Raw genomic sequence first — 284,818 nt, 5'->3', positions numbered from 1 at the left:
AAACAAGAACAATAAATGCTATTAAAAAATTAAGTCAGCAACCCAAGCTTGTATTTCTCAAAGTATGGACAACACCTGTGCCCAAAGAACCTTTTCTTCGGTAACATACAGATTCTTGGGCCCCAAGCCAGGCCCACCGAATCTCAACCCCCAGAGGCTGGCCTGGAAATCTGCATTTTAAACACAAGCCCTCACCTCCTCCTCCTCCTGGTCGTTCTCCTGGCCCTGCAGCTCCTCTTGAACCCCGTAGGACACAGTCTGGATGCTGATATCCTCTTCTACTTGACCAGGTTCTGTGGACCGCTCCGTGGGCCCAGCCTGGAGCTCCCTGTTCTCCGTGAAGCTGGTCTCACAGCTGCTTGCCCTGGCTTCCTTGACCTTGTCCCTCCCCAGGAGGCAGCTGGGCCTGTACCAGGCCTCCACGGCCAGCTGCAGGGACCCCGGGTCCAGGAGCTGGTGGGTGCGAGTAGAGCCAGCCCCACCCAGGAGGTAGGAGTAGAGCTTGTCTTGGCATGACCAGCTGTGCGAAGCCTCAGCGTAGGGGTAGGGGCCGTGCAGGGGGGCGGGGCTCCGAGGCAGCAGAGGGTTCTGCAGTTCACTCAGACTCTCCATGGTTCTGGGGGCAGCTCTGGGGAGGGGAGCCTGGGCCAGCGGAGCCGTCCTCAGGGAGCCTGCTGGGCGAGCAAGACACACAGACAGACGCTGAGTCTCGGGTGTTGGGTGCAGGACTGGAAGTGTTTAAGAATGCGGGCCCTCGGACCTGGCCTTTGCCACCGGCCAGCTGCGGGGCCTCGAGCCGGCTACTTCTCTTCTCAGACTGTCCTTGGTCTACATAGTGGGCACAGCCGCAGGACTTACCTCATAGAGTTGGCTCCTTCCTCTCTCCCGGGAACACATAACGGCTGAGCGTCAGCTCCCTGCCAGGCACTGTGCAGGTGATGGGGACACAACGGCGAGAAAGGCAGGGAGCAGGGAGAGGGAGGGGAGGCTGCACACTGTCTTCACGGAGTTCACAGTGCTGAAGACACCTGCCCTGAAGGAGAAGGACAGCAAGGGTTGTAAGAACGAGCGAGGGACACAACTGACCCAAGGTACAGGGAAGGCTTTGGCGCCAAGAGCTGAAGCAAGAGGATGGGTTGGCAAGACGAGGAGACGGGGAACACGTTTCATGCAGAGGCCGAATCAAGGATGGTCGCTCTGAGAGACTGGGAGAAGGCTGGTGCCTCTCAGGGTAGAGAGGGAGAGGTGGGCTCGGCGTGGGGCCAGAGCATGCAGCCCTGTTTAGGTCTAAGAGGACTGCAGGGGTCTTGGCAGGAGTGATAGGATGCGACTTGGGTCCGGAAGTCTTCCCGTGGCTGTGTGTGGGGAATAGCTTGGAGAGGGCTGGGCTCACGGTGACACCCGGAGGGGGCTTTGCCGTGGCTTCAGGTCAGCTGAGGACAACGGGAACTTAGTAGTGGGGAGATATTGACAGGACTTGGTAGCAGGGGTGATATTGGGTTGAGGGAGGATTTGTTCAGGGTTGGATGGGACTGTGCTTGGCTCAGAGCTCAGCACAGGCCACGGGCTCACAGCTGTCCCTTCTTCCGAGGAGAGGAGGCTTCTCCCCAGTTATGGTCTTAGGGGCATGCACCTTAGAATAATCTCCCCTCTAAGGCAAATTGTGGCTTTGGGACGTCCTGTGGGAACCAAAGCAGGGCCTCCTGGTCACTAAAGGCTTGACTGGTACCTCCCAGCTGGAAGCGTCGATACACTCATAGCCCAGTGTGTGGACCCCTGTTGGGCTACCGCTTCCTCCTTCGGCCAGCCGTGAGCACCTGGGAAGGGCGCATAGTGGGTGCTCACGGCTGGCTGAAGGAGGGAAAGGCAGCCTGTGAACGTGTCTACCACAAGCCTACACACACTCTGGGGTATGGCAGGTAGAAATGGGATACGGAAAGAGGAGAGGGGCAGGCCAGGTGGCCCCAGGGACCCTGTGCTCTCCCTCCCAGGCCCATAGTAGTTGAAGGATGACAGGGTCATGTCTTGCCCTGGATTGATAATCTGAAGATCGGAGAGTTGGTCCTGCCCTTGATACTTTGGGCAAATAATCACGCCCTTCTGGGTTTCCTCAGCTGTAAAGTGCAGACGCTAATCCCAGCCCAATCCCCAAGGTCGTTCTGAGGATCCAGAGATGGCCGAGATGCCATTACGGATCATAAGTATGGGGGACTGCTCTGCTTACTTCCGGGCTTCAGTCTTCACCCATGTAGGGTCATTTCTGGCCTGATGGTAAAGGGAAAAGTGTGGGGAGGGATTTCTGCCCCCAGGGATGGGTTTGTCTAGACCCCCTCTCCAGTTCCACTCCCCATCAAGAATCCACAGCCAGAGGCTGACCATTTCTCTTTCTGCCCCAAGAGAAGTGGCTGGATTCCAGAAAGCTGATTTTTGGGAAACTTGCAGACTAAGCAGGGCTCAAGGGATAATGGGGAGTGGGACAGAGTGAGGGGCGGGGGAGGGCCAGGCAAGACTGGAGGGGGGCACTGAGGGTGAGTTCCCTGGCTGGTGGCTAGGAGGGAGGAGGGAGGAGGGAGGCTGGTGATGCCTGGAGGCAAAGGAGCAAGAGGAGGCTGCCCGTGCCTCAGAGGCTCCGAGCCCTGACAAGTGTGGCCTCTGGGGCTGGGGCTCCGAGAATGTCTAACAGATTCATGGAGGGACCCAAAGTGCCCAGCTTTTCACCCAGGGAGGGCACAGATGGTGCTGGAGACGCTGGGCTGCCCTGCACCTGGGGGCTCTGTGGGCACATGAAGCCATTACAAGTCCTACCTGGGCTGTCTCCCAGCTGTGGCAGAAGTTTCTCCACGTGCAGAGATGGGACATGGGTCCTCAGGAGGGGTGGAGCTCACACATGCAGGGGCTTCACTACTTCTCCCTCCTCCTTCCTCTCTGGGAGTTACACATGCAGGGAGCCCTGGGGACTATAGTGATGTGCCTGGGCTTCTCTGGGCAGATTTCCAGTGGGCCTGCCCCTTCGGATCCCCCCCATCTCTCTGACCCCCTGGTCTCTTCTGAGTCCCTGTCACAGCCTCTCCCCACCCCCAGTGGATGTGACTCACAGATGTGCAGTTGAGGCGCATGTGACCCTAAGGCTCATGGGTTTGGGAGTCAGGTTCACGGGGTTCCGTCCCTGACCCATCCCGCATTAGCTCTCTGATCTGGCACCTCGGTTTCCCTATCAGTAGTAAGAGGATTAAATGGTCACTGATGTCGATGGTGGCACCAGCACTCCATGATCCCACAGCCTCAAGGAGCCCCTCAGAAGTGAACTCCCCCACCGCCTGCCCCCGTCAAGACTCAGGGATACGTGAGCACGCTCAGAACCCAGTGAGGTGCCACCTTCCCCCATCATGGCCCCTCGAGCACCCTGCGGGAGGCAAAGGGAAGGCAGGGCATCTCCCTGTCCAGTGACAGCCGGGCCATAGCATCATCCCCTGGCTTCCCAACTCCCCCTGGGCTGCCACAGTCCATGCCCTGCCCTCCATCTTGCCCACCCTATGGGATTCTAGGACATGGCTTCCAAAGGCCCCCTAGCCTCTCCTCCAACTGGTCTTAATGCCCCCTCTGCTTACAGCCCCAAGGGTCCCTACTGTCATCTGTGTGGGCAGAGGTAGGTAGCGGCCTTTCGGCGGGGTGGGTGGGAAGGACCAGCCCCAGGGCCCTCCAAGCAGACTCATGCCTCAGAGTCACCCCTGCCCTATGCCCTGAAGGAGGGATAGGAGGCCCTGGCCAGTCAGCTGTCCAGTTCCCCAGAAGGAAAGGAAGGATACTTGTGGCCACGAGTCAGGCCCCGGAGCTCTGGAGACTTGCAGGCACATTTGCACAGCGCACTTGTCCAGGGCAGGCGGGGGCAGCGGGGTCCCCGTTCAGCCCCCTGCTCTTGCCAGCCATCCTCTCTTGGTCAAAGCATACCCAGCCGAGCTACTGAAACCCAGGGCACAGCCTTTCCTGGATTACACTCCCCTCCACCGCACTCCGATTGCGCCGTGGGGCAGGGCTCCTCTGCTTCGTAGACAAAGACGCATGATCCCAGGTTTCCATAACAGGGACATACCGAAAGCCACCCGAACGCCCAACAATGAGGGACAAGTGAAATAAATTACGGTACAACAATCCGGTGGTACAAGGCCTCGGAACAGGTTTACAAAAAGGAATGACAGGAGAAAAATGCTCACTGCAGCTCGAGTGAGAAGGAAGAAAAGAAAGTGGTTCGCGCCTGGAATCCAACCCCACCAAAGCGTCCATGGCGATTACCTCCGGCCGTGGCTGCACAGGTGCTCTCCATTCTCCCCTTTCCACCGCGCCGTTTTGCGTTTCCCGTATTTATTTTTACATTGAGCATGTACTTCTTTTAAACCAGAAAAAAATTAAGTGCATAGATTTCTTCTGAGCCAAATTATCTAAAATTGGTTTTAAGCCTTTCCAGGCTTGGGGGTTCCTTCTGGGTTTAAAGGCTGAGAACAACATCAAAGCCCGCCCTGACACAGACAGATGGACAGACACACACATGCATACACGTCCCTCCACTTCCATATGTCCACCAAGCTATGGGATACAGCCCTTCCTCACAGTCCAGTCAAGGGTCAAATTCCAGAGCAGGTCATGTTCTCCCCATAACCTGCTGAGGCCACATGAGCGTTCACCAAGCTGATCCTGGGGACCCCACACTGAGTCCTGGCCAGAAGGAGGGGGTGGCAGATCCCCAGGCCCAGGCTTCTCTGCCCTTAGCCTGGCCTGACATTTTCACCTGTTGCTTAGGGCTGCCTCTCCCTGTTCCCTGGAGTAAGAGACCAGTGCTCAAAGCAGAGTCGTTTTCATCTCCATGTCTGCCCGGTCTCACACACACCTGTGTGTGCCTGCTGTCCGTGCTGACCCGGAAGCCTGCCTACTTGCTAGTGAGCATGTCTGTGTGTGTGTGTGCCCCCACACTCGTGCACACGTGTGCACGCTGCTCCAGATTGTGCAGTTGGGGCTAGAGGCCCGGACCCCACAAAAGGAGAGGGAGAGGTGGATCTGGGAGGCCACAGCCCCTGGCTTGTTTCCTTTTGAGCTGAGGACCGAGCTGGGCCCTAAGGTTTTCCACTCCCTGATTTAGAGATGGAGAGCACACTGCCGCCTCCAGAGCAGGGACAGGAAGCCCTCCAGGAACCCACTGGGGTCCAAAGATAGCCTCCCACTGGGGTCTGACTGTTCTGGAGTCCAATCGTACAGTGTAGTATCAGTTTGCTTATCTATAAAATGTATGGAAGGGTAGCAGGGGTTGATTTTTAACAGCTCAGCTCTGTATGACCCTGGGATTCTACTGGGAGAAGAAGAACAATAACTTAACATTTATTGAGCTTTTTACCACGTGCCAAGAGCTGAACTGCTCTAAATGTCCATCTGACCCTGTAGTTTCTCGTGGGAGAGTCACAGGAGGATAGGGGCTTCCTCTTCTGGCTGTGGCCGACTAGCCTGTGTCGCACCAAACTGCCTAGAACAGCTAGAAAAGCTAGGGAACGATAGGAAGGCAGCGAAGAATCACCACGGAAGCAAAATCCCAGAAGAAAGAGAAACACCAAGAGGTGAGTCCCACCAGTGGCATCACTTTGCCCTCCCAGCAGTTTTTTTCAGAGGCTGGGGAGAAAAATGGGAGTTCAGGGCCTATTAAGGAGGGGCCCCAGGAAACACCCTTGATTTTCAACTGGGGCCTCTTTAGGGGTATCCCCGAGGACCAGCAGCAAACCAGAAACAGCCCAGTCCTCACAGGCACAGAAGCCAGGCTTTGAATCAGCTCCAACCTAATCAGATTAAGGTGATCTGCACACAGCCACACTGCCGGCCAGAAGCAGAAGTTGTCCGGGGCCGCGGTTCTCGGTCATTATTGTGCGCTAACATCACCTGCATCATTGGCCCGGACTGCTGGGTTCCCTCCTCACAGCCGATGGCTCCGAAATGACCCTGAGAATTTACATCTCTAACAAGTTCCCGGGTGGTGTTGACGCTGCTGGTCTAGGGACCACACTTTGAGAACCCTGCTCTAATAATTACTGAAAGAATAGTTAAAAAAAAAAGTAACCAATAAGCTAATAGATCCAGATATGAAATAATAAGAATACTTGATTTATCCAAAATGGGGCAAGATTAAAAAAAACATAGAACAGGCGAGGCAAAAAACAACTAGTAGGATGTTAGACTTAAACCCAACTGTATCAGTCATCACATTGAATGTAAATGGAATAAAAAACCAAAGATAGTCCGCTGTGTATTATTCTATTTATATGAAATTCTAGAAGACTCAGTAGCTGCTAAGGGCCAGGAGTAGGGGTAGGGGGGGATTGACTGCTAAGGGCCCTGAGGACTTTTTGGAGAGACGAAGTGATTCTGTATCTTGATTGTGGTAGTGGTGACATGACTGCGTGTATTTCACAAAACTCACTGAATCACGTATTTAAATTAATGACTTTCATTATATGTCAAAGCTGATCTTTTAAAAAACGACTGGATCTTGGGGCGCCTGGGTGGCTCCATTGGTTAAGCAGCTGCCTTCAGGTCAGGTCATGATCCTGGAGTCCTCAGCAGGGAGTCTGCTTCTCTCTCTGACCCTCTCCCCTCTCATGCTCTCTCTCTCATTCTCTCTCTAATTAAAAACAACAAAAAACAAAAACAAAAAAAAATGACTGGGTCTTTAAAACAACAAAAGCCAATTACAAGCTGCTTAGAAGCAGTGCACCTTAATTATAAAAACACACAAAAGTCTCAAAATAAATGAACGAGGGGCGCCTAGCTGGCTCAGTCGGTAAAGCCTGCAATTCTCGATCTTAGGGTTGTGAGTTGGAGCCCCACATTGGGTATAGAGATAACTTAAAAATAAAATCTTTAAAAAAATCCAAACAAAGTAAAAGAGTGAAATAATAATAGCATCTCCCACGAATTAAGTTCTTACTGTGCTCCAGGCATGATTCTACATGCGACGAGTTCTCTCATTTGATTCTTACAGTAGCCTCTGGTAACGCTATGAAGTATGCTGTCATTGTCCCCATTGTACAGATAAGGACACTGGGGCGTGAGAAAGTAATAAGTGACCAAAGGCACCCAGCTGGTGAGTGGTGAGCTGGACACGCACCTGGAGGCCTGACTCCAGAGTCGCTGAGAGCTAGTGCCCCTCTGTGTTCGCTCCCATTTATTGAGTGCTTGATTTGTCCTGAACGCCGTGCCACGTGCTTCAAACGCAGTATCTCACTCAAGCCATCCTCTTTCACATGGGGGGGGGGGGACTGCAGCTGAGAGAGGTTAACCAGGTTTCCTGAGATCACACAGCTGGAGAGTGGCAGAGCCCCATTTGACCCAGGTCGGTCTGATGGGAGCTCCTCCTGGCCCGAAGGGCACCAGGTTCTCAGGTTGGCTGCAGGGGTGAGGGCCCGGCATCGCTCTGTTGCGTGTGCTACCAGTGGGCTCTGAAGTGTTTGGGAAGACGCCTTGTAAACCCTTAGAAGGAGGCCAAAGGGACAGTGTGATGTGTGCCCCCAAGTTGGAGCACATCCTTGGGATGGGACCCTGTGGAGTAATGACAGCTGCGACTTACTGCAGCCCCACCTGCAGGAGCCGGGGGTTTCATACGCGTCACCTCGAAACTGTGCGATGACCAGTGGAGCTGGCTATTCTTATTTCCTATTTTTCAGATGAAGAAACTGAGGCTCAGAAAGGTCAGGTAGTTTGCTCAAGATTGAACAGTGGGGACTGGAATTGAACCCAAGGTTAATTGAACCCAAAGCCTGGGCTCACACTACACATTTCAGAGCCTACTGTGGGCAGAGGGGCATGAGAAGCGGTGTGGGTGTGATAGTGCTGAGGACCTGGCCTTGAATAGGTTAAAATCCAAGGCCTCAGTGAAGGGCATGGGAAATGGGAGCTTTATGAAAAGATAGGAGATGTGGGGTGACTTAGCAGCCCGGGGGTGGCTGCCTAGATGACCTCAAGGTCTGGACTCATACAAATACAGAGCCATTGCAAGGACGCTCAGCTCCTGACCACTATCTCTTAGTGAACAAGAATGATGCTTCTAAAGCAAAAAGATAAAAGCGAGATCTTCTTGGTAAGACAGAGGATGACATATAAATGATTAAAAGCCAGGGAAAAGGTGAAATCTTTAAGACTAGGTGCTAGGTCCTCCTCTCATCAGATAATATGTAAACCATTCTGCAAACTGTGGAGTGCTGTGACTACAGTGGTTGTTTGTAGATGGCTTGAGGATGGATTTGATGATCTCTGGACTAGCCTTATGGCTGCGGCTTACTGCATCTGACAGTAAAGAGAGAAAGCCGGGGGTCGGGGAAGGGGGGGGGAGGCTGGCAGAGTCAGAGTTGAGGGAAAAATGAGAACTTAGCTTTCTTTGCTTCAGTTTGCCTCTTCAGGAAGCTGACACCATTGATTATCCTTTCTCCTCTGCCTTCGACTGCTCCTAACTCCCAATCCTTCCTAATGGCACTTAAACATACTGTATTCTTTCTCGCTTAAAAAAGAAATCAATTGTGATGATTGTAAAATCCAGCTATAAATACTTTGATACTCCTCCCTTCGAGAGGTGGGGGGGGGTGTCTATGTCCCTCCTCTCTAATCTGAGTGGGCTTGTGACAGTCGCTTCAACCACAGAGCACAGCAGAAGTGATGCTGAGTGACTTCAGAGGCCAGCGTATAAAAGGCCATGCATCTTTCACCTTGTTCGCTGAAACGTGCTCTCTCCGAACCCCAACCCACCCTGTACGTAGCTGACTACTCTGAGGCTGTCACGCTGGAGAGGCCACGTGCGTAGGAGATCTGGGTGATGGGACCTCTGGAGCCCAGCCTTCCAGTCATGCCAAGATGTCAGACGTGAGAGGGAAGCCATCTTGGACTCTTCAAACCACCCCATCTGTCAGCTGAATACCACCGGGGGACCTCTGTCCGTGCCGCACGGAGTGGAAAAATCACACCGTTCAACCCTGCGTGAATTTCTGACCCTCAAGGTCATGAGGTATAATAAAATGTCTTTAGTTAAAGAGTGTCCTTAGTTTTAGCCACTAAGTTTTGGGGGTAGATAGGCAGCGACAGATACCTGGAACCTCTTTCCTCAGCTCCATTTCCCTCTTAGAGCTCCTGTCCTCTCTCTCCTTCACCTCACAGCTGCGTTTCTCAGAAGCTTCCACTCTACTCACATCAGAATCCTTTGGCTCTCAGCTCAAAAGTCACTTCCTCAGGGAGTTGGCCCTACATCCTCAGGCTGCATTTAGGCTCCTTGGCGATCCGCTCTCCAGGCTCCAGCTCCTTCTCTCAAAGAGCTTATGACAGTCTCTGTTTCTATATGTGTGATTTGTTGAATTAGTGTCTTTCTCCCTCACCAGACTGTGAGCTTCAAGAGCGTGGGGACTATGTCTTCCTCATCCCTGAAGCCCTCTACCTAGCATATAGCAGGCACTCAGCAAACAGTTGATCTCATGAATAAATGAGTGAATTAGTGAAGGAGGGGGCTCAGTATGCTAAGGCTCCCCCATAAGAAAGTACTTTCCAGGATCTGGGATGGATGGAGCACATCTGCATAATTTCTTGAGCAGTCACTTCAGACCAGTTCCCGGGATTCAAGAATAAACAAGAAATGCTACCCGCTTTGAGGAGGAATACAGACTAGCAAATAGGAAATTTCAGTAAAATGGGGTAAGGTGCGCTAGCTGCACCACGGACTGCTAGGGGCGCACTGATAAGGGACTCCTATCCTGGGACTGGAGTGGAGGCAATGGTGGGAACTAAGAAGAGGCTTTCAGAGCAGGTGACATCTGAACTGAGTCTTGAAGGAAGAATCTGAGCCATCCAGGTGAGGAAACAGCATGGAAGCATGGGGTGGTGGAATGGAGGGGAAGACAGGATGGTCTGGTATTGATGGAATGAGGCAGGAAAGGTGGGAAGGCTTCTGTTCCATGCAGAGAAGCTTTCTCCTGTGGGAAGTGAGGAGCCAATGAGAGTGGTAGCAAGGAAGTGATATGGTCATACCTGGGTTTTAGAGCGCTCTGGCTGCCCGCAGTGGAGAGAAAAGATTTGAGGTGAGTGAGAATGGAGGCTAGGAGTCCCTTGCAGAGACTACTATAAAAATGCAGGCAGGAGAGGATGAGGACCTGACCCTGATCTGTGGCAAAATGGATGGAGAGCAAGAGTTATATCCGAGGAGGAGTCAAGAGGCTGAATGAATGGGACTTTGTAGCTAACTAGAAGTGAGGGAGAGAGAGGAGCCAAGAATGACTTCCGGGCTTCTGGCTTTGTCAACGAAGTAGAGGTGATGCCACTAGTTGAGACAGAAAATCCAGGGGGAAGGCTGCTGGTTCAAGAATGCAACCTGAGCACAAATGACCACCTCCTCTCCTTTTTAAGGTTCTATTAAAACGATGGGCATATATTTTCTAAAGAGCGAAATCATAACAAAATTGGAAAACAACAAAGAATGATATCAGTGGACCAGAAACATTGAGGCATTTCTGGGAGATAAAGAACAAATGAAATTCCTTGGTGAAGAAATCAGTGCAGAGGCACCTGTGGCCCCAAACAGAATTAGAAGAAAAAGCCTCATGCAAGGGAGAGTTCTGTTAGGGACACAAACTCACCCAGCTTCAGAGAAGTCCACACCAGCTGCCTATGCTAGTCAATACCTTCCTTTATTTGTAAGTCTGACTGGACCTCAAAGGATAGTGAAGAACAACTCCGTGAAAATAAAAGAGAAGGATTAAATACACAAATAGAGCAATTGACTCAATAAGATCTAAATCATTCAAGTTTCAGAAAAGATCTTTAAAATTTTTTCATTTATATCCTCTGAGAGAAAAAAAGAGGACCTTGCATCCATCAAGCGAGAGCAGGCTGCTATGAAAAAGGAGCAAAGAACATGACGGTGTTTCAGAAAATGAAAACAACTGTCTAAATTTTCGAAAATTTAATGGAGTGGGGTGTCTGGTAGCTCAGTCAGAAGAGTATGTGACTCTTGATCTTGGGGCTGTGAGTTTGAGCCCCACGTTGAGTGTAGAGATTACTTGAATAAATATAACTTAAAAAAATTTAATGGAGAGACTGGATAACAGAATGGACACAGTTAAAGACTAACATTTTGATGTGAAAGAAAAAGTTTATGAAATTCCCCAAAACAGAGAGCAAGAAGATACAAAGATGGAGCATACGAAAGAAAGGTGAGAGACAGGAGGAGAGTCCCAGAGGTCCAACATCCGTCTAATAGGAATTTCAGAAAGACACAACAGAGAGACTGGACAGGAATAACAATGAAAGGAATAGGAACAGGAAACATTTACTGAGCTGGGAAAAAAAAAGAATATTTAGATTAAAAAGGCCCACCACGTACCAACCTAGTAAAATGAAACACACACACACACACCCTCCACAAGGAAGAGCAGGATGGGAAAGAGAAGTGGATGAGTTGGGTCTTAAAGTGCCTTTGGGATGTGAGGGCAGAAACTCCACCTGGCAATTAGATGTATGCAGTTGAAACCCTGGGTCATGGTCATAGCTGGAGGGAGACTTGATAATTGTCAAAGGACCCATGGAGAAGAACGAGAGGAGAGGAGCGGATGGAGGAAGGAGAGATAAAACAGCTGGACCACTTCTCAGCTCCTAGGGGAGGCTTCCTAGACACTTCCAGGGAGCATCAGTCTGCCTTTTTTAGAATCTGCTGCCACCCTGGGCCCATGGGCTGAACCAGCTTCTCCCTCAGAGCGCAATCCATTGGCCTGGGGATGGATTTGTAGCCGACAAAGGTGAAAATTGCTGGGAGGATTGGGACAGTGGCACCACTCCTCAAATTAGTCCATTTTCAGGCAGAAATCAAACCTTTATTCTTGCTGAAGCAGCCTGTCTCTTCACTGAAGCAGCTCGTTCCCAACCACTTAGAAGCAAACAGTGTGTCTAATGGCAGAAGATAACACACCTAATGGAGAGGCAGAGCATCGGAGCCTCACTCCCTGCTCGGCTTGCTTGGGGGAGGGGGTGGTGGGTGCTGATGGCAGCTGCAGGCAGGAGGGAGAGGAGAGAATAAAGGAGGAGTAAAGAGAAGAGAGAAGCTGAGTACAAAGAGCGGGGATGAGATTAGTCTTTATTGTCCCCCATCTTGTAGCAGAGGGGACCTTGCTCCAGGCAGGATGCCCACCAAGCCCCTGAGAAGAAAAGGGTGTTAGAAAATGCCAACGGTTTAGAGAACTGGGATGTTTCTTCTACTTTCTCCCTGGAACGGTGTTACTTTGGGACTGCAAGTGCCTCTAGGATACAAAGATGAATGGGCCTTTGAACTTGAAGGTAATTAAGACTGTGCAGATGTCTCTAGATATTATCTTATTCTCTGCCTCTGTCATTTTGTGTGTGAAGGGGAAGAGACTTGCATGTGTGTATTTCAATGTTTCCATCTCGCGCCTGCACACACACACACGTCATTTCTTAATGACCATGTGACAGTTATCTCTTCCTCTTCCTTAAATCCCCCCCTTGCCCCTAGTCCCAGATAACCGAGATCACCTAATCACAGGCCAGGGTTGACTCTCTTCTTTCCTTTGAGGCATTGCAGAGGGGGTCAGAGTAGGAGCCTCAGCAGGGAGCTGGCAGGAGGGGAACACAAGGACTAGCTAGTGGATAGTTTTGCCTGGTTGAGAGAGGAGCCAGAAGTGTCTGCCTGGGTTACCAGAGAGGTCTTGCACTCTGACAACTCAGGGGGTGGGGTATCTACCCGAATAGCTACGGAAGGTGGGGTGGTGCATTGTTCTAGCCCCAGCAGGAGGCCAGCACCCCCACAGACCAATGTTGCAGAAAATAAAGCCCCTTTCTATGCTTGCTGTATTGCGGCTGCCATCACATTGTTATGAGGGTTAGTGATTGTCCATTAACTCTGGAGAGCTGATTTTTGCCAGTGCTGCACCAACAGCTGGGAGCCAGAATGTGCTGACATGGGGGGAGCACATAGCGGTTGATCCCCCACCCTCGTTGGGCGCTTGCAGGGTAAGTCAGGGAGGTCACTGACATGGCTTACTCAGCTCTAACCAAGTGCCAATTAGCTAAGGTTTTCCTGAACATTGGCCGGGCCTGCCACAGTTGAGGAAAATTATTGTCAGGGAAGCTCATTTTGTTTTTCTATAAAAAAAGCTCTCCCCAGAGATGGATCTCTCCCGACTGTCCCCTCCTCCAGTTTTCTTAGGAGAGGGGATCCAGCCAGGCAGGGTCCTTGGGAGAAGATGGCCAAGAGTTGGGTTCCTGGTCTTTGGCTACTCACAAGGGATGTTAGGGGGGAGTGATTTCCTGGCCTCTTGGCCTGGAGGCACGGGCCCTCTGGCTCAGCAACTCTATACACACTCATGGCTCTCCCAAGAAAATAAGAGAGAGAGGGGGATCTTAAGGAAACATCAGAAATAGAAATGGCTTTTTCAGATTCCTATTGCTCGCTTCCACTCCATTCATAAAATCCAGTTCCTTGCTGAAAGGACATTAACTTACTCTGAAAACCAGGTTAATGAAATTGGTATGCTGTGTTCAAGGACTGAGGGATTCGTGGTCTCAGGATGGCCCTCAGAGCGCCTCACGGAACATCAGGAATGTTAGAACTCGTCTAGTCCAACCCTCTTTTACAGATGAGAAAACTGAAGCCTATGGAGGGGAAGAGGCCTGCCTGAGTCAGTGGAGAGGATCTGGGGCCAGAATATGGGGCTCCCAACTTCCAGTCAAATGCTTTTATTTGGAGATATTTTAACACTCTATTCTCTTATTTTATACCCATTTACTGAGTCCTTACTATTTTCCAGGTGCTGTGGGGGAGGGGAGGTGTGCAGGGTGGCAAAGAGATGAAAACAACACAATCCTTGCCTTCAAGGAGCTGCTTCCATAGATCTGTGATTCTTGGGGGGAAAAAAACACCAAAACTGTGAGTCAGACTCTCACCCTATGTTATCCTCTATAGGTGATAATGAAAGAGAAGCGGGGAGAGAACCCTTTGGCTCCTCAAGATTTATAAGTTGGGCTTCACTGACTGTGACCCCAGGGAGGCCAAGGACAAAGGAAGCCATGGTTTTGCTGGGAGAAAAGGGGGTAGGGGTAACACTGATCAGGTCACTGCCAGCAGGCCTGGCTGGTGATGGGAGCAGTGACAGCAGCTCACACAGGCATGGCGACCTACAGATGACAAGCCTTCAATCAGGTGCATTGTTTCATTGAGTGCCAAGGCAGTTCCCTGAGATGAGCGCAGCACTATCTTAACCCCACTTTATGGATGAGGAAACTGAGGCTCAGAAGCTTTGAGAGTTCAGGTAACTGGCTTCAAACGGATACATGCCAGCACCCAGCCAAGAACTCCTAGTCCAGTGCTCTTTCTATCACCGGGGGTGGGGGTGGGGAAGTTGTGCTGGGTTGAAAAGACCAGTGGTCAGCCACAGTGATAGGCCGATCTTCTGCGCAGTTTTATTTTGATCACTACATTCTGCCACTCAGAGAACTCTGCTCTGAAGAATTGGAAGCACTTTGCAGGCCTGAATGAGCTCATTCAGCACACTCTTGCCAGAAAGAGGGAGGACTCCAAATGGAGGCTCTGTCTAGGGTGACCAGCATTTAGCTACATAATAGAAAACAAGGCTCAGGTTCCCCCACTCTTTGCCCTCATGCACCGAGCAGTATAAAGCAAAACCAGCCTCCTTCCATTAGAGTCAAGAAGGCCACGGGGAAAAAAGGAAGGTATTTTCTGGTACCTTCTTCCTTCCCTGGAGAAATGGGTTAATCGGTCCTAAGGGGCCTGGCTCATCCTTGGCCCAAGGGCCATTTCCAGGACAAAGAAATCTTGAGGGTGGAGCAGGGGTGAGAGCAGCCACTCCAGTCACCCTGATGAGCAGGCTTGGGGAAGAGAAGGATGCTTAGTGAAGCTGGCTCTGATTTCCCTAGTGAGCAACACCATGGTGGGGACTGGGGCACAGGAGTCCAGATACTCTCTTTATCTTTCTTGGTGGGTAGAGTGTCTAAGAGCTGCCTCAGGTTGGGGTCAAGGCCTGGTGGTGTGGGGTCAGGGTGCCCAGGTGCCTACCTGGGCCCTAGTTCCCCAGGCCCCTCCCAGCATCCTCAGAGTGTAGGGTGAGGGTAGGGATAGACTTGGCGCGATCTCTGGCGGGGCGCAAGGTGCAGTCAGCAGGGAGGCTGAACCCCCTTCCCTGAGAGGGGTCCCACTACCTTCCCCAGCTCGATACAGCCTCGGCGCCTAGCTATGGGTTCCCGATGCGCCCCCAGACGGCCCCTTACCTGTCCCGCCGAGGACGGTCCCGCCTCCTCCGCGGGGTTCGGGGGCCCAGCATGGGCCGGTGAACGACGGCGCCCCCGCCTTGTGGCCGCGGTGGAGATCCCAGGAGAGCGCCTCTGCTCCCGGCCCGGGGTCCCTGCCGCCGCCGCCGCCGCCGCCGCCGCTTCAGCACCGCGGACAGCTCCCGCCCGCCGCCCGCCGCCGCCGCCCGCCCCGCCCGGCGCGGTCCCGGGAGCCCCGCATCCTGGCCCGGCCCCGCCGCCGCCACGCAGCCCTCAGCCCGGCCCGAGGCGGCTCCGTGCCGACTTGGGAGAGCAGCGAGGAGGATCCCCCTCCTCCCTGCCTCCTGCCGCCGCCGCCTCTCTCTCCCCTCCGTGCTCCCTTCCACGCTCCGGAATCAGCCCACCAGGCACTCCGGACCCAGCTCCGGGGCGGGGCGGGGCGGGGCGGGAAGTCAGGGGAGCCCAGAGGAGGCGGCGGAGCGAGGGGCGCGCAGCTGGAAAGGGCTCTCTGGTTCCTGGAGCCGAGCTCCCTTTTCCAGCCCTTTTCCTTACCCTACTTCCCCATTCCCCCAGAAGCGATGGGCGGCCCTCAGGCTTCTTGAAGTATTCTGAAGCCCCTAGGTGCCCAAGCCCTGAGTTTTAATATTAAGCTAAAAAGAAAAAAACAAGCAAACAAAAAGCATTTATTGAGCGCCTACTATATACCAGACCCCATGCCAGGTTTTTTGTTTTCAACCAATATAATCTCGTTTAATTTTCTTAACTGTTCTATGAGGCAATATAATCCGCCCCCTCACCCCGTCAGCCCCCCTCCATTTTACACATAAAGACTCTTGGCTCACAGAGATTAAATCTCTTGATTTGGAGACAACAGTGCTCTGCTGGCAAGTGCACAGGCTTTAAAGACCATGGGACTAAGATTTGGTCCTAGTGTCCCACTTACTAACTGTATAACCTTGAGCAAGTGAACCTCTGGAAGCCCTGGGTTTTTCTCATCTGCAAAATGGGGGAGCTGTATCCACTTCATAGGGGTCATATGAGGACAAAGTGAGATGACATATGTGACACATTGGTCCCAAATAGACCCTCAGTTGGTGTGCATTCTCCTCAGTTCTCCCAAAGGGAGATCTGAGATCTGAGCCCAGGGCTTCTGTCTGCTTTGTCTCCCCCACTGTGCTGCTTTTTATCTGCTCCCCCCCATTCTGGTTTCCTTTCTTTTCTTTCTTTCTTTATTAATTATGAGGATACCCTCATCTTGAGTGTTATGAGTGGATGAAGCTATTTTCGAAGCCCCTTATCAGGTCTTGAGTCTCACCATAGTACCAGGAGCTTGGGAGGGGAGAGTATTTTAATTTTCTGAAGGCAAATAGGGACAAAGTAAACCCCAGAGCAGACTGAAGCTGGGGCTGGGGGTGGAAGGAGGCACTGGGGTCCAGGGTTTGGCAGTGGGTGTTGTCTCTCCCTCCATCCAAGGATGTCATAGCACACTGAATGGTGAGCTCCAGGACCCCCTCGCTCCTACATGACATGGGGCGTCTGGAGCAGCTCCCTTTAGTGCCCAGCATGCACCGTAGGAGACAGGAGCCCCAATCGTGGAGTTTGGGTCTCCCTCTCTCCGCTGGACAGAGAACCCCCTGAGCCTTGTGCTGGGTCTCAGGGCTAGGCTGATACTGGTGTTTAACCTCTAGGCTACTAAATGTGTTCTTGCTCTTCTTGCCCCTGCCAAATTAGAGTGGAGGCCCTGAGGCTAGGAAGGCCCTTGGACCACGCATCTTGGGCCCATAAAGCATCTGCACAGACATTCCCCTGCTTCCCCCCAACCAAGACCTTGTTCCTTGAATCTATGCACCCTCTTTCACCTTTGCCCCCCACCCCCCGCCTTCCTCTCACAGGGTTTCATGGCCCCCTACTTGGCCTTGGCTTCCCTCTGCCCCTCCCTCCCTACCCTGGCTTTGCTCCATGCCTGGGCTGCATACCGAATTACTAATCAAAAGGATAATAAAAAAGCCAGTGAAAGCAAAAGCTGCATATAAATTCCAAATACTAATGTTGATAATTATATGCTGTTGCCTGGAGGGAAAACTTGCAGAGCGGCCATTGGTGTCATGTCAAGGACCTTGGCTTGGGCACCAAAAGACCTAGGTTCTAGTCTGGTTTTTGTCATGAATTGGCACAGCCCAATCTCCATGGACTTTTGTTTCCTCAGGATTCTGAGCCTCCTCAGCAGCTTTGAAGACACTCTAGGGGCAATCAGCACCGCGTGAAATTTGTGACAGAGAACACGGGCTCATGCAGCTGTTAAGTGTTTCTTTTAGTGAGATTACCCTCACAAGATATAGGGGGTGGTTCAGGAACTGAAGAATCTACAATTATGCAAAGTTCCCATTTCATGTTCTGCTTCCTTCTTTTCTCCCTCCCTCTTTTCTCCATCAGGCATGTCCTGCTATGTCATGAAGATCTGCTCACCTGCTAGACCCCGAGAATACAAAGTATAAGCCACAGTCTGGGTCCTTGAAGAAGCTGCCATGAAGGGCAGCGAGGTAGTTGAACGTGTTAACCAGCAATGCCAGCACAGTGAAATAAACGCTATTGTAGGGTGAGTGAAAAGTATACAGAGAAGGAAACAATTAACTTTGCCCGGGGAAGTCCCAGCAGGCTTCCTGGAAGAGGTGACATTTGAGCTGAGTTTTATTAAACAATGAAATATTCACCAGGAGGGCCAGGAGAGGAGGAAATTCTGGGTGGAAAGTCTGGAGAGAAGAGATGAGGCTGGAGGACTGGCGAGGAAACTACAGCAGAGTTCAGGAAAGAGATGGAGGAACTTGAACAAGGCAGAGTCAGTAGGATGGGGAACAGGGGATGGGTTTGAGACAGTTTTGGGGGAGAACAGAGACGAGACATTGGTTGTGAAGAAGAGGGTGAGGCATCAAGGGTAATACTGGGGCCTCCTGCTTCTGGGTATCTGATGCTACTACCTAATTGGGCATTGGGAGAGGGGCAAACTCTGCTTACCCTGGGTAATGCTGCTGAGTGCCATAAACTCCTCAGTTTCTAGGCTTTTATTTTTACTTTTTATTTAAAAAATTTTTTTTTTAAGATTTTATTTATTTATTTCACAGAGAGAGAGACAGCCAGCGAGAGAGGGAACACAAGCAGGGGGAGCGGGAGAGGAAGAAGCAGGCTCCCAGTGTAGGAGCCTGATGTGGAGCTCGATCCCAGAACTCCGGGATTACGCCCTGAGCCAAAGGCAGACGCTTAACGACAGAGCCACCCAGGCGCCCCGGGAGCCACCCAGGCGCCCCTAAAAAAAATTTTTTTTTAGTTTTTTTTTTTAAAGAATTTATTTATTTATTTGACAGAGAGAGAGACAGCCAGCGAGAGAGGGAACACAAGCAGGGGGAGTGGGAGAGGAAGAGGCAGGCTCCCAGCAGAGGAGCCTGATGTGGGGCTCGATCCCATAACACCAGGATCATGCCCTGAGTCGAAGGCAGACGCCCAACAACTGAGCCACCCAGGCTCCCCTAAAAATTTTTTTTAAAAAAGATTTTATTTATTTATTTGACGGAGCAAGAGAGAGAGAGAGAGCACGAGCAGGTGGAGCAGCAGGCAGAGGGAGAGGAAGAAACAGGCTCCCCAAGGAGCAGAGAGTCTGACGCTGGGCTTGATCCCAGGACCCTGGGATCATGACCTGAGCTGAACACAGACGCTTAACTGACTGAGCCACCCAGGCACCCCTGTAATCTCTCTCTTAAACTTCTTTGGGGGGCTTTGGAAATACCCCAACTACCCCCTTCTCTCCACAGGAGATCGCAGAACTTAAGCTGGGGCAATGTTCTTAGCAGCACACCAGTTCATTCAGGGAAAGAAGAGAGTTTTCAGCACCAGTCCTGCGCAACTTCTTGCTCTCCTACCGAGCACAGGCTCACTCAAGCCTGGGAAGGAGAATGGGGGTTTCTGCAGCTTTGAGAGGCAAAGCCAGAGCATAAGGTGGAGGAATGCAGCAACCACAGACCGCTCAGCTCAGAACTCCATCAGCATCAACTCTGGCATCCACAGGCTGCCTCGGGGGCATGTGAGCATTTGCTCACTGGCAGAAGAAGCCGCACTGTTGGCACTTTCCCACTCTGCCAGGCAGGATGTGTGACTGTGTCTGTGTGTGGGGGGAGCGGTGTTGGGGGTGAGGTTTATCAAATGGATCAGGTCTTTCCTCTGACGCAGGAATGAAAATGAAAATGAATGGAAGAGTAAGAATGGTTTATATCTGCCCTTCCTTTGCAGTTTTTGAAGCATCTGCTCAGCCATTATCTCATTTGACTCTCATAAATGCGTGTCATTCCCAGGCGACAGATAAGGAAAATGAGTCCCAGAGAAGTTAAGTAACTTTCAACTTGGAAGGAAAAGGCAGAGATCAGTCCTGAGTTGAAGGAAGAGGAAATGAAACTGATATGTGATTCTGCTTTTTCCCTGCCCTCAAAGCCACAGCCAGCCAGGTGAGGTCTGCATGGGGAGGTCTTCTTTGCCTTGACCGTGAACTGAGACAGTGCAGAGTGGGTCCCAAACTCTTGCAAGGCCCTGCCCAGGAGCCTTCTGAAGAACTACGGTCCCAGACTCAGGACAGCTCCCATCTGGGAGCAAGTGTGTGTGTGTGTGTGTGTGTGTGTGTGTGTGTGTGTGTGTGTGTAGGTTGCTGTGTGCTTGTCCCAGGTAACTTTCTTTTCTTTTCTTTTTTTTTTAAGTTTATTTATTTATTTAAGTAATGGCTGTGCAACATGATTCTTAGAATCACGACCCCAGGATCCAGAGTCTCGTGCTCCTCCCACGGAGCCAGCCGGGTGCCCTGACCCCAGGGGTAACTTTCTGAGCTAGGAAAGGAGGGACTTTTCTGCCTTTGTGTTAGGAAGACATTTTCTTCACAGCTCCCTGCCACATGTGTCTGTATGTCCAATGTATGGATGAGAGAAATGACCCTTCACTCCTTCCCAGACCAGGGTCTAGGGAGGCAGGGAACTGGAAGGCAAGAATGTTCCCTGAGAAGCTGGAGTCCTTTTTATATTCTTCAGCTCAGGATAAGTAGGAGAGACCCATTCTGGATGCCTTCTCTGTGTCAACCACTTACCGTTTAATCCTCAAAACAATTCAATTAGGTTGTTTTTCATCAAGGCTCATGGAGGTTAAGTTAATGTGCCAGATGCATACATCCGACAAATACAGATCTGAAGCCAGGTCTGTCTGATGCCAAAGCTGAGTCTTCTCCACTCTCTTCCCCAGCAACTCCATCCTTGTCCAAGGGATTGGGACATTTCATGAGGGAGCAAAAAAGAAACCCGAGGAAACAACCTCAAAATGTAAAAAGAGCCCCTCTGGATGCCCATTTCCCCTCAGGTGGAATGGAATAGTGTAAGGCCCACAGTTCTCTGCTGGGTCAGGAACATGTATTTGCCAAGCTCTAAGGCTGAGGATTTTCATGTGTTTTCATTCTTTATTTCCCTTTTGTTTTTCCCTAATTTTTCTGATGTTCCTTTTGAAGGTCCTGGACAGACTCAGCGGGGCTAAGTGGACCCAAGAGTGAGTGGGTGGGGGAGGAAGGACCAGTGGTCATGCAGCCTTGGGGGCTAGCAGCGTGTGTCAGCAGAGAGGAAAATGATAAATTCCAGGGGGAGGTGAAACACTCAGTCTGCTGATTCTTCTCTAACAGAACACGCCTCCCAAGAGCCCTTCTTTTCTCCTGCCTTGGAAGGGGCGTGTGTGTGTGTGTGTGTGTGTGTGTGTGTGTGTGTGAGAGAGAGAGAGAGAGAGAGAGAGAGAGAATGAGAGGGAGAGAGAAAGGGACAAGAGATAAGTCCTCAGAGGCCGGGTTACTTGCAGTTATCAGCTCCTTGATCCCTGGCCTCCATGGTCCCAGTAGCACTTGGGGCACCCACATAAGGCCCTGGCCCACAGCGAGGACACATTTGGTTTCACTGTAGCCTGTGTCCCATCTGTCATCCATATCCCGATATTCAGTCCTCTCCCTTCAGCTCCCAAGCCTGTTATTCCAAGCACTAACCTTGGATCCTGACTTCATCAAAATGGCAGGGTTCTGCTGTGTCAACGAGAAGGTTCACAATGAAGGTGGTGGAGGAGGCACCCTGTGCCAGTTGGGCACTAGGGAGCTAGCAAGAGAGAAACACAGTAGATGACAGGAAGAGAGCTGGACAGTTGGATGGATGGATGGATGGATACACAGATAATAGACTATCTGAGTGCCTGTCATGTGCCAGGAACTGGGCTAAGAGCTTTATATGCATTGTCTCAATGATCGTCTATTAAATATATGAAAGAGGCATTCACTCTACAATATAATTTGTATCTGTTCTCAAATAATAGGTGCCAGGCATTATGCTAGATGCTTTCTATGGTCTTAATGGTAATCCATTTCTTTTGCATTGAGAGAACAGTTACTGCAGGGATTCCTAGTACTTGCCTGAAGAGGTATTGTGGAGGGGCTAGTAGAAAGAGCATGAGTTTTGGCATCAGTCAGGCCAGAGTTCAAATCATGGTAGGTTTGTCAATACAGGTTTGTTGTTGTTGTTGTTGTTGTTGTTTTGGAAAGCAACGTGGCACTATATATCAAGAGCCAAAGTAAATCCACTACTGGTGATCCATCTTAAGGTAATACTAATAGCTAATATTTATTGAGGAACTACCACACGCGAACTGTTCTAACTGCTTTAGATGAATCGTCTTATTTCATCTAACAGCAACCCCAGGAGGAAGGCACCATCGTCGTCCCTATTGTATGGATGTGAAAACCAAGGTATAACCTACCCAGCACTTGCAAGGGTGGAGCCCAGATTCCAATCAGGGCAGCCAGGCTCCAAAGCCTCCCTCATCAACCCTCCACCATATTGACTGTATAAACTTTGCACATAAAACTGCCCATCACAGTATAATTATCATTACAGAAAATTTGGAACCCCTATAAATGTCCAAAACACAGGGCAGAGAGTAAGCAAATTTAAATAATGTTTTTAAAGGGTTTACAATACCATGAGGGAAACACTTCTGTTATAATATGGAGTAGAAAAAAGCAGGTTACAAAACTGTACATACAGTAAAACCATAAGTATGCAGAAAAGCCCAGAAAAATATCCTAGGATGAATTAAAGTAAAATACTATTAAGGGTTATCTCTGGATAGAGGCAACTATGGTTCATTTAAATATTTCTCTTTTTTTTTTCCTTTCTAAATTCTCTGCAATTTACATGTATTACCTTAAAATTATTTTAAAACTTACATAAAAACAAGTATTTACTGACTAAATGATTGGTCTGTTGGGTGCCTTGCGAAGACCCCTCTCCTCTTTTAATCCCATTGCTCACAGTAGGAATAACCGTGGGGTTGGGGGGGGGTGACCTCTACCCCTGGCCTGCGCAGTGGGAGAATTATAGTAAATGAGCTCACATTTCTAAAGGGTTATGTTCCCCTTGCAGCTGGGTGGACTGAAGCCCTAGTGATCCTCATAGAAAAAGGGAAGGCAAAGAAGAGAACAGTGGGGAGGATGCAGAAAGCAGGAGACACAATGGCAGGAGAGAAGGAGGAGGTGGGGGAGACAGCTTGCGGGCCAAAGGGGAAGAGATAAAAGACAGCTGGAGCCCAGAGAAGGGTTGGGGAGCTGGGAGGGGTGAAAGAGCCTGGGGGGAGGGGGGGACAGAGAGAGAAAGACCTGCGTGCACACACACACACACACACACACACACACACACGACATAGCAACCAGATAAGAGACTTAAATTCTTTTCACCCGCCAATGTTGGCAGTTGACTTCCCCAGTGTTATAGAAACCATATTCCGCAGTTAAATGATGCTTGCATCTCGGGGAAGCTTTTCCCTGGGCTTGCGGCTTGCACCTCTTCCAGCTGCCTGGCTTCTCCCCAGTCCTCAAGGCTCTAGCCAAGAAGGACCTCTCTGCATCTTAGCCACTGCAATTTGCCAGGGACAACTAGACCTCTCCCTGCTGCAACCATCCAATCAATGTTGGCACCAATGTAGCAATGGACATGAATCATGACATAAACACGGGATTAACACCCAGGGGGCTGTCTAAGGCTTCTAGTTTATCCACTGAGGTACTAAGCAAACAAACAAACAAAACCACCAAACCAAAAAACACCGACAAAACAAACCCATGGAACAATGTGAGATCCGCGGTGGTCCTCTGCAGAATATACACAAGGAAAGAAATGAGGCTCAGAGAGAGAAATTGAGCTGGCCAACACCAACAACTGCAGGGGAGTCCAGGCTTCCTGATTCCTTACTCAGCAGACCCAGCACTTGTGAGCGGTATTTTCTGTCTGTTTTCAAAGGGTTTGCTGTGACTCCTCCCTTCTTTTACCCTCATACTATGCCCCTGAGGTAGGTAAGGGGAATCAGCTCTTGTTTCGTGGGTAAAAAATCTGCAGCTCAGAGAGGCCATGGAATTCTCCCAGAATCAGGGGGCTGATTGATGATGTGCTGGGGCTCAAACTAAATCTTCTCAAGAACATGAGTGCCAGGGGCGCCTGGGTGGCGCAGCGGTTAAGCGTCTGCCTTCGGCTCAGGGCGTGATCCCGGCGTTCTGGGATCGAGCCCCACATCAGGCTTCTCTGCTGGAAGCCTGCTTCTTCCTCTCCCACTCCCCCTGCTTGTGTTCCCTCTCTCGCTGGCTGTCTCTATCTCTGTCGAATAAATAAATAAAATCTTTAAAAAAAAAAAAAAAAAGAACATGAGTGCCAGGCCACACACTTTCCCGAGGAACTTTCCGCCATGCGAAGTAAGGAGCAACTTCCATTTCTCCAGTTTGCTGGAGTCCTTGGGCCAAAATTCCTCCTTGGGGCAGCCCAGAAAGTATTAGAGGCGGAGCAAGTGTGTCCCAGTTTCTGCTGGAGCATTCTGGTTTCTACAGTGAAATCCTCTGCGTGGCTACAGTTCTGATGTGAGCCCTTAAACCCATTCTCACTGATAACCATTGATTGGGCACTAATTGTGTACAGGGAACAGCGTAGGTTCTGGAGATACACAGAAATATAAGACATGGCCCTGGTCATCAGAGACAAGATTATTTTAGCTTTGGAATACGGCCAAATACATACAAATACAACAAGATGCCAAGTCTGAAGGCTCTCACAGTGGCCTGCCTTGGCGTACACTGTTCTGCTTCTTTGAAATTCCCTACTGCCCCCACCTGCCCAGCTCAGGTGTTTTCTTAGACTCCTCAGCCAGGATTGGATTCCCCTCTGCTGGCTTCCTATAATATCCTGTACTTCCCTCTACCATAGCACCAGCACACGGACCATACTTTTAAATCTTACTTGTCTCTCTGTCCCACCTGACTCTAAGCTTTGGGGAAGAGAATGGGACTTCATTTTCCATCCCTGTACCTAGTTTGTGCCTGACATGAGCAGACACTTAATAGATATTTGTTGAATAAAGAAAAGTAGGGGTGCCTGAGTGGCTTAGTCAGTTAAGTGGCTGCCTTTGGCTCAGGTTACGATCTCAGGGTCCTAGGCTCCCTGCTCAGTGCGGGGTCTGCTTCTCCCTCAGTCTGCACCCCCACCCCTGCTCATGCTCTCTCTCTCTAATAAGTAAATAAAATCTTAAAAAAAAATTAAAGCAGCCATTTGGCTTCGCTGCCTCCAGCATATAAGCTCTAAGGTCCCTTATGCTTGCAGCCTGAAGCACTGTTTTCAGTGACAGTAGTCTCAATTTCATTGAGGCTGGATATGACCCCACTTAGTAGTGAAGGAAACCACCTCACTGTCCCCCTCTTCTCCTAAAGGACATAATGATAATTGGGGCATGAACAACAGTGGAAGCCTGTGGCTTATTTACTTCCCTTTTATTAGAATGATGGGGCCTGGCAAAGTCCACCGGGAACTTTGTGTCCACTCCTAGCAAAGTCTCTGCCTCGTTACCTGGTTGCTGGGCAGGTGAGGCTGGGAAAATCCAGTGGCTAGGCAACACAGAACACTCAGGAAAGGAAACCAGCCAGAAATATTTGCAGATTAGAAAGGCAAGGAAAACTTGATGGAAACAAACATTCAAAGTACCTGCCAGGCTTTTAATAATGTCAAAGGAGAAGAGCCTGGAACCAGCTGGAAGAAAAAGATAAGAAACACATTTATTTTCTGTGCCCAGACCACATCAACTGCCAACCCTCCCCCGCCCCCATACCTTGTGTTTTACTGTTAGAAAACAATGGTTGCGTTTCTCAGGCAAGCTGCATTGTGCCAATCTCTCTCTATACAGAAGAAAACTGAGTCTAAGATGTTAATAAATTTGTTTGGCAGCAAACTTGGGATGTGCTGCTGTCCATGGTTCTGAGTTCCCACTGGGGCCCTGAGGCATCTGAGTCTCGGGGCAGGTTTTTCTGCCCCCACAGATGACCCAGCTGATGAATGACAACAAGAGGTTTGGCTGGGACAAAAAGACTTTAGAGCTTGTCTGGATATTCAGGTCCACAACGTATTATCTGAAATCTCTGGGGTCAGACGTTTTTCAGAATTCTGAATTTTTCAGATTTTTAACAAGGTAATATGATGTGTCCACTGTATATTATGTAAACTCCTTAGTGAGGTCTAGGGCAGCATCACATAATCAAACACATCGATATTTTCTCAGAAAAATGTGTGACTAGTCATCCCAAATGTAATCAATAAAGACATTAAATAGCCTCATAGCAATTCAGGGTCTTCCTCCAAATGAGTTCATTTGCATTAGACTTGTGAAAAAGCTTTGGGTCCTAGACTGTTTTGGATTCAGAATTTTGGTTAAGGGATTATGGTCCCACAGTGGTACCAGCCCTTGGATTCCACCTTGGGTCAAACTGACCTGCAGAAATTCTTATGGTTGATCAAACTTTCTAAGCTTGTAAATTTCCAGATGAAGAGTGAAACTAAGCCAAGGAAAAGCAGCTTGAACCATCTAGTCCTTAAACCTCCCCACCCCAAAGAATCCCAAGCACAATTTTCTGTTCAGGAGAAATAGCTAATAACTCTTAAAGTGTGTAGCTGGAGATCCTGGAAGCCTCATAGATGGCATGCAGACTGGAGGTGAGGGGGAGGCCATTAGCTCTTTTTTTCTACCCGCAAGCCTGAATACCCCTTGATTCCGGGCAAGCTCACATCTCCTATCACATAAGCATAAACGTAGTTGGCATGCCTGTGATGGGGGAAGAAGGTTTTGTTATCAGTACATAATAATGGTTACCAGCCCTATGGACTGCCTACTACCTGCTGGCTCTGTACCAACTGCTTTACAAGCATTATCTCTCTTATCCTTACCACTATCCTGTGAGGCAGGATTGTCCCCATTTCACAGATGAGGAAACCGAGGTTCATAAAGGTTAAATAACCCACCTGAAATCATAAGCTGGAATGGTGGAATCAAGGATTTGAATCCTGACCAGATTCTCACGTGCCTGCATTGCTTTACCTCTCTTCCTTTGCCTTCATTGTCATGGGCATTGACTTGAGTGTGAATAAGGGGCTTACACTGCGGCTAGTACTGAATCAGTTTAGCTTGTGGTAGGGTTTTAGTTAACTATGCTGTAAAACGACATATATTTACATTTACAGTATACGTTTCAAGTTAAAAAAATTGTACAAATAATAATTGCTTGGGGCTCCTGGGTGGCTTGGTTGGTTGAGCATTCAACTCTTGATTTCAGCTTGGGTCATAATCTTAGGGTTGTAGGATCGAGACCCACGTCGGGCTCATGTGCTGAGTGTGGAGCCTGCTGAAGGTTTTCTCCCTCTTCCTCTGCCTCTCCCCCTCGCCTCTCCCTCTCAAAAAAAAATAAGTAATAATTATTCGTGAAGTGGAGGAGTGAAGTATAAAAGGCTGCTTTCTGCTTATGGTCTCCCCAGACCCACTCCCAACAAATATGGTTTACTGTGTATCCTTCCAGAAGTGTGTTTGTCCTTTTTCGTACATATAGGAGATCATACATAGTCTACCAAGGCATTTTTTTGCCTTAATAATATAACTTTCCATATCTGAACATACAGAATACCCGATATTTTTATTATTAAACTAGTTTATTTCCCCAGAGCGTTCTCCTCATGCCTGCTGTTTCTCTCTTTCTTAAAAGATATTTCATTTTTTTTTAAGATTTTATTTATTTATTTGACAGAGATAGGGACAGCCAGCGAGAGAGGGAACACAAGCAGGGGGAGTGGGAGTGGAAGAAGCAGGTTCATAGTGGAGGAGCCTGACGTGGGGCTCGATCCCATAACACCGGGATCACGCCCTGAGCCGAAGGCAGATGCTTAACCGCTATGCCACCCAGGCGCCCCGATATTTCATTTTTTAAAAGTAATCTCTATACTCAACATGGGGCTTGAACTTATGACCCTAAGGTCAAGAGTTGCACGCTTTACTAACTGAGCCAGCCAGGCGCCCCTTATTAAACTAGTTTTTAAAATGAAATGATAAATGTATTAGGCAAACAGTAGTGGAAGGAATTAATTTCTTTCTTTTTTAAAAAGACTTTATTTATTTTTTTGAAAGACAGAGGGAGAGTAGGCATGAGCACCAGTGGGAGGAGAGGCAGCAGGAGAGGGAGATACAGACTCCCCACTGAGCAGGGACCCAGACATGAGACTCGATCTCAGGACCCTGAGATCATGACCTGAGCCGAAGACACTTAACCGACTAAGCTACCCAGGCACCCCTAAGCTTCAATTTCTTTATCTGTAGAGTGGGCTTAGTCATGGTACCTCTTTCGTGGAGCTGTATATGCTAGAAGAGAAATACAGTTAATGGGTTTAGTGTTTTAGTACAGCCCTGCGGCAGAACGAGTTATGTATATAGTTCAAATCTGAAGCAGCCACATTCTTACTGCTAGAGTAGATGTACAGGGGCCTCCTTATATTTGCTTGCAGGATAGCCCCTAATTGATGGCTCTTAATTCTTTTATCCTGAAAAGTGAGAATAGGTAGGTCCAGGGATCTTTTGCTCTCCACTCGCCTTTCTCCTATCACAAATTGTCCATAGTAAAAAAGTTTGAAGGTCTCTGCTCTTAGCAGATTGAACCTTGGACCTTGGAAGCTAAGCTCTTGCCTGGGGAAAGAAGGCAGGGTGGGTATGTGGAATTCAGCATATAAAGCACTGAGGTTGAAGTTTGAACTTCTAACCCTAAATCTGCGGCCACCTTGCTGTGTGACTTTGGACAGATGGCTTCTCCTCACCAGAGGATTTCTTTTTTTTCTTTTTAAAGACTTTCTTTCTTTCTTTCTTTCTTTCTTTCTTTCTTTCTTTCTTTCAGAAAAAGAGAGTGTGTGAGAGAGAGCATGTGAGCAGGGGGAGGGGCAGAGGGAGAGGGAGAGAATCTAAAGCAGACTCCTCGCAGAGCCCCACTTGGGGCATGGCACTCCACAGGGGGCACGGGGCTCCATCTCATGACCCCGAGATCATGACCTGAGCCAAAGCCAAGAGTCGGACACTCAACCAACTGAGCCACCCAGGCGCCCCTCACCAGAGGATTTCTAAATCTCATGCAGCTTTAGGATTCTAGGATCCTGTTCTGATTCCAGGATTAAACAGATATGGCTACAGGAAACTGATGTCCTTAGCAAGCTGCTGGTCAGTCTGGTTTGGTGCTTGATCTGCTTGGGAAAGCACAGTGCTGTTTAATCATCGTAGGTTCTGGAATCAGAAAAGCAGGCTCAGATTTTGACTCAGCCACTTCTTAACTGGGCATTTTACTTAACCTATCTGAGCCTCGATTTCCTTATTATGTAAATATGGGGTTAATAATAGTACCTATCTTAAAAATAATACTTATGCTTTTTGATCCTTTATCCTGCAAATATTTCTTGAGTGTTCACTGTGAGCCAGACGCTGTGCTAGGCACTAGAATACAATTAGGAGAAGTAACAGATGGAACTTACAGTCTAGCACAGAACACAGACAAGGACACAATAACTACACTGGGAAATATAAAATCACAGCTGTGACAGTGTGGCTAAGATTTGCAAAATGGTGTTGTAAGAACCTATAACAGAGGGATCTGTTGTGATAATGAATTTCAGGTAAGGTTTTCCTGGGAAGGCGATGTTTGCATTGAGCACTTAAGAGTGAAGACAGATAACTAGATAAGAGGGGAAACAGGGTGTGCAAATGTCCTGTAGTGGCAGATAATAAGGAAGAAGGCCAGTGAGGCTGGAGGGAAGAGAATAAAAGAGGTCTAAGGATGGAGTGAGGGTGGAAAGATAAGTGTCTCACAAAGTTTTGGTTTTATCCTTAAATTAGTGGGAGGCCATTGAGGGTTTAAGCAGAGTGTGACTATTATCATGTTCGCTTTTAGAGGAGATCTCTAGCTGAGAATAGATTTGCGGGAAGGTGGTAAGATGAGTTTAGGCACACTAGCTATGAGGCCACTACTGTGATCTAGGTGGAGTAAGATGGTAGCTTAAAATGGGTGGGATAGAGGGAGTTAGAGAGAAGTGAACTGATTAGAGAGCTACTTAGGAGAGAAAATAAACAGGATTTCAAAATAGATTAGATGGGGTTGAGTGGGGGCTAGTGAGGGAGAGGACTTAGTCATGAATGACACCCAGGTTTCTCATTCGAGCAATTGGACAGGTGATGGTGCCACTCTCCAGGAGAATGAAGCAGCTGTAGGGGAAAAAGCCTGAGTGACTTTGGGCCTGTTGGCTTGTGGTGCCCTGGAGACATTCAAGTTGAGTTGTCCTTCAGGGAGCTGGATATGTGGGTCTGAATTGGAAATAAAAATTTGGGGAAAATTAGCAGAGACTACAATTGAAGCTGTGCACATGAACGAGGTGTCCCAGGAATCAAGTATAGTATTAGGAGAGCAGAGGGCCTGGGTCTCAAACCCAAGGAAACCCAACATTTAATTGTTGGTTAAGAAGAATGAACCTGACAAGGTAACAAAGGAGCAGGGGAAGCAAAACAAAGCCTAGAAATTGTGGGTCACAGAAGTGAAGAGAAGAATGATTCATGAAAAGAGAGTGCTCAGCTGTGTGGAAAGACAATGGAAGGTAAAGTAAAACGAGGACTGAAAGATGCTCACTGCATTTAACAACACAGAAATCACTGGTGACCTTAGCCAGAGCTGTAGATGTGGAGTGAAAACCAAGGGTGAGAAGAGAGTGGGAAGCGAGGAAATGATCATAGTGAGTATAGAATAGTGTTTCACAACTGTGGAGGGGAATAGAGAGATTGGGTAGTAAGTAACCTGATTCTTGGAAGGTGTAAATTATATGATGGGTATAAAATGCTTAGGGCAGTGCTTCACCCAGGGTAAACTGGGACTGAGGGTGTGTGCCTTGGAGAAAAATATGTGACTTCTTTGAAAGACCCAGGTATTTGACTTTAATGCTTCCACAGGACACCAGTGAAGCTTACATTCTAGAACTACAAACTGGACTCAATTTTCTTGAAAGGGAGACCTGGAGGACAGCTGTAAAGGGAAGAGATTAAAGCTACTTTCTTTAGGAGTCACATGGTCCCAGGGTCAAGGGCAGGCAGAATCAGTAACTGTGGTTAGGGGTGAGGGGTGGGGAGGGATGATTTCCCTATGAAGGTCCAAACCTTCAGGCGTCTCTCCTTCAGTATATATCAGTCAAAATCCATGAAGCTTTCATCAGCTACTTTAATTCACTGACTTCTCTGAACTTCTATAGCACTTAGGGCCCTATATTATTTATCAATTGCTTATTGAGACTCTAATAAATCAGATTAAATAGAATTTATTAGAAGGAATTTATTTTATAAATTTGATTTTTACTTATTTTAAGATCAGTAAATGAGAAAAATGAGGCTGTTCTAATAACGGAAAGGCAAAGAAAGAAAGAAAGAAAGAAAGAAAGAGAAAGAAAAAAAGAAAGGAGGGAAGGAGGGACAGGGAGGGAGGAAGGAAGGAAATCAGGATTTCTTTTGGCCTCAGAAACCAACTTGTCTCTTTATTTTGTTTTGACTATAAAAGAACTCCCAAGTCCTAATTCATTCAGTAGTTGCAAATAATAAACAGTTTTACCTTGCAATGTCAGGATATTCTTTAATTAATCAAAGAGGAAAGAAGGGGTGTCTGGGTGGCTCAGTCGGTTGGGCGTCTGACTCTTGATCTCAGCTCATGTCTTGATCTCAGGGTTGTGAGTTCAGGCCCTCATTGGGCTCCACACTGGGTGTGGAGCCTGCTTAAAAAGGAAAAAAAAAAAAAAAAGAGGAAAGAAGAACATTTACTCTAAGGTCTGCACAAAAATGAACTAGTCCAGAAAACAAGTTGGCTTCCAGTGTGTGTGTGTGTGTGTGTGTGTGTGTGTGTGTATGTGCAAATACTGACTTAAACTATTTTATGAATACTGTTTTATCTGCTTAAATATATTTATTTATTCCTTAAAACAATCCTATAAAGTAATTATTATTATTATCCCCATTTAACGTACAAGAAAATTAAGGCACAGAGAGATTTCATTTCTGGAAACATAAAAAGTCTAGATACACTAAAAAACCCTTTTACTGAGAACAACTAAACTTTTTGGGTAAAATAATTTTAAGGCATCAATGATCTGGCAAGAAAGTAAGGAATCTACAGAGTAAAAGAAGGAATTCAAGTAATTAAGCAGACTATTGAAGCTGGCTATCACCCCGAGGATGTCTTCTCATCTTAGTAAACTTAAATTTGAGATTTTACAGACTTCCAGGGCTCAGGAGACAAAGCCTAAGTGTTCCAAGCTTCTCATATGGTTTGAGAAGAGGATAAAAATATTAATTTAATTTAAATTTCAATCATTTTAGCATTTGGAATTTTTTAAAGATATCATTAAAAGAATAATGATAGAGAATATATCTGCCAAACTAGTACCAGAAACAAATGGAGTGCAAAAATTCAAATAATGCAAAAGAAGTCAAGAAAATGGGGGGGGGGGGCAGATAGAAAGGATAAGACAAATGGAGTGTACAAAATACAATGCAGAAATTAATCCAAATATTGTTTACTACAATTGTAATAAATAGAAATGGATTAAAAGCTACAATAAAGGATTCTCAAACTAGATTAAAAAACAAACCCCGCTATATGCTATTTATTTATAAAGATTTTATTTGTAAGTAATCACTACACCCAACACAGGACTCAAACTCACAGCCTTGAGATCAAGAGTCACACGTTCCACTGACTGAGACAGCCCGGAACCCTGCAGCTGTATGCTATTTAAAAGAAACACACCCAGGAACACTTGGGTGGCTCAGTTGGTTAAGTGTCTGCCTTCAGCTCAGGTCATGATCCCAGAGTCCTGGGATCAAGTCCCATATCCAGCTCCGTGATCTGCAGGGAGCCTGCTTCTCCCTCTCCCTCTGCCTGCTGCTCCCCCTGCTTATGCTCTCTCTCTCTGCCAAATAAAAAAATAAAAATAAAATAAAAGAGACACACACAAAACATAAAAATATAAAAACAAATGGAAAATAATATGCTAGACAAGCACTAACTAAAAGACTGTTGTAGCTGTATTAATAACAGTCAAAACAAAATTTAAGGCAAAAAGAAAAAACCCAGCATGATCACAGATAAAGGGAGTCACTGCATAATGGTTAAAAGTTTAATTCATTAGTCAAACAATAACAGCAAAAATTCCAAACTTATATGCTCCTAATAACATAGCCTCAAAAAAATTGCAAAGTTACAAGGAAAAATTAGACAAATACACTATTATAGTGGGAGGTCTTAACACTTACAACAATTGCTAAATTAAACAGATGAAAAGATCAGGAGAGTATAGGAAATTTGAAAAACACAGTAACAAGCTTCATCTAATGGTAAAATATAGAAGATTCCACCTAAAAGTAGAGAATACAACCATAATAAAAATATTTTGTGTGAGGGACGCCTGGGTGGCTCAGTCTGTTAAGCATCTGCCTTTGGCTCAGGTCACGATCCCAGGATCCTGGGATGGAGTCTCAGGTCAGACTCCTTGCTCAGCAGGGAGCCCACTTCTCACTTTGCCTGCTGCTCCCCCTGCTTATGCTTTCTCTCTGATAAATAAATAAATAAATAAATAAATAAATAAATAAATAAAATCTAAAAAAAAGTAAAAGCAAAAGGATATACTAAGCTACCATTAGTCAAGGGAAAGTGGGAGTGACCATATTAGATTGCAGAACAAAGAATATTAACAGAGATGAAGGTTATATCATAATAATAAAGGGGTTAATTCATCAGGAGGACATAAAAATCCTAGACATTTATACACCTACGAACAGAGCTTCAAAACACATGAAGTAAAAACAGACACAATTTAAGATCTATTTATTTATTTGAGAGAGAGAGAGAGTGGTGGGAGGGGCAGAGGGAGAGGGAAAGAATCTCAAGCAGACTCCTTGCTAAGTGTGGAGACTGACGTGGGTCTTGTTCTCACAGGACCCTTAGATCATGACCTGAGCTGAAATCAAGAGTCAGATGCTCAACTGACTGAGCCACCCAGGCACCGCCCCATATCCATTCTTTTTAAGTGCACACAGACCATTTACTATGAAAGACCAAATTCTGGGCCATAAAATGACTTTAATAAGTGTAAAAGGATTCAAATCATACAAGGTATGTCTTCTGGCCACAATAGAAGTATTATTATGAAGTACAATATTGGAAATGAACAACAGAAATATCTCTAGAAAGTTACCAAATATTTGAAAACGTAACAACACACTTCTAAATAATCCATGGGTCAACAACAATACACTTCTAAATAATCCAAGATTAGGGGGCGCCTGGGTGGCACAGTGGTTAAGCGTTTGCCTTCGGCTCAGGGCGTGATCCCGGCGTTATGGGATCGAGCCCCACATCAGGCTCCTCCGCTATGAGCCTGCTTCTTCCTCTCCCACTCCCCTGTTTGTGTTCCCTCTCTCACTGGCTGTCTCTATCTCTGTTAAATAAATAAATAAAATCTTTAAATAAATAAATAAATAAATAAATAAATAAATAAATAATCCAAGATTAAAAATTATTTTGAATTGAATAAAAATGACAACATAACATGTCAAAACTTGTGGAATGCCACTAAAGCAATACTTAGAAAAAAATTTATAGCACTAAACACCTATGTTAGAAATGAACAAAGTTCTCAAAATGATGACCTCAGCTTCCCCCTAGAAAAAGAAGACAAATTAAATCCTAAATAAGCAGATGAAAGGAAATAATAAAGATTAGAACAAAAACCACTGAAATAGAAAACAGAAAAACAAAAGAGAAAATCAATGAAACCAAACACTGGTTTTTTGAGAACATCAATAAAATTGATAAACCTCTGGCTAGACTGGGAAAAAAAGAGGGAAGACACAAATTACCAACATTAGAAATGTAAAAGGTAACATCACTACAAATTCTACAGATATCAAAAGAATAGCAAGGAAATATTATGAATAATGTTATGACATTAAATTTGACAACTTATATGAAATGTTGTGTCCTTAAAAGACACAATTACCAAAGCTAACATGAGAAAAATAGTATGACATGAATATTCTTATATCTATTAGAAGAATTGAATTTGTAGTTAAAAGTCTTCCCACAAAGAAAACTCCAGGCCCAGAAGTCTTCACTGGTGAATTTTTATCAAACATTTAATTAAGAAACAATACTTACTCTACACAGACTATTCCAGAACATGGAAGAGAAGGAAACACTTACCTATTCGTTTTATAAGGCCAGCATTACCCTGATAACAAACTCAAAGACATTATAAGAAAAGAGAACCAAAGACCAACATCCCACATGAAAATAGATGAAAACATTCTAAATAAAATTTTAGCAAGTCAAATCCAACGGTACATAAACAAGATGATAGATGATGACCCAGTAGAATTTATCCTAGGAATGCAAAGTTAATTTAACTTTCAAGAATCAATCAGTGCAATTCATCATATTAATCATATTAATAAGCTAATAAAGAAAACCCATAAGATTTTCTTAATAGATGTAGAAAAAACATTGAACAAAATCTAATTCTCATTCCTAAGGAAAACTCTCAACAAACTAGGAATAGAAGGGAACTCCCTCAATCTGGAAAAAAAAAAAAAAAAAAAAAAAAGCATCTATGAAAAATCTATAGAAACATCACACTGAATAGTAAAAAGACTGAATGTATTCCCCAAAGATCAGGAATAAAAAAGAGTTTCTGCTGTTATCACCCCTATGCAACATTGTATTAAGGTTTTAGTGCAATAAGACAAGAAAAAGAAATAAAAAGATGTTTATATTGGAAAAGAAGACATAAAAATGTCTTTATTTACAGGCAACATGACTGAGGAAAATCTAATGGAAACTACAAAAAGGTAAATTCTAGTTATCTTAGCAAGATACTGATACAAGATCAGTATACAAAAATCAATTGTATTTTTATATACCACCAATGAATAATCAGAAACTGAAAAAAAAAAGTGCTTTACAATAGCATCATAAATACGAAATTCTGACGGGTAAATCTGACAGAAGATGTGAAAGACCTGTACACTGTAAAATACAGTATGTTACTGAGGGAAATTAAAGAAGACCTAAATAAATGGAAAGTTATGCTTTCTTCATGGGTCAGAAGACTCATTGTTTAGATGTTAATTCTCGCCCAATAGGTCTATAGGTTTACTGGGATTCTTTTTTTTTTTTTTTAAGATTTTATTTTTATTTATTTGACAGAGAGAGAGCACAAGCAGGGGGAGAGGCAGAGAGAGAAGCAGGCTCCCTGTGGAGCCTGCCACGTGGCTCAATCCCAGGATCCTGGGATCATGACCTGAGCTGAAGGCAGTTGCTTAATCAACTCAGCCACCCAGGCACCCCAGTTAACTGGGATTCTAAGGAAAATCCAGCCTGCTCCTTTGGTAAAAACTGGCAAGCTGATTCTAAAATTCATATAGAAATACAAAAGGCCTAGAAGAGCCAAAACAACTTTGAAAAAGAAGAACAAAGCTGGAAGGCTAACATTATCTGATTTCAAGACTTACAATGCTACAGTAATCAAGATGGTATAGTATTGACATCAAGAAAAACAGATTACTAGAATACAGGGTTAGAAATTTTACCCATACATATACAGACAGCTGATTTTTTAAAAAGATTTTATTTATTTATTTGACAGAGAGAGAAACAGCGAGACAGGGAACACAAGCAGGGGGAGAGGAAGAGGGAGAGGGAGAAGCAGGCTTCCCGCTGAGCGGGGAGCCCAATGTGGGGCTTGATCCCAGGATTCCGGGATCATGACCTGAGCTGAAGGCAGACGCTTAATGACTGAGCCACCCAGGTGCCCCTGGACAGCTGATTTTTAGCATAAATGTAAAAGCAATTAAGTGGAGAAAGAATAGCCTTTTAAAAACAAATAGTGCTGGGACAACTGGATATCTATATACAAAATAAATAAAATTTCAACATATACCTGTATATTACACACAAATTGGTGCAAAGTGATCACATGCCTAATTTGTAAAACCTAAAACTATAAAACTTCTAGATGAAAAAGGAAAAAACTTTGTGATATTGTGCCAAACATTTCTCAAACACAACCAAAATATGATCTATAGAATAAAAAGTGATAAATTTACTTCATCAGAATGAAAATTTAAGCTCTTTAAATTTAGGCACTTTGCAAAAGAATGAAAATATAAGTCACAGAATGGGAGAAAATATTTTCAAGTCCTATATCTAAGAAAGTTATTTATAATACATGGAATATAGGGGTGCCTGGGTGGTTCAGTCAGTTAAGTGTCTGCCTTCAGCTCAGGTCATGATCCCAGCGTCCTGGGATCGAGCCCCATGTTGGGCTCCCTGCTCAGTGGGGAGCCTGCTTCTCCCTCTCCCTGCTGCTTCCCCTGCTTGTGCTCTCTCTCTCTGTCAAATAAATAAATAAAATCTTTAAAAAAAATACATGGAATATAAAGAACTGTACTCAATAATAAGAAAACAAAGAACTCAAAAAATGGGCAAATTATTTTAGTAGATACTTTATCAAGAAGGTATAGAGATGGCAAGTAAGTACATTAAAAGATACTCAACATCATTAGACATTAGGGAAATACAAATTATTACTACAGTGAGTTACCATTATACTCCCATTAGAATGGCTAAGAATGACTATAATAAATGTTGATGATGTGGGTGAACTGGAACTTTATACACTGTTGGTGGTTTCTAAAATGGTACAACCACTTTGGAAAACAGTTTGGCAGTTTCTCAAAACTTAAATATACACCTATCATATAATACTAGCTATTTCACTCCTAGGTATTTACCCATGAGAGAAGAAAGCGTAAGTCTACACAAAGACTTGTACATTAATGTTCAAATCAGCTTTATTTGTAATAGCCTCCAACCAGAAACAACCCCAAATCTATCAACTGATAAATGGATGGATAAAATGTGGCATATCCATACCATGGAATACTAGCCAGCAATAACATGTGGAATGAAGTATTGATACACATAACACGGATGAATTTCAAACTAATTACTGCTAAGTGGAAGAGCCAGCCCCACCCCCCACAAAAAGTGTATACTGTATTATTCCCTTTATATAAAACTCTAGAGAATGCAAGCTTATCTATTGTGACAGAAAATAGATCAGTTGCTGCCTGAGGGGGGACAGAAGGAAAGAGGGAAGAACAGAAAGGAAGGTTTATAAGGGAATAGGAAGAAACTTTCAGGAGTAGTATGTCCACTATTTTGAATATGGTGATAATTTCAGGGGGTACATATAAAATATATTTATAATATGTATAAAATCAAATTGTACACTTTAAATACACAGTTTATTTTATGTTAATTATATCTCAATAAAGCTGTTTTAAAAAGAAGTTAAAGGGGTGCCTGGGTGGCTCAGTTAATCGTCTGACTCTTGACTTTGGTTCAAGTCATGAGCTCAGGGTTGTGAGATCAAGCCCTGTGTAGGGTTCACGCTGGGTGTGGTGCCTGCTTAAGATTCTCTCTCCCTCTGCCCCTGTTCTCTCTCTCTCTCCATCTGGGGGGGGGGGTCAAAACAAAACAAAACAAACAATTGAATAAAAACACAAAGAAAGAAGGAAATAGCAAATAAGTTAATGAAATAAGTAACTTATCCAAGGTCACACAGAGAACTGGTTCAAATTCAGATTTGTCTGACTCCAAAATCTGGGTTCTAAACATAAGTTAAACATCATCGTTTTCTAAATTTCAATCATGAGGTACCACTTACTGCTGTTTACTTAATATTTTTAAGTTGACTCACTTTTTTAGTTACATGAATATTCCCAGAAGCTTTATTCATAACAGACAGAAAGAAAAAAATAGACCCCTCCCCCCAAAACCAAATGTTCATCTATTAGTGATTGAGCAAACTAATTGCGGCACATCCATACAATCGGTAATAAAACGGAAAGAACTACTTCAAGGATGAATCTTAATAGCAATATGTTGTGTTTAAGGCTATATACGCTGTATGATTCCATTATGATAATGTGGAAAAGCAAAACTATACTGACAAAAAGCAGGGGGGGAGGGCAGGGGGCGGGGGCGCTGGCTGGAGAGGAAGGGTCGCGTCCAAAAGAGCACAAGGGAACCTTATGGGGTGACAGAGGTGTTCTATAGGTTGATTGTGGTGGTGGTTACACGACTGAACATATTTGTTAAAATCTATCCAATCACGTACCTAAAAAGGGTGGATTTTCCTGAACACAAATCTCCCAGGCCTGAGACTAACACCTTGAAAATGCAGACTCCTCTTCCTCCCACAAGCCCCCTCGGTAGAATCAGTCGCCACGCCCTTCCTGGGGCTGTTTCCGGTTTCCAGTGCACCTGCGCACTATACACGTCACAGCCCCCACCTCTGTGCCTTTTCTTCGTGATCACTCTTCTCCCTATTCATCGCCTGGAGAGCTCTTATTTATCCTTCAGGCTTACAGCTCTTATGTCCCAAAGGGGCCTTTTTTCCCCTCTCCAATTCAAATTTGGTATCCTGTTTTACTTGCTCTTCCTTCCTCTGTAGAAAGTAAGCTCCATGAGGACAAAGGCAATGTTTTATTCATCTCTACATAATTAGCACTTGGTTTGTTTCATTAATAAATAAACATGGGGAGGATGTCCACATCTTCTTCTATAGTACTGTGTTGCATGAATTTGTTTTTTCACAAGCATGTACCACTTTTTTCATTTTCGTGTATTTTATTTTATTTATTTAAGATTTTATTTATTCATTTGACAGAGATAGAGACAGCCAGCGAGAGAGGGAACACAAGCAGGGGGAGTGGGAGAGGAAGCAGCAGGCTTCCAGCCGAGGAGCCTGATGTGGGTCTCGATCCCAGAACACCGGGATCACGCCCTGAGCCGAAGGCAGACGCTTAACGACTGAGCCACCCAGGCGCCCCCTGATTTTCGTGTATTTTAAACCACTTGCTAAGAATTGAAATGATTCGAAGGTACGTACAGTACGAGGTAAAAGTCATACACACACAGATTTTAAAAGTAAAAATAAGGTTCTGCCTTTCCCTGTTGGTACATAGAAATTCACTCATTCTTTTTAATAGTTATATACTATTCTAGAGTGTCGTTATACCATTTTATTTTATTATTTTCTTTTAGTTAACATACTGGGTAATATTAGTTTCAGGTGTACAATATAATGATTCAACACTTTCATACATTACCTGGTCCTCATCACAAGTGCACTCCTTAATCCCCATCACCTACGTCACCCATCCCCCACCCACCTGCCTCCCTTCTGGTAATCATCAGTTTGGTCTCTATAGTTCAGAGTCTCTTTGTTCACCTTGCTTTTCCCCTTTGCTCATTTGTTTTGTTTCCTAAATTCCACATATGAATGAAATCATACGGTATTTGTCTTTCTCTGACTTACTTCGTTTAACATAATACTCTCTAGCTCCATCTGTGTTGTTGCAAATGGCAAGATTTCATTCCTTTTTGTGGCCGAATAATATTCCATTGTATATATACACACCACATCTTCTTTATCCGTTCATCTGTCCATGGACACTTGGGCTGTTTACATCATTTGGCTATTGTTGAAGCTGACTCTATAAACATCGGATGAGTGTATCCCTCTGAATTAATACTTTTGTATTCTTTGAATAGATACCTAGTGGTGCAATTGCTGGATAGCAGGGTAGTTTTATTTTTAACTTTTTGAGGGAACTCCATACTGTTTTCCAGAGTGGCTGCACCAGTTTGCCTTCCCATCAACGGTGCAAAAGGGTTCTCCTTTCTCCACATCCTCCCCAACACCTGTTGTTTCTTGTGTTGTTGATTTTAGTTATTCTGACAGGTGCGAGGCAATATTTCCTTGTAGTTTTGTAAATCGATTCACTTTTAAAACTTAGACTTATCCTAGGCAATAATAGCTGGGAAATTCAGGTTTTGATAAGCATTTAGAATTTTCCAAGTAGACATTAAAATAAATACATAGCAATTTAAAGGGAGAAAAATTCACTTCTTGTGATAGTTTTATGTGTCAACATGGCTAGGCTCTAGTACTCATTTACTTAATCAAATACTAAACTACGTGTAGCTGGGAAGGCATTTTATAGATGTGGTTAACATCTACAGTCAGCTGACTTTAAATAAAGATTATCCTTGGTAATGTGGGTGGGCCTCATTCAATCAGCAGAAAGGCCTTAAATGCAAAACTGAGGTTCCTCTGAGGAAGAAGAAATTCTGTCTCAAAACTGTACCATCAGCTCCTGCCTGAGACTTTCCAGCTTGCTAATCTTTCCTACAGATTTCGGACTTGCCAGCTCCCACAACTGCATGAGCCAATTTTTAAAAATAAGCATTAGTATATACGTATCCTCCTTGTCTTTCTCTAGAAGACTCTTACCATGACACCCGTGTAGTAGCCATTTCTTCCCCTCTTCTTCTTAAAGCAGGGTGAGAAGGAATATAGTGTTTGGGGAGGAGGGGAAGGAGAGGTGGTGGGTGAAGTGGGGCCAAAGGAAGAACCTCCCCCGGTGATATGAGGAACGGAAATGCAGGAAGCAGAATAGGCAAGGCTCTCCATCTCCCTGAGACCCAGCTATCAACTTGGAGGGTGGGTACGAGAAAGGGAAGCAAAGCAGTCCCCATAAGAGAGATCGTTTCTTGAATCAGAGCCCAAGAGTGGTTCAAGGCCATCGGAAATCATTCGTCCCCCAGTTCACTCCCTCTTCCAGTGCATGAAGCCTAACAGGTGGTTGCCAGAGGGGAGGGAGATGGGGGGATGGATGAGATAGGCGACGGGGATGAAGAGGTACAATCTTCCAGTTACAAAATAAATAAGACATGGGGACGTAAAGCACAGAATAGGGAATACAGTCAATACTGTAACAGCTAACCGTTACAGATAGTAACTAGACTTGTCGTGGTGGCAGTTTTGTAATATATATAGATGTAAAATCACTATGTCGTATATCTGAAACTAATACAATATGGTATGCTAATTATCCTTCAGTAAAAATCAAGATAAATAGGTGAAGCCTGAGCAATGAAGTCACCTGCCCAAGGACCCACACAGCAAGTGAGAGGCAGAGCCACGTGAAGCCCAGTCTAGCTGCAAATCAATCTCCCCTGCTCTCCAGGTAGGAATATTGGAGCTGTCCAAGGTGACACACTCTCACCCAACCTCGTGGTCCCTAGGGATGGCCCAGCCAGGGAATGAGAGACACAAAGGATCCATTGGCCCCCCACATCCTCTCTTAGGCCCAGCTGCACATTAGAATCCCCTGGGGAGCTTTTTCAAAATTCCAATATCTGAGGCCTACCCCAGACCAGTTGGGTCAGGATCTCTGGGGGACGGGGCCTGAGCATCAGCATTGGCTGAAAGCTCCCCCAGGGGATTCTAATGTGCAGCTGGGCTGAGAGCTCCTGGCTAGACTGAGCACAGGGACTGCCCAACCGCAGCTTCACGTCCGTCACATAGTCACTTCACATTTTACTCCCCGCACCCCTATTCCCCCTTCTTTGTGCTTTGCCTAGGATGAAAGAACCAGGGGGGAGGCTAGCCTGGCCCAGAACACCTGCTCTGTCCCTGCACTCGCCCTGGAGTCTGGCACACCTCGCCTTGCTCGACACCTTCCCATCTACTGAAGAAGAAAATGCTAGTACCTCCCTTTCCTCCAGTCTGACCTGGCCTCTGAGACTTCCTGCCCCTTCAGCCTCTCATTCCTTCCCTACACCTCCAACCCCCAGCCCCCTTCCTTTCTCCATCTTTCTTTACCAGAATTTCGGAGCTCTTTTCTTGCTTCCCTTCCCTGCGTGCAGTCTTCCCTCCTGCATCAGTGGCTGAACTGAGTCTCTCTAGGGTGCTTTTCTTCAGGAGGGGGACGGGACTCCTTTCAGCAGGTGACCTGACTGCCCCGACCCCACCCCAGCAGGGAGTAGCTCCCCAGATGTCCGTCACTCTCAGTGTCATTGACTTCAGATGGCAGGCGGGAGGCGTGACCACCTCTCACCCTACCCTACAGCCCGAGTCCCCTTTTCTCTTCCTTTTCTGCCCTGCCTGAGAAAATTCCTGAAGAGAAAACTGCAGGAAGAGCCACACAGACAAAGGACTGCTTGCAGTGTTTTCACAGTATTTCAGAATCTTCTCCTGAGGCCCTACTATGTGCCAGGCACTAGGATTACAAAGATGAATAAAGCAGTCCTTTCGCTCAAGGGATTTATAATCAAGTAAAAGGTAGAATGTTTTATGGAACAGGGGAGAAAGGAGGGTGAGAGTGTGCCATGGGAAAAGAAAATGTGCCAGGCAAATGCCATCTTCTTCTTCTTTTTTTAAAAGTAGGCTCTGGGGGCATCTGGGTGGCTCAGTCATTAAGTGTCTGCCTTCGGCTCAGGGCGTGATCCCAGCGTTCTGGGATCGAGCCCCACATCAGGCTCCCTGCCCCACTGGGAAGCCTGCTTCTTCCTCTCCCATTCCCCCTGCTTGTGTTCCCTCTCTCGCTGGCTGTCTCTCTCTGTCAAATAAATAAATAAAATCTTTAAAAAAAATAAAAAATAAATAAAGTAGGCTCCGGGGGCACCTGGGTGGCTCAGGTGGTTAAGTGTCTGCCTTTGGCTCAGGTCCTGATCCCCGCCCCCCCTCGAGCCCTGCATCAGGCTCCCTGCTCAGTGGGGAGCCTGCTTTCTCCTTCTCCCTCTGCAGTTTCCCCTGCTTGTGCTCTCTCCTCTCTCAAATAAATAAATAAATAAATAAATAAATAAATAAATAACATCTTAAAAAAATAAAAATAAAAAAATAAAGTAGGCTCCATGCCCATCGTGAGGCCTGAACTCACAACCCTGAGATCAACAGTCAGTTGCAAGCTCTACCGACTGAGCCAGTAGGTGCCCTGCAAATGCTGTCTTCTTATATGATCACAAAATTCCATGCAGAAGATACCATTTCCTCCATTATATAGATGAGGAAATTGCAGCAGACAAGGTTAAATACCTTGCCAAGGTTATACAGCTACGAAGGGAGAAGATCAGGATTTGGACCCACATTAGCAGACTTCAGGTCCAGTGCCTTCTAGAAGTCTGATGCTTATGCCCTATCTGACCCAGCACTCTTCACTGACTGAGCCATGGGGACAGCAGAAACCCCAGAGTTGGAGGCCTGGCTTCTTGTCCTGGCTCTGCTGCTAACTAGCTGTGTGACACTGGGCAGTCACATCCCCTCTCTGGGCCTTGGGTTTCTTACGTGTAAAGTGGGGGAGGAAGACTAGGTAATTTAGGGGATCCTTTTCAATGCTATGCTTTTCTTGATTCCATCTCCTTTCCCCAGTCAGTTATATATTCGTTTTGCTTCCATCTTATAAGAAGGGTCACTGGAGCTCGGGGGGGTGGGGGCTTGGGTCATGCCATGCATTTCCTGCCAAGTTGGAGCTGGAACCCACAGTCCAGCAGCCTGGTACACTGCAGTGTTCATCAGTCAGGGCTGGGTGAGTGCAATTAGACTTCTCCGGGAGGCACCGAGAGTCCTGGCCGCAGGATTCCAGGAGCCAAGCCTCTGCCCCTGCGTGGGCCGCCACCAGCGACCACTCAGTCCATGAGATCAGGCTGAGGGGAGGAGAGGATGGCTCAGGACGAGTCACTGTGAAGCCTCCCAGGCGTTTCACGCTTTTGAAAATGGCCCGGAGAGAGATGCTATCAGGAGGCGTATTTAATGGGTTTGGAAATTGGCTAATTTTGTTGCAATCGTCTGGGTGTGGCCCGATGCATGCTAAGTATCCAGGGCCGGCGTGGGCTCGTGAGTAGGGCCAAGGTGTCCAAGGCCTTCAGAAACATGGGGCACAGGGAGGTCAGCGCAGAGTGGCTGGTTGTTCCTAGTCGCCCAAAACATCCCAGGTGACCTCGGGTCACCAAGCGGGGTGTTGGGTCCGTGCCCTCTGCTGCTCCACAAGGAGCCATCCTGATGCCTTCTGCCTCCACCCCTCCCCCTTTCCCAGCGGCTCTCCCTCCCTTCCCTCCCCAGGGCCTCCTCTCCCACCCCTGTCTGGAGCCCCTGTCTCCCCCACTGGCCCCAGCCAGCCCCCAGTGGAGTCCTCCCTAGCCGCCCCTCCCGTGCCTCGGGTCAATAAACCATCAATACCCTGCACGGAGAAGGAACACACAGCTCTTTGCATGCCTGATTCACCAAGAACTGCTTTCCAGCCCCTCTCTGGGCCTCTGGCACGCTCTCTCCCTCCTCTGGGCCCGGCTTTTCCTCCTCCAGAGACATTGCCATCCATCAGCTCTCTGCCTCACTGGTCACAGTTTCTTCTCTGGCTGTCTTCAGCTGCCTGGTTTATTTTCTTCCTTTCCCATCTTCCTACTCCCTCTTCCTCCCCACATGCCTGGATTTGGTTTTCTGTAGGCTCCTTATTAGGGCTGTCCTGCAGAATGGGGCAGAAAAGAGGGGCAAAGCAATGCATTCATTTTCCCTCCCCGGTGACTCTTGCCCCTCTCCAAAGTTTAGGGTCATTGAGGAAAGAGGGCTCCAGCCTCCTGCAGAGATGCTGTTTAAAGGGTCCAAGATTGGGAACCAGAAGCCTCAGGGTCAGAACTAGTTCTGGGAGAGTTTTGGATGGGTTCATTACCCTCTCTACACCTTGGTCCTCCCTTTCTTTTTCTTTCCTTTTTTTTTTTTTAAAGATTTTATTTATTTATTCGACAGAGATAGAGACAGCCAGCGAGAGAGGGAACACAAGCAGGGGGAGTGGGAGAGGAAGAAGCAGGCTCATAGCGGAGGAGCCTGATGTGGGGCTCGATCCCAGAACGCCGGGATCACACCCTGAGCCGAAGGCAGACGCTTAACCGCTGTGCCACCCAGGCGCCCCGTGGTCCTCGCTTTCTAACATGGAGCTGTGATGGCCAAGCAAGAAAGGAATAGCTGTCATTGACTGAGAATGTTCTGTATGTCAGGCTCCGTGCTAGGCACTTTTGAATATGATTGCATTTCAACGTGTTTGTGAAAGTGCTTTGTACATGAGAAAGTGCTGTGTGGATGCCAGTTATTATAGGGAAACCAGAAAACCACAATGGTAGCTCTCCTTTGTTCCTAGAAAACGCTTAACTGGGCACTTTTGAACAGTTCTGTTAACAAAAAATAAAGTTATACATACATCATCTCATTGATCTTCACATGACTGCTCTGAAGTAGGTAAGCAGATCTGATTAGCCCCATTCTATGGCTAAGGAACCCAAGACTAGAACTCGGAGCCTGGAGAGTTCTGCCTGTTTTCTCCACTTCCCCTGCACTGGGCAGCATCCCCGTTTCCTCTTACCTGATGGGGAGGGGTTGGCAGTGTGGGAGTGTGCACGTGGCATTGGCAGCACCGTGAAAGCTGGAATGGAATGCCAGGTGGAGAAGTTATCTGGAACAGTCAGAGTGGAGCCCTGAGGGCAGCAGAGTTTTCCCAGCTGGCCAGGGTGTCTCCATAGGGAAGCGGGCTTGGGGGGACTGCTCTCGGGGTCAGGGTGTTGGCAAGTAGGCTGATGGCCAGAAACCAGCAGGAGATGGGGCCACCTAAGAAAAGACATAGCGTGTCACATGTGTGACACATGACTGAGCTTCCAAACATGGGCTCTAAGCCCAAGAGCCTAGCAGGGACGTTTTCTTACTCTCTGTTAACCTCAGGCCAAGCAGATCACCTCCCAAACCCAAGTGCACTTGGCATCCTCAGGCCACAGGGCCAGACTCTGTCCAGAAGGCTGTGTGGGACCCTGCAGCCCTTTCAGGGAGCTAGTATAATTATCCAGCCATCAAAGGCCACTGCTCATCCCTACAGGGGCTGAGTCATGGTGCCGGCCTGTGCCCAGGGACCAGGGCTCCCTCAGAAGTATGAAGAACAATCCGGGCTGTTGCTGACCCTTTCAGAGAGGCCCCCGTTCCCCCAGCCCCAATAAGTCACTGCATGGGCAGATTCCTTTAAAATCTGCAGCCAGGAAACCCACCTGGCCCCAGAATATAGCCCCTTCTGCCTGCTAGACTCTTGGTTACTCTTAGTCCCATTGCACTGAGCTTCTGCTCTGACCTCCCACGGCCCCCCTCCCTCCAAAATTTCCGCTGGGCCATGGGGTTCTCCCTCCCCCCTCATCTGCATGGCCTGATGCCCTGTGGCTCTCCCCTGAGGGGCACGGCTTCCCTTTGGGCCCTCTTAGGTGGAAACTGCCCTTCTCTCTCAGCCCTTGGGGTCAGGAATTGGGATGGTGGCCTGAGTTGAACAAACCATTACACCCTGCCCCCTCTCGTGAAAACCAGCTCCAGGGGGCTTCTGCCACCTGCTTGGCTCCAGGGGGCTCCTGCCACCTGCTTGGCTCTTTGATGCTGTCACGCTTCTACCTCTTTCATGGAGGACACTGCTCTCCCTCTTCCGAGAACATCTGGGATGATATCACATTTCCATGGACCACCTTCTCAACAGCTTGGTCTCGCCATTGTAGCCCCCCTACTCCCGAGTCCCTCCACCACAAGCCCAGTCATCTTGGAACTGCCCCCAACTCTGTGATGTTAAATCCCAATGTCCTGTGGGCTGGCCACAATCCACAGCCTCTCCTGCCACTGTCATGTGATATCACTGCTCCTCTGACTTCTTGGCTTTTTATTTTCTCCCTGTATCAGCTCCTTCTGCTTATCCCTCCAGCCAGGAGTCTGTTTTCTATTTCTTCAAACAGCCTCACCTCCATTGCCCTCTTATCTTTTCCTGGCACCCTTTTGGCCGAACCCCGCCCAAAGTTAATTCAATTATTCCCCTTCTCTGTACTTTTATCTAGGATACTGGGGGTTGTGGGGAAAAAAAATCACACAACTGCAGACTCAGGGGACTCTACAATCATAGCCTCCATCACAAGTGTGCCTTCAAAGTGGCCCAGAATTTTCTTCCCTGCCTTTGTCAGCTCTCTCCCTAGGGCTGGTCATCAGCTATTTCAGACCTTCTGTGTTCTCAAGACACCACCTTCCCCAACATCTCCTTCCACACTCTCCACAGATAACCTTAGGAGAGAGTAAGAGTCATTTGGCAGAAATCCTGTCAACATCCTGCCATCAAAGAGATTTTATCCTTTCCTTTTTCGCTCTCTGGTCACGATAGAAGAGATAGGGGCCCAGACATCTCTCCGAAGAACTTAGGCTAATCCCTTCAAGTATTTTGGACCCTCTCCCTTTCCACTTCCTTGAAAAATCTCATTTGATTGATTTTCCATGCATTTCTCCCTTAGCTGACATTTCCTTCTCTCTCCTGGCTTCTCATTAGCATTTAAACATGTTTGAGATTCACTCTTTAAAAACAAAACAGAACAAAAAAAATCCTCTCCCCTAACCCCCACATCCTTATTTCAATCCCTGAATTCTTTACCTATTGCTCATGCAGCACATTTCCGCCAATATTCTGAAGCTTGAAACAAACATAAAGTCATAAACATTTATTTTCTCACACAGTTTCTGAGGGTCAGGAATGGGATCTGCTAGACAAGATGGCTCCTGTCTCTCACCAGGCTGTAGTCAAGACCCGGCAGCAAGTATCTGAAGGTCTGACCTCGGGCTAGAGGGCCGGCTTCCACCATAGTTCAGTCATATGGCTTGTGGCAAGTCATTGGCAAGTGGCCTCCACTCCTCATCGGGTGGCCTCAGGACGTGGCAGCTAGCTTCCCTAAAGGGAGTGCTCTGAGAGGAAGTGGCTCCACGCAATGTCTTTTGTACTTGACTCTTGGAAGTGACATTCTATCCCTTCTGCTGTATTCTGTTGGTTCCAAGGACCGCCCTGGTACAATGTGGGAGGGGATGGACAAGGGTGAAAATACCAGGAGGTGGGGTCATTGGGGGCCATCCTGGCGGTTGGCTACCACACCTCACTTCACAACCAGACCAATTCAAAGAGTTGTGCACGCTGGCTGTCTCCACATTGTGCTCGCACCTCTTCACTCAGACCGTTCTCCCAGGAGTCCTCAGTGACTTCTGTATTTTGAAATCTAATGGATTCTTCTCAGCCCTCACCTTGGAACGTTGCACCACATCAAGCCCTCCCCCCTTCACACTTTCTTGGCTCCTGCGATATCACGAGCCCCTGATTCCCTTTACCTTTTGGCCCCTCCTTGGTTGTGTTCACATGCTTCTCTTCACCCATTTGTCCATCCATTAGGCTTACTGCATCTTAGGGCTCTGCTGGGGTTCCCTGCTTTGAATAGCATTTGGTCTCTGCTAACCTCATCTCCCATACTCCCTGCACCCCTGCACCCTCCAGAAAGTCCCGTGGTCCATGCCCTCTTCCCACTGCCATCTGTACACAGCAGCACCTCTGGACTACTCTTTGTCCAGTCTTGGATTCCTCAACCAAAGGAGGTGGGGAGAGGCCTGTGGGAAGTAAGGATCAGGCCATAAATTAATGTGGGGAGTAAGTGAAATTCATCGACCCCAGATGGAGAAGCCTGAGGGGTGATTTCACTACTGCTTTTAAGTCTACAGAGGCCCCTTGCTACATGACCAACTGTCCTGTCTTCTCCAAAGACCAAATAAGAACAGGTGAAGTTTTAGTAATAACAGGAATGACAGATCCAGGTTAGAGATGGAGAGGCGTTAAATGCCAGGAATTAGCTTTAGCAATGTGGAGTCTCATCAGCAGATTTTCAAAAGTAGGTTAGGATTTTGCACATCCGAGATGATTCCTGTGTCGACTGAGCTGTGGGTGGGCAGGTGGCGGATTGGGTCACCTGCTACATCCCAGGATCTACACGTTCCATGGCTGTATGAGGGGCAAGTCTGAGGAGGAGATGAGCTCAGAACCCGAATCCTGCCCATTTCCAGCAGTGGAGTGTGACTGTGGCAACCCCTGGGCTGCAGGATGGGTTCGTTCTGGCCCGCGGCATCAGGGCAGTCTAGCTACTGCTGCTTGGTCGTACCAGTCTTTGAAAGAGGCCAGAAGCTGGCATTATAGGAAGGGTGGAGTGGAGTGAGAATGGGTATGGGTTGGTATTTAGAAGAGGGTCACAATCAGAGAGGGTAACCTTGGCTAAGGAGCTGGTTAGAGCGTCACCTCCTTCAGGAAGCCCTCTCTGCTACCCCAGGTTGGCTTAGGGCTCCTCTTCTCTGCTCCCACAATGCCCTGTGCTGCCTTGGTCCTTAAATGAACCCTGTGGTACTGAGATGGCCTAAGGGTTTGTCTCTCTTTTCATCAAACTGTGAGCTCCTTAATGGCAAGACTGTTTTGTTGACGGCTGTCTCTGGGACCTGGCACAGAGCAGAGACAGAGAAGTGCTGGGTAAATCAGTCTGGACTAATTGACCTGGGGGTCAAAGCCCTTCGAGGACCTTGTACTGCATCCACATGTACCTCAAAAGTGACTTCAATATAGCCCAGGAGAAAACCTGCCTTTTTTGGAACCCCATTCCAATGGGACATTGGAATTGAAGAGATGACTCAAGGAGATCTGGGTTCTGGTTTCTGCCCAGCCCCTTATTAGCAGTGTGACTGATTACCACATGACAGTCCCCTCCCCATGCCTCAGTCCCCTCGTCTATCAGATGGGGGTAATGACCCCACAGATGCACAGAGTTGACTCGAAAATCAAATGAGATCATGGGTGTGCAGGCAGTAAAAACATCTAGAGAAAGGTCTTTAAGCCTTATACAGAGGTAAGAAGTTATTAATAGCCTCATTATTATTCTTACCCAGAATGCCCATGGAAAAGCAGCATGTGGCAGTCCCAGCCCCCGCACCCCACCCTCCCATCCTATTTCTGTCCCTGGAAAGCAGGTTCTTGGAGTGGTAGTCCCCGCTTTGCTACTGTGGGTAGAAGGGGGTGAAAGTCGGGCAGAGCTGTCCCCCAGCTCTCCAGCCTGTCCCTCCTCAGGGGCTGTCCCCAAACCCTTTGATGTAGAAAGCATGGCCGACACCGGCACACCAGCCAACCGCAGGGCTGCAGGCAGTGTCTCGTCTCTGACCCTTCATTTGATGCTGCGGTGGTGCTGGTGAGGTGCTGAGGTGACCCCCTAACGGACTCAGGTTCAAGGGGAGGCAGCTTTCATTCCCCTTCTGCATTTGTGGGGAAGGGTGAGCAGCTCTGGGTGGCTCACCCTCTCTCTCTTCCTGCTCTTCCCCGCATGGCTCCTCACTGCCTACAACTCACCATGCCTGGAGAATGGAGAGCTTTGGCTGGGAGCGGGAATACATGCAGGTTTCTTTCCTCCCCTACACCCCTCACTTCCCTGCCATGCAAGTGCGAGGCTTGTGAACTTCAGGGGGCCTATTGCTAGGGAGCAGCAGAGAAGCAGGTGGCTTGAAGACCGGAAGAGGAAATCTGGATGGGTGGGATCTGCTGGTGACCTCATCCTCCACCAAGTTCTGGAGCCAATATCCAGGTTCTGCCAGCCAGCATCCTTCAGTATGTAAGCCCTGGGGGCTCTCGGCGACGGGCCTGACCTCCCCCATCCTGGGCCTCATCTTTCAGTTTCCTGTGGCCCTAATGCTAACCTGTGAACATTAGCAGGAGGGCAGAGCAGAGCTGTGGAAGTGGGGTCTTCACCAGCTTTGGCAATAACCAAAGCCCTGGGGTCAGCAAGGCAGTGGGTGCAGAGGAGAGAAAGCCAGGAGGATACAGCCGAGGTCCAGGGAAGGCTGGCGTCCGGAGTGAGGTATCAGACAGAGTCAGGCTCTGCCTGCCCTGTCCAGGGTTCAGTCCATAGGAAGAGAAAGACCAGCAACAGTTCTTACCAGTCTCGTGAGCAGGGGCCACCGTCGGGGAAATGCAGCCCGGCTGCTCTGACGAGGTCTCCTAACTCGGCTTAGCTACCCCTCCCCACTTGGCCAGCCAGGTCTGCTCACTGCTGACTTAAAACGCTGCCCTCAATTCTATCTTTAGCTCTGGCTGCTGGGAGCCTGAGTGACAGGCAGGGTGGGGGCTTGTGCTGGGGTGGGAAAAATGTGCAGCTACCAGGTGTGCTGAGAAGGTGGCGCCACGGCAAAGAGCAGGGCCCAGGTCATACTCATGCTGCACCTATGGCCAGTGCCGTGGGGACACAGAGTTCCACTGGTGCTGGCTGAATGCGCGGGGCGGGGAGGAAGCATCCAAGCACGGCTGGAGCAGAGGCCCCCTGGATGCGAGCAGGTCCGGTGGGTCCATGGTTCAAGTCAGGGACCCTGATGGAATGCTGCATGATCTTGGGAAATAGCACTTCCCCTTCTGGCCTCAGTTTCTTCATTTGTAAAAGGGGACTAGATAAGCAGTTTCCAGCTACCTCCAGGGATCCGCACTATGACCTCCACCACCACTTTGCATCCCTCCACCCAACCCCCACTGGGCTTGACTGGGAAGGAAGAGAAGTGACGGTTGACCAGGCTCTCCTGCACCTTCCATCAGGGTTGAGTCGGGTTGTTTTTTTTTTTTTTTTTTTTTTTAATCAATTCTGGATATTGAACTTCCTGGAAAGAAGGGCAGCTCTGTTCCCCAAGCGCAGTCAGACTTGAGAAGCCAGAATGAAATTGCTTCTTGCAGCAGGTGGCAAGAATAGCCCCTCCACCGCCTCTCATCAGGACTGATACGAAAATCCCTTTTCCGAGCAACGGAACACCGGCGAGCTCCCATCCAGCCAATTGTCTTTTCCATTAAGAGAAAGTGCAGTGAAGGATGAGGAGGGGCTGCGGGGGGGCCCTTGCAGGGCAGGAGAGGGGACTGGAAGGGGAGATGATCCACGCCCGCAGCTGGACCTCGGGGAGGAAGCAAGCTGCTGTGCAGCCGTCAGGAGCCTTGAGGCCGGCAGATCGGAGGAAAATACAGGACAGGGAAGCGGAGTCACGGTCCCTCTCCCCTTGTCCGTCCTACGGTAGGAGGGGATGGCAGGCCTCTGCGTGAGGTCATAATGGAGCTCTAGCAGCCCGGCGTCCTGGGACCTAGATGCCAGCGTGGGGTGCTCACCCAGTGGAGCCCAGGGAGCAAGGTCATTGGCAAGGCAGGAAGGCCCTCTGTGGAGAGGGAAGCCTGGCCTGCTGGACTTCCCATTCTCCCTCTTGGCCTGCCTTGTGAGAGGAATGTTGGACAAATTACTTTCACCATTCTGTGCCTCCATTCCCTCCCTTAAATGGAGATAGCCTTTGACGCTGCCTATATCAGAGATGTTCCGGTCAAATCAGATTACAGATGTGAAAGTTTTTTCTTTCAATTATAAAAACCACTTTAGAGATATTCTGCGATGGCCAGAGGGCTGGGGTCTAGCAAACAGGTTCCTGCTTCTTCTGGGCTCTTCTTCTTCCTGCTCTTGCAGACTTACTCCAGTGAAGCCTCCCTTCAGCTTTCTTCTGCCTTCTTTCCCAAAGGCCTCCTCCCACCCCCTATCTCTCCCAGCCTTCACCCTGGTCTGGCCTCTGGTGCTGAACTCCCAATAAAGTCAAGTTCCTGACTGGACCACCCGCTCCAACCTCCGAGCTCAAGCTCGTCCCACACACTTAGGCTGGAATCCTCATCCTCCCTGCTCGGAAGCCTGCTTCGTGTTCAGGTGTGCACCCATGTTAAGCCCGGGTTACTCATCGGGGACTGGCAGAGGCTCACTGGCTTCTCAATGACCCGACCACCCCAGCCACCAACCCTGACAGGGCCCCTCTGTAAGCGATCAGCTTTCTACTTCCTCCTGCCTCCAAACTATCCCTTTGCCCCCACCCCCCAGCCTGAGATGTGCTCTCCTTTCTCTCTGCTAAATCAAGAGAATACTTTTTTTTTTTTTTAAAGAAAATACCTTTTGAATAATTGGTCAAACCTTTCCCTCCAGTGAACCTTCCCCAAATAACTTCACTGAAATCTTGATCTCCCTTCACTTTGAACCCCTTCTAGAATAGAACAGGATTGGAATCTCTCTGTAGTACATATGTATGTGAGGTGTGTGTCTGTGGGTTCTGGTAAGTCCCAGGAGGGGCATCCTTCCCAAAGGGACCACAGCCACTGGTTCCTGGTGGGACGGGTACAGGTCACTGACTGGCTGGCAGACTCGTTACGTGGGAACATGACCGGTCAGCCTCGCTGTTGTGGAAGGTGGCATATCGGGTGCAGAGGCCGCAGGGACTGGTATGACAGTGAGACTCCCAGAGCCTTTTCACTGTGTGGCCACAGGGTATTCTCCTCTAATGCCACTCCGCAGCACTCGTCGCCTGCAGCCCTGGCAGGGACTGGGGTTGGGGCGCAGACATCGCTGGCCGTTGCCCGCACGGCAGGCTGGTTGGTTTGGGCCTCCCGCACGTGGCTAAGGGATGAAGGCTCGGGGGCCACAGATGCACCCAGATTCAGCTCAGCACGCAGTCCCGGCCTGTTCCGTGCTCTTTAGTTCAGAGATGCCGAGCGCAGTGCCTTTTTGCTGCTAGGTCTGGCAATTTCACCCAGAGTCACCTTTAGGTGCTTCCCAACCCTGCAATTTCTTTTCAAGCCTGCAATTGTTCTGGTTGGAAAATGAAAAGCCCTCTGTGCCAGCAATTAATTTACCCAAATAAACAAGAATTCTGCTTTTCGTGACAAAGACAGTCCCTGAATGCCAATCTTCGGGCTGGCAGATTGCAATTTCAAGTGGGTACAGCCAGCGCGGTTACAGTTTGCTGGTGATTTATCGCGGAGGTTATGAGAAAAGGAGAAAATGCAGTCAAGAGGGAGTGGAGGAGTGTTGCCCAGTTCTTGTCCTCATCTCTAACTTCTCTGGCAACAAGTCTCATGCCCTTGACTCCCCCACACCCCACTTTTTTTTTTTTTTTAAACCGCAGATGATTCTTGTTTTTCCATTCTGTTCCATTTGGCTTATTTCCAGCCCTTTCCTGACAAGGTTGCAGTGTGGCCTGCTGCTTTCAAGCCACATCGCTGCCCACTGGCACCCCCGAGCATTTGTCATTCAGGACTCTTGTCTTGCTACTTTTTGCCAGTGGGTCTGGTCCCTTCATCAGATTGCTGCTTTGGGGGCAGTTGATTGAATACCAGTATCCAGAGGGCAGAGATGCAACGTCACCCTTTCCCCTTCCCTGAACACCGAAGGAATAGGCTCGGAGGCATCGGAAAGGGTGGGGGCAGGCATGGATCTAAGCTTCAGACCTGCTGAGCAGCTGGGAGAGGAGTTTGCTCAGGTAGGCAGAGTCGGGGGCGGGGGGTCTGGGGGTGGAGGCTCTGAGTGGCACCAGCCAGGGACCATTAGGGATGACATGGGGGAGTTAAAAAGCAGCTATTAAGTCTGAGAACATTGTCTCCTTCATCTCAGCCCCTGCTGAGAATCAACCCCAGTAATCACGCTTGGATCACCACCGCCTGCTCCGAGGTTGGCTCACTCCTTTGTTACGTAGATTAGGAGGGAAGAGGAAGAACCTACAAGCCTTCTTCAGACACCTACTCTGAACGAACTTCCTGCTTCCCACCGCAGCCTGCCTCTGAGAATTCTTCTCTTCCAGGCTTTGCAATTTGGTTGGTTATCTTCGCCAAGATTTAATCTACTCGATCCCGGGGACTCCTGGGCTGGACAGTGGGCAAGTATTGGCTGTGTATGGTTTCAAGGTGCCTAGTGTTGAAAACAGACACAGCCCTGTCTACAAGGTGCTCCCAGTTTCTCCTGGAGTCGAAGCAAACACAGATGATAATGGAAACCCGCAGGGAGTCTAGAGCCTAATTTCCTTATAGGCACCGTGGGAAGTTAAAGTCTCTTCTCTGTGCTTCCTGCTTTCAACTCAGTCTTGCTACCTCCCTATTGTCTCCGCACAATTCCATCCTGGAAGAGCTTGGACGCAGAACCCCATGGAGCTTCTTTACTTAGATTTTCTCCAGAGAGATACAGAAATGGCCCCAACTCTCTCTGGAGGAGTGGGCGGGCGGAGCAATATTGATAAGAAGATCCAATGAACAATTTACAGACTGGACTGAGAGTGAGTTGCTTGCTATGGATTCAGTTCGACACTTAATGTGCAACTACAGGACACTGTATGTGGTCTTCGAGCCTTTCAGACACTGGAAATACAGTGATGAGCAAACTAGAAATGTTCTCTACCCCAGAGGGACAGAATTTAATCAAAGAATCAAAGAATTATAGTATGTAATTCTGAATTGTGCCATGAGGGGAGAGAGCAGGGGGCTCTGAGGACGTAGAGCAAAGCACTGAGCTGGGGGAGGTGGTCAGGGAAGGTTTCCCTTCGGTGGAAATGTAGAGGATGAGCAGGGGTTAACTACACGAATGCTAACCCAGGGAGAGGAGCACTGGGGCAGAGGGACCGGCACGTGTAAGAGTCCTGTGGCGGAGGGAAGGGAGCACAGCTGGTGTGAGGAACTGAAAGGAGACCAGTGTGGCTGCAGTGTGTACAGAAAAGGGAAGTGGGTCAGATGGGTTGAGGAGTGATGACCAGAATTCTAAAATACTGGGTGCATGGTCAGGACATAACCAACTGTGCTTACTTAGTTCCAGGGTCAATAAAGTAAGAGGAACTTTAAATAAAAACAAATGAACTAGCCCTTTGGGAGGAGATCAATTCACTACAATAAATATTCCCCCAAATCTCAGAAGATGAAGGTCCGGGACACGTTCGTTGAATGAATGAGAGAAGGTTAGCTGAGGGATGACCAAAGATGGAGAGTACAGGGTTAGGCATCTCCATGTCCGGCCTGGCTCCCAACAGACGCCTGACCTGGCTCTGCCTCTTCCAGACTGAAGCACCCCCACTCTTCTTCCTTCTGGTTGCCATGGCATTCCGTACCTGTGCCGGGCACTGTGCCACCGTATCTCAATGATGGTTTGCTGCTTGCCTTTCCCATCGACTCTGAGCTTCTTGAAGGCAGGGACCCTGTCTTACTCATTCTTTCATCCGCAGGGCCCATCACCATGCCAGGCACAAAACAGGGGCTCAGGAAGTGTTGGCTGAAGGACAGCACGCTGTCTTGCCCATATAAACTCAACGAGACTGTGGGGTGATCTGGATGACGGAGTGAGAGGCTGCCTAAGCCTTGCATGCCCTCAGGACTAAGCAAACATTATGGGAGAGCCAGCTGCATTAAACATCTGTTTGGTGGTCAGATCTTAAACTTGTTCTTATAGTGATCAAATCCAGGACCTCGTGTTTCTTGTGTTTTTTTCCGTGGGTGTGTCCAGCTCATCAAGTCGGTAAGAACGAGGAAGGAAAATCAGAAGGATGAATTGCTAGCCCTCCCCACTAGCCTATGATATTATTCTGAGTATGAGTAACTTTTGTATTTCCAAGCTACCGCGTGCACACCCATCATTTCCTTTTGTTCCTGCACCACTGCTATGAGATATCCAACTAAAAAAGGCTAAATGATTCACCCAAGGTCACATGGCAAAGAGGCTTTTCTCCTGCATTCATTCCGCTGCCTTATTCCCCACCCCAGCACTTTGCTTTACCCACCTTGTGAGGAGATAGCTCTCAGCAGCCGCAGTCTGGGAGATGCTCCGACAGCTCTTTGGGCCTTGTTCCTGCTGAGCGAGCATGGGCAAGCTCTGGTGGGAAGCCAAGGGTGGGGGTGGGGGGTCCTGCCAGAGCTGCAGGGATTTAGCCTCTACCAGAGAAGGGAGAGAGTTGGATAAGCCAGATCCGCTTTCCCTCACCCTTCCAGAGGCAAGCTGATACAAGACACAGCTACAGAGCCATCATCGTGACCCAGACAGGAGGAGCCAGGAGCAGTCAGCAGGCTTGCTGCACTGAACTGCAGACAGACAGAAGCCGGATGGGCAGGGGGAGCCACTTCCTCCTGAGCCCAGGGCCAGGGAGCCAGCAGGCTGGAGACAAGCTAGCGTCCTCAGTGAGTCTTGGACGCACGTGACAACTGGCTTCTACAAGACGTGAGCCCGAGGCCGGCTCTAGAGCGACCTACCTAGGATAGGGCACTACTGTGCCTTCTTCAGGAGAATGCAACCCCATCAACCCTTGCTCTTCCCGCCCCTTTGGAGACCAAAGCTACAATAGCAGTAAAGGGTCAGATTCAAAACCGGAAGAATCATGACATTTTCCTTTCTTAAAAAAAATCACTAAGTAACTGCTGAGTGCTGAGTTTGGGGCATTTACTTAAATGTGAAAGGGCAGTCTCTGTTCTCAAGATGTTTACAGTCTAGTTAGGAAGGTGAGCTGACAGATGAAAATTATACATAAAAAAGAATGTGGTTAAGTGTCCTAAAGCGAGAGGATTAGAATCTGCCCTTAACGAAAGCAAACCACAGGGAGGACCAGCGGAGGGAACATTAGTCTTGAATGGCACCTGGGATTAAATTTGGAAGACAAATCCATGGCAAATGCCTATGATTCTAGGCCATTGAGCAGTTTCCATGGCTGCAACCTTCTTTTCTTATCTGGGAGGATAATAATAATCAGGTACTTATTAGAGATGGGCTCTGCACGGCGCCCTTCGCAGACACCACCTCAGGTCATCGGCAGGACCGCCCCGAGGGGGGTGTTCTTATCCTATTTTACAGCTGTGGAAATGGAGGCCGTCAGAGGTTAAATAACTTACCACAGTCAATGGGGGGGGGGCGGGGGTTGGGGAGGAAGACTTGGAGGTGGGCTATAACTCAGCTTACATTTACAATTTTAAATGTTACAGAAATCTATAGACAGCTATGTTCCCAAAGTGAAAATCTCCTCATGGATCCTGGGGAAAACCCTCAGGTGTCCCGTGGAGCAGTGCACCTGCTGGGCGGCCTCTCTCTCTCTCTCCCCCTGGTGCCAGGCTCCTAGACTCTAAAACTCCCTGGGAGGGACCGAGACCAACTACTCCAGGCAGAAGGCAAGATTAGGAGAAGAAAATAAGCAAACCCACGCATCTCAGGATTCTGGAGAAGCAGGTGAAAGTCCCCTGGGCCAAACATGTCTGCGACGGCTTCTAAAATCAAATGTCTCGGTCTTAGTCTCGGTCCTGAGCCTCTCTGGACTCCAGGAACGTTCCTCGCTCTCACGGGTCTGATCAGGCTGTGTTCGCTTGCCCGCAGTGCCAAAACTTCCCTTCAGTGTCTCAGTGGAGCATAAACTGCTGGTCTGACAGAGGCTCGAGAGAGTAAGGAGCCCAATCCCTTCCATTTCTACACCCCCCGTTACCGGTAGTTACCGGCAGAGCCTCTCGGGTGTTTTCTGTCTCAGAACGGGTCATCTCAGCGCCAAACACCAACGTCAGTCATTCCCCTCGATTGCAAAACTCAAAAAGGACTCTTAGGACCGTTGTGCGCATCCCCCGAGACTCTGCCAGACCTCGTCTTCCCTATTGTGTTGCATCTGCAGTACCTTCTGTGATAGAGGCTTGCGGGGGGCAGAGAGCAGAGCGGTGCATTTCTCTAGTGCTGACAACAGACACAGCTCTTGCTGGCCAGCCTTCTGCTTCCTCCTGGAACCCCCAGCCCCTCTGCCACATTCAAGGCCAGCAGCCATCCATTTTGTCTGCCAGGCTCCTTATCGGCCTGACCCACCGGCAGCCAGAGCTAAGCTCCTTTCACCCGCTGGCTGCTTCTCGGGGACCTAGATGCATGGAGAACGGCCTGCGTGTGGAGAGGAGCCGAGACTTTCCCTCGCAGAGCCCCTGCAGAGGAGGGTCAGGGCACTGGCATGCTGGGTCTGCCCCACGATCTCATGCCCTTCCTCTCCACTCGGGATAGCGAGTGCCCGTGCTCTGTGGCTACCAGGGGGTGGCGCACAGATGACAGGTGGGGGATGCCTGCAGGAAGCCCACGGAGTCACTGCCTTTCTGCCCCAGTGGTCAGGCTAGCCAGCCCCGCCCTGCTCATTCTCTTCCCGGCCCCTCAAGGGCTTCGGCAGCCCATTTCCTAGGCTCCACCCTCCACCCTGCGCTCCGCCCCTTTTTAGGAACCAAACCCCTGGTTTGGAGAGCATGGTAGGTTCCCATAGCAATGGGCCTTTTAGCTGTTTCCATGGCAACCAACACCCAGACCATTTAGTTGCTAGTCAACTGACAGCTGTAAGTGAATAGGCTTCAGTTTGGAATCTGAGGGATGGGCCAGGGGATTCTCTTCATAGAAAAAGACACAATCACCCAAAACGACTCAACTCTTCTAAGGACGCTACTAGGCCATACCTGTGGAGAGCCAGTGCCACCTTCTACCTACAACAAGGCCCCTCCCATTCTCAACACACACACACACACACACACACACACACACGCGCGCGCGCGCGTGCTCTCTCTCTCAACTGACTACCCTAGGCTTTTAAATCTTCCAAGCTCTGTTTCCAGTTCTGTCTCCTTTCCAAAGGCCTTTGGGAGAAACACTTGCTCAAGATGGCTATCATCTCAGTGACGTATCTCACACATACCCCTTTGCTCTGTGTTGGCGCTCTTCCTATGTACCATGACCTTGTCCATTTCTCTCCCCAGACCTCCTACTGTACTATTTATTAAATAGTTATCCTCAGTAGGCAACCCAGCAATATTTGCTTTTTGGGTTATCTGCCGTGACCATCTTCCCTCGGCCTGGACCTCACCTATGTCAAGACACTTTTCCTACATCCGTGGGTTTTCTGAGAACAGACTTTTATCAACCTTTGCAAAGCATAATTAAGATTAGTCGTCATTGTTTCTTTTACAAAATCAACTAAGATTTCAAAACCAAATGTATAGGGTTGGAAATTACTCCATGCTTATTGCTCTTCATGAACCTGAAGATCTGACTAAATTTAGTCAAGCCTCCCACCTAACCCTCGCCCAAACTGGAGATACTGGATATTGGGTCCCTTTTATTCTGTAAGCGGGGGTGCTCCTCATGCTTTTTTAATGACCAGAGTCTGGGATTGTTCTGCCCTTGAATTCATGCAAGAGAGGAGCTGTGTCTAAGCCTCCACGGCTTGCTCAGTGGACTAGAAAAGTATAAGACCGTCATTGGAAAGAGCGTGACCTTTTTATGTAGCCTAAGGTTCAGTGCTTCTCAATGCTTTAATGACTCAGGGGGCGCCTATGAACCACCTGTACAGAAGACGACCTTTCAAACTAATTCCCCCACGGGAGCGCTACCCAGCTCGCACGGCAGGCTCCATGCAGCCCCGCAGCGGCTGGTAAACAGTTGTAAGCTGTTGCATTACCTTTCCGCTCTGACTGAAGGGTAGGCGCTAGCTGCACTGCTTTGCTTCTGTCTCCACATACGAGGGCACAAGTACAGAACTCAGGGCAGGCTGCTGTGAGCATCGAATGTCCTTAGTGACAGGAGCAGTTTTCTGGGAGTAGGGAGAGAGCGGGCACACAGGAGAACTGAGTGTTTCCAGGGATCCCAGAAAGTTCCATGCAGAGGATGGGCTCATTTTTCTGAGGTGACATATCATCACACATCCGACTGAAACTTCTGATTTTCCTGCTATTTCTAGAGGAGGAACAATGTCTACCTCCTAGAACAACAACTAACGTCTACCAAGGGTGTACCACGGGCCGGGGGCATTCTAGGTGTTTTACGTGCATCTTCCCGTTTAGGCCCTGCAGCCCTGCTGTTATTATCCCATTTAACAGGTAAGGAAACAGAAGCACAGAGAGGTTAAGGGATTTGCAGATGGCACTGGTAGTCCTACGAACTGGTGAATCCAGGAACCACAGCAGTTAACCACCTCTGGAGTCGTCCAAATCTGATAGACCTAGGGCCCCATCCTGGCCAGACCCATGAATGGGCTGACCCTCTGGACACAACGTGAGAGGATACAGAAAGGATCTTAGCTAAAGAGGACAGTGGTTGAATGGCTCTGGGAATTAGCTAGTAAGTCTGGGCGGCTGCTCACTTTATTCCTGATCTATGGCTGTCCCCTGGTGGTTTTCCTGGGAAACTCACAAGCCATGGAAGTCCAAGGCTCTAGTGAAGTTAGTGGGATGAAATATGAACTGGACCAAATGACTCACTTGCTGCATAAGCACCCAGTCTAAAAGGGATGGCCTTTCAAGGTCCACATTTCCTCACTCACTTAGGAATAGGGCTGTAATACCTGTGACCGCTAAAAGCTGATTGACAGTACACGGATTCAAATAGGCAGCAAAATACTTGCCCCATGTTTATACTTGAACTTCAAAAGCAGTGAACTCCAAGCCTGAATGAACTGGGCCAGTCCTCATTTGCTACACCTTCACATTTCGTGTGTAAGCTTCTAGGCTTTCCTCACGGATAAGGCTCCCAAAAGACGACTACTATGCTTCGTGCCAACTTGCAAGCTCTTATTCCCTGCCCCCCTTGCTCCCCCGCCCCCAATTTAGTTCCCTTGAGCTTTCAGAGGTTATCATTCAGCTAGGTGGTGTTTGCTTTCTCTGCTTCTCTCAAGCACATCTGCTGGTGTTAAGAGTGTGCAAAATAAAGCAAAACGATAATGTCATTTTGTATAAAATAGATAGGTAAAGTCTAATTGGGTGAAGAAGGGAGAAAGGGCGGTGTCTGAAAGAGTCATGTCTTTACTGCACTCCGGGAACCTGGGACTGGGTATCTGCCTTCCACAGATCTGGGGGAAAACACTCTGAAAGAAGTAGGAGACCACCACCAATGTGCAGAAGACAAGACTGCCAAGTTTTATTTATTCAAAAGGACATTTCCAGGTGCATAAAGAGGCCACAAGTTAGTGTTGTTAAAAAAAAAAAAATCAAACGTCTGCTAATGAAGTGCTGCATTTAATGAAAACCACCTAAGACAGAAAAGGAGACGGGAGACCACCATAGAGGACGGGCTGCTCAGAGGCGCGTTTCTGTGGCAGAGCACCTCCCCTCCACCGAGATGCTGGGCACCACTGGACAGCAAGTCACTGTCGTCGAAGCAGCGGAGCTGGAGGTGCTGGCCGGACGCACTGAACTCAAGGAGGCACTTGGACATGAGGAACTTGCAGATGTAATATCCCAGGAGGTGGGGGAGGTTTGGAACCCGTCCTCTGCTACAAGGGCTGATAACCCGAGGGCAAGTTACCCAATAGCCCTACGCAGCCTCATTCGGGTCCTGAGCAGCTGGACCCTCCTTCTTCCAACAGCAAAAAACCACTGAAGACAATTCAATCCATGCCTATCGCTCCCTCTCTCTTCTTTCCTCCAACCCTTCACAAAAGATATTACAAGGGCAATAGTTCCGAGCTCTCAGGAAACAGGGTCTGGAACTGGCTGGAGGCTGACAGGCATAAAACAGTGGTGTAGAAATTTCTTTCATCTTATGGCACTGATTTAGGTTAGACTGGATTTCTCCTGTGCTCGCTCACCCCGACGGACATACTGGCAGTGAAAGATCTAGCCTTCAATCTGCACTGGGATTTCCCAGCAGAACAGACGCTGGTCATTGTCGCCCTGAAGCTCCCACTGCACCACCAGTTTTATCTGGAGAAGGAGAAAAAGAATTGGGAAAAATGAAAGTAGGACCTTGCCTCAATTCAGAACTGGTTTAACTATGAATCCTAACAACCAGCTGCCTAATTCCTCAGATCTTTCTTCTTAAATCAGGCCATCACGAAGGCTGCTAGGGATGTGGGCACAGCCCGTGGCCTTCAAGTCAGAAGAGCAAACCAAGTCACACCTGTGATTCGGTGTTAGCGGTACCACATACTCACCTCATTAACTCATCAGATAGAATTTCTAAAGCATTCTTTTCCCTCTTAGATCAATGGCACATAATGAAGCCTTGCACGGGAGATAATTTCACATTTAAATAATTTCTTATGTATTTGGCAATCTGATCCAGCTTTTTCCAAGCATAACCAATTAAGAGCAGAGAGTAGAATGTTAGATTGGTAGGCGTAACAAAATACCTTGTTACTTGTACTGAAGATGTCAACACACAAAGGGTGTCCGAAGAAGTTTATGATTGTATGAATAATTTCTGGAACAATAACACTTGGTAGCAATATAGCTTCGGTTATACCTTCCTTGAACTGTTTTTTTTCTTTTTTTAATGATACACCTCATTAGATATCTCTGCTTTGACTTGTTATACTATGAACTGCCCCTTCTAATTCTTAAGAAGTCACCGATAATTTTCTAGTCCTTTCTTAAGTAGATAATTGCTTACTTGTTATTAGTTACTACCTCTAATTTGTACTCAAATATTTCTTTACAACACAACATTTAAGTGACCAGGATACCTGGCTTCTCGAAACTTAAGTTTTTCAAGACTAGTACACATTAACTACAGTTTCACTTAGTGCTTAAATTAACATAGTTTAATCCATTTTTGAAATGAAACGTGATTCACTTAACAATGGCTACCATACACTCAGTGCCTACTATGGGGCAGGCCCTCATTAGACACTCCACGTAAGTGACCAGAGACTCAGAAACGCCAGTGATTTTATGGGTACTCTACAAATTTATCTACAAACCTGTTCCTGACCTGCAGGGTCTCCAACATCCCTTCAACACAGATACCCTCTATTAGAATCTCCTTGCAACGTTCTTTAATGACTTGCCATTTCTAGAAAATAAATGGCCAGATTGCTCATGGGTTCTACTTGATCTCCTTTCAAAAAAAAACCAAAAAAAACCAAATACAGCTTTTTTTCCTTTATGGAAAACAGGAATCCCTTTACTTCCTCCATTCTTATCAGGGTTCCTATCTAGAATACAGGCCCATTGAGGTTCTGCCTCACAAGGGTCCAGCAGTGAAAGAAGTAGGTATGGCAGGGTAAGTCACAGGGGACGGTAGGAGCTGGAGACGGAGGCAGGGGAGAAAGAAGTGTGTGGAAAAAGTGACCTCTCTGCTATGGAGCTGGGAAACTACTGCTCCCTTAAGAGATTAATGGAGAAACCAGGATTTTTTTGATAGCAACTTGACATCTTGAACTATTTGATACCTGCCTACAATCTTTTAACAGTGCACAGGTTTTAAGGGTCACAAGGCCCGGCTCTAGGTCGAGATGTAGTATTTCTGAGCGGAGTGGACTCTCTTCTTATTGCTTAACATCGGAGGCTCAAATTTCTTCATTCATAAACCAGACATAACATTGCCTCAGCAAAGGGTGGTCATGAGGATCCAGGGAAACACTGTATATATCAAAATGGCATCAAGAGGTGACAAAGAACGGAGGGGCATGGTGAAAACTATCTGCCCTACCTCAGGATTCTTAACACTCCAACTCATCTCCTTGCCCCCCAAGCTTCTGCTTCTTCACCACCAAGAGATGAACGACTCTGACCCCAATCTTTTCTTCCTGCCCTCTCTCCTCGGATTTCTCATCTAGTCACAGGCCTTCAGCGTCCCGAACGACAAGGTCACTTACAGAGGGGTATTCATTCTTCACAGGTAGTTTATTCAGGTAGCTGTAGGTCTTGCCTTTTTGGATGGGGCAGTTGATTCCACTTTTACAACCATCGGCCTCAGGAATGGGAAAGGGAATTGGGACGCCCAGCAAGATGCCATGCACCACGGCTTTGCTACTTTGAGATGGAATATCTGAGAGGAACAAAAGAGAATCAGATAGTGAAGGAACAGCCTATTTCTAAAGCCTAAGTAAAAAATTCCGATATGTTCCCAAGCAACGGCATTGCTAGGATAGCAAATCATAAAGTCTGTACTTAATTCCTAAAGTCTGTTTCTCTTTGTAGTTATGCTTAATACCTCTGTGAATGCTACAGAGTGAGTATTCACTCCAAAAAAAAAAAAGCAACCGAGAGGGTTGTTTTCTTTGCTGTCACCCCTACCTTGCTCTTTACCATCTTTCAGTTTCTCAGGAGAACCAGAGCTCCATAAATAACCTTATCCAACAAAGTAACTGAGTTTTTCGGTAGTGAACTTTCCATTTATTAATTATACCAGCTTCTGTCAAAATGTACAGGGTATCTCACAGAGTGTTCGAAGACTGGTCTCTGAGTTCTCAAATGCCCTGCCCATGGGATTCCATTAAAAATTAAGGACAAAATGGAAAGGAATCGCCACAGAAATGCCATGGGCTATAACAGAGATAACCCTTTAGAAACTGGGTAAGATTAGAAAGAGGAGATATATTTCTTGCTCTCTCTCTCCCCTCTATATCACAAGATGGGCAGGGGGAATAAATACAATAAAGTTAGGGCAACTAGGGATTATGAGCTGGAGATCCAGAGTAGTGGCTCTGTTTGTTTGTTTGTTTGTTTGTTTGTTTGTTTGTTTCTTTCTTTCTTTCTTTCTTTCTTTCTTTCTTTCTGGGTTGGGGACTACTTTTGTTTAGAAGGCACATTTTTGGTTTGGGACAATAGAGGGGGCAGGGTATCATCCAGGAAAGAAAATAACCCTAGTATTTAGAGCTGTCTTTAGGCTTAAGAACAGAAGATGACAGGAAGTTTGAGATTTCTTATTAGACTGCCCCGTCTAGTTCCATAGGCTAGAAAGTGAGGAAAGGATTCAAGGTAGATGCCCTTTCTAGAAATGAAGCTCAGATTTTTTTTCTTGGGGCCCAAATGAACTCCCTAAACCTTACAGAAGTCTGAGCTTTGCACAGGTTGGAAGGGAGGTCACAGATGTCCTGGCTGCGGTGCCCCTCCCCGACATTCCCACCCTCATTCCAATACTTGAGACTGTTGTTAGGCTTTAAGACAAACTTGAAGGCTAGAGCCACTTTTACTCACTACTGGTGAAGGTGACATTGACACTGTAAGACTGGCCTTTGTGCAGTTTGCAGGGCTGGGTGGGGCATGGGTTCACATTCAGTTCCTTTATAACTCCAAGCCCAGAACCTGTTAAAAAAAAAGAAAAAAGAAAAGAAACAATGAATTGGAATAGGAGAGAAAACAAACCACCTATGCTGTCCCCTACTTAACGCAAAGGTGCTCGGCTCTCCAGGAAACTCTTCATATTTGATGGCTGAAGGGGAATGAAGAAAATCAGTTAAGTATAAAAAGCCAGCTCTCCTGCTCTATATCCTGGGAGGGCTACACCAGGGAAAGTCAGCCCCACGCAGGATTTAAAGCAGCATACATATGGCACAAATGATAGCTCAAGCCTCAGTGCCATTTCCACCTGCACTCTCGACACTGGCTGCTCCTGAACTGCCCCTCCCCCCTTCCAGTCCTCTCCTGGTTTTGTTCCAAATTGGTGGCGGCCGAGCTTTGTATGCCCTACCAGTGAAAACAATTTTAAGAATGTATCTGCAGTATACAGGTGTACGCTCCACTCTGGAAACATGTGTTCTTCAAACTAAGTGTCTCTGGGACAGGGTATGTGTCTTTGCAGTCTAAACAAAGACAAAAGTGCCGTTTGTTCCCAATAAATGCTTGACCTAAACAGGTTAAGTAAAATCTTTAAACATCCCACTGCCTCATCTAGGCCCCTAAAACTGCACAGTTGAATGGAGAGAATGCAAACTGTCTGTTACCACCCACACCAAGGAAAGCTTTTTTTTTTTTTTAATATTTTATTTATTTATTTGACAGAGAGAGAGTACAAGCAAGGGGAACGGCAGGCAGAGGGACAGGGAGAAGCAGGCTCCCTGCTCAGCAGGGAGCCCGATGTAAGGCTCCACCCCAGGACTCTGGGATCATGACCCAAGCCGAAGGCAGATGCCCAACCAACTGAGCCAGACAGTCATCCCCCTCCACCCCCCACCCCCCCAAAGCTTAAGCTCTGCCATTCGGCCATCATGGCTAAGAGGTAGGCTCTGGGATCTGACACCTGGGTTTGCAATCTCACGGGCTCCATGGCTTACTGTGAAACCTCAGAACAAGATATTTCACCCCTCTGGGGAAAGTAACAGTGACTGCCTCATAGGGTAAGCGAGCTAACACACTCATAGCTCTTAGGTAGTGTTTGCAACATAGGAGTGCTACGTAGTGTTCATTTTATTACCATCACACTGGGATTCAGTCCTTGAATTTAATCTGAAAGAGTTGCTCCTGGGTGGGTTAGCAAGTTTCTTTTTGACACAAAAGGCAGGCCTCTCCTTTGCAGTCACCAGGTTAGCTTAGCCCAAAGCATATGAAAAGAGCGACTCATGTAGATGCACTTGGCTTTCTCGGCCTGTGCCTGCTCTTGGGTGGGACAGTTTCATCATACTGAGCAATGGTGTTCCAGCAAGGTCTGTAAATAATACTTGCCGTCCCTCATCCCCAGCTTGCTTCTCCATCATGGGCAAAGTTCTCAAAATACACCTGCAAGAATTCTCTTCTTCAAGCACTGTCTTCCACTCTGTCCTCCTATCTTCTACAGATAGGAAAAAACTATTCAGAACTTGAATCAACAACCTATGGAAAATCAGTGCTTATGCTAAGAGCTTTCAACGTCCACTTCTGCTTCTTTCCAGCCTGGGTCACGCGATCTAGTAGGCATTGAGGAAAGGGTAGTGCTTGTAACTCCTTCATCCAGTTTTACTGACAAGAGGTTCTTGGACTTTCAATGTCAACGGAACAAAACCCTCAGTCCTAACCGGCAAAAATAGCAAAACCAGTTTGCTTGGCCCCATTGCTTACTTGAGGAAATACCACTCCAGGGGAAAGGGGTCGGTGGTCAAGTGGAACTCAAAAGCCCTTTGATGTGGGCGCTGAAGTTTTTATATTGTTATTTCCCAATTCAGAAGTTTTTACATTGTTATTTCCCAATTCAGAAGTTTTTACATTGTTATTTCCCAATTTGGAAGTGAACTGAAAATCTGTAATGAAACCATCCTTCCCTTAAATTCTTGCCATAGGTGTACATCTGCTTTTTTCAAATCAGAACAAAATCTGAATTTGGTTTCCATAGTTGTTGTTTTTAATGTTAATGTTACCACTGAAACCCAAAGTGGTTCACGAACACCCACTAATTTCCTACTGCTTACTAGCTGGAAGAACTTCGTAAGTTACTCCATGTGCCTGATTCCTCATCTGTAAAACAGATCCTGAGGGTTGAACGAGTTAATAAAGTTAATATAATATCTTCATCCAAATTTGGCCACTAAGTTTAATGGAGGGAAAGGCAGTAATTTGAGGTGATAATAGCGTCTTTCAAGTACTAGTAGTTCAGTGGAATAGCATTTGTTAAGTATTAAGAGGCCAGCGGTCTTCACTCCTTCATCAATCCTGTCCCCCAGCCTAACTCTGCTTTTGCCTCAACATGAATTTTGATGATATAGTGGGAAATATTTATTCCCTCCTTTACTTTTTCAACAAATATTTATTGAGCAGTTACTATTACCCGGGCACTAGACATAAAGGATCAAACTTATTCTCTATCCCATTTTGCTGGGTCACTTTGTGTAAGTTATCGAACATCTGTGGAATTCCATGATTGACTCCAGGATCTCCAAGTTTCCTTCCAGCTCACAGATTCTATAAAATGTCTCCTTTCATTTATCATTACACCTTTTCACTTCAGGGAAGTTCTGCTCGAACAAAAAATTCCATAGACTTGACTCACTCTTTCGTACCTGCCCCTCACTCCTTGTATTTCCCAACAAAGATCCCCACTACAGCGGCAAGAGCGGATTATGTGTCACAAGCCGTGACCAGCAACACGAGTTTTAAGTGATTAAGAATCACAAAATTATACAGCCCAAAGGAAGCGGTAATGGAGCAAATCATGAAAAGGAGAATTGCCTTCTAACTTGTCAGCAAAAGGGAAATTAAAAATAAAAGCAAACGGCGTGGGGGAGGGAGAGGTTATCCAAGATACAAGGCATACATAAAGTTCTGCGCCCCACCGCTCACGCCCCGCGCAGCATTGACACCTTCAGTTGTCTGCCCTACAAACTTTAGGAAACTTCAGCAAAAGGCCCAGCTCCAGGAAATGTCCAGGGACCCTAATCACGCGACTCAGGAAAGAGACAAAGCTGTGTGCCTTCGGGTTTCGCCGCCCGCACCTTCTCCCCGACCCCAGCCCACTCCAGCCCACTCCACGTAGGGTCCGCGGCTGAGCCTGGCCGCCCGCGGGACCCGCCCAACCTAGCCGGGGGTCTCGGCGCAGGGCTCCGGACGGGTCTCCTGCAGAGGGCGCGGGAATCTCGGACAAGTTCTGGCTCACCGCAGTCCTTGAAATGCACCGGCTCCGCCAGCGCGGAGGCGCCGAGCGCCAGGAGCAGGGACGCGGCGACCAAGACACGCATCGCAGCTAAACAGGTTCCAAGCGCGAGGAAGGAAGAAGAGACCGCCTCAGTCACAAGATAAACCTGCCGGGGCGGGCCGGGGGAGGAGCCCGGTCAGGCCACTCGTCAGCAGCAACCAGGGATGGGCCTGCCCGCGCCCCGCCCCCCCAGTCCCGAGAGCCAAGCTTGGCTCGGTCCCGCCCAGACGCCGGCTATCTCCGCCCATCTTGTCCGCTCCGCCGCCCCACAGACTAGGATCCATCTCCGCCCCGCCCCCTCCTCGCTCGGGCGCTCCGGCGCTCCGCCGGATTTTGTCGGTGAGCCCTCGCTTCCGCAAATGGGAGCATTTCTAGCCAATGAAATCCCTTCTCGTCCAGCACCACCCAATAGGTGTGCTCGGAGGCGGTGGTCTCTGTGGGTCCCGCCTCCGAAGGGCCAGGTGGAGAAAGGGATTGGGGCGGTGCGAGGGGCGGAGTTTGTGGAGGAAGATGGCGGCGGTCCGCGGGTTATCTCTAACAGCCGCGGCGCTGAGGGCGGTCACTCCCTGGGCAAGGGGCAGGTACCAAGCCTTCGATAGCACCTGGGATGGGTGTTAGGTTCTGCGCCTCCAGAACAAAGGGGGGAAACGAAGGCCTGCGGGGGAGGCGAGGGTTTGGCGTGAAGCTGTCCAGGTGGAGGTCAGGTTTGCCGAGAGGCTGTCCAGGTGGAAGTCACCAGGTGCTTCTCTTCTCCCGGGCTCATCCTCCTCCCTTTGCAGCAGGCTCCTCGCGTCCTCTCGCGGACCTCAGGCTCGTCGGGTCGCGTCGTCCTCCAGCCCCGAGGCCGGCGAGGGGCAAATCCACCTCACCGCCAGCTGCGTCCAGGTAGGAGGCCGGAGGCGGGGCGGCAGTGGCCGGGGCGAGGGCCAGGAGTGCGGAGGCTTCCCCTTGGCCCACCCTTCTACCTCCTCTTGCCTGGCATTCTTGATCCCCCTTTTTGCATTTCAGAGACTTCTGGAAATCACCGAAGGGTCAGAATTCCTCAGGCTGGAGGTGGAGGGAGGTGGATGCTCCGGATTCCAATACAAATTTTCACTGGATACGGTTATCAACCCCGACGACAGGCAAGAAGGAAGGGGTGGGTCCTCAGCGAATGTGTGGGAGGGATAAAAGTGCAAGTTTATTTCAAACTTAAAAGGTTTGCTAAGAACGCCTAACATCCTTCTTTTTTTTTTTTTTTTAAAGATTTTTATTTATTTATTTGACAGAGATAGAGACAGCCAGCGAGAGAGGGAACACAAGCAGGGGGAGTGGGAGAGGAAGAAGCAGGCTCATAGCGGAGGAGCCTGACGTGGGGCTCGATCCCATAATGCTGGGATCACGCCCTGAGCCGAAGGCAGACGCTTAACTGCTGTGCCACCTAGGCGCCCCTAACATCATCCTTCTTACACAGTGGGAATACAGTGAAGATTTGTTGTCATGATTCAGAATACCTATGCTATAGGAGGAAAAGTTGGCCTGCCTAGGTCTGTAGTGTGGAGAGTTAGGGTGGACTGGATTCCACGCCCAAATCCCTAAATATTTACCAGTATTCATTCCATTGACTCTTTTTGCCTCAGAGAAAAGCAGCACCTGTTAGAGGTAATAAGGAATGCTTCTCCTGTATTTTGAAAACAGGATGTGCGTCCCAGGGCTTAGAGGGTGTTATGGTTTTGGTGTTTATGATAGTCATTAATGTCTTCGTCCTGTCTTTTTCAGGGTATTTGAACAGGGTGGGGCAAGAGTGGTGGTTGACTCTGATAGCTTGGCCTTCGTGAAAGGGGCCCAGGTGGACTTCAGCCAAGAACTGATCCGAAGCTCATTTCAGGTGTTGAACAATCCTCAAGCACAGCAAGGCTGCTCCTGTGGATCCTCCTTCTCTATCAAACTTTGATGTGCTGACAGGTGACCCAGAGATTGCTACCACTTGTACCGATATGAGGAACCTGAGATTAGTAGAATTCTAGAGGTTTCCTTCCAATCATGTCCTCCTCTCAATTTTATTTCCCTCAGTCCAGGAGTGTTGCGTTTTGCCACTATTATTTTCAGAATATGAAGCTTTTACTCTTGATTTATTTTCACTCACACATTTCTAAGGCCAAGCCTCTAGGTGCTGCGATTGAAGATCTAACTAGTTGAAACTCAGTATAATCTGTAGAGCCTCCAAGGTTCCAAAATTTTGAGTTACTGCTCAGGCCTTCAGAGTTACTTGTACATAGGTGTATAGCTTTGTATAAAAGCTTCATTTTGAAGAAAGTCTTTATTGTGTTCTGGATCAGGGTCACAGATTGGGTAGCTTGAACACTGGTTACTAGGCTAGAGAGGATGAGAAAGGCAAAGGGAAGGTTCTCTTTTTCATCTCACTCTTTCTGAATGTTCTGGTTGACACCCTTCTTTTTCTTTTTTTTCTTTTCCCCCACATCCTTATTTTCTGTGCTGCCCATTCTCCACTTTCGTTAGGGTAGATACATTTTCCTCTCTTACTCACCAGTCTGCTAGATTCACAAAACCAGTAGCCCATCACCCAGGAAACTTGGATCTAACCCCCATTGGTAACCTGAATCATTTGAAAAATAGGCCCCATATTCCATACTCCTGCAGATATTTCAAGATTCTGTGACTGTTCAGTGACTGAGTCTTTTTAGGATATGTTGCTTCACTTACCTTATGATGTAAAATGTTTTTGGTCTCATGCATAGCAGGAAGTGGTTCTTTTGTTGGTATAGATAATGGATAGTTAGGGATTTTCGTTCAGGTTGGATTATCAGATAAAATGAAGGATACCCAGTTAAATTTGAATTTCAAATAAATAATTTTTAGTATAAGTGTGTCCCAAATATTTCATGAGACATATACTAAAAATTATTTGTTGTTTATCTGAAATTCGGATTTAACTGGGCATTGTGCATTTTTATTTGTTAAACCTGGCAACTTTATGTTAGGGTCACTGAAAGAAAAGCTTTTTAAGCCAAAAATTCCAGGGGATTTTAAAGTACTTTTTGGGTATGACAGTTAGGCTACAGAGCTACCAATAGTTGTGGCAAGTGTGCAACATGCTGGGGGAGCTGGGACTGCGTCGACAGACAACTAAAAAAAAGAAACACCACCACCATGACAAATGATTTATTAATGCTCATGTGGGGAAACCACAACCAAATTGATTCTGGAAAAATTATTGGTTAAACCCTTGTTTTCTTCAATAGCCTAAAAGTTCATTACAGCAAAAATGTGCATTTCTGGGCTAGATTGGAATTAAGGTTATTCAGTAAAAAATTTACCATTAAAAAGGGAAATGCAGGGGTGCCTGGGTGGCGCAGACGTTAAGCGGCGTGATCCCGGCGTTATGGGATCAAGCCCCACATCAGGCTCCTCCGCTATGAGCCTGCTTCTTCCTCTCCCACTCCCCCTGCTTGTGTCCCCTCTCTCGCTGGCTGTCTCTGTCAAATAAATAAAATCTTTAAAAAAAAAAAAAAAAAGGAAATGCAGAGTTCAGAGACAAGATATCTGAGACAGTAGCTTAGGTACTTATATTTTCAATATGGGAAAACCTAGGATTTAGAGAAAGCAAACCTGTTGTGTGTACAATGTGTACAAAGAGGAAGGAGGGGACACTCAGAAACCTGAACTTTCTTAGCAGATTTCCATGGGAAGAGGCAGAAAATAGCATATCATGGGAGTGTCTGTTTAACTTTACTAAGACATTTCAAGTTGCTGCTGATACCTGGGCCTAATAAGATTTTCAGCTCAGACTAAGTCTTTTTATCTTCTTTAAAAAGAGATTTTGCTACATTTTAAGTGTTAGAACCTATTGTTTTAAAGAGTGCACTTTATTTTTATTTATTTTTTAAAATAAGCTCAACACCCAGCATGGGTCTTGAACTCATGACCCTGAGATCAAGAGTCACATGCTCTACTGACTGAGCCAGCCAGGTGCCCCATGATTTTGTGGTTTTAAAAGTCATGCAGAGCACAAGCTTAATAGCTTTAGTTGCTAAATAAACCATTAAATTGCAGTAGTCGCGTAGGAACACAGTCTCTTTGAATACCTATATGTAAGTACCTGTTAACGGGAGAATTGGAGTTCTGTGCTTTAAAAAGGGTGGGTTTGGGAGAAATCACCGTACTTTATCACACTGAGAAAGCCTCATGGGAAAATCCGTAGTAGTAATAAGTTTCCATTGGAGTAGGATGATGTAGAAATTTTAAGAGCACAGAGCATAGAGAAATAATAGCATCAAGGGAACAGTGGGCAATTTGCTTGGGATAAATAGTAAGCATAGTAAAATAGGTTTAGTGTCTTTTGCAGGTCCTTTATGACCAGCTGCCCTCTTTCTGGTAAAGACCAGTAGGTGTTCTCACACATTTTGCTCACTGTGCAAATTCATTTAAGAAAACTTTATACTCTTCTGGTATCCGTTGGAAGATTTTTTTGCTTCCTCATTACTTTCAAGGGAAATGGCCTTATTGTTGCAGAATTGGTTTTATTTATGCAAGTTAGAGAGTGTTTGGGGCAGCGTACCCTGCCTTTGCCCTAGCAAGATATAATGCAAGAACCAAAGGCAAGGGAGCCCTCCATCTGCTTTATGTTGTGAATCTGCTTTGTTGTTGTTGTTGTTGTTGTTATTTATTTGAGAGAGAGAGTGAGAAGGAGCAGGGGGAGGGGCAGAAGCAGACTCCCCACTGAGCAGGGAGCCCAGTGTGGGGCTGGATCCTGGGATTCCAGGATCATGACCTGAGCTGAAGGTAGATGCTTAACTGACTGAGTCACCCAGGTGCCCCAGCTTTTTTTTTTTTTAAGATTTTTATTTATTTGAGAGACAGCACGAGTGGAGAGCAGGGCAGAGGGAAAGGGAGAAGCAGATTCCCCACCGAGTAGAGAGCCTGAAGTGGGGCTCGATTCTAGGACCCTGAGATCATGACCTGAGCCAAAGGCAGACGCTTAATCAACTGAGCCACCCAGGCATCCCTGTTGTGAATCTCCTTTATGTTGTTGGCGCAAATGAAGGGGCCTCTTAGTCAACGTCCAGATCTTGCCTTGTTGTGGAATCCTACTCTTCAGTTACGTGATTGATAGTGACTAGTAGTATGTGAACTGTAGGTGTCCCACCCACCCTTAGTTTGTGTGGGAATGTTGACAGATTATAAGGGATTAGGAGAAAACAGGCTTACAAGTAAGGTGTTAGGAAGGGCTACTAAAGTAGGTGTCCAAGAAGAACTTTCTAACTTTTCTAACTTCTAATAATTGAAACCCGTTATTTTAGTCTCCTGTTCCAAAGCATCGAGCGGAGGGTTGACGTTTGGCAGGAGCCTCCTATATAGAGCAGTGGGCAGCACTGACTGTATGGCGTAGCCCTCCCTTCAACGCTGGCTGAGAGTGGATAGTCTGCCCCTGGTAGTGCTCAGGACCTAACATTATCCACTGCAACGTAATTATGGTCTTGCATGTTTGTCTCAAAGGCAGGAAACTCCTCTGCTTTTCTAGGTATCTGGCAGTGGTGTTTATGATTGCTCTTTTAGAATCCCTGTTTGCCATTTCTCCACAGAAATGCTACAGGGCTGTTTAAAGGAGGTTTGCTTTATGAAGTTTTGAAATAATTATGTGGCTGTAATTGTCAGATAATTATATAAAGAAGGGAGCATTTAAGCAGTCAGTGGTCAAAGCTGTATTTAAAAATATTTTATTTTTTTGAAAAGGTAATACACATGGTACAAAATTCCAAAAGACACAAAAGGGGATACAGTGAAAAGTCTCCCAGTCCTGTACCCATCCACCCTGTCACCCTCCCCACAAACCACTGTTGTTTCTAAGAATTTACCCAATAGGTATAATCCCATAGATATATAATGTGAAATAACATATACACAAGAATATTCATTATAGCATTACTTATAATAGCAAGAGATAGGAAACAATGGAAATGTCCATCAATAGGGGACTGATTAAATAAATTACGATTTATCCATTCAGTGGAATAGTGTACAAGTATAAAATAGGATGAGACAGTTCTTTATGTGCAAGTATGGAGTAAGTGAAAAAAGCAAAGTGCAGAAGAGCGTGCATAGGATGCTACTTGTGTTTTTGATACAGAGAAATATGTGTAGGTGCATGAAGTTTTTCTGGAAGGGTGAGCAGGAAGGTGAGGGTTGGGAGGAGGCGCAGCGCCCGCGGGTATGTAGAAGAGTGGGAGGTTCTCTGAACCGTGGGGTGTAAGGCAGAGGGGCAAGGATGAGGTCAGCAGATACCCAGTTGTCTTTCCCCTTTCTTTAGACAGACAGCAGCACATGGTCCACTTCGTTACGCAGTCTTCTTTCCCCGCTTAGTCTGTTTCGGACTTCTTATCAAGGCATTTAAAGCCATTTTTTCCCCTTCTTTTTTAGGCCTCCGTAGCAACTAATTGCTTCTAATCTTTTGCTGTTACAGGTAATGCTACAATAAATAACCTCTTACATGTGTCATTTCACATTTGGTGAGAATATATCTGAAGGTTAAATTCCTAGAAGAGTCAAAGAGTACGTGCTTTTGTAATTTCGAAAGACATTGCCATATTATCCTCTTCAGAAGTTGTGTCCGTTTAAGCCCGTCAGCTGCGTATGTTAGTCCCTCTTGCACCAAATGCTTGCCAACTAGGAGGCTTAACAAACGTTTGATCTTTGCCGATCTGACAGTATCGAAAAAGTGTCTCAAGTGTGGTTTTAACTTGTATTTCTTTTGTTACAAATATTTTCATATGTGTAAGAACTACATATTTTTGTCTGCTGAAAACATCTCAACTAGTATAGTGACGTAGAGCAAATTGTTTAAACTCTGTGTGTCTCAATTTCCTCATCTGTAAATTGGGAATAAAAATAGTAAGTAGGATTGCTGGATGATTAAATGAAATTTGTGTTCAGCCCTCAATATACTGCCTAGCACATAACAAGCATTTAATAAGTTATTATGGGATGGCTGACAATTAGAGCAGCAGGTAGGACAGGACAGATTAAATTAAGAAAATAGCATTCATCTCCATGTCTTCAGGCACATGGAGTCTTGTTCATTTACCATTGCCTTTCATCAGATGAAGGCAAAGGCAGAACTTTCCTTGTCTTAGAAGAGTAAAGAACCTTTTCCCATTGGATCCCAATCATAGGCTTTTGGCAGAGCTGGCAAAAGGATAGGCACAGCCTCGTGTCTAACATTTAGACTTAGCCAACATGGTAAAGAAATTTGGTTTAATATGAAATAAAAACAGAAGCCCAGATGTACATTTCTTTATTCCACCATGGTTCTAAACTCCTAGTTAGCCAAGGATGGAGTGGGTCTCTACTTGTAAACTGAGAGGGCTGCTAGCCATCCCATTTTTGAAAGAAAGACAGCAAGGGCTTCTGAGTAGAGAGAAGAAACAACATGGGAAATCGGGCTTCCCTTAAACAAGACTACACTGTATTTCACAAGCTAGAAAATAGACCCCTTTATTTTTAGTACCTCAAACTGGTAACCACAAAAGGAGAGCCCAGGAGAGATCTGTGTCCTGTAAGAAGCAGGGTGTATTTAGTACAGGTCTTCAGAGATGGGCACCCTGTCCTGTGGCAGCCCTTGCTGTGGTGCACAGGAGCTGTTGTGGGTAGATGGTGAATGTTGACCCAAAGCTACTGAACATTTTCTTTAGCCTTGTTGAAAGCCTTGGCTCCCCCTTTCTTACCAACTTCCCATATTTTTCATATTGCCCTCTTGTTGCTTTCTCAGTCTCCGTGTTCCCCTTCATTTGTGTGTCTTACTCAGCAAGCTAGTATCAGTCTTGCTTCTCTGAGATGAGGGGATCTTCCGCCCTTCCCTGGGGCCACAGAACCGCTACAGGATGGAGATGTGGCAAAATCTGTCCCAGACGAGATTGGCCGAGGTGATGGTTCTTGGGAGGAGGCCTTGGAGTCACTCCCCAAACTTCCCCCAATCCTTTTTTGCTCAGGAAATACTGAAGGACCATACCTGGGCAGATGTAACCTCTGACCCAGGTGTGGAATCATCAGGATGTTATGTGGATCGTGGCTGGGAAAGGGTGTCTGCAGTGTGAGGCCGAATGACCTTGCATGTTTGCACAGCTTGCAGGGGTGGATGAGGGCCATTCTTGGGTAAGCATCCCACAGCAAGGCCAGGACAGATGGCAGACTGATCCTCACGGCCAGTGGCTGAAGCATTAGCATTTGGTGGTGTTTGAGCCAAGCAAGGGCATGGCGGCATGAAGGCAGTGATAGAAGCTCACAGCCAGGGCCTAAGCTGGGAGAGCTGAGAAGCAGGCAGGGCTGGCTGGGAGCTGGGCTGCAGGGCCTTCTGCCTGCTTCTTCATGGTGTCTTCCCTGCTAGGAAAGCCTCCTCAAGGCCCCTGCCTGTGGCTGGGGCCCATTTCCAGGTAGCTGTCCACACTGACCCCTCACTGCTACTCCTTGGCAGTGCAGTGTGGGGGGCCTGCCTCAGCCACATAACCTGGGGAGCAGTGGCAGCGGTAGGAGCCCTCGGTGTTCTCGCAGTGACCGTGGGCACAGAGGGCAGCAGGCCCGTTCAAGTCATCACACTCGTTCACATCTAAGAGGGAGGGAGGAGAGCGCTGTAGGGAGCCTGGGTGCCTCTGCTGCTGTGGGCACTAAGCTCTGGCCCTGCCCTGTGGTGGAATCCTACATGTGGCAGCCAGAAGCCGAAGTCACTGCCCAAAACGAAGCTTCTCAGAGACACAGAGCGGGTAGTAGTGGACCCATCCTGTGCCCCTGAGAGTGATGATGCTCTCCTGTCCCTTTCCTCTGCCTAGGAATCTCCATGGAAAGGGTTTTCTACACACAGCAGGAGACCTTCCTTTGGCACGCTCTCACCACTTGGCCTGGCTCCAGGACGCCCCACTAGGGGGCAGCAGTGGATTTTCTGGCTACCCTAAGTTCCGTCCTGTATTCCTAAGTGAGCAGTGGGGCTGGTCTGACCTTTCCACCTGGAGCCATCAGGGCCCTCCTGCTCCCTGGGCATTGCCACTCAGATCGACACTTACCCACACAGGCCATGTGGGCCATGTCCAGCTGGAAGCCCTCAAAGCAGTCACAGGTGTAGCCCTCCCTCACGCGCACGCAGCGGCCATTCTCACAGCCGTTCAGGACGCCGCATTCCTCTGCCTGAAGCCCTTCGAAGCCGGCCTGGTGCTCTGGTCAGAGAAGGAAACTGAGGCCTTGCACCCGACTCTGGGGGCCCTCACCCTCTACCACAAAGGGTTGCTCCTGTTACTAAGGTCGGTGTTGGGAGGTCTAAAAGCCTCACAGAAAGCTATTGAAACAAAAGGCTGTACCCTTAAGAAATACTATGTGTCATCATTTACGGTGGCAGAGACATGCTGTGCTTTAAATGTCAGCTCTGAGAAGGTTGAGACTCACTACTTTCAGTGCCAGGGTTCCTGAGCAAGTGGGTGTCTACAGTTTTGGTTTTGTTGTGGTTGGTGGTGGTTAAAAATCTTTGCATAGTTTATTTGTGGGGAGGAGATTGGCAGCAAGAGGGGGTTACCCTCACTCAACACAAAGCAAAACTTATCCTTATGCACATTTCAGGCCACAAGTGTGAGCTCGTGGAGCGGGGTATTCCGCTCACTGTGAGTGCCGTGGAGGGCGAAGCAGACTGGAGTGTTCCTGCTTTCTCTCTCTCAGCTCCCTCAGGGAAGCTTTTGAGGTTGAGGTGGTGCCCTCTTTGTGTCCCCTGTGCCAGTTATCAGAGTCGTTAGGGTCTGACCCGGGCATTTGGAGCTGTCCCTTGAGTGAGCTGTGGGAGGGCCTGGTGGGTCGTCCCCCCCCCCCCCCCCACGGCCTCACCCTGCGGGTAGGTAGAGGAGGTGGAAGCGAAACAGCTGCGGGGCCCACCGCTTCCCCATCAGGGCAGCAACACAGACCTGGCTGGCTGGCCACGTAGTGGGGCTGGAGTTCCGCGGGCTGCAGGGGTGACTCTAGAACTGGTGTGTGGTCCCCTGCGCGGCTGGCTGTGTTGGGGAAGGGTGGCTCTGGGATGGTGTCCTCGGGGCCCAGGTAGTTGTAGAAGGGCGCCCCCTCGGGGCCATAGAGGCCGTAGTGCAGGTCCTCGGGCCCAGGGCCGTACTCATAGCCTGGCCGGAAGTGGACCCCCGCCTCCCGCTCTGCTTCAATCCGGGCCACATTGCACAGCTGAGCGTAGACCTCTGTCAGGGAGGAGGGAGAGAGGAAGCTGCCAAGTTCCTGGTAGCTAAAGCCTGGTGTGCTGTTCCCCGGCTCACTGCCCCGGGAGAGGGAACATGCTGGGACTGGTCCCCTCCGGGAGTTCCAGGCAGTGCTCTTCTCCCCATCCCACCCGCTGCCCCCCTTTGTCCCCAACAATAGGGATGAAAGACAGGGCCACATTCTGACTGTTCTCTACTTCTAAATCCCTCCCTCCAAGGTGAGGGCATTCCCTTCCGTAGGGCCCCTCCCTCTGTGCAGGCATGGGTCGCCCTTCTCACCAGAGCTCCTGGGGGGGCAGAGGGCACACTGCTGGCTCCAGGCCTCGCCATCCTGGCAGCAGCATTCCGTGTAGGTGGTGCGGCGCCCATGCAGGGGTTGGCTGCACACATAATTGGTGACTCTTTTCCAACAGATGTCCGTGTGGATGTCATGGTCAGGCAGGTCCTCTGGTGGCACAGGCCCCAGAGCCACGTGAGCCCTCCCAGCCCAGATCCAGCCTCCCTGCTGCCCCACCACTCTAGGCCTACTGACCCATGCTACCAGTGCTGTTCACGCAGCGCTGCTGGCTGAGGTCCAGGGTGAGAGGTGGGCTGCAGAAGCAGTGGAAAGAGCCTTCAGTGTTCACACATTCACCATTCTCACAGGCCATGTCCTGGCACTCGTCGTGATCTGTGGTGGCAGAAAGACAGAAGGAACGTGTGGGGCAGTACCAAGGCAGCTTGCCCCTGGACCATCTTCGTGGAAGGTTTGCTTGTAACTGATAACGAAGAGGTAGCACCCTGCTTCCCCCTCCTCCCCTGATCCAGCCCAGCTTGGGAGGCCCCTCCCCAGGGGTGCCTTTCCCACAGGTGCTCGCATACAAGCCCTGACAGCCCCACAGCTCCCCTCACCTCCGGCCCACCCGCTGCAGTGGGAACTCCCAGCCAGGATGGGGCTGGCTGGCAGGGGCTGGGTGAGTGGACGGGGGTGGGGTGGGGAGGGCGGGGACGCATCCTCACCCTCACACTTCCTGTGGACGGCATTGTAGTGGTAGCCAGGGTTGCACAGGCAGGTGTAGCCGGGCACCGTGTTGAGGCAGCGGCCGTTCCGGCAGAGACTGGGCCCGAACATCACACACTCGTCTGCATCTGTGGGAGGGCAGAGACGAGGTGAGAAGCCGGGAGGTAACAGAGCTTAAGCCTAGGGGCTCCAAAGCCAGGCTCGCTGGGTGGGAATCCTGGTGCTGCCACTTGCTGGTCAGGTGACTGGGCAGCTTGCTTGCGTTCTCCTTGCCCCAGCTTCCTACCTAAAAAATGTGGCTACTACTACTTAACCTCTTATCGTTGTTACGAAGATTAAAAGGTTAACACATGTAGGTGCTTACACAGTGCCTGGCACGTAGCAAGCACTTAAGGAAAGCCACTTCTGTTTCTATTCTATTTCCGTCTCCAGTTTCAGGATTAGGGCACTGAAGGGCTCATACCTGAATTACCCACTTTGAGTGTGGGTTCCCCGAAGTTTCTGGCTTTGTAAGTGGGGCCAGGGGGATGAGCCGCTGTCTCTGTACAGCTGTACTCCCCACCCTGACTCTGTGCCCCATGACTGGGTTAGTCATGGTGTCATAGTTTGTTCTGGAGGGTTCAGCCTCGGGGGAGCAGAGAAACCGAGGTCGGGTTGTAGGGACACCTCCAGGAGGGGCTCAGGTCAGACTTTCCTGCTGCAAATCCGCGGGTAGTCAGCCCGCCCTGGGACAGGAACGAGGGGAGCGACCTGGGAGGCTGGGGCCGCATGTGGAACTTCCCCCAGGGGCCTCCTGGAGGACCAGGTTGTGCCCCCTCAGGTGAGTGGGGTTTGGGGATGAGGGTGTCTAGGGAGGTTACCTGTGTACGTGGTCTGTCCAAACATCCAGGCTCCGTCCACGGGGATGTAGCCTTTACCACTAGGGCAGATCTCGCTGAATTCAACTGTGCAGGGAGGCATCCAAGCTTAGAGACTGAAGGGCTCTGCCCCCTTCCTCTCTCCCCTTCTTTCAGTGTCACCCTACAGAGCTGACATTGAGGATTTGGGACCCTTGGGGGCCTTACCCGAGTCCTCAGCTGGGCAGAGGTCACAGGCATCTCCCCAGCTGGCGCCCTGGGTGCAGCAGCACTCGGCTTGTGTGGTGTTCTGGCCCAGAAGGCTGGAGCAGGGGAGCTGGCCTTCCTGCCCAGAGTAGCATTCCATGCGAATGGGGCCTGGGGGGTGGTCCCCTGGTGGGGTCTCAGGAATACTCTGACCTGTGTGTGATAGATGCCCTTTCTTATTGTCTGTCCTTGGCCCTCTGGGCACCCTAGCTTTAGAATTTATTTTCAAGGTTTTACGTTTATATAGCACTTCACGGTGTACAACATGCTTTTACCTGTATTGTCTCACTTGATGCTCTCGACGGCATTATATTCTCAGCTCCCTTGTACACATGAGGCAGTGGAGGCTTAGAGATGCTACGTGACTTGCCACGGCCACCAGCTATTAAGTGGCACTGACCCCAGTTCTTCTGGCACCCAAATCCCCGCTCTTTCTGGTATATCTCCCTGCTGCCCCCAGTATAGGAGGTACCCCCAGTCTGTGGGGGCACATGGTATGCCATATGGGCAGCCCCTCCATTCCTCAGCTCACACTGTACCCCAGCCCCTCCCACCTTTCCTTGTTCCTGGTCCTACTTTCTATTCCCCAAGTCAGAGGAGGCCAGCTGAGTCCAGGTCCAGCCTGGGGTGAGAGGCTGAACCCAAAGCTCTGGGGTGGAGTGGGCAGGGGAGAGTGAGGCTCAGCTCAGCTTCAAGGCCTCCCTCACCGAAGGGCTCCCTGGGGTCCCTCTGAGGCTCAGTCTGAGCTCCCTAGGCACCTTAAGTTGGCATCAGTTCTTCCTGAGCCCCTGTAGGGTTGTCACAGCCCCAAGCCTCCTGGATATTCCCTGGCCTGGGACAGATGTCCTCTCGTCTTGACATTTGCCATACTCTGACTCCTCACTCCGTTCTACTCCAGTCCTAAGTGGCACCCTTGCCCACAAAGCCCAGCCCAGGCTCCCTCTCAGCAGCTGGAGAGCGGAAGTGCTTTGTAAGCCGCAGAGCGATCATGCATAATGACGGTAGAGTATGGGGTGTACTCACCTCCAGTCACCCGCGGGCGACAGTGCCCCTCCTGAGTGTCGTACTCCTCCAGGTCACTGGCACAGAGGCACAGGAAAGAGCCCTCCACGTTCTCACAGAGTGCTGCCCCACACACCGCCAGCATGAGCTCACACTCATTCACGTCTGCCAGGCACAAGGACAGGCTTGTGGGTGGAGAAGACCTAGCCCTGCCCCCTGGCCCTCTGTCTCCAGCCCTGTGGGCAGATCCTCCTCTCATCCCCTCAAAAGAAACCGGCTAGGTCTCAGGGCAAGAGCGGAAGGGAGTTAGCGGGAAAGAGGAACAGATGAGCAGAGAGCATGAGAAGGGAGAGAGGAGAAAGGGGACAGAAAAGGGGCAGAAAAGGGTCACTAAAGGGACCAAGAGGATGGGATTCCTTCCTCTGCACATTCTCCAGACGTGCCTCTGGAGACCGAGGTCTCTGGAAGGGCAGTGCGCCTTCACTACTGTGCTCGCTCCCCCTGCTGGTAGAACGTGGCCACGCTTCTACCGAGCTGGGGAGGGTGCGAGCTGTGGGGTAGAGCCGAAATTACCTTTCCTTGCCCACTTTATGACAACCTATTATGGAGCCGTGTGACCTTAAACATTTCAGGAGGAGGGCCCAGGGGCTCTCTCGAGGACAGCCAAGATCTGTGGAGATGGGCCCAAGGGCCCACGGGCCTTCCCTTCCCTGACCCCTAGCCTGGCTAGCTGCAGGCTTCTTACCAACACAGTCCCAGCCGGAGGACGAAGTCTCAAAGCCCTGGTCACAGAGGCAGCGGAAGGAGCCGTCGGTGTTGTCGCAGAAGCCGTGGCTCCCACACATGGTGTCATTGGCACACTCGTCTATGTCTGTGGGACAATGGGGACTAGAGGGTAGGGTGCATTCTTGCTCTATTTGCTGGGAACACTTGGTCTGTTGACACCAAGGTCTGTGAAAAGGGACTTCTAAACACAGGACAAGAACACTCCAACATTACCATTCCTCTTCAATTTCTGTGCAAGCCCTGCTGTATGGCAAACATGCAAACTTCAAACAGCTACAACGAAGGGGTCCTCAGGACAAAGTCGTTTCTAGCTGAATACGTGAAAAGCAGGTGTCCTCAGCCCTCCCCGTTCCTACTCACCAATGCAGTCTCCAGTTGGAGCCATGTGGAAACCAGGCTGGCAGCCCAGGACACAGCGGTAGGAGCCGGGGCTGTTCTCACACCTCCAGGCCCCACATACCGGGTCCCCGTAGTCCTCACACTCGTCAATATCTGGCCCCAGAGCCAAGAGAGGGGACAGAAATGGGCAGGTCACAGCTCTGGCCCCACCTCTTCGGCATTACAGGGTCATGCCCCACAACCTTCGGGGTCCTTGATCTGTTAAAAATCACTGTACTCATCTCAGCTCCAACACATCAAGTTCAGGATCATGTCTCCTGACCCAGCAGGGATGATTGTCTAGGTAGAGAACTACGTGCTATTTAGGAAAGCACTGAGCTCCTAGCTGCCTGTGCCACTCCTTTCCCCCACCCCCTTCTCCCAAAGCAGAGTCCTTGATGATTCTCTTTATATAAAACCTTCACCAAAGTGTGTTGCAGAAAATTGTCTTCGTATCTGTCTCCCTTGCTCAATTTCAACATTGTCCATAATTGTCTATTTGTCCTAACGAGAGACATTGAAACTAGCAGGGGTTTAATAAGTGTCTGTTGGATCCATTTGGCTTTAAAAACTAGATTGTGTGCTCTGCTAGCACAAGGTTATGATTATCTTCATTTTGTCATCTTTGGATAGGCCCTGAGCCAGCAGACCCTCAATGAATGCCTTGCCCATTGGATGATTAATCTGGAAAGTGCTCTGCCTCCTGCAAGCTGTAGTGCCTGGTCCCGGGGAGCGGAGGACCAGGCAGGGGTGGAGGTGGGCAGACGCGGGGCATCAACCTGTCCACTCCCCCTGGAGCCCTTACCCACACACTCCCCGTTCTCTGGTGAGGGCTGGAAGCCGGCCTCACACAAACAGCTGAAGGAGCCCTCGGTGTTGACACAGTGTCCTCCCAGACACCGGTCTGTGGCCGCACATTCGTCCACATCTAGAATAAAGACGTCTGTCAGCAGACTCAGCCATGGAGCCTGGAGGCCCGAAGCAGCCCAGAGGAGAGCCAGAGAGCAGCTCAGGGCCAGAAGAGCTGGAAGCCAGAGGCCAGGCTGCGGGGAGGAGCCCTGGCACTGGGGCACTATCAAGGGCAGAAGGGTGACACCCAAAGGGTTCAGAGGGCACCTGTCTGTCGTAGACATCGTGGAGAGGCCCTGTTGAAAGACTCTGAGTGCCTTCTTGGCACCTGGCACCCTGTCATCGCTCAGCCTCCCATCTCCCATCCCGGGGTGGGGCCGGGAGCACTTTATTTCAGTCCAGACATAGCCTCTGGCGCCCCCTGCTGCTGACAAGTGGACACGGCCAAGCTCGCTTCTCACCCTGGCAGCTGGTGCCCCCCTCTGCGCTGGCGAAGCCTGGTGCGCAGAGACAGAAGAAGGACCCGTGGCTGTTGAGGCACTCGCCACGGGGTGCACAGTACTCCTCTCCCACACACTCGTCCATGTCTGCAAGGAGAAGGTAGGCATGGCGTCTCGCAGGCGTGCTGCCACCTCCCCCTACACTCCGTGCCCGCAGGCCCCGACGGGGATGCGGAGCCACTCACCCTCACACACGGTGCCATTGGCCAGCTGGAAGCCTGGGGGGCAGAGGCACTGGTAGGAGCCAGCCGTGTTCTTGCACTCGCCTCCCCGGCAGCTGCTCTGGAAGTCTTCACACTCATCCACGTCTGCAGGGTCACACAGGGAGGAAGGTGGCGCTTGGCGGCACCTCCCAAGGCCAGGAACCAACGGGGAGGCCTCCAGAGGGTCTGCCCCCTGCCTGGGGAGTCTGGACCCAGAGGGGCATCATCCCCTTGTAAAGCAGCACCGCTGGCGAGGGAGCCTCTGGAAAGCAGCGTGGCTGCGGCTCCTTCCACTTCTGCCTCTGGCTGCTGGGCTTCTCCCGCTGCCCACATGGTGCCCTGGGGACACGCAGCCTCTCCCAGCACCCCTGGCCTGGGGGGGCCGAACCCACTGCCCTTACCATGGCTGAGCCAGCTCAGATTTTACTGAGAAGCAATGGGAAAACAAATGAGAAATCAATGAAGGCAACAGATCCCGAGAACCTGAGAAGGGCCCAGAAACTAGGTTCTGAAGTTGGCCTGCAGACTGCCTGGCACAGGCCGACGTGTTCCAAAATACGGTCCCAGCATCCACCCTCACACGGAACCCAGGAGGCTGCGTGTGGAACCAGCTCCCCTGGAGCTTGCGACCCAGTGGCGCACCGGCCCGTAGACCCAGATCTGCAGTGGTCTTTCCAACCGCTGTGGAGGCAGGGGTGAGGATGGGTGTCCCCAGCTAGCCCATTCAAGGTGGACAGAGGGGCCCCTGGCCCGGAAGCAGCCCCTGCGGTGTCTGGTCACTCCCTTCTCTACGGGGGGCGGGGTAGTCTCGGGCACCCCGTCGGGGGGAAGGGGGCTCTCACCTTCACAGGTGCGGCCCAGGGCGCTGGGCCGGTAGCCCGCTTCACAGTCCCTGCAGGAGAAGGAGCCGGCAGTGTTGGTGCAGACTCCCGAGGGGCAGACTCCAGGGAAGGCGCATTCGTCCAGGTCTGGGGCAGACAGCCGGCCGGTCACCCTGGGGGCCTGGGAGGGCTCCCTCTACCTGGCAGGTTGGGAAGCTCCCCACACCTCTGGCCTCCCTCTCTGAGCTTGACTCTCTCCGGGCCCCTGGGGAGGAGCAGGCGCCTGCTGTGGGCCTTCTGTGGGGGCAACCCTGGTCCCCCTCATCCCAGAATGCTCTGGGGGCAGTTCTACCACCAGCTTCCCTCTTGTCTCTGTGACTTCCTTTTTTCCCTCCTGTCCTCACCTCCAAACTCGGGGATGATGACAATAGACGCTCCTCTAGTCTAGCCTGGAGACCCTCAGCATCAGCCCAAAGCTGGGGGACAAATGGAGTGTTCTTTGGGAGGTAAGAAGGCCTATATTCTTGGTCCCCCTCTGCCAGCCCCTCCCCAGGGCTACCTTCGCAGGCAGTGCCGTCTTCGTTCACCCAGTAGCCACTCTCGCAGGCTGAGCAGGTGAAGGAGCCCTCGGTGTTGAGGCAGAGGCCCGTGGGGCACGCGGCCCGGCTGGCACACTCATCGACATCTGAAACAGGCCATTGAGTTCTGTGTGGGGCTCTGCAGGACGGACATGGCAGGACAGCCAGAGACTGACAGGTGGGCGGGGGAGGGCGAAGGACGGGACATGGCAGGACAGCCAGAGACTGACAGGTGGGCGGGGGAGGGCGAAGGATGTGTGGCTGGGTCAGCACGGTTAGGGATGTGGGGCCAGGGTGGGATTAGGAGTGAGTGTGCAGAGGGAAGGAGCTGCAGGCTGACCGGCCTCTAGAGGAAGGTGCTTTAGCATCTTTGTACCTTGGCAGCCCTTCTCATCTGAGGTGACCTCGTAGCCCTGCTCACAAGAGCATCTAAAGGAACCCTCCAGGTTGATGCACTTTCCATGGGCGCAGACCCCGGGGGTCAGACACTCGTTTACATCTGTGGGTGAGAGGTCCAAGATGGCGAGCTGGCCCCTGTCCTTCACGCAGTCCCCATTGTCAGGCTTAGGGCATCTTAATGATGAGGCCGGGCAATCAGCATTCAGAGGGGGCATAGGCCACCCTGGGAAGGCGGTGAGGTTGTTCCTGCTCCCGGCCCCACCCACAGAGGCAGGGCAGGGTCCCTTCCCGCCTGAGCCCACTGAGGCTCTAGTAACACGCAGCACTCTGCGTATGTCCTAGAAAAGGGAGCCAGGTCCCCCAGCCCTGAGGCTGGCTTGGCCCTTCTGAGGATACCCGGAATGACCTGTCCAAGACCCTTGACTCACCTTACAGTAGGTCTAAACCTTTCTGGCCGCCTACTTGCCAACCAAACTGGTATGATTCCACGTTCCCAGCCCAACAGCCAGCTTCAGTAGGCGAGTGGGCAATGCAGAGACAGGCCAGTCTATCCCTGGGTGGCTGAGTGGCAGTCTCAAGGGCCTGGGAAATGCCTGTCCTCCCCAGAGCCTCAAAGCATCTATTCACAATTCAGACCCTCCTGGCACTCGGAACCCTGGGCCCTTCTTCCTGCAGGGACTGAGGGGGAAAGAACATTCCTTCTACAGCTGACATGCAGCCCCCTCTGGGGGGAGAAGAGCACCCCCGTTCAGTTAGGTGTTGCTGTTTAGACTTTGCTGTGCGATGCCGATGAGCCGAAGGCCCCTCCTGCCCGGGAAGCACAGCGGGACTTGGCTGCCAGCTCACACCAGCAGAGTCAGCCTCTTCCTAAGATTCTTGGCAACTCACTCTACCCAGCAGGATCCGGCCACAAAAGCTGCTGGGACCTTAGGCTGTAGCTCCCGGATGGACATGGCCAAGGAGCCAGAGGGGCCCCCACCCAAGCTGATTCAGAGGGCAGAGCGGCAGTCACTGAAGCACACCCATCTCATGGCCAGCGTCATGTGGGGACCCAGCCAGGTCAGGGAGGACAATAGCCTCCAAGCCACTCCCCTCTGCCCGTCTCTTTCGCTCCCTGTGTGTGGGCTCAACCAGAGGTCCCAAGGCCAAACAGCCCTCTCACTGCTTGGCGAACAGCCCTCACCTACACAGCTCCCGCTCTGGCCCCTGTAGCCCTCCTCGCAGGCATGACAAGTGTAGGAGCCGGGGGAGTTGACGCATCTCCCGTCGGGGCAGGTGCCAGGGTGACGGCATTCGTCGATATCTGCAAAATAACATCCCCTCCCTTGGTCATCCCTGGGAGCCGCAGCGCATGGGCAGTTCTGTGAGGAAGCCAATCCCTGACCCTGCCCTCGGTGAGGGAGAGGGAGGGATGCCAGGTTCTGTAAGATGGAAACTAGGAAAAAGTGAGCACTGTTCAGTGTTCCCAGCTGCACCTCCCACCCACTGTCCCAGACAAAAGAAAGAGATAGAAGAACTTTAGAAAGGGAGACTCCCTGGGTGGGGCAAGAGGCCGGGTCACCACCAGCTCTGGGAGGGTGGGAGAGCTGTGCTTTGTGAGCTGGACCGCTGGGAAGGGCCTTCCTTTCTGCCTGGGTGAATCCCGTTCCTCTACATAACTGGGATCGTGCGTGCTTGGCACACCAGGTCCCAGAGGCCCCGGAACAGATCGCCAGCTGAACAATGGAGGCCAGATAGGCTTTCCTGCACCAGGAGAAGAGGACTGAGGATGACCCCTCATCTCGGAGGTGGCCCAAACCAGCCCTGAGACTGATGCAGAGTCACGGGTGGAGGCTGGCAAGGCTTCTTGGCTGGAGAGACTTTTGCTCCAATGAGAACCACGTAGGGCTCCCAGCACCCACTCAGGTGAGATCCAGGAGAGAGTCAGAAAAGATGAGCCTGGGCACCAATCACACAAACAAGGGGAAGAGGGGACCCAAGGAGGGAGAGGAGCAGCCAGTCCTGGGAGAATGACAGCAAGGAGGAGGACAGAGATGTCGCTCCTGGGGGCTGCATGCAGGCAGTGTTCTTCCCGATGTGACCTGGCATATCTGGAAGTCCATCACTCAAGGCACACAGGGGACGTGTGCCGAGTTAGGGAGGTCATGACACAGGGCTTGAACTCTGGGTTGGGACGGCAGGAGGATGTGGTGTGCCCCTGGCTCAGTGCTGAGGCTCCCAGTCCCTATTAGTGACAGATAGGTTGACTGAGCTCCAGGGGAAACAAGAAGATTTACTCTTCCTAAACGGGTAATGGTCATTCCCCTGGAGGAAGTCCACCAGCTTAGGCAGATTCGGAAGCCCTCCTGCCCAAGAGGAAGAGCTACTCAGCACCCGGGGAGGAAATGTAGGAGGCAGGGCCAAGGGTCAGAGCACAGACTTTCTGCAATGCGAGGAAAGCCAGCAGCTGTTGTTACGCAACAGGACACGGGCCTTGAAGTGAAGAGTGAAATGAGTCTCCCTCGAGGTGGCTTGGTCTGCAGAAGTCAGGCCACAGCAAAGCCCTCTGTCCCAGGGAACCGGGACCCTCTCAAGGCCAAAGTTTCACCCCGAGGGTCCACAAGAGGAAGATATACACGGGGCAGGTGGTGATTCAGGTAGGGATCTGCAAGGAGATACCCAGAACCCCCAGGCAATCTTGGGGACACGGAGAGAAGGCTCATCTCCAAAGAGGGTAGCCAAGAGCCCTTGGTTGGGCTGTGGTGGCACTGGGCTAACCTATTCTAAGTGTTCCTGTAAAGACAGGGATGGAGAGAATGAGACAGAGGAGGGGGCTGGACGGGTCTAGGACCGCTGACTCGGCCTGACCAGGAGAGAGCGGCGAGCACCGTGGCCCCGGGGCCTTGGCTGAGGTGCAGGAGGAGGACGGGCGAAGCCACTGGGAATGATAGGCAGTCGCTGCTTCAGGAGATAAAGAGGCAGAGGTGAGGACCCTTTTCTAAGACCACGCCGAGCAAAATGAAGTCTTCGGATCTCTCCTGCAGGGAGCAGGCAGTGTAGGAAGGAGATTGGATTTGGCAGGAGCGAAGAGCCCTGATGTCTGCCCTGCCCCAAATGTTCTGGGCACGTTCGTGGAGGTGGTGCACAAGGTGTCTTCGGCTGGGCATTAGGCGACTCGTGGCACTGATGCACTAAGGACACCAGCTCTCCCCTTGCTGGCCAGGGTGGGCTTGTGCCCCCCGGTTCTTCGTGGTTGGGTGGGACCAGGGCACTAGGGCTGGCTGATGAGCTATGAAGTGCGTCACTTATGGATCAAAGCATAATCGTGAGCCACTCTGGAGAGTGCTCTTCCTTTCTTCCATGGAGACCGGCCACGTTCAACATACCAGCTCTTCCTTTCGGCAAGTTCTAGAGTCAGGAAACATGGGGCACGACCCCCCGCTGACCCATGATGGACACGTGGCGCTGGTCAGATATAAACTTTGCTGTGTTCGAAGTCACGAAGGCTGCGGTGGCTTGTTCATGCAGCATAACCTGGTCTATCCCCGCAATGCCGGCTTCCTTCCCCAGATCAGAGCCCCCAGTGAGTGTAAGTGAGAGGTCTGTCACCGAGCGGGGAGGGAAGGCAGAAGATCACAGCAGCCCTCAGTCACCCCCTGAGCCAGGGAAAGGCTCTCCCAAATGGAAGTGGTTGTCACAGAGCCACCCAGGCCCATCGAAAGGAGCCAGATAAAGACTCCAGATGAAGCACATCCTACTTCTGACTGGTCTGTGTTAAGGGTACAGATGCTAATGTCACCAGGAGTCCTGAGGCTGTTCCAACAACCGCTTGGTATGTGGACTGGAGCCAGGCTGTTCTGCCTAGTCTAGGGTTTGAATTTTAATCTAAGATTACCATATATTTTGGTAGGTTCTAATAGCTTGGTCTTGGGGGGGCAGGAGCTGTCCGCCTTACTTATCGCTCTGTTCCTAGCCCATGGCTGGGACACGGCTGGCGCTCAACACATGTTTGCTCACCAAAGACTGAGACCACGTGACTAAAACTTCACACCCTCTTGCTATGAGGCTGCTGAAGGGACCTCAGGAGACCCAGGGACACAGGCGCCCCAGGCCCAGCTTGCCAACCTGTCTGAACCCTGGGAAGGTCCTGGAGCTTCTCTAAGCTGGGCTTCAGCCTTTGCCTGGGGAAATGTAAGGGTGCCCATCCCTGCTCCTTGTGAGAGCACAGGGCGGCAGCGGGAGGCTGCTCCGGGGCCAGAAGTTCGCGAGAACTTGGATGCGGTTGGGGCGCAGGAAAGGCCTGGCAGTCTGCTAGGGGGTCTAACCCCTTTTCGTGGGAACCCAGAGTCTTGGTATGACAGAAATGCCGCTGAGACTTTGGATGGGCCACTGTCCAGAGCACTCGGGCCCTCCACCAGAGACTTTGAGTTGAAGTGGAGAGAGTGGTTTCTCAGTTGGAGCGAGAAGAAAGAGGGAGAGGAAATTGACCGGGCTCCCAGGGTGACGGCTGGGTCTGTGGTTCCTGACGGAAACCTGGAGAAGTTTGCTGGCTACATCAGGCTGTCTTGCCGCAGCCTGAGTGTCTTCCCCAGGGCCAGGAACCCACCCTGAGCTCCCAGCCTAGGTATGTGTCTGGAACTTTTCCTCCCGGAGGGAAGGGGACAATCCAGAGGTGTGACCTGGAGCGCGGGGGGAGTCTAGAGGTGAGAAAGAATGGGGCCCTCACATAGAAATGCTACCCCCTGTGCTCTGCAGGTCTTGTTATTATTTGGTCCTCAGAAGGGCCTCTGAGATGGGCATTATGGTTTGTACTTTCAGATGTCAAGAGCCAAACCCAGGCCCGTCTCCAGCAGAGCCTATGCCTGTAAAGTGGACTGGTGAGTATAAATCTGATCTTTTTAATGTCCTGGTATTTTCTTGGTTCATCTCCTTTAGTTTTACTTTTTTTTTTTTTTTAAATAAAGTCTGATGTCAAATTTGTCATGTTGTCATGCTAAAATGAGGTAATCAAGTCCTCGCACAGCTCCTGGCGCATAGAAGGCACCCATCAAAAGCTAACTCCCTTCACTCTCCGTTCTTCTGGAAGATGCCAGGCTTTCCGACTCCATCATGCTCACGAGAACAAAGAGAGTGCATTCTGGTTTTGACTGTGTGTAGGCCAGGGTATTAAAGGGAGAGCACCGAGAGGGAGGCATTGAGAGGAGAAGGTGGCCCTTGGGGGGTGCAGATAGAGAGCCGTCTGTCCACCCCCAGCCACCTCTCTCCTTTGCTAAGACCTTCTAGGACTCCGGACTGGGCTTCCCTGGTAATGGCATTGGGAAGGGGCACTCTCCCTTCGCAAGGTATTCACCTCCAGGACCCTGTGAAACCAGGCAAGTCCTGGCCAGGAAAAACCTGGAGGCTGGCAGGTGGTTAGTCCTAAATTCGGGTCAAGGGCAAGATTTCTTCCCAGAAAGAACCTTGCTTTACCCCCCTTCATTCCTGTCTCAGCCAGTCTTAGCACATAACCCAGGCCTCTTGCAAGCGTTTGACGCCCCAGCCTGGCAGGGAGGGGGTGGCGGCAGAGCTGCCAGGAGCTGGCATGATAGTAGCAGCTTCAAGCCAGCCTGCGAGGAGATCACTTGGCAATGTCACGGCCGCCTTTTGGCAGGGCCCGGGAAACGGAGCAAGGATGGGGCTCGCGCATTCATTCTTCCCTCATTCACTCATTCAGCTTATATTTGCTAACATTTGTCCAATGCATGACGTTTCTCAGGTGTCTGCACATGAGTCCTCTAAGAATAGGGTCCAGCCCCGAGGAGCTCATAGCCTAACAAACTTTAGCAAGTAGGTCAGGGCTGTAGCCACAAGCTCCTCCCAGAGACACCAACTGCTCCTCTGTCCTATAGGAGAGCCGTGTGACTCAAGGCAAGGGGAAGGGGTGTACGGAGGGATGTTCCCGGGGTCTCATGTACATAACGTTGCTTGTGCTCCCCTGCATTGGGGGGCAGACAGGCCAAAATGTCACTGAGGGGACGGAAAGACTCATGAATTCCCAGACAGGTCCCTGTCCCTAGGAGCGGGCTCAGCATCAAGGGGCCCAGTGGGAGACAAGCTGGAAGGTGAGGTGGGGGCAGACAGCCCCCGGGGAGGGACCAAGAGGTGGTGGGGAGGCCGGCTGCCCTCTCTTATCCCATTTCTTACCTTGACAGTGTCCCTTCCTGACCATGATGTAGCCCTGGTCGCACTGGCAGTGATACGAGCCCTCCGTGTTGGTGCACCGGCCCCCGTGGCACACTCCTGGCTGCTCACACTCGTCCACGTCTGTGAACACACAGAAAAGTCCTGAGGTGGCCAGCCCTGCAGGGAGTCCTGGGGCATCTCTTCAGAGGACAAGGACGCTCGTGCCGAGGCCCATGCAGGAAAGGCGTCCTTGCTGCAGCCGTGGCTGGTGGGGGCTCCTACGCCCCTCTGCTCCCAGGCCCCCACATACTCCTGAGTTCCTTTCTCCCAGCAGACACTACTTTGGCGGCCCTTGGGGACCCTCAAAGCTGTCTCCTCACCCTGAGGCAAGGGCTGGTCTTGAGGTCAGATGGCAGTCCAGATGGCATGATCTGAGGAGGCCAATAAAGTCCCCTTCCTGACCCCAGTCCCTCCTCCAGAGGTCTGCTCCTCGAGTTCTTGACGGCCTTCCTAAAAGTTAGCGATTGAGCAGCCAGAGAGCGAGCGTCTCAGGCAGCTGGGATCTCCTGAGGTGGTTTATTCCATTGTCCCAGAGCACCTGGTGCCCCACAGTGGCTCAAAAGCCCCACCTGGGTCATGCCACTCCCCTGCCTAAATCCCTGCTAGGGTTCCCTGCTGTTTCAACCTGGCTTGCAAGACCTCTGCCACCGGCCCCAGCCTTGCTGTTTGCTGATCCCCCCGGTCTAGCCACCAAGCCTTTGTTCACAGAGATGTCTCCACGTGGAGTACCTTTCTTTGCCTCAGTGGTCAGCAGAGTCCTACCCCCATTTCAAGGACTGGTTCAATTGATCAATTCAAGGCTGCTCTGGCCACTCCCCATCTCTTGCCCTCACATCATACCAGTAGAGCATTTATCTTTGCCCCACACCCCCTCGGCACTGGTTCAAACTCTTCTCTGGGTCCCTGTGCAGATTAAATGAGATAACCCAAGTGAAGGGCCTAGCACAGTGCCTGCCTGGCACAAGGGAAGCACTGAACAAATGTTAGCTATTATTACTCTAGCATTAATACCTGCAAATCTGATCTCCGAGGCCTGGCATGTGAGATCTTTCACGATCTGGCCCCTGTCTGCTTCTCCCACCTTGGTCCCACCGCCTAACCTCAGCCACACAGGACCTGCTTCTGAGCTTGGCCATGTGCTGCTCGTTTGCCCAGAGTGGCTTCCTGCCCTCAGCTTGGCTCTCTCCCACTCAGCTCTTAGGAGAGGCGGACCTCTCCCCTCCAACCCATGTGCCCCTTCCCAGGGTTCCCTTAGGACCCAGCCATTACAGTAACTATTTATTTACTCGCTTTTTTCTCCCCGACTGCTGAGAATGTCCTTTATTAACCTAACGTCCCCAGTACAGAACCCCCAAAAGTGCTTGTTGAATGAATGGAATACTGACCATTTGTTCATGGACAATGTTTGTACTTTGTAACGCTGTAGTGCCCAGCGGCGTCACTGGCAGAAGGGGTAAAACGCACCCCCCAGGCCCACATCCGGAGATTCCGCCTAAGCAGCACTGGAACCTACATTTTAATAACTCTCTAGGCATTTCTGAAATAACTGGTCCTCTCTTTGAGAAGCTGTGATGCCAGTGGACAAGGCGAGGGAACTCAGAGGCAGAGCTGCGTGTGGGCCGTTGATAAAGAACCCATGGACTGGCAGGGCTGGGGATGAGGCTGAGAAAACGGACTTGTTTGTGGAGAAAAATGGGCAGGGGAATGGAAAAAAACAGAGGTTAAGGCCCATGCAGAGATGGGCTCCGGATGGATTCAAGCGTGCTGTAAAAGGTGAAACTCTAACTTCAGTGAAAGCAAGTGTAGAAGGATATCTTTGTAGGTTAGGGGTGGAGAAGGACTCCTTAAGCCACAAAAGCATAAAATACAAGGCAAAAAGGTGATTTTCAATATGTCAGAATTAAGGATTTCTGTTAAAAGACAGACATGTGGTTAAGGTTAGTGAACAGAGGATGAGATGAGAGAGTTGCACTATCTAAACCCAGGCAAGTCTCTGGAACCATCAAGTGGCAGCCGAGCCCCACGGGGAGAGGCACTGGCAGCTGACCTGGGGCTCCCTCCCCAGCTGCTGGGGCCGGCAGAGACATCCTGGCCTGGTGACACCACTCCCTGCAGCAGCCACGGCTCATCCCTGGCCGGTGCCCCAGGCTGGGCCTGCAGACAGCAGGGCCTCTGACCTACAATGCCTGCCGATGCAACGAAGCCCAGAGAAGCCCCCTGCCCCCAGTCTCTCCCCTCACAACCTCCAGGCTGTTCTGAGCAGCGCTGAGTCACGACCCTGAGTGCCACGGCCACCTGGCCGCTCCCTGCCTGCAGGATGGTGTCCAAACCCTTCAGCCTGGCACTCAAGATGTCACGAACTGGCCTCGGCTCCTGCCACTTCCTCCACAGAGCCCCCGCTCCAGTCACACTGGGTTTAGCGTTATTCCCAGAGCTGGCCAGGCTTGTTCACCATCCTGCTCTCCGGAGGGATGGTTCCCTTTCCCTGGAACATTCTCTACTTCCTCCATTCCTTCACTGCGCATAAGGGAGCGTGTTGGAAGCAAACCATGCTTTGGGGCCAGAACGACTTTGACTCTGTTTCTAGCTCTGCCATAACTAGGTATGCGTGTACTTCCATTCACCTCTGGAATGGTGTATTTCCATTCACCTCTCCGAGCCTCAGTTTACTTAACCATAAAATAGGGTAAGGCTTTCTACCACCTGGGGGTGGGATGATGAGCTTCATATGACCGAGGGCTTGGGACGGTGCCAGCACATGGAAGTGCTCATGAAATGGTGCCCGGGCCTCTTCCGCCCCAGCTCTAACACTCCCTCAGCAAAACCTGCCTGCATCCTTCCGTGGGGAACCAGCTGCTTCCTCACCAGATCCCACAGCACCACACGCACACGCCGGACTCACTGCAGGGGCCCAGAGCTCACGTGGTACCTGGCACGTAGGTGCTTAACACTTGGCGTGAACGAAGGACGTGTAATTCCCCCACTCTGCTCCAGTTAGCTGGTCGTTCTCTACTCCCCTTTCCCGATATCAGGTGAGGGGACCTGCATGGCCTTGGTCTCTGCGGACCAGATCTGTGGGGAGTTAGGTCATGAGAGGACGCACAGCTTCCTGGCCTCCAGAAGGGGACTGTGAATGAGTGCTGGGCTGCCCAGGCCAGAACCAGCCACGTGAGCCTCGAGAACAGCCATGCCATCCTCAGGTGAGTGTGCCGGCTGGTTATGCATCGTAAGGCACTGCCTGGAAAGTGCTGTGTCATATCCTCTGTGAGCTCATTCATAAAAATGTATGCAGACGCTTTGTATCTCAGTGCAAATGCTGGGCATTAAAGGGTTTGTGGGGGAAGCTGCTTTGCCCAGGGCCCTGTGCGGGGGCCACGCCGTCCCAGGGAAGCGGAGAGACGTGCAGGCTCTCCGAGCTGCTGAGGACCTTCTTGCAAAGGTGGTCCTGCTCCCCTGTCTGCCAGGAGTCCCAGCCGGTGTCCTCACGCACCGCCCTCCTTACCCAAGATGAAAGCAGCTCCTAGTCACTGAGAACTTGGGGACTTTTAGTTCTTGTCTCCAGCCATGCCCCCTGACCCCCTCACACTCTCAGCTCCAGCCACACCTCCTTGGAGCCTTGGAGAATGTTGCTATCTTTCAGATGTGAACCTCTCCTTCCGGTCTGGTCTCAGCGTAGGGGTTGGCTTCCACTCAGGTCCAGGTCAGAGCCCTGAGTCTCTGTTCTCATAGGCCCTGTGGTCCACACACTGCAGTGCAGTGACTGGGTGCTGTGAATGCCTGGGTCCTCTTCCACATCAACACTCTCTGTGGGGTCCTGGGCCTATCCCAGGGATGCAGACAGGCTCGCTTACCTTGGCATTCCTGTGTGGTCCCCGAGGTGGCCAGCGTGTAGCCAGGGTAGCAGAAGCAAGAGTAGGAACCCACTCGGTTGACACAGCGTCCTCTTCCCGCACAGGGGTCCCTCAGACACTCATTGTCATCTGAGCAGAGGAAGGTGGGGAGGGAGGTCAGGGAGATCTTTCTTTGGGCACTGGCCAGCAACCTGCCCATGCTAGGAGCTGGAGAGGAAATGGTGCTGTGGGTCAAGGAGGGAATGAGGGAGTAGAGGAGGCCAGGAGATGAAAAATCTCTAAGGCTGAGGTCCACAATAGCCAAACTGTGGAAGGAGCCAAGATGCCCTTCAACAGACGAGTGGATAAAGAAGATGTGGTCCATATATACAATGGCATATTACTCAGCCATCAGAAAGGACGGGACTGGAGGGGATTGTGCTAAGTGAAATAAGTCAAGCAGAGAAAGACAATTATCACAGGGTATCGCTCCGATGTGGAACATAAGGACTAGATGGAGAAGGGAGGGAAAACTGAAGGGGGGGAGATCAGAGAAGGAGATGAACCATGAGAGATTATGGACTCTGGAAACAACCCGAGGGTTTAAGAGGGGAGGGGGTGGGGGATGGGGTGGCCGGGTGATGGGTAGTAAGGAGGGCACGTGTTATGATGTGCGCTGGGTGTTATACGCAACTAATGAATCATTGAACACTACATCAAAAACTAATGATGTACTATATGCTGGCTACCTGACACAATAAAACAAATTTCTAAGGCTGGGGTCACGAAGTCTGCTCATTGGGCCCACTGAGGCACCAAGGGCCTGGGGCAGTGGCCCAGCACTTCCTCCCTGTCCCATGTCCCCCTCCCCCAGTGGCCCCCTGATCACTTCCTTTCCTTCAAGGCACAGTGGATGTTTCTCTCTTGTGTCAAACTCTTGAGGGGGGGACTAGTGGAGACATTTCCAACTACGGTAGGCCTTGGTCTGCTCTGGAGGCAGCAAGATGGCTAATTGGAGGGGTGGACTGATCTCAGAGCTGAGGGCTCCAGGCACTGGTCAGGGGGCCCTGGGGTGGCTTCGCACTCTCCTGGAGCCTGGAGACTCATCAGATGGTGCTCCCAGAGACTTGTCTCCCCAGGGTTAAGGTTGGCTTTGTCTGCAGGGCTAGTACTCTTCAATTCATCGACCACACGGCACTGCTTGGACCTTCTGCTGCCTGGACACTGGACTCTGTCCCCAGCCACTGAGTGAGCCCAGGACACCGCCGTGCATACCCGTGCAGTAGGCCTGGCTGGGGTGCAGCTGGTAGCCGGGGCTGCAGATGCATCTGTACCCATCTGGGAGGTTCACGCAGGTTCCTGGGCCACAGATGTTGGCGGCTCCAGTGGCACATCTGTCAATGCCTGTGGGAGACAGAGGAAATCAGAGGTTATGGTGGGGCGAGGATAGATGAAGGCAGTGGAGCGGGGCAGTGGAGTAGGCTGGGGAGAGGGTGGGGGCAGGGCACAGGGGCCCCAGAAGACCCACAGAAGCCTCACTCCATTCTTGGCTGGACCCTCCCATGTCCATGTGTAGCATGGCCTTGTATAAAACCCCATGGCACCCCTCCCAGGACCCCAAGTCCCAGGATGGAGCTCACAGTAGTGCATACCTTCAGCTAAGACCCAGTGGGTGCCACTGGCCCGTGTCCCAGCAAAGGGTTCTCCCTGCTGAGGCCTCCAGCCTGCCCTCTCCCTGAATAAGGGCATGGCTCTCACCCACAGTCCCCAGAGCTTCCCTTCCCCTTCCCCCAGGCAGACAGAGCTGGCAAGTAGGGTGTTGAGGGAGCCCTGACAGAGGGAGAGAGGAGAGGTGGGCTGGGGCCAACTGAGCAGGGCCTTGAATGCCATGTTGAGACAGGCCTATGAGAAAGGGGGTCATGCAAGGTGGGGTATGATCAGAGCAATCTCAGGAAGACCACCCATCTTGCCACACCATCTTGCTCAGAAAGGCAGCACATGGCTGATGGATGGACTGAGGGGGGGGGGGAGGCACAGGGGGCTCTTAGAAACCTGTTGAAATAATTCAAACAGGGACTTCCCTGGGGGTGGTTATGGGGTAAAAGGTGGGGAGACATGCTGAATTCAGGAACAGTTTGCTGACTTGGCCAGACTTGGCACTGAGGCTGCATAGAGGCTAGCTTTTTCGAACTGCATCCTTAACTCTAGAAAAGTACCTGGCACTTAGAGCGTGCTGAATGAACACGGATTGAACACGTGCGTGAAAGGCGCTTGCAGCCTTGTGTCTGCCCTGAGGTCTTTGGCATAAGCCCAGCCACCAGGGCTCCCCTGCCCTGTCCCACAGCACTGAGGGAACCCCGGAGACCCAAGGGAGCGGATGAGGCCCGCGTTGGTCCACAGCAGGGCCTCACGGTGTTCGCTAAATTAGACTGAGTTGAATGTGCACTGGCCTGTTTGCAAGGCTATCCTGTCCCTGGCCTGGCTCCAAGTCTGTGTCAGCCCCGGGGGCTTGTGGGGACCCCCTGCCTGGTTCTAAATATCCTCCCAGAGGAGCGAGGTTGGGGGAAGGCAGGGGAGAAGAGGGATTAAGCCGTGGGTGGTGACTGAGGGGGGATTCTGTCCCCCTACATAGCTGAGAGCTGCTGCTGAGCCTCGCCTGGGCTCTTCTTCCGGCCCCTCACCCCCCGTCCCTGCCTCCAGACCCATTTTTCTTGTCAGAGAGTTCCCAACAGAGCCCCTCAACCCAGCGCCTCTTGCCTGCCCAGCAGAGGGGGCCGCCCTGGAGCAGTGCACTGAGCACAGAGAGAGGGCCGGGGAAAGGGCAGCAGGAAACCCTGGTTCAGGCCTGGGAGGGCCAACCCCTCCTCCACCGCACACCCTCTGGACGGTTCCATCGGGCTGCACGGGCTCTCTCTTTGCCGGAAGAAATCCAGGACTACCCCTCTCCCCTGAGGTGAGCTGGGTCTGTGAGGTGAAGAGGTCAGCCAGCCCCCTTGCGAGGGTGCGCGTGAGGGCACGCACACGTGAGCACGCATGTGCACAGGGAGAAGCTGCGGCATCACCAGCTTTGCTTCTCCTGAACCAAGTCCCCAAACAATGAGGCTTTGAGGAGGGCACATTCCAGAGCAAGGTGGATTTGCCAGCGGTCTCCCCCACACCGCACCCCCTCACCATTGTAGCCGGCCAGAGAGGGGGAACGCAGGCTCCCAGACAGTTAAACAACCTTGAGAACAGAACCACTTTCCTTCCCGAAAGCTGGCCGTCCCTGTGGGCAGGAGGCTGCCCGCTGCCAGGGCACTCAGCTGACTCAGGGTCAACAGCCCGGAGGAGCCAGGCTCCTGGAGGCTCCTTGCGCTGCCCTTCCTCCAGAGGGCCCCTGGATGTTTCTAGAAAGCCTCTGAATAAGAGGCGCCCCCAAGACCTCCCTTCTCTTTCTCTTCCCCTGCTCGACTTGTGCTCCTGACAGGACTCCTGGGTTCACGAGGGGCACCCTAGGAGATGAAGCCAGGGGCGTTGAGCCTGAGTGGGAGTTCGCTGGAGACTGTGCCTCTGTGGGAGAGACCAGCCACACCTCCCCAGGCCAACGGCGGGTACCTGAGGGGCCCAGGGCCGCCAGCCCCTCCACGGAGGTTGTCACGTGCTCTTCTTCCTTGTCTGGAATCCCCTGTCCAGGAAGTGGTGGTGTTGGTCTTTCTACGGCATCTCCTGGGGGGCGGGGGTAGGGGGATGGAGAGAGGAGAGCAGCTGGGCCACGGCCCCTTGGCCACCTGCCTTCCCACCCCCAGACAGCATTCCTTCCAGAGATACTGACAGTGGCCCTTCCCTCTCCTGCGGTTCCGACTGGAGAACCAGAGGTGGCGCCTAGGGTGGGTCGGCCCTTCTGCCTCCCAGGCTCCCGAAATTTAGCCTGGTTCCAGATAGTCAGAGAATCTGACAGCTCTAAATGGGTCCTTGAGCACAGCCAGTCTCAGCTTCCACTTCACAGGTGAGGAGACCGGTTTGTGGAAATGACCACTTGTTCAAAGCCAACTGGCTTGGTGGAGACGGAGCCCCTGGACAGTGCCCTGTCCCCAACTCCAGGGACCCTCAGAAAGCTGGGCTCTGCAGAGCTCCATCCGCTTCCCATAGGAAGACAGGCTGTGGGGGAAGGGCTCTGGGGACCTGACCGGCCCCTGCTTCCGCCAGCGCTTCTGCTTTGGTCTCGTTTATACGTTGAGTGGCCCCATGAAATGCAGAAAGGGTGCTGAGGCTAGGGAAATATTTGCAAAACAGCTCAGTGTCTTTCACTAACCTTACAGCACCTTAGGTGGATAGAGCGCCCCAAGAAAAGCATTCACGTGTCACGCCATCCACGACCTCACATGATCTGAGCCCCATGTATCTGCCCATGGTACAAACCATGGTGTCTCCTGCCCTCCCTTCTGTTTTCTGGGAGCCGCTAGGAGCAGAGACTCACCTGGGACCCAGGCGGGTACTTGGGTAGCACTGGTCGTGACCTGCGCAGACATAGGAGAAGGTCATTGTGGGTTCCTTGGTCACCCCCGTGGTGTGCTTTCTTCCGCCACACTCACCCCTGACTCCAGGCTTCCCGGCCACCTCACTTATTCACCTTCTCGTTCGTTCCAGCTCCTGATGAGTTCTTCCTATGTGCCGGGCACTCTGCCAGCACTTTATGTCCGCTGTCTTAACTAATCTGCTCAACTAGCCTGTGACAGTCGGTTGTAATGAGTAAGTGAGCTGGTGTATGTGCTGTGCCTGCTTGGTGTCACATCGGCGCCGCTTGACGACAAAAGCTCAAGGTTCACTAGCCTCCCTAGGGTCACAGGACATGTGTGGTGAGGCCGAGACCCTAGGCCATACCTGGTGTCCCTCACCACAGCTCGCAGTCAGTGGCGGTGACCCAGGAGGAGAGAAGGGACAGAGGATGACAGAGGGTCAGGGGCATGCCGGGAGCTGTGAGGACACAGACAGAGAACTCTGGTCTGGGAGGACAACACATGATTCTCCAGGGAGAGAAGGAGCTCCCTGGAAAAACCGTGTTTGGGGACAGTCAGGTCTGTGGGTGGGAGTTGCAGGGGACAGGGAAGGGATTGGCAGACGGGTGAGGGAAGAAGCAGGTGCACTCTTCTGGAATGTTTTTCTAAGAGGACATTCGGTTCTTTACAGGGGAGTCCTGGGCTCAGGGAAGGGTGTGAAGTGGTTTGAGGCCATCCACAGCTCTGTTTCCACTTCCCCACAAACCACCCGCCGAGGAGATCTTGCGGTGTGAGCAAGTCAGGCTCAGAAAGTGCCGAATCCAGAATTAATCCGGAACCAGTTCTAGACCTTATTTGCAGAGCCGGGACTAACAGGACATGTTCCTACCTGCTTTCTGAAGGGGGCCCCAGAGCACCCCACATGAGAGAACACTTGTACAAGAACCGTTCTCATTTCCCCCGGGGCAAAACCAGGTCTTTGGATGGACCCTCCCATGCCAGCATCTCTCCAGGGAACACCCTATACCTCACCCATCTGTCTCCCTTTCCTCCTTCAGGGGACACTGCCCTGCAGCGTCAGTGGCTGCCCTGTCCCACTCTCTGCCACGCTTGCCCAGCCCCTGCTGGGAGGATGCACTCACCTGGCCAGCCTGAGAGTCTCCTGGGAAGGAAAGGCGAGAGCATGAGCTCAGGGAGGAGAGCCTGTCTACCTTCTCCCCTCCACCCACGGCCAGGGTTGGTTCAGTCTCTGACCTCCCGACCTGTCCCCCTGGAGGTCAGCCATGGAGAGAGTGCAGAATCTTTTTACCTACTTCTGCCCCTCCCGCCCTGCTGGACTGGCCGCCACAGATCCCAGAATGCCAGGTCTGGAGGGCCTACAAGGTGGGCTTCCTTGGTGAGAGGAAATCTCCTGCCTTCCTCTAAGGCCCCAGGGATGAGTCCCACCCCTTCCCGGGCCAGTCCACCTGTCAGTCCTGGATGTAACCCTCCTCTTTGCTCTGCCACCTCCTCCCTCTCAAGCCTCCTAGCTGCGCCAGGTCACTCGCCCCCTGCCCTGGGCTATAGAACCGGGCAACAGTTCTAGAAAGAGAGGAGCTGCTCCTGGCCCGGCCAGGGTCCAGTTCCCATGACGACTGGGGCTCTGTCCTGACTTCCCTGTCTGTCTGTTACAGATTCCCAGAGCAATTCTGGCCATCACATAGCTCTCCTGGTCTTAATACTTGCTTGGCTGCCTGCACTGTGGGCTACCGGGAACCTGGGTGCGCTTTCAACGTGGCTTCCCCAAGGACCCTCCCCGCCCCGGGGGGTGCCTCAGCCAGCTCTTTCCAGTCCGTGCCTCCTGGGCCCAAGGAGACTGAGCTGGAGTTAGTGCTCTGACTCTAAGGCCAGGGAGGGGATCTGTAGCACCCGGACGCCCCAGGATCTCCCCGCCAGCTCTCAGGCCTTGTAGCAAGCACCAGCCCAGAAGCTGTCCGGCCAGGGGCAGGGGACAGAAAGGCTTGATCAGCTGGGGTGGGGGCTGCCGCTGACCTCTCACCTCCACCCGCAACCCTTGGGACGTGGGCACCTTTGACCCCACATGGGAGGGGAAGGAGGTGAGGCCTTCTCAGCACACCAGGCGAGTAGTTTCTCGGGGCTGGGTGCTGCTGCTCTGAACTCCGTCTCCTAATGCTCCAGAGTTGGGAAGCTGTGCATCCAGGATAAATACCCAGTGGCTCTTCAGGGAGGGGCAGGGGAACCCCTCAGGCACCTCCCGCAGCCCAGATACCCTTGTCAGGAACAGTCTCGGCCTCCAGCCAGGTGTCGGTGACGGCCCGGAGCGGCTGCCTCTCCGCTGGCCCGGACGGGGTCCCGTAGCTCTTCTGCGCTTGCTCCCTGGAGGGCCTGGCCAGTTCCTCCTCCTCGGCCTTCCTCATGGCCAGGCGGATGTGTGAACTCGAGTAGGTGTAGCCGTGGCCAGCGGGGCAGATCTCCCTGAAGGCCTCTGCAAGGTCACCGGTCAGAGGACAAGCTGAGAGGCACCGTTCCTGAGGGAACCCGGGGCCCTCCCTTCCCTCCCTCCGGGGGACAAGCAATTGTGGCAGCAAGGGAAGAGGGACCCAGGTTGGGGTGAGGAGTTGAGCAGGAAGGAAGGAAGACTAAGGGTCTTCTGGCTTGAGGTGAGGTCCAGGTGGGGGCAAATGGTTACTGGCTTGGAGGAAGCCCCGCCTTGGTGGCCGGAGCCGAGACTGGGACAGATGCTTACCTGTGCCAGGCAGGGGGCATCTCTCACACTTGCTGCCCCAAGCTTTGCCCACTCGGCTGCAGCAGCAGATTTGCTTGGTGATGCTTTGGGCCAAAGGCAGGGCGCAGGCGCCAGGCCCCAGCGACCGGTAGCACAGCCCCTGCTGCATGGAGATGGCCTTGTCGGCTGCAACAGACACAGCAGGTGTCGTGGGCAGGTGGCCAGCCTTGGGGAAGTGCGGGGAGGAGCGGGGCAGTGGGTAGGAGGGGCTGCTGGCAGTGCACACCCAGCAGGCCTGGCCAGAGTCTCAATCGGGTTCGGGCCCTGGAAATGCTCAAAAGAATGTTGGGAGGAATGGCCGTAGGGGGAAGGCTTTGGCATCTCCTTTGTGTTACCTGTTGGAGGGGCCCCTTGACTCCCACCCTGCGGGGGACAGCCTGAGGGAAGGAAGTGGGGATGTACGTGCTATCTCCAGGTGCTGAGTTTACAAGTGTTTACAAAAGCCCACCACCCACCTGGGGTTGGGTGGGGAGCAGTGTGCTCTAGGGCCACGGTCTCCCTGGGGAGACAAGACAAGGTGAGAGCCAAAGGCCTGATGGGGAGCTTTGAGGACAGGGACCCTATCTTGGCCATCTTTGTAGCCCAGCACCCAGCGCAGTGTCCGGTGCACGCGGACGCTCAGTAAATGCTCGCTGGACCCGTGTGCATGGATGGCCATCTCCACGAACCAAATGCCATGGACCACTGTGCGTGTGAGCTATGCTGAGTTTAGATGGTCACAATACCACCACCATTGTCCCCTTTCTTGTCCTTTGATAGTGAATATCGAAGACTACCCTCCAGTCTTAGGCTCGCCTACCCTTGGACTTCCTAGTTGTGTAGACCAATGAATTATTTTTGCTTACAGTGGTTTGAGCTGGGTTTCTGTCACTTGTAACCCAAAGGCTCCTAATATACTTTTTATAAAAAGTTTATTGATTGTTTGATTGAAGTAATCTCTATACCCAGTGTGGGGTTCAAACTCATGACCCCAAGATCAAGAGTCACACACTCCACCAGCTCAGCCAGCCAGACATGGCCTGACTAAGACACTTTCTTCACAATGATATAGGTGAAAGTGCCTTGTCAAAGGGCTTGTGCTGCGTACACAGATCAATTATTGGTCAGTCCATGAGCCTGGGTCTCCAGGTATAATCTCTGCTTGCAGCAGCCACTTCCCGTGAGTTAGTGCAGGAAATGGCTCAGTCCTTTTGAGCCCCAGGGTGGAGGTGACCTGGCTGAGAGTATCAGGGGGCTGCCCCAGCTCAGAGGGGCCCTTGTAGCCCAGCCCTGGTCAGGTGGCAGGGAAGAGGGAAAGCTCAGAAATGAAGGAAAGAGAAACTTCGTGTCTGCCCCTTTCCACCTACACGGAGGTAAATCCTCAGAAGTTGCTGGAGCAGGTAACAGTAGGGAGGGAGAAAAAAAATAAAGACCCCCCAAGGGCCATCTCTGCCTCCCTGTATTAAGTAAGGGTCTCTTTCTGGTGCTAATAAGTAAAAGTCACTTCAGGTGTTAAAAATGTCTGCCTATGAAAGCAATCTTGAGTGGGGGGTGGGATGAGGAGAAGGAAGGGCTGTATGCCCCTGGAGGCATGGGCCACATGTCCCTGTCACCATGAAGTCTCCCGGAGGCCCTCTGCCATGTTCTCCGCACTCTGGCCTCCTCCTGTCTCCCCTCCCTGGAGACTTGGGCCGGGTCCCCTCATCCGTCCCTTCACATGGGAGTCTCCCTCTGGGCGGCACTGGAGTCTTGCTCATCCCGTGGCCCCCCCAGACCCAGCACCTGGTGGTTTGTGGACTGAGGGCCGCGGGGAGCTCTGCAGAGCTGGGCGGGGGGGCAACCCGACCTGGGCTGCCGCTTCACAGATGCCAGTCGGGACTGGTTTTATTCAGTTCTGGTCAGGCCTCCCTGCCCCAGGAAAGCCCTGTCTGGGCCGTGGCGTCAGCTCTGCTATCTGGGGGTGCTGCCAGCCTGGGCCTCTTCCAGAGGGAAACCACAGAGGCCGCTGGAAACAGCTGCCTGGGGGTACACACATGCACACACACGGTGTGCGCACACACAGACACGGTGCTCCTGTGACCAGCGACACACATGTATTCGTGCATGCAGACACGTTCTGAGCCATGAGGGACCCCGGCTTTACGGGAAGGCCTGGGGGCCAGGCAGCAGCGCCATTCATGCTACAGACGGGCCCTTTAAGGAAGGCCTATCTGCAGTTCAGTGACCAGGTTGCCAAACTCAGGCCTGGAAGAGGCAGCCACGGCTCAGCCAGACATCAGAGCAAAGGCAACACGCATCTCCCCAAAGTAAATGAGGCAACAAATGGGACAGCACGGATTAGAGAAAAAAACAGAAGTAGAAAATCCCAAACTGCAAAGCCCCCAAAGACATGCCAAAAACCCAAACTGAAGTCATAACTGTCTCCGCTCCAGCAGGGAGGGGCAGATCCGTTTGTGTACCCTGGGCCTGGCTCCGGGTTGAGACACAGACCCTGGGCCCGGGCATGGGGCCTGGGGGAAGTTATGGCTCTGGGCCTGGCCGGCGGACCCCAAGGATCCCATCTTGCCTCCCAGTGTCCCCCATCCCTGGTCCCCACCGGCACTTACACACACAGCGACTCCTGGATGGGTCCAGCATGAGGCCAGGCCCGCAGGTGCACAAGTAGCTGCCCTTGGTGTTCACACACTCCGAGTCCTTGCACAGATCCAGGCTCAGGCACTCGTTGATATCTGTGGGGTTGGAGGAGGTGAGGGAGCGCCTGCCCCAGCAAGGCCTGATGGAAGGGAGGGGCCGGGGCAGAGATCTTCCAAAACTGTCTCCCCAAAAAAGGGACAACAATAAGAGAGCTGCCATCTATTAAGTGTGGTCCCTCTCTCTATGCCTCAGTTTCCTCATTCATAAAATGGGGACATTATTCGTAACTACCCGATAGTCTTGTTAGGAGAATAAAAAAGATAAAAATTGCAAATCACTTAATTGCACTAACTGGCAATAACGATCACAGTATGAAGAGCTAATGTTTCTTGAGTGCCTATCATGGGCCAGGTACCATGCCAGGTGGCTCACACATGATACCTCATCGGATTCTTACCAACAATTTTATCAAGTAGGTCCATGTGGCTTCCTTTTCTAGGTGAGGAAACAGGGTCCCGGAGTAACTTGCCCAGTCACTCGGCTAGTGAGTGGCGTGCTGGTATGCAAATGAAGGGAGCAGACAAGGGGACAGTTTGGGTTGGAGGGCGGAGAGCCATCAGCCCAGTGCCTCCTATTCAGCCTTCCTTGAGGGACTCTGAAGCGTCTCCACAGGCCCCCAGATCTAGGGACCATGTCCACAGGGAGCTGCAGGCTGGAGGGACCCCAGCAAGGACAGGAGGCAGGAGGATGGAGGCAAGCGCTGAGAGGCAGAGGGCTTGGAGGGCATGCTTCCAGGAGGCTAAAGGCCTCGGGCAAGCCACACACATATCCCAAGACCAGTGGATGCTCACGCTGTTCTTCAAACAAGGGAACGACATTAGCTTCCATTGTGATCTCAAAAACATTCCATGTTGGAAACTTCTTCCTGCCAAGGGGAAATCCCAACCCTCACACTCTAAGCTCCAAGAAGTCTTGGTGATGGTGCCTTTGTTGATGATGGCGAGTGTGGAAGATTTGCGAGCGGCACCTCCACCTCCAGGGCCAAGGGATTAAACATGGCGACCCCATCACCAGAGTCACCTGCTCGCCTGTAGGCTTCAGGGAAAGTGGCACCGAGAACGGGAATGAAGGGGCTAGAAGATGGCTCAGCTATTCTGTGGCAGGACACCCTATGGGGAGGGAGGTGCCTTGGGAAATGCAATGGAGATCTAGGAAAAGAAACAGACCCCATTTGCCTCTGGACTGTGGCCAGAGTGATATCTCTACTGACATGTGCCTGGAGTCCCCATTCACCTCCTAGAGGGAGCTCCTAAACCCTCCCACGGTATCCAGTGACCTCCACCATATTTCCCCAAAGCCTGGCTCTGATGAGGCCCTGGGATGCCTGTGTTGTCTCCTGTGGACACACGGGCAGTGCTCCAGCCAGCCCAACTCTTCCTTTGCTTGTGCCATTCCCTCAGCCTGGAGCGCCTGCATCCCCTTTAGCTGGTCACCTCTACTTATTCTTTAAGTCCAGGTCGGCCATCACCTGAAGCCCTTCTCCTACCCTCCCAGTCTGGGAAGGGGCCCCTACCATGCGATCCCGTGGCACCCAGAGCTGCTTTCTAGCAAGAGCACTTCTCCCATGGTGTATAATTGTTTAAGTATCTGTATTCCTTGGGGGCAGCTGCCATGTTTATCTGTCACCATGTGCTAACACCTAGCACAATGCATGCAGCTCCTAACAACGCCAGAAAATTGCCTCGTGGCAGGAGAGAAGGATGCAGAGAGAGAGAGGACGGTGATGCACAGGGGAGTAGAGGTGAGCAGTCCCCTCCCAGATATGGAGATCAAGGCCACAGACATAGGAAGGGTGGAGGTTTAACGGGCGGGGCCTCCTGAGGGAGGGCCCCTTGGCTTCCTGTATCCTTGGGGCTCAATGGAGGGAGGGCCAAGAGCTCATTTGAGATCCTGGGAAGAACTTTAACCCTGAGCACTGGGAAACCTGCCAGGAGGAGAGGGCCCTCAGGACAGTTCAGATATGAATGGCCCTACTGTACGCTCCAAGGGCAAAACTAAAGACTTCTCCCCACACCCACCATCCAGTCTACTAGTCCTCATTGCCCCCAGGGGAGTCTGACCTTGGGCTGGGTCAGAGGCCTGCCCTTTTGCCTGGTCTAAGCACTTTATCCATGGGCCAGAAATCCTCTTTGGGCCTGACACCTCCCAGGCAGAGAGCCTAGCCACCCCAGGACTTCCTCAGATCCCTCTCTCCTGAAGAAGCCTCCAGGGGGAGGGTACTTAGGAGACCATGAGGGTCAATCCCCTGTCTCTAACCCAGCTTCATTTAAAATAAGCCATACAGAGAGCAGTGTATCCAGTTCTCCAAAGGGGGAGCTGCCTCAGCTCCCCACTGACCTCTGCCAGCCCCAGGAGCCTCCCAGCTCGAAGGCCCTGCTTGTATCTCCCATTGCCAGGCCCACAGCCAACAGGGGCTCCCTGCTCAGAGCCTGAGCTGCTCAGTGGCAGCAGCTGCCCCTCCGTGAAGGCTTCTGGACCCCTCAGTCATCCTGGTCCTACGCACCATACCCACTGGAATTCCCTGTAGAGACAAAGCCATAGCTGAGCTGGCAGCCCACCCCTCTGTCCCAAGGCACCTCTGGGCCTTGCCCCTCTGTAATGCAGAATGCCCCGGACCTCAACTGGCCTTAGAGAGCCTGTAAGCCAGGCCAGCAAGGCCAGGGTCTGTGATTGATGGTTCCCTCTTTCCTCTACCTGTGCCTTCCCTCGTCCCCCTCCTGGCTGTGGGAGGGAGGTCCGAGCAGTGGAAGGTGATTTGTTGGGGGAAGTCCACAGAGGTCCCCATCAACTCAGGCTGACTGGATCCTGAAGTCAAAAGTCCTCCCATTCCAAGGAGATTGGCCGAGGAGGTGAGGGGATGTGTGGGGACTGGCACCATACCTTCACACACAGACCCCACAGCTCTAGAGGCACCTGGCCCAGGTCTGGTGGGGGCAGGTGGAGAAGGGAAGAGGGACAGGCTCAGCTCTCAGGCCCTTTCTAGGCTTCTCTCATTATCTTCCCAACTTCCTTAGTACCCTGGAACCAGCAGCCCCCACAACTCCCCGAAGCTGGGGCTTAGCGGTGCCCAGTAAAGAGCACTCAGTGACACCACTCCTTCTGTCTGGGGACGTGGGGTTGGGGGGAGTGCCCTGGCATCCTCAAACCTTCATCATCCCCCCGCCCCAAGCCCAGCCCCGGTCCGGGGTCACCCTTACCTTGGCAGTGAGTGAGGTTCAGTCTCTTGTACCCCTGGGGACACTCCAGTTGGCCATTTTCAATCACTGGGGAGGCTGAGGAGTAAAGATATAGACAGGTCACACTGGAGGGCCCTTGGGCTCCTCTGTCACCCATGCTGAAAAGTGGGGTGCAACCGACTCAACAGCTGTGAGGCCCTGTCCCCCAAGTCATCACTGTGGAGAGCTGTGCCTCCTTGGCTACTGTCCCTTTCCTGGCTCTCACTAGATTACTCTTGACGCACCCTGCTCTTTCTAGAAATGACACTCAGTGACCGTATGTCTTATATAGAGTTATAACATTACATACGGTGCATATCAATGTTATACACTCTAATGTGATGAAACAAATTTTATGTATTTAATTTTTGGGGTTTGAAGTAATTATAGATTTGCAGGAAGTTACAAAAAAATAGTCACAGAGAGGTCCTGTGTGTTCATCACCCAGTTTTGGCTAACGGTTCCACCTTCCATAACTATAGCTGTATTATTAGTTTTTAAACACATAGATGAAACAATTCACAGTTTAATTTTAAGTTCAGTTTATCTGAATCCTGGGTTTCAATGCTGCTATAACTGACAAGGTATCTCGGCTCACGATGGAAGAAGCTCCCCGTCGATGGCACGGAGAAAACCACGCTGTTCAGTGTTCACGCGCTCGCACCAACTGTGTGATGCTGGTGTTGAAATCTGGTCAGTAACTTTCCATCTCCCCTGAGGTTGTCTCCTCCGTTTTTACAAATGTAAAATACATTCGAAAATGCCAGTTTTCAAGCTTTTTAAATGTGCAAATAGAGTTGGTTTACAGCAGCAAATCCCAGAATGACGGAACTGCTTCCAAACATCCATTTTCAAAAGGCTCTTTCTGTGGCTGAGATCTCTCGCCCCGAGCTAGTGGCAGACCAAACCGGGCAGATGTTTGACTCCAGGCTGACCAACGAGGAAATAAATCTCAGATTCTGGGGCCGATACCCATCCTACCTTGATTTCATGACACTCTCCCTTACTTAAAAGAGAAAAAAAAAGTGCTTTGAAAAAGAAAAACCTATGGACTTAAAAACAGGGAAATATCTCTATTACTTTGGAGACAGACTAGCCTATCAGCTTCCAGAGGAAAGCTTTGAAGGGTTTTTTTGTTTGTTTTTCCTTTCCTTGAAAAGCTCCAGCAGGTAACAGAGTCCTGACAGCCATCTGCCATCACAGGACAGAGCAGCAGATGTGGACATCCAACTTTTTGATTTTTTAAAAAAGAATAGCTCATCTATAAGTCTGACCATTTCCTGGCCAAGACATAGCCAGCAATTCTCAAGGGGTACAGGGATTTTCACGGACACTATTCGGACACAGTGTTCCATAGAGATCCCATTCTACTTTAAAGGTCTTGTTTCATGAAGTGAACCGCATGATGACTTCCTCTAGCAATTTGTCTTCTTTTTTTTTTTTATAATAATTTTTTATTATGTTATGTTAGTCACCATACAGTACATCCCTAGTTTTTGATGTAATGTCCCATGATTCATTACTTGCATATAACACCCAGTGCACCATGCAATACGTACCCTCCTTAATACCCATCACCGGCCTATCCCAATCCCCCACTCCCCTCCCCTCTGAAGCCCTCAGTTTGTTTCCCAGAGTCCGCAGTCTATGGACCATGAGAGACTATGGGCTCTGGGAAGCAATTTGCCTATGATCACACGCTACGGTGAGGGGACTTTGCACGGAGTGCCCTCCTCCCCTATGTCCTCACCTGGATTCCTTTTCATTCCCATCAGAGCGTCAGCAATTACCCTTATAGAGTTGTTGGAAAACTTATTTTTATTGAAGAAGTCATTTACTGTTGAGAATATATGCCTTGTGGTTCAGACTTTCTTTGGTAGTATCTTTACAAAAGGCTAGTTCTTCATATACTCTATTGTTGAAATGGACTCTTGCAAATACCAAGAGGCACGTTGGAGGCATCTATACTTTCACCCGGTTGCAAAGTTTGAGCGTCTTGGTGTTTTTGAATGTTTTTCTGAACCAGATAACTTTCGCTCTATCACTAGCTGCTAGTTCCCAGCACATTATAGGCTTGGGGCAAAGTCCGTTGTTCGTGATTGTAGATCGGAACCATATTTCACACAGCCTTCTTGATCATTTGGAACCTGGGGTCCATTTTGGGTCACATCTGAGAGGTCCTCATTATTTTTACTTTGGAATACGGTTGATTACAGGTCAGGGGAGACGTGGCATTGCATTTTAAAAGTGATTACTTGTGATTATGTAATTAGTATTATTTCGAATCCTATTTCTTTGCAGGAATTTTTTTAGAGTCACTTTTCCACTTGGTGAGGGTTGTTTTCGTTAAAACTTGACAACATAATTGAAACACCCCATAAACCGAGCATTGTTGTAGGTTACGCGTTGTGATATGCCAAAGACAAACATGAGGAGGTGCCATGTTTTCTTGGAACCCCGCTCTTCCCCGAGGACACTCCACATACCAAACATGACATCTGACAGTCTGACACACAGACCAAGTGAGGATGTGAATTAGTAAAGCTTCATTTTTTTTTAACATTAAAAAAATGTCGGTTGAATTTGTAATATCTTTTCCCACTGTGGACGACAGTCTTGCTCGGACTTTGCCTGTCGTCCCACTGTGGGGGGACTAGGCTCCGGCCTGGTGGGGATAAATGAGGATTCTGAACATGCTTGAGACAGAAGGATGGGAGTGAGCCTGGGAAATGTGAGCGCTCCTGGCCTGGGGCCTGGGGCCTGGGGGGTATCAGCTGAGGACAGGGAGGAGGCAAGAGAGGGGGGAAGTTGTTTGGAGAAACTCAGAAAACAAGCTGATTCAATGCCTGCAAACATTATGAGGAGCAGAAGGTGGGAAAGAATAACACGAGGCTGATGCCAGAGGGCCAAGGAACTGTAACAAGGGGACGTTTGGATGGAGCCACGAGGCCATTGGCACACACTCTCCTGCTTGTTTCCCACACAACCATCCTGCAAGGCAGGGAGCATTCTCCCCATTGTATGGATTAGGAAAGTGAAGCTCCGAGGGGACCCAGTAGTGGTGGAACCCAAACCTCTGGCTGCGGAGCCCACATCCCTTGCATGTCACTCTGCTGAAAGCGGGAGGGAGAGAAGGGGCCAGGAGGCCAGGGCAGCACCATGATGTCAGGAGGGAGACATGAGGCAGAAGGACCCCGCTTTTGGAGTGAGCAGGAGAGGAGCGGTGGGAGCTGGGGTTCGAGCTGGGAACAAGGGTGGAACGGTGCTGGCGCCTGCGGGGCACCGTGAGAACCTGGGAACGTGCAGACTGAGATGCGCTGTGTTCATTCACTCATCTAGATTCACGGACTTTTCCTACAAAGGGATTTCTTCCCCAGACGCCTCTGCCCTCGCTGGCCTTAAGAGAAACTTGGACGGGCCACCGTTGGTGAAGGCAGACTTCTCTGGAGAGGAACAAATTTCAAAGCCACTGTCCCAGGTAAAATTCCCATTTTGCCGCAACCCCAACCTGATCCCAAAGAGGGCCCTCAGACCCTGCCTCGCACCTCCCGAAGGCCACCTACGAGCTTCTCTGAGACCAAGTGCAGCATCCAATAGCTTCGGTCTCATCGGGGATAGAAGGCTCCCGACACACTCGGGCCTTCCCTTGCCGCGGCACTTTCAATGCTGTGTTATGATGGCCTGTTGGCTTGTCCGTTCCCCCACTAAAGTGTAAGCTCCATGAAGATAGGAGCCTTGTCTTCATTGTTGCTGCATCTCCAGAGCCCAGCACAGCATATGGCACACGGCAGGCACGCCATCATCTTTTTTTTTTCTTTTTTTTGTAAGCTCAATGTGAGGCTTTAACTCACGACCCTAAGATCAAAACTTGAGCTGAGATCAAGAGTCGAATGCTCAATTGACTGAGCCACCCAGAAGCCCCTAGAGTCACTCAATCAAAATGGAATGAATAATAAGAGCAAACACTAAAACAGCACTTACTATGGGCTAGGCCCTATTATAAAGTCCTTACATGTATTAACTTATTTAATCCTCATAATAGCCCTTGAGGGGACTTACTAATATTTTCCCCATTTTATGGAGGCACAAACTGAGGCACAGAGAGGTTAGGAATCATGCCCCGGGTCTCCCAGCTGGTGGATGGAGCAAGGATGATGAACCCAGGCAGTCTGCCTCCAGAGATAGATTCTGAACCACTCCTTTCTCCTGCTGCCAAATAAATAAATGAATATAGTCATGCCAAGCCTCAGGAGTTGTCTAGGCAGGAATCCTGGGGTCTGTGGGCTACGGGGAAACCCATGCCCATCAGGAAGTATATTACCCTTTTTGGGAACTTCACTTCCCTTTTTTTTTTTTTTTTAAAGATTTTATTTATTTATTTGACAGAGAGAGACAGCCAGTGAGAGAGGGAACACAAGCAGGGGGAGTGGGAGAGGAAGAAGCAGGCTCCTAGCGGAGGAGCCTGATGTGGGGCTCGATCCCAGAACGCCGGGATCACGCCCTGAGCCGAAGGCAGACGCTTACCGACTGCGCCACCCAGGCGCCCCTTCACTTCCCTTTTTTAAACAGGGGATCAGGAGAGCAAATGGGAAAAACAAAGGCAGGGACACCCAGGAGGAGGTCAGGAGATGGGCCAGAGGACTGGTGGTCCTAGATGGCCAGAGCACTCATCAGATGTTCGGTAAATGCCCCGCAAGGTCTACCACTGGAGTGCCAAGCAGAATGAATAAAGGCAATGGGGCAGAACCCGCACCACCCCTCACGGCCCCTCAGCTAACACAAGGAGAACACGGAGGTTGGGAAGCAGAGAGAAGCGAATCTGGAAAGAGTGGCTAAGCTGTGTTTCCCATGGGTGCTTCAAAGAGACATGTGGAGAGCTGCCAGTGACCTTGCAGTTGGGCCTCTGAGGCCTGAGAAAGTCCAAGCAGCTGGGGTCAGCTGGGATCAACCCAACTCCAAGGAGTCTGAGCATCACAGAACGCCCTGGAAGCCTGCAGGGCAGTCGTGTGTGTACCTTTCCTGGTATGGAAACGTGGGTCATGTGGGCCAGAACCTCAGGTCTTCTGGCCTCTGACCCCAGTCCTGTCCCCTCACCGCTGCACCTGGGCCAGCTCACACACTGGGGAAGGAAGCAGAGGGGCCGCCCCTGTTCTGCTGACTCTCCCCCTTGGCTGCTGGGACTCCCAAGGAAGCCTCAACCAGAACAGACTAATTCCTGGAGACAGTTTTGGCCCTGACTCTACAACAGAGTTTAGGGAAGAGATGGTGGAGACATATGTCTGGCCACGGGGCTGTTTACAAGCCATGCTGATCTCAGCCTGTGATGACAGATGGCCCCAGCAGGGAGTTCTGGAGGGTACCCTGCCACACACCACTCTGCCAAAAGACAGACAGACAGATACACACACACACACCGGAGGAGGCTACGCTCGATGCACCGGGGCATGTGAGCGTACTGGAGCCGAATCCTCGATTTGTAAACCTCGGGTGCGTAAGCTGGAAAGAATCTTCTAGTCCCCCAGAGCAGTGGAAGGAGTGTGGGTTCTGGGGCAACCAGACCCCATCAAATTCCTGGCTCTACTCTGACTAGCTGTGTGACCCAAAGCACGTTTCTTAACCTCTGTCGGTCTTAATTTTTTCATCTGTAGAAGTGGGGACAGAAACTCAGTTTCATGGGTTGTGAAGGTCCACTTCACTGAGAAAAAAATCAATGTCAGACTGAAGCTAGCATCGTGCCCGGCACAGTCCCTGTAGGTTCTCCCTGAGACTTAGTCCCTCCCTCTTCCTTTCCTTTCTCCCTTCTTCCTTCCTTCTCTCCTTCCCTCCTTTTCCCCTTCCCTCCCTCCCGTCCTCCCTCCATCCCTTCCTTTCTCCCTTTCTTTCTCCCTTCCTTCCTTCCTTCTCTCCTTTCCCCTTCCTTCCTTCCTTCCTTCCTTCCTTCCTTCCTTCCTTCCTTCCTTCCTTCCTTCCTTCCTTTCCTTCCAGCAACACAGTCTCAAGGACTGCACAGGCTGCTGCCCCTCACTGGCTGGAGACACCAGTGCAGGTTACTCAACCTCTCTGAGTTTTCTTATCAGTAAAATGTAGGGGACAATGCCTTCCTGGCGGCTATTGTGAACAGTAAAAAAGCAGGCAAAACTCTGAGCACGATCCTTGTCACATATTGGTGATTATTATAAGGTTCATTATTCCAGATTTTACTGCTTGGCGAAGTCCTCATGGATCCCCCCAGGGATTGTGGACATCCCACCCAAAGGCTCTGACAGCTTCCTTGGGCCAGCACAAAAGCCAAAGTGGGTGTCTTGGTCACCACAAGCAGTGAGGTGGAGAGGGGTCTGGTCAGACCCTTGGCTCAGACAGGTGCCACGCCAGCCACCCCCACCTCCACCTTCCCTGGACCTCTCCAGGCCAGAGATGCCGTGTGTGGGTGACCCCCACTCTGGGGTAAGCAGGGCACTAACTTGACCTGAGGCACAATTCCCTGGAGACCTTGAGTCCCTTGGAAGAAGCTCTCAGAACATCCCTGAGCCAAAGAGACACTGATTTTTTTTCAGCCCAACAACTGGAATTCTGAAAAATCCCATTTCTTGAGGGCAGGAGACTGGGCGTCTCAGCCAGAGTCCCAGAGAACAGGGGCCCCACCCCAGCACAGCTGGTCTCTAAGCCGGGGTCCTCTAGTTGAGCAAATTCCCCAAGCCCGGTGCACAAGAAGCAGCCCAGAAGGCAGATCACAGGCCGGTTAGAGGCAGGGGCCTCAGGTCACATAGACACAACTTCCTCACCCGTAAAATGAAGATGGTCATGCCCAGCTCCCAGGGACGTGGTCAGGACGCAGGGGAACGAGGAAGCACTTAGCATAGTGCCTGGTGTGTACGCTCTCTGAAGACACGGTTGCTAACAGCGATGGTGACGATAACAATGTTGTTGCTGTGACTTGCCCTGGGGCTCCCCGCTCCACATCCTGCCAGCTGCCTGCATCCTCTAGCAAGCGCCCCCCTCTGCAGGGGCTGGCCTCGCCTGAAACGGTCCCACGGGCAAAGGCCCTGGCAAAACCAAGGCAAACCAAAGCTTGCTTTCTACTGAGGATTTCCAACACATTTTCAGACACATACAAATGAACTTCCATTCCCTCAAAGATCAATATCCTTTCCAGCTCCTCCTATGACCAGTTCTTAGGAGGCTTCCTCTCCATGATGGGGAGAGAAGTACTTCCGGACACACCCCATTATACCACTGGGTTTTGATAAGCTGCAGTTTTTAAAAATAAACCATTCCTTGTGCTCAGTTTCAAATTGAGCTCTGCTCACCAGAAACATTCACACTGGCTTTAGTCCTCCAGAACCACATGGAACAAGCCTACCAGCTTCGCTCCGGGACAATCCGTCCAGCACATCTCCGGGAACTCTCAGGCCTGAGCTGCAGGTTGCTGCCGTGTCTACCCAATCCCAGGCTTCTGGAGGGATGTTGTCTTTCACGCGCACATTACTCATGAAACACGACCCTGGGCGGCCCCCTCCTGGCTGTGAACTCCCAGTCTAACAGCTTGGATTTTGTTGTCTACGGGCAGGCTCAAGTCCCCCCAGAATGATTCGGGAGATCCTGGTCAGCTGAGAGTCAGACACACTGTGGCTTGAAGCCTTGCTCCCCTGTCCTGCTGTGTGACCGTAGACAAGTTGCTCAGCCCTCTCTGAGCTTCATCTTCCTCATTTGTCAAGTCGGGACAAAGACCCTTAGCTTGCACGTGGTTGCAACAATTTCATGAGCTAAAGCAGGTGAAGAGCCCAGCGTAGCATGAAAGTTCCCCAAGAGGTGGCCATCATTGCCTTTAAGAGGGAAAGATGCAGAACTCCTTGAAGGGGCGGAGCGAGAGAATCCGCAGTCCGTGGAGGGACAGGGAGGGGCATGGGTTTTGAGGTGACCTCATCCCATGCCAGGCAGACGGACAGATGATCTCGTGGCGAACAGCTGGAGCCCACCACTGCGGACTGAGAGCAGGGTGCCAGCCCCGCCTGCCCCAGCGAAGGGGCCTGGGGGTTGACACAGCCAGTGCCAAGCCAGATGGGGCGGCAGCCAACTTTCCAGTCAGCCCAGATGTCTGTCTTTCTCAGACAAAAACTCAAAAATGTGGCCTCAATCAAAATGGCTTTTGAGAGCTGTGCGTTCTTTGGACCCTGACAGGGGAACTGCAGAGGCTCTGAAAACTCCCAAGGGTCAGGAAGATGGGGCTCAGGCCGAGTCCTGGAAGGTCAGCAGCATCCGTCACCCAGAGTGAAGGGATAAAGAAGGGAGGGGATCAGAGGCTGACCTAAATTGACTCCCTGAGCCATCTCCCTAAGAAAGAGAGCACTGGAGAATTTTTTTTCCGGAAGAAAAGGGATTTATCTGTGCCATGTAAATGAGACTTCAAGGCAGTCCCTTTCCTCATCAGAAATAGCATCATTCTGCAGGGGCCTTCTTTGACATCCAGCATGGAGCCTCAGAAGCCAAAAGGTGATTTAGGGGAGGCCATGAAGTCGCATAGCTCCCCGGCTGCTGGTTTTATTACTCCCTTCACCCCCTTATTCTGCTAGATGAACTTGTTGGGGATAACAAAGCCCTTCCCTGAAGGACACAGCCTTATTTCATCAGAGGAGACTTAGATGCTCAGAGGGGCAAAGCCACCAGACCCGGGAAAGTTCTAGAATCCAGAAGTCCTGCCTGCCTTGCCAACCATTCCCAAACCCACCCCAGCAGCTCACCTTTTCTTCCTCTGACTCTTGCACGGTAGCTTGCTTGTCATGCCTACTTAGAGAAACATCCCCAATCCCCAGCCCCAGGCTCAGGCATGGAGCTGGGTGTCTGGCACCCTGTCAACACAAACAAGGTTCCTCAGCGTCTTGCCCCTTCCCTATACAATGCCCAGCTGCACTCTAATGTGTTATAAGTGTTTACGTTCCCTGGTCTTTGTTATTTCTTGCTCCGTGTGCTGGAATGCTTGACATTCCAGGGTTTGAACCCTGGTGCCCGGCTTGCTGAGATGTGCTGAACACAGTAGGGGAGGGGGGGTGGGAGGCACTAACTGGGACAGGGAGGAGGTGAGGGCACAGCCGTGGGTGTGCTGTGCTCCAGGAAAAGTTTCTCACTCTCTTGGTCTCTCCTGCATCTGCAATTTCCTTGGGGTGTTGAGCTCTTCCCCATCTCTTTGGCTTACTCTAATAATTCTTCAGATCTCATCCTGGATGTCACCCCCTATAAGAAGCTTTCCCTGATCCACAAATTTGGATCCCCTACTCCACAGTGAACAGATGTGCAGGTTGTCCACTGCACAAAAGCACCAGAGAATCTCAAAGAATCGCTGGCATCTTAGATTTGTATTTGTAAAGACTGTTTTGAACAAAGGAAGTGGCACCTTTCTCTAATTTGTACAAAGGTGCTATAGGACCTATCCGTGGTCCCAGTTCCGCTGTGTTCCCACAGCATTTGGCGTTTGTCTAGTTAGTGCTACCTGTATACCCCCCCACCCCCACCCCCATACCCCAGACTTCACTGTCTTTCCTGGGCCTGCACCCTAGGAGCACTTCAAATGGGTGCTTCATTAATGTAAATATCCATTGACTGATTGGAACGTGGGATGTGGAAGCCTAACCAGGAGGAAGGGAAAGAGGGAAAGAGGGGAAGAAGAAAAGTGGTGAGACATCTCTGGCCTGCAGGGGGAGACACTGAGCAGATCAAGGCCCTCTTCCCCCCCACGGGGCAGTGGGTCCACTCCCTTTTCCCTTTGTGGAGGGATACTTTGGGGCAATAATAGTAACAGCTACTGTTTCCTGACCTAAGGCTAAGCACATGCCTCATCTACTCTCCAGAGCAGCCCCACTGGCGCCATTACTGTCTCCATTCTGCAGACCAGAGATGGTGCGGGGAAGAAGTCAGCCAGCAGAGCTGGGCCTGGTACCTGCTCCGTGTTGCATGCTCAAGCCTGGAAGCTCACTGCTAGCCTTTGCTGCTTCACCGAAAGCTCCATCACACTGCTAAACCGTCCACACTTATTTTTAATTTGGAAAATATGGTCACTGCTCCACAACCAAGTCTGAAGTTAGGAACAGCCCTGTCCCTCCCACCTTTGGGCTCCAGCCCAAGCCCCCTACAAAGCCAACTCACCAAGTCGACTGTTGACAGGAAAAAGAAATCCATGCCAGGCCCAGGCCAGGCCCAGGCCCTAGGAGTGGGGCCAGGTGGGAGAAGAGAGGCCAAGCGGGCAGAAGCCATACTCGGGCACAGGGACCTCATCACCCACCTCCCAACCGTAACATCGACACCTAGGAGAGCAGCATGAACAGGCATTTTGCTGACTCCCAAATCCTCAGTGCTTGGCACACACAAGGCACCTGGTTAGTATTTGGCGAATAAATGAACGAACGAGTGAATGAATGAATGAATACATGTTAGGCTTTTCCTACCCTCCAAAAGAGGGCAGGGAACTGGGTTTCCCATATCCTAAGGCAGAGGGCCCTCTGGGACAGACACCCAACCCTGACAGGGTTAGGAAACAGGAGGTGAGGAGGTGAGGAGGAGGCCTGGAGGCCCCTCCAGGGGGAGAATGAGGGAAACGCTGAGTCACTAAATAAAGACCCCTGGGCCCCTGATGCCTGGGCGGGGGTGTGTGTAGAAGGGGCCCAGCATGGGATGGGCCTAAATCTGAGCAAGAACAATGAGAGGGAGGAACCCCTCCCAGGCAATCAGATAGAGCAGAGAGTCCAGGCTGCACCTGGGCCCAAGCCATCTGAGCCGTCAGGAACCTCGGCCACCAGCTGGGAGCACCCTCAAAGCAGATCTGGAAAGCCTGCCCAGTTCACCAGCCTGTTCTCCCTGCCTGGCCTCTGAGACCCTGGTGGGAGAGGAAGCGGAGGCCAGGCCTTGGGAAAGCTTCGCCCCAAACCCTACGCCCTGGCGCCTGGCACTCACCTGGTCTTGGGGGGCATGGGGCACATGAGGTCACCCCCCAGAAGGCTCCCACACTGCCACAGCAATCCTCTTGGGCAGTCAGCTCCAGCAAGGGGTTGGCACACTGGAAAAGAGGCCACAGACACCCATCATACCCTCTTCCCTTCCCTGCTGTGCACAGAGCTATCCCAGGAAAACCTGAGGCAAGAGCTGAACCCCAACGTCTTGCTACAGGGATGTCTCAGCCAAGGGAGGAGAGGAGAGAGTCAGGGGGTGCCTGGGAAGGAAGCAGAGAAACTTGTAGTCCATCCCACCAAACCCTAAACCTGGGGCCACGGCACACCCAGATAAGAAAAGATCTGTTCTGTGCAGGTCTGCAAACTGGCCCCTTCCATGTCCCCAGCCCACCAAGGGTCCCAAAGGATGGGCTTTCTTCCGTCAAACTCCAGAGAACTATAGGGTCACGCATGATGCAAGCCTTCCCCATGAACAGGGTCTAGGCTCAGGGACACTGCAAGCTGAGAGGCCAAGGAGGATCTGGGGACTTAGAGTCCCTACCCCTTGGCTACTCTCTACCTCCTCCAGTTCCCTTACCTCGGGAGGGGTTTCTGGAAACACCAAAATGCAACTCCAACAAAAACCATCCTGGTTCTGGCTTAGCCCATATTTTTAGGTACCTAGACTCAGGAAATCTCCCCTGATTTCCCGTCACTGACTACAGACGTTATGGAGTATCTCTCATCTTTTACCCCCAAGGCTTTAGGATTTAACCTGCCTTTTCTAATTCCACATCTCTCTGATCCCCAGTCGCCATGGAATACCATACTCTTTCTTGTCGGATCCAACAGCCCGAGTCCTAGGCTCGGCTCCAGGACAGGCCAGGGTTTACTGGGACCAGAGGATGCTGGTGCCCTTCCAGAGGGGGACTCTTTCGGGGCCTCTTCGGCATGCCTGGCCCTGACAAGTATCCAGCGGAGCCTGGGTAGTAAGGAGGCCTGTCCTTGCTCGGGCAGTTTAATGCCCTGCGTTTTCCCATACGGGAAATAGGAGCCTCTGCAGACATTCATTCCATAAGGATGAGGAGCAGAGAGAAGGGGTAGAGTGAGGGGCAGTCACTATTCTGGAAGCCCTAGGGCTGAGGCAGGGGCCTTCTCACCTGTCCGTTCACAGAGCTCAGATAACAGCGGCCCAGCTGTCCTGGAGGCCTGGGTGCTGCTGGGGGTGCTGGCTGAGGGGCCTCTCCAGACCGCGCGGGGATGCTGTTGCTGTCCCAGTGGCTGTGGCGGGGGCTGGCGGGGAGCCGGGGCGAGGGTCTGGTCTCCACGCTGTTCTCCTCCGGGGCCTCGCCCCGCACCCGAGCCACCTGATGGACCTGCACGGAGGCCTCCGGCGGGTGGTGGATATGCACCTTCACCAGGGAGGGGTTCACGGAGGCTGGGCACAGGGGCTGGGTCAGAGCCGGGCAACAGGGCCCCACCTTCTGAAGAGGGCCCACCACCCCCGGGCCAGGCAGGCCACTGGCTCTGTGTTTCTCCTAAACTCTCCCTCCATTTCTCCACTCTCTGCTCAAACCCAGAACAACTCCCCAGTGAGGACGGGGTGGGGCACAAACTCCTTCACTCTGCATCATCCAATGAAGGACCTTCATTCTCAACCTCCAAACTACCTTCCTGATTCTACCTCCCCCCACCATCCTGCACAACCCCTGAACTCTGGCCCGAGGGACCCTGCAGGGCCCCACCTCCACACCGTGGCCCCCGCTGGTCCCTGCACAGGGGAACCCATCCCCCCTTCTCTGCTTAGTCAAAGGCTATCCACCCTTTAAGGCCAACTGAAGTCCACCTCCCTCACGCAGCCTTCCTGAGCACAATTAGGGGGCTCTCCACCCCCTGACCTTCTATGGAGGTCTGTATTTTTGGTGCCTTTTACGTGGCACCTGATAATGGAAGGCAGGGAAATGACATGTTTTATATGATGTTCTCCTTCCTATCCAGCCCTCCTCTCTTGTCCAGGGCTGAGGGTTCCCTGGAGGCAGGACCGCGCCTTTACACTTTTTTGTCTCATCTATAGCACCCACTGGGGGCAAGGACAAAAAAAAAATATTGATGAGTTTGGAGGAAGGGCAAAGAGAAGTTTAGGAAATGAAATTGAGCCCCGGGGGCAGAGAAGGAGGGAGGTCTGAACAGAGGCCGCTTCCGTGCCCTCTCCACGATGCCAGCACCCCCATGCCCGTGACCCAGTGTACCCCCCAGCCCCACACTCACCCAGCTGGTTGGAGAGAGGCAAAGTGAATGTGGACTGCCTCAAGGGGCCTTCCCGCAGGGCCCCGTGGCGGGAGCCTCTCTCTGGAGGCCCCGTGTCCAGCTTCGGGGAGGGCAGGTGGCAGAACTTGCCGGTGGAGTTGGTGGGGCACCAGCACTCGTCCCGGCCGATGCAGCGGCCTCCGTTCAGGCAGGGGATCTGGCAGAAATCTGCAACATCGATCTCAAGGTGACTGATGGTAGGAGAACATAGCAGTGCCCACCACGGGGCTGGGGGGTGACCACCAGGAAGCAGGGGGAGCAGGAACTCCAATCTGGATGGCCTGAGGAGCCCAGCACACCCTGAAATGCAGGGACTTTCCAGGAGGCCGGGAGTGAGGAAGCGTAGATAATAGCCAGCCCTTGCCTTTCTAAAGAGCCCTTTCATGCTTTCCCAGGACCCCACAATAACCTGGGGGACAGGAGGGCCGCAGCGCTAACTCCCTCACTTCTCTGTGGAGGAACCATGGACTCAGGCAGGTTATGGGACTTGCCTAGAGTCACACAGCTAGGCTGTCACAGAGCTGGTGAGGACTCAGCATTCTGTGTGACTGAAGACAACTCACAGGAGCCATACTGTGAGAGCAGTCGGCTTCCTTCCTGCAGAAGGTCTGGGCTCCTGCCCAAGGCAGGCCTGTCCTTCTGGCCACCCTGCCCCCCCCCCCAGGGCCTGGGAACCCCCTGAGGGGGGAAGGGACTCACAGATGCGGAAGCCAGACTTGGGGTCATGCCCATGACCACCCTGGCTATACAGGGTGGTGGTGTCGCCACGCTCACAGCTGTTGGAACAGTGTCCGTGGGCACAAGTCTGCTTGCAGATGGTGGGAGTGAAGACGACCTTGATCTTCTTGATTTTCTCCGTGAGGTTCAGCCCTGCAGAGAGAGGGCTTGGGTCCAGGGGGCAGGGCTGAGAGGCACAGCTGTGACCTCCAGAGGCTGGTTAGAAAGGCCCATGGGGTCAGGGGTGAATCCATCCCAAGGGCATTTGCTAAGTACGTACTGGAAGCAAGGTCCCATAGTGGGGGCAGGGTACTACCTTTGAGAAGCTCATAGTCCAACGTGCATTGAGGGCTGCCAACGTGTCAACCCTGAAGCTCGTGCTTTATGCACATGAACTCTTGTCCTTCTTGGGGGAGTACTCTTTTAGGTTAAACCATTAGAAATTGCCATTTTTGTAGGTTACAATGGCTGAATATTGACCATGTTCCTACATCCCATCTGACACTTCTATTTTACAGTTAAGGAAACTGAGGCCCAGAGAAGGTTGGGTTGCCCCACTTCACACAGCTTGCAAGTGTCGCAGCTGGGCTTGGAACCCGCGGGCAGAGAACTGACCGTAGCTGTGACTTGCCAGAGAGGAGTTTTCTAAGAGAAGGGGAGGAAGACAGAGCCTGCGAGAACGACTAGAGTCAGGCTGTGGAGTGCCCTGATTCCCGGAACAAGGATGGGCACTTTATTTGGTTGGTAGTGGGAAGCCTTTGAAAGTTTTCAGTGAGAGATCAAAGAGAATGCGTGGGGGACTGGTGCCCTCCCAGCTGGACTGTGCAGGGGGACGGGGAAGCAGGGGGACCAGCTGGGAGGTCACTGCAGCCATGCAAGCTCGTTCCGCAACACAGGTGGTGGCAGTGGAAATACAAAGGAGGGGTATTCATTCAGCGTGTGGAGCCCAGGGAGGGAAGCCAGGGGAGAGGGCTCGAGGAGGGAAGTATAAAAAGTCTGTATAGACCGTGTGTTTAAGAAATTAGTCTGGGAAGAGAGGAGGGACAGGGAGGAAGCCCAAGGGAAGCAGAGAAAGATCTCTGTGGACTGTGTGAGTGTGCAAGCGTGTGTGTGAGAATGGGCACCAGAACCAAGGGTATCTGCTGATGGGAAGGGGCCGGAAGGGGGGACAGGCTGAAGAGGGAAGAGAGAGGTGTGGGGGGGAGGACAAGGGATGGTCTAGCGTTCTAGAGGAATGAAGAAGGGGAACACCCCCTTTTCAAGATGGCAAGAAAGGAGTCACGGACTCTAAAAAAGAATGAGTACTGAGAGGGATAAACCTTGAAGACATGATACTAAGTTACAGCAGACATGAAAAGCCACATATTATACAGGCTCTGTTAGGACATGTCCGAGGTAAGCAAATCCCTAGAGACAAAGTAGACCAGTGGGGCCCGGAGCTTGCGGGAGAGGCTTAATGGGTATGGGGTTTCTTTTGGGAGTGATGACAATGTTCTAGAATTAGATAGTGATGGCAGTTGCACAAAATTATGAATACACTAAAAACCACTGATGTGCACACTTTAAAATGGTTAATTTTATGTGAATTTCACTTCAACTTTCAACATGGGAAAAAAAGAAAGGAGGTGAGCTTAGGCCCTGGTTTAGCTATGGGAGTGGTGTGCACGGTGGGGCAGATGGGCAGGAAGGTGAGGAGCTCTGCAAGAGGTGGCAGGTGTGATGGAATGGGACTTGGGAAAGTGGGGGCAGCTTGGAGTAGCTGCTCTGAGGGATGAGAGAGTGAAAGAGACAGACACAGAGAGACAGACAGAGACAGAGACAGAGATAGAGACAGAGAGGGAGCAGGCACAAAGGAAAGGACTGTTGGGAAATGACCAGAATGTGCCAAGGTGGGAGCCCACAGGGATGTGGGTTCAGTTGTCTCCTCTAGAAAGCAGAGGCCCAGCTGTGGGTACTACGGAAGCAACTGGTCAGGTTGGTCCAGGAAGGCTGCGGTTTGCAGGAAGGATGAGGTGGAAGGACCCAGGCCAGGGAGATGAGGTTCATGGCTGGATACGAAGGAAGCAAAGGCAGAATGTGTGACAGCAGCAAAGTCCCTGATGAGCTGGTTTGGGATCCTTGGAGCCTGGCACAAAGCAGGCACTTGGCAACTGCTGGTTGATTGGCTGAGGATGAGGGACAGGTGAAACTCGGCCTGTCCGGGCGAGTGGAGGGAGAGCAAAGGTGGGGATAAGAAGGTTAGAGATTTAGATGCCCTGCTCTTCTAGGACCCTGAGACAGGGCATCCTTACCCCAGGGGGATGACGGGTGGTCCAGATACGCTGCCTGATGGGTGCCATCCCTTCGCTCAAGGCCTGGCCCTGCGGGCAGGGCATTGGAGGTGAGCTGACCACTGGCTGCGGTGGTTGGGTAAAGCCGGACAGTCCGGGACAACCCCACGTGCTGCTGGGAGGGCTGGGTCTGGCTGAGCCCACTCAGGGTCCTGTGAAGATAATGGTGGAACAGGAGTTTACCTCCCAGAAGCAACATCGCTGTGCCCTCTGTCCCCGCTCAGGCCCTCTGTCCCCGCTCAGGCCGCCCACCCCCTGTCTCAGCACTAGAAGAGTGCCCTGTGTTTGGCTGCCTTCTCTCCACTGTGTGCAGTGACTCAGGGATGCGGAGGTGCTCTGGCCTGCCAGTTGGTTCTGTGAGAGTGTCTACCCCTATGTGGAATAGCCAGGTGTTTGCTGGGTTATTCTGGGCAAGTCACAGCTTCTCTGGGCCTCAGGGCCCTCGACTATAAAATGAAGGTGTTAGACTGGTCCCATGTGGCTCTGACATTCTGAGAGTCTTTGAGACTCTTAGGGACCAACCTCTGTCCCCAAACCTAAGTCTGCCTCAAACCTACACCCTGCCGCTTTTTTTTTTTTTTTTTTTTTTAGACTTTATGTATTTATTTGAAATGGAGCGAGAGTGAGAGAGCTTGAGCTGGGGCAGGGGGGAGGGGCAGAGGGAGAGGGAGAAGCAGGCTCCTCCCCGCTGAGCAGGGAACCAGACGAGGTAGTCAATCCCAGGACTCAGAGATCCTGACCTGAGCCTAAGGCAGATCCTTCACCGCTTAACGGACTGAGCCACCTAGGTGTCCCCTGCCCCCGGCCACTTTTTTTTTTTTAAAGATTTTATTTATTCAACAGAGATAGAGACAGCCAGTGAGAGAGAGAGAGAGAGAGAGAGAGAGAGAGGGAACACAAGCAGGGGGAGTGGGACAAGCAGGGGGAGTGGGACAAGCAGGGGGAGTGGGAGAGGAAGAAGCAGGCTCATAGCTGAGGAGCCTGATGTGGGGCTCGATCCCAGAACGCCAGGATCACGCCCTGAGCCGAAGGCAGACGCTTAACCGCTGTGCCACCCAGGCGCCCCCGCCCCGGGGCATTTCTTAATTCAACCCTTAACACAAATTACCTGTGGAACAGGTGCCCAACAAATGCTTATTCACAGATTGATTTGGGGGCGGAGCCTAGACAATCCCACTCATTTCTTTTCATTGTAAAAATAATATAACAATATTCAAGGAGAAAAAAACCTAATGCATCATCCCCCCGCCCCCATGCAGCAAATACTTTGCACATTTCCTTTCAACCTTTGCTCAAATATACGTTTTACCCTATTGTCATCACCTGTAGACACAACTTAAATTCTGATTTTTCACTTAACATTAGATCATACTTTATACAATCCCAGTTTTCATATTTATCATCTCAGTTACTACACGATAGTCTATCTGAAGACAAATCACAATTTATTCAGACATTTGCCTGCTACATAGATGGATTTTAATTTTTAACTGTGGACATACTTACTCGTATGGCTTTTTTCCTTCTGTTAAAATATTCCTTTAGTAAAGGGGGATTCGTTATACCATCCTATTTTATTTTGTATGTTTGAAAAATACTTAAAATAGACATTAAAAAAGGGTTTTCTTTAGGATTAATTCTATAGACTAGAATGACCATATTGAAGGGTATAAGAAAGAGGTTATAAACATTTATGGCTCTAGGTACACACTGGTGGGTTGTTTTTTGAAAGGGTGTATCAAAATGTATAAATGTACCACTCAAAGCGCAACCTCAAATTCCTAATGTGTTATTATTTTTTTATACTTTGCTAATTGAAAAAGTATAAAATGGTATTTCATTGTTGCTTTTTCTCTTTTATTACTTCTGAGTTGAAATGTTCTTCATGTATCTATTTTCCACTTGTGAAAACTTTCTGCTCTGTGTCCTTTGATATCTTAACTATTTGAGCTGTCTCAGATTTGAACACATTATTCATGTAGTTTATTAGGCTAGTCTACAAGGCAGCCTCCACGGGATATATTCTGTCACTTCACAGTGTATATGAACCACTGTGTATCATGGTGTTTGCACTGTGGCGAGTGTGAGCGCGCTGTGGACACTGAAGCTGAGGGAGCAAGTCCTGGTCCAAGGTTAGACAGCCAGTAAATCACGGCCCTGGGATTCCAAGCCCGAGCATCTTGACTCCTGCGCCACCTAAGAGACCAGCCCAGGCCATGATGGAAGCTCAGCCTAGGAGCATCCACTTAGGCCTGGAGGGTGCTCCTTCCCCCAGTAGGCTCTTCCTTCCCCCAGTAGGTCCCTCCTTCCCCCAGTAGGCCCCAACCCTAGCCTCTCCACTGGATTCCTTGCTCAAGTGGGATAAGGTGTGGGACCCTCTCCTTCTGCTGTCTCTACTCCAATTCTGAGGACTGTGGGTGCCTAGGCCATGAATAAGCTTCCTCTTTCCTTTCCTGGCAGAAGCCAAATCAGGAGAGATGTCAGACGTGGGTACCCCAGTACTTCCCTTGGCAATGTTTAGCCCCCCGACCCCAGGCCCTTTTGCTCAGAGTTTGGCTCCCATAGGCTTTAATGGTGGTCCTCCTTCCAGGGCCACCGGCAGCAAACCCTTACCCTGACAGGCCCCAACCATGCCTCACCCTGCTTCCCGAGTTTGGGGTCTGGAGTGGGAGAGAGGTTCTGTTATCCATTCGAGAAGTTCTGGGCTGTAACGGGCCAGAACTGGGAGCCCAAACTTCAGGCTCCTGCTCCTCATTCCCACGAAAAGATCTGCACAATCAGCTGCAGCAGAAAACACAGCCCTTTCAAAAGCTTCCCAGAGTGTGCCCGAGAGAGAGTGGGGGGGGGGGAGAACGAGCTGGTGGGTTGGTGGGCGTCTCCTCCTGGTGGCACCAGGCTGCTTCGTGCCAGCACCACAAAGCACCCTAGAAAGATGAAGGGAGTAGCTCATGTTCTGCCCAGTTCTGCACTTTTTTGAACTTGACCGACGAAGAGCTCCCCAATCTGGTCAAGATCAAAACTCCAAGGGTTCTTTCTTGGTAGTTTGTTGTCACTGTTATCATTGCTGTCACTTGTTTCTCCAATGGAACTCAATGCTGATGGCCCCAAGATTCCCGAGTTCAAATCCTAAGGCCAGTGGTTAATGTTGCAGAGAAGAAAAATACCACCGTCAACAAAGACACTCCCACGTTCCCTAGTTGTAGGTAGGACCTGGCTGTACCGAGGGGAGAGAACAGGATGAGGCCAGGCAAATGTCCGTTCTTCCTCTTCTAGCAGAATGGCCTGAGCAAGTCACAGAGCTCCTCTGAGCCTCAGATTCCTCATTAGTAAAGTAGGAATAGCAACGCCACATCGTGGGACTGGAGTGGGGACTAAGAGAAACAGCGAGGCCATGTGATTACTCAGCAAATAGAAGTAAACAGTCATAAGTTGAAAAATATGCCAGAATTTTAAAATCACATGAATGACAACAGAAGAAGTACTAGATACAGTTCAGACAAGCCACTGAAAATTCTTCTTCATCTAAGGGGAATGAAAGGCTCCCCAGAACACTTTGTTATACTGTCCAAGCACCCTTATATGTCAAGGGCTGTGGAGTCTGTAAGCCCCATAGTCTGGCTTCGTGTTATCTTCACGCTCATTCTCTCAAGTGATTCAAAAGCCTTTAGCAAAAGCCCCGTTGCATGCCCCATCCTAGTCTCAGTTAGGTCGTGGGACACCAAGGAAAGGGTGTGGCACCATGTTGGGCCCAGAGTGGCATAAAGAAGCAATGCCCCTTTAAGGACAAGAGTGGTGGCCACAGAGGCAAGCAAGAGCTTCACCGAGAAGATGACTTTCTTGGACCACAGCCCCGCACAGGAGAGGGTCCGTTTACTCAGCCTGGGAAGAGCTGCTTTGATTTCATCAAAGGATAACGGTTCTTGAACTTTCCTGGCACAAGAAGAGAATTTGCTATCTCTCTGGGATTGTCCCAGGAAGTCCTGGCAAAGCAGCCACAATGGACCAGAACAGCTATCTCTAAGACTTTAGGGTCTTGTGAATCAGTAACATTTTGAAACAAATGTAGGGGAACCACATAGAGTTGCCAATTTTTTGTTTAGGTAAATAAGAAATTCACACACACACCTACCAATGATGACCACCATAGTTCCATGAAAGATAAGACATTGCAATGCCAAAAAGAAATATTTGAATAAGCTTAACTTCATGGAAACCTCACCACATTGACTTTATTTTCTTCATTTCTTCATGGCCCAATGACACATTCATGACAGGTTAGCACCAAGCCAAGAGGAAGCCACAGAGCTACTCTAGTCTGAGGACTTTGGGGCTCTTTCAACCAATTTGGGAGGAAAAACAACTTCCTGCCCCTGCTGGCTGGGATCTTCAGACCCAAGTGAAAAGTGCCCGGACGGTGCATACCCACAAAGATGCCACTTAGTTCAATGTGGTGTGCCCACATTCTGCCATCCTGAAAAGATATTTAACACTGAGGTTTTCAAAGGCAATTGGGGAGACAGGTGGGTGAGGGGCTCCATGCCCTCCACCCCACCCAAGTGACCCTGAGCCTGCAGGCTCCACTCCATCTACTTTATAAATTGGGCTTCCGAATACTGTTTTGTTTGCAAAGGCTTTTGCTGCTAAAAGAAAGTTTAAAAGCATCATACAAGGTGCATAGAGTAATTAGAGCTACCATCTATTGAGGACTGAGACAGATGCTTTATTTATTTGGGTGTTTTTAGGTTTTATTTATTTGAGAGAGAGAATGAGCGACTGTGATCAGGTCATGATCTCAGGGTCCTGGGATTGTTTTGTAATAAAAATAAATCTCTATTTTCCACAGCAGCTCCGTTGTATAGATAAGGAAACCGAGGTTCAGGAAAAGCATGGTAAACGTGTGCAAATAACTTGGATTCAAGGAGGACCGTGATGGCAGCAGCAGCACCAGAACTCAGATGTAAGAAAGACCACGGCATCCAAGCTGGGCCTGAAGACAAGGGTAGGATTTTCACAGTCCAAAATGAAGCAGAAGACATTGCAGATTAGAAAAATAACACAAGACAATGCGTGGCGGGGGGGAGTGGGGAGCATGGGCCAGCGTGGGTAGATAAAGCATGGAATGGAGGGGCGGGGACGACAAGGAAATAACAGCCAGGCAATGTCTCCCAGGTAGCAGGCATCGTGCCAGGCGTGCTACACAGTTACCACTTACTTGTCCAAACAGCCCTATGATCCCAACCCCTGCTTGGCCAAAACCCTTCAACAAAGTAAAAAGACAAATGACAAATAGAAAAATGGGTGCCACTCTTATCAGAGACAAAGGACCAATCTCCATGATATAGAAAGAGCTCCTGGAAATGGAAAAGGCTGACTGGTAGCCCTAAAAGAAAAATCAGCCAAGGGGTATGAACAGTTCACAGGAAAAAATACAAATGTTTCCTAAACACATGAAAATATGCTCATTCTCTCTCTCTCTTTTAAAAGATTTTATTTATTTATTTATTTATTTATTTATTTATTTATTTATTTAAGAGAGAGAGCGAGAGACCAAAAGAGAGTGTAGGGGAGGGGAGGAGCGGAAGAGGAGGGGAAGGAGGGGGAGAGAATCTCAAGCAGGCTCCCTGCTGATCACGGAGCCTGCTGGGGGGCTCAATCTCAGGACCCTGAGATCATGACCTGAGTAGAAACCAAGGGTCGAATGCTTAACCGACTGAGCCACCCAGGTGCCCTGAAGATATGCTCATTCTAAGAGATGTGCAAATGAAACGTACTCTGAGATAGCATTTTTAATCCATTAGGTTAGCAAAAATTCAGAAGTTCAATAGTAGACTAATTTGGTGAGACTGTGCTGAAACGAGCATTCTTTTTTTTTTTTTTTTAAGATTTTATTTATTTATGTGACAGAGAGACAGCCAGTGAGAGAGGGAACACAGCAGGGGAGTGGGAGAGGAAGAAGCAGGCTCCCAGCGGAGGAGCCCGATGTGGGACTCGATCCCGGAAAGCCGGGATCACGCCCTGAGCCGAAAGCAGACGCTTAACGACTGCACCACCCAGGCGCCCCCTGAAACGAGCATTCTTGAATGTTGCTGTAGGAACGTGAATCGATACAGGCCTTAGGAGAGCAATCTGGCAATGTAACTGAGGGCATCTATGCTTTGCTCCTGCAGTTCTAGCTCCAAGATGATGCCACAGGTAAAGCTGCCATGTAGGCACTGAGCCCACCCTGCCTGGGTCTCCTTTGCAGCTGGTGCACCTCCCACTGGCTGCATCTGAGTCTTGCTCTAGGCGGATGGCAACCACCTGACCAGCCCCTCCCACCACCAGTGGCTGCCCGAACAAGACATTCAAAAGCCCTGCCCCTTGCCTCAAGGGGGGACAATTCTGCAAGCTCCACCCTCAGTCAGGCCTTGGCTTGATTTTCTTGGGACCAATCCTTGCTAGGCTCTTTCCACCTTCCCATTCTGCTTCCCTCCCTTGGCAATCCCCCAATAAATCACACACCGGAAGCCATGTCCCAGCTCCACCTCTAGGGGAGTCTGACCTAAGACACTTGGGAATGTCCAAAATGATGGATGAACCAGATTATTCATAGCAGCCCTATTTCGTAATAGCAAAATATTTTGTAAAGAATAGAAACAACGTAAGTGTCCTTCCATAGGAGATTGGTTAAACAAACTGGGATATATCCACAGGATGGGGTCATATGCCCTCGAAACAGAAAGAAGCAGCTTCTTTACGTCTATTGGAAAGCTCTCCAAGACATACTGAAAAGTGGAAAAACAGCCTAGATCTGGTCCACCGACCATTTTTATACGGACGGTGAACTAACAGCATTTTTTAATATATTTAAATCATTGAAAAAGGTCAAAAGAAGAATATATTTCATGACATGAGAAAGTGATATGAAAGTCAAGTTTAAGTTTCCATAAATAAAGTTGAGCTGGGACAGAGTCACGGTCATTGTCTGTGGCTGCTTTTGCTCTCACTGGCAGAGCTGAGTAGTTGTAGAACCATATGTCACACAAAGCCTAAAATATTGACTGTCTGGCTTTTTATGGAAAAGTTTGCCGACTCCTGGTGTGGGGCATGTAAACTTGCATGTAAACAGAGAAAATAAGCATATGTGTTACATTTATTTGCATCTTTATAAAGCAACCTAGGAAGGCTACCTTGGAAATTAATAACAGGGGTTACCTATGTACGTGGGGTGGCAGGGAGTGGGAAGGGGGTAGATGGTGAATAAACTCGTGCCACAATTTAACAAATGCTCGTTCTGTGCCAGGCTCCATGCCAATAATCCACATTGCCCACATCATCTCACGTAGGTCTCTCCATAACTCCAAGAGTTACTCATTACCCCATCTTACAGTCAAGAAAACAGAGTAGTGGGGCATCTGAGTGGCTCAGCTGGTTAAGCGTCTGCCTTTGACTTAGGTCATGATCTTGGGGTCCTGGGATCAAGACCCATGTCGGGCTCCCTGCTCAGTGGGGAGTCTGCTTCTCCCTTTCCCTCTGCCTGCCACTCCTCCTGCTCGTGCTCGCTCTCTCTCTCACCCTCTCTCTCTCCCTCTCAAGTACATAAATAAAATCTTCAAAACAAAAAAAAAAGAGGAAGAAAGAAAGAAAGAAAGAAAGAAAGAAAGAAAGAAAGAAAGAAAGAAAGGAAATACAGTAGCAAGTTTCTATCCGTTCCTGAATGTTACAGAACTCCCAAGGGCAGAAGCCAGGTTACCAAACCAGGTAAGTTCATCCTAGAGCTACCCCACCATTTGTTATTGCTATATCACCATTTTACAGATGAGGACACTGAGATTTGAGGGGACTGAAGAAGAATAGGTTCTGTCCATGCGGTAGATAGTGTGAAATATCAGAGAGGTGTCTGCGCTGTATTGAATGAGTGAGAAAGAGTCTCTAGAGAAGCCCACCTTCTTTCACTCCTTCAAGAAGCACTTCCTGAATGTCTGCCACATGCAGGTACTGAGGTCCAAGGATGGCAAAGACCCTCTGACCCTCTCTGCTCCAGTGGAGCCTGGGCAAAGGGTCCAGCACCCCAGCAAAGATGTGAGGGCACGGGGGGGCTGCATATTAGCCTTGAGATGTTCATAGTCTTCAAGCAGGTCTAGGACATGATGAGATAGGCCTTTTCAAATGATTATTACTCTGGTGAAAGATGACCCGAGTGTAGACGGACCAGAGAGGGGAGGGCTGGAGGCCACCTGGCAGGCTTTGGCTGTGGTCTAGGCCAGCAGGGACCAAGGATGGGACCAAGAAGAAAGTCTGGATTCAAGGGATAGTTAAGTCATGGAGAAATTCCAGTTGTGGCTTAGACCAATGGGTGGGGGGAGTTCCAGGGGCCAAGATCTCAAGTGGGAGATCCAAGAGGTGGTTCCGTTTTGGACACGACGAGTGTTGGGTGCCTCAAGATGGCTCTGCACATGGAGACACCCAGGAGGTAGGCCTCAGGAGAGAGACAGGGCCCAGTCAGGAGCGCTGTGAGGCTAGAGGTGGCGGTCAGGGGTTGAGAGGGAGGGATGACAGCGCTCAGGGAGGGCATGCAGAATAAACCATGTTTTAGAATTCCCTGCCGGACTGAGGCGTTAGTGCTGCTATCACTTCCCAATCAGGAGGGAAAATGTGTTAATGAACAGACTGGTCTCCGTTCTAACTTTCGTTCCCATAAGTTCGTCTCCAGCCTTTGGCACCTGCTGCCACTTGTCTGCTAGCACACGATAAAGCAAATGAACAAGCGGTAAATGGGTATGAACGGAAAACGTGGCAGTGGCCCATCGCGCTTCACTTGACAGCACGTTCTTCTCACGGATACGTGCGTGAGCCTATAGCTGGGCTTTATTTTGAGCACACAGATGACCGTCGTAGTTTCTGCTAATAAAACTGTTCTTAGCTCTAATCGGGGAATTAATTACATCGATGGCATTCCTTATGACTTCCAGGCACCCTGACACCTAAACACTTGGAGAAAACAGAGGAGGAAAGAGAGAATAAGCAAGGGTGGAGGAGGGGTCTGGGAGCACCAGGCCTGCCAGCAGACAGAAGATGAAGCTGTGAAGGTGTCAGAGAGGGAGCAGCCAGACAGGTAGGAGGGGGACAGGGAGAGAGCCCTTACAGCCGGCAGGGCGTCCCCAGAATGCCGTCTCCACTTCTGGCCCTCCCGTGACTGCAGGCCTCGCTAATGACAGGTGCCTAGGCCCTAGTGCCTCCCAGGGGGCTCAGTCTCCCCTGAGGATCTGGCTGCTGGCAAGGCGAGGGAAGCCCTCCCAGAGCTCTCTCTCTGCTCCTTCTCTCCTCAGGCCAGGCAGGCCTCCCGCTCAGGCCAGGGTCAGCCGGCCCTTGTGCCAAACCTTCAGGGATGCAATGTAGTGTTGCCAGACCTCCTGCTCCGGGCCCTGCCACAAACCTGCCCTGCCTCAGCAGAGGGCAAGGGGGCACCCGGCCAGGGTGGATCAGGACGAGGGGCCACTGTGGCTGCGGGACAGGAGCCAGGAGCCCACTGATCTAGGCGATGCACAGCTCGGGGGCTGAGCAGGGGAGACGCAGGCTGGTTACAACTTAGCAGCTATCACTCTCCAGCGTCCGGGTACCAGCTGTGCCAGGTTGGTGGGTTCTCTGATGACACTGCAGGAGGGGAGGGCTTGGGCATTAACGATGAATATGTATGGAGCACTAATTCTGTGCTGTGTATTTTTTTTTAAAAGATTTTATTTATTTATTAGAGAGAGAGACAGCCAGCGCGAGAGGGAACACAAGCGGGGGGAGTGGGAGAGGAAGAAGCAGGCTCCCAGTGGAGGAGCCCGATGTGGGGCTCGATCCCATAGCTGGGATCACGCCCTGAGCCGAAGGCAGACGCTTAACGACTGAGCCACCCAGGCGCCCCAGTGCTGTGTATTTTTTTTAATTTTTATAGATTTTTATTTATCTGAGAGAGAGAGAGAGAACATGAGCAGGGGGGAGGGGCAGAGGGAGAGGGAGATGCAAGCTCCCCGCCGAGCAGGGAGCCCGATGTGGGGCTCGATCCCAGAACCCTGAGATCATGACCTGAGCCGAAGGCAGACGCTTCACGGACTGAGCCAGCCAGGCGCCCTATGCCGTGTATTCATCGTTACATTTGCGTTATGTTATCTGATCTTTACAACCACCTTAGGGGCTGAGTACTGTTATGAGCCCCATGTTTCAGAAAAAGAAACTGAGGTACAGAGAGGTTAAGGAGCTTGTCCAAGATCATTTGTCTAGAATCACTCTGTCCAACAGAACTTTCTGTGTGATGGAAGTGCTCTATTGTCTGAGCTATTCAAGACGCTAACTACCAGCCACCTGTGGCTTTTGAACACTTGGAAACGTGGCTAGCGCAGCTGAGCTCTACATCAAATTTAAACAGCCCCATATGGCTGGTGATGACCATATTGGACAGTGCAGTACAAAAAATGGAGGCATCTGCTCTGGAACACCGAAAGTCTATCTTGGCCTGTAACTATGTGGGTAGAGGTCCCCCTGGCTACCTTCCCTGTGTTCTCTGGCCCTTGAAGCTTCCCTCTTATCCCAGGCACTAGGCTCCCCTGACTGTCCTTGCCTGGGGGAATCAGCACCCTCCTAAACCCTGCCCTCCTGGCCCCAGACTGTAGGATCTGTCATCAGACGTGAGGAGGGCTGTGGCAGGAAAGAGACTGGACTGGCAGAGGGCAGACCCAAGACCATGCCGCGGGGAGGGCAGGTTTCAGCACAGTGTGAGGAAGGATGTTTAGAGAGCCAGAGTTGACCGGCGGCATGGTGACCCCTCAAGAGGCAGGATGTGCCTGGGATAGTGGAGCTGTGTTCCTGGGTGCCCGAGAGGGAGCTGTAGGCCTCTGGGCTCATGGCAAGCTTGGTGGGTGGTGCCCGGGGGGACCCCAACCCTGCCCCCCCAACCCGTGCCTGGCACACTGATGTGGCGTCATCAGCACCGGCACCCTCACTCCCTGGTACCCTCCTGAAATGTCTGAGAGCTGGCTGTCCTGAGACCTCTTCTGTCACTCACCCTGCTGTGCCCCATCCCTGGGACCTCAGTGGTCAGCCAGAGTCCCCAACCCAGCCCCACCTCAGCCACCTGTGAGTCACATCCTCCTGCTCCGAGGTCGGAGTCTCTAGCTCTTTCTGTGCCCACACCCAGGTCTGAAACTTGGAGATCTGGGACACAGACCCTAGGGGATGCCTCTGCCAGGCTTGGGTGGGGGTGGGAAGGGGGCAGAATCCTGGGGGTGGGGCAGTGTCTGCCTGCTCTGCTCTCCGAGCCGGCTCAGGAGGAAACAAAGCACCCATGGATCCTTGCAGGTAAATAAGAGACAGAGGTTGGCAGGAGTTGTGCACGTCCAGGAGAATGTCTGTGGGCACAAGCCTGGCCTGAGGCCTAACCCCCGCCTCTAGAGCAGCCCTCAAGTTGTAGTTGCTGCCTCAGTTTCCCAAGGGCCCAGAGAACCCACTAGGCCTCATCACTCTCCTCCATCCTCTGGACCCCCTCATGACCTCATGTTGACAAACCCTTTTCCACTGAGCAGCCTGCCTTGTAGGCTCTCAGGTTGCCAAGCCCTGACCCCTTAAGACTCTGTGCTGCCTTTTTTTCTCTCCTGGCTGGGCAAGGGAGCAGGACAGGAGGGCCGGAGCGGGCTGCTCAGGGCCCCAGAAATGCCCCTCCTTTTCCACCTAGCTTGCCCAAGTGTCAGACTGCTGGGATCGTCACCCTCTCCTTCCCAGCAGAGGAAAGGACCCCTCCAAGAGCTCCTCCGTCTCCCTTTGGGCCCAGCAGACCATCCAAAGTGCTACAGCTTGGCCAGGAACACAGATCACCCCCCAGAGAGGAAGGCAAGGGATCGAGTCTTATACTCTCTTTATATTTTTTATGGAGTCATCACTGTGCTGGGCACACACTGTCCCCAAATAGTTATCACAATGAACTTTCAACTTCTCAGTGGCCTCTTCCAGCCCTCTCTCCTCACTGGAGCTATCTCTCCTGCCCTGGCTGGGCCCCGTCTCGCAGGAGCTGGTGCCAGCAGGCAGTGGGAAACCTTTGGCTCCAACATCCCCTAGGAAGACTTGTCAGCTCATGGGGAACCTGGATGTCACGAATTCATCATTCACCTACTTCCAAGGGGCATTAATGAGCATTTTACAAGGTGCATAGTCCCACATGGGCACTGTAGGAAAGACATCTGGCTCCCTCCAAGCAAGGAGGCAGAGGGTGGGGAAGGGCCCGTATTTGGTGTCTTTGTGGGGACAAGAAAAGGGGCCCCTCTGGGTGGCCAGTTTACAGAAGCAGCTGCGTTTCCTTCACAGTGCCAGAGCTGGCTGAGAACACGGGCTAGATTTTAGCGCCATTCGCACCCTGACCATCTTTGCGCAGGGCACAACAGTCACACCCATACCCAGCAGCCCTGGGACAAGACGCTGCACGTGGGTGATTCAGAACCATCCAAGAGCTTCTCCAGTGGCAGGTGCCAGGAGTCTCACAGCTGGATGCATGGGGAAGGCTTTCTAGTGCCCCAGGAGATGAGAAGAGGAGGAGGAGGGGCTGGAGGTGAAGCAGGGAAAGGAAGAGCTTTAGGCTGAGAGGACTGAGTGAGGACCCTCTCCCAGAGCAGCGAAGAGCCTGGTGTATGGGCATTTCACCACCATCAAACTGGCATGAGATGCCCACCTCCTGACCTCCTGAGCTCCCAGTTTATGGCCTTTGGGAAACCTTTATGCTCCATAACACACGCCCAATCACAGAGCTTAGCAGGCCTGCCTTTCTCAGACAGCAACCACAGGCCTCTGATGTCAGATGAGATTATCTCCCTTTTGGACCTGCCCAGAGAGGCCCACTTGGGGGATGTAGGCGCTGGGTCAAGGATATACTCCTTAGGGGCAGGCCAAAGTCCTGGCAGCCTGCAGCCAGCCTACTTTTCCAGGGGCTGAAACTCGACCCCGGGACCGTAAACAAAAGGAAATTTCTATGAGAACGAGGACCCCAACCTGAAGAGTCTTCATTCAGCATCGTAGCAGCCCAAACCTACCAACTGATTATGTGCCAGACATCTACTATAGGCATTTCATTTTTAAAAAGTTTTTTGCTAGACTCTTTCTGTTTAGCACAACAACCCTGTGATATAGGAACGACCACCCCCCCATTTTAGAGAAAACTGAAGCCCAGAGAGATTATCACCCTGGCCAGGATCAGTGCCAGCAGGGGAGTGCTGGGGTGGGGTCTCATGGCCTGAGCTCCGCCTGCCTTCCATGGATGATATCCCCCACGCTGCTGCTCACCCTCGTGCATTACCAAGAAACTTCACTAGGGCCAGAAACACCTTCACACGGTCAGGGCAACCTCTCAGAGTTCCTGCGTACTGCTGCTGCTTTTCTGTTGTAAACAAAAGGCCCAGGTAACCCCAGAGTCTAGGGACAAAGAACAGTGGGTGCCATTCATAGAACACGTCAAAGGCGCCAGATGCATTTAGATATAGTAGTAAATCCGCCTGACAACTCTATAAGGTAGGAATGGACATTCCCATCTTACAGATGAGAACACTGAGGCTTGTCGGGTTAAATCACTTGCTCAAGGCAGACACAGTTGTTAAGTGGTAGGGCTGAGGTTCAGACCCAGACTTATCTAATTGTAAGACATCAATAGTTTCACAATCCCTCCCTCACACCCCACTGCCTGCTCCAGGGGCTCTGACCTTGACCCCACAAAAGAAAGAAATGTGGGATGAATGGTTCTCCAAGAGTGTGGCCTGTCTGAGGTCCCCCTGCAGTACCAGATTCCCTTGAGAGGGCAGCCCCTCCCTGCTCTGGGTGCACCCGTGGGTGGACATGCTAGGTAGTCAGGGGCTGAGGCTCCAGCAGGGTTAGACGCAGAACTGTGGTAGCCCCAGAGGGTTTGATCTGCAGTCTTCATTTTGCAAGGAATGGGGATTTTTCTTTTCAAAAAGCACTGGACTTCCTTGAATTTTAGAACTTTCACAAATATTTTTTTAGGAGAAAAAAAGAACAAAAACCCCCCACAAAATGCCTGTTGCAGCTACTCACTTCCACAATGAATCACAGACACAAAACCACAGCTATGTGGCTAACAAAGCAACTATGTGTTTTCACATTTTGTTATTGGAAATCATCGAGCGATCCTCACAATGTCATCTGCAGACAGACAAATGCGCACACACCGCCCTCTGGGTCCTAAGCAGCCAGGCTTACAACTATGGTTATCAGATGACTTTGCATTTAATTCATTTTTCCTTTCTGATCTTTTTCTGGGAAATTATCTGGCAAGCCTTAAACCTTCCTCCGTAGCTCTCTCCAGAGGTGGGGAGTGTGTGTGTGTGTGTGTGCACACGCATGCGTGCACGGGCTTGTGTGTGCACACATGCACACATACACGCCAGTGATCAGGAGAGCAGTGCTGCGACACTGACTCAGTGAGCTCCATGAGTGGAAACAAGTATACATCTGAGCCCCTTTTTTACTAGTGTTATCATAGTACCACTTTACTTTGGTAAAGCGATTTTCACCTGGGAAGCTTACAGTGCCTTTTCTGACAGTGGCAAATTCATTAACTGATGGCAGATTTAAAGATCGCGTAACTGGAGAAACTACCGGACCCATAAATCAGAAACTTCCTCTGCGTCCCGGACAAGGGGTGAAACCTGATATATGTATATTTAAAAACCTTGCACTCAAAAGGAGAATTCACAAAGCCTGAAAAAAATCTCCATTATGATTTCTTAGGCATGTTCTTTCATACAGCTTTCCCACCCATGCCGCACGCGTGCGCACACACACACACACACACACACACACCCTACCCGGAGGGTGACATTCACTGAGAAGCCACAGTTCTGTACAAAGCAACCAGATGGGACAAACCATCCCTTGGGGCATCTGAAAAAGAGGACTGACTGTCTTTCCAGTCCCTTCTTGCTTCATCATTCCCTACCCTTTTCCTTTCAAACAAAAATCCTAGAGGACTTTGGTCAGTTAAATGCTATGAGTTCAGCCACAAGCTTGAAATGTTTGTTGTTACTATTTTTTAAGCTGGATGCTGGGAACTGCATACGTTATGTTTGAATGATCCCAACAAGCTGCCTCTGTTCCCCACACATGGCTGTGGAGAATCTACTCCAGGCTCTTGCTGGGTTTCTGGAGTTTTCTGCAAAGACACTGGATGCCTTGCCTGACCCCGTCCCTGTGGCTCCCTCACCAGGCTTGCTGCTCTGCACTGGCCTGAGCTCACCTGCCCTCTAGCCATTTAGCAAAATGGCTTCTGGCAAGGTTCTAGAGTCTTGAGTAGAGCTGGACTGGAATGGCCCTTCCCCTCAGTTTCGTCACTGTGCAGTGGGGTTAACAGGAATGTCCTCAGAGTGCCACTGTGAGGACTCGTAAATGTGCTGGAGATCTTCCACTTGCTCCTCTAGACCTTTCTCCGCCCCACTCTGGACCCCGGGGGGCTCCTTTGCCCTCTGCCTTCCAGTCCTATTCAGCCCAGGTGGGAGCCCAGCAAGAGGGCTGGAGACGGAGTGGAGGAATTGATCCTCCCAACTCCCTCCTGATAGGCACAGTGTGTGTGTGTGTGGGGGGGCAGTGGCATGGTCAACAGAGGCCACCTCCTTGTCATGGCTTTCCCTGTGGCTGTAGCTGCTCTGGTTCCAGTAACCACTGGCACCTGCCCCTCTAATCCTACTCCATGCCTTTGCAAATAGACCCTTTATCAAACTGTTCCCACTGACCGTGCCATCTGTTTCCTCCAGGAACTCTGATTGATACAGATAAGAAAGAGTATCAGCTCTCGAGGATTGAGCACTTAGCCATGTGACTCAGCACTTTATCTACTTCTTTTATTTTATTCTCAACACAACCCTGTGCCGCCAGTATTAGCATCATCCTTTTACACTGCGACTCAGGGAGGTGAGGAATACTGCATCACATGGCTGTGAGCAACAGAATCGGATGAAATAGAGGTCTGACTCATGACCCATGCTCGTAACCACTACGTCATATGGTTCCCACTCTTAGGTGGTGCCTGCTGAGTGCTCTGCACAGGAGGGCCAGCTGACTCAATAAGGTTCCATAAATGGTAGGTTAAAATAACAACCACACCACATGCAAAAAAAACCCCAGTTCTAAATTCTACTTTAGCATAACTTTATCCCAACCCTAGCCACAACCCTAAGGTTAAAATCTCACTGTAATGCCACACTAAAGTTATCCTCTCTTTTTCCCTCACCACCACCCTCTTGTGAAATAGAGTATCACCCCAACCACAACCCCAGTTCCACCCAATCCTAACCCAACATTCACCACCGTAACCACAATTGTAGGCACCCCATCAGGGTCAGACTAGGGTCAGGGCAATGGTGAGCACTGGGAGGTCTCCCAGACCCCTCTGCTCCTGGGTGATTGTCCCCATCCCATCAGCAGCTGCAGCCCTGCCACCTCACTCCATTTATACTCCACCAATCAGACTCAACGTGATTGGCCAGAAGACCTTTGTGTAACATCTCCTTCCTGCATGTCACTGAGCTGGTGACTTTGGTGTGGGGAGGGCAAGGGGAGGAAGAGGAGGGTAAGGATGAGCGCAGTGCCGGAACCATGGCAGGGCACAATCGATGCCATCGGTGGTGGTGATGAAGAGGGGAGGACTGGAAGAGGAAGAAATCCTCTAGCTTTCTCTATCACTGTGCTGCAGGCTCTTGGCAGACAGGAGGTGAACAGCTCACATCTCAGAGACCTGTCGAGGGCCAGGGCCAGGGCTGGGCTGGGAGGAAGGCCCCCTCTGTAATCACACCCAGGGAGGTTATGATAATCCTAAGCTCTGGGAGAATCCTGGGAAAGGGAGTCATGCAGCCTTCATCAGAGATTTGGGGGCTGCCTCAGGCCAGATGTTCACTGTCAAGCTTAACTAGGAAAAGAAGGCAAGAGAAAGTGTGCAAGAAGCAGACACCGTTCCCCTGGAGCCTGCCCACTTGTCCTACGTGGGGAGCAGGAGAGGTGTTAGAAGGGGCTGGGCTCCCTTCCTCCCTGAGCACTCAGAGGCCTGAGCTTGGCGTCTTCACCAACCCAGAGGTGTCTGCACTGGGCTGAATTCTCCTTCCTCACCATCTCTGGCAGGACCATTAGGCCTAGAGTCAAAGCAGAGCCAGAACACAGGCCTCAGGCCACATCTGCCCAGAGCCTGTGTCTTTTTGTTATTCACACTTGGCTAGCCAAGACCCTGCCCAGGCCCTGAGCTCTGTGAGTCTCAGGTACTTGCCTGAGTTGAAGAGGTGCATATTAACACTCTGCAAAGCCCCAGAGTTCCACTCCCCCACACACCACTACCATTTCAGAGAACTCTAGAAAGGACCTTAGCAGCCACATCCAGCTACAAAGAATGGCTTTGAAGCAACATGCTTTGTGGGGGACATGGGAAACAACTCCCTCCTGAGAAGAAGCCAGGTCCAGGGCCACTACATACAGCTGCACAGGCTGTGCACTGCACAATTCTTGGAGTACCTATCATAGAGACTGTGCTATGATGGCTATCTCCTGCTGTATCCAGTGACTGAGAAGTCCAGCACAGAATAACCTGTCTCCCTCCTCTCCCTGGTGGAAATGGAGAGCTTCAGACCTAGCCACTTCCTCCAAGCAGTCTTCTGGGCAGTGCTGAGGGACCCTGCACGAAACTTCATGGGGCCCATCTACACTTGCAGACCTCCCTGAAAGCAGCAGGGAGAGGATGTGGGCAGGAAAGGAAGTGCTTGGCTGAGATGCAGAGTTTTTCTACTCCCTTCAAAAAGCAGCAGCAGGGCTTCTGGGGTCTCAAACTTGGGACCATAAAACCCTCTCCATTTGTTCTGGCTAGAGGCCCACAAGCGAGCATCTCCCTCTGACTACTCCCCTCCAAACCCTCCCTCTTCCAAACCCACAAGCCTGAGGGGGGGTTCCTGGGGCTTTTTTCAGGCCCCAGAGACAGAAGAAACTGGAAGGGGACCCCCTTCATAGCTGCCACAGTCCTGTACCACACTCCTGGAGCTCCTTAGGGTCTGCTAAGTCCGGTTCCGCCCCATTTAATCACCCTTAGGGGAGAAGCATTGCCCTAGACCCGCCCTGGCTCCAGAGCCCCCAGGCCCAGGGGCACAGAGTGGGCGGACACCCACCTGCTGGGAGGAGTGGAAGATCACCTTCCTGATCAGTGTCAATCTAGGGGATGGGCTGAGTGTCAGCTCAGAAGGGAATGGACCCAAGAACATCTTTCTTTGCTCCAGGCGACCGCAGGGGACGCACTACAGTAGGGTTGGTCATTCACTAGACATTTATTTCTTGAGTGCTTACTATATACCAGGCACTGTTCTAGGGGACTGGGATATATCAGTGAACAAAGCAAGATCCCTGTCCTTGAGAAGCTCACATTGTAGCTGGAGAAAAACAGATGATAAACGCTAAACACGACAAATAAGTTAATGATATGTTATGTTAGAAAACAGAAAGTTAAAAGTACTGTGAAAATAAAAAATGAACAAGATGAGGGGGATTCTCAAGTTGAGGGGTTACAATATTAGGTAATAGAGAGATAAGAGACATTTCCCTCCTGGGAAGGAACCAGGTTCAGGATCACCACATACAGCTGCACAGGCTGTGCACTGCACAACTTTTGGGGTACCCATTGTAGATGCTATGATCTGCACTGTGAAGTACATCCCCTGGTTTGTGTCCAGTGGCTAAGGTCAACCCTAAGGCTAAAACCTTTCAAAGGTGGTCAGAGAGGGCCTCAATGAGGAGCTTCTCCTGAAAGTAACTCACGCACAAACAGAGGCATAAGCAAATACCCCAGCCCACTGTCAAGACTGCTAACTAACAACATTAACCAGCACTTGCAATAAACATCACAGTTCACAAAGCCATCTTTTGCCCACAGTGTTTTTGTTAATCCTCACAACATCCCAGTGAGGAAAGAATTCTCTTTCCTATTTTATAGATAGAGACATGAAGTCTTCATCAAGTTAAGCAGCCAGCCCAAAGCCACAAAGCTACTTAGTGTCCCAGCTTGGAAGCAAATTGGGTCTCCTGATTCTAAGCTCTTTCAAAATAGTGTACCCGAGGTCCTAAGGGTTGGGGAACTCCAGAAAAACCCCAGGGGGCAAGGTTGGGACTCAGAGTTACAAAAACAAATCAGAAAAAAATAGCCTAAAAAAAAAAAGGAAAAAAGGAAAGAAAGAAAAGGAAAGGAAAGAAGACATTCCATCCCCAGAGATCTCCAACGCTTGACTCAGCCTGGACCGTAGCTGTCCTAGCAGGGCGGCGCCACTCCATGGCCACGAGGAATGGGTGACACAGCGTGAAAGACGCAGGCTGCCAACCCCGCTGCGGCCTTGCCAAGGAGGACCTGAGGCCAAGATTGTCAGGGCCAGCGAAGGTCTGTCCCGGTGAAGGCATCATGTGTCCTTGTCATGACCTTGGAAATGGGTAAAAGGGGAGTAAGCACACATCACCATCTGGGATGGAAAATGGCCAAGCCAGAGACCAGAGTCTGAGACCATTAACTCTGCCTCAGAGAAGACCCACTCTAGGTCTCTGATTTCCAAAGGTGGAAACTGAGGCCCAGGGAGGCAAAGGAGTTTTCCAAGGCCTTCTAGCATGAGTCTAGCATGAGTCGGGTCCTCATGATGTCCCAGGGGAACTGAAGAATTGTCTTGGGTGCCTTGAATGAGGAGGAGGGAGGACAAACAGAGGGTCATGTCACCCAAGGGAGCGAGCACAGGAGGGGAGTGGCTCGGAGGACCCTGGCAAGCCTTCAGACTGGCCCAAGTCAGGATCTCCTGGGTTCCCAGAACAGACCCATAACCCAGTTGCCAACCTTTGTCCTGCCCCAGTTTCCCTATCTGCAAGTCCAGACGGTGGGGTGGAGAAAAACCCATCCTGGCAAATGGGGTACCTCCCACTGATTTGTCATAGGCATGGGGAATAGAAAGGTAGGTCAGAGATTTTACATCTGTTGGCCCTCCTGTGTGCCAGACCGCCCAATGATCCCCCCCACATGGGTTATTTCAGTGAATTCTCCAACCACCCTATGAGATGGGCATTAGTTTTCCCATTTCAGAGCCAAAGAAACTGAATTTCCACGAGGCGAGTGACTGGCATGACTGGTTCGTGAGGCACCAGGGTTTTCATTCTGGCTGGCTCCAAAACTCAACGCTCTTCCGAGACACACACTGGCTGTTTCTTCGCACCTTCTTGTTCCTTCTGTTGCCCCAGGTACGTAGTTTCTGGTTCAGGGTCATCAATCTCCTCTTTGCCATTTTGCCAGTCAGCAGGCACTGCCTTCGGCCCCAGGAGGTGAGCCTGGGTCTCCCCAGCCGTGGCTCCTGGGGCAGTGATCCACTTGGGAATCTGCCCCGCTCCCCAAGCCCGGCAGAGACCACCCCTTGGGAGCTGAGACCCCGTACACACCAGAGGAGGCCCAGGCAAGGCCTGGAGTGAAGGAGCAGTACTCCCACGGGGAACCTGCGGGCCCACTCTCAGCAACAGCAGGTCAAAGGTCACAGGTCAGGAAGTGCAAAGGGGGCCCAGGTGGAAAGGTGGGGGCTGAACAAGTCTGGGTCCTGCCCTGAGGCGCCCAGTCCCACGACCACCCACACGCAGCCACACGTGCTCAGTGGCCCGGCGCTCACCACGGAGGCTGGACCTTCAGCAGGAGCTGTGCCAGTACCTCCCCTCCTCCCTCTCCCAAAGACAGAAGCCCAGAGAGGCGTGGCACCCTAAATACACACGCACGCACACACGGCAGGCCATGTGACCTTGGAGGCAGAGATTCGTGTGCTGCAGCTATGAGCCAAGGGACACCAAGGATTGATGGGAGCCATCAGATGCTAGCAGAGAAGCATGAAATAGATTCTCTCGCAGAAGGAACCACCCGATCCATGCCTTGATTTTGGACTTGCGCCCTCCTGAACTGTGAAAGAATACATTTCTGTTGTTTTAAGCCACTCAGTTTGTGGTCATTTGTTATGCCCATCCTAGGAAATACTAACACAGTATTCCAAGGAGGGGGATAGCAAGTGCAAAGGCCCTGAGGTGAGAGCGTCTCTGGGATATTTGAGGAAAAACCAGTTGGCCAGTGTGGCAGAAGCAGAGTGAATGGGGGGAATGAATGGTGAAAGCTGACATCAGAGATGTCAGAAAGGTTTTGGGGGCCATAATGGAGGGCTGCCCTGCGGCAAGCCCCTGACAAGGGGAGCTGTTACACTTCAGATGGGGGGGGGGGTCCCAGCTGGAATGGGCTGCAGTAGGTGGGTTTGGTTGGCCCCCATGATCCTTGTCCCTGGTGTTACACCTTTGAATATGTTACATTAAATGGCAAAAGGAATGAAACTCCTATAATACTGTATGTTAACTACACAGGAATAAAATAAAAAAAAATAACTGGCAAAGTGCAACAAAGGTAGCAGGTAGAATTAAGGTTGCTAATCAGCTGACAAAAGAGGGAGAGCGTCCTGTAGTGCCCAGGGGGACCAGTGTCGTCCCATAGGCCCTCAAAAGTGGAAGAAGAAGACAGAAGAGTCAGTGAGAGGTTCGGCCAAAGAAGGAAGCAGAGGGGAGATTCAAAACACAAAGGGTTCACGCGCCATTGCTGGCTTGGAAGATAAGAAGGTGGCCGCAAGCCGAAGAGGAGAGGTGGCTTCTAGATGCTAGGAACAGCCCTCAAGGGACAGCAAGAAATGGAGACCTCGGTCCTACGACTGCAAGGAACTGAATTCTGCCACCAACCTGAGTGAGCAAGGAAACCGATTCACCCTGAGAGCCTCCAGGAGCTGAGCCCTGCTGCCATCTTGACTCTAGCCTGGTGAGACCTGCGTCGGATGTTTGACCTCTAGAGCTACAGGATAACATGTCCGCGTTGTGTTAAGTGGCTCGTTTGCGGCAATTCATTATGGCAGCCCCAGGAAACTAACAGAGTGGGTAAAAGCATGCGGTGTGTGGAGAGGAGGAGATCCGGGAGACAGGGAGAGTGCGTGGGTAAAAAGAAGGCAGACCTGAGCTGCCTTCTGGGGGAGCAGCCCATGGGGCAGCATGGGGCCCACAGCTTCCCAGACATCTCCCTGCCAAACCCTCTTCGCCTTGTCCCCCAGGCCCGTTGTTGCCCAAGTCGGGAGCAAGCCTGCTTAGAATGTCCCCAGGGCCCAGCCTCTAAGTCCTCAGGTCAGGCTAAGGAGCAAACCCACTGGACGTGCCTCCCATTCTGAGAAATGTTGTGACACCTCCCCTCGGCCCCCTCTCCCATAGGGCTGGTAAGAATGGTCCTGGTGGAACGAGCCAGCCAGCCAAACCCACTACTAGTGCCATGGCGGGATCTGCTACTCACGGCTCGCCTGAGGCTGGGTGGGCTCTGATGCTTCCCAGAGCGGGTCCATACACACACACCCCAGGTTTTGTTTGCTCTTTGCCACACAAGACCCCCTAGCAAAAAGAACCAGCTTGCTGATGGCCAAAATATGTTGAGGACTAACTCCTATTAGGTGGGGACAATTACTCAGAGAGTTTAGGAAACGTGCTTAATGTCACACAGCTAGTGAGTAGTAAATCCGGAACCTGAATCCAAAGCCCAGGCCGGACCGTCAGTATTCAAGGTGTGGTGCGTGGACCAGCAGCCTCGGCGCCACCTGAGACGGCTTTAGAGCTGCTCTCCCAGCCCTGCAGGATCAGCAGCTGCCTGTTAGCAAGTTCCCAGGTGATGCCCGTGCCCGTGGCAGTTTGAGAAGCACTGATGTAAAAGCAGGTTTCCACCGCTGGCCGGTCCCTGGTTGTTGTAGTCACCCCACCCCCAACCTCCTAAGGCCTGTCCCCAGCTGCCTGGCTCTGGCTCCCCAGGTAGGACAGGCCCTCTGCCCAGCCTTGGGGAAGAAGCCTGGACCTGGGTCTCAGAGGGAGTCTCCAGGCCCCTGCAGCCCGCCCAGGCCACAGCCGGACAACATCAACTCTTGTCTGGCTCTCCTTAGGGCGTGCTTCGAGGCTGCCTGAGCCACTCCTGGCCCCTCCCTTTTGACTTCCTTCTGGAACGCAAGTCTCTTGGCCTCTGTCTAGTGCTCTCCTGAAGGGGGTCTCTGATCATCACCAGTCCTTGCAGTGTCTCCCCCCCCCCCCAAATATTTTGAGCCCCCCTCTGACTTCTAGAATGCCCCCTGCTTCATGTCACTCCCTCTTTCTGGACACCAAGAGCCCGTGCGAGTTGCCATCGGGAAAGAGGCCAACGGCTGCTTGGGGAACCTAGCCAAGCTCACAGGAAATGTCTGACACCACCAGGCAAGCAGGATTTGGCCTCTCAAAGCAAAACACAGCTGGGCCGACAGCGGGCCACTCGGACTTTCCCAGATTTCATGGCACTAAGGTCCCAGGGCAGAGACAGACTGGGCCGGCCTGGAGGCAGCAGTGTATTCACGACATCACAGTAGCCCCTGGCCCGGGAGCCTGTGAAGCTGGAAGACGTTGTCCCTGCTGTCGGCCACTGACCTCCCTTGGGCCCTTGCCCTCCACTGCCTCCCGCATACGTGAATCCCGCACGGGGGCGGGGGGGGGGAGGGATGGAAGGTTCCCGCAGCTCCTCCTCTCCTCTCAGCTTCCTCCTCTTCCCAGCATTGGGCCCCATCCATTCATTCATTTAGCTTTCATAAATTGAGCACCTACAGTGAGCCAAGCCTAGTGTTGGGTACCAAGGCTGCCTGCACGAAAGAGCAGGACATAGTCCCTACTCTCCAGGAGCTCCTGGTGCGGCAAACAGATGAACAGACCATCACAGACCATCCTGAGGCAGAGTGTGGGGTTCTCGGCCAGGGAAGCACAGAGCCTCCTCTCTCCCTGCACTCAGAGCAGCACAGGGGCTGGTGCCCTTGGTTCTGGGTACAGGGTGAGGGGTCAATGGTGGATGGGCCCTTTCTTGGGTAACTCTTCAGTTTGGACCCAGGGAAGCAAATGCAGATTGAGCCTTTCTATAAGCTAAGCCTGTAGGAGGAGCTGGGGAGATCCAAAGAGAGAGACAGAGTCTCTGCCCCCCAGGCCCAGGCCATGCAGTCCGATTGCAGACACAAGGTACAGATCCACAGGGTAGGCGCTGCAGGGGGTCAGAGAGCTGGGTGGAAGTGATCAGGGGGGCTTTTTGGAGAAAGTGGTACTGGGCCTTGAAGAATAGGAGGAGTGGGCTGGGCTGGGAAGATGGGGCATGGGATACTAAACAGCTCTGACTTAAGGGTGCAAGGGATAGAATGACCTGCCAAGCAACTACCCCCCATACTCACTGTGTGAGCACACAGGCTCCATGCATTATGAAAGGAACGAATCCGACAAGCCAAAAGAGAGCCTGCAGGGGAATGCCAGGCTGGAAGGACTGCTCCATCCTGCCCTGGGCCAACCCTGGAGCTGGTACCTCTGGTGTTCTTCCAGGTGCCTTCACACCAGGCCCACCCACCTTGGACCAACAGCTGGGACCAATCATCACAGGGCTCAGGCCCTGCCCACCTGTTCACAGCCAATCCTAGGCCATCGACCCTGGCCCCTGTGTTGTCTGCCTGGCCCTTAGCTCTGCCCCTCTCTCTGCCCCAGCATTTCAAGGCCTAGGCCAAAGGGTTTGGTTCTTCTGGTTTTGATTTGGATCTCCCTAGACCTCAACCAGAGTTCATTCTTTGTGCTTCTGGCTACCCTTGCAAACTAGCTGCTTGGGTGCTTGGGGCTCTGGGACCCTACCTTACTGAGACCTTGGTTGCCCCCTGCCTCAGAGCTGCAGGATAATCTCAAGCTCCTTTCCCTTCCCTCCTGAGCTTTCCCACTGGGGGCCTCAAGGTCAGGTTCTCCTGGCCTCCCAAAGGACAAATCCTTTTTCCCTTTAGTTCAGCAAGACAAGGTTGCAACATCTCAGAAAGAACATCTTAAGTAGGAAACGAATGGAAAAACTCGACTGAAAAACCAAAAGGAAAACACAGCCCCCTAGAAATGGACCAGTTTACAAAGTTCAGATTTCCTGTCCAGAGCTAGAAAAAGTCTAGCCAGGTTGGCTGGCAAGCAGGCCAGGGAATCCTGCCCACGAATGTTTCCCTCGCCCACATTTTATTCTGCACCTTCCCCCCACAAGCTCCTGTTATTCTCTTTTCAAGGAGAAAAGTTACTGCTGGGCAGTGAGTGAACGGAAGGGCTTCTTCGGGCAGAGGGGTCCTTCCTGCATGGACCACAGGCAGAGGAGGGGGAAGAGGAAAACATTTGTAAAGAGTTTACTACGTGCCAGCCACTGATCTAGGCACTTTCTTTATATTAACTAATTTAATCCTTACAACAGTTCCATGCTTGTGATGACCATCGTTGTCCCCACCTCACTGTGAGGAATCAGAGAGGTAAATAACTTGCCCAAGGCCACCCAGCCAGGAAGTGGCCACGACAGGATTCGAAACAAGAGGGCATGGGCTTGTGCCCTCCTCAGCTTTCTCCCAGGACCTGGAGGGTAGAGACTTCACCTCCCGTCTCCCCTGGTCACCGCAGCCTGGCAAAGCCTGTGCCAACCCCAACACTCACCTTCCCGCTCACTGCACCTCTGGTGGGGGCAGGGAAAGGGGAGGAGAGCAGGAAGGAGGAAGGATAATTCTGGTCTTCTCCACCAAGGTCTTCACCAAATGGTCCGAGGAAGAAGCCCCGCTAGAGGGGGACTGAGCCCCTGGACCCGAGGTCCCAGCGAGGAGGGGACTTACCTGGCCAGCGGCTGCTGTGATGCCAGTGACCGCGCTCTGGGGGTCGTGGTGATTTCTCTGGCTGCGCTGCTCCTGCGCAGGTTGGGTGACCCCTCGGCTGAGCGGCGGGGTGCGGGCCTTGAGTTCTGGGGGTCGAATTCCTCCTCAGGAATGACCTCCTCGCAGCGGGCTCCGCGGAAGCCAGAGCGGCACACACAGAGCTGGGGCCGGCTGCAGGATCCCCTGTTCTGGCAAGGCGGCTGGCACACAGCTGCGGAGACAGGAAGAGGAATGAGGGCCGGGGGCGGGGGGGAGGGGGGGTGTAGGGGGGTGGGGAGGCCGTGACTCCTTCCCGTCAGGAGGGCCACCTGCTGTGTGCTCCTTGGCCTCCCCCACTCCAGCAGGAAGCCCGACTCAGAAAGCGCCCTGGGCCCATCTGCCCAGGTGGGGTTACCCTGTGATCACCGAACAGCCAATCAGGGACTGAGTGACCAAAGGTGTGGAGCACTCCCAGCAGGACACCTGACTTTGGGTTGTACGCTTGTGCTCACCGTTAGTTGTCAGCCTCTCCTCTCAGACTGAAAGTCCCAGAGGGCAGACGTTTTGTTTTCTATCCTCCTGTCACCCCAGAACTTGGAACAGAGACTGACACAGAGTAGATTCTCAAGAATGAATGAACGAATGAATGAATGAATGAGGTTTTTTAATGGGAAGGGGGGCTCAACACTGGCCTGAAAGTCAGGGGCGGGGCTGAGTTGTTGAGGTTTTCCTGTCTTCTGTGAGATGTGTGACCTTGATCTCACTGAGCCCCGATTTTCTCATGAATCATTTGAGGGGCAGGCTGGGGAGGCTGGGGGGCATCCTAAGGGTCTCTCAAAGGCATCTTCAGCACTGACAGTCTCTCCTCTTCCTCCCCTTGGGACAGCATCTGCTCTCAAGCTCCCACCCTCCTGAGCAAGTGGTGGAACTCCTGACCGGGTGCAGGAAGAGCTCTGCTTCCCAGACCCCGGGATCAGCCTGGGGGCAGAGTGCAGCTGGAACTGGGCGCCTTCCTCCAAGCTGGTGCTGTGCCAAAGCCACGCGCCACCAGAGCCTTGCCTTTTCACTGCCCTTCCTCACCTTGCAAAATCTGGAGCCCCCTCCAGTGACTAGCAGCCACGAGAGAGAGAGTCCCATGCAGAGAAACACACTGGGGTGCAGGGTCCTTCCCCACCCCTCCCAGGACCTCCTCTGGCGAACAAGGAGGAATCCAGGAGAGCATGGTCAGGCTCATGCCGGACCCTCTAAACCCAATGTCCCCTCCATCTGTCACTTACTCATTCAACAAATATTTGCTGAGCTCTTACTCTGTACTGGGCACTGGGGACAAAGTCTTTGCTCTCATGGAGCTTGCAGTCCAGTGGGGGAGACCAATGAGAAATAAGAAAATAGCATAAAGTTGCTTTGGGGCAGTATCTCAGGCTGTGGAGACAAACAGGGTGATGCAGTGGCCCACACCTGATGTTAGCTGGGGAGGACAGGACAGGCCTCTCTGAAGAGCGGGGTCTAACTGGTACAAAGGAGGTGCACGGGTGAAGGTCTGGGCAGAGCCTTCCAGGCAGAGGGATAAGCAAGTGCAAAGCTCAGGGGGCTGGAGGGAACATGGTATGTTCAAGGAGGTGCCAGAGGTGCAGGGAGGCTGGGGTCTGATGACAGTGGAGAGCACTCCAGGTCAGGGAAACAGAGGCAGATGACACAGACCCTCGTGGGCCTCAGTTATCCTAAGTGCATTTGTTAAATCCCAGGCACCGCGCTACACAGCCCCTGAGCCTGGGATCGCCTGAGCTGTACTCTCCTCTCTGACAGTAGGCCTGGAGTCCAAACCACGGCCAGGTCTGAAGAAATCTCTCCAAAATTCCACTTGGCCCATGCCACCTCCTTCTTGGAGACACTCACTGGCTCCCAGGTGCCTCCAGGATTCAAGTCCATAGACCAGCACTGAATACCTTCCCCGGTCTGATCCCCTCTAACAGTAATTCCCTCTAAGCCAGTCGGCTGCAGCCAGACTGGCCTGTGGGTATGGTCTCTCTCTTCTCTTTGCCTTTGTGTGCACTGTGTCCCCTCCCTGGAACTCTTTCCCATGCCTCTCCACTTACCTAAATCCTACTGTTCCTCTAAGGCCTCCTCCCCATCCCTGATGCCCGCCTCCAGCCAGTGAGCCCTCCTCAGAGCAATGAGGACCCGCACTCACTGTGCACACCACACATCAGGTGCGCCCCGAGGGCCTCAGTCAGCATGATGGGCTTTCCACATACGTGGCTCAATTCCCCGGCTACTATGATCAGCCCCTGCGACTGTCCCTTACGCCTCTTTGCATCCTTTGCTCCCAGGATACGTAGAACAATGACACAGTACTGTTATTTTTACTACGCAGCAACGATCTATGGAGGGCCTCCATTCTACACACACTGTACTTCGCATGTCCTACCTCATTTAGCCCTAACAACAATCCTCTGTAGCAAGCGTGGTTATGACTCTCATTTTATAAATAATGCCTCAAGTTCAGAGAGGTTAAAATGTTGCCTAAGATCGATCACCTAGCCAGTCAGTGGTAGATCAAGGATTCGAATCCGGGTCTGTTTGACTGCAAAGCCCAGGTTCTTTCCTCCCCACTGCCTCCCACCAGGGCTGGTATGGTCCTTCCTCCCTACCATTTCTGAACCTTGACCCGGAGCCGATGATGAAACAAAAGGATCTGTTGGCTTCCAGTCAGCCACCAAATGCACCTTTGCAGGTGGTGGAGACTTCAGGACCCCATCCCTCTCCAAAGCCCACGCTGGAAATCTGAGATGATGATGGACCATGTTTGCCAGCTCATGCATTCGTTCAGTGAACATTCATAGAGCACTCACGAAGTGTGAGGCCTGTGGGAGAGAGGGTCCCTCTCATTTTTTAAAAAATATTTTATTTATTTATTTTGGGGGTCATGAGCAGGGGGAGAGGGTGAGGGGGAGGAGATTCTCAAGCATATTCCATGCTGAGCACGGAGCCCAACCCAGGGCTAGATCTCATGATCCTGATATCATGACTTGAGCCGGAAATCAAGAGTCAGAGGCCGAACTGACTGAGTCATCCAGGTGCCCTGAGAGGGCCCCTCTCTTAAGAAGTGTACTGTCTCAGGGTGCCTGGGTGCCTCAGTCAATTAAGGGCCTGCCTTCCGCTCAGGTCATGGTCCCAGGGTCCTGGGTACAAGCTTGGAGTTGGGCTGCCTGCTCAGTGGGGGGTCTGATTCTCCCTTTGCCCTTCTCCCCACCCATGCTCTCTTACTTTCTCTCTGTCAAATAAATAAAACCTTAAAAAAAAAAAAAGGAAGTGTACTGTCTCACATGGAAGAAGGAAAAGTCAGGGAAGGCTTCCTAGAGGAGGTGATACTGATCAGAGACACAAAGCATGAGTTGATTGGGCATCATGTCAATCAAGGGCAACCTGCCTACTCAGGGGAGAGTGGGGGAAATAACAGGTCTCACTTCAGGATTCCAAACATGAGCTAGATCCTGGTGCCAGAGCATTTTCCTCAGTGCCTTGGCATGACTTCCTGGCAGGCCTCAGGTCTCCAGATAAACAGACCATGTCAGAGAACTGTAACCTTGAGCACTGCCCCAAATACAAAGTGTCACAATGGCAGGATTTGGGCCTATCGCTTGGCTGCCATTCCATCTGCCCAAGCAGACTTGGCCCCCCCCCGACCACCCACCAGGCCCCGTCACCACCACCACCAGAGACCAGCCCGGCAGCCAAACTAAGGCCGGTGAACCCTGGGGAAGCAGGTGTGCCCAGGGCCAGTCCTGGCCCTCCCTGAGTCTTGGGAGGCAGTAGAAAGGGTAGGCCTCAGTGGTTTCCCATGAACACTACATGACTGCTAGTCTCTCAGACCAGGGTTGGCAAGCTTTGGTGGGTGCAATGACCAGCTGGTGGAAAATGGGTGGTTGGGGGAAATTATAAAAATAGCGTTGATATATGTATGTAATACTGTGGTAAATAAAAGTTCTAAAAGGCTTCCAAGCCAGCCCGATTTGCTGATGGATAAAACCTGCTTGGGAAGATAACCTTTCTGAATCAACCATTTATGAAATTGCACAGAGGCCAGAGTTGCCAAGGAAGATCCTCCCACAGGTGTCAGGTTTTCAGAGGTGTTGAGCCACCTCACGTCAACTCCGTCGGCGTCCTCTCTCGAGTTGTTACAGATGTTTTAGCAAAATGCAGGGAACCACTGGGCATCCGCACTGAAGTGGTCCCGCTTTTGTTCCGAGCCAAGCATCGTATCACGAGACTGGCGCATAGACTCCTGTCTTCTCTCTCCACTACCCCGAAAATCACCCCCAGATGGCTCAAGGTGGTGGTTCCTAGTGCCTATCTGTCAAAGGGCACATTCTTATGACATTTTTACTGGTCTGCCATAAAATAAAGAAAATAAAATGCTTCCTGAGTTTTTGTGTAATGCTATTTTTCCCAATTTAAAAGCATCCTTTATGTTGAGATTGTGTCTTTTCTACTTTTTTTTTTTTGGTGTTCTGTTTTTAAATTAAAAATGATGGCAAGTGGTAGTTTGTATTTCTAACATCCTCACTTGGCAAAAGGAAAAGCTACTGACTGTGCTTTGGTACCTGTGGTATTGGGGGATATTTTACGGATGCATGTAATCCAAAAGTTTGGGACCCTTCGGCCATTGTGGTCATGCTGCCTCTTGTTGAAAGGAGACTGCAGCAAAACATTCCTGTCAAATGAGCACACATTTCAGAGCTGAAGTATCAGAAAGGAAACCATCCATGACAGAATGGCTGATGGCGGGGCTGTTGCCTAAGGCAAAAGAGGAAATGCCGAGGGCCCTGGGAGAGGTGGCTCCATGCAGCGCTATGAGAATTTTAAGAGAGAAAACTCCCAGCCATGGCCGCTGGGAAGTCTTCATCTTTTGTTCTTGGAGCCCCATCTCTCCCATTTTCTCGAGAGAGCAGAGATCACGCCTTACACTTGAGAAATTAACCCAGGATGGGGTATATGGCTTTAGTGAGTATTCATTGATTGATTATTGGTAAAGGGTTGTGGAGCAGGATGTCCTGATGTCCATGCTTAACCATCGAGGGCACAACTCCGCCACCCCCTCTGCCCCCCGCCAACCTCACACAGCCAGCAAGCAAGGCTGTATCAGCTTCCCTGTGCTCAGTCGCCAATGCCAGCTCTTAGCCATTCATAATTTGGGCTCCTCCCGAACCCTTGCTTTTCCACACTCTCCTGGCACTCTCCTCCTCACTGAGGATTGGACATGTGGAAAGTTTCAGCCTTGGGAGCTCAGCTCTGTGCAGTTAGCAGGATGCCAAAAGAGAGGGGAATAAAAAGAAAACTCCCGAAATTGCTTTGAAAGAAAGAAATAGAAGGCATCGTTCCCTCCAACCCCCCACCTTCTGGCTGTGCCCCTTCTACCTTCCCTCGGCTCCAAAACAGTCGAACAGAGATTTGCTCAGATTTTCCACACAAACCCCTGCCTCTGGGAGGAGACCAAACTCAGAATGGGCAGGCCCAGAGGGATTCTGGAAATAGCTCTCGCCGTGTGGCCTGCTCCTACCACCCGCTCAGAGCCTCTGTGATCAGCTCCTTGGTAGCAGAAAGAACATGACGCTGGGAGTCAGAAGGATCTGGTCTGACCCCAGCTCAGGCACATCCTTGCTGTGTGACCTTGGACCTCCGTGATCTTGTCTATAAAATGGGGCTGAAAATTCCTGCCTCAGAGAGTTGTGTGAGTCGCGAGAGGATTGTGGATGTGGAAGGGCATTACATTCTCCAAGGCCGTGCCATGCCTACAGTTTTTTGTGGGTTTTTTTGGTGGGCAGCAAAACAACGTTTATTGAGCAAGAGTAGAAAGTTGCCAGAGAGGGAGCAGGCCTGAGAGGGTTACCCCCACAGTTTCTAAGTTTAGGGGTTTTTATGAGCTCTTCTGTGGAACTTTCTTAAGCAATCAGGTTGTGCTGAGTTGTGCCAATCAGGGCTTTGGTCATGAATCTGTCTACCTATTAGGTTAATGTCAATGTGCCAATGGTCTCTTTTTGCTGACATCTGGGAGCTTTTTCTTAACTGTCCTTTGCCTGTGATAGGGACAAATGCTTTGGGGTTAATTGTCTTATCTTGTGACATTTTGCAGAAGTCATGTTTGTAAAGGCTACAAAACAGAATGCTAGTTATGCACCCCAGTCTAATGTCGTAGCCACAAGCTGTAGGAGGCTATTTAAAATGAAATCGATTGGGGCTCCTAGGTAGCTCAGTCAGTTAAGGGTCTGCCTTCAGCTCAGGTCATGATCTCAGGGTCCTGGGACTGAGCCCCGCATTGGGCTCCCTGTTCAGTGGGGAGTCTGCTTCTCCCTCTCCCTCTCCCTCTGACCTTCTTCCCCACTTGCACACACTCTCTCTCTGTCTCAAATAAATCAATAAGTAATCTTTAAAAAGAAAAGAAAAGGAAATTGATTAAAATCAAATAAAATGTAAAATTTAGTTCCTCAGTCCCAGTAGCCACATGTGGCTCATGGCTACCACGTTGAACAACAAGCTATAGAACGTTTCCATCAGCACAGAAAGTTCTATTGGAACTTTCTATTGGAACTTTCTATTGGAACACTGCAGAGCTTTAAGGAAAACCACCATCCATCTCCCAGCGGCAGAGGTGAGATGGCCTCTGGACTTGCCTTCCACCACTGTTTCCCAGGGAAAGGCAATGTCAGTACAGGCCCTGGTTAAAGGGATGAACCAAGCCCTGTGGTGCAGGGGCAGGGCTGCTTTTCAGGTGCTGAATACAGCCGGTCCCCTCTCCACCCCCACCGCCCAGGTGGGGCTTCTGTCTCCAGCTCTTCCTCCTGGGCCCCAGAGATACCTTCTGCCTCCATCTATGACCTCTTAGATGAGGCACTGACTTCAAGACGGGTCCCTTAACCCCGCACCTCCTCTAAGACCTCCAGCACCTTCTGCTCTTGTCTGGGAGATGAACCCTAGCTCCAGATCAGACTCTGGGCCCAGCACCCCTACACCTGAAGCTCAGGTGCTCCCTAGATGAGATCGCCATATTTCCTAAAATCTACGTCAGTGGGACACAAAGAACCTACCCACTGAATTAGCGATCCCTCCCTCAGGATGCGGCCCTGTCCCCTTCCACACCCAGAGGCCTTTGCACTCAGGACAGTCGCCTACCCGCCCTCAGTATTTCTTTCAGCCCTGCCCTGGGCACCCCACCTCAGGCCTCCACCCAGAGGTTTTGGTTAGCCCTGGAGCTCTCTTCCAGGAGGTGGGGTGTCCACTTAGGCCGTCAGCAGTTTCTCCACAGTCTTGACCTTTGATATCTACAGAAAGGGACCTGATGTCAGAGATCTCTGAAGCCAAGGAAATCCCTGTCTTGTCCCCACAAGTGTGGGGGGACTGTCCTCTCCATACATGGGCTCTTCCCAGGGGCCGTGTCTCCAGGCCCCAAGCTCGGCCCTGAGCCCCCAGGCTGTGGGAGAGTCAGGTCCTCAAGGACTTGCCCTGCTCCCGCCACAGCTGTGCTGGGGCTTCAGCTCGGGACGGCTGGAAACGGCGCTGGGGCTCAGGGGCCAGCCAAGCACCCGGCTCCAAAATAGCAGTTGTGTTCACATAAAAGCCTCTAATGAGAGAAAGATGCTGTTTCTTGGCCCCTCGTGTGCTCTCTGCAGACGCCGTCTGGCAGGCCAAGCGGGCCTCTACCGTTTGGCGGCCAGAGGGGAGGAAGGGGAGGTGTGAGTCAGACCTTGGCCCCCAGCCCCACAGCACGGACCGCCCTGCTAACTGCATTAACAAATGCCACAATGCTGGGCCAGTCAGGGGCAGGAGGCCAAGGGCAGAGAGCAGTCCCAGTTCCCACCGGCTCCAGCAGGCATGAAGAAAGAGACCACTGGGCAGGGCTCACCGCCCAGGGCTGAGGCCTGGGTTTGTCTCCAGCTCCTGCCCTAAAGCAGAAGAGTTACCCAGCGATCCGCACTGCCCTGAGGGCCTTGTCTGGGAAGAGGCAGGGCTTCGGAGGCATCACTGCCAGAGGGGCCTCTGGAGATGAGAGAAGTATGGGACGGGGTCCCAAGACAGCCTCCATCAGGGATGAGCCCAGGAACCAGGCTTTTCTAGGGGAGCAGCTCTAGGGCATGGAAGACAGTTCTGTGGCTGACTTGGAGCCAACAAGCACCTTCTGCGGCACCACCAGATCCCTGCCCAGGACCCAGGCAGATCAGGAGGGAGGAAAGACACCACTCCTGCTTACAACTCAACCGGGGCTGGGGCAAAAGCATGGCGGAGAGAACCACCTGGCACTCAAGGAGACCTGTGTTTAAATTCTGTATGACTTTGGACAAGTCTCTTTACCTCTGTGAGCCTCAGTGTCATCTAGAAAATGGTCATGCACCAACATTTACTATTCACCCAGGCTGGTAAGCAAGACAGACATTGTCCTCTTCTTCGTGGAGCTTCCAACTTAGAGAGATGGTCACAAAACCAGCAAACAAATAAGCAGAAGAATCGAAATGGAGGTATGGGTTATGGAGGGAGAAAGAGCCAGGGGCTAGGCTCCAGAATAACAAGGCTGGTGTGGGGAAGCCCCGACAGAGTGGTCAGGGAAACGCCTCTGAGGAGGGGAACTTGAAACAGAGACGGGGAAAGAGGGTAGGGAACCAGCCGCATAAAGAGAGGAGAGGAAGCTAACAGAGCAGCCCAGGCACAGGCCCGGAGGCAGTGTATCCCAGGAACCCAGGCTGGTTTGGTGAGCGAGGGGACTTGTGGGAGATGAGGCTGGGTGCAGCCAGCTGCAGCCATCACCCAGGAGCCCATACTGGTGCCTTGGACAAGAGAGGCAGCTGGGGAAGCAGGGAGCAGCAGACAGGCTCCCAAGAGATTTAGGAGGTGAAACAAAGAGGAAGAGCTTGGTGAGGAAGGTGTCCAGGTGCCCCCATTGTCTGACTGGAGTATGTGGGCAGATGGGGGTGCCTTTTAACAGGGTGGGTAACAGCTGGGCAGGGCAGCTGGCACAGACGGAGGGAAGCCATGAGCTTGTTTTGGGCAAGTTGGGGGTGGGGATGTCTGGGGAGCATTAGGAGCAGATGCTGACTGAGTAGGCATCACGACGGAGTCTGGAGGTCAGAGGAGAGGTCTGGTTGAAGATACACATAAATCTGGGTGTCGTCTACCCAGAGATGATGCTTCCATCCACGGGAATACATTAGATCATTCCAGGAGTGGTGCAGCGAGAAAGAAGAGGACCCAGGACTCAGTCCTGGAAAACCCAATGTTTAGCCGTTGGGTAGAGGACCAGCAGCAGCCAGGGGAGGGGGACACGGAAGACAATCACACGATGACCACTCACAGGGTGAACGGGGTTGAAATGTTTCGGGTGGTCCCCGGCACACAGTGTGGCTGCTGTTATTATTGTTGACTGACAGTTAACAGTGCCTACTAGTGCTCAAGAATAGGGGACAACTAATGCTTGGCTTGGCTCCCATGGCCCCCCTCTTTGTGTGGGAGATTTGGAAGATCTGCAGAGTCTTGGGGAAGCCAAACATTAAGATGTTGGGTAGAAAAGGAGATGCCAGCCAAGGAGGCGAGAAGAGGAGGCTGGGGATGGAGGAAGGAAACTACCAGGCCACCCACAAGATCCTGCACCCACTCAGTCCTTTACCAAACAAGGACCATGTAGGCACTCCCCTGTTATCAATAGGACACAGCAGCAGCTGGCTTCAGGATCCTCCGAAGAACATCTCTTAAATACTTCTTTGAGCAAAGAGCCTTGGGGCATGTGCCTGCTCACGAGGAAAATCTCAGGTACCCATTCTTGGTGAGGAGAGAGATGATGGTCTCTTGCTACAACTGTACCCTTCACGTTAGTTGGGTCTCCACTGAGGTCATGTAATGATCCCCCTTAGCCACCTCTCACCTTGCTCTCCTCCACTCCCTGCCAACTACTGACTCTCATAGGATGATTCTTCCAGAGAGAAGCCACACAGACGCTCCAGACTCTGGCTCCTGGCAGTTCCTAACCAGTCGGTGAAGATCCCACCCCCCGCCATGACCCTTTTCCCTAACGTTTGCTCAGCATTTACCATTATGAGGCCCTGGGCTAACTTCTTTACATGTGTCGCTTCTCCTCATTCTTATAACTACTATGGGTGCTATTCTTATCCTCATTTGGCATATGGAGAAACCGAGGCTGAAAGCAGTCAAGCAGCTTGCCTGAGGTCACCATACTACTAAGTGATGGAGGAAGGGTTTGAACCCAAGGAATCTGGTTCCAAAGTTGGGGCTCTTGTCCACCTGGCCATAGTTTTGCCCGATGGGATGGAGTCATTACAGAGATGGGATGGGTGGGGCCACATTAGGGCTACATTAGGGGGAATGGATTTCTCATCGCACTGAGCTGTGGACCAGAACAAAAGCCACCATGCCTGTGGAGGCTCTGGACCCAGAAGGCAGGGGCAGATGCCAAGGCCCACTCCAGGAGCTCCTGAGTCTTCTGGAAGGGCTGAGAGAAGTGAGGCAGCAGAAGGGGACTTGTCGGCATAGTCCTGGGATAGGCCTTGTATTACTCAGTACATGCTTACTAAGCCTCTCCTTTGTGTCCAATGAGCACCTGCCACTGCTCTGTGCCGAGGGCTGTGTGACACAGTCCCTTCTCTCAGCATCAAGGCCAAACACGTGTGGAGCACAGAGAACATGCTGGGCCTTGAACTAAACATTTAACTTGAGTTATCTCATTTGTCTCTTACAACTCTGTGAGGTGGAGACTAACCCTAGGCACATTTTACAGGTGAGGAAACTGAGGCACGGAGAGCGTAAGCATCTTGCCCATGGCCACATAGCTAAGTGGTGGAGCTTGCATTTAAACCCAAGTAGTCAGCACAACCTCCTGGATTTGGATTAAAATGACAGCTCTCTACACAGACGTGCCCATTTATCAGGAGCACGAGCCCTGTACCCCAGAGCCAGGCTACCTGCATTCACATCCAGCGTCTGCTGGTTCCTGGATGCAGGACTTGGGCAAATAGCTAACCTCACTTGTAAATGGGGAGAAAGATCGAATTTAGTTTATAGGATTGTGAGGATCAAAAATTAACAATATCAAGTACTTTGAATAGTACCTGACCCACGGTAATAGCTACAGTGTTATTGTTAATCCCCCAAAACAACACTATCATATAGATGGTTATACCCGTTTTATGGGTGAGGCTCTATGGTAGAAGGGGGCCAGTCACTTGCCTGAAGACACAGAGCTGGGATTCAGATCCACAATTCCTTGGATTTGGCACCCAAATCCCAAGCACAGGCTCCTAACCTTGAGCCTTCTTGCTTGGCGGTGCTGCAGGTGGAGTAACCCCCCTACCCCCTTCCTCAACAGCTGTGGGACTCCCTCTGCCCTGCCCAGAATAGCTTCTGTGCATCTAGGCTGAGATAAAAGGAGAACTCAAAGAATTCTTCAAATCTTCCCCAGTGTGAGCTTTCAGAAGCCCCCCATCTTGTTTGTGTGTTGGGGTGGCGATGGGGGTGAGCCAGTCTGGGAAGGCTGGACGGTCTCCCAAAAGCCCTAACTATAAACAGGATCCAGTCAGCCCACACTCGACAGTGCTTCCCCTCAGGAAGGACTTCAGGCAGGCCCCCGGCAGCTGCCTCCACAAATACATAAACACAGAAATCTTGTGGCAGAGCTGGCAGAGCCGCAGAAGGGGAGGCAGATACCAAGACCGGAGCAAGAGATGAGAGCCCAGCTTCTGACCTTGCCAGGGTGGACTGAGGAGCTGGGGTTCCAACAGTGGTCATTGGCAGATGCAGTGGCTCCCAGAGGTCCAGAGACCGGACGGGGGTGAAGGGAGGGGCCTGCCAGGCAGATGGATTAGTAAGTCACAGCCCCCGAGGATTCTGTGAGAGGAGGCAAGAGGGGGCCGAGGGGTGGCCCAGGGGGCAAGGGCCATCCCTCCCTGTATACGAGTAGCGGGTCGGACCCACAGATTTCTGGCAGAGACCAGGGGACAGACTGAGTCTCCACACGGTTCTGGGACTAGACTTCATTCTTGGCCATGGGGGTAGGTCACACACCCCTCCTTGTCAGCCCCCCTCTCCTGCTGGCCAAGGAGGCACCCCACATGTGTGAAAGTGCTAGAAAAGAGTCCTGAACATTCCGCAGCCTTGGCACTCTTGGCTCCAGCCAGGAGGGCAGCTGTGGGGAGGGGAGAGGAAGATGCTAACCACGGGGGGAAACAGGAGAGCCAGCTGACAGGGTGTGGAGCCAAGAGCCCCACATTCTACGGAGCCAACACCCCACCGCCCACGTGGTTCTCGTTAGGCTCGTTAGTAGCAAAATAGCAACAAGCAAACAGCACAAGGCCCAGCTAATTAGCACACAGCCCTTCGGTGGGCAAGCCAACTTCCAGTGGGAAAGGCTAATGCCCACTGGCAACTGCTCCAGGAGAGGTGCCAGCCTGCGTGCCAGGGTCAGGGGGGATGACCGGGGGAACAGCAGGGCCAGAGGACCGGGAGAGAAATAGGGGGCTGAGGGCTCCCAGGCTGGAGTGGGATTTGGCAGCATGCTAGAGCCTCCCCCAGCTGGGGCACAAGGGTAGACACACACACACACACACACACACACACACACACACACACACACACACGTTGTTTCTGACAATCTGCAGACTCACCCAACCTTGAGTTTCCGGTGTCAAAACTCCAGTTTGGCAGAGACTAACACGGGAAAATCATGAACAAGTTAGGAAACTGACACCTTCCAGGGCTGGAGGGCCAGAGCGAGGCCCAGGCCCAGAACCCTCAGGCAGCTGGTGAGAAGCCCACCCCCTCTGAAGCCACCCTGCTCTAGCTTCAGCTCAAATCTCAGCAACCCTCTCTGCCAAGCTCACTAGAACATACCAACCTTCCACCCCATCTCCAACCCCAAATCCCTCCCCAGTCCTCCAGAGTGCCCCAAGGCTCTGCTACTCAAAGTGTGGTCCCTGTACCACCACCACCACCAGCACCAGCAGTCCCTGGGAGCTTGTTAGAAACTCAGACTCTCCAGCCCAGCCCCAGACCTGCTGAATCAGAATCTGCACTTTTTTATTTTTTATTTTTCTTAAGATTTTTTTTTTTTTATTTGTCAGAGAGAGCGAGAGCATGCGCACACATAAGCAGGGGGAGCGGCAGAGTGAGAGGGAGAAGCAGGCTCCCCCTTGAGCAAAGAGCCTAGTGCGGGACTCGATCCCAGGACTCTCGGATCATGACCTGAACTGAAGGCAGACACTTAACCGACTGAGCCCGCAGGAGTCCCAGAATCTGCCCTTTAAATAAGATCCCAGAGGATTCATGGGAACAACCAGATTTGAGTTAGGGCCCCCAAGGCAGATCTTCCTATGACTGATCAAACTCTGCTCAGTGGTCTTCAGCCCCGGCTAGAATTGCCTGGGGAGCTTTAAAAATACACCAGTGCCCGGGCTTCAGTGCCCAACCTCAGAGCTTCTGCTGAGCACGAAACCCTGGCTACCCACGTCCCTGGCTTCTCTGCCTAGGGGAGCTGCTGATGCTGAGTCTGATCCTCCTCCAATGAGTCTGTGACCTCAGCAAGCCACCCGAGGTGCACTGTCTTCATCTTTATAATTATGAAGGACAAGTGTCTTTCCCCCATCTCTGCTACCAGCCAGAGAGGGCCTGTCCTCTGAGAGCCCCACTAATCCAGGCTCCCTGAAAAGGAAAGGAATTTTCAGGGGAAAGATCTGCTTTGCTGTTTGTCTTTGAGTTGGGGGTTTTGTTTTCTCTACCTGGGGGCCCTTAGAGAAACCCAAGATTCTGCCTGAGCTTCCCTGTCAGGCTGGGAGAGGGTCAGGGCCATGGGGTGTGAAGCAGAACCAAGAGCTGGGGGAGCCAGCATCTCCATCTCCACAGAAACAGAAGCAGCCCCATCGTGTCCCCATCCCATCCCCATCTCGGGAGGCCTCAGAATCAGAGCTGAGGGCATCCATTGGGGCTGGGAACACTGCAAGTTTTTGTCGTAGACCATTAGCTGTGAAACCCTCACACTGAACAGGGCCTGGGGCTTGTCGCTAGGCAGGAAGGGGCTCTGGTGAGACTGAGCCTTTGTAGCCAGGCTTAGGGCCTGGCAGAAGGTAGTGGCAGGGAGCCACCCCATTAGCCATCAGGGAAATTCAAATCAAATCAAATCAAAACCACCTTGAGATACCACCTTACGCCAGTTAGAATGGCAAAAATGGACAAGGCAGGAAACAACAAATGTTGGAGAGGATGTGGAGAAAGGGGATCCCTCCTACATTGTTGGTGGGAATGCAAGTTGGTACAGCCACTCTGGAAAACAATGTGGAGGTCCCTTAAAAAGTTAAAAATTGAGCTACCCTACGATCCAGCCATTGCACTACTGGGTGTTTACCCCAAAGATACAGATGTAGTGAAGAGAAGGGCCATATGCACCCCAATGTTCATAGCAGCAATGTCCACAATAGCTAAATTGTGGAAGGAGCCGAGATGCCCTTCAACAGATGACTGGATTAAGAAGATGTGGTCCATATATACAATGGAATATTACTCAGCCATCAGAAAGAACGATTACACAACATTTGCAGCAACATGGACGGGACTGGAGGAGATTATGCTAAGTGAAATAAGTCAAGCAGAGAAAGACAATTATCATATGGTTTCACTCATTTATGGAACATAAGAAATAGGAAGATCGGTAGAAGGAAGGGAAGAATGAAGGGGGGTAAACAGAAGGGGGAATGAACCTATGGACTCTGGGAAACAAACTGAGGGCTTCAGAGGGGAGGGGGGTGGGGGATTGGGATAGGCCGGTGATGGGTATTAAGGAGGGCACATATTGCATGGTGCACTGGGTGTTATATGCAAATAATGAATCATGGAACATTGCATCAAAAACTGGGAATGTACTGTATGGTGACTAATATAACAAAATAAAAATTTTAAAAAAAGAAAGAAAGAAAGAAAAAAGAAAAGGGACACTGCAGTCAGGTTACCTGAGTTCAAATCCTGCCATTTCCAGGCCACGTGACCGTGAACAAGTGACCTGCCTGTGCCTCAGTTTCCTTTTTTGCCCAATGGATAGTGGTACTCCCTGTCCTGTGGGCCTTGTAAAGTGTACCTGGCACAAAATGAGAGCCGCGTAGGCATCGGCTCTTGTTGGCACTGCCTCTATGGGGTGAGTGGAGGCTTGGGCATGGAGGCCCTGGCTCTTCCAGCCTCCCTCCTTGCTTTCCACATAATTAAGATGACGACTCTCTCTTTTCTCTCATCGGGGCCAGCCAGGAGGAAGGAAGACTGCTCCAGACACGGGGCTGGAGCCTCATCTGACAGCCTCATGCTGGCAGGAGGCCTGACAGAGGCCAGGACCGGCAGGGCCAGCGGCCAGGGCAGAGGGGGATTCCCAGAGTATGCAAGGTGAATGGTGCCCTCAGAACTGTGTGATGCAGAGGCTCTGGGGCCAGTCATGTGCTGCAGATCACAGGGGTGTGTGGGCGTCCAAGGGCCCCATGGACAGGGGGAGTGGGCCACCAACACAGTGGGGCAGCAAGAGGGGAATGCAGGAAGCTTTGAACACACAAGTGGGGAATTTTATCTGAGAGTTGTTTTCAGCTGGAGGCCTTTTTAAAACCTCCTTTCCACAGCCCACTGCCTCCATTCTGGAAAGGCAGACTGGGAAGAGACCCTTGCTCCAGGTCCTGGAGTCTCTGGGCCTGGCCAACCTTGAGGGAGAGAGGGGGAGAGGGTAGACAGGGCGGGGGCACTCACGTTTGATGCAGTGGTTGGTGCTGTTTGCTGTCGTCCATCCTGGGCAGCACTGTCCCCCGCAGACATTCCTCCTGTGGGGTCAGCAAAACTGGGTCAGCACAAGGGTGCTCAGAGAGGTACTATTCCCAGAGCCCCTTGGATGGTCCCACCCTCTACGGGCAGGGCCCGGGGGAAACCTGCCAGGCTGCCTAGACTATCCTTCTCTAGGGAGGCCATGTGGCCCAGGGGCAAGAAGTTTGCGACCCCGCAGATCTGACATTGAGTCCTGACTGTCATTCTCTGCGTGATCTCGGGCAACTTCACTCCCAGGTCATAGTACCCACCTAACTGGGTTGTTGTCATGATTAAAGAGAGAGAGAGAGAGCACGCGAGACCGGGAATACCTAACACAAAGAAGGCACTTCCTGGGACAATGAATGACAGTGATCATGCAGATGATGAAAAAAGCAAGTTCGGAGAGGTTCAGTGACCTACCGAGGCTCAACAATGCGTAAGTGCCGAAGCCGGATTCAAACCCGAGTTGGCCTGCCTCTAAGTCATGCTCCAACCCTACACCGCCTCTCACCAACGAATAAACACAGTGGTCCTTTGCCCCACAAACGCCGCTTATCTAAGGGCAGCTGGAAAACACACCTAGAACACCCTTCAGGACATACATATGCATCACCTGCCAACAAATGCTCAGGGGAGGAGCCTTGGCCCTCAGGCAGGCTGGTGCGTGGTGCGGGGGGAGACAGAGGGACCTGGGGTTACAGAATTTCTATTTAAGAGGGGCTTGAGGTGATGAGCTGGTAGGAAGATGAAACTGGGGCCTTGGGTTAAGCTGCCTCTGCATAGTGAGCACACTTTTTATTTGGGCAGGCGAATGGAACTTACTTAATGCGGGACAGTCCTTCCCCAGCTACTCCTTGGTGCCAGCACTGAGGGTCCCTACAGGAGACACTGGTCTGTAGTAACTGCTGGGGTACTCACCCAACTCAGCCAAGCTTTGCTTTCAGGTGTGTGGTGAAGCCCCTGTAGCACCAGCATCTTTCACCAGCCCCGACTCTCCATCTAGAGACCCAAATGCCTGGACCTGGGTGACTTCTCTAGAAGGGATCCCCCCAGAGAAGGCTTCTGAGGGCCTGGGCCTGGCCCTGGCTTTGCGGACCCCATTATTACCATCAGAATTTGTCTACTGAGCACTCATTGAAACAGGGTGAGTGGGGCAGCAGAGAACGAGCTGGAGAATCAGGGTGAAGAGGAGGGGGCCATTCCTGTGACCTCTGTGGACAGAAGAGTGAGCATCTGGTCTCGTTTACGAGTTTACTTGACATTTGAGTGGACCCCAAAGTTTGTGTGGTTTTTGGAGCCTTACAAAACATTCAAAATAAATTCCTGCAGCCTGGAAAAGCTGAAGCCCATTTCTAGCCCTGTGGCCCAAAGTTATGGGGAGCTGCCTCCCAGGGAGCTCCCAGAATGTCCTCCCAGCCAAAAGCTGGGCCATCCTGGCCACCCCGAAGCCTCTCTGGACCGCTGCCTTCCGTGGCTTCCTGGCTCTATGAAAGCCCAAGTCACTGGGTTCTGAGGAAGGGGTTGGTCCTTATACCCGGGCTTTCTGAGTGTGCGCACTGGAAGAAGGGGTGGGTATATTACCCACGCATTTGTAAGTCACTACCCCTTGTGGTGGTGACAAGTCCTCTTAGAGGCCTAGGAGGTCTTCACAAGGAAACAGACTGCATGCCCTGGGAGTTTTCTAAGAACTAGGGTCTGTTAGTGCCCAGAAAGCACAGGCTGAGGGGCCCACTTGGCTGGGAGGTCATGGCATGGAGCCCAGCCCAAGGAGGCCCCATGAGCCAGCTGTCACCCCAGATGCCCTCAGGACAGCTTTGTAGCTGACTATGGGAGGCAGCAGCTGGCCCTGCCCTGCCTGCCAGCGGTAGAGCCCTCAGGGCCTTTAGGAACACAGTGAGGCCTGGTCAGAATCAAAGGCTGCCAGGCAGGGGCGGCCAGGCTAGGGCTGGAAGGGCACTCAAGAGGGATTCAGGTGCCCAAAGGGGGACTCTGAGAGTTCTTTCAAGGCCAATATTAGAATCTTGGGCAGAGGCCCAGGGAGGTGGGAGATGACCATTCAGCTGGGAGAAGAGCATTCGGCAGGCTCTGGCTAGCTAGAGAGAGCAAGTAAGTCTGACTGGCTGGGGCATATCTGACTCAATGGTTCTGACTCCTTGGAAGGTAACACCATGAGATCATATGAGCCCTACCTTCCAGGTGACACCTCTCAACAAACATCAACTCAGGATCCAACATCATTGTCCAACCCTTGGGGACACATCTGGCTAACAGCCTAGAACACCTGCTGGTCCACGTAGGACCAATACGATTGTACTGGTCCTTTGTTAAAAACCTCCCCTGACTCTCTGTTGGCCTCTGTGAAACTGGCCAGGCCCCCACCTGCCTGTGCGGTCTAACTGCCCCCATCACCTACCTGTCCCCGTGCCCATGCCCTTCCACAACCAAGGCTATGATCCTCCAAGGCTATAAAATTTGTTGTCCCACAAAGGCACCACATTGGGCCACATTTTGATGCCTTTCTTAAACTGCTCTTTGCCTAGAATGCCTTCCCCCTCTTTGCTGATTGAAGTCCTTTGCATACTCCGAGACTTCCAGATCAAATGTTACCTCCTTTGTGTAAACCTCCCCTGATAGAGCCTCTGCCTTCCCCATTCCCCATCCACTGCAATCATTTAGTCCTGATTGTCTCAGGTTACTGGTTGTACGTGTCCCCATCTTGATTATCTTGAGAATTCTCTTATTCCTCTTTGTGTCTAACACAACGCCTGACACGTGGCATACATTTAATACTTCTTTGTTTCACTTAATCCCCTGTTTCCCAAATAATGGATGGGCCACACCCAGGTTAAGCAAGGGGGTTTTAGGTTTCCACAACCATAGCATTCATGTGAGTCGCATGGTGAAAAAGTGATCCCCCTTTCAGTGATCTTTCTAGCCTGATTAGATCAGTGAAAAAAATCTGTCTGAGGTTGGGTTCCCGTGCCAGGTCCTTCCCCCAACACATGCTAGTCTCCCTTTTCAATAGGAAGGACACACCACGCGGTTGAGCTTCCTAAGATAGGGTGTCTGACTAGAATTTGAGAACATTTTCATTTCAATTTTCTTACAATTACCCTCTTTTTATGATTAGTGGTATTATTTTCAACTATGATAGTAATACAAAGTATCCTTGAAAAATGAATTTGTGTAGAAAAATGAGTCAAGCACAGTTTGTAACAGCAAAACAAAATGTAAGTCATCTAAATGTTCAAAACCAGGAGGGTGGATAAACTGTGGTATATTCAGACAGCGGCATAATATACCACAGTTAAAATGAATAAACATGGGCTGATTATATTAACATGGCTAAACTCAAAAATCTAATGAGGAGGGGAGAAAGCAAGTTGTAGGAGGATAATACAGTATGGTATCACTTATCTGAGTTTAAAATATGCAAAACAATATTGTGTATTTTATGGAGGATTGCATCTGTAGTAATCGTGTAAAAACATACATTGGAATCATGAGTAAATTCAGGGTAGTGGCTAACTCTGGGGAGAAAGAGACAAGTTTATGGAGGGAATTTCAACTAAAAAAATCAAAAGCAAAATATGCCAAAATATTAAGGCTTGAAAAATCTGGATCGTTATATTATTTCCAATACTTTTTAAAATATGTTTGTACAAAACCTCATAATATAAAATACTTAAAAATAGATGAAATACAAAATCCTGCTATTTTTACAGTGTATAAATTTAAAGAAAAATAATAGACCAAGAGGGAAAAGATCAAGGAAAATATTATGAAAGTATTAGGCTGTGAGGCTAGTTCAAGAAACACTGAATATTGTGAAACAATGGCTTAAAAAGTCCCCTATAGACCATAAATTCCATTAGTGCAGGATCTGTGTCTGCTGTGGTTACAACGTACTGCACACACTAGCACTGTGCCTGGCACATGCTTAATAAATCTTTGTTGTGTGCGATAAATCCCCACTACATGCAAGTTCTGTGAGGACACCAGCTGTGTTGGTCTCTACTGTATCTCCATGGTCCAGCACAGTGCCTGGCATACAATAGGCTTTTCAAGTAGTCGTGGAATGAATGAATGGCCCATGGTAGTAATGCAGTTCCAAGCTTCACCAGCAGGTGGCACTTGCTCCTTGGCCCTGAGAAGCCCACTAGGCAGTTGCCAGAGAGGTCAGCCTGGCCAGAAGCCATTAGCCAGAATGAGACTGCGTAGAGAAAGCAGATGGACAAGACTGCTACTCAGCTCACTTGGAGTGGTTGGGTGGACTGCCAGAGGAGCCCACTCTTAAAGCTGCAGGAAAGAATCTGCAGGAGGAGCCAAACCCAGCATGTGATTCGATGTGTGCACCTGTGTATGACAGGTGCCTAGGGGTGGCACCCAGCCCGTGTCCTTACATACCTGTGCACATATACCAGCTTTATTGTGGTGACAATCTGCTTTGCACATCCCCACCTCATTTCATAACTTCTAATAGTGCACCCTTCCTCTCCCAACCTCCACTATTCTACCTTCGCCCAACTTGCACCTAAATGCCTACGCTATAAGCTCCTCCATGAACTGGCCCAACCTATTCCTCCAGCCTCACTCTGATGGCTTCCCTACACCAGGGTGCCATCCTGCCCCCAGGCCAGTGCCAACAGTGAGAAGCCCTCATCCTTTGGCAGTGTTACACCTCTGGGCCCCACTCCTGCCTCCTCCCCTCTTGCGTCCCCTCAGACAGCCCATTGAGCTCAGGGACCCCAGCTCCTCTGAGCTCCTCAGCCATAATTGTCCCATTCCTTTATGCTTAATGGGAAGCTTCCGTTACTAGTAAGCACATTCGTTGTTACATATCTGTCCATCTCTCCAACTCCATTTTAAGTAAATGAGTTGCTCTCTTGGCAGGAACAATAACTTTGTCTCTGAGCCCCCATCCCCTGTCCCAGGCTCTGCACACTTGCTCGTAGGAAGCATGTATTCACTTGCACACGTCAGGAAAGGAAAAAACTGAAACAAAACCGGTGCTCCATTAACACTTGTTGACTGATCCTGTGTGTAAGCAACCTGGCAGTGCATGGGTCTACTTTCTGCCTGCTTTAAGCTGGGCCTTACTGGGGAAGCAGGGAGTTCATCCACTCATTCAACAGATACTTAACGAATATCAACTGTATGCAGGCACCGTTCTAGGCACTAGTAACATAGCAATGAACAAAACAAAGCATCTGTTTTTGTAGAATTGACGTTGGTATGGGCTGGGAGACCAGGCCATAAACGCAGGAACAGGTAAAGCACGTGGAAAGGGAGAGAGGGTGGGGCAGGAGTAGTCAGAGCAGACCTGTCTCAGCAGAGATCTGAACGAAGGGAGGCAATCCTGAGGAAATAGGAAGAGTTCAGCAGCCAAGGAAAACCTGGAGCGGAAGGCCACCAGGCACACAGTCCTCCAGGGTAGAACCGAGGGTACAAGTGTCCTTGCTGAGTACTGGGACTAAAATCAACTGGTAAATGGGGTCCAGGCCATAAAGGGCCGCGAGAGACCTTCCCAGTCTCTCTGATCCAGCCCTCCTCCAGCCCCGCCTTGCCCGGGGCTCCCTTTGCCCCCATTCTGGAGACACGTGGCATACCCAGACAAGGCCAAGTGCCCCTCTGCCATGAGGAAACCCCGACTGGGGATGGGGTTGCCTCCGAGCCTCCCGACGCTGCGAGGGCGCCCCCAGCGGGCAGCAGGGGTGCCCCGGGAGAGGGGAAAAAAGCAAATCGCCGGGTGGGGGGAGAGGGTCCCGCAGATTGAGAGTCGCGCTGACACCTAGCTGCACAGGCGCACACACAGACGCACTCTCCCACGTACCCACTGTGCCAGAGCTAGAGCGCGAGCGGGCTTCCGGCCCAAAGTGCCCTCGAGCCCATTCCCCCTCCCACGTTCAGCCACGCGTGGGCCCAGCCCGACCTGCGTCCCAACTCGTACACTTGTAGCCAAGTTCAGGATTCGCTGCCAGCCCCCTTCCCGGAGATGCGTCTGCCTTGGCACGCTGGAGCCCCGACGTCCTCCACCTTCCTGCGCTCTGAGCCCGCTCAACCGCTCTGGGGCCTCAGGCGACTGGACCTCCCACCCCGTTGCCCCCTCGGGGCTCCCTCTCGGATCCCTGCAGCCCTGGGGGAGTCTGCGGGAACCGGTTAGTGGAGGGCAGGCGAAAGCATGGACGCCTTGGGAAAGGATTTAACGTCAGGTCTCGGCGAGCTGGTACGAAAGGGTGAAAATGGTGTTTCTTTGCCCTCAACTCTACGAAAGTGGGTCGGATCTCCGAGCCTCAGCTTGGGGACCCCGGTGCTTTTCCTTGCAGTCCTGAGGCCGCCTTGCTCCCGGAGAAACCAAGGGCACGAGCCCGGGGCCCTCTCCTCTCGCCTGCGCATCCCTCCACTAGTTAGCACATGGAGACCCGCCCTCGTTCCCTCCCCCCCGACCCCCAGGCTTTCCTCGGCAGTGCTCACCCCGTAAGCCGCCCTCGCGGTGGGGTTGGGGGCGCAGCCCCGGGCCGCTGGAGGGTTCCGAGGCGCGGGAGAGCCGGTGCGGCCCGGGCCCTGGCTGCGGGCTGCTGCTGGCCCGAGGGACTGCTTCTCCAGGTCTGCGCAGGTGGCTGGGCTCGCCGCGGCTGCTGCGCGCGGGGCGGCCTCCTGGCCAGCGAGCCGGCAGGCCTCCGGGGGCTCCCCCAGCCGGGCTGGGCCCGCTCCGTGGGCGGCAAGCCCGGGACTGGCGCGTCCTGCTCTCGGAATAGACTGTACACCTTGGCTGCAGACGCTGCGGGGTGACTGCCCCCGGGGCGCCGCAGCCGATTCGCGTCCCTGCCAGCCAGCTCGTATCTTCCCACTGGGTCCCTCTGAGCATGGCCCATGCCCACGAAGAGAGCCAGGGCGAGGGCCAGGAGGCCCCCGCAGGGGTTCTGCAGGGCGCGCCTGGGGCAGCGGTGGGTGGTCGGGGGCCTCATGGCTCCGGGGGCGACTGCAGAGCGGTGAGAGGGGGGGAACTGCCCCGGGGGCTTGCGGCGGCCTCGCTCCGTTCCCCGGACGGTGGCCCGCTTCTCCCGGTCTAGAGGCTCCAAGCCAGCCTTCTCGGGGCGAGGGCTGGGCGACGTGAGCGGTCCCCGGGCTGCGCGCCCCGAGCCTGGCGTCCGCTCGTCTCCAGCCAGGCGCGCACCGCCGCGGCACCTTCGCGCCTTCTGCCGTCTCTGCAGCCTTCTGAAGGGGAGACGGACGCTTTTATTTTTGGAAACCTCCCCCTGTTTTTTCGTCTCTTTTATCTACACCATGCCCCCTCCTCTGAGGGACAGCTCAGCCCCCTCATTACGGGAGAGGGAGAGAGGAATTCCAGCAACACCCACTTTGGCACCGGGAAGCGAGCGGGCGGCGAAGGGGGGTTAACCCGTGAGGAGCTGGGGGCAGCGCAGGGCTGACCCGACGGCTGGCAGGGGAGACGACGCCTGCCGGGACAGGGGCACCTGGTCACCTTTCTCTCGTCCTGGGCAAGCTCGAACTGCTGACCTGTCCCGGATGGAGCTCCTCGCCCTGTCCTCTGGAACAAACTCTCGGTGGCAGGACCAAGGCTGCGGCCTCGAAGGTCTGAAAGGAGGCCAGGAGAGGTATTAAGCTCGGCGTGACAGAGCCGGGCCCTCAGGGACCGGCGCCCGGCCCCTTCGCTTCCCGCCCCGGCCACTGGGGGCGCCCGCTCCGGGGTCGGCTAGCGCGGGGCCGCGCGGGGCCGCCTGGGGCGCTCGCCTCCCCCTCGCCGCCGCAGGATGCGTGAGCGCTGGAAGGTCGCCGGGGGGGGGGGGCGCCCTCTAGTGGAGCTGGCTGCGTCCTGGGCCACCATGCCGCCCATGCTCCCAGATCTTCAACCTTTTCCTGTTGCGTCAGGGTCCAGGCGAGGCCTGAGGCGGCGACGGCGCATCTTAGGAGAGATACCATCTTTTTAACAGAGGTGTAGACGTAGAGGATCTTGAATAAGGTCACACCAGGAAACAGCGCGTGTCCAAAAAGGGGATGAAATCCTGGCCTCCTGCTTCGGGCTCAGAAGCCCATTCTCTGGACTCCCTCGGGAATGTGCCAGAGGAGGGGTAGGAGGGATTCGACGAGTCTCTGGCTGACCTGGTGTGTGCTCGCTCACACCTTGAGGTGGTAGCCAGGGGGCGGGGTGCAAGAATGCTGACTGCCACCCCTCTGACTACCTCCAACAATGAGCTCATCATTCGCACCATGGCCCCCTGCCCTCAAGCCTGAAGACCTGGCCAGCGTGCTGGCCCCGGTGCTTTCCTGCAGCCTACTGTTCCCTAGAAAGGAAGAGTGACAGGGCAGGCAGGAGGGCACCAGTGAATAATGTCCCACGCTACCAAAGGATGGGCACTGCTAATACCTAGTGTCGGACTCTGGCCACTGCTCCTGACTGTCCATCAAAGCCCTGAATGGCTGCGTCCCCCTCTCTGATCTGTCTCACATCTTGCAGCCTCCTTTCTGCTCCTTGAACAAGACACATTAATGCCCGCTGCCCTCTCCGTGGAACACTTCTCTTCAAGATGTTTCACAGAATTAGCTCTTCATTGCTTCCCCTCTCCTGGAGTGGCCATCCCTGAGCCTCCAATCTACAGCAGCCCTCCCACCGGTACCACCTCACCCTGCTTTACCTTCATTGCTTAGTCTAATGCCCAGTTGGAAGTATCTTTTTTATTTGTTTACCTGTGTAACTGACTTACTGAATGGGCTGAACTTGGAGAGGGTCTCTGAGGACAGAGCTACATTTTTGTCCCCTCACTGCCTTCAACCATGGTATGGTGAATTTCCCTTCTCCACCTTTAATGACATCTCCAGCAGAGTCCTTGGCTTGACTATCCCCACCACCTACAAGAACAGTCTCGTTTCTGTAATTAAGACCAATTTTTAGGCACTAAAAAGTCTGGTCCTGTCCAAATCAAAACCTCATCCAGTTTGACCATTCTTGCATCCAATTTAATACTCCTCCCCTCCCCCCATGGGCCTATCCTCTGGCTCAAGACCCTGTGGTAGGGAGAGTAAGGCATGGACTGTGTTCGTTTTGTTTTTGAAGATTTACTTGTTTATTTGAGAGAGAGAGAGAGAGAGAGAGAGAGCAGGGGGAGGGGCCGAGGGAGAGGGAGAGAATCTCCAGCAGACTATCCGCTGAGTGCAGAGCCCGACACGGGGCTCGATCTCACGATCCTGAGATCATGACTTGAGCCAAAATCAAGAGGTGGACACTTAACCAAATGAGCCACCCAAGTGCCCCTTGCATGGTCTGTTTTTCTAACCTTCCCTTTCTGCTGTGGCTCCCCCGTGTCAGGGTTGGGGGAGAGATATTACAGGATTAGTGGCAAAATCCTGTGACAGGTGCCTTTGGCTGGCAGGTGCCAGTGCTCTTTCTTTCATGGGCACATCTGTGGGCTCTTGGGAGTCTCCCCGCAGGACCCCACCCTGCACTGCTGTAGCAAAGCACGTTCTGGCCAGCCCCTTGCAGACTCCTGCATTCCCTGCCTCTTGTGGGACTTGTCTGTCCGTGCCGGCACACCACTGGTGACTTGGCTGCTCCTCAGTTGGCCATAGAAGCCACTCCGGCCAGGATCCACAGTCAGAGGCCTCCAGACAGGAAGTGCACACAAGTCTCTTCATTTATGCCCATCCTCAATTCCAAAAGACACATGTTGGGTTCTCCCCAGAACTTCCTTGCTGTGCCTTGGGGCACGGGGGGTGCTTGCAACTTCCAGCAACTCAGCATCCATGGAGGGAGAGTTAAGGGGAGTCATGCTAGTCTCCTCTTCTTGGAAGCCCCCAAGCTCTGTGACTGGTTCTTTTGGCGCTTGGTTTGCGCTGAGGAGTGCCCTCAGGGGAGATCTCCCCTTTGCCTACTAATGCAACAGTTCCCTACCTCGACAACTTTCTTCAGTCCCTTTCATGTATAGACTGGAATCCAGGGATGTGGCGCAAGTGTTGTTGAACCAGTTCTGCCTTTTGGACGGTGTCTAGTACTTCTCTTTGGAATGTGAGAATATTTAGTCCTTATTGTTCTAGTCTTTGCGGCCTCAGCAGAAATTCAAAGATCACAGAAGAATCCTGTTCAACAACCTATAAAATCATGTCTGGCTTCCCAAGCCACAGTGATAGCTCAAAGGAATAGATATCCTGTCTGCCTGGCTCACCACTTTTTCCCCAGAACCTAGAACAGTGCTTGACTCCAACAGACAACCAAGAAATACGTGTTCAGTGGTTGGCTAAGTAAATGAATGACGGAATGATTCCATCCAGTAAAAAGGGCCCACATTTAGACCCACTTTAAGAGAGAAAAACTGAGTTTCTGGCAGTAGTTACTGGTCCCAGTGCATGTGTTTGCTGCCTCCAAGGCTGGTCCTAAGGATCTCCTTGAATCTTGCGCCTTGTGTTTTGAGATGAATGCCATCTGAATTTCCAGAATGTTCAGTTCTCTCCCTGAGACACGGCACCTTCCCAGCTTTGAGAAAGTCTCAGCTCCACACCTACCCCTAGCCCTGTTATCCACCCCACTCTTTAGGTCGGGATGGGGGGGCCCTCCTCTTCCCACTACCTGCCCTGCTCCTTCAGGAGCTCTCCTCTTCATCCCTCAACGCTCACCTCAGAGCCCCATGAGCCTCCCAAGGCCAGAAACCTTGGCGTCATCTTTGTCCCTGAGCTATTTTTTCCTCCCATGTGTCCAAGTCATTATTACTGCTCCGTCTCCTCCGTCTGCACTTCTGGAAGTCTGCCGCCCATTCAGCCTCTCACCACTGGCCTGGGCCAAAACCCTCATGCAGACACACTTCCCTCACCACTAGCCGCCCCGCCCACTCCTCTGTGAGTACAAGTGGTCCTTGGAAATTCCCACCCTGTTCTCCTGGGGCTGCAGCCTGGCTAATCCACTCTGAGGACTCTCCTTCTGCCCCACCCCCGTGCCATCCCCCTGTCCTGGCTCCCTCTTACCGCCCATCACTCCCTCCCCTGTAACTGTTGGGACCTGTTGATACAGCTCTTCAGAATCTCCAATCCCATAAACACTTGAGCTTTTTGTTTGTTTTTCTTTTCTAAAGCTGCCAAAATTTATGGAGCCTCCTATGGTCCAAGCACTGTGCTAAGCATGCTACATAAATTGACTCATTTAACAAAATAAAGGAGGCATTATGATTTCCACGCGTAAAAGGGGAAACCGAGGCTGGGAATAGCTACTGGCTGGTTGGTAAGTAGCAGATGCAAGACTCAAACTTCGATCATTTCTTACCCAAGCCCAAGCTTGTCAGCATGCACCATGTTGTTCCTAAGCCTGGGCTTGTGCCTCAGCAGCCTTCTTCACCGGTGGTACCTTTCCTGGCCCCTCTGCCCCTGGTACCACCTGGGTCCCGCCACTGCACATTCCCCGCCCCTTCCCTGCCTGCAGGCCCACAATCAATTCCCTGATGATATGGAGTTACCAGAACCTTTTCTCCCCCTCTACCCTTCTTGCCCAGGACAAGAAGGGGGGTGAACTGTTTCCAGCATGGCCCCTGACTCACCGTGCATCACTTCCTCACCCCTGATCCCAGCTTCCTCCCCAGTGAGGCACAGAACCCTGCTAAGCCTACTCACCCATCTGGGGGGGCTGTGGAGAGGGGGAAGGAAATCATCTCTGGAAAGTCCTTCAGAGAGAGGCAGAAGGGATTGATAAAGGATTCCTGCAGCAAAGGTTTGCTGGGACACATGCATCACACAAGGGGATGGAGAACTGCTGAACACCCAGGGCCACTTATTCGCTTTCCCATGTCTTGTTGGGATAATGCCAGCAGCCACATGGCTACCAGAACCTAAACTAAGTTGGTAAATAAAGACCAAAACGAGGAGTGAATTTCTGTTTCCTTTGCTGAGACTCAGACTTCCAACAGAATTCCAGGGATTTTTCTTCCTTGGAAGTGACTGGACCTCCAGCCCCAAATTCCTCTCCCCAGGAGAGCTTGTTCCCCCGCTCAGCACAAATAACACATTTCCCGGTTAATCAGTGGGCAGAACAGCTGAAGGAAGGCTGCTTGGGCCCCTGGCCATCCAGATTGGAGCAGCTCGTGGGCTCCGATGTCCTTGCACAGACACTGGGCAGCTGAGACCTCGGCACGGCGCAGCCTCAGCCTCCGTTTTGGAAGGTGGGGGCTGAATGAAGAGTCTCCAGCTCACTCCTGCAGGGCCCACGGGGGCTGCCAAGACCCTTCCACCTCAGACACCATGGCCTGGCATCCCCGCAGAGCTCACCGTCCCCCCGCCTCGGTCTGCCAATGCTGTCTTCTCCAGGTGGCCATGCATGCTTTTGTCTTCTGTGAACTGAGCTCAGCTCTCAGCTATTTTCTCATCTGAAAATGGAGACAAAGATGCTCTTCTTGCTACCCCCGCCTTCAGGGCAAATGAGATAACCAGTCCATCTAATCTGTGAGGGGCGGGGGGATCGATTACTGCCACTCCATCTGCCAGCTGGTATTTCTTGAGTGCTTGAAGTGCACCAGGCGTGGTGCTAAGTGTTTCCCAGACATTTTCTCATTGAATTCTCGCAGTGATTTTATGAAGCAAGTACTCCTGTTTCACCACGTAGCACATGAGGAAATGAAGGCTCAGAGAGGTAAAATGGCTTCCCCACAATCACAGAGCTAATAAGTGGCTACAGTAGAGTTCATTCCTTGGTTTGTCAGGTTCCAGGTGTGAAGACTACGCCAGCCTCCAGAGGAGCTTGCTCTGGAAACGCCCCTCTGGGTGCAGTTCTCTGGGAACTGGAAGCATTCATAGCTGTGTGTGGTGTAGTGGGGGGTGCTGATGGCCACTTGGACTGCTGTCATAGGAGAGCCCCCACCAAGCACATCCCACCCTCCTCAGGTCTGTTTACAGCTAGGGACGCATTTTGGGTCAAGGGCAGGTAAGTCATCACGGTGAGTCTCAGTGAATCTGATTCCCTCCCGTGGAGGAGAAGGAAGGAAATCAAGCTTACCCTACATCCAATTGGTTTCAATTGCTAAAGGAAGGCTCATCTTACCCCTCACCTTTTCTCTTTGGAAAAGAAAAGTGCCATAAATAGAACATCTGTATGCCCCTGTGTGGTAGGCATTGTAATTCCCATTTCACAAACCCAGAGGGGTGAAGACTCTTGCTCAAGGTCAGACAGCTAGGAGTCGAGCCAGAAGTCAACTAGAAAGTCTGGGACAGCTCCCAAGCCCATGCTGCTTTTGCTGCAGCAGCCTACCCTTGCTCCAGGATGCCCTGCAATGATGTGAAAATGCAGCTCTTCAAAACAGTAGGTTGTACTCCATTTCTCTCCATTTCCAGTCTCTGATACAAGAGTGGGCTGATTTGAAAGCTCTGTGCATTTAACTAAAGCTCAGACAATGTTTCCTACTTACCTGCATAAATTCCTCCAGGCTCTGGCTTAAGTGGAATCTTTTGGAACTCCTGGGGGATGAAATTTAGCTTCTTTCTAAGCAGAGTCTCTGAAGACCTGAGCAGGAAAACAATGTGAGCAGCCTGGAAGGCCTCCTCCTTTTAGTTCCTTTTGGTAAGACCACAGGGGTTTGGAGTGCTCCACAGGGTGGGGGGGATTTGGATGGGGAGGAATCTCATACTGTATTACCCATTCAAAATCCTCAGGGAGAAAGTCCTGTGGGCCAAAGGGCTGTGCCAACCTATCCAGGATTCTGGAATGGCTGTGCTGGAATTTGAGGACAAGGCAAGTAGCAACATCTTCCCTTGGCTGTCACGGGGGTCTCCAGCCTGTCCCCACCATTGGCTTCCTGCTGGGATGCAGTGGTCTCCCTCATACCCCAAAGGATAGGAGTTGAGGGAACAGAGAACAAAAGCTGCTGTAGGGTATTTCCCAGAATAAGCTCTTCCCAGGGAGGCCCGTAAGCAGCCTTCCATGCATTCTTCATCATCAAGACAAAGAAAGGGGGATAGCCCCTTCTGTTATCATCTCTTGACCTCCATTGTCCCCTGGATCATATGCTGAGAATGGAGACACCCAATGAGGTTCTCCCTGGTGCTTCCAATACTCTCTGTAGGACCCCAAGCTCTTGGGGACAGGCTTGGACCCTCCAACTTTTCAAGACAGGGCACAGACACCAGGCTGGGGAGTGGGAGAGGAGGCTCAGCCAGATCCCAGTGGGCCCCAGCCTGCCTGCATGACTCATTCCTTGTTTCCGTCCACTCTGGTCTGAGTGCCTTGGCCCAGGGGCCTCCAGGAGGTTGTAACACAGGCTGGCCCCTCGCCCATCAGGGCTCAGCAGACAAAAATTAAAGATCTCACTGCTCAGGAACTCACACAGACAGCAGAGGCATGCTCTGTGTTCTGCCTCACCAGACCAGACCTCAGGCCGGAGGAGGCTGGTGGCCAAAGGAGGAAGGAAAGGCGTCTCCTGCTCCTCCCCCTCCTCTTTACCCCTCACATCCAGTCATGAAGCCCTGGCCACTGCCACGCTCTTCTCACTCCTCAGGTCATCGCCTGAAGGTGGGGGTGCCACTGGCACTCCTCAGCTCCACTGCTCTCCTCCCCACCTCTGCCTGAAGATAACCGTGCAGGAGAAGCAGACTTGTAAACAATTCCTCAGACATTTTCTGGCAGCAGAGTTCTAATCAGGCCTCTCACCTGCTCAGCAACCCTCAATGACTCCCCATGGCCTCACAAATCAAGCCCCAAACTTCTCACTAGGCCTGGCACACAAGCTTGTCTCATATATGTCCCCTCATGTATCTGGTATTCAGCACAGTCCTACTTGCTCAGAATCCCCCCCTAGTTTCCTCTCCCATATCTCATCACCCAAATACTTTGGCTCACACCATTTCCTTCACCTGGAATATTTTTCCCACCCCTGCTTGCCCGTCCTTTAGCTCCTATCTCAAAGGCCACCGCTTCTAAGAAGAAGACTTCCCAGAACCCCCACCCGACCCCAAGTCTGGAAAGCTGGCTCCCTCTACTGAACCTCTGTAGCTCTCAGTGTACTACTCTCAGTGTAGCTATCATCTCTTGACCTCCATTGTCCCCTGGATCATATGCTGAGAATGGAGACACTAGGCCACAGCTGCCAGTCCTCAGCAGTGGGAAATACGTGGGGCTTTGGAGTTCCACTCTGTACTGTCATTTACCAGCTTTGTGTTCTGGTTAAAGTGACTTAACCTCTTTGAGACATAGAAATTATAATAGATGTCTTTCTAAGCATTGTTTCTAGATAGGGCAAGTGTATTTACCAGCCACACAACACTCCAGACACAACTGATTGGACAAGAGATAAGCGCCTGACCCAAGGGAGCCCTTTCATTGGTGGTCAGGGACCTAAGACTTCTGTGGGCTAACTTGACTTCAGACATCATTGGTTACTGGAAAAACCAGATTCTGTGTTAAACATTTGAGCTAATAGACTTTTCTTTGAAAACCAAACCCTGGGATCAAAACAGAACAGGCGAGTCCCAGTTCTTGAGAGCTTGCAGTCCAAGGAAGTTCATATAACCCTAGACATAAAGCCAGACAGGCGGTGTGACCTGTGCAGGGTCACACAACTAGTCAGAAACACAGAGAGGGCTAGGACTCAGGGCTCTGGACCTGGGTTTAGTACAGGGTGACTGGCCCCTGCTCCAGGGTCAAAGGCACGTGACCCTGAGCAGATTGCCTGAAGAAGAGCAAGGAGCCACCGTGCCCCAAACCAACCTGTGCTGGCCCAGCTTTTGCACAAAGGGCTCCTCTCTTCAAGACAGCGGTTAAAAGACAAGGTCAGAATATGGCAGGGAGCGCAGACCCTGGTTCTAGTCCCCCATGTGTTCCCCGTGTCCCCCCCGCCGGCCTGCCCCCTTCCTCTTCCAGATATCAATTTCCTCATCTCTAAAAAGAGAGGATTTTACTACATGAACTCAAATTCAATGTCAACACTAAGATTTTGATTTGAGGAGCAGACAGACAAGGGGTGGGTGTGGATCCAAGAAGTGTAGGATCCACAGAACGTGAACGCTGGAGGGGACCTCTCTGAGAGATCAGCCAGCCCACTCCTTCAATTTATAGTTGAGGAAACTGAGGCCCAAAGGGGGAGAGAGGCTTGTCCGAGGTCACATGAGTGGTTATTGGCAGCCTCAGCTCTTGAACCACGGTCTCCTGACTCCCAGACCTCTCAACTCTTTCTCTTTCAAGTCCCTCAGGAAGCTGGGAGCTATCTGGATGCCTCAGCCAGGAAAGCCCAGAGCGGCTGCGCATGTCAGCAGCAGGGCCTCAGAGCCTGGGAACATCTCTGACAGGGTAGGTGCAAGTGCCAAAGCTGCTGGTGGGGAGGGATGGGGCTGGGGGCCAGGGAGGGCGTATTGGAGATAAGCTGTCAGCATCTCTCCTCTTCCAGTTGGCAAGAAGAAACAGAGAAGGGTCCATGATGGTTGAAGGGAAACAGCCCCCCTTCTGATAGAGCCATTGCTCCATGGAGGGCTGGCGTCACCTTCTCTCTCTCCCTCTCTCCTCTCTCTCTCTCTCTCTCTCTCTCTCACACACACACACACACACACACACACACACACAATCCTCCCGTGCCTAACTCCTGGGAACTGTCGCTCCACATCCTTGGTCTCAAGATGTATATTGATATTCTCAGGGGCACTATTTGGTGGGACCTGGAGTTTCTTTCACTGCCAGAGATGTCTCCAAGAATCTGCCTACCTTTTAATGCTCAACCTGTCATGATGCCCTCGCATTCTACAAACATTTTTGAGCATCAAATATGCACCCAGGTGCTGTGCTAGGCACTGGGGATGGGTAGGACATCCTCAATGCCAGTGTCATGGTGAATGCTTCAATAGGAGAATTAACAGTCGCTTGGGTTCACTGAAGAACTACTTACCATGCAGGGTGGCGGTTGGCTAGGAAGAGTTTCTCAGAGTCTTGACTTTGACTTGAATCTTGAAGGCTAAAGGAGAGGTCGCCATGTAGGGGAGGGGAATGTGCCAAGGACAGGCCCTGCACATGCAAAGGCAGGGGTGTAAGGTGAAGTCTGGGCTATTGGGGGGAATTTCAAGTAGCTCATGTGGCTGGAGTTTCAATGGGAACAGAAGTTACAGAAGGGGAGATGAGGCTGGAGGGGTAGGCTGGGATCAATTCATGGGGGGCTTAGGTCTAGTCCGCTCCTTTATTCCGAAAGATGAACCTGCCCCACATGCAAGCCATCACCCTGGAGGGCACAGACTATTTATCTGGAATTCTGGAACTGCTGTCCTCTGGTCAATAGCAGGGAGCCATTGGTGTGGGGAGGAAGCAGTGTACTCGTAATCCCTGTCAACCCCCCAAAGCCACCCCAAGTAAACACCAATCGAAATAAAGCCCATGAGCCTGCCATGAGGGCTTAAAACAATCCTCCAGCCCTGCTTCCAACTAGTCTATTCCCCCACATGCCTCCACTTTTATAGAAATTGTGGAACTGCCAATTCAGTAGGTTTGGCCTGGCCCCGGACTCCTACTGCCATGGCCCACCAACCCTTTCCAAACCTTTCCCCAAGTACTCCCCTGAATTCCCACTCTCTCTGGACCCAGATTTTCCTGGAGACTCAGCCCCCCTAGTTAGTCTCCTGTCCCCAAGTCTCGTTCTTGCTGGGCCTCAGATTCCTCTCCAGTCCCATGAGTTCATGTTGTTGAAGTTATGTCATGCTGAAGTATCATAATATACATCTCCAAGCCCCACTCTGCAGCCTCCAGCTTAGCTTTGCCCCATAGATAGATAAGCCATATGTGCTTGACGTCAAACAGAGGGCTGGGGAGGGCCTGGTGTATTTCAGCCACCATTCATTAATCATCCCTTTGTCAGGCATTGGGGTTGCCAAGAAGAAGGTTTAGCCCCTATCCTCAAGGAACGTCCAGTGTAGTGGGAAAGGCAGCACCACATATCACGGTAAGTGCTATGATTGAGATGAGTTCAGGGTGCGATGTGAATATAAGGACAGAGACCTCCAGGCTGGGAGTATGGAACAATTGGTCAGGGAAGATCCTACCTACGATGCTGTCTGAGCAGAGTCTGGAAGGCAGGCCAGGTTTCAGCCTGGAGAAGAAGGAAAAGGATAGTGAGGAGTGGGCACAGCAGTGAATACCAGAGCCAAGTTTGCAAAAAATTAAACCACACCAGAGTCTACCCCGTTTCCTTTTTCAACGGAGTTACTGATCAGAGAAATTTTTGCCAGAAATTTGAATGGTAGTCAAATGAAATTAAAACGAGATTCAGTGTGGATAGGCTGGGGCAATGAGGAGTCTACAGTAATGTGGCTAGATAGGTGTGTTGAAATCATCATTCCCCACGTTGAGGGATAGGTGAAGATTGTGGAGATCTACAGTAGCCCATGAGCCAGGGCTGGCACCTTCACAAGACTTCTCACAATTTGGATGAAGTCAGAAAAAGCATTTTTATCAAATTTTCACATGACATAGGACTGGAGGAATAAATGATAAAAACTGGATGACAGAAGCAAGATATAAACTGATCTAGATAAACTGAGATTTAATAGAGATAAGTGAAAAACTCTTGCATCTTGGTCCAAAATAAGTAATAATTAAAGGATGAGGGATACTTGCTTTGATAGCAGTTCATGTGAAATGACTTTATTTGGGCAGAGTGTTGCGGGGGAGGTACAGAGACTGTTGAAAAGGGAGATCCTGGTTAACTACTGGTTTGAAATAAACTAACAATGCAAACTGCTAAAAGGCCTAGTGCCATCTTGGATGGAATCCAGGGCTTAGAACAGGAAGGGTAAGAGTGTACTCCCAGCTATGCAGATTGTTTAATGCTGCTGCCATGTTTTGGATGGCTTGTTACAACTCGGCAGCATGTCTAGGAGAAGGTGACCTGAAAGAGATAAATACAACCTGGGAGGAATACTTGAGATGCTGGAGAAAAGTCTGGCAATGTTCAACTGTTTGCAAGATTATTGGGTAAGAGAGGGATACAGTTATTCTGTGTTTGCATTAGTCATAGCAGGTTCACTGCAGTAACAACCTCAAGACAGTAATTGATTTTTTCGTTCATGTCAAGCAGGACTCAAATTCACAAGGTCACGCAGGGCCCCAGGATCCTTCCATCATGGAGCTCTAGTATAGACAATTCTTCCTCCTTCTCATTCAGCCAATAGATAGAAGAGGGGAAAACATGTGGAGTTTTGCACAGGGCTTTTCAGGGCGATGTCTGGAAGAGGGCAAGCACCATTCTGTCCACATTCCATTGACGAGAACTCAGTCACATGATCACACCTGACGACAAAGGAGGCTGGAAAATGTAATCTGACTGTGTGTCCGGGAGAAAAAGGCTATGGGGATGTGGGCTTTAGAGCTGTGGACATGGGAGAGATTGCCTTAGGGTGACAAGAGTTCAGAGTTTAATGTATCCACACGAGGACTTGCATATAAATAATGTAGACTTTGCAGCATTATTCATAAAAACCTAAGGTTAGCTAATGACTAAATGCCCATCAACTGGTGAAATCTGGCATATCTATATGATGAAATACTACTCGTCAGTAACAAGGAGCGGGCTACCGACACATGCTACTACACGGATGGACCTCAACAACATTACGCTCGGTGAAAGAAGCCAGTCACAGCACCGTATAGCGTATGCTTCCCTTTATATGAAGTAGTCAAAAAGGGCAAAACTACAGAGACAAAGAAGATCCCAGGGATACGGATGGGAGAAGGGGGAGGGAAGTTACCAGGAAGTGGGCACAAGAGATCTTATTGGGGTGATACAAACGTTCTAAAACTGAGTGATGGTGTTGGTTGTACAGCTTGGTAGATTTACTAAAAAATAATTGAATTCTTCATTTGAAAATGGTGAATTATATTATGTATTAATATGCCTCAATAATATTTTTTAAGAGTTAAGGGTTTAGTGCTTTGAGATTGAAGGAAGGAGAATAATCCTGCAAAGGAAACAAGAATATCCAAAGTGGGAAAAGGAAGTGGCACAGAATCTAAGAAAGGAGATTAATTTTTTTAAAGATATTATTTATTTGACACAGAGAGAGAATGAGAGCACAAGCAGGGAAATCGGCAGAGGGAGAGGGAGAAGCAGGCTCCCCACTGAACAGCGAGCCCGATGAGGGGCTCGATCCCAGGACCCTGGGATCATGACCTGAGCCGAAGGCAGATGCTTAATCGACGGAGCCACCCAGGAGCCCCAGGAAGGAGAAGATTTTAAAAAGGAATGCATGGAAACTCTAATCAAAGCTACTGAAATGTCACATAAAATGGGAAGTCAATAGTATTGTCTCTGTCACAGCAGAGTTCACAGTGTTGTTCCAGGTCCAGGATCAGGTACAAGAAAAAACACAGATTTCCACTGACAATAGGTACAAATTTTGGAGTTGTCCAACAGCAAGACAGACCCCACTGCTGAGTAATGAAAGAGAGGCTGGATGTGCATCGTAGAAAGGCTTTCTACGTGGGAGGAGACCTCTAAGGGGGCCTGAGTCTGTGAAGGGCCCAGGGTTTTTCAAAGATTTGATCACCTCCCTTTGCCCAAGTCTCCTCTCCACTCTTGGCCTTGGGGTCCTCATCTCAGGCACTGAGAGCTCCCTGTTGGGAAAGCAGAGTGGCTCTGCCTCCTGAAACCCTAGGCATCCTATAGCCACTGAGGGCTCCTTAGAGCCCTGAGCTAGCTCAGGGGCCAATAGTCTGTACAATGGCAGGTTTCACCAATGTCAATGCAGAGAACTGAGTAATCCTGGGAGACCGGAGGAAAATAGTCTGAAGAGCCAGAGAGGGAAGACCCTAGAGGATTAGTGCTCATTTTAAAATCACACTTGTCCATCATCCCCCAGAGTTCAGACATGGGAGAGAGAGAATGTGAGATGAAGCTCATGGCAGCCATGTGGACAGTTCCTGAGATAGGAAGAAGAGGAGGAAACGAAACACAAATGTAAATGCACATCTTCTCAGGGGTAAAAGGGAGCTGGGGACCCACCATGTGAGTGGATTAGAAGAAGTTAATGTAGCTTTCCTAATTGGAGCTTTGTTTGTTTGATGCCTTGTCTTCGTCACCTGCCCAAAATGGCCACCATGGCATAGAAATAAAAAACAACATCTACAAGTTGGAAGAATCGTTTTTTTCCAAGGACTTGGAAAGCTGTGTGAAGCTTCTGGATGGCCCAAGTTGCCATGGTCGTGACTGAAGCTGCTGGCCTTGCTCCCGTCTGAACTCTGATTCCATGGCAAAAGGGAGAGAATCCTTCTTAGCTCCTAAGTGGACCTGAGACACTCTGGTACCACCTGGTCACCAAAACAGACACTCGACAGGCAACCCATTCATCCAGAAAACACTTGTTGGGCATCTTCAATGTGTCAAGCCCCCTCACAGAGCTTGGAGTCTATTCTCTCTGAGGTACAAGGAGGCCTGCCCCACAGTTCCGGGAAGTATGGCGCCCCAGGTGGGTAATAGAGCTGGAGAAAAGCGAGCTAAGTGCATGCTTCTGAGCCTGCCTCAAGGAATCAAACCCAGAAGTCTTTCTCGTCTCTAGACAAGAACCACAGCTGAGAAGAGAGGAGAAAGGAGGGGACAGCACCAGGAGCACAGGTCAGCTGAGAGTGGTGGCTTTTAAACTTTGTAAGCACAGCTCGTGGTAAGGACATCCTACAACATGGTTCACCACACAGGGGCAACCATCTATACCTGGAGCGACTTACCCTTGCTACATACAATGTGATTTCATTTTTTTCTCCTTTGGGATGCTGCTGTGACTCTCTACATTGATTTCACAACCCACAAATGTATTTCAGCGCTCACCTAGGCTAGAGGTACATATGGGCTCCACCATCGTGGTCCTGAAGAAGTCAGATAACTCGGCCAATCAAGAGCGAGAGTTGCTGAGCAGCGACTGGGATGGTCCATGGATTATGCCCCAGAAGAAAGGTCTTCAGGCCCTCAGCCTGGAGAAAAAGGAGTCAAAGGAAGATTCTATCAGGTCTTCATATGTATTAAGATGTTTGTTTAATGTAGAGACGTGGTGAGGATTTATTCTTCGTGCTTGCTGAGGACAGTGTGAAGGGAAGCTCGGATGTCAGTTCAACACAGGATTTGAAGGTGAGTACATGTGGGGAGAAAGGGCAGCAAGAGATTTACACACTAAAAAAGGTTCGTGTGACATTCCTCCTGTTAAAGGAAAGGGAAAGGCAGAGGTCCTTAAAGGCTGGTTAAATTCTTGTCAATCTGGAATGGCTTTAACGTTTTTTCCAGGAGAGGGGGAGGGGCTATGGCTTGAGGTGGTCTCTTCCAGCCCTTAGCTGTCATGACCCCTCAGTTTGTCCCAACCAAACCCATCTGTGGACTTTCACGCTGGCTCAGTGTTCGCTGAGGAAGGTTGGGCTAGATCTGTAGGATCCCCGGGCAGAAAAGCCTCCCTGTTTTCAGACCCTGGGAAGAGAGCCAGGCCAGGGCAAGTCAGAGAGAGAGGACCCGCAGGGGTGGGTGAGGGGAGGAGGGCTGCACGCTGCATGCCAAGCACTCTAGACCGGGTGAGAAGCCCGGGGCCCGGGGGCAGGGGCACGGGAAGGGGCCCCTAACAGGCCGTGAGCTCAGTGGCGGGCGGGAGACAGGTCTGGCTCTTGTCGTACCTGCACTAATGAGCTGGAAGCAGGCGGAAACAGCCCAGCATGTGAAGGCCCGCAAAGGGAAGGCCCTCCCCATGCCAGCTGGACAGGAGAGGACTGAGCAGGGTGGGAACGAAACCCGTCCCCCTCTCCACACCCTGAATTCTCAAGCTGGAGGCTGGGACTTCCAGGAGAAGGGACTTGGGAGGTCAGGGCAAATCAGCTGAGGCGGGAATGAGGCCTCCTGGGGGAAAGGGATTAGAAAGATGCCAAAGGTCGGTGGCATAGGGGGAGAAAGGGCCAAGGGGCTTCAGAGGCACCCTGCCAACCCTGTGGAGGGTAAAGGCCTCAGGGGGTCGTCAGCTGTAGCCGCAGAACCCAAGGAGAGAAACTGAACGGAGGCAAAGCCTGCAAGGTCGACTGGCTTAATAAGGGCAGGCAGAATAGATGAGTCCGCCCAACCCTGCCAGGGCAGCAGAAATGGCCACAAGTATTCACAGACTGTAAACACCAAGAGGGACGGGGCTTGTCTGGGTCTGCAGGGACCTGGCTAGGCCTGGCAGGGGAGAGGCAGGGCTGAGGCGGAGGCCTGAGCCTGGCATTCTCTGCAGTGAACTGTCTAGAGGCCCTGGAGGAAGGATCACTTTGGAGCTCCACAGCCAATTCACAAAGCCTCCCTCGAGCCAGGAGCAGGACATAGCCCCAGACGGGTCACTCCTGCAGGGATCCAGGATCTAGGAACTCAATCCTGGCGTTTCTGTTCGGACTCTAGGCATGGCACTAGAGTGTGGGGGAGCCCACTCTGCCTCCTAGTATCAGGTGGGGCCAGGGTTGTGGGACAAATATTTATGTCGCATCCACATGAACCTTTCCTATGATCCCTCCCAGTGGCTTCCTCACGCCTCCTCCATTCCTGGTATGGAAAAGTTCTACCAGAAGCAGAAGCCTGTGGTCCAGCCTGACCTGTGTGCTCCTTGTGCAGCACTGGCTGCACAGAACCGAGGCTGTGACCAGGGACAAGTCACCTCTTGTCTTGGGGCCCCAGTTTATCCACGTGTAACATGAGGAGACTGAGCAAGCTCTGTATGCCACGACTTTCATTGGTACAGCCTTTCCCACAGCCTGTGGTTCCAAACGAACAGCCCGCCCAAGTCAAAGGTGGACCTAGGACGCAGGAGGTCACCCACTAGCCTGTGACTAAGGCAGGCTTTGTTCATTTGTCTGCCAAGCAGCCCTCCTCTTGCTCATTCTGATAACAACATCTCTTTCTCTTTAGGGAATTGCCCTTCTCTTTTCCAGATCATTCTAATGGGGCAGTCAATTGCAATACCTGCCAGGGGGCACATGACTCCAACTGGCCACTCAGGTTCTCTGTCATGATTTGTCCCTGGAGCAGAGACACACAGTTAGAACTGGCTCATCCAGTGGCAGCTTCCAAAAAAGACATACTCCAAGGGGTTCCTGGAGCTGAGCCCTGTCGCTGCCTAGACAGTTTCTAGATACCTACCCGTTTAATTCTTCTATTTTGTTTGCTCCTAAAATCTCTCTGGTAACTCCACTCTTTTTTTTTTTTTTCTTACGTACAAACTAGAGTTCTTGTTGTTGCTTGCAACCCAAGAACCCTAATTTATACACAAAGCAAGAGAGAGAGGCCCGGTGGATTAGATGCCGGGCCCCTCCTCCCTGCAGGCCTCCCTCATTTGTGACCCCAGGGCCATAGGCTCAGCTCTGCAATAGCACTGGGTTTGTGTAGGAGACATGGCGGGACAGCGTCTGTTTGCTCGACTGGACTGCGAACGTCAACAACCAAGGACATCTGTATTCTAGATACACCTTGTTCAGGGTCTTGCATGCTGCAGCTGTTCAGTATCATTGAATCAAGATCTAACAGCTCGAAGCAGGTAACTGCAGTGGGGACAAAACTCAACAAGTATCAGGGGATAATATGTGGAGGGCAGATCTAATCAGCTGCTGAACAGACCAGGGCTGGGACAAGGCAATTCCCAGGGCATGCACATGATTTGTGCTGGGAAGAAGTGTTCAGGGCTCATTTCAGGGTTTTGGGGAAGGCCCACACTGTCCCCCCCAAATATCTCTTCCACCTCTTCATGAATACTTCTCATTCCTGAAACAAGAGGCAAAGGCATTCAGTTAACACTTAAATATAGGGCTGGAAATACATCTGCCCCTGGGAGAGTGAAAACAATGTTTTCATTCCCTCTGAAGTGTAAATGATGGGTGTAGACCCTTCCTCGAGAGCAGAGCCAGATGGGAGAAGAAGGGTTGGGAACATAAAGGTTTTTAGGGTGTGGAAAGTGAGAACAAGTCTGCAGGTAGAACCAGAGGACAGACAAAGCGCTGGGAAAGAAGGGCCAGTACACTGTAGAGGATACACATCTGCTTTGGCGGCAAGTTCTGGAAGCTGACTGGGGCAGACTTAAGTGGGGAGAAAGAAAGCACCCTGTATCTTTTGCATAAAGGAGCCAGACCTGGGAAGCCCGGGGCCAGGGCAGCTCTGGGAGTCTGGGGCACAGGAACCCACAGGCTGGCTGGCTTGAGATGATTCCAAGCCAACTGTTTTCTGTGGTCAGTAGTGACTCCACCCCAGATTCAAGTTCCCCAGGAGAAAATCTGATGAGTGTACCTGGGGTCCTGTGCCCCCACTTTGGGTGTGGAGAGGTGGGAGAGTCTCCACGGCTGACAACCCCATCAGGAATGGCTGGAATGGGCGCAGCGGAGTTCCCCAAAGGAAAATTGAGTTTCCTTTATCTGAAGAAGGGGAAGGAGTGGTGGGCATATGCACACAACAGATGTTCACTACACATGGCATGTCAATTTAGAGTGGAAGGAGATGAGTGGGGTGGGGTATGGGAATTGCCAGGACACTCCAGAATCTGCCATAGGAGCCAAGGCTCTGACTCCAGCCCTGAATTCCATCTCCCTCTCCCCCTATAAAAGCAAGCTCAGGGAAAGAACACTGTTTCTGCTCTTGACAGCTCAATAGAATTGTCTCCTTAGCTTCCAGTCACGCTCAGCTCCTGCTAGAGTAATTACCACCCACCTGTTCTCCATGCAAGAATTCACAGCCAGTGGACACACATCTGGCCTGCAAAAGACATGCTTGGGAGTCTCCCAGGCTGCTTGGAACAGGCTGGGGACAGCACAGGGTCAGCCACCGATTCAAAGGCAAGGAAACAGCTGGCCTGAGAGCCTCGGTCACTGTGTCCCGAGCAGCTGCATACCCCTCCCCCTCCAGGCAGCTTGATGGATGTGGGTCAGGTGTGTCCTGGGACGAGCAAAACCCCTGGGATTCAATACTCGGCCCTGCCCCTGCCGTCTTCCTCCATCGTATGGCTGTCCTCCCCATCCCCACCCGCTTCTCCAGTGGTAAAGGAGGGGCTGTTACCTTGCTTTTCTTAGGATTCCTTTATTTTTCTTCCCATTCCTGCTCCCTTCTGAGCACCCCGAAAGTTAGGGGAAGTCCAGGTAAGGTTTTAATGGGAGGGCCAGAAATATTTTGGTGGTGAAAGTAAATGCATCCACGTTTTAAATGTGTGAGTACAGAACTGAATGGGGCCCAAGGAGGCCTCTAGGCCAGTGGTTTTCAAACTTAAAATAAAAAATTCGTAAAAATCTTTGTGCAGTATTTCAGCATTCAACAAATATGTATTGGATACCTACTGTATGCCAGGAGCTGTGCAGGAGGTTACAGCCGTGGCAATACGGACACGATTCCTGCCCCAGCAAGCTCCCAGTCTAGCAGGGCGGGCAGACATTGAACAAATAATGAGGTCAATGGATTGATAATGAGTCACAATTGCAGCAGAGCAGTATAAGAGTTGCATGTAGCTAGGTGGCCTAATACGGACTTGGGGGCCGGTGTTGGGGAAGGCATCCCCAAAGAAGTGACATGTGAGCTGAGATCTGGCAGGTACATAGGAAAGAAGCAAAGAGATGGGGAGAAGAGGGGTCCAGGCAGGACATACTATGAGAAAAATCCCCAACGTAGGAAAGCACTTATGTTGGAGGAAATTGCCGAAGGTCACCGTGGTGAAGCTGGGCAAGCCGGGTTGGGGGGCAAGAAGGCCAAGGGATGCAGGGACTGCAATGCCAGGGCTTCGTGGGCAGCTCAGAGACGAAAGCAAGAAACTGGGGGGCTGCTCTAGCTGAGAAGGGGCTGACCTCTTTACTCCCTGCCAAACACATACACATACATTTGCTTGCCTTGTGGCCACTGAGGCTTCTCGGGGGAAACACACGGTTTATCAGAACACAGCTTGGAAACTACTAATCTGGCCCTAGTTGCCATTTTCAGATGAGAAGAGTGAGACTTGGCAGTCATCCACCCCCAGTGCCCTCTCTGTCAATTCTGGGCACCTCACCCAGCCTCCCTGGGGAGAGCCTGGCTGGATATGATCTGGGGACAAACTCTGAAAACACTGCACAACTTAAGGTTGCAAGAAAGAGGGGGCAGTCTCAAGCGCCAGCCCAGGGTTTGGCATGGGGGACGGGGACCCAAGGATGAGATTTTGCCCCTTGCCTGCCCTGGGGCCCTGTCTCCCCCTATGCTGAGAGAGCCCCGGACACCCAGGGCCCCTCCCCATTGCTCATCAAGAGGCACAGGAAGGCCGCCTGCCAGGATAGCAGATCCCACCCGAGCTCCAGCCTCAACATTCTTCTCCACCCGGGGGTCAAGGTCAAATGTGGGGTATTTTCCCAAGCCTTGGGGAATGAAGGCGCCTCCTGACATCTACAGCGACTGCCCCCAGCTAAAAGGGCAGCTACCGAGAAGTCAATCTGGAGAGGAGAGCAGTCAGCTCACTCTCAAAGCAGAGCTACCAGGGACAGGGGGCAGGGGAGGAGGGGACTGAAACATATCACTTTAGTCCGGGAAAGCAGAAATATGAAGCTGGTGAGAGGAAAGGGGGGTGCATGGCAGGAGCCGAGGCTGGGATTTTCCTGACCCAACCCAGCTGGTCCTCATCTAACTAAACCCCAGGGTCTGGCCTCTCTTGAGACCCTCACTGGCCCGTCTGCAGCTCCTGGGCAGAAGCCTGAAGACAAGCTGGACCAAGGCCCCCCTGCAAGGGCCAGGCAGGACAGGCATTACAGACCTCTTCGCAGCCCTGCAAGGGGACAAAGGCCAAGAAGGTCGGGCTGGTGGAAAGGTTCTAACAACGAAGGAGGAGGCAGAGGCAGTCCTCTCTGGGCCAGATCAGGAGTAGCCCTGGAGAAAGAAGTCTCTTGGGGTCCAGAAGGTGGTTTTGTCAGCCAAGGCTGGCCTGAGGCTAAATTGTGCCAAACAGCCTCCTTCCTTCCCACCTGTCCCTCTGCCCCGTATCTGGACACACCGCTCTGTGAACATCGGCACCTGCCATGCTGTCCTCCTCCCCCAGAGGAAGGCAAGCATAGAGGAACGAGCAACAGATGTCAGAGGGCCTGAATTCAAGTCCTAGCTGCTTCCCATTGTTACCTGTGTGATCTTCAGCAGAGATGGCAACTTCTCTGAGACTCCACTCCCCTGTCTGTAAAAATGGGATGAAAAAAACCTACAAGAGCACTGTAGAAATGACCGAATGAGAAAATGAAAGTAAAGATCTTTGTTAGCCCTTATTTAGTTAGCCACGGATACTCCTAACATGACAGGGAGAGAGGAGGGGGAAATGGGGAAGTACTGGGGGACATGTGAATTTTCAAGATGGGGGTCCTCAATAAGTTGGGGAGCTTCCAAAAGTTTCATACCTCATTGCCAAGCTAGAGGCTGGTCTGGATCATGGGCGGGTATTCTCTGTTATAAAGAAAAGGAGAAGAGGGAAGTCAGGTCTCACAACACGCGTCAGCCAAGAGCCTGGGCAGACAGCGTCTCCTGCAGAGGAAGGGCTGGTGTTCTCCGCTCCGTTGCCCTCTGGCAGCCACTTAGCTCCTGTTTTCCTCATTAAGGATGGCCGTAGCCTGGTCCCCTTTACACTGCTGATACAAGGTCCAGAAAAAGTCAGAGTCCCCAGACAGACGGCATCTGCTACTTTCAACAGCGCCTCCTGGGTGGATCAACAAGGTGGGGCCAAAATTAGGGCAGTTTACAAGGAGTCGGGACAGAGAGCACCAAGTCCTGGGAGTGGAACCCAGGGCCCAAAGACTTCGCCGTGTCCAGCAATGCTAAGCATCATGGAAACCATAAAACATAAAAAACTACTATGTGTTGAGCACGCACTATTGGCTCTGTGCTCAGCACTAAATCGTATTATCTCATTTAATTCCCATCATGACCCTATAAAATTGATACTATTATTATTTCTATCGCAGAGATAGAGAAACTGAGGCATAGAGTAATTAAGTACCTCAACAAAGGGGCTTATATTCATTGGGGAGGCAAGACAATGGGTTAATACCCCCCCATGTGAGAAGGGAAAAAAAATACGAACCGCTCCCCACCATCCCAGATAGCCCACTTCTCAGGTTCCCTTCACCACCTACCTCAGTTTCCCCTGATTTCCAGCTGCCACTATGGCGGCTGGACTCACAGGGTAGCCGTCACTCCCTGTCTAGGGATGGTCATGCTTATTCTCCCAAGTTTAGCTAAGGCATGGTCAGATTTTTTCAAAAGGAACTTATCTAGAAAACTTAGAAGAAAATAGAACAAAATGAAAATATAAAAAGCCAAGGCTCTGGGAAGAGATGAATTTATAAAGTGGTTTCATGTCCTAAGATAAGGAAAGTAATAAGAGCTGCTGGTTGTGCCAAGCTTCAGACACTGTATTATGCTCTTGATATATGTTATTTTGTTTAATCCTCAAGGGTATCCACTGAGATAAGTATTATACCCTCATTTCACAAATAAGGAAACAGATGCTTAGACAGGTTAAGCAATTATCCAGGTCACACAGTTTGTAAGGAATGGAGCAGGGGGTCAAATCCACCCTTGCTCTTAAGCACCTAAATAAAAGAGATGGGTGTGGTGGGAGCAACTGTCCCAGGGCCGGCCTGAGCCAGCCAGATCCTAAACTGAAGGGCTTCAGCTCGGCCCCACTGCTCCAGCGGATAAATGTTCAGCTACAGCTCAGGAAAGAATTGGAACGCTTTTCCTCCTGGACAAAGCAGGAAAAACCTTGGCGAGTCTGTACCTTCCAGGTCTCCCTTTTCTCCCGCTTAGGCAGACCAAAACTAAACAAAACAATCAAAACAAACCAATAAATCAAAACCCTTGAATTTGGACTTGTCCTTCATTTCACATTACCCTCATGACATAATTTCCACGATATTTCATTGGTTAATCATTGGCCAGAAGGTTCCTGAAGCAAGAGCTAATATGAATGAGCCCTTAACTGTGCCAAGGCCGGGCACATAACCAGTCCTTGGCATGTTGTTGTTGCAATGCCCACCATTGAGAGACCTCTTTCTGTGACCACATCAGCAAGTTAGCTGACTCCCTTGGCATAAAATAATATGAAATTGATTACTAATTGCATAGTTGATACCAGCAGTTATTCATAAGTAATATTTACTGAGCTGTTGCTACATGCCAGGTTTTAGACTGTGTAGCTTGCCTACATGGTCTCTTTTCATCTTCATAACAACATGGAAAGGTAGAAAGTATTTTTATTACTTCTTTTTACAGACAATGAAACTGAGGCCTGGAAATATTCTATAACTTGCCCGAGGTCACACAATTCCCAAATGGCACGTCTTCGGTTTGAACCTAGATAGCTAAGTCCAGAACATGCACGGCTAACCTCCATACTGCACAGTCTCTGATAATGAGTCTGACAAGAAGATTACGGGGAGGGGGTCAAAGAACTAAAATGTTGTTTGTGCTGGGGCAGGGAGAGAAAGCATCCTAGAGCGGGTGGGCCCTACTTGAAGAAAGGACAAGATGGGTAAAGCAAAAGAGAGGTAAGTTTTAGGCTGGAAGATGATCCCCGAAGTCCCAGGGGACCCACAAGTGGAACATCAGGAGGTTCCAACATCCTTGGAACAGGAGGAATTGCTACCCCTCTTAAGCAGTGTCCTTTGGCTGTCCAACAAAGGACTCGGAGCTTGAACAGGAACCTACAGGGTCTCTGGCATCAGAATGGAGAGAGAGAATGGCCATAGCTGTCCTGGGAGGCCCTGGGCATAGGTTGGCCAGAGTCAGATGGACCCCCTGTCATCTCCACATTGACCACAAGGTTTGCTTTGAGGAAGATGTTTTGCTTTGCTATGACTGTGGTAGGGTTGCCCCAGTGAGTATGGGCTCGGGCCCGCAAATCTGTAAGAGTTCACAGAAATCTCAGGGAGGAGCTTGAGTTTCACTTAAGCCATAAAAATGTTGGGGCTGGGGTAAGGGGGGGAATTTCATCCAATGGGTCGCATAAGTACTTCCTTGCCTAGGAGCTGGTCAGAATGCTAGCTCCAGGAAGAGAAGAACCACTGCTGGCCAGGGGAGGTCTGGATGGGAACATGTGTGCAACCCCAGGCTCGGTCCTGGCTCTCACATGCACTGATGGAATTTCACTTAGCTCCAGCCTGGCCTGGCCCAGCAAGCCTGCAGCCAAAGGCAGCCTGGAAAGAAATGGCCAGCCCTTCTGAGAACCAGGCTGAGGCTAGAGGAGTGAAAATCCTGGAGGATTCTTCTCCGAGCAGGCACCTGTGTGAGAAGTCCCTGGCTCCCGTCACCTGCGTGTGTAGCCCTCACTGCATGCACAGTGCCCTTGCTGACTTCTGTTGTGGCCATGGGTGTGCCTGTTTTGTTCTCCTATTACACTTCAAGTCGCTATCGCTCCAAGTGTGGCCCATAGACCAGTAGCAGCAGCAGCACTTGAGAGCTCGTTAGAAATGTTGACTCTCATCACAGAATACTGGACCAGATGTTGGATACAGTAGTCCCCCACTTATCTGCAAGGGAGACATCCCAAGACCCCCAGTGGATACCTAAAACCGCAGGTAGTACTGAGCCCTATATATACAATTTTTCCCTATACATACATACCTATGATAAAGTGTAACTTACAAATTAGGCACAGTAAGGTTGAACAACAGTAACTAGTAATAAAATAGAACAACAGACTGTAATAGAAGTTATGTGACTGTGGTCTCTCTCTCAATATATCTTATTGTTCTGTACTCACGCTTCTTCATGTGATGAGGGGAGAGGATAAAATGTCTTGGAGATGAGATGAAGTGAGGGGAGTGACGCAGGCATTTTGACACAGCGTTAGTCTACTAGTAACCATCTGATGATATGGACAAAGGAGGTTCATCTTCTCCCAGACCTGATTGTGGTTGACCTTAGGTAATCGAAACCACAGAAAGCAAAACCGTGACTAAGGGGGCATTACAAGATCCCCAGTAATTTTGAATGCACATTACAGTTTGAAAAACACCACTACTTGGAAGCAAGAGTTATCTGTGGCAAAGCTATCTTTGTACAAGTATACTTCTGTATCCCAGCTGCTTGGCAGTAAGTAGGTACTCAATAAATATGTTTTAACTTTTTATTTTGAAATAATTTTAGACTTATAGAAAGTCACAAAAAGAGTACCGGGGTCCCATATACCCTTCCCCCAGCTTCCTCTAATGTTAACAGCTCATAGCACCAAAGTGCGATTACCAACTCAACATGGATAAAATGAACTAAACCAGAGTTCCTTTTCACATTTCATCATTTCTCCCCTAATGTCTTTTTCCTATCCTGGGGTCCCTTGTGGCATTTAGTCGTGGAGTCTCCTTAGTCTCTTTTGATCCATGACAGTTCATTCTGTCCCTTTCTTGCTAATGAGTACTCTTCTAATGAGTACTCCTCAGTTATGTTTTAGCCTGTCAACCTGAGTATGTCTGAAGCTTTCTTGTGATTAGATTGAAGTTACGCATTTTTGGCAAGAATACCACAGAAGTGATGCTGTACCATTATCTCCAGTGGACACGTCTTATTACTGGTGATGTTAACCTTGATCTCTTGATTAAGCTCAAGTTTGCTGGGTTTTGCCACTGTTTCTCTACTGTAAAATTACTACTATCCTTCCCTTTGTAATTAGTAAGTATCTGGGGCAGGGTGGAAGAGGGTTTTTTTTTTTTTTTTTTTGAGACTCTGCAAATATTCTGATTCTCCTCAGAGACTTCTTCCCAACTAATTTTAGCACCATCACTGGTGAATCTTTCCTACAACAATTATTGCTGTTGTGCTGGCTTGATGGTGGTTCTGTATTTCCCTCATTCTATATTTATTAATTGGAATTCTATAAAGAAGAGCTGTTGCTCCTTCTTCCCTATTTTTCTCAAAAAAATTGTTTTTTACTCAGTAAGGACTCATGGTTGTTTATTTTATTCTATGGGTTATAATTTATTATTATTATTATTATTATTATTATTATTATTATTATTATTTTGTTTTTCAAATTGTTCCAACCACTGGGAGCTCCCACATGTTGGCACCTTGTCTTTTTGCCATGCCCCATCCTTTTCCAATCACTTCCTTATTTTCTGTCACCACAAGATATTCCAGACTCACTTGGTCCAGTACATTTTTTCGAATGACTGAACGGTAGAATGAAAAAGAAGGTGCATGTATAGAAACTCAGCCCCTCTGTGACTCCCCAACTAGGAGCTCTAACCAATTCAGTTTTCAGGTGGAAGGAAGAACGGGAGATGCTCCTATGACTCACAGAATCACTCACTTCCACTGCCCTATGAGGGTCAAGGAGAGCAGGAGAAACTTTTAACCTGAAGAAACAGTATCTGTGGAGATTGACAGCTGGGTAATTGGTCTGCCTGAAAGTCTAATGCATGGACTTAACATCTGTAAGCAGCGCAGGATGGTGCTGAAGAGCATACTTGCTGGAGCCAGATGCCTGGCTAGTGCTGCTACTTACTGTGAAAATACCCTATGCCTCAGTTTCCCCATCGGTAAAATACAGGTAATAAATAATAACAGCACTTGCCATGATGTTGTGTAATGACTGAATGAGTTTAAGTGTTTAAATTGCTTAGAACAGCCTGTGACACACGTAAACATTCAACAATCATTAGCTGGGGGGGGGGGGTGTGTGTCACATTTGCAGCAGTTAACGCACCCTGCTGAATTCATTCTGCAATTATTTATTGAGCATTGTAGCATGCATTGTTGTGAGCGGGTTCCAAAAGTGAACAAAAGACAAAGTCACTGTTCTCCTGGAGCTTATGTTCTCCTAAAGAGAGCCTAACTCTATAAAGAAACTGCAATACTTTTTAAGACGTTAGTGGGGGGATGGGAACAGCTGTTTTCGCCATCCACCAAAACCATTACCCCTCCCCTGGTGAAAGTATTCATTTTCCTCTGGGGAGCCACCCCGTGGAATGATGGGATTGATGTCTTAGCCAATCAAGACATTGTACTGCCCTAGCAACAGTGATTGGTTCAGGCAAAGACACACAGGCCAATCAGAACCAGGCAGATTTTTGTGCTGGGGCTCCTATTGGTCAGAATCTCTAAACTAATAGCTGAGGCAGTGGGGGGGATGGCTTGGAATAAGCCACCACCACTCCGGGAGGAGCAGAGAGTGGAGGAAACTGAGTCCTAATGGCCACCTGAGTCAAGAATGAGCCTGAAGTCAGCCCTATTCTGCACTTTTCAGTTACACAACCCAATAAATTCCCTTTTACTATCATTATTGAAAGAGTCCTGAGCTTACTTCAATCCCTCAGAAAGCTGACACCTCAGCAAGAAGCTGACCCTGTTCTGAGCCCCTTCTCTCCCTCTGAGCATTTAGTTTCCTGTCTTGACCCCAAGTGTAAACCATCACGCACTCACACCCACACATGTCAGCGCTCCATCCCACTTCCTACCTCTGGCCCACTCCCCCCTGCTTCCGAAGGACAGTATCAGTCCACCCTCCCCCATTCTCCAGAGTTGGAGCCTCGCCCACCTGTTCAACCCCCACCCCCAACACACACACCTCTCAACCCTTATGCCCAAGCACCTCTTTCTGATGCAAGTCTGGCTGAATCCCCAGGCCTCAGTCTTGCCTTTTGAGGCCCTGCCTCCTCCCCTCCAGCAGGACTGAGGGGTGCTGCCCAGTCCTTGATGGCCAGAGAGAGACCACCATGCAACCTCAGGAGTCACACTGAAGCTCACAGCCTAGAAGACCCCCTTTTCATTACCTAATTTGTCTCCAGGGTCTTTCTTAAATCTAGGCCTGGGCAGCCGGCTCAAGGATGTTTGAGCTCTCCCACCTCCCTCTCTTGGTAGAAGCCATGTCCTAAGGGCAGACCAAAAGAACCCAAACTGCTACTTCCTTTGAGAAGATTTCCATCTCCAAATTCTAGGGAATTCACTGTCTCCACCACTACACTAACATTTCTTGTACTGTCCTCTAACCCCTGGTGTGTTAGCTTTTACTCAGTATGATTTGCCTCTTTGACGGATTGCTCTTAGCTCAGGCTACCATAACAAAATGTCCTAGACTGGGTGGCTTAAACAACAGAAATTTACTTCTCACAGTCTAGAGGCTGGGAAGTTCAAGATCAAAGGGTGTGATTCAGTGTCTGGTGAGAGCCTTCCTGGTTTGCTGTGTTCTCACATGGCAGAGAGGGAGCAAGCTCTGGTTTCTTCCTCTTCTTATAAGGACACTAATCTCATCACGGGCCCCTACCTTCATTACCTTCTCTAAATCCAATTTGCTCTCAAGCTCCACCTCCACGCACCATCACCATGGGGATTAGGGCTTCAGCATGGCTTGATGGCTGAGGGCTTTGCTCTGGTGTATCCCTCCCCCAGATGGGGGCAGGACAAGCTGGTTGTATCGCCAGCACACCAGGCGCAGCATCTGGGGAAGGGCCTGGGAGGTCTGGTGGACTTGAGGTGCCTCCTGAGAGCCCTTCGGCGAGGACTCCAAGTCCTCTCCAGGTCAGAGCCAAAGGACTGCTGTCACTCCTTCAAAGGCTCCCCTTCTCTGCCTGCTGCCACCCACTCCCATCCCTGGTTCCACACTGGCATTGCCCGCGCCTGCAGGGCCCCACAGGACCCCGAAGAGTTGCAGATGTCTGTGCGGATTTGCAGCTACACATGAAAAGCCAAGGTTTGTTTTGAATGGATTGCGGCTCTGGAGAGAAAGCCTGGGGATGCAAAACCACCACGAGTGGGATGCAGATGGAAAGCAGATGTGGGATGTGGAAAGTCCCTGCTCTGGCGTCGAAGGCCCACCTTGGAGAACTCATCCTTTTCCCTGCGCTGGGACCAACCCCGACAGTCCAGCTCCCAGCAGAGTCTACTCAGGTCTGGGCCCTGTCTCTCTCCGTTTGCATTTCTGTCTTGCATTCCTATAGGATATGCCTGTTTGCCTGCCTCTACTGTCTCCTTGAGCTTCTCTCCCTCTCCCTCTCTCTGTCTCCCAGTCTCTCTCTGTTTCTCTCACTCTGTCTCCGTCTTCACGTCACCACTGGTCTTACTCTCTCTTGCTCTCAGATGGTCTCTGACTCCGTATCTGTCCTCTGTCTCTGGCTCTCACTCCCTCCCTTTTTTTGGCTGCTTACCAAGGCCAGTGCCCCTACCCTCTATGCTTGGATAAATCTGCCAATCAGCTTGAGCCCTTGGGGTGAGGGACAGGAAGAACAGGCTAAGGGCAGACACCCCAGTTCCATGAAAGAAGGCGATTTTAAGCCAGAGAGGCCTGCACAGGCCAAGGCCAAGAATTTCTCACTTACCCGTAGGACTGGATATTTAGTCTGAGTTGGGGAGGGCAGGTGGCAACCAGCCTGGAGCTCCGGAGTCTGCTAGAGCAGCTCCGCCACAGCCCCTCTCCAGCATGAAGTCCCCTTCAGTGTGCTGTCTCTGTCTGCTTCCTGGCCTGCACCCTGCCCTCTCCAGGCCCGGGGAGAGGCAGGACAGCTGAGCACCAGGGGCACCATCTCCCCCGAGGACACAGGCGCAGGTGAAGAGCAGACAGGACCCAATGGACTGTGTTCTGTATCCCCCACGGCTCTCCCAAGAGCCAGGAGCCGCCCTTCCCTTTCAACCCCTGCGGGGCCTCAGACAGTCTCCAAAGGCAAATGTGCTTTCTCTTTGGCTTGGGTACAATCTAAATACTTCATCCAATTGATATCGGCTCCACATTCAGTTGTCTTATTTTCGCTTATGAATCTGTCCACGGCCCTCTGAGCTCTCAGGCAGGGCCTCGGGACCATTTGTGGCACATTCCCGAGGCCACGAGTGATCTCACACATTAAGTTTAAGTTCATGTATGGGCTGTGAACACTAGACGACTTCTGGGGGGATCTTGAGGGACGCACAGAAAGCCATCCGCAAGCAGGCTGCTGTCCTTCCCAGGAAACTGCAGTTGTTTAGAGGGCAGCTTCACAAATGCTTCCGCGGCTGTGAATGAGGATGCTGTCAGAATACAGCTGGGGCCTGTCTCCCTGGCACTCTCCAAGCCTCTGCTCAGGGCTGCCTTCTCTTCCCAGCAGGCATGTGTTCCAGCACCCAGGGGCACCCCATGGTCCCCAGCACTGGGCCAGCACTGAGTGGGCACCACCACAGCACTCCATCACAAGGTGTGGACTCTGGAGGCTTGCGGTGGCTGAAGCCTCCACTGGGAACCTACGCATCAAGCACCTGTTACGTGCTGACGCTGGGCTAAGCAGTGCGTGCGAGTGGTGAGCAAATCACATGGGCTGACACCACTCATGAAGGAAGCAGTTCCTCGTCCCACCTCCCCTGCTTCCTGTAGAGCTACTCTCTGGTCAAGGTGGGTTCTTGCAAGTTCCTCAGGGATCAGCAACAGTAGGCGCCTGTAGCTCTCAGCCCTCAACCCAAGAAACTGAGACACTGGTTTTGGGACTTTCTGTGTCTTCCCTCCAGGGACCCGCACAAGATGCCAAAAGATGGCATAAAATTCATATTTAATCATTATTGTCTTTATCTCTGGGAACCCCAAATGGTTATCCTGAAATTAATACTTTATTGTTCCGCTTCCCACATCCCGTCAGAGAGGAGGCGGCCGACCCACACAGGGCAGAGACACATAGCAGCCGACAGGGGCAGATCCAGACGCTGGTCTGGATTACTTTCCTAGACTTTGTGATGTTTGTGCTATTTGCTAGTTTAAAAATTTTTGTGACTTTTTTCTTATTTCAAATAAATACCCTCCTTCATACCTAATTTTGTATTATTTTTCTTAACAAGGGATCCCAAAATTTTAGTAGCTTCAGATGACAGAAAACCTCAATATACTTTGATCACTTGATGAGTAAAAGAATTTTCACAGATTGGCTTCTGAATCAGTATATTGAAGCCCTCGTTTCTCCTCTCCTACCTGAGTACTTCTGGTCCTGGATGTCATAACCTTCAGGCCCTGCACCTGTCACTGCATCAGCGGAATCCCCGCAGTGGGCAATGGGAACATTCCAGAAAGCCACTTCTAATGACGTCGACTAGTATTACATGGCATAAATGTATTACACATAACCCAAATGAATGTTTTCCCAACATAACTAAATGAATATCTGACAGTAAACCCAACTGAATGCATTCCCAACTCAAATTCCCTTAGTCACGCCCCCGAATGACACAGCCACCTCCCCCTACTTGACACAAAGGATGTAACAGAGGAGAAATCATGGTGGAGACAGTAAAGAGTTTAAAAAGAGTTTTAAAAATCTTACGTTAGCAAATGTTATAAAATACATGATCTTGAAAAAAAAATGACCTTGGAAGGGGTTTGTGCAAGCCAAGTATACACCTTCCTAACTTCTCAGGACACCTGCCTCTGGGGGCTGGACCCACCGTGAGGCTCAGACACATCATATTTGAAGACCTGTAGGTTTTAGCCACATCCCGTGTGTGAGAGAGAGAGGGAGGGAGAGAGAGAGAGAGAGAGAGAGAGAGAGAGAGAGGGAAGGTGGCTCACTATTATTCTGGGCTCTCCTTTTCTTTGGTTCCCCTTAACTCCAACTCCACCAGGCAAAGCCAAGGAGGGACAGCAGGTGATGCTTGTGGTCATGGCTCAAAGTGAATTTGCTCCTCAAGTTTGGACTTCACAGCAGGAGACATCAGATTCATAAGCCCAATTGCTCTCCTTTTGCGTTTGCTTGGTTTAATTCACCCCTTTATTTTTTAAAAAAATTTTTATTTATTTATTTGACAGGGAGAGAGAGGACAAGCAGGGGGAGCAGCAGAGGGAGAGGGAGAAGCAGTCCCTGTGGAGCAGGGAGCCCAATGCGGGGCTCGATCCTAGCATCCTGGGATCATGACCTGAGCAGAAGGCAGATGCTTAACTGACTGAGCCACCCAGGTGCCCTATGCCTTTAATTTTTAAACCAAAGTTTCTTCTGAAAAAAATTCCAGGCTTGTCTTTGCTGAATAAAGGGGCAAAGGGATTTAATGACAGTCAGGCCGGTGGCAGGGGTCAGATGGAGACACAGTGGGGATAAGAGCTTCACCAATGCCAGAGCCCCATGTGAGTCAGAGGAAGTGGGAAAGGCAATGCCAACATTCATAGGAGGTTCTGTGATTTTACAAAACATCTTTTACAACCATTATTTTTGGGCTTCACACTCCCTCTGTGAGGTATGCTATGTAGGTGTTAGAATTGGTATTTCTAGTTAAGAGACATTAAGCAACTTATCCAAGGGTATGCAACTAAGAAGGGGCAAGGTCAGAATTTGAACCCAGATCTTCCTAATTCAAATCTACAACAAAGCCAAAGATAGCTGTGCATATTGGTTTGCCGTTGTTAATAAGAATATGATACCCACTTTTCTTTTAGGCTTCATGTGTGTCAGACTGTGCAAGCACTTTTCATAAATTCTCTTATTTAATCCTCACCTGCTCTGACATGAGCTGGCTCTGAAGGGCAAGGCGGTTGGAGGGACCAAGATGGGCTGCAGTCCTCATGGAGTGCCCACCATAAGCAAAGGCTCAAAGGTGGGCATGACCTGGGCTTATTCATTGCATGCCTGCGACCCACTGTCCATGCGGCTCTGGCCCAGTCAGGCAAGGACCCTGTGACCTCTCGCCAGCTCTTCTCTCCTGTGGAAAGAGGACATGAAGTGGGCTCTGGCGAAGCTCAGGTGGCAGCAGCCGGAAGCAGCCCTCAGCTTGTCGCTACCCATACAGTTGCTTCTCTGCAGACAGAGGCCTGCCAGGTTAAGGTATGTCACTGGGGCTCCCAACTTCCCAGCCAAGTGATGGGTTTGGTTCCCACCCCTCAGCTTTGAAGTTTAATGGTGCTCCTGGCAGCCCACAGGGCCTTGGCCAAATCCTGCCCTGGAGAGGGGCGTGGAAAGTGTAAGCTCTGCCTCGGGAGGGCAGCAGAAGCCTCAAGAGGCCCAGAACAGTGGGACCGGATGGAGAAGTGCCTGCCAGACTGGCTCCCTGTAGCCCCAGGAGTCAGAGGACCACACAATCCGTCTTGGGGTTGGAAGATGAGCAGAACACTAGCAACTCACTTCCCAGCATTCTCTGGATTTGACCCTCCTGCCCCCAAACTCCACCTCCTTCGACCTCGTGTGAAATAAAGTACCAGGACTAGCTTGACACCTGGACGCATCACTGGACATGCAACCCTGGGGAAGTTACTTCTCTGTGCCTCAGTTTCTTCATCTGTAATATGGAAATAGCAATTGCCTTTACCTTGTAGATTGACGTGAAGATTAAATGAGTTAACACAGGCAGTTCCTTGAGCAGGGCATGGCGCAGTATTAGATGCTGGCTATTACTATTCTAAGAGTTCTGAGATTATTCCCTAAGACTCCCCAGTATTTTCCCTGGGGGAATTTCTGTCACTTAAAATGGACTGGGGCACCTAGGTGGCACAGTCGGTTAAGCGTCTGATTCTTGGTTTGGGCTCAGGGTCTTGAGACTGGCCCCTGGTCAGGCTCTGCAGTCAGTGGGGAGTCTGCTTGGGATTCTCTCTCCCTCTGCCCCTCTCCATGCACGCTCTTTCTCTCCCTCCTTCTCTCTCTCTCTTTCTCAAATAAATAAATCTTAGAAAAAAAATCAAATGGACTGACATTTCAGGGCAGGCGCTAGAGAAACTTTGCCTTGGTCGTGGTGAGATGTTCGAGGCCACTGTGACTCCTAGCTCTGGCTTGTTTCCTCTCCTGCCACCTCCAGTCCCGGGCCAGCCTCAGGGCTCTTCTTCAGCTGCGAGCTGCAGAAGAATGTTTACTACCTCATTAGCACTTCCAGACTGCTCATTGTGGGCATTAATCACTTCGCTTTGCTCCCTCCCGAGTGACTCTGAGCTGCCTTTGAAAAGCAGGCCATGTGATGGCCCTAAGACATCCCCAGCTGGTCCCAATTCCCTCCCTCCCTTGCTCCCTTTATCCAGAAAGCAAAACAACTTACTGGTTAGATTTTGGTGATATATACGCACCTTAAAAAAAAAAAATAGGTCAGACCCTTCATCCTTCTGCAGCACCTGAAACAAAACCTTTAAAGGACTTTTCCCAGAGCCTTCCACCTCCTCTTCTTCCCCATCCCACACCTGCAGACCTGCCCCTCGCCCTCGCCCTCGCCCTCGCCACCGTGGTTTGGTACAGGAATCAGGGAGAAGGCAAGGACCCAAATCTGAAGCAGATGTTTGGGACGATGAGTGAGGTTGGGGTGGAGACAATAGGAAGGATGTGGACCTTGCTAGAACTGCTTGTTGCTCTGAGCTGCTGCCAAGGCTGAGAAAAATAGAGGGACTGTTCCTGGTTAAATACCCAGCTTTTACTCGTGCCAAACTTTCCTGGGCCTCAGTCCTCAGAGTCTCTGGCTCCGCTTCCAGAGTTCTCCATATCCTTGTGCCAACCACTATCTTGGCCACTTTTTCCCACCACGCTAAGCCCCTGAGCCCAGCCTGCACCCCAAAAGCAGGACTGGAGTTGTGCTTTTTTTTTTTTATCCCCGTATAGCTAATCCACAATGGCATTTTTGGAGCCAAAACTCCAGATACGGCCTGACAAAAGAGTTTTAAAGCGCTGCTTCCAGGTATGAGAGGCTGTCTGGAAGACATGGCTTGGATGCCAAAATAATACAATTTTCAAGGTGTATGGGGATCAAAAGTCAGAACTGTTGAAACCAGAACCACTGTGAAGGAGGCAGATGCACGCCCGGCTGCTGTTCCCACACCCACCTCCGGAGCCTGTCAGGATCCAACAACATGTCTACCTTGACTAGGATAGCAAGGGCCAGATCGAGAATACCCAAGTTTAATTCTGTTGCTTTGAGTATTTGAGGAGACACAGGCTGGCATCATCATAAACAAAGTAGCAGAGGAGAAATCACTCCAGGAAAAGAAGACTGAAGCCTTTCCTAAAGGCAATGGCCTGACCCAAGGGCCATCCAGCTGTGATCCCACTCAGAAGCTTGGGGGTATCAATGCTACAACTTGTCCAAACTCCAGAGAGGAATAGACATCAGCTATAGCACACTGCAAAGAGATGAGGAAGGACTTCAATTTCCTGGGTGTGATTAACATCAAGGGAAATGGGAGTGAAGCTCAGTGTTTCCACCCATAATGGTCTCAACCATTCATGAAACTGATTTGCCTCTTCATGCCTCTGGACTCATTGGAAATGGAATTTCTTTCCTCTGCTACCTCTGTACGAACCCTTCTGATGGCTGCTAGTGTTGGAGATACCTCCCTCTCCCCGACCACTCATTTTAATTTCATTCACTGAGCTGCAGGCTATTGGCCAGTCCTCCCACTGCCAAAGTCAACACTTCAGGTCTGCTTTGTCTGGAAGAGGAGGTTAAAGGGAGAGTAGGTCCTGAGATCGCAGTTCCCTTTCCCAGCCTTTCCTAGGACCTGCTCAGGTGATAGCCTAAATTTATGGGACAATGGGGGTCTCCTGGTTTGGAATCCATCTTTGCAAAAGTTCTTGCTTCTCTGAAACTCAACGGGGAACATAAGTTCCCTCCCTTTGTATCTGTGTTAGGAGCTAGACAAATTTCACTTGCAGCCATTATTCCTATGCTATGGAAAGTCTCCAAATGCATAAACAGAAATGTTCCCCCCACCCCAATTAAACAGGAATGAGAGAAACTGTGGGGATGGGTGGCGGTGGGTTTGGGTGCTCAAGCCTTGGGGCAGGAAATGAAGGAAACTGGATTTTTTACATGTCTGTCTCCCCAGACAAGACTGTGAGCTGCTCAGAGGCAGGGATCACATTCCATCTTGTTTGTGCCTAGCTCGCAGCACAATGCCTGACTGACACACAGGAAATGTCTGCTAACATGCGGACGTGCAAAGAACAAAAGGCAAAAGGGAGGCCACAAACCCAATGATGGAACAGAAACATCAGATTCTGGTGTCTGGTTTTGTTGGTGGTGGTTGTGGCAGGGGAGGTACATTTATAGGAAATGAAATGACAACTTGGAACAGGATTAGACCTAGAACTTATGAGATCTAGCACAAAATGATGACACGCACACAATCTTCCTCTTACACAATAACACAACATTTTGTTTTCGACAGAACATAAAAGCCATCAAAGCCTCTCTAGCTGGCTTGCAAATACTCTTGATATCCCTGACTCTGCTAATAGGCAAACAGAGGAATGTCCTGGCAATTCCTTCGAGTGGGAGTTCTGAGGAGAGAGGGAACATTGCTGGTCTGTAGGAGGAGGATGGGAAGATTCTGAAAGATTCCTTCATGTGCAAAATCCATAATGCAGGTGAAGGGGGAGTTGTAGAAATGGTGACCTCATCCCAGAGAGGTACAGAACCCCCACCCTGGGGAAGATGCTATGTTGATAGTTCCAACAGAATCAGTCTTCTGTGAGGCTAGGTCTCCCTTTAACTGGCATTCTTGAAAATGTCTGCCTCCTCAGTGAGATAACCACCAGGAATTTGGCCTTTACCAAATGGTGCTGTGTTTCATGTAAGGAAAGTTTAGAGACAAAAGATTTATTTAAATGAGCCTTTTTCTGCAGACTTAGTTACTAGAGATAAGCATCAGGGTATTGTGTGGCATGTCTGACCTCATTCTAATGATTTCATTTGCATGTGACCTATGGTTTTTCTACCAAAGTAGGGATATTAAAATTTCAGGATTTTTCCCCCCTCAGTTATATCCTCAAAAGTTTCTTGTATTCTTTATGCAGGTTCATTTAAACTTGGAAGTCACTTCACTCAAGCCATTAGTTGGTTGAACTGTGGAACTTTCTACATGCAAAAGATTTTAAAGCCACTACCAAATAGTTACCTACCTTTCTTCCTTCCTTTCTTTTCTCTTTTCTCTCTCTCTCTCTTTTTTAAAGTGGGCAACCCCATGCTCTACCAACTGAGCCAACCAGGCACCCCCCAAGTTATATTTCTCAAAGTAGGGCCTTCTCCCTCCTGTAAATCCCAGATCCTCAAGTGACTGACAGGTATAAGACAGAGCTGTAAAATGTTCATCTGTCACTCAGTTTCACCAAACAAATGCAAGGCAGAGTCGGCGAGCACTGGTGGCCCAGTACCTGGGCCGTTCCTTGGTCTAGGCTAATCTGCCTGAGACAAACTAGCAATGTGAAAGAGTTTGGGTCTTGACGTGAAACAGACCCATGTTCAAATACAGCTCTGCCACTTACTAGCTAAGCAACCTCCGCAGTTACTTATTCTCTCTGAGTCTATTGTGTCTTGTGTGCAACAGAGAAAACAAGACCTATATTGCAGGGTCATTGTCAGTATAAGACAATATTTATTAAAGCTCCTAGCATGAGGGAAGAACTAAAAAAAATGGCAGCTATTATCATGATTTGGTAATTAGATGAGCTAAGGGAAGTCAAGGGTATTAGGTTGTTTATCACTGGGTTGCCTACACCACATGAAATTGGTTCGAAATACAGTCCCCTCAAAGATCTCCTTTGGCCTTTAGAGGGTCATAGGAAGGAAGGAGAGGTCTCTTCTGACCTGGGGCCTTTTTCACAGGAGTTTGGGCTCGATGTCTTGAATACCCATTCTCTCTGGCCTGCCTGACCATGGCAAGCAGGGACAAGCGCCACCATCCCATACCAGTCATCCACTCTATCATCTCCCACTGCCCCTAAATCCACATAGCCTCCTGCCACTGAAATTACCAGGGCCCTAAGCCATGGTCCATATGACAACACACATACTATATCTAGGAAAACCTTCCAAGAGCTCTAAGCTATTACTCAATTTTCTTATGTAGTTAATTACATCGTTTCACAGGTCAGGAAACTAATACTGAATGAAGATTGTCCTGACCAAAGTTGAACCATGGAGTTAAAAATAAAACAGAAACGTTCAGAATCATCAATTCACAGCTCTTTATCCTTTCAGGGCCCCGTTCTGTCCACTTGATGCAAACATATCTAAGAGCATCTTCTTTGAGAATAGGCCGAATGACAGATGCCTCTGCTGCAGGGGAGAGGCTATAGACCCAGGGGCTCTGGAGTCAGAGACACAGCAAACAAGTTCGGTTGGGCCATCTGGTCAAGGATGCAATGGGTGTTACCTAGCTCCTTCCTAGAGTATAAGACTTACTTCCTCCTAGAGTCATCACTAAGAAGTGAAGTCCTAAGACATTGCCCACTCAGAAAGTTGCCTGATTTGCCAGCTGACCCTGGTCTAAAGGCATTCATGGTTACCAAAGATTATGAAGACCACGTTGGCCTAATTAGGTAGCAACCACACCCAAAGGCTTCATCCTGGATGCATTATCCATCCGTCATTTCCCTGAAGGAAGGCTACAAAGGGAACTAGAAGGGGAGACCCATGATGTTCGTGTAAGGTGATGGCTATCACAGTTCTGTGATGTGTTTGATCCCTGCTCCCAGACGTACTACTTTGTGTTGAAGAAGCGGCTGCAGCTGCCGGGCTCTACTGATAACCTGGACAACTTTGCTAAAGTTACTTCTGATGCTGTATCAAAAATCTAAGCTATCAGTCCTCTGCCATCTGGAAAAAGACTGTGTCCTCCACATCTTACCAGGAATCCATGGACCATCTCGTAAAGACCACACCTGAGCCAGGTCCCTGCTCTGGCTACCATAACGTGTTCTTGCAGGAGAATTAAAGTAACTGAACGCAGCATAGGGGGCGGAGGGGAAGCATTCACAGCAAGGCACAGCTAGCTCTAGGCGGCACATCTCTATCGCACACAAACCCCAATCATCACAGTACCCCGTGTGGATTTCTAAACCCACCCTGTGCACTCCAAACCAAAACAACTAAGCTCTCAGGTAACTCTGGAATGGCATTGTTAGATGCTGTGCAGACTCAGCACTCTAAGTCAGAAATATTAGCCAATTTCACAACTTTTTGAGACAATTCAGCAGAGTCATTTTCAATACTACACTTACATGATACTTGAGAACCTGCCACTGAGCACCAAAGAGAATCACGATCACGTTAGACCAGCGCCCAAAACCTGTTCAGGGTATAAAAGCAAAGGAGTATTCAATTTAGAATATCTGAGGGAAAGTCCTTGCAGAGAGACCTTGTCGTCTTTGAATATGATTCATCAGATTCAGCATCAAGAATCTGAACTAGATCCTCATGGCACAACAATGTCTCAAAATTCTCTTTCAACTAATTGTGATGTGTAGTAATTACTATAGACAAATTGACCTTGGTTAGCATCTTACCAAGAGATCACACGGGTTCTTATTTTTCCCCTCCCCACTGTGACTTTTAGGACAGACTTGAAAAGGGAATCGGTGCAAAAATGACCATAAAAGTCAGGGTAAGAGTTACCTCTGGAGGGGTGGGACCAGACTTGCTCTGCAGTGCTGTAATGTTTTACTTCCTGACTTGGATGGTGGTTCCATGTGTTTCCTTTATAATTATTAAATTGTGCATGCTTGTAGACCTTTTTTTTTTTTTTTTTTTTTTTGGATCTATGTTACATCTCAAAATAAAAGGGAGGAAATTCATTTTTAAGTAAAAGTATTACAGAACACCTGGAGCTGTTCTATTACACTTGAGGGTCTATGTGAAGCACAAGTAGAGACAAGGAGCTTCTAGTTCAAGCTACCTGCTAGAGAATCTCTGTTGTGCTCCTACGAGAGAAGTGAGGTTGGGCAGAGGTCTGACAGCTCTGTCTGCAGTGGGTCAGAGGTAACAACTCCTGAGAGGCTAAAGCTAGTACTTACCATGTTAATTCAAGAACAATCCTACCACCACCTTCAGTCTTAAGAATAACTTTATGATAGCGCGCGCCTGGATGGCTCAGTTGGTTAAAGCGTCTGATTCTTGGTTCCAGCTCAGGTCATGATCTCAGGGTCCTGGGATTAAGCCCTGCATCAGTCTCCATGCTCAGCGTGGAGTCGGCTTGTCCCTCTCCCTCTGCTCCTTCCCCTGCTCTCTCTAATAAATAAATAAAATCTTAAAAAAGAATAACTTTATGATAGGCTGAAATTAATCAATGATGTATGTTCACAGCCACTCAAAGCCACAAGAGGATCAAGTATAAAAGACGTAGGACTGTTAATCTAAAAATATGAAGTTAGAGGGACAGAATTTTGGTTTTTTAAGGACATCTCTTATCACTGAGGAGCCTGAGGAGGTGGAAGTAGAGTGAATGCACTCTCAAAGAGTGGTGTTCAAACTAAGATTCCAATTCACTAGGTCTGGGAGGTGGGGCAAAAATCAGCATCTTAAGAACAATCCCAAAGGGTATTTTTTTTTTATTTTCCAGATTGGGAATCAACGTGTAATGACACCGTGATTACTTTCCCAACAAAGCCAGGGTCCCTGCTACTTTTCCTTCTAGGCCCCAAATCAGAGGTCTGGTTTTCTCTCTCTGCCAAGCTTACTTTTGGTGGGAAAAGAATTGGTGCCGCCTGCCACCCACAAAGGTTTGAGAAGCAGTGTTGTCTGCCATACCTCGCTCGCTTGGGAGGAGGTGTGGAAATAAATGTGACTGTAAGCAAACCAGAAGGCTATGTACATCAGTTAACAGTGGTTACCTCTGAATGGCAGGTGAATTATTTCTCTTGGGCTCTTTTTATTGCCAAATTTTCTATGCTGAGTTTCTTACATCAAACAACAAATGAACATTTAAAAGACTCATGAAAACAGACATCCTCTCCTCTTGCCAAGCTGGTTTCTTCTTCAGGAGCTGAGCACAAGCCCATGTCCTGCACCGTGGCCCTGCCTGACATCAGGAACAGTGATGAGGAAAGGGTGAAAGAGTGAAAAGCCCGGGACAGGCCAAGGCTCTGCAGGTACATTCTACCCTGAGCTCATGGCTTTGGAAGGAATTACTTGGGAAAATGCAAACACATTTCTAAATCTTTCTTTTCCTTCCCCGCCTCCAGTCTGAGCCCTGAATCACCACTTAAAGAAGCCACTTCCTCCTTAGTCCTTTTCAATATTGATTTATTTACTGTACAAAATATTTACACTATCGCTGCAATGGTCTGGCCCCTTTGCCTGGCCTGACGGATTTGCAGCAGCACTTGGTCTCTAGAAAACATGCTGATGCTCTCCTTGGTGTTCACTCGATGCTTGCTTGGTCTCCTTCCAAGACACCACAAGGCCAGGTGTTTAGCCGGCCCTCCAAGTACCTGGGCCACAGGGGCATAAATAAAAGAACTGGCCAAAATAAGAACATGAAATTCACAATTGCCCAAGAATTAACAGGTATTGTTCCTTCTCTCTGACATGTACCTTTCCCCCATACTGGCTAGTACCAAAGCAGGGTTAGAAAAAAAGGTAAAAGAAAAGGCCAAACAGAGCAAAGATACTTTGGAACAGACTTAGGAGACAGAGTACACTGGAAGAATAGAAAACCACAACAGTACCAAAGGGTTTTTGTTCAACAGAGACCCTGGGGCTGGAGGACCACCACAGGGCCGTGAGCTGCCGCAGCTGCCCTGCAGCGGCTCCGAGAAGTGCTACGACTAGGGCTGAAAAGGACAGATCTCGCCAAGAAAATCACATCGAGCTCCAGCGTTGGTCTCTAGAGGGCCGCTGGAAGGGAGAATGCAGAATCCAGAACAACTGCCTGTGTGAACCAGCCCCCGTGCCCCCAGCTGGCAACCCCTCTCTAGGCCCGAGGGGTGATCTTTGATCACTCGATCCAGAGTGAGCTTTGTCCCATGGGAAAACACTGGGGCAAGCAGCAGCACCTTGTCCTGGTCCCTGAGGACAGCAGTGACCGTGTGGCATGGAGGGCCCTGGCTGGGGTGTCGAGGCCCTGATGCTGGATCCTGGACCCCAAGAATGAGTGAGGTCAGCACCCACGCCGAGAAGGACAAATGACAACTGCGAAGGAGTGAGGTCAGGCCGCAACAGGAGCAGCTCAGGAGAGCTGGTTCCTCATGATCCCTGGGAACAGGAGGGCTCAGACATGCTTCCAGGAGGCCGAGGAAATGGCCACAAGTCCCGCCTCATCTCTGGACTCTGTGGACTTGCTGGTTTTGGCAGTAAAGATGGCTTGTAATATTCTGAGTTGAATGCCCCATTGAGAATGGTAGCTTGCAGCAAAGCCTTCTTAGAAACAGAAATTTGGGAAGTTGATGAGATTTTGAGTCTTGAAAATGTCTGCATTCAAACTGTCATGAAAAAGGATGGTGTGACTTTCCAAGACCCAGCTGCAGGTGTAATAGGGAACTTACTAGATCGTCCTCCCTCCGTAGGGGCTTTTGCTGGCAACTAAGAGAGGGAAGGAAGTCAGTGGGCAGCTGGGTGTTTTTGTCGGACAAAACTTCTCTATGTGTGTTCCCAGTCCCTGACGCCGCGGACCTGTGACGAGCACTTCAACCACTGGTCCCTTTTCCCTTGCCTCAGTGCTTCCAGAGAATGCCAAGCAAAGAGAGAGTCAGGGACTGTTAGCAGGCTATTCTTACTACCCCCAAACCCTTGCTACAAAATTTTCTTCCGTAGAAAGCTAAAGAATCCCCAGCTCTTAGCGGACTGCATAAGTTGGAGGTAAGCAGCCAGGCCCAGCCACACCTCAGTGTGCAGAACAGACTCAGGGACAAATATCAGTAGTCTTCAAGCCAGCCGTAGGCCTAGACATGCCCTAAAGGAAAATCTTTTTTCAGCACTGGAAGCTAAGGCCCAGCTATCTTTCACATTCTTGGGTCTGTTTTTCTCACTGGCTCAAATTCAAGAAAAAGCTTACAGAGTTCTTTATGGATTAACGATCGTTTCCAGAAATGCCTTCAGGGAAAAGCTCCTTTTCCAGTTCTGACACCACAAGAAAAGATCCTTTTGTGCCATCAGTCCCCCTTAGAGGTAGTCCAGTGCCACGGCCTGAGCCTGCTATGGTGCAGAGGGATGAAAATGAAGACTGCTCATGTGGGCCACTTCCTCTCTGTGCTTCTCCCGGCTCCCAGTGAGAGGAGGCACTCGCCCCGTGCCCAGGAAGGACTCACGTCACCGCAGGGCAAGCACTGAGGGCTGCAGAGGGACCTGTCAGGGGCATCGGCACAGGAGGCTGAGCAAGGCGGACCCCAGCCTTCTAAGGAAGGCGCACCCTTTGCATACTCTCCCTCAGCTCCTAAAGCAGCTCCTGCTCCTGAGATCTTCTGAGAACCAAGTGAAGTTACAGCAGCGTGGTCCTCTTCTCATGAGTGAGCAGCGCGGATTCCACGGCGTGCCCAAGTGGCCTGTGGGGGAGATGTGGAAGGGGCGGCGAGGGAGCGACCCAGCTCCAGACACTGGGGAGCATGCAGCAGCTTCTGGCCGACGGACATGTGTTCGGGTCGGTGGCTATCACGGTGTTAGGGGCACCCAGGGGCTCCAGGACGCACGGGGGTCGGGGGGTGGCAGGAGGGTGGTCAGAGCATGCCGAAGCCCTCGCAGCCCTCACTGATGGCCAGCTGCAGCATCCTGTGCACCTCTTCATACGAGTCATACGTGGGGAGGCACAGCTGGTTAAAACTGGAAGGGCAAGGGGAGAGGTGATTAACTCACACCGCTGGAAACACTGGCCGGGGCTGGAAGACCCTCCCCCACCAGACTGTGCCCCAAGCACTCTGAGACCTACCACGTGTGTGCAGTCGGCAGCGTGCTGTGGGTCGGAGCGGCAATAATCTGGAATGAGGGACAGAGGGCGGCAAAACCTCCAGGTGGCAGCTGAGAGGAGCCTGTGGTGAACTGTAGCAGCCGAGCCAGCTCCTCCTGGGTCAGACTGGACACCACGGTCCAGAACCACCTCATGACCTGGTAGGGAGAGCACAAGGTGGGGTCACATTCAGTGTGCAGCCCAGGACTGGACTCTGGGGAAAGAAGAGGATGCCCGGAAGGGGACACGGGTAGCAACAGTCAGAGTCGGCAGCTTCTCCAGGAATTTACACGGTTACACCGTCGGCAGGGCAGCGTCTGCCCAGCTGGTTCTATTCCTTTGCCTTTCTGACGTACTCCTCCTCTGGCAGCTGGCACGACAGCCCTCAGGGACCAGGGCTCCCTTCGGCTTGGACAACCAGCTGTCTTCCCCTTGTGTACCATTTCTTCCCTGGTTGACGTGTCTGCCTCTCTGACTCCTCGGCAATTTTCTTCCGAAAGTTTTTCCTTGCCACATGGCACAAATCCAGTGAAAAGAAGTCTGGCCCACTTACCTTTTCTCTGAAATGCCATGAGCCGCCAACAACCACTGCATGGGCTTTGAAGTCAGACACGCTGATGTCCCCAGTCCCACACATCAGCAGCTGGAGAAGACAGTCAGGTGTTACTAGGACAGGCAGAGGAGAGACACCCAATATAAGCTCAAAATTGCCTACGCTAACATGCAAAACATGGAGTAAAGGAAACACCAGGAAAAAGACCATTAGGCGAGATCATAATGCCAGAACTCTGCTTTAGGAAAGTTAATTAGAACAGGCCGATGGCTCCTAACCAGTGTGGTAAAAATCACACAGCTTTTACAAACACATACAGATGCCCATGGCCTTACCCTAGACCTACTGAATCAAAATCTCCAGGAATGGGCTAGGAACTTGTGTATTTTGAAAAAGTTTCCTGTTACTGAGGTGCACCTCTAATTAACAACTACTCCTGTGGTTGGACGCCTGGGTGGTTCAGTTGGCTAAACGTCCGACTCTTGATTTTGGCTCAGGTCATGACCCCAGGGTCATGGGATCGAGCCCCGTCTCAGGCTCTGTGCTCAGTGGGAAGTCTGCTTCTCTCCCCACCTCTGTCTCCCTCCACTCACACAACTCTAAAATAAATAAATAAATCTTAAAACAAACAAACACCAAAGAACTGTTGTAGATTATTGAATTGGAACAAAAGACAGGCTCCTCCCCTTTGATGAAAACCCCCAGCTCCATTTATGAATTTGTCAGATGACCTTTCCTGTTTCCCAGGATCCATCCTTCCTTTATGGATTTAACTTTTATCACCTTCCCTTCAGCCCTGCCTCTACTTGATCAGATAAATTTAAAAAGTATATAAAAAATGAGAAATTATTGACATCAGAGGCCTGAACCTCTTGCTATGTCTGAATTTGGTTCCAGATCCAGCATGTGACTTAGCAGATTCAACAGCTCTCAAGAATGATACGTCCTCGTCAAGAGACCAGAAAAGCCCAAATTAAGCCTGAGGAGCTTTGGCTCCTTCAAAAAGAACTTGCTAAGCTAATGAGTAAGAGTAAGGTGTGGAACAACTCTAAGAGACTGTGTCCTTCCTTCCTCCTCACTTTTACAAACAAAGGTTATGCTTTATGATAAACCGATAAACACCAGTAGCTCTTCCTCAGCCCAAAAAAATAACAGCACTAGGTGACAGGTCTATTGGAAACCTGAGGCTGAGTGAGGGATGGGGCATTCATTTTGTTTGAATTTCATGCCTGAAGGTACAAATGTGACGAAAATCGCACACAACTTTGATTCTTGTTCTAGAGGCCAATTCGGTTAATAAGAATAATCGCTGCACAAGACCACCTGAAACCACTTTTTTGTTTTCTCATCTTCGAAGACGAAATCTCCTCCTTACAGGAAATAGTTTGCAAAAACACGCTCCTCATAAAGGCTGTGGTAAGTTGGAACCAATAACTTGCTGTGTATGTATCATTTGTGAGCAACAGATCAATGACCACCTGATTTCATTTTTTGCCCACAACGTCTATTTTGATAATTATAGAATGGTATTCACCATCTTAGGTCCATTTTTTGGTGGTTACAGGATCTGTGATAAGAATATATTAACTGTAGAGTATTGTAGCCCAAAACTTTGAAATATGTCACATTTGTTGGTTTGTCTCCTTCCCTGGAACATAGCTCCATGAGGGCAGGGACTCTGTCCTATTCATTGCTAGCTCCCCAGTGCTTCAAACGTCCGTGTCTTTAGGAGACAATAAATAGTCCCTGAACAAATAAATTCTATTATTCCCTTAAATCAACTTTAAATGCCACAGGACTTACAAGGACTGTACATAATACCAATGTTCCTTACTATTCAACCAGTATCAATAATACTGGATGAATAAATGACTATTAATTATTACTCTTCAAAAATAGTTATTTGGTTCTAATGTTCACATTCTAATGTTTTGAAAGCTGGAGAAAGGGGCAATGCGTGGAAGAGTGACAAAAGTGAAACCAACTCTTGCATGAAGGACTTTCCTACCACATCTCACAACAGAAGGTGTAACGCGCTGGTTCCTGTGGGCACACTCACATACCCGGTCAAGAATCGGGGGGTGGGGTCCGTAATTGTAAGCACTTACCTCAAGCTCGTTTTCATCAAAAATAGCCAAAAGGTTCTCAGGGACCAACTCATTCAGGCCTGAAACAAAGTGGCCAAGTTAAAGCCAAACCCACACCATGGCTACAGGCGTTTTTATCTCAAGGCCAAGAGTAGACAGGCTCTCACCTTTTAGGAAGTGTTCCACCTCCTCTTTCACTTGACTGGCCAGTCGATATTGGGCCAATAAATTTAAATAGAAGATTTTATTTGCATTGGTGACTGGGGTTTGAGCTCCACCTGTCATGAGTTCTACAACCTGAAAGAAGAGACAAAAAGACAGATGGTGGAGGCTGTGGATGGGAGTTGATCAGATGACACCTGCCTGGTACTTTCTGTAAACCCAGCTACAGTCATGAGTTTCTGCTACACATTCAACCTCTCAACACCTCTGGTGTTATATAGTTACTAAGCTTCAGCAGTCCTACCACCGTTGCCTATTCCACTGGCTGCTAGGATATTGGAATGAGCCTTCTCTGACTAGGTCAAACGGTGGTGATGCAACAGAAAGATGTCCTGGTTCTTTGTTAACAATACGCTGACATCTCTCTGATCCAAAATTAAACCCCTCATGACCTTTTCTTTTAAACCCCTGAGCCGACTTATCTGAGAATAAATAAGGCCACGTAAGTAGTAAAGACATCTTTTTAGATTTCAGAAATTCTAAGATGGGGACAACTGTTCCTTTACCTTAACAATGTGCTCACAAAGGCCATGTGATTATCAATACAATGGTATTAGTGGTCACAATTTTTTATTTGTTGCCATTTTACTTTCACTTGTATATTACTGCAACTTTACTGTCACAATTATCATCTGATATTATTTAACCCCACAACATAAACAGAACCAAATTTGCATCAGAAATGTTTTTGGCCAAAAAAAATTTTTTTAAATTAAAAAAAAATTTAAATTAAACTAAATTAAAAAAGAAATGTTTTGGACCAATAATTTTCTAGTAAAAAAGCCAAAAAATACACAAGCACGGTGTTAAAATTGGAGTTATCTGTATCACGGCCACTGAAGTTGAGGAAGACACTGCTGTCTCTCCCAAAGCTGCTTGTGCAGTGACACTGGATTTTCATTCAGTTCTTTTTCTACTGCAAAGTAGGAATGGGTGGGATATACGGGTACATGTGTCTTTCGCTTCATCATACGGGCCAAGATCATCACGTGTGGGATGCAATGTCCTGATATGGTCATCACTAGCCCCACGTGCTTATTTACATTTAATGAGAATAAAATAAAGTGAAAAACTCAGTTACTTGGTGAATAACCAGGCACATTTCGGGTGTTCAAACACAGCACAGACAGACAACATTTCCATCATTGCAGAAAGCTCCATTAGGTAGTCCTGCTCTAGAGGAGACTGGGAATCATAGGATCCACAGGCTTTTGTTCTCTTTCTCACCTTATCCAGTTGGCCTGATTTGTTATATTTCTCTTCTGCAAAGACCAGCTCCATCTCACTCATGTCATTGTTGAGGATGAAGCAAACTTTAGATTTGTAGAATTCTGGGTCATCTGTTTCAAAGTACTGAGAAGACAGAAGACAGAACACAACATGACTACTCTTACCCAGAAATGAAATCTGTAACTGTTTGGAACCACTTACCCCTTCAACCTTAAGAACAATGAGCTCAGCGCGGAGGGATTCCAGAATTAATGAACAGTGGCCTTGGTAAAGAATGTATACCTAAGACTTTACCTTGTAATGCATACGCAGTCCTATGATTTGGGCCAAGAAAGAGCGGGTGAAGCGAGCTCGGACCAATTGCTTGTAGGCTCCTCCTAGAGAGGACTCATAGAGACACTTGCCCACCAGCCGCCCTGCGAACTCATACATCTTCAAGCGCAGATGAGCAGGGCGATTCGGGTTGGGATGTACCTGTCAAAGAAAGGGATTAAAAGACTCTGGGTCATTTTTTTCAAGCTTAGTTCTGGAAGACCCTCCCTACCAACCCCATCCCAAGGGAGTAAGAATTTCAGTGTTAGAATCAAAGAGTCATCTAAATGGCATTAGTTGTTCGGCAGCTACCATGAATAATTTAGAGTGAATGGAAGATGGAGGGCAAAGAGGGACTTACAGTAAGTGGAAAAATATTACATTAAGTTTGTGGTCCCTGGCTGAGTATGGAAGTTAACCAGTGGATGATGTGATGCCTTTCCCCTAAACCAGAACTTCTTCCAAACAAAGTCTACTTCTCTACTCCTGATATCTCTGCCTAGTCAAAGATCTAGTACAGAATTCAATGGCTTTAGGTATGTTTTGAGAAAGTGGCCTAATCATTATAACAATTAGTAGATAGCTATTGCACTATAATATGTTTTAGTCAAATACTCATCTATCTGAATTTTCTCTTATTTTACAGACGAAATATAAAGGCAAAGAGGAGGGAGGCAATCTAATTTGGGTTCATATTGTATCAAAATTAAGAACAAGACACAGGTTGTCAATTTACCAGGACTGTTTCATGATCTCAAACCCTTCTTAGACTATCCATTATAACACAATTGACATTTTCCACCCACCCATGGGGAAGTCACAAACTCACTAATGCTTGGTTGTTGTCACTGAATCGAGTGAAGAGCTGATTGGTGGTATCAAATAATGCTTTGCAGATTAGCTCAAACCATTCTCGGCGAGGCCCTCCCCAGTCCAGAGCTGAAAAGTATAATAAAAATAAGTGGGGGCGCTTGGGTGGCTCAGTTGGTTAAGCGTCCAACTCTTGATTTCAGTTCAGGTCATGATCTCAGGGTCATGAGACTGAGCCCTGGACTAGGCTCCGTGCTCAATAGGGATTCTGCTTGGGATTCTCTCCCTCTCTCTCCCTCCTCTCTCTGCCCTTCCCCCTGCTGGCACACATATGCTCTCTCTCTCTAAATAAATAAATCTTAAAAAAAAGAAAAGAAAAGAAAGTGATCATCGATTCATCATTCGACACTCTCCACCTTCCTTCCATCCTACTCCACTAGTGTTTCCCCACTCCAACTCATCTAAACTGTGGCTTTTTTTTTTTTAATCCCACCCCTTTCTGTAGGATTACAGGACTCAAGTATTCTGCTCATTAGGTTAATGCCCCCCAGTATGAAAACACAGGAGATCAGAGATCCCAGGAAATGGACATTTCTCTTCTTCTACAAAGGTTACTTTCCCTTCCGGTCCAGACTCTTAGAGCTTGCCCTCCCAGTCCCCGTGTCTGTGTTCTACAAACCCCACCAAGCCACCTGGTATGGAAACACCACCTTTTCTGTTTCAACTCATGACTTCTTTTCCATTTGGAAAAATAAGCTTGAGCAGGGGCAGGGGGAGGGGGGATATTTTTGTTATTTGTGAAGAGAGGGTAAGGAGGAAAGGAGGAGGGGGGAAGAGAGTTAAAGAAAATAAACATAAACTTTTAAAACTGACCTTCTTCATCTTGGAAAACCACTTCAAAGTTCTTGCTCCAATCTGAGATGGAGAAATTCCGAGTGGCTTTCAGAGACTGAAAAGCAGTGAAGGGAAGGAAACTGTCGGAAGACTGGTGGGCATCTCTTGTGTGTTGGAGACAAAAACACAAGAATACTGCCACTGTCCCTTTAACCATCAGTACTTGGAGGAGATGTAGTACTTATAAACTTGAATAATATCATTTCATATTTAAAATGCACATATCTCCAGAAGAAATTTAAGATTTTAAAAAACAATCTAATTCATCTTTATACCATTGCTTTGTTGGGAAGTTGAAGCTTTTTTTTTTTAATGCTCAATTTACTATGAGAAAACTCTTATGTAAAGAAATAAAAGGACTCAAATTAGGAAGCTGTCAGCAAAGAAGCAAGGAGTCCTGGTTTTCAGCAAAGTACAGCATCCACTGGAACTCTCTATCCACAACGCTGTGTTCAGACAGGGAGCCATGCCACACAGAGAATGTGGCTGAGAAAAGGGGTTTCCAGTCACACCTACCAGAGCCAAACATCACAAACACTTTCTGGACAGGGACCAAGCCTTCTCATTCTTGAGGAATGCAAGAACTATGCCAGTGTCTGTGCAGTGGAGACAGACACACATCAGGTGTTCCTTTTCCAGCAGACCAGAGTGACAACAGAAATAATTTCCTTTTAACCCAACAAGAGCTCTTCTCTTCCAGGGATTCAAGACCAAGAATGCTCTTCTTTAACAACTACTTCTACCTTCCCCACATAGAAGTTCCATGAGATAGTTCAGGAACTAGTTTAGTACAGATTATAAAGCCAATGTGTCAACTAGTCTCTCCCTTCAATAATATGTCTTGAACAAATCTACCCCAACCTTTAATAGTCTTTAATAGATATGTTTAAAGAGAAGAGAAATTTGGGTTTCATAAAAAAGATGACCTGGAGGATATGACCAAATACCAAAGAGGTTTCTAGTTGCAAAACCCTGACAAATAACAATGGAAATGAAACTTTACGCACCGATTCCAACAAGGTGTGTCTGCTGACCTTTAGGGTGACTTTGGAATGTGGTCTTTTCATATGTACCTGCCGAAGCTCTCGCTGGAAAAAGTTCACCTTATCCTGAAAGGTCTCAGAGCCTCCTGCGGAGCAAAGGATCCATCACGATGACAGCCTCATTACAAGACATCTGTGCAGTCCAGCCCACACCTTCAGACACCCAGGGTGGTTGGGGTTGCTGCCTTTCCTGTCAGAAGCTCTGTCCAACCTTACCTATATTCTTATGGAGGGAGCGGATGAAAGTGGCTGCTAGAATGTTCCTCTCCTTACAGCTGAGCTCCACAGGTGGTTGAATGCCATCATCTACCACCAGTGTGAGGAGCTTATGAACAGGGTCGGGGCCAAGGTATGAAAACTAACAAAGGAAAAAAAAGAAGGCGTTAATCTATAAAATCCTGAAATCCAGCAAAAACTTTCCCTAACCTTCGGTACCAACCAATAAACAAATTAAGCCTATTTTCTTGAAGTGAGTATCTCCCAGGAGTATATCGCCTTGTTTTTCATCTCAATGCTCTATAATCCAACTGTACTTCAAATCATTTGTCACAGAGACTAGATTTAGTGAGGACCATAGGCAACACTATGGCCCTCCTAACATAAAATATAAGGGTGAAGGCAGTAAAGATATATAAGATACAGGGGCACCTGAGTCAGTTAAGCGTCTGCCTCGGCTCAGGTCATGATCCCAGGGACCTGGGATTGAGCCCCGGGTTGGGCTCCCTGAGCACGGGGGAGTCTGCTTCTCCTTCTGCCCCTCCCCCTGCTCGTGCTCTCTCTCTCTCTTTCTCTTATATGCTCTCTCTTTTTCAAATAAATAAATAAAATCCTAAAAAAAAAAAAAAAAGATCTACAAGATACAAATGACTAGCTGACAAGGTTAGGCAGACTGGCTGGAGGAAAGCAATTCACCTTTAGATTCCAAAAGCTCAGAAAAGTTAAAACAAATGTTTTTAATATATGAGAATGCTCATTCTAAAAGAGTTAGCTTCAGTGCACTGGGAAACCAAGCTTGGGCCAGAACTGCCAACGCCCTCTCCATTAAGTTAGTCTCAGGGGCAAAAGATAACTGTTGAAGAATTCTGACTTGCTACTAATTCCTGTGTCTGTAGGCTTGTGTCCTTCTAGAACTTCTATATTCTTCATGCCATGTTGTAAGGAGAAAACAACCCTTTCTTTTTGGCAATGACTCCTGAGTGCACAATAAGAATTTCTGAAACACCGAAAGCCCTTCTAGGAAAAGAGAAAAGGCAGAAACATTCCAGGGTTGAGTTGGCTCAGTATTAACCAGATGTAAGATTCAACTTACTTTTGTTCCTGGGCACACTCGGAAGGTATAAAGGCGCCAGGGAATGATTTTCAGGTAGAATTCTTTCACTGAGAATTGCTGAAGGACCAAAATACAGAAAAGGAAGGGAATGATAAACAGAAAGGGTCTATTTGGGTATTGTAATTATATTGTCTTTTCTTTAAATTATGTTATGTATTGTAATTAAAAAATCAGAGTTCCTACCTCCATTCCTCATAAACTCTTCCCTCAATAATTTCTTAGTCCTAACATCAAATCAGTAACATCCAATTCTATCTTAAAATAGGCAAATCGAAAATATTACTCTGACAATGCGATTTCACACAGAGACACTGCATAACCTTAACACTCAAGTCTCACTACCATTTCTAAATGTCTGAGATCAGGTTTTCACTTTATGAGTAAACATTTCACCTAGAAATGGGCAAAATTTTCCTCTGTTCATCTGGGTGCTGCTCAGACTTCCTCAGTGGACAGGGGATACCAGTGGCCTACATGCACTGCTTTCTCTCTATTAGAATGGTACCAAGGATCTGCCACGGGAGGGCAGGTGGGGGGTGGGGGTGTGTGTGAAGGTGGTGGTGTGGTTTCAAACAAAAAAGTTTATAAAAATACGTAAGAATAATGAATGGTCTCTTTATAGTGTTATAAAAAAAGGAAAAAACAAAGCAATAACTTCTAATCCAAAAAAACCCTATTATCTAAATGTACAGATCAGACTTTTTCTTGATTTAAAAACTCTTCGTGAAGAAAATTTCAAACACATACTGAAGAAGAGAAAACGGTACAACGAACCCATCACCAGGTTTAACAGTTACCACTTCATAGTCAATCTTGTTTCATCTACACCTCACCCTGGCCCTCATTTCCATTCCCCTATTCCAAAGTAGGGCTAGATTTTTAAATGATAAATGACACATAGTGAAGTCTGAAGTAGAACAAAATTAGAACTCTGTTTTGGTTATGAGATTAAAGGGATGTAATAAGATGTTTCAAGAGCTCTTTCTTCTGAGATCTGAATGACTAAGCAAAATACAAATATTAAAAAGAAAATTCCTAACACACAGTGCCTCTTAGCTCAGGGGCCTTGGGAAGCTCACCTCCTTGCCTCTGCCAGAACTTCTCTATTTCAATCTTGTTGCCTGATAGTGACATGCGTTTATTGTGGTTTCGCAAAGCACAGAATGAAAGACCAAATTGTTTCAAAACAGCATAAGGGGCCAACAGTAATTTTTATACCAGCGTAAAACTTTTAATGGTCGAAAGTAGCTTTCTTTAAAATTCTAGGAGCCATGTCTTGAAAAATTTTCCCAGGAGCAAAAGGCAGAATGCCTCTGGTGCTCTAAAGCACCAAGATACATAGAATCTCGAGACAGTTTTCATCTAGTCCAATCCAAACAGGTGCAACAGAAGAGGGGGCACCATCTTCGGCTCAACCTTAAGTAGCCTCTCTTAGTAGCCCAGAAAACCTACAAGTCAATGATCTTGCCCTGATTCTCACACTAATACTTTGTGGTTTTATTACAATGGCCAATTATTTGCAGGTTCACACAGGGGGATTTTGAGACAAGAATGGAAGGTCCAGGGGTGCCTGGGTGGCTCAGTTGGTTAAGCAGCTGCCTTTGTCTGAGGTCATGATCCCGGGGGCCTAGAACTGAGCCCTGCACCGGGCTCTCTGCTCAGTGGGGAGCCTGCCTCTCCCTCTCCTTCCGCCTGCCCCAACTTATGCCTTCTCTCTCAAATAAATAAATACACTCTTAAAAAAAAGAATAAAAAGAATGGGAGGTCTGACCTTTGGTGACACATAGCAGTACACCTTCTTCGGTTTCTTCACCTTCTCAGGGGTCTGGCACTCAGAGGGTGAATCTTCATCTTCCTCCTCCAGAGCTGTGGAAGGCCGGCGCTGGGAGGAGCTCATGTGCATGGGTGGAAGGTGCCAGGGTGTGCTGGTACAGTTGGCAGCATTATAAAGATAAGCCTCAAAGTAAATGCTCACTCCTGAGGTGGACACATTGCGTTCAACAATGTTCTTCTCATTCTCTGAAGTATAACAAGGAATAAGGTTTTAAAGTTGGAGATGGGGGAGAAAAGAAATGACCTGTCACTAGACCTTTAGTCCATAGGACTCTAAGCCAAGTTTGGCTCAAATACCAAATGTGTGTGAGGCTGGGCAGAAGAATGCAGACACACAAAGAACACGTGGTCTGGGAACGGGACTAAATCACAGCTTTTCTTTCAACTCACCACTTAGGACAATAATGTCAAATTCACCATTATTGATTGGCTGATTTTGGTATGAAATGCAGGCATGGAAGCAGCCACGAGAATGCAGGGTGAGTCGCAAGAACACCTGGCAGGTCTGCCTGTTGGATGTCACTGACTTCTCAAATGAGACACCAGTGCTCTCTTCTTCTTGAGGACCGAGCTATAGGAGGAAAACAGAGCATCACTGAATGCATAGAATTTTCCCTACTGCATGGCAATTTACTCTTTACAAAGAACTCTCCTATCTACAAGCTGATCGAAGTCTCCTAATTCCTCATAAGACAGGCACTGTCAGATGAAGGAAGGACAGCACAGAAGTCAGGGTGGAGACAAGAGGAAGTAAAGGAGAAAGGGTGAGAATGACAGAGAAGGAGCCCATAGAAGAGGAAGGGAAGCTGCTTACCTCATGAATGGACACACTGTAATTGTGCTCGTCTCTCAAGGATGCGGAATTGTTGGTCGGATTGTCATACTCATCTCGGGGCACTATTTGAAGGGTGTGTGGCTGTCCACAGGTCAACACAAGAGTAGAAAAGTGGCACACTATTTTGGTCTTGGAAGGAACCACCATTCCTGGAAGACAATGGAATCTAATCCTTAGAGGAGGTCTTTTCAGAGCACAAAGATCTCTTCAATCAGTGAGCCCCAGAGAGCTGGGCCCCACCCAATTCCTAGGGATAAACACCACCATTAAGAGGATGAGAAAAAGAAAGAAAAAGAGATTCATTCAAATGAACTGGGGGACTCATTTTCATAAACTTCCAACCATTGCTGTGCTAAACAAAATAAGAAAAGGACTCAGGAAACAGAACTGAGAGTTCCATAGTGCCTACACAGTCCCACTGGGAAACTGCAAGTGAGGCAGGCCTCAGAAATAAGTGCTAAACAACTGCAAAACAAAGAGACAAAAAACCCCTGAAACACTTAGGTGCAAATCTAAGGACAAATGTACAAGACTCCTATGCTGAAAACTACAAAATGCAAATGAAAGAAAGGAAGAGGTCTGTATAAAGTCAGAGGTTACCATGTTTATGAACTGGAAGATTCAACATAGTAAAGATGTCAATCTTCTCCAAGTAACATACAGATTTAACACCATTCTTATCAAATCTCAGTGAGAATGTTTGTAGATATAGAAAATATTGTTCTAAAATTTGTATGGAAAGACAAAAGGATCTAGAGTAGCAAAATACAATCCTGAAAAACAGTAAAGTAAGCAGAGTCAGTTTACCCAATTTCAGGATTTACTGTATAACCACAGTAATCCAGATTCTGTAGTAATGATGGAGGGACAGACCCAAATATCAATGGAACAGGACAGAGGACCCAGAAATATGTCTAACTGATCTTTAACAAAGGTACAAAAGAAGATAAACGTAACAGGAGAAAGATGGTCTTTTCTTTCTTTCTTTTTTTTTTTTTTAAAGATTTTATTTATTTATGTGACAGAGAGACAGCCAGAGAGAGAGGGAACACAGCAGGGGAGTGGGAGAGGAAGAAGCAAGCTCCCAGCAGAGGAGCCCGATGTGGGACTCGATCCCGGAACACCGGGATCACGCCCTGAGCCGAAGGCAGACGCCTAACGACTGCGCTACCCAGGCGCCCCAAGATGGTCTTTTCAACAAATGGTACTGGAGCAACTAGACATCTATAAGCAAAAAAATAAAATAAAATAAAATAAAATAAAATAAAATACCCAAAAACAACAACAAAAAACTTGACATAGTATACAAAAATTAACTAAAAATGGATCATAGCCTTAAATATAAAATGTAAAACTTTCAGGGAAAAAAACACAGGAGGAAATCTTCGGGATCCAGAACTTGTCAAAAAGTTCTCAGATAACTAAAGCATGATCCTTAAAAGAAAAAATTAATACACTGATTTCATCAGAATTAAAAACTTTTGGTTTGTGAAAGGCCGTGTTAAGGGGACAAAAAGAAAAGCTAAAGATTGATAGAACAGGGGTGCCTGGGTGGCTCAGTTGGTTAAGCATCTGCCTTCAGCTCAGGTCATGACCCTACAGTCCGCCTACATCAGGCTCTGCGCTCAGTGGGGAGCCTGCTTCTCCCTCTCCCTTTGCCCCTCCCCACTCATGCTTTCTCTCTCTTACTCTCTTTCAAATAAATAAAATCTTTAAAAAAAAGACTGACAGAACATATTTGCAAACCACATATATAGCAGAGGACTAGTATGTAGAATATATAAAGAATTCTCAGTAGTAAAAAACAAAAACATCCAATTAGAAAATAGGCAAAAGACATTTCACCAAAGAGGATACACAAATGGAAAATAAACACATGAAAAGATGTACAGCATCACTAACCCTTAGGGAAATGCAGATTAAAACTACCACACCCTTGGGACGCCTGGGTGGCTCAGTCAGTTAAGCATCTGCCTTTGGCTCAGGTCATGATCCCAGAGTCCTGGGACAGAGTCCCCCATCAGGCTCCTTGCTCAGCGGGGATCCTGCTTCTCCCTCTGCCTGCCGCTCCCCCTGCTTGTGCTCTCTCTTTCTGACAAATAAATAAATAAAATCTTAAAACAAACAAACAAACAAACAAACAAAAACCTATCACACCCTTAACAGAATGGTTAAAATAAAAAACAGTAACAATATCAAATATTGGCAAGGATGTGAAGAAGAAACTGGATCATTTATTCATACATTGCCGGTAGGAATGTAAAATGCTAAAGGCACTCTGGAAAAGAGTTTTGCAGTTTCTTAAAAATACTAAGTGTGGGGACGCCTGGGTGGCTCAGTTGGTTAGGCATCTGCCTTCGACTCAGGTCATGATCCCAGGGTCCTGGATCAAGTCCCCCAGCAGGCTCCTTGTTTAGTGGGGAGCCTGCTTCTCCCAGGGCCGCCTGCCACTCCTCCTGCTTGTGCTCTCTCCCTGACAAATAAATAAAATCCTTAAAAAAAATACTAAGTGTGTAACTACCATACGACCCAGAAATCATATTCCTGGGCATTTACACTAAAGAAATGACAACGTATGTTCACACAAAAGCCTGTGCATGAATTCTCTTAGGTTTATTCATAACAGCCCCAAACTGAAAACGACCCAGGTGTCTTTCAACTGGTGAATAGTTAAACAAACTGTGGTACATTCGCACTGTGGAATACTGCTCAGAAATAAAAAGGAACCAACTACTGGTACACTCAACAACTTAGTTGAATCTCCAGGGAATTAGGCTGAGTGAAATATAATTTCATTTATTAAAGATTTTTTAAATTGTATTTATTTGAGAGAGAGAGCGCACACAAGTGGGGGGCGGGAGGGGCAGAGGGAGAAGCAGACTCCCTGTGGAGCAGGGAGCCCGCTGCAGGACTCCATCCCTGAACCCTGGGATCACGACCTGAGCCAAAGGCAGATGCCTAACCAACTGAGCCACCCAGGCACCCAATATAATTCCATTTATATGACATTCTTGAAATGTCATTATAGGAAATAATAGAAATGGAGAACAGATTAGTGGGCGGCCAGGGGTTAAGAAACAGGTGGGTGGGGGAGGGAAAATGTGTGGCTATAAAAAGGCAACATAAGGATCCTCATTGTGATGGAAATGTTTTATACCCTGACTGTATCAATGTCAGTAACCTGGCAGTGATACTGTACTTTAGTTTTTTAAGATCTCGCAACCCTTGGGGGAAACTGGGTCAAGGGTACACCAGATCCCTCTGTTATTATTTTTTTAAACTGCTGGACATTCTACAATTATCTCAAAACGAAGAGTTTAATTTTAATTTAAAAATAAAAGACTGATACATATGGTAAGGCAAAACTGTTCACCACTGGTGGCAAAGAGGTGGGGTGATGATAATTCCCGTGGAAAGGAGTCTGAGTGAGTCACTGAAGTAAAGGAGGAGATACATGCAGAGCGACACGGCTGGGAGCCACCTTGTCCACAACCTTCCACTATTAGAAAAGAAAGAAAACTGAGGACCGGGCAGGCAAAGATAGACAAATCTTAAGGCTCCTCTTCTTATCGTTTGACTCCAAACATTCCCAAAGTCCTCTCATTTCTGTGGATACCAACCTGCCCAGTGCTTAATGACACCCTCCAAAGGAAGCCAATTGGGGCAGGGCACACAGAGACGACAGGATCTTAACACACTAAACAGATTCGCTGCAGAATCAGAAGGCAGAGATTACACCTGGAGGCTTCAAAGTCAGTGAGCATCTATTATCTGGCATAAAGGATATGAGTGGGGTTAAAAAGTAAAGACAGAGGCCTCAACTCTTAGATATTGGCAGCTGGGGCAGACATTCTGCCATAAGAAGGAAAACACGTATGGGCAGTAAGGGTGGAATTAGGGCCAAGGGGCTTTTCCTTGAAAAGATTTAAAAAATCAGAAGAATGTATCTTTTGTCTATTCTGGCACCCTTACCCCTTAAGAACTTATTACGCTGATGACCCAGCAATTCCATTCCTACAGAAATAAAACCATATGTCCACATAAGAACTTGGACACAAAGGCTCACAGCAGAATTATTCACAGCAGCCAAGGGTGAAAACAACCCGAATGTCCATCAGCTGACAAATGAGTAAATAAAAGGTGGTATAGCCACACAACAGAACGTCGTTTAGCAATAAAAAGAAATGAAGTACTGATTCATGCTATAGCATGAATTAAACTTAAAAGCATTATGCTAAGTGAAAAAGGTCATGTGTTTTATGTGTTTTATGACTACCCTTATATAAAATGTCTGGAGTAGGCAAATCTACAGAGTAGATAAATGGTTACTTAGGGATGGGGAGGTTTGGGGGAAATGGAGAGTGACTGGTAACGGGTACTGGATTTCTTTCTGGGGTGATGAAAATGCTCTAAACTGACTGCAGTGCCAGTTGCACAACTATGAATTTTTAAAACCATTTAACTGTATATCTTAACTGGATGGATGATGTGGCATGTGAATTAAATCTTAATAAAGGTGTATGTTTAAAAAGCAAGAAAGAAAAATACAGGAAGGAAGGGATGGAGAAAGGGAGGAAAAAAAGAAGAAAGAACATACCAGGCTGGAAAATCTTATAGTAGGGACTGTAGGCCACGTTTAATCCACCAAGCTTCACTGAGATCTCGTAACGCCCCGCCCTGCGCACAGTGAAGGCCACCTTGACCACATTGGAACTGGGTTCCTGGAGGACTTCCTGGGTCACTGGAATTTCCACTGCCAGCTCGACATGAGAGATGTGAACTCTCAGTCCCACAGGCCGATGTGCCGGGAAAGGCTGCCCGTTCTTGTAGAATAACTGTGGTGGGAGATGAGGGGTGCTCATTAGTGAGCAGAAGCAAAAACCATTTCCCACCTAACTCAAGAGAGTGTGGGGAGGGAGGAGGGAGCTGGCAAATCCCAGTAACCACTGTCCCTACAGTCCTGCACACAGACACAGAGAGAAATACCACACCTCAGAGAAAACATTAAATCGTGAACAAATTCTTAACTTGTTCAGAAGACAGGGATAAAATATACTGCTGAATCCATTTCAACCTGACATTTCTGAACTGCAAATGCTGTGCCCTCTGCATACCCGGCCCTTCTTATTATATTATCGCTGCTAACCCAAATGTGAAGGTAAGTCAGTGGGTACCACCGGCACCGAGTGAGCTAAGGTCCCAGGCAGGGCTGGGGGAGGAGGGATGGGCAGGCAAACTTTTCTATAAAGGGCCAGAGGATAGATATTTTGGCTTTGTGGGTCATACCCAGCTACTCCACTCAAGTGTGGTTAACTACTCAAGTGTAAAAGCAGCCACAGGCAATACAGGAAGATGAATGGGTGTGGCTGTGTTCTAATAAAAGTGTATTTACAGACACAAGAGGTGGGCCTGATTTGGCCCCTCAGGCCATAGTTTGCCAACCCCCAATCTATAACACCTATTCTTTCTGGTGATATTTTTCTTCTTTTGAAAAAGTAACATTAAGCTTTATCCATCTTCAAAGCTAAGCATCTACTAAACCAAAATGATAGAGAAATTTGTGACCCTTCCAGATAGTAACAATTACTAAGTCCCTGGGAATGGCTGAAAAATAAGGAAACATGTTAACATTCCAGGCCAGCACTACCAACAGACTGAATGGGGCTCTGGAAACCAAGTGATTCAGAAAACCCAACGGGTATGGAGACAGAAACATTCCCTTACATGCACTCGGAAGGCCATGCTGTGGCCCACCTCATAGGGGTCCTTCCAATCCCAGGAGACTTTGCAAGACCGGGGATCCAGGTAATTTCCCCGCACGTAGTCATAAATAGTCCGGTCCCCTCTGCGCTCACGGTCCTCATTCTGGAGGAAGCTGACTACGCGTGCGGCAAGCTCAAAGAGGAACTTAATTGTGAAGAAGAATGCAACCACAGACACTGTGATTCCACCTATGTAAAAGAGAGAACACATATACCACCTGCCAGTTACACATTATAGCTTCTCATTGTGGAAAAGGCCAGTCATCTCTCAAAAATTAAAAGAAGTCAGGATGAGAGGTGCCTGGGTGACTTAGTCGGTTAAGCATCCACCTTCGGCTCAGGTCATGATCCCAGGGTCCTGGGATCGAGTCCCGTATCGGGGAGAGGATGGAGCCTGCTTCTCCCTCTCCCTCTGCTTGTGCTTGCTTGCATGTGCACTCTCTCTCTCTTTCAAATAAATAAATAAAATCTTAAAATAAATAAATAAAGAAGTAAGGATGAGAGAACAAGACTTCCAAAGAAACACTGTATTGGGCCACTACGTCTGTGGGTGAAGAGAAGAACTTCAAAGATTTTATTTATCTATTTATTTATTTATTTATTTATTTATTTACTTATTGAGCATGCGCAAGCAGCAGGAGGGGCAGAAGGAGAGGGAGAGAGAATCTCAAGCAGACTCCGCACTGAGCACAGAGCCTGACACAGAGCTTGAGCCCATGACCCTGAGATCATGACCTGAGCCAAAACCAGGTTAGATGCTTAACTGACTGAGCCATCCAGATGCCCCAAAGAGAGGAACTTCTATACCAGTGGTCAGAAACTACAGGCTAAATCTCATCCACTGCCTATTTTTGTAAATCAAGTTCTATTAGAACACTGCCCCACCTATTCATTTACATATTGTCTAGGGCTGCTTTTGCCCTAAACCAGCAGAATTCAGTAGTTATGACACAGCCTGTAGGGCCTGGGAAGCCGAAATATTTACTCTATGGACCTTTACGGAAAAAGTCCACCAACCCTGGTTCTATACTGCAGGCCACATAGAATGCCCACTCCCCAGCTCCCTGCATGTGCTAGGCCCTCACAAGAGTCCTAAAAAGAATGTGAATTCTATTCCCTGCATTTGAAAGTCTTCCCCTCTCTTGTCCACTTGGCAAAAGCCCTCCCCGATCCTCACCTGCATTAGGAGTTCCCTCTTCTGGGCTCCCTCAAACTTCTGCATATTCACCTATTATAGTCCTTCTCCCCCTTGACCATCTCCCTATTCATGTTATGAACTTCTTGAAGGCAGATTTTTGCCTTATTCGACTTTGACTCGGCAGGAAACAGTGTCTGGCACGGACCAGAATTACTCAATAAATATTTCCCAAATGAGTGAATTCCACTGCCAACTCTGTGAAGGTACATTCTGGCACAAGTAGAAATATTTCTAAGTCTATTTTCAAGGGGAAAGGGATAGGCAGGGAGGCAAAAAGGATGTAGCAACCCTAACAAAAAGATAATAAAGAGTTCTTTCCATAACATACCAATAACGTAAAACATCAGGTCCCTTCAATGCCGACGGACAGCCGAGGATCACAGCTGCAGCTGCAAAAGAAAACCTATTTAGTTTTTTCTCCAACTCTTCTTTACAGTCATCTCAGGGAGAGACAAAGAACATATGGCTTGAGTTGACTGACTCGAGCCTTACTATCCCTGTCCTCTCTCTCCAGCCTGACAAGTGCCCTATGACAAATTTCAGTGAACAGTGACTGCATCACTCCTAAAGACTTCCAGTCTATGACCACCCTTGGAATGCCACAAACAGCCACTTGCTTTAGTGCTAATTACAAAATGCAATAACATGGCTTTCATCTTCTTAGATCCAGGGCTGCAAGACAGTCTCCCTCCCCCCATGCAAAGTAGTGCTAATTAACATAAGCAAAGAGGATAATGGAATCACTTTCCCCTTCTATTTGCCTTCTGGAAGTAATTCATCTGAGTGGAAGTAGTTGTATCAAATGTGGATTTTTTGAAAGCAAGTATCATTATCATCACGTTGGCATTATGTAATAAAAGTGAACCACGGGTCATCCCAATAATAAACAGTGGGCATGTGAAGTCATTTTTGCTGTTACCACTCAAGACAACAGGTCCTGTGGAAGAGGAGCTCAGCAGAAAGGCCAAGGACAGAAACAAAAGGAGGAGACTGCATTTCTCCTAAGTGATGCCTGTCAAGGTCAGAACAATTCAAATGGGCCAGAGTTTGAGGGGAAACTTCCACTGTTATTAAACTTGCTTCCAGAATAAGACTTCAATCGTTGTTACTTGTTTGAACCACCCAAGGTATTACCAAGGAAAAACGCAATGTACATTGGCACTGGTATCTTATCACGGAGTTCTGACTTTAGTATAGGCTGTAAAAGCTCTCCATTCTACAGTGCAGTGAATTCATGCTTTTCGAGTCAATGCATATAAAGGTTATCAACATTAGCTCAAACCAGCAGCTTTTATCAGCACTAGAATATTACTTAGAGACAAGACAGCTGAAAATTTCTAGGTTCAAATGTGGGAGGGACCAAAACAAGTTTTGGGTTTTGTTTTGTTTCGTTTTTTTAAATAGGATATGCTTTTATATCTAACTATACTGGAAAAATTTAAAAGGGAGACAGAAAATGGCCATTAGTTCCTCTGATAGCAACAATATACCCAATGGAATCCACAGACAATAGGTAATTTGAGGGATGAGCACGTCACGTTTCACAGAAATCCCTATTTAGACTGGGGTCTAAAGTCCTACTAGAAAAGAAATCCACACAGGGAACATTAGCACAGTCAATAGCCATGGATTCGGCTCCTCCCAGTAGGGTCTATGATAAAGAGACAATATATAGAACCCGAATTTGGGATCACAATTACTGAGCCTCCTTCCCAAACAAGTATCTCATCTCCTGGGACCTTATGCCGAAAGCTGCTTTCACCTCTCAAAAAAGCATCTGTCTGCACCTTACAGGATGCAGATGACTTCCTAGATGACTTACTAGAACCCAGGCTGGCAGTTTAACTGTCTGAAGTACTCCCTCAGCTGGATGTCATCCAATCTGATCCTGGACATGAAAATCTGGTCTTTAGCAAAGTTCTAACACTCGGCAGAAAATAAAGTGTATGTGGCTGATGTTACAGGACTTGTGGTCTCAAGTCTCTTACTCCTTGGAAGAACAAGAGCCATGCCTGATTTATGGCACATATCATGAGGGCCGGGAAAAGTCCCATGCGCTCTCTCTGACAACTACAACCTTTTCTGGGAGAGGCAGTGGACAAGCAGTAAGTAGGAGGCCTGCAGACCAGTTCCAAGGCTGCAAGTGCATGACCTGTCCAGGCTTCAGAATTCTCCTTGCTATAAAAAGAGTTGGGGCTTAGTCATTTCTATGGCGCCGTCTCCTTTAGTGTGGTAGGACTTCAATCTAACTCCCCACAGCCATCAGGACTCGAAAATCAAATAGTATAGCCAAGAGGACAATACAGAGGATGAGGGCATGGACTCTCTGGGTTCAAACCCACTCTCTGCCACTCACAGTGTGACCATGGACAACTTATTTCATCTCTCTGGAGACAGTCGGTTTCCTTATCTGTCAAATGGGGTATATCTGCCTGTACCTCGGAGGGGTGTCTGTGAGGATGAAATGAGTTAACACATGTGAACAGCCTAGAATAGTGTCTGGCACACAGTGAATTGTCAGTCTGAATTATTATTACACTTATTACCAGTCGTGGTAGCAGCATCACTACCCCTTTGTGTCAGAGCCAGTAGGAAACTCTGGGAACCTCTCGACTGGCCCACACCTTCTTCAATGGGAAATGCATCAGAGCTACAAAGCACGTGGCTTCTCTTACTCTACTTCAGATCTCTGCCTACATGGGAGTTCTTCATACGGTTCTAATTTTAAGACCACAGATTTTTATGAAGAAGAGTTCAAATTCATCCTAAAATAATTCGTCCAACAAATAACTGGGTACCTACTTAATGTGCCAGGTGCTGGAGGAACCGTGGTGAACAGCCACAGTCTCAGTCCACATGAAGGGCCGTAACGAGCTCAACCCTGCTGAGTCCTTGTCCATTTTTCCCCATTCACTTATTTCTCAAATTGTCACCACTGATCTAGAACACCCAGACTTTTTCCAGTAGGTCAAGTCTACATTTCTACCCCAATTCCCTTTATTATTTAAAACTCAGCATACCTACTACTACTTTTTTTCCCAAATGACTCTCCTCTCTTCTGGAGACCTCCTTGTGGCCAGGGAATGAGCTCTGTCAATTCACTACCCCTTGATCGGACCTTTACAAAGTATCCCACTTCTCTACAATGGCTCTCAAACCCTCCCCGACAGTGTCTACTCATCTCTCAACTGGTCACATTTTGAATTTGCCTTCCTTCTACATTCTCCGCCCGTCTTGTTCCCCTTAAATGCTGTCACAAATCTTCCTATCTTTGTCACTCAGACCACTTTTATTCCAGATTTCACTTCCAATCTGTTAGTATTTTCTGTTCTCCTCCTGACCCCGGCAAGGCTCTCTCAGCTCTGTCTCCACTCCCATCCCCAGCCACAGCGTTCCCCTTGGCCACATCTCCCACAGTACCTCGTTTTCATCCACTTGAGTCCTTTCCACCTTTAGATCTAAGCCCTGAAACGTCCCATCTCCATGCTTTGCAAAAGTCACTTCCTCTGCCTAGACTATCCACTCCCCTCTCATGCCTCCATCCATGGGAACCCAAGGTCTAGGGAAAATCCTGTCTCCTCTCCCTGAAATCTTCCCTGAGCCTCAATTTAGAAATTCCGTCCCTCCTCTGAATTCTCACATAACTTTATTATTTGTCTTATAAAAGTTATATCCTCTTTCATTTTAGTCCCATGTTTGTTTTATTTTCCATTTCAGAGTAGTAAATAACATGAGGCAAAGACTAGTCTTCAAAATTCTCCACGGCATCCAACATAATTGCATATAGTAAATGCAATAAATATGAATGAAATACCTGAACAGACAGGGTCCAATGTCTGTTCTTTCCTTTGTCCAGAATGCCTAAGGATCAGGAATTTTCCAGATGGGACCTCCTTTCCGATACAGTTTTTAAAGACTTCTCTAAGTGGCAGTATCTTCATGTGGGCCAGGGGTTATAAACTCTTCAGACCACAAGTTTACCAGTTTATTGCAGTTCTGCAAGTCTGTACCAAATACCCACAACCACAGTCATGGGTTCTTATGCCTGGCATGGTATCTGGTTTTATGGTTCTATCTTCCTTATCTTGAGCTTTTATTTTTCTATAACGGTTTCTATAGCACCCTCCACTTTCTGCTGCTCACGCTTCTTCTTCATAAAATTATTTTGGAACTCTTCCCCCGTCTCCTTCAAGCACAAAGAAGCAGTACGTTAAGCATCTGCCATACTAATCCATGACATTCAGCTACACGAGTATTTTGTTTCCAAGTTCATCTCTTTAGTGTCTTGCTCTTATACAATTCAGCAAACTGTGACACTCTAAGCTAGCAGAATAACAGTAGTAGCAGCAAAGTAATATTCACTCCCTACCCTTACTGAGCCACTTATGGTAGGTGAAGCACTAAGTGCTTATGTGTGTTAGCCTAAGTAATTGTCTCCCTAACAACTTGGTAAAATAAACACTATTATTCTCATTTTACAGATTAAAACACACACACACACACACACACACACACACACACACACACACACACAAAAGCTGGGCTTGGAAAGTTAACTTGCTGAACATCTCCCAGCTGGTTAAGTGACAGAGCTGAGACTCCAGCCTATGCCTAACTCTGAAACCCAATGTTCTAAGCCTCATACAACACTAAATCATGACAAAGAATGGAGTCATAGCGATAGTGAGGTATTTGGGAACAGGAAAGGTGAAAAAAAACAGGTAGAAGAAAGAATGAAAAACATTACTTAATCTTACTGTGAGGAGTCCCACCATGAGGTTAAAATTAGCAAAATAAATGCTTATGGCCCTTTTTAAAATCTTTTGAAATAAAAATAAAGCATGACAAAGGAAAATGGAATGCAGTACCAATTATCTAATGCAGAAATATCACTTGCTTACTAAAAGATCCCGGGCAAGTTGCTTAATACTACAGCACTTTGGCTCACATTACCTACAAAAGGCGGGGGAGGGGGAATACTTGAAAGTGCCTGCCTCAAGGGAATGTTAGTTGACTAACATAACATAGTCTCAAACTCTGCTTTTTCAGGAGTCTAAAGATTCGAAATTACAATATTAAATAAATTTCCGCACTGACACTGAAGATCAGTCGTGAAAAAGTCATTTCCCAGAAACAGAATATTGATTTCTTCATCCTCAGAGGTGTTCCAGGGGTGGGAAGGAGGAGGGGAGATCCATTCTAATCACAACTGTGCACTTCAACAGCTATCGCTTGCTGAAAAGGCTTAGGAACTGGTCTCTGAGTCCATGTTCTGTATTCCAATAACAAGTGGTCTTACCTTTAAACGAGGGCCCATGTTCTGAGAACCAAGTGGAGCACTCCTATTCACCGAAGCAGGCGACTTTTGGCACCATTCACCTTGTCCTCCAACGTCCACAGGAAAGAAAACTGCTGCAAGGTCAACGGAAAGTGTCTGTCCATCAGACATTCATTGAGGATGTGTCACAGAGGCAGAGGGTCAATATTTCTGGAACGAACTGGAGGAATTCCAGGGTGGAGAAATAGAGCCCAAAAAGCTATTATCCTGGACTTCTCTAGTGCAGGGTGCAACTGACTGCCAAAGGATGCATGTGTTCTCTTGTCCCGGGATCCTACCCAACAGAGAAAAAAAGGGTCATGGAAGAGGTTTTTAATTTCTGAAAGAGAATGCCCAGAGAACAACAAAGAGGAGAGAGAGAGGACGGGCAGAGGAACTCTGGGGCCCTAAAAATGAGCGAGGCCTGGGAAACCTGGACCAAGCTTTCCCAATTAAAACTCCACAAAAAAAGGCAAGTGGCAATCACACTGCCTGAACTGTATCACTCCCCAAAAGGAAGCTCCAGCACTTCAGTCGATTCTAATCCTTCAAGGGAAGCAACTAGGGCACAGATTTAAAGAGTGAGCCTTGGGGCGCCTGGGTGGCTCAGTTGGTTAAGCGTCTGCCTTCGGCTCAGGTCATGTTCCCAGGGTCCTGGCGTTTAGCCCTCCATTGGGCTCCCTGCTCACTGGGGCGTCTGCTTCTCCCTCTGCCCACCCCCCCCCCGTGCTTGTGCGTGCTCTCTCTCCCTCTCTCTCTCTCCAATAAATAAAATCTTTAAAAAAGAAAAAAATAAAGAGTGAGCCTCCTCACTACCACATGCCCAGTTCCAGTTTAATGGGGCTGGAGCACAGGGTCTGGGAATAGGGTGAAGAAAAATGAGACCACAGGATAGGCAGGGCCACATTACAGAGGGCCTTAGAAGCAATCAAGGTAATACTCCGTTGGAAAGGGAAAACCACCAAAAAGCTTTGAAACCTAACCTATCTTCCTAGGCAGTCTGCTCCCTTTGCGCCCATGTCTGCATTTCCAAGACACGGTGAAACAACACTGATTTTATTTTTTAAATAGCAAAATTTACTTTTCTGAGTGGGGGGAAAAAAGTCTGTGAACTTTCAAGATAAAGTCACTAAGTAAAGTCTAGTAAAGTCAGTGTGTAACTGAAAGACATTCATAAACTAAACATAGCAGAAAGGGGGGTTTATGACAAAGGATACACGAACAGCCCCCATAAAACAAATAAGAGACTACCCATCACTGAACAAAAAGAGATGCTCTTTCCACATGGTGGGAACTGTGCTCAGTGCTTCATATATGTTAACTCACAACCCCAGGACACAAGTAAAAGTATCCCTATTTTAAAACAGATGAGGAAATCGAGGTACTTTCTCAAGATCATGCCCCATAAGTAGTAGAGGTGAGTCAAACTCAGATAACCGGGACCCAGAATCCATGCTTTTTAATGACTGCCCGACTGCCTCCCTACCCTGGGAAACGAAGAAAGAAAACCCACAAAGCTAGTAAGAACAGCAGAATGGAAGGAGTGAAGGCCAACAGATCAAACAAGTTGGCAAACTTTTATAATTAAAAATAACCAAGTATATGTATGTATTTTAAAATATGGTGATAGAATTGCCAAGTACATGAGCCAAAAGCTGGATCAACCAGCAACTGGAACCAGCTTCAAGGATCCACAAACAAGATAAGAGTTATATAAACTATAGGAGCTCCATTAGAATGCTATCTAAGTATTAAAAAATGACACCTTTTAAGGAATAATGAAAGAAATTTCTCACAAATAAAATGCTAAATAAAAGACAAGCACAAAATTATTTACATAGCATGCACCCAATTTTTAAAACATTACATTACATAAACAAGGCTAGATGGAACAACATAAAAATATCAATAGTCATCTCTTGGTGTTTGGAATTATAAATAATTTTTATTTTCTACCCGTAGCTTTCAGTGTTTTCTAACTTTTTAAAAAATTTTTTATTATGTTATGTTAATCACCATACAGTACATCATTAGTTTTTGATAGTGTTCCATAATTGTTTGCCTATAACACCCAGTGCTCCATGCAGTACGGGCCCTCCTTAATACCCATCACTGACCTAGCCCATCCCCCCACCCCCTCCCCTCTGAAACCCTCAGTTTGTTTCCCAGATTCTTACTGATGTAAGAACATACTAAAAGTTTCTATTTCTGGAGAACAAATAACTTTTGGGGAGAAAAGAGGCAAGTTATCCTTTTTTCAAATAAGGAAAGAGTATAAAAAATTAGCTAAAAATAATAGAATATACTGAAATTTTATTTCTATTCATTATGATCTTAGTGGGTCTCCAGCCCTGTAATCAGCTATTTGGTTATTAAATTAAATAACTCCTAGTTCTTTTTTTAAATAATGGTTTTTAAAGAAGGTTTATTTATTTATTAGAGAGAGAGAGAGAGGGGAGGGGCAGAGGCAGAGGGAGAGGGAGAGGGAGAAGCAGACTCTCTGCTGAGCAGAGAGCCAATGCAGGGCTCAATCCCAGGATGCTGGGATCATGACCTGAACCGAAGGCAGATGCTTAACTGACCAGGAGCCCAAATAATTCCAAGTTCTAACATCATTTTTACCGCACCCCACCGTGAACAACCATGCCTAGCCCTGACTATGCTTTATTCAGTGTCTCTAGCAAGCCTGAAAATTCAACTCAAGCACCAACCCCCTTCCTGGTCCACTTATCAGACCCCTCGGAGGATTGCTTCCATGCCACGCAGAACCAATCACTTGCTCCTCTGTGATACTCCTGTGCTGAAAATACCTCTATTATAGCATTTATTACTCCATATCGTGCTTATTTGTTTATACAGTAGTCTCTCCTAATGAATTCTGGCATCTCTAAGGACACTGCCTGGGTCTTTCTCATCTTTGATTCCCAGTAGCTAGTATGTTGTTCAGTTTATCTCAGTCTGTACTTGGTAAGTGCCCCCAAGAGATTCCTACACACATTAAAATCTGAGAAGCTTGGTCTAGGCTCTAAGGCAGCCCCTTGAGAAGTGCCCCGATAGTCTGTATTTCTAACAGGCTCACAGGGAGCGTTGATGCTGTTGGTCTGCAGATCATGCTTTCGGGAGCAAAGGTCTAGAGCAGGAGTTGGCAAACTACAGCCTGTAGGCCCAATCCAGACAGTCGGCTGCTTTTTTTAAAAAAAGGATGAACACAGCCAAGTTCATTCGTTTACATATGGTCTGTGACTGCTTTTGCGCTACAAGAGCAAAGCCGAGTAGCTGCAGAGACTTATGGTCTACAAAGCTTTCCTAGCTGACCCTTTACAAAAAAGGTTTACCACTCTCTCGCATAGAGGTCTCAGTCTTAAAGCTACCTAACTGCTTCGTATAAATGAACTCATTTTTATAAATAAAAAAAAAAGCATAAAATCATTTTCTTCCAGTTCTCCTGTCCCCTCTTAGGAAAAGAGCTATAAAACTGGCAACATTATGCAAATATTTCTCCTGGCTAATTTCAACTGTTATTTAAAAAGTTTTATGCCTCCCATACCCCAAAGTAGGAATTTTATACAATCATTTCCCAAAGTACATGTTTCCTACAATTATGCTTGCATTTCATCAAGGCTACAATTTCCTAAAACCAGTACCTCGGGGACCAATCCCAGGTTCCTAAAATTATTACAATACATATTACTGACTCAGCGTCTCCTTTTAAAATGCTATTATAAAAAGCCATGAAAAAAAGGATGTGAAAGTCCACTTTGGAATTCTGGTGAAGAAAGAAAAGGAGCAGTGGCAGCGCACAGTCACCCAACCATCGCCCACGGAGTCCCATAAAGAAAGACAAGACAGAAGAAAGATGCTGGCTTTCAAAGATAGAGTCTTCGGGATTCTCTATACAGACGCACCAGCCACAAGTCCAGGAAAATCAAATTTAAAAAACCAAATCATTCAATTAACAAAAGGTCCACAGTTTAGAGTGATCTAAGGAGGTTCCGAGAAATAAAGTGCACCATCAGATACTTTAGATTATTAGTTTATGTTTTCCTTTGCTAATTTCAGCCTTGGTTTTTTCTCCCCCAAATCCCACCATAAGAGACTGCCCTCCCCCCTCAAGTTTATTCTCTTGAGATATTTATACAGTTGTGTATTCCTGCTATCTCAGTTAAGCCAAGTTATACGGTTTTCATTTATATTCTTTCCTCATCAGTCAGCCCCTCCAGTCTCTTAATCATTCCTGTGGGTCTTCTGTGAACTCTCTCCAGCTGGTCCCCGGCGATCTGGTAATGAGGTGCCTCCAACTGACTGCAGCCTTCCAGGAATAGCCTCGTTAGAACAAAGATGAGCTCACCCTCCTCAGTTCCATGACATAATACTCCTGCGTAGACAATCCCCCACATCACAGCAAGCTAGCATACTGCCATATTAGACTGCAACCCTGTTCCGTGCCTCCCGGATTTGGGCATTAGGGCAGGCCGATGTGCTGGAAGCCTGAGGATAAACGGCACAAGTTCCCGCAGCAACTATTCACTAGAGGATGAGGTGAGTGGGGAGAAGAAGGTATTTTCACCATGAAACACTCATAGGTAATAAAACAGAATGCAAAATTGGCATGAATTTCTAAAGGTAAAACATGGGCATATTCAAAATATGCAGATACTTGATACCTGAGGCAGAGAGGGTGCTCGGGGCTCTGCTCCCAGGCCCCAAGGGGTTACATGCCCAGGATCCTCTACCTTGAGAGGTACTTGAACTGAAGTCTGAAAGGCACTACAATCCCCACTCAACATATGGTTTATTACCCCACTACCACCCATCCCATATACTCACATTTCAAATAAAATTCTTTTTTCTGCTATGTCCCCCCATCCCTGGATATCTGTATTTTCTTCTGGCCTAACATAATTTGCTAAAACACTGTGTTTTAGCAAATTCACTGTATTTCACCGGCTGTAATCCACCAACATCTTCAGGTTCTTCTGTAAGGTTCATTCATTCATCTCATATTTCTTGAGCATTTGCTGTCTGCCAGACTGTGTGCTAAAAGTTAAGGTAACAAGGGTAAATGAGACAGGGTCTTTTCTTAACTTTGATGAACTCAGTCCGAAGTGGGAGATCGGCAAGACAACGTGGCAAGTACCACACACACAAAAAAAGGAATACACGATGTGTGGAGGGCAAAGGAAGGAGAAAGGTTAACTTTGCCTGAGAGTGGGGAAGTACTGACAGGAGAGACAACAGAGCTATTAAGACTGAGGAGGCATTCGCAAGGCAGAAATAAAAGCGCTAGGAACCTACGCAGGAGAAAAATAGCATCAGCCAAAGTTGAGTCAAGAATGGGAGTGATGAAAAAGGTCAGCATTATGAAAGCCAAGTGTTTAGAAAGACCACCTGGGGCCAAACTAGGGTGACTGATTCTCAGCACGGTATGGTGTAGTACCCAGGAGTATGAATCTTACTACTGAGTGATTTGGGACAAGCTACTTCTCTTCGATTGCCTCCGATATAAAATGGAGGTGTACTCAGAAAAGGAGGGAATGCAGCTGCTCTTGAGAGCAAGACGTGGAGTGTCAAGAAATGACTGGGTGAGGCTGGAAACTGGCCCCAGGTGACCTGGCAGGAGTGCCTCATTAGATACGGCTTTATATGCAAACCAGGCTGCTGGTTGCCGGCTTACGATGGTGGTTTGTGTCTAGGCCACGATGGCAGCCCAACCTGCAGGAAATTAGGAAGAGGGCACTGAGTGTACCTGAGGGACTAACGGGTTTTCCAGAGAAATCCTATTTGGAAACAACCACAGCAACAATCCAAAATACCAAGCCTTCTGGTTTTTTCTCAAGAACGATGACAACGCAAATTTACCTTTACCGAGAACTCACTATGTGCCCGCACCGTTTGAAGTGCTTCCCATATTATCTCACTTAACTCGCAGCAACCACATAAGTACCTATACTGTTATCCATGCTTTATGAATTAGCCACATGAAGCACACAGGGCTAAAACAACTTGCCCATTGTCACCCAGCTGACAAATGAAGGCGCCAGGCAATGTGATTCCAGAGCCTACACTCTTAACCAGGAATACAGACGTGTCAAGAACCCAAGAAAGAAAAAAAAAGATTCTTGGAATAGGAAGAATGAAAGCTCAACAAATACTTAACCTGGAAATTTAAAAGGAATACGACTCCATTTTAGACTTTAAGCAATCACAACCAAAAAAACTCAGGAGATGTTTTTTAACTAAGGGAGAAAGAGATCACACATTTTAAAAGGAGAAAGACATCACAAATTTTAAAAGAGACTCTGAAAAGGACAACAGATCAATCAATGGCTGAGAGTCAAGATAAGAGGATGCTGGTCCAAGGGAGCAGAAAGGCAGTGGCCGCCATGTGGGGGGTGAGGGGCGGGGGAGGCTAGAGTATGCATCGTTTCCCAGTTAGAAGCAACAGGATTAGTGACCTGTGAGGTCAAAAAGATAAAAGAGACCAAGAAGCCAAGGACAAATGGGGATTTTCTACGCTTGGGAGCCTGGATGAACGGTGGAAGTGAATTAAAGAGGCAGAGCCAATGCGTAGGGAAAGATACAAGTACAGAACTAAGGTTGAAGTGTCTATGAGATATCCAGGTAAATATATTCACAGGACAAATGGAAATAAACATCTGAAGCTATGGAGATACCACTATCCTGCAGGCAGTTAAAAGACAGGAAATGAAAAAGGACTGCCATGCAAAACAAGCAAATCAAGAAAATGACCAATTATAGAACCGTGAGGGGATCAACCTTAAATGTACCCCCACCCCCAAAAGGAGCTAGCAAAGAGTGAAAAGGAACAATCAGAGAAGAGGAAAAAACTGTATAAGTGGTTTACTGCAGGCAAAAGGAAGTGAGTATTTCTAGAAACTGTGAGTGGTCACAGTATTAGAATCAGTAAAGACTTAGGCCAGAGTGGGGAATTCAAAATCAGCCCCCAGGGTTTTTTCCTTGATTATTTGGAACTCTGATTCTCTGATCAAGTACCTTCAAATAAAATGTGTATCTTATTTCTACCTGTTCTCATTAATAATAAAAGTCTTAGCCTAAACTTGACCCAACTTGATAACTAGTAAGCTCTTTGCAACTCAGTTCAGGGATACTGATTATTTCACAATTATTTTAGTGCCTATAACAAATTTAGATCTGAATTAATCTGAATCTAGTCTCTAATCCTGCATAAATCACTGGCAAAAGAAAAAAAAATCTTCCCCAAATCAGCTTTACTGAGGTATAGCTTATATATAGTAAAAGTCACCAATTTAAAGTAAACAATTATGGCTTCGACAGTTGTATACGGCTATGATACAAAACACAATCAATACAGAACCTTCGTCACCCCAAAGTTTCCTCATGATCCCCTTGTGCGACCACTGATATACTTCCTATCACTACAGTTTTGCCTTTTACAGATGCCAAACAGCATCATATACAAAATGTAGTCTTTTGTGTGTAGCATGTCTTCCACTTAGCACAATGCATTTTAGATCCATACATGTCATTACATGTAGCAGTACTTCATTCCTCTTTACTGCTGTGTAGTAGTCCATTATCTTACAATTTCTTTACCCATTCACCAGTTGAAGGACATTTGGTTCTATCCAGTTTGGGGCTATTATGATAAAGTTGCTATGAACATTCACGTGTAAGTCTTGTGTGGACCCATGCTTTTATTTCTCTTGAGTAAAAAGCTAAGAGTGAGATTGCTGGGTCATATTATAAGTATATATTCAACTTATAAGAAACTGCTACACTGTTTTCCAGAGCACCTGTATCATCTTCCATTTCCACCAGCAATGTATGGGAGCTCCAGTTGTTCACAGCTGCCAACACTAGGTATTGTTCATCTTTTAAATGTTATCATTCTAGAACAATCCAACCACCTGTAACAATTGTAAACATTTATGCATCCAACATGGGAGCACACAAATACTTAAAGTAGTTAACAACAAACATAAAGAAGTAATCAATAATATTATAATAGTAGAGGACTTTAACACCCCACTTACATCAATGGACAGATTGTCCAAAAAGAAAATCAATAAGGAAACAGTGGCTTTGAATGACACACTGGACCAGATGGGTTTAACAGATATATTCAGAACATTCCATCCTAAAACAGTAGAATACACATTCTTTTCAAGTGCACATGGAACATTCTCCAGAACAGATCACATATTAGGCCACAAATAAAAGTCTCTCAACAAATTCAAAAAGATTGAAGTCATACCATGCATCTTTTCTGACTGCTATAAAACTAGAAATCAACCACAAGAAAAATTCTGGGAAAAGCATAAATACATGGAGGTTAAATAACACACTACTAAATTTTACCCATTCTAAAAGGTGTAAAGTGGGGGCGCCGGGGTAGCTCAGTTGTTAAGCGTCTGCCTTTGGCTCAGGGTGTGATCCCAGGGTCCTGGGATCGAGTCCCGCATCAGGCTCCTCTGCAGGGAGCCTGCTTCTTCCTCTCCCACTCCCCCTGCTTGTGTTCCCTCTCTCGCTGGCTGTCTCTCTCTGTCAAATAAATAAAATCATAAATAAATAAATAAATAAATAGTGTAAAGTGGTCTCTCACTGTGGTTTTATTAGCATTTCCCTAAAGACTAACAATATAGAGTATGCTTTCATGTGCTTATTGACTATTTGTGACACTTCTTTGGTATCCAAATCTTTTGCATTTTTTAAAATCAAGATGTTTGTCCTCTTACTACTTAGTTGTTCGAATTCTTTATCTATTCTGCAAACAAGTCCTTACTAGATATGTTTGACAAATATTATCTGTGGTTTAACATTTTCTTAACAGTGTTATTTAAAGAATAAAGGTTTTTCATTTGATGAAATCCAACTTAAAATTTTTCTTCTTTTATAGTTTGTGTTTTTTATAGCCTAACTCGAAGACACAAAGATTTTTCTTCCAGAAACTTTATCTAAAAAGTTTCACAAATCTGGGGCGCCTGGGTGGCACAGCGGTTAAGCGTCTGCCTTCGGCTCAGGGCGTGATCCCGGCATTATGGGATCGAGCCCCACATCAGGCTCCTCCACTATGAGCCTGCTTCTTTCTCTCCCACTCCCCCTGCCTGTGTTCCCTCTCTCGCTGGCTGTCTCTATCTCTGTCGAATAAATAAATAAAATCTTAAAAAAAAAAAAATTCAAAAAAAAATAAAGTTTCACAAATCTCCTGTTAAAATTTTTTTAACAAGAAAACACATGAAAAGATGCTCAACATCACTCATCATCAGGGAAATGCAAATCAAAACCACAGTATCACCTCGTACTAGTCAAATGGCTAATATAAAAAAGACAAGAAATAACAAATGTTGGTGAGGATGCGGAGAAAAGGGAATCCTTGTGCACTGTGGGTGGGAATGCAAACTGGTGCAGCCACTGCGGAAAACAGTACGGTGGTTCCTCAAAAAATGAAAAGTAGGGGTGCCTCAGTGGTGCAGTTGGTTAAGCATCTGACTCTTGATTTCAGCTAGGGTTCAGGTTCATGAGATCAAGTCCCGTGTCGGGCTCCGTGCTCAGTCTGCTTCAGATTCTCTCTCCCTCTCTGTCTGTCCCTCCCACTCGTGTTCGTTCTCTCTCTCTCTCTCAAATAAATATCTTTCAAAAAATTAAAAATAGAACCATATGACCCAGTAATTCCACTTCTGGGTATTTACCTGAAGAAAATGGAAATGAATTCAAATAAGATCTATGCACCCCTACGTTTACTGCAACATTATTTACAATAGCCAAGACAAGGAAGAAACCCAAGCGTCCATCAGTAGATGAATGGATAAAGAAGATATGGTGTATATGTATATATGTGCATATGAATGTATGTATACATGTATATGCATAAGTACACATACATATACACACCCCATCAAGAAGATACGGTGTGTGTATATGTATGTATATGTATATGTGTATATACACATTTGAAGAAATTCATAAATATGTATATAAGTATATATAACGAAATATCATTCAGCCATAAAAAGAACGAAAGCCTGCCATTCACGGCAACATGGATAGACCCCTAGAGGGTATTATGCTAAGTGAAATAAGGCAGACAGAAAGACAAATACCATATAATTTCACTTATATGTAGAACCTACAAAACAAAACAAACAGAAATAGATTCATAAATACAGAGAGCAAGCTGATGGTTGCCAGAGGGGAGGGGTATGGGGGATGAGGTACAGACTTCCAGTTACAAAACAAATTAAGTCAAAGAGATGAAAAATATGCATAGGGAATACAGTCAATAATACTATAATAAGTTTGTGTGGTGACAGATACTAACTATACTTACAGGCATTTCATAATGTGCATATGATGTGTACCTAATACATATATAATATTGTATGTCAACTATACTTTAATAAAAAGAATTTTAACAAGAGTTTTTTAAGCTCTTGCATGCCCTTTATCTCATTAATTACTCAGTTTTATTATTGCTTTGTTTCTTTCAAATTCAACTCCCCACATTAGCAAGCAGCACTTCAGTTACAGTCTGTTTCAGAATTTGGAAAGATTTTTATCTTTTAACAGACTTTCCCCTACTCTTTAACCTAATAACTGCATTTCTAAATGGAGTCAATGTTTCAGTTCCTCAGTTCTCCTCAAACTGACATAAACCTTCTGGATGGACCCCTGATGCTGGGTCTTACAACAACAACAAAATTCCAAAACCCAGAGTGTGCACCTGCAGGTTAAGCCAAGGACAATGAACTACTTGCACGTCTGGTTTTGAAGAGCAGCTTTTATAAGATCACTCTCATCTGAGAGGAGGCTAGAAACCATTACCTTATCATTCACTGGTTAAAGAAAAGTTAGGCTTATAAAGGTGAAGCTGACAGCGACAAAAGTAATTCTACATTTCTTCATGCAATCTGGACTCTCTCTGTGGCACCATTCTCTTTAAAACAAACCAGACTTCGTCAGACTTGAAACGAAGAGGACATATAAAAGCACAGTTTAGATTCAACTGCCCCCTGGAACAGACTTTGCCATTCTCCGCATAGTTCACAGAAAGGAGGAGAAAGGGATTCAAAGCTAGTGCGAGCAAAACAGGGAAACAAGGGTCAACTTATCATTGCTCATTTCGTAATTTCCTGGGACGTCTGGGGAAAAACAAAATAGAAAAACTGACTGATCTATGCCCTGTTGCAGTCTTTCATCTACGTCAAGAAAACAGCAGCTTCAATTTACAACTCTCTCCTAACGTGTTTTTTTCTATTTACCACACAGAATCCGCTGTGCCTGATCCACAGAATCAGGACAGGCCCCCGTGTTCCCAGGCCACGCAGCTTTTACGCTTAGGTGACCCTGGGCCACTGAATCTTGGCTATAACAGGAAAATTTTAAAACGAATTCCCTGAATCTGACAAGCCGTCTCCCTCAATAAGTCTAGGAAGGTGTTATTTCATTAACTGTGCCTGAAGTGGCAGGCAAACGGCCAGATCTACAGCCCAGTGGGATGAAACTGGAATCGTCACACATGCACTTAAAAGCTAACAAAATTTCTACCTCTACAGCCATCTATCCTACCGTTATTTTTAAAGAAAATAATTTATTTACATCAGAAAAAAAGAGCCATCTTAAATGAGTATTTCATAGTTCAGATTCCAGGAAGAAAAACCCGACTAGACACAGAAATGGCAAACTGAGATGGCTCAATGTGAAGGAGAAACTCAACACTTACATAGTATGTAAACAAAACTTCAGTTGACCTAATAATCAATGTTACCAAACAAGATCTATGAATTTCTTCAAATGTGTATTAAAAACCTTTTAGAAACTTATGTTGAACCCTGAGGTTTCCAAAATGAGTAAGATGGTTCCTGACTCCTTAAAAACATACAGTTTCTAACAGAAGACAGATAAGTAAACCAATTGGTGATAGTTCTCTATAGTAAGTCTATGAAGTGAGCACATGGTGTTAGTGGAGCCCAGGAAGGGCCCCTCAATCAGGATTAGCTCTTAGCTTCTCAGGAAACTTCGTATCAACCCCTGGGAGCAAAGCCAACTTTTCCACTGAGTTACCAGTGTTTGGGGAATTAAGGGGGTACAGAACACTACCTACACAGTACTGTCTATTCTCATGGCCAATGACTTCCTCTCTTCAGCAATGATCAGAGGGGATTACTGAGTCACATACATGGCAGAGAAGAAGCTCACTGGAAACCCCAACCTATTTATCAAAATTGCACATGGTCTAAATACAATGTGGTATCCTGGTTTGGATCTTAGAAAAGAAAAAGGCTGTTAGTGGAAAAACTTGTAAAATCCAAATAAAGTTGTAGTTCAGCTAATGGTAGGCATTGTACCAAAGTTAATTTCTTAGATGTAACAAACGTACCATGGTTATGTAAGATGTTAACATTAGGGGAAGAACTGGGTGAAAGACATACAGGATCTCTCTCTACCATCTTTGCAACTTTTCTATAAATCTAAAATTACTCCAAAATAAAATGTGATTTAAAAAAAAAATTACATCTGGTTCCCCACTTTACATTCTCATCCTCCCCTAGGATTCTGATCATGCTGCCCTAATCCCTACCCAATCCAGGTAATGCTTGGTTAAAACACTTTTCTCAAATCCTTTTCAATCTTTTTATTATAAACCATTTACGCAGACCAGCTGGGTTTCCTTCTTCACCAAGACAGGAGAAACTAGATAATACTTGAGAGGTTTTAACTGTTTTTTCTTCTTTACCGCATACACCAGGGATATCCTTGGAGTGGAACCTCTCTAGATGGACAAAAGACAGGTTAAAATAACCTGGGCTGGATCTCTGGATAAGAGCAAGGGGACCCTGCCGCAAACGTATGTTGTATATTATTAGACTACCTTTACCTGATCTCTGGCCAAAAAGGATAATGAGTAGGAAATACAACGAACAGATGTTGACTACTAGCATCTCACCACCAACAGGCAAACTGCACTGAAATGATGCTGCAGCTAGAAGCTCCGAAAAATGTGGCGCAAGTTCTTCAACTATCCAAGGTAACAAAAATTCATATTAAAGTCATATAGTGTGGGGCGCCTGGGTGGCACAGCGGTTAAGCGTCTACCTTCGGCTCAGGGCGTGATCCTGGCGTTATGGGATCGAGCCCCACATCAGGCTCCTCCACTGTGAGCCTGCTTCTTCCTCTCCCACTCTCCCTGCTGTGTTCCCTCTCTCGCTGGCTGTCTCTATCTCTGTTAAATAAATAAATAAAATCTTTAAAAAAAAAATAAAGTCATATAGTGTGGTGCCTGGGTAGCTCAGGCAGTTAAGTGTTCAACTTTTGATTTCGGCTCAGGTCGTGATCTCAGGGTTGTGAGATCAAGTCCTGTGTCTACACTAGGTGTGGAGCCTTCTTGAGATTCTCTCTCTCTCTCTCTCTCTCTGCCCTCCCCCAATTAAAAAAAAATCATATGGTACTGTTCAATTCAGGCTAAATAACAAAACATATATTTACCAAGACTGTTTGGTTTCGGATAACTAAATGAATACTCATCTCTATTAAACCATAACTTGTAGAACAGGCTTCAAGAATCCCACCAGGAAAACATCATGGTGATGTAACACCATACCAAGATGTCAAGCATGTGTGTTCATGCCCCCCCCACAGACGCATGTGCACACGTACATACACACAAACTGCAACGAGACTAAACGACCTCAAAAGTTTGAAAACTACTAAATAAAAGAATATTAGTGAAAGCTAAACATTCACGAACGCTTCAAAGAAAAAGAAACCAAAGAAAGATAAATTGAAATTTAAACCTAAGCTCTTTAATGACTAAAGTCATTGAAAAAGTAAAATGATATACTAGAATCCATTAGGCTCATTAAGTCTGATTTGTTATATGGTACGTTGTAATATTAGATATATATTAACACAACAGTACTCCGACCTGGACCACTTCCACAAAGATGAACAGGTAGAGTAATTCCTATGAAAGAGTTCAATTTGCATACCTCTGTTGAATGACCTTACCATAATTTATCTGTTCACAAGGCTATCTCCAATACAGGCCTGAGCTCTTGAAGAGTAACTAGCACACTGCCTAGGGCAGAATGGGCCCTTAATACATGCCGTCTGAATGAGTGAACATGCAGCAGTAATGTACCTTTGAGGTATCCTTACAAGCCATTTGGTATCAACACCTTAGGAGCAGAACATGCTGTATACCATGTTACACATTTAGGAGGCAGTCAGGTTAACTGAAAAATAATTAATAGCAATTAATGCTGGGGAAAAAAACTCATCACATGAGACATAAAAAGAAGTGTAAAAACTGTAACTTGAAAATGAAGAAAATATCTGTGAATTAGTTTTCTTCCCTGGATGGCCACAAAAGTCAATCTACCTTTAACTTTCTAACATTGAAATACAAGAGTTTTAAAAGAATCTTTCATTATCCATAATTTTATAAAGAAATTTGTTATTAACTTAAATTGGTAAGGAAGACCAATTAGTGAATGGAATGAAGTCCAAGCCCAATTATGTGTTCAAAACTGTGGGTTGAATGCCTTAAAAAATTCTTTCTCTTCAAGACTGCAGAAAAATACAAAACAACCCTCTTGACTGCTGAGAAGGACTAAAAGTATTTCTTTTTCTCACAAGTATGTAATCAAAAGCAATTACTTTCTGCTCCCACCCAACACAAAGCAATACCATCTCCCCCCTCCCATCACCATCAAAACATGCTACCCAGCATCTCAGTACTTTAATCTTAGACTACAAGAAAGTCAGATTGCAATAAAATTACAATTCAACAAAAACATTTTTCTAAGTGTGTTCTCATTTCCTGTGGTGTTCCTACACTAATTTAGCTCCCTCTCAAGTATTAACAAACAACAAAACAAGAAAATTCTCAGAATAGGTATTACAAATTACTTGTTTTTTAAAAAAATTACTATTGTTCATGGATTCCAAAATTCATGGTACATATTAGCAGGAGAGTGTTTTTTTGTCAATGGCTGAATTTAAATGCAAATTACTATTTAATTACATGCAATGTTCCCTCTGACCCTACCTATAATACTGGTCAGCATTCAAATGTTTAAAATAAACAACTGGTCATGTTTACTTTAAAAGGTTATTGCCTAATCACCAAGAGGTTCTAATGCATCGAAAAAGTGGTAGCTCTCAGCTCTAGCCATGAATGCAGTTTGCAGACAAGCTATCTCGAAGAGATTAGGAACTTCTAGTGACCACAAACGGGGAAAAGCAGAAGGCACATACGTTATCTGTAGATGGGTCAATAATAAAACTGTTTCAACATCAAAAACTCAGAGCCTACAAAATCAGACATGTGAAGTACAAAGTTATCTAAATGCCTGCAAGACAAAAAGAAAAAGGAGAAGAAGGAAGAAAAGTCTGTCTATACACAAGTCAACATGAGAAATCATCCTACAATTGAGCTTTTCAAGAACTGAAAACCTTACAAGGTTCTTGGAGATATCAACACATTCAAGTTGCAAAATAGAGCAACTATATTAAAATACAATTGGCATAAAATTCAAATGCCACCTCATGTTGAAAGACACACAATAATAATAGAAAACACTTTATTTGATAAGGTTTATTTGTGCTCAGCACTGTTCTAGGGACTTCACATTCTTATTTAGTCCTGATAACACCCTTATAAGACAGGTACTATTAAGATTATCTCCACTTTACAGATTAAGGAACTGAAGTACAGATAGATTAATTCACCCAACATCATAAAGCTAGTAAGAGGCAGAGCACGTGTTTAATTCCATTAGACTCCAAAGTTCATGTTAACCAATGCACCATGTTTTATGAAATGGTCAGCTTTTTTTTTTTTTTTTTTAAACCTAGTAACCTTTTTGGATTTCAAACACTAGGACAGTTTTGTGCAATAAGAAAAGTACAGGCTTTGGAATCAAATCAAACCCAAACAAAACCCTGAATAAAGTCAAGCCCCAGCTTCTCCACATGTAAAAGGAAGGTACTCAAGTTATTGTGAAGGTCAAAGAAGATAATATAATTAAAGTGCCTAGTACAGTATACAAGATAGGGGTTCTTAACCTTAAGTTCACAGATATCGAGTGTCCACGGGTGGGCTTCAGAGTCTCTGAGTCTCATCATTTGTATGACAAATGTTGTATGTACCCCCCCCTTTTTTTTAAAGAATCGTCTCCAGCTGTTCACAAACCTTCAAGGGGTACCTGATCTCTGAAAGGGTAAGAACCACCGAAGTACACAGCAGCTACTCAAAACAAAACAAAACAAAACAAACCAGAAGTTCTCTTTCCCTTCGTATTCTCAAAAACTGTCTCTTTGCCGTTAAAGGTAACACACCACGGCTTCCCAATAAATGTCAATTATTCCCCCACCATTTCCCTGGCTTGGTACCTAGCAACACATGCAAGCTTATGCCCCAGTCTTCTAGAGATGGTCTAAAGAAGGCCCTCAAACGATGATTCACCCCTCTCTGCACCGAGACGAATACACGGTATTTACTCGAGAGAATCGTGAGAATCATCCACCTAGCTGCACGAAGCACCATGTCTGCTAAGAGAACCAAGTAGGTAATAGAACTTCCCAATTGCACCGCAGAGACCGGACACCCCAGCGCCGAGGGATGAGGAGAATGTGTTTTCCTAAACTACTGGAAAACCCAGAATTCCGTTCCCCCTACCCCTGTCCTGCCTCTCTGGAACTCTGGTGCAGGGACGTCCTCTGGGCACTGACCCAGGATAGAGTGGTGGAGAACAGAAACGTTACCCGACTAGCGCGGCGGAGTCCCAGCTCTGCTGCCGGGGCCGGCGGCGGCAGCACCCGGCGCAAAACTGACCCAAAATCCTCCCCCAGAGGCCCCAACACAGATCTCGGCTCCGGCTGGGAACCGGCTCCAAGGTTTTCCGTTTCCCAAAGCGCCTTCCGCTTCCGGGCTAGCCTTTGCCGGAAGGAGTATTTGGATGACGCAAAAGTGTCGCGCCGTTGGTGATTCCGGAAGAAACAGGAGTACGGCGTGAACATGGTGAGAGGAGGGTTTGAAAAGTGACTTTGTCAGACCACATTTTGGGGGGAGATTGAGCCAGTCAGCCGTTAGCCAAATTTCCTCTGTATTACTCTTAATTATTTTTCATTCTGATTGTAGTTCTTCAACTGCTCCTAGCGGTGCTTGCTATGCTCTAGCGAGTGGGTGAGGAGGACCAGGTTGGGGCACAGAGGATAAGAAGTGCTGGGTATTTGAGGGAAGAAGGGAAGGGAATGGACAAAACAAGGGAAAGAACTCAAGAGGATACAATGTATTTACAGCTCTTTTAACTCTAAAATTTCTGCTTCAAGGGGAAGCAAAAGAAAGCAAGAAAATATGCGACCATGAAGCGAATGCTTAGTCTCCGAGATCAGAGGCTGTGAGTACCTGGAATCAGTCTATACCCAAAGATAAAGTTATGAGGGCATAAATAGTAAAAAAACATTTTGTTGTTATTTTGTGTTTACGTTTAAAATTATTGTGTCTTGGATTTATACAACATAGGATAGTAGGCAAGGGTGTAACAGCTACTTAGATGCTGAGCGATTACACTGGGGAAGAGGATGGGAATTAAACATTTCTGAAGTGTTCTATCTCTTCCTCCGTTTTTATATATTTTATCTACCATATCACATTTCTGCCTCCTAGGAGTCTGGTAGGTAGGAATATCTTTATGTTTTTGCCATTACACTTCTTATATTCCCCCAGGGGAAAAAATTTCTGTTAAAATTGTTGAAAGGCCGGAAGGTCAGAGACCATGTTTGTCTTGTGTCCCCAGCACCTGCATGTAAATAGTTTTAAAAGAAAGAATGGGAAAACACCTAGATATCTTCATTTTATAAATCTTAAAAGAATCCAAACCACTGTGGGAGAGTGAAATGATGTACCCTGTTGTAAGCTTCCCTGCTTCAGTGAAGAATAAACAAAGTTATGAAATAAGGACTAGTCTTGGGGTACCTGGCTGTCTCAGTCAGGAGAGCTGTTGATCTCAGGGTGGTGAGTGCAAGCCCCACCTTGGGCCTAGAGCTTACTTTAGAAAGAAGGAAGGAAGGAAAGGAAACAGAAAAGAAAGATTGGTCTTCATTGTGTTTAATAACCTTAGAACAAAGGAGTGGCCCTCAGAGTTAATAAATTGTATTCTCAGCCTTTAGTATGTATGTATTATGTAATTTTTAGTGAACTTGCCTCATTGATAATATTTTATTCCCAGTTAAGGGTTAAATTTTGTTTATGTATTTTTACATTTTAGTCTTTTATAAGAGGTGTATGGGGGAACCTTTCTCCTCCCTACTGTTGGAGCATTTAAATCTTCAGAAGATAAATGTCAGCCTGTCTCCACCAAATTGAAGTGGATTTTGATCCTTGATATGAAGAGCTTCTGACAAAGAAATGATAGTGTAACTAACATTTATTTACCCATTAACAATTTTTTTTTAGATTTTATGTATTTATTTGTCAGAGAGAGACAGAAGGAGCACAAGCAAGGGAGCAGCAGGCAGAAGAAGAAGCAGGCTCCCTGTGGGACGCAATCCCAAGACCCTGGAATCATGACCTGAGACGAAGACAGACGCTCAACCGACTGAGCCGCCCAGGCGTCCCCCCATTAACAATTTTTATAGATTATTGGCTAAAGATAAATTTCATTATGTTTAACTGATTAGTTATGTTACTTTCAGCCTACTTCCAACAGTTATTTGTGCTTAAAAAGTGTATATTGATATTAACATGAAGAAATCACAAAATAGGATTTCCTCTCTAAGCAAAAAAAAAAAGAAGAGGGGGCGCCTGGGTGGCACAGCGGTTAAGCGTCTGCCTTTGGCTCAGGGCGTGATCCCGGCGTTCTGGGATCGAGCCCCACATCAGGCTCCTCTGCTATGAGCCTGCTTCTTCCTCTCCCACTCCCCCTGCTTGTGTTCCCTCTTTTGCTGGCTGTCTCTATCTCTGTCAAATAAATAATAAAATAAAATCTTTAGGGGCGCCTGGGTAGCACAGTCGTTAAGCGTCTGCCTTCGGCTCAGGGCGTGATCCTGGCGTTGCCGGATCGAGTCCCACATCGGGCTCCTCGGCTAGGAGCCTGCTTCTTCCTCTCCCTCTCCCCTGCTGTGTTCCCTCTCTCGCTGGCTGTCTCTCTGTCACATAAATAAATAAAATCTTAAAAAAAAAAAAATAAAATAAAATAAAAAAAAATAAAATCTTTAAAAAAAAGAAGAAGAAGAAGAAAAAGAAAGCAACTTTAAATGTTGAATGAGATTATAACACAGTGATTTTGGGGCACCTGGGTGGCTCAGTCGTTGGGCATCTGCCTTTGGCTCAGGGCGTGATCCCAGCAGTCTGGGATCGAACCCCACATCAGACTCCTCGGCTGGGAGCCTGCTTCTTCCTCTCCCACTCCCCCTGCTTGTGTTCCCTCTCTTGCTGGCTGTCTCTATCTCTGTCGAATAAATAAATAAATAAAATCTTAAAAAAAAAAAAGAAAAGAAAAAACTAAGAGTGATTTTTTCCTTCTTTCTTTCATTTACTTTATATTCTTTTTTCCTAGTAAAGAAAAGGATAGATTAAAACCTAAAAAGAAAGAAAAGAAGGATCCCAGTGCACTCAAGGAAAGAGAAGTGTGAGTAATCAAAATTTCAAGTTTTCCTTTAAACCTAGAAGAAACACTTTAGAACCATAGAATTCTTAGCAATCTAGGCTTTCCCTGTGCTGTTTTGTAAGCCATTTGCAAGTCTGGCACAACTCCACAAATGAAAGTGATATCAGTGAGCATGTATCCATTCCAGTAGTTTGAAGGTTTTAGGGTTTCATGGAGCAGTGAAATTTCCCCTAAAATCTTGGGGATTAGATCTGGAACTAATTTTTTTTCTTTGCCAAGATCTTTCAAAAGAAACAGTTGTCATTGTTTAACACACCACCATTTGATGAAAGAATGTATCACCAAAAATAGTAACGACAAAATTTCAGGATAAAGTTCATTCCTTTTAAATAAATACACTTCATTTTATGAAACCTCATCATATTTTCTTTATTATCTCATTTTACCCTAGATTGGTAATGGATATTTCATCACAGGATTTATTAGGATTTATTTCCAATGAATAAGGAAAAAGCTTAACCTGTAGCACACAGTTTGAAGCAGAGACTTCGTTTGCATTGTTGATGTCAAAGTATCAATGTAGACATTACTTTGTGTTTTGTGTCTTCTTCCTTCAGCCCCCAACATCCTTCCTGCTTATTCTTCCAATATAACACACAGCTGGGACCACCTTACCACATCCTGGTTGATACCAACTTTATCAACTTTTCCATTAAAGCCAAACTTGACTTAGTACAGTCAATGATGGACTGTCTATATGCCAAGTGTAAGTATCATACTTTTGCGTTTTGTGTCATTTGTACAGAATAATTATAATTATCCAAATATATGAAAAGAGGGGAGTGGGGTCCTAGTTAGTTGGATTTCTGATCATTTAATTTGCTCACTGTAGCAATGACCATTTTCAGTGAATTGAAGTATAATGCAGACTTGACTGGGAATAATTAAGCCTTACGATTCAGAACACACTTAGCTGCTTTGACCATTGTTTGTAGACATCAATTTTGAACATGGGACGGGAATTTTTTGTATTAGAATTCTGGATTTTAAAATTCTGGGTAAATTATCACATGGTTTCACTCATTTATGGAACATAAGAAGTAGGAAGATCGGTAGGAGAAGAAAGGGAAGAAGAAAGGGGGGGTAAACAGAAGAGGGAATGACCCACGAGAGACTGTGGACTCTGGAAAACAAACTGAGGGCTTCAGGGGGGAGGGAATGGGATAGGCTGGTGATGGGTATTACGGAGGGCACGTATTGCATGGTGCTTTGGGTGTTATACGCAAGTAATGAATCATGGAACTTTACATCAAAAACTAGGGATGTACTGTATGGTGACTAACATAATATAATAAAAAAAAATTATAAAAAAAATTCTGGGTAAATGAAAATTTATTACATTTTTCAGAATTCCTTTACATTAAGGAGGAAACATTCTCCATTCCACTCCATTATGGAAAAGCTAAATAAGATATTTTGCCATTTATGGTCACAGAACTAGAAGTGATGCTGGTTAACGACCCTGAGTTTATTCAGTTTGGTATTTATTTGCACCACAGAGGACCAGAAGTAGTTTATTTACACTTAGGTGTGCAGTTTACCATTAGTAGCTTTCCCATATGTTTGGGTGTCTCCTCCTTCAAGTGATCCTCCTTCACTACCATGAGTAAGAAGAAGAAAATGTAGGCCATGCACAAGGAAATCACTTCGTAATAGTGAGATCTGTTGCATTTTGTGATGGATTTACATTTATATTTTTTCCAGTTATCTAGTTAAAGGTACAAATGAAAACTAGACTTTTACTTTGCCATAAAGAATAAATCGAAGGAAAAAATTTGCACATCCTTTAATTTTTAAAGGATGCTATATAATGAACATTTATGGAATGATAGTAACGTAAATGTTGTTTATTGATTTATTAAAACTAACAAGTTGGGAAGATGGGGTAAGAAATGTGATGAGTAAGAGACCTAAATTCTTTAAATGCCATAAAATTAATAAATATTATGTGCATAAGTTTATTATATCAAGATATGAAGGTAACCACCAAATGAAAAAAACAGCTAATGAAGTAAAATAGTGGTCTGTAAGGATCAGAATTGGTGGGGTGGGAAAGGATCAAGGAACAGTAATTTTTTCATACAGACTTTTCTGTATTTCTTTTTAAGCTATGTACATATATAATACTTTAATTTTTTTAAGCTTGTAGAAATAATAAAGAATAACCTGAAATGGGGCCCTACCTGCCTGTGAGAGTGGACTAGGGTGGCCTTGGATGAGGGAAAACACTAAACTTGGTAGATTTTTTGTATTCCCATGGTGTTTTTTATAACTATAAATAAGTGTGCTAGCTGCTTGTCTAGGAATGTTGTGACCTACTTATAAATGAAATGGGTGGAGGGTTCAGGCATGGCGCTTTGAAGGTGAATTGTTTCCTTGACTCTATAGCTCCCTCACTGTTATCTAAATGGTGACTGTTTAGGAAAGCTTTTCATCCTAGAGAAGTGCTTTCTCTAGATATGGATACCTTGGGGTACGGCTAAAATGTGTACAGCTAAATGCTCTCACTGTGCCTTTTTTAAAATCAAACTTATTTGGGGCACCTCGGTGGCTCGGTCAGTTAAGTGTCCAACTCTTGATTTTGGCTCAGATCATGATCTCTGCGTTGTGAGATCGAGCCCGGTATTGGGCTCCATGCTGGGCATGGAACCTGCTTAAGATTCTCTCTCTCCCTCTCTTAAAAAAGAAAATAATAGTGATAATAAAACAAAAACTTACTAAGGAAAATACCACTTTCTACAGTCTTCCGTGTAACATAATACTTCAAAGGAAGGATTAAAGAAACATTCAGGTACAGTACAAATTCAGTTACCTAGGAGATTCCCTAACTGTTTTTAAGCTTTAGCTATTTAATTTTTCCTCACTTGCCTTTATACCTGAAGGAAGACCTTTATCTTCCTCTTCCCTTGAAGATGCCCTGTGACCTTTTCATAGCTCCTGGTCCCATTTCTGCCTGATGTTCCAACAAGAGGATAGTTAGCTTTCCATCAGCTTTCTTTTCTGCCCATGAGTGCTCTTCCCTGTTACCTTCCTTTTCCTGATAGTCCTCTTCCTGGCCCCACTTTCCTGTTCCAGATGCAAGCCCTTGCTTGCTTTACTGCTATATGGCTCTGAAATTGATCCTCTTAAGGTGAGTATTGCCCTCTGATTCCATGACTGATCTTACTGATTTCATACCTCCATTTCACAACTGCTTTTTCTTCTGGACATTGTACTTTAGTTTAAAATTAGTTGTCCACATTCAAAAGTATTTCTGTACTTGTAAAAAGAAAATCTAGCATAAAAACATTAAAGCTCCCTATAATGCCTTTCCTCAGAGAGGGGCAGTTTTTATTTTTATTTAATTTATTTTTTATGTTTTTTTTAATAGACTCCACACCCAGCATGGAACCCAGTGGGGGACTTGAACTCATGGCCCTGAGATCAAGGCCTGAGCTGAAATCTAGGGTCAGACGCTTAACCTACTGAGCCACCCACACGACCCTTTAAAATTTCATATACCATCTCTGTGAATTATAGGTTATTTTTGTTTATTTTATTTTTTTATAATAATATTTTTTATTATATTATGTTAGTCACCATACAGTACATCCCTGGTTTTTGATGTAAAGTTCCATGATTCATTAGTTGCATATAACACCCAGTGCACTATGCAGTAAGTGCCCTCCTTACTACCCATCACCAGCCTATCCCATTCCCCCACCCCCTCTCCTCTTTTATTAATGAAAATGGATCATCGATTATTTACTATTTGTCTTTGTGCCCTTTTTAATGGCTTAGAGATATGATTCATGTATCATTTAAATAAATGATCATGTATCATTTAAATAAAATCTTTGAAAAAAAAAATCCAGTCTATAGCCTAACAGTCTCCGTTCAAATCTTGGCTTCACCATTTGCTTCTACTTACTTCTTTGTGCCTTAGGTCTATAAAGTGGGGATGATAATAACAATACTGCCTGATAGGAATTATTCTGAATATGAAGTGAGATATCCTTATAAAGTGCTTGGCCCAGTGTCTGGCAAATAGCACATAACTTAAGCTATCATTATAAGCTCTTTGTGTGTTAAAGAAATTCGCCCTTTGACAAATGTGTAGAAATACTTTTCCTAGTTTATTTTTATTTTAATATGACACTGATAGCTGTCAAACAGAAGTTTTCTATTTTTATGTGATCAAATTTACATTTTCTGATTAATTGCCTGGTTTCTGTTGGTTCATATTTAAATTTTTTTCCATCTAGAATTTATTTTAATATAGAGAGAATGACAGGGATCCAGCTTAATTTTTCCCCCAAACACATTTATGACACTTTTATGAATCTGTAGTGTGGGGTTGGGACAGTTCAGTTCTCTAGTTTCTTCATCAATAGGGATTTTATTCAACTCTAGTTCTTTTTTTTTTTTTTTTTTTTTTTTTTTAAAGATTTTATTTATTTATTTGACAGAGATAGAGACAGCCAGCGAGAGAGGGAACACAAGCAGGGGGAGCGGGAGAGGAAGAAGCAGGCTCATAGCGGAGGAGCCCGATGTGGGGCTCGATCCCGTAACGCCGGGATCACGCCCTGAGCCGAAGGCAGGCGCTTAACCGCTGTGCCACCCAGGCGCCCCTCAACTCTAGTTCTTATTGTTCATTTCAGTTTGTTATTCTGCTGTCATTTCAGAAGCCTCATGGGTCTTTTAAAGACTCAGTGGGTTATAATTCAGAGAGAGTAAAACCAATTTCTTTACAAGTTCTGTTTTTAATATATATATTTTTTCTGGCAGGTATCCCTTGTATAACTGACTGTGTAATGGCTGAAATTGAGAAACTGGGGCAAAAGTATCGAGTGGCTCTAAGGTAGGAGGGAGCTGGTCTAGATTGGTATACTGAAGATTCTTTTGATCCTCCTTCATCTATTTGCTGTCTGAAGATTTCTTGGATAATTAGTTTATAAATAAAAACCATACAAAACTAGTTAACTATTTATGATCAAGAAAGGAAACATTTGAAGGTTAAAGAATTCTAAGCTGAAATTTTTTTAAAGATTTTATTTATTTGAGAGAGAGAGCACTGTGGGGAGGGGGTGTGGGCAGAGGAAGAGGGAGAAGCAGGCTCCCCGCTGGGCAGGAAGCCGGGCTGGGCTGCAGGGCTCTATCCCAGGAGCCCAAGATCATGACCTGAGCCGAAGTCAGACACTTAACCAACTGAGCCACCGAGGCAACTCTAAGCCGAAGTTTTTTGAATGAAGTGAATTAGTCATATTGGTCATGTAGGCCTCCTTTTAAGTTCCTCTAGATTTTCAATTAGAAAGTGTCTTTTTATTAGTTATCTAGATACCTCTTTTAGAATCTCACACTTAAAGGATTCACATTCTGAGTTTCGAGCTTACTCTACAAAGTACACTTGAATTAAAAGTAGAGGTTCCCAGGGGCGCCTGGGTGGCACAGTGGTTAAGCGTCTGCCTTCGGCTCAGGGCGTGATCCTGGCATTATGGGATCGAGCCCCACATCAGGCTCTTCCGCTATGAGCCTGCTTCTTCCTCTCCCACTCCCCCTGCTTGTGTTCCCTCTCTCCCTGGCTGTCTCTATCTCTGAAGAATAAATAAATAAAATCTTTAAAAAAAAAAAAAAAAGTAGAGGTTCCCAAAGTATGGTCCATGGACCCCTAGGAGTCCCAGAGACCTTTGTAGGGAGCTTCACAAAACTATTTTCATAATAATATCAAGACGTCGTCTTTGTCACCGTGCTGACATTTATACTGATGGCAGAAATGCTGGTGCCTTAGTACCAATCAAGAGAGTGGACCCAAATAATGCTAGTAGACTTTGTATTCTTCACTGCCACTCACTGGCAGTTAAAAACAAAAACAAAAACAAACAACCCAGGGGTGCCTGGCTGGCTCAGTCAGTAGAGCATGCAACTTTTGATCTTGGGATTATAAATTTGAGCCCTCAATCAGGTGTTGTAGAGATTACTTAGAAAAATAAAATCTTAAAAAAAAAACACACACAAAAAAAAAAGAAAGTGAAGAGTCACTTTAGAATATCCTTGACGAAGTAGTAAAATTTGTTGACTTTGTTAAATCTTGACCCTAGAGTACACATCGCTGTTCCTTGTGATGAAGTGTAAAGTACACCTAAAGCACTTCTGCTCCTTACCCAAGAGTCAAACTTGCCTCAGTGGAAAGCATTTGTGTGCTTGTTTGAGTTGTGAGCCAAACCAGCTGCTTTCTCATGGAATGTCATTTTTATGTGAAGAATAATGGACAAACACTGATTTTTTCAGACTTTATATATAGCAGATAGTTTGTCAAAAATTAATGCAGTGAATCTGTTACTTCAAGGAAAACAACTGTATTAGTTGCCAGTGATAAAACTCAAGCTTTCAAGTGAAAATTAAGAGTTTTGAAAAATGATGAGCTTATCACATTCCCAATACTGAAGACCTTTCTCTTGAGACCAGTGAAGATACTGAGTTGATTTTTTTGATATCGTATAATGAAATGTGTTAATATTTGGAAGATTTGTGTAATTCAGTGACTTGGTATATTCCAAATGATCAGTGAATAATATCACAAAATCATGCATGGGTAAAAGATTCAATCAAAGTCCAAGATGTACCAGTGAATTTGTGCGTCTGTATATGTGTCACCTTTTAGAGGTGTAAATTACATACTATAAAATTCACCAAGTTTAATTGTATAATATGATGGGTTTGGCAAATGTGTACAGTTATGGAACCATCGTCATAGTCATGAAGTAGAACATTTCCATCACTCCAGAAGTGCATGAAATTCCAGAAAAGGCAAAACTATACTAATGGAATATAGTGGTTACCTGGAGCTGAGCATGAGAAAAGTAGATTAACTGCAAAGGGACACAGGGAACTTTTTGTAGTGACAGAAATGTTCTGTATGTCAATTGTGGAAATAGTGACATGGATATATAAATTTGTCAAAACTTGTCAAGTTTTACACATATTATCAGTGAATTTTATTATATTTCATTTATACCTTATACAGCTAATTTTTTTAAAGGCAAAGAAATATGGGAACCCAATGAATAAGAGTGGTAGCATTGTTTAGCTGAATGGGAAAGCGATAAACTATTAAAATACTGATTATCACTGTGGAAAGAAACAAAATTGGACTCTTTCCTCTTTCACAAAAATCAGTTCCAGGTAGGTTAAGTATCTAGACTTTTATGGAAAATATAGAGAATATCTTAGTGATTTTGGAGTAGGTGGAGCTTTCTGAAGAAGTGCAAACCATAATGGAAAACTAATCAGCCTGACTATATTGAAATTGAATACTGGGGCACCTGGGTGGCTCAGTTGGTTAAGCATCTGCCTTGGGCTCAGGTCATGATCTCAGGGTCCTGGGATCGAGCCTTGCACCAGGCTCCCTGCTTAGCAGGGAGTCTCCTTCTCCCTCTGCCTCTGCTGCTCCTCCTGCTTGTGCTCCCTTGCTCTCTCTCTGTCAAATAAATAAATAAAATCTTAAAAAATAGAAATTGAATTCTACTTTACAACAAAAGACGGAATAAACAAGGCAAAAACAATAAATCACAGATAGTGAGAAGATACTAGTAATGCATATAATCCACAAAGGGCTTATTTTCAAAATATATAAAAAACTACAAATCCATAGGAAAAAGACAAAATCCTTAAGTTCACAAGGAGATACCATTTCATACCCAGCAGATTGGCAAGAATTGAAGAGTCTGCTTAACAGTGCCACGAATAGTGGAGACTGGGGACCAGTGGGAATTCTCACATTCAACCGATAAGGATGTAAAGTGGACAGTCACTTTGGAGAGCAATTTGGCAATATCACTGCAGAAAGTTCTGTCTTCCCAGCCCTGTTTCACTCTCCTCTGCACAAACACTCTACCCACCAGAAACATATGCATGCTCTTCCCTGAACACCACTGAACCATGTTATAGATGGTTGGTGCCCTTTTTGGAACATGCCTGCCATCACTTTGCTTGGAATATTCTTTTGTCTTCATATTATTTAATCTCCATATAATTTTTTTCTAAGTATACCAAATTCACAGTGACTTAGCTCTGAACTACTACAATATGGAGTATTTTTCTTGCACTTGGTACCTATGTGCTGCCTTGTAGTTTTATTCAGTTTGTGACTCATTATGTAATAGGAAGAACATGGTTCTGGGAATCACAGACTTGGGGTTTTTCTTTTTTCAAATTTGTATGAAAATAACACATTTGATTTATTTATGGCAAACAATATAAACATGTACATACAATAAAAAGTAAAAGTCCCCCTGCATATTCACATTTTGTCCATTCTTCCACCCTAATGGTGACAACTGAGAAGGGTTAGTGTATAGTTAGTGTATGTTTTTCCAGACCTTTTTTCTAAGCAAAAGCAAATGTAGAGAAAGACAATGGAAGAGACTTATATTTTCTTATTTGAATCATGTATGTATATTGTTCAGTGACTTTTTTTTTATTCAACAGTTTGAATTTTTTTAGTTTGTTTATTCAAGCCTTCCATGTTGGTACAGACAGCTCTACCTCATTTTTTTAAAACAGGGTGGGGCATCAAAATATATTTAACTTTTACCTTGCTGATGGATATTCAGATTATCTGCAGTTTTTCACTGTTATAAAGTGTTCTGTAGTGGCCATGCTTGTGCTTATATTCTTGCACATTTGTGTAAGACAGCTTCTAGAAGTGAAATGGTTAGGTTAAAATTGTTTGGTTTTAAATCCTGGCTTTTCCCACCTATGTACTTCAAACAAATTAAATAATGTCTCTGAAATCTGCTTCCTTATTTGTAAAATGGAAACATAATAATTCAGAGTCCTGTGAAGATTACATGACCTAAGGCACACCAGCTTCTCTCTCAGTTGTCTTTCCAATTAGGAGATAAGGTGCAGGAGACGAGGGATGCCTTAAAATCTCCACATAGATCAAATCACTTTTATTTCACAGATCAAGAGTCAGAAAGTTATCCAATTGCCCGAATGTTGCTGTTAATTCAGTTTTGTAACCCTTTAGGATTGCCAAGGATCCAAGATTTGAACGATTACCATGCACACACAAAGGAACCTACGCAGATGACTGCTTAGTACAGAGAGTAACTCAGGTATTATCACTTTTTAAATGTTCTTTGTGCTTCGCAGGAAGCATAGGTGCCCTCATTTACTTGAGGAAGTGGATTATAAACATATACTGTAACTGTAATGGGAAGATCACAGGCTTGGAGAGGAGACATGGGTTTCAAATCTCAACACCTGCATTTATTGGGTATGTGATTTGGGGCACTTACTAATTCTTTATTCCACAAATCGTGTCTATAAAATGCTTTGAGTGAGTGAGTGTACATATAATATCAGGTTTCACCTCACTGTGAATCAGAAATCATCCATTGCCATTATTCCCCATGTAGGAATTTTGTTCCTCTCCACCATACCAAAGCAAGAGTGTTTCTCAGTTACATCTGAGTCTCCCAGGATGCTGTCTTACAAGTACCCTGGAGTAACTAGGTTTTTGATTCTTCTGTTCTGGCCTCCTTGTCAAGCACCACAAGAACTTCTGCTATTGATTTCCCTTACTGGAGCCTTCTCTGCTGGGGATAATCATCTTCTTCTGGTAACCACACTGCCATCCCTTTAGCCACTCCATCCCATGGGTGGAGACAGCATTTGCCTTAATTTCCCACAGCACAACTCTTTTCAAAATGATGGAAGTAAAATATAATACAACTGGCAGCTAAATGGTACTGCTTTCAGAACTGCTAGGCTCAGACTTGTCCTGGAGATCCATTCTGGCTTCATGGCTAGGAGGAAGTAGCCTACCTCCGCCACTAGGAGGTCTCAGGGCAGGCCCAAGCACAGAGATTCCAGGAAAGGCAAAAGCTGTGCCCTCCAATCTAAGGCATTTACTCTGCCTTTGCATTGAGTCTTTTGGGGTGTTTACCCAAACCAAGAAATCGTCTGCCCTAGATGTGAAAGTCCCTTCCACTTACGAGACAAAAAACAGTTCGCAGCTTTTAAATAGTTTTACTATCTTCTCCCCCTCAAGATTCTTAGAGCTACATCTGCCCTAGGCAATTTGTTATATGTTTTATAAATATGAGCTCCTAGATCATAGTAGATACTCAACGTATCGTTACAACCTTTCCTTTGCTATTTACTATGAAAATGAGTAATTCTCTAGGTTAGCCAGTGTACCATTATTCAGTATCACTAAGTAGACTCAATGTGTGAACACTTTTCAATGGTGTCTCTTACAGCACAAGTGTTACATTGTGGCCACAGTTGACCGGGACCTTAAACGAAGGATCCGGAAGATCCCTGGAGTTCCCATCATGTACATTTCTAACCATAGGTGAGAACTGTCTCTTGGGGTAATCGATTAAAAGTATATAGTTGATATCAATTAAAAATGAGGTCAGGTTATAGGAAGATTTGAAAGCAATTGTTATATCAAATGCTCACATAGTTCTATTTGAAGAAATGAGGCAGAGTAACAAGAACAAGGGCAAAAGATAGGATTTGGGAATGAGGCAGACATTCCCATTGCTACAGCAAGATTACTAGAAAGAGATGTGTAGCTTTAACTACAAAGCAGTAATTTAAATTAAGCTAATCTTTTTGGCTAGAAATACCTTTTTTTTTGAAAGCCTAGTGTATGTGATCAGCACCTCATCTGGGAAACTAAAAGCTTATTAAAAAAACAAAAACTGGTCTTTATCCTGCTTGGATGTTCCCATGTCAGTGCTCAGTCTATTACTGTCTCACTTTTCAACCTGGGAAGAACACAATGTGGTGGGAAGAATACGGGCTGGGAGGAATTGGGCTTACCTGGACTTAGTGCCTGGCTCCCTCACTTGCTAACTTGCTGACTTTAAAGAATAAAGATATTATAGTAAAGTCAGCATTTTGCTACAAGTCATTCATTATGATATCCCTTTAAAATGTTCCTACTGACAAAAAGGATTCATAGTGGGGAGGTGAAAGAATTGCAGTAAGTAAAGGATGGGTTTTTAGGTGGGTTCTGGACCCACCTTTCTTACCAGTGTTAATTTTTTGTCTGATCAGGTACAACATTGAGCGGATGCCAGATGATTATGGAGCCCCTCGGTTCTAATTCTTAAAAGATAGAGTTCCTCTGCCTTCCTTTACCAACTTTTTCTGTTGCCAGTTCATATTAGCAGTACGCTATATATAGCATGAATTATTCTTCTTACCCATTTGCTCTGTTATGAGCTGAGTATGTTAAATACAGTCATTTTTGATGTTGTTTTGAAATTGATATTTTGTATCGTTTTAAATGTTGCATCTTTTTATAAATCAGGTGATTGCTCATATAATTTGATGGTGATTGTTTTATATTGATTTACTCGACAAATATTTATTAAGGTTATACTAGGTACTTAATAAGGTATGGTCCTGCCCTGAAGACATTCATATTATTACAGGAAGAAAAGAGAAACATGTATATGAGTAAATACAGTAATATAATGATGCCAGGTTAAAAGTATGAGGGAATAGACCTGTTTATGAGAAAAGAATGATTTCTTTCTACTTGGTTGTAATGGGGAGGGAGGAAAGGCTAGAGGTAGTAACATTTGAGTTAATCTTTAAAAATCAATAGGTGCTTGCCCAATATATGAAGTAAAGAAAATGAGGCGTAGGAAGCATATGAACAAAAGCACAGAGACATGGATGTTACATGGAATGATTACTTGGCCTGCTCAGACAACTACCAGAAGGTTTTTCTAACTAGAACATAGGGGAAAGAGATCTGTACCCACATCTGAGGCCCCAGACGGAGGAGGTGGCTGGGAGGGGGCCTTATGTGATATGCTAAAGGGTTTGGACTTGATTATAAGGTCAACAGGAGTTTATTAAAATTTTAATCAAGGTAAATAACAAGATCGGATTAGATATTTTCAATGATCACAAGGGTAGTGTACGAATAAACATAGATCATTGAAATAGAATAGAAAGTCCATAAACAGATATATTTATGGCAAGTTGGTATATTGTCAATGTAGTATTTCAAATCTGTGGGAAAAGGAAATTTAATGGAAGGCCAAATAGCGTGGAGTAATTCTTAATGGGGTTAGAATCCTGATTCCACCAGTTACTATTTGTATGAGTTGGGCACAGTACCTAACCATTTGGTGCCTTTCTTGCTCCCTCTTTAAAATGTGTTGTCTAATCCTCAAAACAAACCTGATAAGATGGGATGAAATCAAATAGTACATGACACAATTTAAGTATTGTTCAGTAAATGTCAGTGATTATTATATTATCATAATGGCGAGTTGACTTTCCATTTGGAAAAAGTTTTAGTATTCCTACTTCATATCCTTCATGAGAATACATTTCAAGTGGATCAAAGATCTAAACTTTTTTTTTTTTAAGCTATGGAAGTCTCAGAAAAAACACAAAAAAATGCCTATAATCTTTGGATAGAATTCTTAAATAAGATGGAGAATATAAAAGCCATAAAAGAAAAGATTGGTAAGTGTGACTATACTAAAACTGTAATTTCTGCAAGGCAGCACCCCCAAAGTAAGACAAGTGGCTGACTGAAAGATCTTCCAATATATATAACAAGGGTGTGAAGAAATGAGTAGTCAAGCAGTGCTGAGAAGAGTGCAGATGCATATAACCTTTTTAGACAGCAGTTTGGCAGGAGCCATTAAAATAAAAATTACAGATATCCAAGGAGCCCATTCTATTTTTTGGTTATTTATAGGTATTATACAGGTGATTTTCTCTGATACACATGGTTAGTGTGATATAAGCACATAAGTACAATATAAATGTGTAAAGAAACATTCACACATGGGTACAAGGAAGCATCTAGAAGCGTCTTATTGCACCACTACTTATAATAGAGAAAAATTGAGAAGAATGTAAGTTTCCATCAAAAGAATCTTAACTATGTTACATCTATACAGCTGACCCTTGAACAACGCAAGGGTTGGGGGGCTGATGTCCCAGACAGTTGGAAATCTGAGTGTAACTTTTGACTCCCCCAAAACTTAACTACTAATAGCCTACTCGTGATTGGAAGCCTTAGTGGTAGCATAAACAATTAATGCGTATTTTGCATGTTATATGTATTACACACTGTATTCTTACAATAACATAAGCTAGAGAAAAGAAAAGTTTAAGAAAATCGTAAGGAAGAGCAAATATGTTTCTAATACTGTATTGAAAAAATCCATGTATAAGTGGACCCATGCAGTTCAAACCGATATTGTTCAAGGGTCGACTATACTGTGGAATGTCATGAGCCTTTGAAAAGAATGAAGTAGATTTAAAAATGGGCAAGACTTGAATAGACTGTTCTCTGAAGAAGATACATAGATGGCCAACATGCACATAAAAAGATGCTTAATATCACTCATCAGATTATTAGGGAAGTCCAAATCAAAATCACAATGAGATACCACTGCATACTATTCAGATGGCTACTATTAAGAATAAATAAATAACAAGTATTGACAAGGATGTGGAGAAATTGGAATTGTGGTGTACTGTTGAAAATGTAAAAAGATACAGTCACTAGAGAAAACAGTATGGCGGTTCCTGGAAGAATTAAAAATAGAATTACCGTATGATCCGGCAATTCCACTCCTGAGTATACACAAAAGAATCGACTCAGGACCGTAAAGAGATATTTGCACATCTATGTTTACAGCAGCACTATTCATAATAGCCAAGAGGTGGAAGCAATCCAAGTGTCCATCAACAGATGCATGAATAACCAAAATGTGGTATATACATACAATGGAATATTATGCAACCTTAAGAAGGAAGAAAATACTCCACATGCTCCAACATGGATGACCCTTGAGGATGTTATGCTAAGTGAAATAAGATACTCACCAAAAGATAAATACTGTGATTCCACTTATATGAAGTACCTACAATAACAGAATTCATAGACAGGTGGTTCCTAGGGGCTGGAGGAAGTGGGGAATGAGGAATTTAATGGGGATGGAGCTTCAGTTTTCCAAGACAATAAGAATTGTGGAGATTGGTTGCAGAACACTGTAAATGTACTTAATGATATTAAACTGTATACACTTAAAAATGGCTAAAATGGTAAATTTTACGTATATTTTACCACAATTAATAAGAGCTATATTACTTACCTGACCTAATGTTAAGAAAAAGGGTCAACTTGCAGAACAAATAGGTATGGTGTGATCTCTGTTTTACTTTTTTTTAAACTACAAAATTATATAACTGTTTGTATGATAATATACATATATGAATAGAAAAAGGTCTGAAAATAATTCTTTTCCTACCCTCCCCTCTCTACTAACAGTATTCCTCTTAGAGAAAACCATTGTTAATAGGACGGAATTGTGGCTCACTCCTACCCCAGCACATAATATGGGTGTTTCATCTTCCTGGTTGGACCAATCAGAATATTCTTATTCCCTTTGCCATTGTGATTATTTCAAACCTGGAAGATCAAACTGAAGCCAAATAGTCTTAACCAGAGCTTTTACTGGAGAGTTGCTCTCTTTTTCTGTGGGAGAGCTGTTAGGTAATGTAAGTTTTGAAACTGAGTGATCATATCTGCCAATACATTGGAAAAGCCAACCTGGATTTTACTTTGAATAGTCAAATTTAATCCTAATTCATGTAGGATATATGTCTCCTCAACCAACGGAGAGAGGAAATGGAAAGGGGAACTCAGTCATTTTTTTAAAAACTCAAAAAAAGAAACAGGTTTTGTCAAAACCCATTGAACCGCATCACTGGAGATTTGCATATTTTGCTATCTGTAAATCCAAAAAGGAAAAAGAAAAAAATGCAGAAGAGGGAAGGGAGGAAGAAATAATGGTAAATAGAAAACATAAAGTAAGATGGTAGGGAAAGTTCCAAATGCACAGTAGTCATGATGAATGTGACTACGTAAGTTGTCTTATTGAAAGACAAGTGCACGGGGCGCCTGGGTGGCTTAGTCGGTTAAGTGTCTGCCTTCAGCTCATGTCATGATCCCAGGAGTCCTGGGATCGAGTCCCATATCTGGGTCCCTGCTCGGTGGGAAGTCTGCTTCTCCCTCTGCCTCTGCCCCTCCCCCTGCTCGTGTGTGTGCATGCTCTCTCTCTCTCTCCCTCGCTCAAATAATTAAATAAAATCTTTTTTAAAAAGACAAGTGCACAGGTTGGGTATTTTTTAAATCTTAGAACTGTGTGATATTATAAAACATGCCTAAAACAGAATGACACAGAACAGTTGGAAGTGATAGGAAAATACACTTACTGCACAACCCAGTAATTCTACTCCTAGGAAATCCACCCAAGAAAAATGAAAACAATATTCACACAAAGACTTGTACACCAGTGTTTATATTATCTTTAATCATAAAAGATAAAAACTGGAAACAACCCAAGTATCTGTGGACAAGTAGATGGATAAATTGTGGTGCATTCACACAATGGAAAACTATTTAGGAATAAAAGGAATGAACTGATACAGCAACATAGATGAATCTTAGAATCATCAAGTTGAGCAAAAGAGGCCAGACACAAAAGAATATATACTATATGATTCCATTTATATGAGACTCTAGTCAAGACTGATCTGTAGTGATGGTAAATCATTAATTACCTGAGGTGGGGATGGCAAGCTGGCTGTGTGCAGATGCAAAGGAATTTGGGGGGGGGGATATGGAAATGTTCCGTATTTTTATTGTGATGGTTACTTGGATATATTGATTTGTCAAAATGAGTTGACATGTACACAAAATGAGTACATTTTGTGCATAGGTAAGTATATACTTAATTAAGAGATGGGAAAAGATGCAAAAATATGTTTGAATATGCAATATGGAAAATATAGACTTTTTTTGGTTTCATAATGCCAACTTCATGAACATTCCATGTACACTTGGAAAGGAGGTACAGTCTCTATTATCAGCGTAAAAGTTTTGATATTTATCCATGCGATCTACTTGATTGTTTAGGTCTTTTGTATCTTATTTTGACTCTGATCTGGTTCAAGCTGAGAGGAATACATTAGAATTTCCTAATATTAGTATGTTTTGTTTATTTCTCCTTGTACTTCTTAAAGTTTCCACTTGATCAAAGTTGCTACTGTGTTTTGTGCATGGGTTCGCATAACTGATATATTTCTTGCGATTTGTAGCCTTTAGCATTATAATGTATCCATTTTGTCTCATTTAATGCATTTGGGCCTGAATTCTGTTTTTTTCTGTTATTAGGAACAGGATCTCTGCTTTCTCTTTCTTTTTTCTTTTTTTGTAATACATTTGCCTTATATACCTTGGGCTGTCCTTTTATTTTTAGCTTTTTTTGTGAATTCCTTATCCCCAAACTGAGGTGACCTTGTATGGCTTATCTTGTAGACAGAATTGCTAGAAACCAGTCATTTCTATGTGCTCTTTTTTTCTTTCTTTTTCTGAACGAGAGTGTTCACTGTGGTTGTCCTATTCTGTTCTGACAATTGTGTATTTGGTATATGAGGGCAGATAATTTGCCCTCTTGGTGCATAGGTCTTTAGATCAAAAAAAGCCACAGGTCCTGATAGTGATACTACTACATATAGTACGTAATAATATACTACATATACATATATGTATGCTTTACTGGACAAGATTTTGAGGATGTCTCTGTTGGGGGGGGGTTGGCCTCTGGTAAGGAAAGTGAGGAAGTGAGCTCAACATTTCGTAACTAAAAGGATGGAGTGTAGCAGTTGATTTGTACTGTTCAGCAAATATTTCCAACTCTCTGTTTTATGGACCCAGGGTAGGACTGCTCTTCCCCACTACCTTTGAAGTTAAGTGTGGCAATGTGAGTGAAGATGACATATTCATTTCTAGGCAGGAGCTTTAAAAGTCATTGTGTGATTAGCTTTGCCCACTTTGTTTTTTCTTGACAGTCATGAAAACAAAGATGGAACCTTGCTTTGCTTGGATCCCAGCCTAATGATGGGAATATTAGAGTGAATGATAAATAAGCATTTGTTATTTTAAGCTATGAGATCGGGGTTGGCGTTTTGTTTGTTTTTATTACTGTAGCATAGCTTAGCCTTTCAACTGATAAAGCACATGTTTAAAAGTCTGGGTTAGAAAAATTAGACAAGAAAAAAATAAAAGGCATCCAAATAGGAAATGAAGAAATAAAATTATCTCAGTTCACAGATGATGTGATCTTATATGCAGAACACCCTAAAGAAACCATTTTTTTATTTTTTTAAGTTTTTATTTTAATTCTAGTTAACATACAGTGTAATACTAGTTTCAAGTGTACCAAAGAAACTGACTCTGGGAAACAAACTGAGGGCTTCAGAGGGGAGGGGGGTGGGGGAATGGGATAGGCCGGTGATGGGTATTAAGGAGGGCCATATTGCATGGAGTACTGGGTGTTATATGCAAATAATGAATCATGGAACACTACATCAAAAAATAAAATTAAATAAATAAAACTGTTAGAATTAAATAATGCTTTTAGCAAAGTTTCCAGACCCAAAATCAATATGGAAAAATTAGTTGCATCTCAGTATACTAACAATGATCAATTCAAAAGAAGAAATTAAGAAAACAATCTAGTTATTATAGCATCAAAAAGGATAAAATACTTAGGAGTAAACCTAACTAAGGAGGTGAAAGACTTGTACACTGAAAATTACAAAATGTTACTAAAAGAATCAGAGAAGATACAAAGAAATGGAAAGACATCCTGTGTTCTTGGATTGGAAGACTCAATATCATTAAAATGTTCATATTATCCAAAGCGGTCTACAGATTCAGTGCAATTTTTGTCAAAATCTGAATGACATTTGTTTGCAGAAATAAAAAAAATGCTAAAATTCATATGGAATCCCAAGGGATCCCAAATAGCCAAACAATCTTGAAAAAGAAGAACAAAGTTGGAGACCGCACAATTCCTGATTTCAAAACACACTACAAAGCAATAGTAATCAGGACAGTGTTGTACAGATGTAAAGACAGAGATATGGGCCAGTGGAACAGAAGAGACGGCCCAGAAATAAATACTTGCATATATTGCCAAGTGATTTGTGACAAGGGTGCTAAGACTACACAATGGGGAAAGGACAGTCTCTTCAACAGATGGTACTGGGGAAAACTGGATATCCACATACAAAAGAAAGAAAAATGACTCCTACATCATAAAAATTAAAGTGGTTAAAAGACCAAAACATAAGACCCGAAACTAAGAGAATATAGGGGGAAACCTTGAGGACATTGGACTTGGCAATGATTTCTTGGATATGACACCAAAAGCAAAAATAGACAAAAGGAACCACATCAGATTTAAATGATTCCTTCTTTCAAAGGAAGCAATCAACGGAGTGAAAAGGCAAACTTTGGAATGGGAGAAAATATCTAGAAATCATACATCTGACAAAGGATTAAAATCTGGAATTATAAGGAACTTCTACAACTTGACAACAAAAAAAATAATCCAATTTAAAAATGGGCAAAAGACTTGAATACACAATTATCTGAAGAAGATACATGGATAACCAATAAGCACATGAAAAGATGCTCAGCATCACTAATCATAAGCGAGGTGCAAATTAAAACCATGGTGAGATACCACCTCACATCCATTAGGATGGCCACTATCCAAAGAACAGAAGGTAAGTGCTGGCAAGGATGCAATCAATATCCGATTAATTGGAACACTTGTCACTGTTGGTGGGAATATAAAATGGTACAGCCACTATGGAAAACAGTATAGTGGTTTCTCAAAAAAATCAAAAATAGAACTACCGTGTGATCTGGCAATCCCACATCTGTGTATAGTATAAATCCAATAGAATTCAAAGCAGGATCTCAAAGAGATACTTGGCATACCCATGTTCATTACAGCATTATTCACAATAAGCAAGAGGTGGAAGCAACCCAAATATCCATTGATGGATGAACGGATAAAGAAAATGTGGTATATTCACACAATGGACTATTACGCAGATTTTAAAAAGAAGGAAATCCTGTTACATTCTACAACATGGATAAACATCAAACATTAAGCAAAAGAAGCCAGTAACAAAAGGACAAATACTGTATAATTCCACTCATGAAGTGTCTAAATTAAGCTAAAGTTAGAGACAGAGAGTAGAAACATGGTTGCCAGGTGCAGAAGAGGGGGGGGGTAGGGGACATTAGTGTTTAGTGGATATAAAGTTGGTTGTGCAAGATGAAAAGTTGTGTTGCACAGCAATATAAATAGACTTAACACTTACGAGCTGTACACCTAAAAATGATAAAGATGGTAAATTTAATGTGATGTGGTTTTTAGTACAATAAAAAATAGATAGAAGATCGAAGCAATACACAGTGAGAAATGAAAGTTTATCAAAGGAAGTCCCCTTCCCATTAAGAACTGCTGCTTTGTTTGCTATAGGCCTGTGAACATAAGCCCTGTTGGCTTTCAGAGTTAGGTGTTTTGGGGACCCATCCCTGGTGTTGGGGCACTAGATGTGTATCCAAACCCTTCACTCCTCAGGAAGAAGCTGGGAGTTGGGGGTTCCCTCCCAATTATTTGGTGCTATGTTGAGGATGACCTTCATGATGACAATATGTCTCAACCCTTCCTACCCTTTTTGAGGTGAGTATTTCTCATTTGCCTGATGTATAGTAGTCACTCAGCTGGTTTCTGAATTTCTCTCCGAGGCAATTGCTTCGTGTGTACATTCTGTGCGTCCACGGGAGGAGGGAAGCTCAGGAGCCTTCCATATCAGCATCTTGATCTTTCTCCATAATAAGGAAATTTGCAATTATAGAAAAATGCAAAAAAGTGCTCAAAACCTGATGGGGACTTGTGAAAAGAAATAGGAACCAGCTTGACAAGGCTCATGCTGGTCAAATTTGAGGCAGTTTAATCATCAAAATTAATAATGACAGTAATGGATTATCACATTGATTTTTAAACTATATTTGACATATAATGTGTATATTTAAGGTGTACAACATGTTAATACATACTGATTATCTATCTATCCATCTATCTATTTATTTATTTATTTATAAAGATTTTATTTATTTGTCAGAGGGAGCACAAGCAGGGGGAGCGGCAGGCAGAGGGAGAAGCAGGCTCCCTGCTGAGCAAGGAGCCCAATTTGGGACTTGATCCCAGGACCCTGGTATCACGACCTGAGCCAAAGGCAGATGCTCAACTGACTGAGCCACTTAGGCATCCCCATACTGATTTTGAATAAAGAATCCATGAGTCCAGAAGATGCTAAGAATAAACAAATAAAATGGGATAGGAGAGCTTTCATATATAGGAATATGACCACTATTAAGTGTAAAAGGAATGATAGAAATATAAAAATCATTGTTTTATAATCACCATTGTACTGTTTCAGGCAAGAATCTTTAGTGGATGCTAGAACCATTGGTGGAAAACTGTGGGGAACAAGATATTTCCAGAGCCTCAAAGTATCACCCCACAGATTAGTTATATATACCTTTGCAATAGAGAAATTTGGCAGTCACTGCCTTTAGCAAATGACCAAACTTGATATTACTATTAAGGGGATGAACTGGCATGTATAGATTGTGATGTATAGAAGGATACAATACCCATGTAATATTTTTTGTCTCCCAAATTAAAATTTTTTCACCTGAATCTAATTATGAAGAAACTATCTGTCAAACCCCAAATTGAGGGACATTCTGCAAAAATTGTTTTAGATTCTTTTTTTTTAAGATTTGTTTATTTATTTTAGAGAGAGAAAGAGAATCCTGAAGCAGACTCCCCACTGAGTACAGAGCCCAGTGGAGGGCTTGATCCCAGGACCCTGAGATCATGACCTGAACTGGCTTGGATTCTTAAAAAATGTCAGTATCATGAGGTGAGGGGGAAGGATGGTGAACTATTTTACATTGAAGGAGACGAACAAGACATGACAACTAAATGCAATGTGTTATCCTTGACTGGACTCTGAATTAAAAAAAAAAAAACACGAAGAGGGGCACCTGGGTGGCTCATCAGTTTAGCGTCTGACTCTTGATTTCAGCTCAGGTCTTGATCTCAGGGTCATGAGTTCAAGCCCTGTATTGGGTTCCAAGCTGGGCATGGAGTCTACTTAAAAAACAAAACAGGGGTGTTTAGGTGGCTCAGTCGTTTGAGTGACCAAGTCTTGATTTTGGCTCAGGTCGTGATCTCGGTCATGGGATCAAGCCCCACATCAGGCTCTGTGCTCAGTGGGGAGTCTGCTTCTCCCTCTCCCTCTTCTCCTCCCCCAACTCCCTCTCTCTCTCTCTCTCTCAAATAAATAAATAGATAAAATCTTTAAACAACAAACAAACAAACAAACAAACCAAGAAGCCATAAAGAATATTGTTGGGACACTTAGGGGAATTTAAATATGGACTGATTGCTAGATAATATAATTGTATTTGTTAAATATCTTTAGCATGAACATTATATCGTAGTTACATGTAAGGGTACCCTTGTTTTAGGAAATACATGCTGAATGTTTATGTATGAAGGGTCACAGTGTCTTCAAGTAACTAATGATTTGGGGAAAGATGGATAGATAGATAGATAGATAGATAGATAGATAGATAGATAGATAGATAGATAGATAGACAGACATAGATAAGAGAGAAAGGAGGAGGGAGAGGGAGAACGTGAGAAAACGTTAACAAATGGTGTGCCTAGATGAAAGGTAGAGGGGTGTTTGTTTACTCTTTTCACTTTTCTCTAGGTTTGGCATTTTTCAAAATAAAAAGTGGTTTAAAAATATGTGAAACACACAGTAGAGAGAAAAGATAACTGACAGAGTAGTGTCAAGGGATGGAATCTAGAACATGAAGACCAGCATTAACTTGGGACAGGAGAAGAGCCACTTGAAACTGGAGGATAGGAGGCTGGGGTGGCTGCCAGTAAAGATTAGTATGTAGAAGTGTGAGCAGAAGTTGAAGGAGTTTGTGTCTATTGGTGTCTCTCTGTAAAGTTGAAAGCTAGGCCATTTATTGAGGGACAAGGCTTGAGGTAGTGGTGAAGGATTGAAATAGCTACTGTACTGAGTGGGAGAGGTCGATGACATAAAATGATGGCAAAGTAATGATGAGAACCTAGAGGGAACTGCAGAACCTGAATCAGTAGTGGGACTAATTGCATGCTGTGTGGTTTCTCCATAACCATTCAGCAAAAGAAAGTTCAGTAAGCTATAAGGGGAATTTACAGGGCAAGTACCACAGTAGAACAAAGAGTTGAGGATGCATGCAAGAGAGATTGAATTGATATAATGTAAGTTCAACAATTGATAGGAAAAGAAATAAAACTATTGAGAGGGGCAGTGAACTGGGGGTTAAGGATTGGGGCTCAAGAAGGTTGACTAACAGATATATAAAAAATTAGGAATTGAGAGGGCTATAGAAATAAAAGATTGAGATCTGTAATTAAGTATCAGAGGTTCCAGCAAAGATAACAGCTGATGTTGTATTACAGGTACCAATTGTGGGTAAAGATTTTGAGATTGATATAATAAAAAAACTTTGAGCCTAAGTTGTTCATTGATTAATACATGTATGTGCTGAACAGAAGTCTAGCATGAATAGCACACACATAGGCCAATTCTAAGAGCTCCTTCAGTAGAAATTGCCAAATTGGTCCTTCATGATCACAAACTTGATTCTGTTAATTGAGTCAAAGTTACGGGCAAATTGCCCACAAATATCCAATGTACAGACTGGCCAAGAGATCATGAGGTGGGCTGTTAGGAAAGTTTTGTCCTAAGGAAGTAGATCCGCTCTTTGGGAAA

At 48.3% G+C, this 284,818-nt stretch overlaps 6 protein-coding genes across 18 annotated transcripts in view; 2 read left to right on the top strand and 4 right to left on the bottom strand.

Moving 5' to 3' along the window:
- Nucleotides 1–612, bottom strand: part of SYNDIG1L (synapse differentiation inducing 1 like) — a 1,639-nt gene extending 1,027 nt beyond the window's left edge. Inside the window, exon 1 of the mRNA XM_026519513.4 lies at nucleotides 196–612. Within this exon, the coding sequence (XP_026375298.1) occupies nucleotides 196–612 (417 nt within the window). The remainder of the gene's footprint in view (nucleotides 1–195) is intronic.
- Nucleotides 613–62,197: 61,585 nt separating this feature from the next.
- Nucleotides 62,198–69,766, bottom strand: NPC2 (NPC intracellular cholesterol transporter 2). Its single transcript, XM_026519511.4, has 4 exons — nucleotides 69,590–69,766; nucleotides 66,226–66,333; nucleotides 64,902–65,074; nucleotides 62,198–63,006 (listed from the first exon to the last, which is right to left on the bottom strand). Exons 1-4 carry the CDS (start codon nucleotides 69,669–69,671, stop codon nucleotides 62,920–62,922), a joined length of 450 nt encoding a protein of 149 aa, XP_026375296.1. The 5' UTR covers nucleotides 69,672–69,766; the 3' UTR covers nucleotides 62,198–62,919.
- Nucleotides 69,767–70,103: 337 nt separating this feature from the next.
- On the top strand, nucleotides 70,104–76,526 carry ISCA2 (iron-sulfur cluster assembly 2). Its single transcript, XM_026519508.4, has 4 exons — nucleotides 70,104–70,209; nucleotides 70,408–70,513; nucleotides 70,637–70,752; nucleotides 71,387–76,526. Exons 1-4 carry the CDS (start codon nucleotides 70,139–70,141, stop codon nucleotides 71,559–71,561), a joined length of 468 nt encoding a protein of 155 aa, XP_026375293.3. The 5' UTR covers nucleotides 70,104–70,138; the 3' UTR covers nucleotides 71,562–76,526.
- Nucleotides 75,330–183,358, bottom strand: LTBP2 (latent transforming growth factor beta binding protein 2). 3 transcript variants are annotated; one of them, XM_026519507.4, is made up of 38 exons: nucleotides 181,884–183,352; nucleotides 175,973–176,085; nucleotides 174,961–175,704; nucleotides 168,433–168,503; nucleotides 152,650–152,899; nucleotides 126,890–127,080; nucleotides 124,581–124,751; nucleotides 123,843–124,049; nucleotides 122,735–123,012; nucleotides 121,600–121,702; nucleotides 110,641–110,715; nucleotides 107,356–107,478; nucleotides 104,732–104,896; nucleotides 104,255–104,470; nucleotides 103,128–103,147; nucleotides 101,967–102,006; nucleotides 101,105–101,215; nucleotides 98,786–98,914; nucleotides 97,532–97,660; nucleotides 93,642–93,761; nucleotides 88,663–88,782; nucleotides 87,457–87,579; nucleotides 87,062–87,187; nucleotides 86,524–86,649; nucleotides 85,664–85,786; nucleotides 85,440–85,565; nucleotides 84,935–85,057; nucleotides 84,112–84,243; nucleotides 83,711–83,836; nucleotides 82,987–83,130; nucleotides 81,925–82,116; nucleotides 81,721–81,804; nucleotides 80,860–80,988; nucleotides 80,393–80,530; nucleotides 80,140–80,307; nucleotides 79,561–79,842; nucleotides 78,679–78,828; nucleotides 75,330–78,227 (listed from the first exon to the last, which is right to left on the bottom strand). In XM_026519507.4, the coding sequence occupies exons 1-38, from the start codon at nucleotides 181,887–181,889 to the stop codon at nucleotides 78,082–78,084; spliced, it is 5,820 nt and encodes a 1,939-aa protein (XP_026375292.4). In that variant the 5' UTR covers nucleotides 181,890–183,352; the 3' UTR covers nucleotides 75,330–78,081. The 3 variants fall into 3 exon arrangements, with proteins under 3 accessions (XP_026375292.4, XP_057174692.1, XP_048076042.2); XM_057318709.1 differs by lacking the exons at nucleotides 75,330–78,227; nucleotides 78,679–78,828 and having other exon boundaries at nucleotides 79,118–79,842; nucleotides 181,884–183,358; XM_048220085.2 differs by lacking the exons at nucleotides 75,330–78,227; nucleotides 78,679–78,828; nucleotides 181,884–183,352 and having other exon boundaries at nucleotides 79,118–79,842; nucleotides 176,008–176,091.
- A 32,954-nt stretch (nucleotides 183,359–216,312) lies between these two features.
- Nucleotides 216,313–259,341, bottom strand: AREL1 (apoptosis resistant E3 ubiquitin protein ligase 1). Of its 10 annotated transcripts, none has more exons than XM_048220086.2 (20): nucleotides 259,158–259,341; nucleotides 242,373–242,685; nucleotides 237,402–237,462; nucleotides 235,838–236,064; nucleotides 234,711–234,948; nucleotides 230,093–230,262; nucleotides 229,669–229,849; nucleotides 229,217–229,464; nucleotides 227,425–227,502; nucleotides 226,332–226,473; nucleotides 226,080–226,201; nucleotides 225,052–225,127; nucleotides 224,198–224,307; nucleotides 223,351–223,530; nucleotides 223,054–223,179; nucleotides 221,772–221,901; nucleotides 221,626–221,684; nucleotides 219,518–219,607; nucleotides 218,947–219,122; nucleotides 216,313–218,840 (listed from the first exon to the last, which is right to left on the bottom strand). In XM_048220086.2, the coding sequence occupies exons 3-20, from the start codon at nucleotides 237,415–237,417 to the stop codon at nucleotides 218,738–218,740; spliced, it is 2,472 nt and encodes an 823-aa protein (XP_048076043.2). In that variant the 5' UTR covers nucleotides 237,418–237,462; nucleotides 242,373–242,685; nucleotides 259,158–259,341; the 3' UTR covers nucleotides 216,313–218,737. The 10 variants fall into 10 exon arrangements, with proteins under 10 accessions (XP_048076043.2, XP_044247234.3, XP_057174697.1 ...); XM_044391299.3 differs by having other exon boundaries at nucleotides 259,125–259,317; XM_057318714.1 differs by having other exon boundaries at nucleotides 235,868–236,064; nucleotides 259,125–259,317.
- Nucleotides 259,339–273,390, top strand: FCF1 (FCF1 rRNA-processing protein). Of its 2 annotated transcripts, XM_026519506.4 has the most exons (9): nucleotides 259,393–259,413; nucleotides 259,725–259,792; nucleotides 260,663–260,810; nucleotides 261,953–262,024; nucleotides 262,621–262,769; nucleotides 266,831–266,903; nucleotides 271,074–271,161; nucleotides 272,311–272,405; nucleotides 273,119–273,390. In XM_026519506.4, the coding sequence occupies exons 3-9, from the start codon at nucleotides 260,803–260,805 to the stop codon at nucleotides 273,165–273,167; spliced, it is 534 nt and encodes a 177-aa protein (XP_026375291.1). In that variant the 5' UTR covers nucleotides 259,393–259,413; nucleotides 259,725–259,792; nucleotides 260,663–260,802; the 3' UTR covers nucleotides 273,168–273,390. The 2 variants fall into 2 exon arrangements, with proteins under 2 accessions (XP_026375290.1, XP_026375291.1); XM_026519505.4 differs by lacking the exon at nucleotides 260,663–260,810 and having other exon boundaries at nucleotides 259,339–259,413.
- Nucleotides 273,391–284,818: the final 11,428 nt, after the last annotated feature.

The sequence above is a fragment of the Ursus arctos genome, unplaced genomic scaffold, assembly GCF_023065955.2.
Source record: "Ursus arctos isolate Adak ecotype North America unplaced genomic scaffold, UrsArc2.0 scaffold_25, whole genome shotgun sequence".
NCBI classification, from domain to species: Eukaryota; Metazoa; Chordata; class Mammalia; order Carnivora; family Ursidae; genus Ursus; species Ursus arctos.
The sequence above is the reverse complement of the archived record's forward strand: the minus strand, read 5'-3'. Positions and strand labels throughout refer to the sequence as shown.

Coding starts and splice junctions, on each gene's coding strand:
- NPC2 (XM_026519511.4), bottom strand. CDS start 69,671: ATGCGTGTCTTGGTCGCCGCGTCCCTGCTCCTGGCGCTCGGCGCCTCC. Junction 65,075..66,225: donor CAATGTCACCTTCACCAGTA/GTGAGTAAAAGT, acceptor TGTTCCTCTCAG/ATATTCCATCTCAAAGTAGC. Junction 63,007..64,901: donor TGAAGAATGAATACCCCTCT/GTAAGTGACCTT, acceptor CTCCTTCTCCAG/ATAAAACTGGTGGTGCAGTG.
- FCF1 (XM_026519505.4), top strand. Junction 259,793..261,952: donor AGTCTCCGAGATCAGAGGCT/GTGAGTACCTGG, acceptor CTTTTTTCCTAG/TAAAGAAAAGGATAGATTAA. Junction 271,162..272,310: donor TAGTACAGAGAGTAACTCAG/GTATTATCACTT, acceptor TGTCTCTTACAG/CACAAGTGTTACATTGTGGC.
- AREL1 (XM_048220086.2), bottom strand. Junction 230,263..234,710: donor CTATAAGATTTTCCAGCCTG/GTATGTTCTTTC, acceptor ATTGTCTTCCAG/GAATGGTGGTTCCTTCCAAG. Junction 225,128..226,079: donor GACACACCTTGTTGGAATCG/GTGCGTAAAGTT, acceptor ACTGCTTTTCAG/TCTCTGAAAGCCACTCGGAA.
- ISCA2 (XM_026519508.4), top strand. CDS start 70,139: ATGGCGGCGGTCCGCGGGTTATCTCTAACAGCCGCGGCGCTGAGGGCG. Junction 70,514..70,636: donor TCACCGCCAGCTGCGTCCAG/GTAGGAGGCCGG, acceptor TTTGCATTTCAG/AGACTTCTGGAAATCACCGA. Junction 70,753..71,386: donor GTTATCAACCCCGACGACAG/GCAAGAAGGAAG, acceptor TGTCTTTTTCAG/GGTATTTGAACAGGGTGGGG.
- LTBP2 (XM_057318709.1), bottom strand. Junction 103,148..104,254: donor CGAGACTGTTCCTGACAAGG/GTATCTGGGCTG, acceptor TTTCCTTCCCAG/GAGACTCTCAGGCTGGCCAG. Junction 80,308..80,392: donor GAACAGCACTGGTAGCATGG/GTCAGTAGGCCT, acceptor CTGTGCCACCAG/AGGACCTGCCTGACCATGAC.